Genomic DNA, 274,007 nt, shown 5'->3' on the forward strand with positions numbered 1-274,007 from the left:
CTCCTATCCCTTCACAGGCTGGGGAAGGAGGTTCCCTCCGGGGGGGTTGGTGTGTGCGTTAAGCCACTCAGTAATTGACCACTCTCTTCAAAGTGCTTAGGCAGGGGTCCAGGATGACTGTGGGCAGGTCCCCTGGGTGCACCTGTTCTGGGCATGCATTAGTTGCCTGGTGTAGATACCTGTGTGCACAAGTGTGTGTGTTCTTGGGCAGTATATGCTTCCTGTGGGTGTGTTACCATGGTGGGGCATTTCTGCAGGTGTTCTTGTGTGTCTCTGGGAATGCCCAGTGTTCATAGATAGGTGTGCATGGCTGTGAGTGCCCCGATGTGCGTGCATTGGTGGTTGAATGTAAGTGTTCTTGCATGTTGCCTCTGGCTGAGGAAGTGTCAACTACCACCAGCTTTGCAGATCACAGACCCTGCAACAGAAATCAGGGTCCTGGAGTGAGCTGGCAGAATGGTCTGGTGCGCGCGCGCGCGCACACACACACACACACACACACACACACACACACACACACACACACACACACACACACACACACACACACACACACACACACACACACACACACACACACACACACACACAGTCTCTCACTGTCTCATTCAGCAGCCCAGTGACCAACCTCGGGGTATACACACTAGGTGCCAGTGTGTGTACACTTTTATTGGCGGAGTGAGTGAAGGGTGTCCCCCAGTCCCCCACACTCATACACATGCACAGTTATGCATGTACCCTTACAGGAGAGACCTGCGCCCCCCAGCACCACTCTAACTGAAACTCATGGATGGGAGGAGGAGAACAGAGAAGGGGGCTGCTGCCAGGTGCCCTCAGTCACCAGGCATGTGCAGCCGCAACCCCGCCCCCACACTTACTCGTACCCTAGTCCAGGGTTCCAGGCAGAACTGAGAGTGTGGCCTCAAACTCTGGGATTCCCATGAGGCAGGACTGGGAAACCCCCAAGTTCCTAGGTCTACCCCGCCCCCGTCTCTGCCTTTCCTTCCCCCACTGCCTCCGTCTTTATCCCAGCAAAGCCCCTTCCTCTTCAGTTCTGGGGGCTCCAAGCCAGGGGCCCTCCGGACGGTGGGAGGCGGGGGCCAGGCTACCGGCTGGAAAAAGCCCCCAGCAGCCGTGGACCCATCGAGTCCCCCTTCTCTAGGCTCCTCGAAGCCCGGGCCCGCCCCTGGGCGTAGCCAGCAGAGGGCGCTGCGGCCCAGGCCCCGCACCAGCCCTGCTCCCGCGGCGTCCCAAGTCGGGGTCCACAGCCTCTCCTTCGGCTTGTCCCAGCCCCTGCGCTGCGCGAACACCCGCTGGCCGTGGGGGCAGGGTGCGGGACCCAAGGCCCCGAACTAAGGGGCGAGGGGCGAGGGGCGAGGGTGCTTGGGTTCCCGGAAAAGACACTGAGGCCGGGTTTGGGGCCCGCCTGGTTGGGGGCCCGAGCGCCCGAGAACCTCGAGAGGCTGGGAGGAGCGCGGGTGCTGGGGTCCGGGACGCCTGGGTCCCGCGCGGGGGAGGGAGTGGGCCTGTGGAGCCGCCGGACTGGCAGCTTCTGCGCCCTTTCATTGGCTGCGCTGCTCGCCCGTCAGCGCAGCGTGGTCCAATGCGCGCGTCTCGGGGGCGGGCACTGGTGCTGATGCTGCCGTCAGTCGGTGTTGCAGGGATGCGGCGGCGGGAGCAGCCGCCCTGACTCGCGGAGCATCCTCCTCGGAGAGGCACCGCGGCGGGGCGGGCGGGCGGGGACGCGGCGGGGAGCGAGAAAGGCGCGAGGCGGCAGACACCGCTAGCCCTGGCTCTGCCACCCGTCGGAGACGGGGCGGCCCTGTAGCTCTGCTACCCACCCTCCGGCTTCTGGCACCCCGAGAACCAGGTAAAATGGGGGGGGGGCTGCGGCGGAGACGGGCGGGGGGCGGGAGCCGATCGGGGGAGGGGAGCGGATCGGAGGGGGCGAGGGAGGCAGGACGGATGAATTGGGGGGCGGGGGCGCCGCGCTGAGAGGGCTGGCCCGGTGACAGCGAGAAGGCAAAGCCGCTGGGGGCTTGGGGGTCGGAGGCTCCTGTGGAAAGGGCACTGGCCCTGAGAGCTGGGGAGAATGGGGAGGGGTGGGAGGAAGGGTCTTTGGGGGAAGGGATGGAGAGAGAAGGAGGAGCATCCAGAGGACTGAGAGGGGGTTCTAAAAGGGGGGGGTCCCCAGTCTGTGCTAGCCCCAGAGGCTTGAAGCAGCGCCGGGCCAGAGGAGCTGTTGTGTTCTGGAGGGTCTAACAAGCGAGAAACTGGGCTTCGTGGGAGGAGAGGAGAGGGAGCTGGAGAAGAGAGAGAAGTGGAGAGGGAAGGAAAGGGGCCAGGCCAAGGGCTTCGTCCTGAGGGGACCCACTGAGGACCAGGCTTTCCTGGGGGATGGGAGCCAAGGGGAGAAGAGGTTATTGGGAGAGAGCAGAGGGGAATGTGCCAAGGTGCTCCAGGCAGAGATGGGTCTGTGCTGGTGGAGAGCTGGGAAAGATGGGGTCTGAGGGAGAGGAGCGGAAGCTTGCGGGGGAAGGCTGGGGGTGATGAGACAGGGAGACTGGGAAATCAGTAGGAGGGGGCTTTGCTGGGGTGGGAATGCGCTGGGGGCGGTGACAGGGTTCTGGTCAGAGTGCTGCAGGGGGAGAGGAAGCTGCAGGGCCCTTGGCTTGCTCCCCCACCCCTAAAGAGGAAGGGACCATTTCTCATGACCCAGCCTCCTCCCCCAGCTGAAGCAGCTGTCTTCCCTGGGGTCTTTGGGTTGGGGTATGAGCCCTTGAACCCTTGATGGGCTCTTGGGGAACAATTAGCTTTGGGGTGCTGTTGTCTCCTTTACTCTCACCCCCCTCCTGAGTCTTGGGAGAGGGCATTCGATGCCTCATTGAGCTAGCAAGGGCTGGGAGGGGCTTTTTCTTGGTATCTGGAGGTGAAGGAGGAGGCTGTCCACCTGGAATAATGAAATAGATTTTTAGGGGGTGGGTTTTGGGTCCCCAGTCCCTTGGCTGCCCTGGGGGCTTCCAGATAGCCCTGTTTTTGTATGTGTTGGCGGGTGGGCGTCTCTCCTCTTCCCTTCATTCTTATCCTTCCCTGTTGTCTACCTTCCCAGTGTCTGGGTGTTCCTTTTTGGGGAGGGTGGACATTAGGGTCTTACTTTCTCTGTCTTCTGCCAGAGAAGGAGAAAGAAAGAAGGGAGAGGGAAGGAGAAGGGGAAGGAGGTCTGCAGTCCGCTCACTGTGAGGCCTTCTGTTTTGTGGGTGCTTCAGCCCCTCAGTCCCTACCTCCTCTTGCTTCCAGAGATGGCTCCAGGGATTCTGGCATCTGAGGTGTGGCTGGATCTTTTGGGAGACAGGGGAGAAGGGTCTGGCTGGGGGCTCTTCATTCATGCTAGTGGAAGTGTTCTCAGACCCATCCTATCCTCAGATCCACAGGGGTGGGCGGGATAGACCAACCAGCCACGGCTGCTGGGCAGTTCTTTCCAGGAGCCCGGGCCTGGGCTGAATCCATATGACAGTGGAGTACTGAGAGGAGGGGCTGGGTGCGTGAGTGGCTGGTGGGGACCCCTCTTTCCTTCCAGGCTCAGTCACTACCCAGGTCCAGCTGCTCCCTCCCGCTTGCCCTTGCCAGTGACACAGACACTCTGACAATGATACACGCGCTCGGTGGCACCCACCCAGACACACACCTACACAGGCACACACACCTGCGTACACAATACACCTCCTGGCAGCATACCGCCCACACTCCCCACCCAGAGAGGCTGCCACCTCGTGCCTGCCTCCTTGAGACCTCCCCCAGGCACCTTGCTGTCATGTACACAACACACACACTGCCACTACGTGCCCCCAGAGCCCCCAGAGCCCCCAGTGCAGCACTGCCAGCCCTCACCCTTGGATGCACACAGCCCCCATCCAACCACTCACCTCCCCAGGCTCACAGCCATCGCAGGCACACCTGTGCTTCTTCCTCATACACCTTCAGTCCTTGCAACACACCCTCTCCTTCCAGACACCCCATCCCTCCCAGGTCTACACAGCACGTGTGCACACCCTCCCAGACACACCAGTCCCTGCCCCCCAGCAAGCTCATCCTGAAGTACCATGTGCATGTCTGTCTGGGTGCTGAACACTTTGCCCCAGGCCTTTGTGTGTGTGCACGTGTGTGTGCACACCAGCACATGTTTGCTAACACACTTTATGCTGTGGCTCACCCCCTAAACCTCTCTTCTACTTTCTCTCTCTCTCACTCACTTATCTTTGTACCTTTGGCCCAGGGCCTCCTACCCCTCCTGGCCACAACCACGACCCTTCCCAGTGGAGTCTAGCCCCCAGCTACACCTGGCTTCCCTGGGAGCCTTCCCATTTCTAAGTGGCCCCACCCCCTGCATCAATCCTCAGGCACAGGGGCCCCTGCACCTGCCTGTGCACTGGAGACACTGTCCTTTCATTCTCAGCTCCCAAGCCCAGCCCCCACGGGGATGCCCCGATTGTGTGTCCTCACACGCCACCCACCTTGCTGCTCCATCTGTTGGTGCAGCTCCCTCGCCCCTGCCCTTTCCACACTGATGGGCCTGTGGGCTCTCAGAGACTCATTCAACAAATAGTCTGTGCACACTTTCAGGGATGTGTGTGGCACCTTGTTATTTACGAAGCTGCTTCCTCACTGCCACCACCACTGTTTGGCATGGTAGGGTGAGGGTGAAGGTGGGACTCCGCTGTGCTCCTCAGTGAGCCTCAGTTTCCTCACCTGTGAAATGGGATCCTCATCCCTACCTAGTGGGATGTTACAAGGACTCACTGAGAGGACAATGATGGCAATGATAGTAGTAACAAGTATGTTTATTGTGTACCTACTGTGTGCCTGGCCTTGTGCAAAGTACTCTGTAAACCTTACTTTGATGTATTTGTCAGGCACATAGAAGGTCCCCGTAAATGGTAGCTATTTTTATTGTCATTATCATAACCTTCCCTGCAGGCGCACACACACACACACACACACATGCACACACACACCTGTCATAGATACCTTTAGGAACATTCCCAGGCACCTCATGCTTACTCACAAGGCTGCCCCTGGAAGCCATCTGTCCCCCTCTGCATCACTGGGGTGCACCCGCCCAGGCTGCTGTGCCCCAGCTGTGCACAGCATAGGTAAGCTTGGTGCTTATCCCTCCCACCACCTACCTCCCTGCTCCCATGCACCTGTCCTCCGGCCCCCACTCCACCGAGTCATTCCATTGCGCCTCTGTCCCCAGCCCACCCGCTTCCCCAGCTCCATGAGGCGGCAGCAGCCTCGTCCTGTGCACCCCGAGCTACCAGCTCCTGGGCCCAGCCCGCTCCATGCTTCTCTCCATGACACAGAGAGCTGCTTGGGGACCTGCGGACATGGCTACTCATGCCCAGCCCACCCTGGCATGGGACTCCGACTTATCTTTAGACCTGTTTGTTCCTTCTACTGCCCTCTGAGTCAGGACAATTGACCAGCAGAGTTGACGAGGACACGAGGGATAGGGATTAGACAGAACCAAATCTGAATCCCAGCTCTGCCATTTATGATCTGTGGGACCTTGGGTGGGTCCCTTCTCCCCTTTCAGTATCTATTTCCTCATCTGTAAAAGGGGCAGTGATAATACTTGTCTTGCTTACTTTTCTCACCAAGCCCTGGTGAGGATCAAAGGAAACACTAGGCACTCAGTACTGCAAACTGTAAAAGGCCAAGATGAGAAGTTTCAAAAAAATCATTAATACGACACACTGTTCTTTTCACACATTAGTCTATGCCAGGCAGTGTACTAGGAGCTTTATGTATGTTAATTCTAATTTTGACAACACTATTATTATCTCTATTTTATACATAAAGAAAGTGAAGCACAGAGAGGCTGAGTAACTTACCAAAGGTCACACAGCTGGATAGGGGTAGAGCTGGCATTTGAACCCAGGCTTCGGAGCCAGTGCCTCTAACCACTGTGCTGTCTTGTTTCTGCTGCTGCTGAGGTTGTGGCTGGGTGTGGAAAGGCATGGGGTCTTCCCTTTTTTCTGCCAGATCATCACGGCTGGAAGGAAGGGGAGGTAGCAACTGTTCGCCATCGGCCAATCTTGCCTGGAATTTCAGGGGGGAGAGGGGACCCTCCAAAAAACATTCTGCACCTGAAAAGGACCTCAGGGGTCAAGCAGTCTGCTGTCCTCTTCCATATGATTCAAGAGCCTCCCCCACACTGAGCCTCTCTGAGCAGCAGTCATCCGGTCTCACCTCGAACACCTCCACAGACGGGGAACTCACCACCCCCCGAGGCAGCCTACTCCACTGTTGGATGCTTTAGATTGCCAGCCAGCAAGTTTCTCTTTAGCCTGAGCCAGAATCTCCCCCCATAGCACGCAGTTCTCCCACCTGTCCACGGGCTGCCTTCTGGGGCCACCAGAATGTGTGTAAACCCAGCTCTTCCTCCCTGGCGCCTGGAGGAGGCCCCTGCTGTCTCACTCCCAGCTGGCATGAGAGGATGCTGGCGTGAGGAGAGGAGAGCCAGAGGGAGGCCGGCATCCCCATGGCTGGAGGTGTGTGTATGGGCGTGTGTTTGTGTGTGTGGGCATTGACAGAGAGGGGGCTGTGTGGATGCGGGGAGAGGGCCCCTGGCCAGGGGCTCTGCTTGTGTGGGCATGGATCACCATTTGCATACTTGCCCCTGATGGTGTAGGGCTGAGGCCTTTGGTCAGGTTGGAGGGCCCAAGTCTAGGTCAGCAAGTGCAATGGGAAGTGTCTGGAAGGGAAGGCCAGCGACTTTGGTTCTAGTCTTGCTTTTCTGTGTGATCCCCCGCCAGCTCACTGCCCCTCCCTGGGACTCAGTTTCCACATCAGGAAAAAAGAGAGAAGATGAACCCCATGAGCTCTGAGGTCTCTGTCTCCCAGTCCCAGGAGTGGGCTTTAGAGTGGGGCACCTGAGAGAGCCGTGTCCCCTGTGAAGGCCAGATCAGAGGAGGGTGGGCTCTGAGCCCCAGACACAGGGGTGAAAGAAATGCCTTGGAGCCCTCACACCCTTTACCTGGACTGTAGCCTTGGGCAAGTGAATTCATCATTCTAAGGTCGGCTTCCTGGTCTGTAAGCCTGAGTGACAAAACGACCTCCTGGAAGCCGAAGGATTGACTAAGACAGTGCACATGGGGTCCAGCCTGGTGTCTGATGCAGACGGAGCCCAAAGCTTGCAGCCCAGAGGCTTCAGTGGCACTGGCCTCGCCATGGGAAGATGAGGAGGAGGCTCTGGCCTAGGAGGACCCAGGAAGAGTTATCCGGAGAGGGTAATGTTGAGTTATCGGGAGAGGGTAATGTTGGGGAGAGGCAGCAGAAGTCCTGAGGGCAGCCTAGCCACCCCCTGCCCCACCCACTCCAGCTCTGGGCACCACTGGCCCAAGGCTGCTGAGTCTATCTGTGGGTGGGGGCAGGGTGGGAGGCACTAGGGAGCTGACTGGGTATTAGAACCCCAGGATTACTCAGGAGGTCAGCTCCCCAGAGGTGTGGCGGCTCTGGGCCAGCAATGGGTGGCAGTGTGCACTGCACTGACGTCAGTGAGCAGACAGGTACCCCAGGGCCAGCCTGGCAGTGTCCCTGCACTGGCAGTGGGCAATGGAAGAAGAAAAGTGGGCCTTGGGGGGGGCAGTACCTGGACGCTGTGGGTGCAGGGCGGCTTCCTCTGCACTGCATAAACCTGGGGAGGAGCTGTTGCCTTGTACAACTCCAGGAGACACCGTTTACTTGATGTGGTCGTGTGAGGCAATGACCCTGGCCTGTGGGGAGACCTCTGGAGAAAGGGTTGCTGCTGAGTTCCAGGAGTTCAGGAAGGATGGAGCATCCCAGGGTAGCAGGAGCCCCCTGTGTTCTGGGAGAAGGGTGGGTTGGAGGCTGGGTCGGCAGCAGCCTGAGCCTGGGGTGGGAGAGGCGCAGGGAGGGGAAAGGCGAGGGGAAGAGCAGCAAGTTTCCTGGACACTGGGTGGGGGAATGGAAAGGACCCAGGTGTCTGCTGGCTCACTCCTCCTGGGGCCATCTCTACCTGGCAAGCGTGAAGCTGCCCCAAGGGTCTGTGGATCCCGGGGGAGAGAGGACTCAGGGAGTGCTGGGGCTTCCTCCTGGTTAGCCCCGCAGTCCCTGTGCCCCCAGTGGCCTGGCTGGCCTCTGCTGCAGAGCTGTGGGCTGCGGGGAGAATGAGTAATGAGCCTTGAGGGGCTGCAGGCCCAGACCCTGCTTCCGACCCTCCCTGGAGGCACCACATAAGCCCAGCCTCTGCCCCTGAACCGGCTCACAGAAGCCTGCCTGCACGGCACCCCTCCCACTCTCCCTCCACACGGACCAGTAGAACCTCCACCTCCTGGACTCTCACCCACTTTGTCCCCCTGCCCCTCCACCCAGATAACATTCCCTTTGGCTCTCAGGACCCAGGCGTCTGCCTTCCAGCCTCTGGCAGCCTCCCCACCATCTTTCACTCTATCTGTCCTCCCCCAACTTCCTGCCCCTAGCCTTTCCCACAGAACCCGTCTGCCATCTCCCTAAAGGGTGGTGGATGTGACCATGGCAGGGGGACTGGGATGGGGGTGGGGCGGGGGAAACAATCCCTCCTGTTCTGAGCTTGGGGATGACTGGACAGCAGCACGAAATCCTTTTCCCTCCGCCAGCGGAAATCGATAGCTAATTAATTCTCTCCCCAAAATAGTGTCCGGAGGTGGGGGTGGGTGCTGGGAGAGCAGCAGACAGAGGCTAGGCCAGGCCAGACTGAGATGGAGACCCTAGCAGGGAAGGAGGGAGGGAGGCTGGTCACTCTTCTGGCCACAGGGTTGTCCCTTTGCTGAGGGTCTTTGGCTACCGCTTCTGGAAAAGAGGGAAAGCTTAGACCTTTCCCTCCCCCAACGCCTGAGGAGCCCCCTTCCCTGCCCTGGGCTGGGGATGCTTGTGTGTGGGGGGTTGAGGGCGTCAATCAGGCTGGGAGCAGGTGCTGCATTTAATTTGATTGGCTAATTAGCCCGCACATGTTAATTATCTCCATTACCCAATGAGGAGAGGCAGTGGCAAAGCTATATATAACCCGACAGTGTTTGTAAGGAGTGGGGGTTGCTTGCCTGGATCTCCTACCCACTGCCCGGGCAGAGGCAGTCCTTGGAGGGGTATTGGGGCAGGACATTCAGGTCCCCATTGGAGCCTTGTAGGATTGGGAGGGCAGCAGTCAGGAGCTGGATGGCAGGACCTGAGGGCTGAGCTTTACTGGCCTCTTGGAGATGGCTCCCCCAATGCTCCCGACTACCTTCTGAGGCCTTTTCTGCCCCATCTTCCTCTGCACACGTGTCACTCTCCAGATGCCCCCTCACTATGGTTTTTTAGGGGGTCCCTCGTTTCCTCCCACATAGCTCTTCGGCTCCTCACTGCACCTCTGCAGGCTTCCCCTCCCGAAGTCAGCCCTCTCCTTATCTTCTGGGTCTCACCTCACTGAGCTACACCTGTGGCTGTCCTGTGCTTGTCTATTTCCTGGGGATGCTGGAGTCGAGCAGACTTGGATCTGAATCTCAGTTCCCTGCTGACTGGCCGTGTGACCTTGGGCGAGTCCCCAGATCTCTTTACCTGGGTTTCCCTGGTGGTTAATGAGAATAATGGGACTTCTCAGAGTGATTAAGTAAAATGACATTTGTAAAAATGCCCAGCACCCAGGGCTCTGACAAATGCTGTTTGGATTTGGAATTTAATTTTCTCTGTCTTTTCTTTCATTTCTCCCCGCTAGGCCACCTTTCTCCTCCATTACTCTTCCATCTCTGTTACTTTCCAGGCGCTTCCTCTCCTTCCTCTTTGTCTCCCCTCTTGCTTCAGTCTTTCCCTGTCTCTTCCTAAACTCTAGCCCCTCCCTGCTTCTCTCCCAGGCTTCTCCCCACCTCCTTCTCTCCCTCCCTCCCCAAAATAAAATCAATGCAATATTCAGGAGGGTTGTTGGATATAAATAATTACGACTTGGAGTTTAATGAGATGCAAATTCCCCTCCCCGGCGTGGGGTATAAATTGCTCTCTGACAGCCCGTTACAAGGGTAATCATTTCAGAAAGGCAATTTTATGCAAATGAGCCTGCCTGCCTCCTGGTGGCTCCCCCAATCTTGGGTGGGGGGTGGGCAGAGGGAACTGAGGGGTGAAGAGAGCCCAGGTAGTGGGGCCAGTCCTGAGGCTGAGCACCGAGAGCTGGAAGTTGAGGATGACAGACATTTAGCTTCAGAAAGGACCTGGGTTGGTAAGCAGTGAGGCTGGGGCCTGGGAAGGGGTGAGCGTGGTTTCGGGGGAACTGGAGGCACAGAATTGGATGCCTGAGTCCCTGCTTGGATGGAGAGGGCTTGGGGCCTGGATATCTGGGTCCTGGCTGGCTTCTCTCCCTTGCCCCCTTCCCAGTCTGGTTACCCTGTGATACCATCGACGAATTGGCATTTAATTAATCCCAATGAATTATTTAGCAACTTCATTATCCAGTATCAAGAGCTGATGAGAGGAACAGTGGCTGGAGGTGGGAGCCAGGCAGAGGTTGGGCGGTTCAGAGAAGGGGCTGGGGTCACCAGGCACAGGAGAGTTCCCAGGCCTCGCTCAAGGAGCTGGCCTTGGTCCTGACACTCGGGTCCTTTGAGAGGGTGAGGGCGCGGGCTGATGGGTTGGGCTCCTACCGGGCTCGAACGTGTCACCTCTCCCTGTCCACATCTCAAACCAATGCTGCCCCTAGTGCGTGCCATCTCTCCTAAGTGCTGGCCCCCGGAATCCGTGTCTCTTGCCTCGGGACCCTCTGCAGGTCAGGGCCTCTCTAAGTTCTGCAGGGAAACAGTCTGGTGCCTGGTGATAGGAGTGGGGAGCCCGGCACCGACGGCCCCTCTCGTTGGAGCCCCTCATTAACCCTTTCCTCTCTGTTCTTCCGCAGGCATCCCTCCCCGCTCTTCCGTCGGAGCCCGCGGCGGGGGAGGGGCGCCGCCGCCACCGCTCCAGGGAAGCCGGCGCCTGGGCCTCTGCGCGCCTCGCCCCGCGGCCAGGCCCATGGCACTGTGAGCCGGCAAGGGAGCCCCGCTCGGCGCGGGGAGCGCCCGGCCCCCTCCCGCCCCATGCGCCCGCGGCTCTGAAGCCTGAGCGGGGGCCGGGGGCCGGGCGGGGCCGGGGCCGCCGGAGGCATGGCGCCCGGGAGTCGGTGGCGGCCGACATCGCCGCCCCTGCTGCTGCTGCTGCTGCTGGCGCTGGCGGCGCGCGCGGACGGCCTGGAGTTCGGCGGCGGCCCCGGGCAGTGGGCTCGCTACGCGCGCTGGGCGGGCGCGGCGAGCAGCGGCGAGCTCAGCTTCAGCCTGCGCACCAACGCCACGCGCGCGCTGCTGCTCTACCTGGACGACGGCGGCGACTGCGACTTCCTGGAGCTACTGCTGGTGGACGGCCGCCTGCGGCTGCGCTTCACGCTTTCGTGCGCTGAGCCCGCCACGCTGCAGCTGGACACGCCGGTGGCTGACGACCGCTGGCACATGGTGCTGCTGACCCGCGACGCGCGCCGCACGGCGCTGGCGGTGGACGGCGAGGCCCGCGCCGCGGAGGTGCGCTCCAAGCGGCGCGAGATGCAGGTGGCCAGCGACCTGTTCGTGGGCGGCATCCCGCCCGACGTGCGCCTCTCGGCGCTTACGCTGAGCACCGTCAAGTACGAGCCGCCCTTCCGCGGCCTCTTGGCCAACCTGAAGCTGGGCGAGCGGCCCCCCGCGCTGCTGGGCAGCCAGGGCCTGCGCGGCGCCACCGCCGACCCGCTGTGCGCGCCCGCGCGCAACCCCTGCGCCAACGGCGGCCTCTGCACCGTGCTGGCCCCCGGCGAGGTGGGCTGCGACTGCAGCCACACGGGCTTTGGCGGCAAGTTCTGCAGCGAAGGTGAGCCCCGGGGAGCGGCCGCCCGGTGCCTGGGCGCGGGAGTGAGGGCCTGGGGCGCTTCGTGGGGGTCGGAGTCTGTGTGGGCTCCTGAGGCACGGGGGCCGGGCGCGAGGGCTTGTGAGTGGGTGCGAGCGCTCCAGGGCTGCGGGGACGCGTGTCCGGGCCAGGGCGGGTGGGGTTGGCGGTGGGCGGGGCGAGCGGGCGTGGCCGGCGTGGGCGTGGTCAGCGTGAGTCCTGCGGCGACCTGTGGGCAGCCTGTGTGGTCAGGTTCTGAAGGGGCTGCTGAGGGTGGGGTGCATGAAGCCCCGTGGGCTCGGTGGGTGAGGGTCTGTGAGGCGTTCTTGAAGGCTTGTAGGTGGGGGTCTGCGTGGACAGGGCCCATTAAAGGCTGTGGGCGGGGACCATGGAGCCCCTGAAGGACAGTGGTTGGGGCTTGTGCATAGGGCGGGGCCTCGTATGAGGCCGTGAGGGGCGGTGAGTGGGGCTGGTGTGGAAAGGCCAGTGTGGGTGGGGCTTATGAGACAGGGGGCGGGACCTCGTGTGAGGCCGTGTGGGGCTGTGAGTGGGGCCTGTGTGGAAGGCCAGTGTGGGCGGGGCCTATGAAACAGGGGGCGGGACCTCGTGTGAGACAGTGAGGGCCTGTGAGTAGGGCCTGTGTGGAAGGCCAGTGTGGTCTGGGCCTACGAGACAGGGCAGACCTTGTGTGAGGCTGTGAGGGGCTGAGTGAGGTCTGTGTGGAAGGCCAGTGTGGGTGGGGCCTATGAGACAGGGGACTAGGCCTCATGTGAGATCGTGAGGGGCTGAGCAGGGCCTGTGTGGAAGGCCAGTGTGGGCGGGGCCTATGAGACAGGGGGCGGGGCCCCATGTGAAACGGTGAGGGGCTGAGTGGGGCCTGTGTGGAAAGGCCAGTGTGGGCAGGGCCTACGAGACAGGGGGCGAGGCCATGTGGCGGGGCTTTGGGGCAGGGGGCGTAGTCGACAGTGGGTCGCAGTCTTTGAAGGTCCGCGAGCGAAGGGCGGGAAGTGCGGCCTGTGCGTCCTGGACAAGCACTAAAGGATGAGGGCCTAGGCGTGAGGACGCTGAGTGTGAGAAGGGCACGATGGCCATGCCAGCGCAGGCGAGGGAGAATGGGGATTGCGAGGCTGTGGCCAGGAAGCGAGTGCTTCTTTTTCACCACAGAATCCTCAGAGCGCCTCCGAAGAGTAAAGGGAAAACGAGGGAGAGGGTGGCTGAGGCTTCTCAGGCTCCTGACGAGGAGTGGACAGTTTGGGTGAGGGGCAGAGATGGCCAATAGTCTCTCTCGATGACAGACGGGGCGTGGAGGCTCTGAGAGCGTGGGGTTTGGTGGGAGATTGCTGGGCTGGACAGGGCGAGGTGGGACCCTGGGCCGTGGGGCTGACTATGGAATGGCGCTTGGGAGAGAGGCTCATCGGAGGGAGGGGTCCAGCCAGCACCCGCGCTGCCCGAGGCCGAGAGTCTGGCCAAGACCGTGAAGTGGTGAAGTGCGGGCGGGTCCTGGGCTGAGCGGCCTGGGGCAGGGCGTTGGTGTCGGGGGGCAGGGGTCGCTGAGGCGAGGAGGCACTTGGAGGAGCCTCTTCCATTAGGGTCTGGCTGGGCGTGGGGAGGGGCTCTCCCATCAGTCTGGGGGCGGCGCATGCGCATCTCTCCCTGCCCCTCGTCTCCGTTCTTCCAGCTCGTGTGTGCCTCAGGCCTGCCCTTCTCTCCTCTGGTCCCTCTAGAAGCTGTGGGCCACTCAGCGGTTGTGTGTGTGTGTCCGTCCCCCCAGAAGCAGAGGCTTTTGAGGGAGCGTGTGCATGTGCACGTGTGCGCCAGCAACATGTATGTGGCCCGGCACTGCTTTGGGGATAGGTGTCCTGTGGCTGTGTGCCTGTGGACAGCCATGTGGCCCAGCCTGCAGGTGTGGCCCTGGGTGTGGGAAGCCTGCACTTGGGAGAGTCGTTTGCCTATGTATCTGTAGTTGTTGTCGATGAATACATCCAAAAGTTCTGGGGATTGTTTTCTTGGGGTTATTGGTACAAGGTTGTGGGATACGTCATCAGGAACTGTGTATTAAGTTAAGCTGACACCTTCTCACCCTTTCTCCAAGCAGTTCAGGTGTTTCCTAAACTGTGAAATTCTGTGTTGGTGTGTGTTTGCCTGCGTGTAGAGGCCCACGAGTCTGGCAGTGTGTATTTGACGTGTGAATGGGTCTGTTTGAATACCAGTGTTTGCAGATAGGAGCCTAGTGCCTAGTAGAGTGAGTAGTTCCCAAGTGTGAGGGTGTCTGCTCATGTGCTTGTGTTTTAACGTGAGGCCTCAGTAAGACAGCCGGATTGTATGAGGACTCTTTCCTTCCAGAACCTTAATTTGATCCTCTGGTTCCTTTACTCTTCCCCCAAAGCCTGCCTAAGAAAACAGGATGAACCATCCTCTAATTTGATGGAGGGAAAGCTCGAGCTACGGGAGGTTAGGGTAACTGGTCCCTGGCCTCATTGTGGCTGAATTGGGCTTGGGTGTTTGAAAAATTCAGCCAGAGGCACCTTGGTCAACCAGAGCCTTTGTATCCATTCTCTGAGAGGATTCATTGGCCAGAGGCTTCCAGTGAGGCAAACAGGTGCATGCTTCTGAATACGGGTTGTGTGGTTGTGTGTCTAAGATATGTTTGAATAACTGTGTGAGAGGGATGGCTGTGTGTATAATATGGCTTGGTATCAGATGAATGTTTGTGTCAGCTGTGGTGAAGCTGTGAGAGATGGTTGAATATGTGTATCTGACCCATTGTGTGTGTGTGTCTGTGTGTGTGAGAGAGAGATTCATATAAGAAAAAGAAACATGAGCTGGGTGCGGTGGCTCACACCTGTAATCCCAGCACTTTGGGAGGCTGAAGCGGGCAGATTACTTGAGGTCAGGAGTTCGAGACCAGCCTGGCCAACATGGTGAAACCCCGTCTCTACTAAAAATACAAAAATCAGCCAGGCATGGTGGCGGGCGCTTGTAATCCCCACTGCTTGGGAAGCTGAGGCAGGAGAATTGCTTGAACCTGGGAAGTGGAGGTTGCAGTGAGCCAAGATGGCACCACTGCACTCCAGCCTGGGTGACAGAGTGAGACTCTGTCTCAAAAAAAAAAAAAAAAGAAAGAAAAAACAAAAGAGAAAGTGAGATATAAGGTGGGTGCCAGCTGGTAGGGGCAGGGTTGCCTGTGTATATGTGGAGTGTGTGTGATGTGTGTGTGGTATCTGTTGAGAGAGCAGTGCTTTGTGGTAAAGGGGGAGGGTTGTGTCTTTATTCATTTCTGCATTCCCAGCACCTAATCTGGTACCAGGCACTTAGTGGGTGTTTGACAAAGATTTGTGGAATGAATGGAGAGATATTAATAAGTAATTGAGAGAATAAAGGCTTGAGGCAAAGCTGTATGTACATATGAAAACATGTATGTATATATTTTCAGATATATGTTGTGGGTGGGCTTGGGGGTTGTAGGCACTGATTGCATCTGGAGATGACAGACACAGCAACAACCCTGCTGATCCCCTTCTTTTCTCTCCTCACTCTGCAACCTCATTTCTTCTTCTATTTGTTCCTTATTTCCTAGGTAGCTTTTATAATATCCTGTGCTCATTATACTTCGAGTACTTTCTCATCCAGTCAAGGAGGAAAGGCATGGGCTCCCATGGTTGGGTATTGGGGTGAGGAAGGAAGACTTTAAGGGGAGCAGGCCTGGCTCCTGCTCTCTGACACAGCTCTAGGGGTCAGAATCCCCAGGCTTCCTTGGAGTTATAATCACTTTATCATCTGTTGTGAACAGTTCCCAACTCTTTCTGAGACTGAGGACTATTTTTTTTTTTTTTTTTTTTTGAGATGGAGTCTCGCTGTGTGCCTAGGCTGGAGTGCGATGGCACGATCTCAGCTCACTGCAATCTCCGCCTCCCGGGCTCAAGCGATTCTCCTGCCTCAGCCTCCTGAGTAGCTGGGATTACAGGCGCCCGCCACTATGTCCAGCTAATTTTTGTATTTTTAGTAGAGACGGGTTTTCACCATGTTGGTCAGGCTGGTCTTAAACTCCTGACCTCAAGTGATCCGCCCGCGTTGGCCTCTCAAAGGGCTGGGATTACAGGTGTGAGCCACTGCACCTGGCCAACTGAGGACATTTTTAAAAGTCAGTAATTCACAGTACCCCTTCTAAAGTAGTTATTATTTTTATATCTGTTTAGTGTGAGTATAAATGACTCAAAGCCACTGTGAATTTGGAAAAGCTTTTAGATGACTTTGATGTTATATTTGCCATTGTGGTTAATAAAATATACATTAGAAAAATGGTTTTAGCTTTATATGCAAGATGTTTCAATCTGCCTTCAGATGTTTGGTGTGCATACGGATTTGTGTATCCTTTGGAATCCCTCCTGCTCTCCCAGGGTCTGGGCTTACTCATTGACAGAGAACCTCCATGCTAGGAAATTTGCATTTTCCCTCTCTCTCTCAGGGATCTGGCCACACGTAATTGAAGACAGAGCTCAGTGGGAGTGGCTGAGAGTCTGTCTACCGTTGCTGATCATCTGCCAAAGCTGGGATAGAGTAGACTGGGATCTTGCAATGGTTTGCATGTCAGTGCTTCCTCATGTCACCTGTGTGTGTGGAGAAGGGGCTAAAAAGGGATTAAAGAAGAAGGGATGTGCAGGCATGTGTGTGAGACCTCAGGTGGAGTGATGATGCAGGTGTTTAGGACAGAGTGTCAGGTGTATACTATTTGCTCAGGAGAAAAATAGGAAACTAGTCGTAATGTGTGTGCTTGCAGAGAGGTAGACACACATGTCTCATGTGTTTTGTGTTAGTGATTTAATTCAACAGGTAGTTATCAAGGCCTTCTTTGTGATAGGCCGTGTGTTGGGGGCTACAGTGGGGTCAGAGATGAATAAGATGACTCTGTGCTCTGGGAGTTGACTGTTTTTTTTTTTTTTTTTTGAGACGGAGTTTTGCCCTTGTTGCCCAGGCTGGAGTGCAATGGCACAATCTTGGCTCACCACAACCTCTGCCTTCCGGGTTCAAGCAAAGTGATTCTCCTGCCTCAGCCTCCCAAGTAGCTGGGATTATAGGCATGCACCACCACGCCTGGCTAATTTTGTATTTTTAGTAGAGATGGGGTTTCTCCATGTTGGTCAGGCTGGTCTTGAACTCCTGACCTCAGGTGATCCGCCTGCCTCGGCCTCCCAAAGTGTTGGGATTACAGGCGTAACTCACCACACCCAGCCTGGGAGTTGACTATTAAATTGAGGAAGCAGATAAAAAAGCTGTCCAGTGTGTTGTTAAGAGATTCTGCCTCCAGACTGCCCAGGCAGTGACTTTATACTTAAACTCTCTTTGCCCCCATTTCCTCACCTATAAATGAAGATAATAATGGTACCTACTTTATAGAGTTGTTGTGAAAATTATATTAGCTAGTTCATGTAAAGTGCTTAGAACAGTGCCTGGTACATAGAAAATGCTCAATACATAATAGCAAAAAAAACAGCACAATAGTGTGTGGCCCAGAGATGCAGTAAAGCAGTGTGGCTGTGATTAAACCACAGACTTCTGTGGCTCTGGTCTGGGTTTAAATCTGTCTTCTCTACTCCCTAGGCCCGTGACATTAGGTGAGTACCTAACCTTTAGACTCATTTTTTCTTTCTTTTTTTTTTTTTTTTTGAGACGGAGTCTCGCTGTCTCTAAGGCTGGAGTGCAGTGGCGCGATCTTGCCTCACTGCAAGCTCTGCCTCCCGGATTCACGCCATTCTCCTGCCTCGTCCTCCCGAGTAGCTGGGACTACAGGCGCCCGCTACCACACCTGGCTAATGTATTTTTAGTAGGGACGGGGTTTCACCATGTTAGCCAGGATGGTCTCGATCTCCTGACCTCGTGATCCACCTACCTCATGATCCGCCCACCTCGGCCTCCCAAAGTGCTGGGATTACAGGTGTGAGCCACCGCGCCCGGCCCGTTTTTCTTTATTTATAAAATGGTGATACATGGCTGGGCACTTGAACCCAGGAGGTGGAGGTTGCAGTGAGCCGAGATTGCGCCACTGCACTCCAACCTGGCTGACACAGCAAGACTCTGTCTCAAAAAAAAAAAAAATGGGGATACACATGCTTATCTCATAGGTTTGTTGTAAGAATTAAATTAGCATCTGCTGTATAAAATTAGTGATGAGTAAATGGTAGTTATTCTTACAAGCAAAGTGCAGGGGAGAGTTTACAAGTTGAGGGGATCAGTAATAGGTTTATGAAAGGCATGCTGTTTACAATTGGCCTTGAACATTGATTAAAAAACTTGGTTGGGGGAAGTCGTTTGAAGCAAAGGAGCTGGTATGAGCAAAGGCGTGGACACGGGGAAATGTACATCATATCTGTAGAGGGCACCAAGAAGTATAGGGAGAATAGTAGAACCTAAAGCAGGAGAAGCAGGTTGAGACCAGGTCTTGATGATCTGGCTTAAATTATTTAACTCACATTGAATGCTGACTGGGTACAGTGTATTGGCAAATGGAGCCACAAAAGAATTTTGAGGAGGGAAATGGATAAGATGAGTTCATGTCCTTTGTAGGGACATGGATGAAGCTGGAAACCATCATTCTCAGCAAACTATCGCAAGGACAAAAAACCAAACACCGCATGTTCTCACTCACAGGTGGGAATTGAACAATGAGAACACTTGGACACAGGAAGGGGAACATCACACACCGGGGCATGTTGTGGGGTGGGGGGAGGGGGGAGGGATAGCATTAGGAGATATACCTAATGTAAGTGACGAGTTATTTGGGTGCAGCACACCAACATGGCACATGTATACATATGTAACAAACCTGCACATTGTGCACATGTACCCTAGAACTTAAAGTATAATTATATATATATATATATATAAAAGTGCTGTACTTAGGGAGCTGGGAGTGAAGTGCAGAGGGATTATAGAAGACAGAGTTATGTAGTGAAGAAATCAATTGGGAGATAGGTCACGCAAAAGATATTGAGGCCCTGAGCCTTGGTTGTCTTGGGGAGTGGCAAGGAAGGGTAGTGGCAGTTGTGGTGGCAGTGATTGAAGGCCATTGCTGAGCCTGAAACTGTAGGATTCTTCCTCTTGGATGTGGAGTGGGAGGAGAAGGGTCAGAGATGATGAAGTTTCAGGTCTGCACGGTTGGAAGTTTGGTGGAGGGGTGAGAGGAGAGGGGAATGCCAAGAAGGGGAGCAGGCTTGGCACAATAGATCATGCTTGTGTTAAGTGGTGGTGCCTCTTGACATTCCAGGTGATTGGGAATGTGAGACCAGAGCTTTGAGTTGAAGCTGGGGCTGCAGATGGAGCTGTGTGTAGAGATAGTATTTGAAGCTCTGAGATCAGATGAAGTGGCCAAGGAGTAGGTGAGGAAAATTGAGCACAAGACTTCAGAGGGGCAGACAGCTGGGAGGAGGAAGAAGAGCAGTAGTGGCCGTAGACCCAGCAAAGGAGCAATTGGAACACAGAGAATTGGATCGCAAGGTCAAGGGAGGAGAGAGGGGGGACTCGCAGCTATTGAGCATTTGCTGGGTGTCTTTGATGTTTTATCCTATTTAGTCCCCATGATCACCACATGAGAATAACTTTCTCCATTTTACAGACAGTCAAAGAGAGGCTCGGAGATGTAAGAGCTGGGATCTGAGCCCTGAGCTGACTCAAGAGCCTGTTGCTCCCTACCTGTCTCCATGCTGCCTCCTGAAAGGAGAGCTGGTCAGTTGGTCTATTGATTACCTGCATTTGGTTTACTGGGGCTATTTAGGGACAAGGTTTTATCAGAAACCAGTAACTACCCTAAATTCCTTGGGCCACAGCTTCTCCCTTAAGCTAGTGTGTGCTGAGGGTGTTCCTGTGTTTGCCGGTCAGCTGTCCCAGCACAGAGAAAGGACGATGGAGATAGATCAGGAAAATCTCAGTTTTCCAAGTCCTTGGAGAGGAACCCATCCCAGAGAGCAGGGCATTATCCTATTAAAACACACAACTAACCCACATTTAACACATTTCAGATGGAAATCTCTTCACAATGTGTTACACACCTCTCTGCCTCCCTAAGCATAATAGATGGAACATGATTTAACTTTTTTCAGATGACTCAGGGTGGTCGTGATTCCCCTCAGGTATTATGCCAAACTGTCATGCAGTGGTTCTTTCACTGAGGTTTGTCCCTGCCTGAGATGAGGCCTGACTGCTGTACTTCTGAATTCTTATATTAGCTTTTTCTAGTTTTTCCGTCTCCACCCGTAGGAGGAGCTGTCAGGTAGCAACTGACACCTCTCTCTCTCTCTCTCTCTCTCTCTCTCTCTCTGTGTGTGTGTGTGTGTGTGTGTGTGTGTGTGTGTGTGTGTGAACCTGGAAATCAGCATTCCTAAGTTAGGAATTGCTGTTAGAATTGTGTGTCACTAACAGTAGGTGGACTCTGGCTAGGGCCTGAGAGGTCCTATGAGAAAATAACAGTTATTTTTTTTCGTTTTTGTAGAAGTAGCTTTATTAAGGATGCAGTTTTACAGCTCCATGATTCCTTCTATAGAGCAAGGCTACCTTCTAGGCAGTGTGTGTAGAGTAGCCAGAAAATAACAATTCTTAATTGCCCAGGTGTTAGATGCATGTTTTGGCTGTTTAGAGTCTTTTCTTTTCCCTTTTGTTCTGGTTTTCATCACTGTCCTTGATCATCAATCTGCTGGAATCCTGACATGTTAGGCAAGACATACCATCTATGACACCACCTCTGTCTTTTCTGCTGGGGGAGTGAAGTCTTGTGTCTGAAAGTTAAGCAAATGAAATCACCTATGTTGGGTTATTCTGTCAGCTCTAACATCCAGTACCTGTGGTCCTGACAGTTTCTGTAAGTAGAAGTGGCTCCAGGTAGAATGGGACAGGCTTCTCTAGAGGGTAGTATAGACAGCAGTTGCTCTCAGACCCAGAGACAAGCTAGATGCCCCTACGTAAAGATGGCAAAATGGGTAAGAGCATAGGCTGCCATGGTTTGAACCTAGCTTTGCTACTTGTTAGCCATGTGAACTTGGGCAGTTAACTTATCCACATTGTTCTTCAATGTCCTACTCTGTAAGATGGAAGTAATATCGTTGTAAGAACTAAGTGAATTAATATACGAAAATCCTTTACAATCTAGGCACTATTCTGAGTGATCAATAAATGGTACTATGGTTATTAGCTCTAGCGGTCAGGGAAGGCTTCAAGGAGGAGGTGGGACTTGGCCAGACCTTGAAGAAGGATGACGGAGTGTGAGTTATAGTGGTGGAAAGAAAAGAGCAGGGCTTTCCCACCAGGAGAGTAGCCTACATGAGGAATATAGGGGATGTGAATTGAGTGGGTCAGGGCATGATGAAGAGACAAAATTGGTTGTGTTTTATGGTAGATAAAATCAGAACCTTAGATTAGAATCAGTTTCTAGAAGTCTTGACTTCCAGGCTAAGCACGTAGCCCACTGGAAGTTTTCAGCCAGACAGATTTGGGTTCAATGTTTTTTTTTTAGACGGAGTCTCGCTGTCACCCAGGCTGGAGTGCAGTGGCGTGATCTCGGCTCACTGCAGGCTCCGCCCCCTGGGGTTCACACCATTCTCTTGCCTCAGCCTCCCGAGTAGCTGGGACTACAGGCGACCACCACCTCGCCTGGCTAATTTTTTGTATTTTTAGTAGAGACGGGGTTTCACTGTGTTAGTCAGGATGGTCTCGATCTCCTGACCTCGTGATCCGCCCGCCTTGGCCTCCCAAAGTGCTGGGATTACAGGCGTGAGCCATCGTGCCCGGCCTGGGTTCAAATTTTGACTGTCGCTAACTAGCAATGTGACCTTGGCCAAGTTACTCCTACTTTCTGAGTCTTGGTTTCTTCAGCTCTAAAAGGGAGTGATAGTAATATCCATTCACAATGTAGCAGTGGCGGGTAAAGGAACAATGGGTATAAAGAGCCAGGCACACCCTAAGTGCTCAGTATATGCAAAATGTTATTTTTATTATTCACTCAACAAACAGGATAATGTCTTTTTTTCTGAGCCAGGAGCCATGTAAGCAGCTGGATATAGAGAGATGAAGAGGCATTGTCCTCACTTTTGGATATTTCACAGTCAAGTCAGGAAACAGACATGTTAACACAGTTGCAATAGAGATTCAATAAGATAATTAATAATAGAATGTACATTTCTAGAGTTGGCACAAAAGAGGAAGGCTAGCTCTCCTTTGTTTAGAACAGAGACAAGTGTGTATTGACCTGGATCTTTTTTTTTAATTCTTTCTTTCTTTCTTTTTTTTTTTTTTTTTTTAGAGACCTGGGCTGAAGTGCAGTGGTGTGATCATAGCTCACTGTAACCTCAAACTCCTGGGCTCAAATGATCCTCTATTTCAACCTCCTGAGTAGCTGGGACTACAGGCGCACACCACCATGTCTGGCTAATTTATTTATTTCTTTTTTTGAGGCAAAGTCTTCTCCGTTGTCCAGGCTGGAGTGCAGTGGTGTCATCATGGCTCACTGCAGCCTTGACCACCGAGGCTCAAGTGACTCTCCCACCTCAGTCTCCCAAGTAGCTGGGAGTACTGACAGGAGCCATTACATCTGGCTGATTTTTGCATTTGTTTGTAGAGACGGGTCTCCCTATGTTGCCCAGGCTGGTCTCAAACTCCTGGGCTCAAGTAATCCTCCCACCGTGGCTTCCCAAAGTGCTGGGATTGTAGGTGCGAACCACTGTAGCTAGCCCTTGACTTGGGTCTTAAAGAAAGAGTAGATTTTCTTAGCCAGCTGTAGGTGAAAAGTATTTCAAGCACAAGGAATATTATGTCCAGAAACATAGCATATTATAGAAACAGGAAGAAGTTGGGGTGGCTGCAGCCTGGATTGTCGCAGGAAAAGAGGTTAGAGGAAGAAACAGTCAAATTTCGGATGGGATTTTCATTCGACTTTAACCTACAGGCACTGAGCTTTGAAGAGTTTTTAGCACAACAAAGGACCACTTTGTTGTGCTGCGGTGTATGAATTTCAGGGTGAAAAGAGTGGCTGTAGAGGGCGTCATCTCCTAGGCTTATTAATGTTCCAAGGAGAGGGACTGATCAGGGCCTGGCCTCACCAGGGCCTGGCCTGGGCGGTGCCGGTGGAAATGGAAGGATGATAAGGATTTCTAGGAGTTTAGTTTTGTTTTTAGAGTTTTAGGTTTTAGAAGATGGAACCAATAGGACCCGGTGATTGGCCTGACAAAAGGAGCAGGTGCTTTCTGGGTGCCTAACTTAATCAGGGAATTTGGTGGGGTGAGGAGAGGGTTATGAGGCCCACCTTAGACATATTGAATATGAGAAGCCCATGAGAAACTCAAAGACAGCGGCTCTAAAGACAGATGGGTACATAGGTCAAGAGCACAGGAGAGAGGTTTGTATCAGAAACACTGAAAAGTTCTCATCACAGCAGTATTTAGTAAGGCGTATCTGTTACCTGTGCCAAGAGGGTCAGGCTGGTGATGGGTAGGGAGACTGACCAAGAGGAAGCTATTGCAGGAAACCAGGCACAAGGAGTGAGGCCAGAGGCTATGATGACCTAGGATTGCAGTGGAGAAGGGAAAAAGTGATTCTGTGCTCCTGGGTGTGTGTGTTTTCTTCTCTGTACAGAGGAGATAGATAACACCGAGCTGAGTGTTGCAGTGAGGCTGACGTGTGATATTGCATGTGAGGGTCAGTACGGTGCCCAGCACATGGCTAACTAATGAAATCTCTGGAACCTATGAGGGCAGTGTGGGGCATGTAGTAGGAGCTCAGGCAGCACTGGTTGAAAGCAGGGGCTTTGCTAAGCACAGGGGAATAAGCACTTGGTTGTGGGAGTGGAGTTGTCGAGAATGGCTTCAGTGGTGGAGTTTAGATGTCAGAGAGTTGGATGAGCAATTGCATTGCTGGGCAGACACATGGTGATACAGGACTGGCACTCAGGGAGGAGGCCGGGACTACCCATGGTTTGGGAGCCTCTGAGCACGAAAGTGAGCCATCACTGAGGAGAGCGAGGAGAAGTAAGAGGAATGTGGAGGGCAGGGGCCAACCCTGAAGGGGACTGAGGTGGCAGGTGAGGGGCATAGGTGAATCAGCAGAAAGCAAAGAGCAGCAGAGGAACAGAGATATGTGAGTTTCTAGGTGCTGTCTCTCCAAAGCCAGAAACAAACCAAGCCTGGTTGTTTCACCTTCCTGAGCATAGCATGATGTACATTTCTGGCAGGTGGAAATACTTTTTGAAATATCTGCCATGTTGGATTATCTAGAAATCACCATGCCTCCTTATTTGCACCGGTGCTGGTGAGACAATTGTGCTGACTGACCAGGGTCTTAGCATACTGGGACCAAAGAAATCCTGGCACAGCAGTCTTCACGAGAGCCAAAGGGTTTCCTGAGGGCCCCTTTATTAGCCAGCTCCCCCCATAAATGAAATGTGATTCAGTTTACTTAAGAAAACTATTGCTGGGCACTGTGGCTCACGCCTGTAATCCCAGCACTTTGGGAGGCCGAGGCGGGCGGATCACCTGAGGTCGGGAGTTCGAGACTAGCCTGACCAACATGCAGAAACCCCGTCTCTACTGAAAATACAAAAAGTAGCCGGGTGTGGTAGCGCATGCTGGAGGCTGAGGCAGGAGAATCACTTGAACCCGGGAGGTGGAGGTTGCGGTGAGCCGAGATCGCACCATTGCACTCCAGCCTGGGCAACAAGAGCAAGACTCCATCTCAAAAAAAAAAAAAAAAAAAAAGAGAGAGAAAACTATTAGACACGTATCTTTTAGGTGATGCAGCTGTCAGGTAGAAGCAGCTCTGTGTTGTAGAGGAGTGTGTTTGTAACACATGTTGACATGGAAAGACTGTGTATGTAGGTTTAGGAAATGGGAGATAAAGAGCTGTGTTCATCGCTGGCTGTATGTCTTTAGCCACTGGAGTCACTGTGGGGTGGTGGTGTGTGTGTCTAGTGTTATGTAGTAGATTACTGTGCAGGTATTAGTGCTTGCATTCAGCCTGTGTATGTGCGTGGATTATGGGGGTGGTATAAGGTATGACAAATGACTATGTTTGTTTTCAGAGTATAGCTACCTCTCCATGAGCGAATGAACAGATATCACCAAATGGGGTTGGAGGTAGGAGGAGATAGTGTGTGCATGCGTGAGTGTGAACTGGATAGCTGTGTGTACATAAGTGTGTATCCTAGGGCCTGCACATGCAAGTATGTGTTTCCCCACTGGGTTTGTGTGTTTGTAGATTGTGCTGTTTCCCCCTTCCTGCCTATTGCTTCATCTAAAGGCTCCTAGAAGGTGGGCACATGGCAAATGTTTGGAGCTGGGGGCACCTCCATCCTCTTACAAAGAAGATCAGAGCCCAACCTGCTTGAAGAGTTGTAGCTTAGTTGAAGGAATTGTCTCTATCTTCTCTTTGTTCCATCTTCTCCCTTGACCCATTTGGTGAGCTCCAAGGCCAGGCCCAGGCAGGGCCCTAATAGGTGAGGTCTGCCTATCCAAAGGATGTGGCATGGTCTAGGTCTGGGCCCAGTGTGGCCCACTGAATTTGGACTCTCTTCCCCCACTGGCATGGCCATCCAGCCTGGGGGCCCTTGGCCTCATCCAGATGTTAAGAAGACATTTGTCCTAGAATCAGAATCAGAGTCAGAAGAGGCCTCAGAAACTATCCAGTCCACCCCTCTCATTTTGCAGAAGAGGCAGTAGGAACTCAGAGAGGTTAAGTGAATAGGATGAAAGTCACACAGTGCTGTGTGGCAGAATCATGTTTGCTTACTCTGTGTCCTGATGTCTTTTCACCCCTGGGAGGGTCAGGGGCCGTAGGTGGTTGGGTCCTGTGTGCAGAGGCTTTATATTTGAAGTGTGTGAGACACTGTGTGTCACTGAATTGCTAAGTGCCTATGTGTGTCAGTGTGTCACTGAGCATGAGTGTGTCTCTAGTGAACCCTGTGAGACAATTAGTGGTGTGAGTATGTCCCCATCTGTCTCTGAGATGCAATGGAATGCAGGGTAGGAGCCTGTCTGGGGAAGTTGAGAAGCCTGACTGCCACTCCTGGCCCTGCCTCAGATTCTCTGTGTGACCTTGAGTGGTTACTTCCCTGTCCTGGGCCTCAGTTTCCTGAAATGTTACTTGAGGGTTGGGTGTGATGGGTACTGGCTGACTGTGTGTGAGGTTCTGACTCAGGGAGCAGCTCTGTGTCTGCCTCATCCCCAACATAGCTGTTTCTTGAGATTTGGGCCTTCCACGTTGGGTGACTCGTGTCAGGGCCTGGGTGGGCTTGGACTCCTCTCTCCCCTTGGAGCCCCTGTCCGTGGTACCTTTGCTAACAGCCCTCCTTTTTCTTCTCTCTCTGCCTCCCTCTTCTCCGAACCTCGCTGGCTGCAGAGGAGCACCCCATGGAAGGTGAGTGAAGCCTCTCTGTCACTGGGGTAGTGGATCTGTTGCCATGGGGATCCTACATGAGGAACTGTCGTTGGCTACCCAAGGATTCCCTTTCCTGCCATGTTTAGGGCCTCTCCGGAGAAGGATGTCTGGGGTCCTCCCTTGGCTGCCTTGCCCCACTCTCTTGCGTCCCCTCTTCATGGGTTTCGGGGGAGCTGCTGACTTGCCTTTCTTCTTCCTTTCCCTCTCCAGGCTGGAGAGGGAAAGGGAAACTTAGGGAAGAGATGAGCGGTGGGGGTGGAGGGATGGGGTTGACAGGATTCCGAAGCGCCCAGAAGTGAGTGGGTAGACAACGTTTAGCCCAGCCTAAGTTAGGAAGCTTAGAAAGGCAATTTTCCAGATGCTGGGGCAGGCTGGGGTGGGCTGTTGCCCAAGAAACCTGTGCTTGGGGAAAATCTGCCCTGGAGTCTGGTGCCACTGTGCAGGGCTCAGGGGACTGGCGGGTGGTGGAATGCACTGGCAGAGTAGGGGGTCGGGGGTGTATAGTGGGGGCAGCCTCTCTGCCCCACTGTGACCAGCACTTGCCACTTGCGGCAGGCCCCTAGCTGCTGCCCCACAGGTTGCTAGGTAGGGATGGTCTGCTTCTTCCTTCATCCAGGTCAGAGGGCAAGGGTGGGGTGTGTGCCTCTCTCTCAGGTCTCTCTGTCTGTTCTTTCTCTATCTCCTGTTTTGTTGGCCTCTTCTCCCTCTCCAGTTTCTGTCTTTACCTCCTTTTCTCCAAGACTCTGTCCCTGGACCATGTGTCTCTCCTTCCCCAGGCTCTCTCTGGGTTTCTGTCATTCTCTGAATCTTTCTCTCGCAGTTTGGCTTTCCCTGTTTCTTCTCCTCCTCTGGGGTGGACTGAGAGCAGGAAGAAGGTAGTCCTGGCTTGAAGGCTGTGTTGAAGATGAGCTCACATAGCTACCATGAAGAAGGCAGCAGAGCAGGCATGAGGTGGCATCCCAGTCCCTTCTCCTGGGAAGGTGGAGTGGGAGGGCAAGGGCGTCCCTGGGGAGGAGGAGAGGAAAGTGCCAGGGATGCAGTAGTCCTGGGAAAGAAAGGTGGCAAGAGGCTCTTAGCCTGAGTGTGGGGCTGGAACCCATTTTTCCTTGTGATGTCCATGGTCTGACTTGTCTCTCTTGGATGTCTCTTCTCCCTGGGGGTCCTCAGGTCCCCAGGGCCCAGCAGGCAGGTGTGTGTGTGTGTGTGTGTGTGTGTATGTATGTCTGCATACACATACATTTATACAACTCTGCTGGTCTGTGTGTCTCTGTGCACGCCTGAGGATATATGCTGTGTACATGTAACATGTTTTTGTGTCTGAGTGCATGGGTGTGCTGTGCGCCTCCATCGATGCATATATGTGGTGTGGCCCACATTTCTGTATGCCTATGTAGAGCATCAGCATCTTTGTGTGTCTGCATCTGTGTTTGCATCTCCGTGTGTCAGTGTTTACCTCTGTGTGTGTGTCAGAGAAAGAGTCTGCGTGTCTGGGTGGACGCGGCCTTCTGAGGGCTGGAGATAAGATTTAGTGCTGATGTGACTTTTACTTGCTCTTGATGTCATGTCTCCTCCGGAACAAAGGGAGAGATGGAGGGAGGAAGAGAGAAAGGGAAAAAAGGGTGGAGAAGAGAAAAAAGGAGGGAGCAGAGAGATGACAGAAGGAGTGGGGGTAAGTGAAGGGTGAGAAGAGAAACACTCAAGCCTCAAGCTGTAGGTGGGGGCAGGAACGGGGAACAGCTTGGCCAAAAGAAGAAAGGCAGGGGGGCACTTGGGAAGAAGGAGTCTGGCGGGAGTAGGGGAGAGGAAAGGGGCTGATAGACAGGAACAAGAAGGGAAGCTGGGCTTTGGGGACCCATGGGGAAGAAGGCCTGTGGACGCCACCTCGCCATTTCTTTGGGTGGCATGGTGGTCTGCTGGTTTAGATGTGGCACTGTGGATGCCTGCATGTCGGTGGCTGTGCAGGGCTGTGTATTGGAGGCTGTGTGTGTGTGTGTGTGTGTGTATACACACCTAGGAGTCTGATGCATCTCTGTGTCACTCTGAGACATGTCTGTGTGCCTGCTTGTGTGTCTCTTAATCTGGTCACCTATCACCATCTTTGTTTCGATGGTGGTTCTCTCTGGGGTTTCAGTAGGAGAGTTAGGGGATGAGACTGAAGGTGGGGAGGTGGGCTTAGCAGGTGGTGGTTCCACATGGGTGGGCTGGGGGCCTCCTCTGTGGCACTGTGCTCTGGACCCTGCAGCCCTCCTTATATCTCTAAGGAGTCCTCTGTACCTTCACCTTCTTCCCGCTTGACTGTGCCTGAGGCCTAGCTTTCTCCAGGAACCCCAAGATCCTGCTCTGCAGCCCCTGCCGAGCACCTCCTTTTTCCTCCCAGCCTCTTGTGGCAGGGCAAAGAGACCCAGAAGTAGCCAGATAAAGTGCCCTAGGAAGGGACCCATGGCAATGCCATCCATCACTGCCAGTCTCTTTTCCAGCAGTGGGAGGAGGGGCTGATGCCACAGGTGGATGTGGGGAAGTGAATACCCCAGTGGGGCTGGGGGCCAGGAGGAGGGAGCAGAGATTTCACATTAACGGGGAGACAGACTTTAGGGAGAAAACCCTGGGGCCAGCTGGGGCTGAGCCAGGGGTAGACAGGAAGGGAACCAGCCTCCCCTTCACCAAGATGGCTGGTGCTGTCACGCCTGAGGGAGCTGAGCAGCTGGTTGCCGTGGTGACAGAGGGAGACTGCCGAATGCTAATGAGGCTGGCGAGGAGCTGGGCAGTGGAAGGGTCTGGGAGAGGGAGATGGGGCTTCCCCCAGCAGCAGTCATGCCTGTGGGAGACAGAGGGTTGGTTCACAGGGCACCTGGCTCCTGGGCTGGGGGTGGGCAGATACCTGGATTCTCAAGGGTGGGATCCTGAGAGCAAGGCTGCTTCTGACAGGGAGAGTCAGATGTGGGTTGAGGGCTCTGGGTCTGGGTCCTGGGTTTAGGGGGTTTGGAAGGAGATGCTGATAGTTCTTGGGGAAAGGGTTGGTGGCAGAGTAGGAGGGTATTCAGAGTAAGGAATGAGGAGACTCGGTTCAAATGCTTGGGTCCTTACCTGTGTGATGGATAAAAACTTACGTCCTCCCAAGAGCTGTTCAGTCCTGAGGCTGCCCTCAGCGGCTGTGGCCTCCTCCTCCAAGTGGCCTCAGACTCAGAGGTGGGGAGAAACCAATGCCACCCTAGAGACATGGGGCAAAGAGGGCAACGTGAACCATCTGCCACGGGGTCCAGGCCTTTGGCCCCTGGCCATGTCCTTCCTGTCCTCCTCACTGCCTTTCCTCTTGGAACCCAGGCATCCTGGCCCCCAGCTTCGTCTCAGAAATACTTGTAACTCTTTAACCTTGCTACTTCCGTCCTGGCCCCAGCTTTCTATCCCTAGGGTTCACATCTCATGGCCACAGCAGTGGGGCTGGTTTCCAAGGGTGACAGTGGCACTGCAGGGCTGTTCCCCTCTTGGCCAGACACCACAGGGAAGTGAGTGGGGCTGGGGGGGCTCTGAGGTTTGGTGGAGCTGGCTGGCCATCTCAGGGAGCCCTGGGGTCTCAGCCCAGCTGTTGGGCCTGGTGCTGCCAGCCTTTCTAGGAGAGAGCTTTCCTTGCTGGTGCCCGTTGGGGACAAGGGTACTGATCCAGTGAGCCAGATTCCTTCCCACTAAGGCTGGGGAGGGGTACTTTGGGTTAGGGCTGACAAGGCTGTCTCAAGGGGCCAGTGTAATCCTGGATGGAAATCCTAGCTGGTCTTCCTATCAGTCCATTTTCTATTTTCAAAATCCAGCTTTTGGGTCATTTGAGAGAGGTCCTGGTCAGAGAAAGGGGGTCTGTAATTTATAAATGATGTACTTGGACCTTTCAGAGAGCTGGGCCTCCTCCCACAAGGGCTCGGCTGTCCTCTTTGGACCTTGCTGTCTGAGAGCTCTGACCCCAGTCTCTCAGTGTCTCTGTAGATTTCCTACCTTCTCCTACCTGCTTCCTCTCTAATTTTGTCCTCTTGAACCCCAGTTTCCTCTTAGAACCCAGGTGTGCAGGGTCCCTACTATCCCTACAGAGGTTATTGGGAAGGGTAGCTGGGAGGATTAGAACCCAACAGATGTCCTTCCAAACCCCGCTTTAGTGGGGGATCCTTTTAGGCCCAGGTTCTTTATATCCCCCCATCTTTCCCCCTTTTCTGCCAGCATCCTAGGGGTAACTGGGATTAGGGGTGTTGGGGGGTTGGAGGCCCCCTTGCCCACTTAATCCCATGCTAACAGGACACTCTCTCTCTCTCCAGGTGGCTTTGATTTTTGTGTCGTGTTTTATTTTCTCCTCCATCTGAATCGTTTTTCTCGTTGACCGTTTTTTTTTCTCTCCGCCTCCCGGAAGAAAAAAAAAAAAGAAAAAAAGAAAAAGGAAAAAGCAACCCTCTCAGCCTAATGCTTCTCCTCCTTTTCCTTTTTTTTTTTTCGGCAAGAAGAATAAAAGAAACCAAAATCTCCTCTCCCCCCTGCAGCGACTCCCCGCCCCCTCCTTCCTCCAGTTCTGCGTGTACCCCTCTCACCCTCTCTGACGCCCCTAATCTCTCTTTCTCTCTTCCCCTGTTGTGCCCTCCACCCGCTGTTTCGGCATCGGGCCCCTCTTCTCAGCTTCTGGGCTGGGGCTCCCCCCGATGTCTGTCACAAGTTAAAAAGGGCTTTTAAATTGTGGCAGCAAAAGCTTTTTTCTCCCTTCTCTCTGGCTGATTTTGATGACTCGTGTTTTCTTTGTTTCTTTCCCCTTTTCTTTCTTTTTTCTTCTTTTTTTTTCTTTCTTTCTTTCTCTCCTTCCCCTTTCCAAGGTCCGGCTCACCTGACGTTAAACAGCGAAGGTATGGTTTGAAGTTTTGGTTTGGTTTGGATTGGATTGGATTGGATTGCCCCCAACCTGCGCCTGGATTTTCTGTTCTTCTTCCTGTCCTTCCACTGTCCCCTTCCCCTCCTCCACCTGTCCTGACACCTTCCTTCCTTTCCTACCTGCTTCCTTTGCCATTTCTTAATTTTATTTGGGGGGTGCTGGGGTGGGGGTGGGGGCTTGCCCTTGTCTGTGTGCTTCCCTCTCCCTCACCCACCCTGAAGCACTCCATCCACCTACATCTCACCTTGGTTTCTGACATCAAGAGATGTTTGAACTCCTGCCGTTGTCTTTAGTCACCCTTTTTTTGCGTTTTCCTGGTAGTATATCTTGCTTTTTTTTCTTTCTTATGGTGGTGTTTGATTTCCTTCCACTCATTCTGATCATTCTTTCTTTTCTATGGACCTAAGTAACAAGAGAAAAGCATGGGCTGGAGAAAGAGGGCCTTAGGCAGTCTCATCACCCTCACCCTGCTACTGTGGGAGGCCCCCATCCATGACGAGAAGGGAAATGGGAGTAGAGGTGTAGGGTCTCTCCCTTTCCACAGTGTGCACTCCCAACCCCCTGCCCACCCGCACGCCTTCACCCTTGTATCTTTTGAATGTCTCTTAACCCTATTTGAGAGATGACGACGTTGAGGACCAGAGAGATGAAATGACTTGTTAGTGATTCCACAACCCTTATTGGTGGTATGGTTGGGACTAGCCATTTAATTTTAGCACTCCTTTGACTAAGTGCCTACCATCTTTGAGAGCCCTGGTGTTAAGCAAACCTGGAGACAGAACTCAGGAGTCCTGTCTGAGCTCCTCAAGCTCTGGCCTCCTCCAGCCCTCTGCTGTCACTGATTCTCTCTGAGCTCAGGGTTTTGGCCTTTCAGACCCTTTGGCACTGTTGGACCTGCGCAGTTCAGCCCTCTGTCGGGGGGTCATCTTACAGAGGAACAGAGTGGGGTCCTTAGCCGGTAGGCAGGACCAAGATTGGGCTGCAGGGAGAAACTCATATAGATATGAAATTTGGGATGGATTTAGGTCTGGGGAGGTAGAGGCCTTGGAGTCTTGCAGGGATGTGAAATTATGGCAAGAAGTGTGGGGAAAGAGGAAGTCCCAAATGGAGAGTTGGGAGTAGGAACCCTGGTTGGTTCACTCACATCCTTCTTGCCTTTCAGTGCCTGGTTCTATGGGTGCTGGCTGTGGCTCCTCTTCGTCATAAGTGAAGGCCCTCCCAAAGGATCTCAGAAAGCCCCCCTGGAAAGTTCCACAGCTCAAGTATTATTCTAGTTCAAGTTTGGGGATTTGCAACTGGGGTTGAAGTAAGAGCCCATTTAGGGACTTTTCCCCTTCATCACTGAGTTTTCTCATCCTGAAGCCATCCTGTGGATCTGGCAGTAGGGCTGGGTACCTGGAAGCCAGGTGCTGAGTATATAGGTTCACTGGAGTGGGGAGAGGTGGGGTGAAGATTCAAGCTGGCCAGGAACCCAGACATGATAACATGTGCCCACCGGGGCCTTTGGACTGAGGCCTAGGTGCTGCTGATGAATGGGATGGTAGGGAGTGAGAAATAACTCCTGAGAAAGGGCTTGCCCACATCCAGGCTGAGCTCCAGGGAGGATCTCCTTTGACTTGCACAGGCCTTTTGTAGGCACAATGGTGGGATGAAGAACAGACAGGAATTACAGGAAGCCCCTGGAAATCTCTGGGAAGCTCCAGGGTCTAACTGGCAAAGAAGTGGGCGAGGGTGAGCTTCCAAGCACTCACTGTGGTGAATGAAGCAGGTATGGATGGCCTCAAGGTGTACTGAGAGCCTCAAGGACAGGAAAGAACAGAAGAGGAGCTTGGGGTGTAAATCTGGAGAAGTTTCTGGAGGAGGGGTTGTCTGTGTCAGGCTTTTGAACGAGTTGGGAAGTGTGAGCTTAACCCAGCATAAAGGGTGTGAGCAAAGGTGCAGAGTGGTGGGGAGAATGTGCCTCATGGAGGAGGCCAGGAGAATAAGGGAGCAGTTGAAAGGGGGAACTGGGGGCCTCCAGTGCTGAGGGCTGGCCTGTTTGCCTGCTGTGGGGAAGGAGGGATCCTGCACTCATGGTGAGGCCTCTGTTCCTCTGCCCAGTCTCCCCACCCCAGGCAAGAGTGGAAGTCGGTGATCATGAATTTGACGGGGTCTGTGGGGCTGATCGTCCTCGGTTTGTCAAGCGGCTCCTTCCTTAGAGGTCTTGAAGGCAAGGGAGTCCCCAGAAAAGCCTCTCCTCCCCTGTCCCTGCAAGCAGCACCTCCACCCTGGAGAGGGCCCTTCATCCCCTCAAGGCTGGGGAGGGACTGGCTCGGTACCCCCTGTGCCTGACTCCCCAATTCTGCTTCTCCAGTAGGGTCCTTACTGTTCTCCGAGGGGGGGGCCGGGAGAGGAGGAGCCGGCGATGTGCACCAGCCAACAAAAGGTCAGTGACCCCCATGGTCCCCAGAGAGCCCAGCCCTCATCCTGCTGCAGGCTAACTGTGCTTCCTGGGGGGAAGCCAAGTCAACGCAGGCACATCCCCTTGTCCTCTCTGAGGCCTGTGGGAAGTGATGGGTCTGCTGCCTGAGTGCCATTCCAAAGGACCCATTAGCTGCCCTGATGTGAAGGGCCACAAACCTCCATTTCTTTCGCAAAGCCCAGTTGTTCTGATGACTTCTTTCTAGAACATAGGTAGGTATCTTTTTATGTGGCAGTTGTTCAGGCTGATCCCTAGGAAGTATCTGTTTCTTTGTTAAGGCAACCAGGCAGCAGGGCAACCCCAATTTAACCATCAAATTCTGGAAGCCTGCTAGGTGCCCAGTCCAGGGAGATTCTGGTTGGGAGCTGTGGCCAGCACAGGGCCTTTAAGCCTGCTTGGGGGCTCTAGCTCCTTTTTCTGTACTGAGGCTGCCTCTCTTAAGACAATTTCTTTCCTAAGAAGTTTACAAGCCACTATAACAAGTCCTCAAGGAACTCCAGTGGGTGCCAAGCACTGGGGCTATGTAGTCCCATTTCCATTCTTTAGTCTGCTTGTCTGTTTGCCTGGATTTCCGCCATCCTTGTCCTCTCTCCAGTGACTTGGTGTGTCTCTTTTGTCTGACTCTTGAAAAAGCAGCCAGGCCATGCACACTGGAAGTCTCCTTGAACACCCCAGGTGAACCTGGTCACTTCCACACTTTGTCCACACTTCCACTAGAAGGCTCATCACACTGTATCATAACTGTCACTTTACCTGTTTGCTTCCCCAACAAGACCAAGCTCCTTGAGGCCAGGGATTGGATATTTTTGTTCCTATGCCCCTGGTGCTTTACACAGCTCTTGGCACATAAGTAGCCGTGTGCTTAGCAAATTTATTTTATATGAGCCAATGGGCTCTGTTCCTAAGGGGCTGATTGATGTTCTAACAACTACAATAAAGTGTGGTCCATGCAAAGTACATGAAAAGTGCAGACTCTTTTCAGAGGAGTTAATTTATTCATTGAGGCCAGGCACGGTGGCTCATGCCTGTAATCCCAGCACTATGAGAGGCCGAGGTGGGAGGATCACTTGAGGCCAGGAGTTCAAAACCAGCCTGGCAACGTGGTGAGACTCCATTTCAAAAAAAAAAAAAAAAAAAAAAAAATCATTGAGAAAGAGAGGGAGACACAGAGGAGAGAGGCAGCACACTAGCAGAAAGTTACCAGCTGGCACGAGTCGTTTATTTGTGGGATGCTTTACGGTTGAGGAAGCTGGACCCCGCCCTTTCTCTTTCTGAGATGCCCATGGCAGCCTGTGCAGTTCCTGATGATCAGCTCCATTTTCCAGACGGGGAAGCTGAGAGTTAGAGCCCAGCTTTGTGACCAGCCAAGGTCACAAAGCTGGTGGTGGAGCCAGCACTAGCGCCCAGGTCTTCTTTCTCACATCACATTTCCTCTCCAGGGAGCAGTACAAGATGTTATTAGGCAGTAAGTGCCAAGTGAGCAGAACAGACAGCTGTAGAGCTCGAGAGTAGGGAGGGCGGAGGGGGGCGCTGGAGACCTTCCCAGAGGAGGTCTGGGAGCTGGGCCTGGAAAGAAGGCAGCTGCTCTGTCCCTTATGCATGGTTCTCAGAAATGCAGGACCACAACAACTAGTCTCTAGCCACATTCACTGGGGACACTTGTAGGGCTACAGACTCCCCAACTGTGAGAGATAAACGAGCATCAGCTATTATCCTCCTTTCTGGGTCCGGAGCAATTAGGGGCGGTAATTGTGCAAGCGCTGCTGGGAGTTGTAGTTCCCAGTCGCGCCAGACCGGCGAGATGGGGGAGAGCGCCTCCTGGTGCTTCAGGGCTTGTTCAGCCCAGATCTGGTTTGTGCTCTGCTGAGCCCCTCGGGCGCCCCTACAAGCTCACCCCAGTAGAATCTCTCCACCAGTCCCTTGAAGTCATGCCCCGACCTCCCCTACTCAGGTTCTCTCTCTCTCTCCTCACCATCTTCGGGTTTTCTTTCCACACTTGCTCATCTCTTTTTCTGTCCCTCTTCTGGAAGGCTTTCAGGTTCTCTTTGGCTGCTCCTCAGGCCTCTTGGTGTCTCTGGGCTGACCCAGGTCTCTGGTGGCAAAGGGACTGGAGCCCGTGGAGGCGCAGGCTCCGGAGTAGCTAGCTTTGCCACCCACCCCAGGAGACTGGAGGCAGGGCTGAGGAGTCGAGGAATGGCCTCGTTTCTCCACTTGGCCTTGGCAGCCACTGTCCAGCCCCAGACCCGCCTCTTTCCTTTTTGCTGGCCTCTTTTGTTCTGTCCCAATCACTTACTCACATGGTTGCCTTATTCTTTTCTTTCTTTCTGTTTGACTCTCTTTAATGATATTTTCTTTGACTGCAGTGAAGGTGAGGGAGTGGGAGGAGTGGCTTCTGGGTGGGACTAGTACAAGTGGCAAAACCAAGGTCAAACACATTCCTTTTTCTGGTCCTTGAGCCCCCTGGTTCTCCTAGTGCCTGGGCAGTAGGCTTCGTTGCTATGGAAACAGCAAGGCTCCAGAAAGCCCTGGCTTCTGTTCCCTAGAGGTCGCTGTCCACTTTCGTTGCTGGCTCTCTTCCCATCTCCTGTACCTGTCCCCGCAGGGCTTGCTCCTTTTCTTTATCCAGAGAGCCACGCTCATCCCTTCTTGCTCCCTCACAGCCCTGAGCCGTCTTCATTTCTTGTCTGTCTCTGTGATGGTTCTCTTTTTCCTGGCTCTGCCCCACCTCCCTCCTTCCCTACTCCTTGCCACTCTTCCCTGCCTTCCCCTCTTGTCTCTGCTGGGGTCCTCACTTTTGCTTTCTGGCCCTCCCCACTGGTACCATAAGTAGACAGAGGAAGGGATTCAGACTGTCCCGATGTTGCCCAGGCCCCCACCAGCCTTGCTGCCCTGTGGCCTCAGGAAACCGGGCCTTGCCAGCTGCAGTGAGTGCTGTGCCAGCCTCTGGGGCAGCAGCTGGTGCCTTGGCATCCGGAGGCAGTGAGGACAGAGGCTGTGGGCAGCCTGCCCAGAGAGAGAGAAGCAGGCTGTGTGTGGAGGGGAGGGGATCTGCAGAATCTGCACTCCGAAACTCCCCCCCGCCACCACCCCACTGCCTCAACACATAGCACTGCTGCTGAGCCCTGCCTCCACCAGGGGAAGGCAAGTGCTTCCTGGTGGCCCTGGATGCACCCTGGCATTGTGCCTGTTCTTGCTTGGGCATTGGGAGCATCTATTGAGAATTCCTGCATTTGGTTAGCTCGGCCTCTTCATAAAGACCCTCACGGCCAGTGTTGTTTGCCCTGCACCCGTCCAGTGAGGTAGGCAGGGCCAGCTGTGTGCCACTGCTTAATGGCCAGAAGTGAGCCACTGGTAGAGCCCAGGTCCTCTGGTTTGTCCTGACTTCATATCCGGTTCTCTTCTCTCTGCTTGCACTCTGGCTTGTGCTGGTGTTGGACAGAAACCTCAACTTCTTGGTACTACTGAGTCATTGTCTTCTCACTTGTTATCAACTTACAGAATGCTGACAATCCCTCAGCCTCTCCCAGTAGTTTTTGCTTCTGCTTAAAAAGTGGCAGTGGAAGGGCCCTGTGCCGGGTGCCTATGGACATACGTGCACACACACAGACATGTGCACACACAAGGCCCAGGCCTGCCCTTGCCCTGTCACTCTCTGGGCACACACAGGTCACATCCAGGCACTCGTTGCTCTCCATCTTGGGCCTGTCTGCGCTGTCCTTGGCTTGGAGTAGGGAGCTGGGGGTGAAGATGATAGCTGGGGCTGTGGCCACCCATGTGAGCTCTGCCTGGTGGCCTGTTGCTATCCAGTGCATATCCCTGTCACCTGCATCGCCTTCCTGTGTGTCTTCCTGGCCCTTCCCCCATTCCCCCACCTCCCATTCTCCTCATCTGCTCCCTGCTGCACAACAGGCCTATTGGTCCCATCCCATATGGTGAGGCTGAAACTGTCTCCAGGCACTGAGGTTGGCCATCGCTGGAGGAGGGGCAGGAAGGGAGGTGGGCTGTGCGTAGGAGACCCTTGAGGACCCTGCCATACGGGGGGAGCGCCCAGGGAGAAGTAAGGCAGAGCTTCTTATTTCCCTTCTGTGTCCCTTTGTTAAGGGGAGTGGCAGATGGGAAGGTTGGTGGGGAGGAGACAGTGAGCACCCTCCACTCTGCTGGGTCCTGTGGCAGAGTAATTGTCAGCTGTCAGTGTGTGAGCCACTTAGCAGCCTCCTGGTTTGGAAATGGACACAGGGGACATTGACTTTTGACAGCAGAGACGGCAGGGTCCTGAGAGGATGGTTGACAGGCCGAGGGAGGGAAAGGGGCCTAAAGCTACAGGTTGGGACCTCTGGGCTCCTGGTGCCCAGGACCAGTGCCTGCGTTGCTGGAGGGGAGAGGGAAGCACTGGTGTACCCTACCCCATTCAGCCTTCTCCCGTTTCCCCACACCACGGCATCCAGGCAAGGAGGAGTTTGTGGCGACCTTCAAAGGCAATGAGTTCTTCTGCTACGACCTGTCACACAACCCCATCCAGAGCAGCACTGACGAGATCACACTGGCCTTCCGCACCCTGCAACGCAATGGCCTGATGCTGCATACAGGCAAGTCGGCCGACTACGTCAACCTGTCCCTCAAGTCTGGGGCTGTCTGGCTGGTCATCAACCTAGGCTCAGGTGCCTTCGAGGCCCTTGTGGAACCCGTCAATGGCAAGTTCAACGACAACGCCTGGCATGACGTCCGGGTCACCCGAAACCTGCGCCAGGTAGGGGGAGTGAGAAGAAGGCCAGGGATTAGCTATACCTGAGGCAGAATGGGGGTTGGGAGAGGGGGCTGCCGGGAGCTTGTGGTGGAGGGATCAGGGCTGGGCAGTGAGGTGTGATTCTGGAGAAGAACAGGGGTTGGGGCTGTGAGGGTCCCGACATAAGGCTGCAGTGGCCAGCAGGCTTCAGAGATCAGGGAGCTGAGCTGAGGAGGCTCCAGAACTGCCCCTGGGCAGGAGCCTGAGGGCAGGGGAAGGACTGGGCTCAGATTGTTGGGAGCAGCTTGGCTCTCGAGGGTTGGGGCTAAGAAATCAGGTGATTTAGCAGGAGGGCAATTCAGGAGATGGGAGGAGTGAGCCAGTGCCTGAATGGGTGCTCCTGGGTGCCAGAGGGTGGGGAGGGGTTCCTGTGGAGTGGGCAGGCTTTGGCCTGGTGGAGCAGATGAGGGTGTCCCAACACTAGGGCAGCAAGGCAAAAAGGCAAGCCTGAGTTAATGTGTGGGGGCAGGATGTGTTCTGCCCCTAGCCGAGGCTTTTTTAGGGCAGAGGCAGAGATGGAGCCAGTGAGGTGGTGGCATAGTAGGTAGGTGACAGAGAACAGGAGCAGAGAGGGGGCTTGGCCCTTCATCTCCTCTGGGCAGGACATGCCCTTCTTTTCCTTCTCTTTCTTTCAAAGGAGCCAGGCCCTCCCAGCATCCATGGCTTGCTTTCTGCCTCCCCTTGGCTCCTGGGCAAACCCACGCAGGTACTCAGAGTCCTTCCTGCATTGGCTTCTGCAGACAGGAGCTCCTGTTCCCAGATGCTCCCACTGGACAGGTCCTCTTAGGAGTGGTCCTCTTCACCTTTCCCAAGGCCCAGGATGGCTAGTGCAGGTGAAGCTGTCTCTGGCCAGTCTCTTCCCACTTATCTTCTCTGAACTTCCTGGTTCTAGCGGTGTGGTGGCTAACTTTCCTTGTCTCTCCTCCTGTCATCCTCCTTCTCCTCCCCTTCCTCCCACTGAAAGCTCGTCAGCAGGCTCAGGATCTTGGCTGGCCTCCCACTCTTCTTACCTGTTCTCATTTCATACCATCTATGATGATCTAGTGGGGATACCTCCTCATTAATGCCACTCCTCCTTGCCGGGAGAACGCAGTGACTAATCCTGCTGCTCTTCCTCAGGCCTGCCACTACCTGTTGCAGCCGGGCTCGTACTAAGGTGCCTATTCTTAGTGACCCCTGCGTTATACAGAGTGACATGCTTGGTGGAGTCACTCCTTAATGCAGGCCTCCTCTTCTTGTCAAATCATCCCTTTACCCAATCAGAGGGCTGTCCTCCGTTGTCATTACCAAGCGCATCTGAGTGTGTCATGTGCATTTGTGACAGTTTCAGATGCCACACACATTTTATTGGGGGGTATAGAGGAGTTGCCTCTAGTGCTTCCTGCTCACTTTGCTCTCTCTAGGACCAGCGCTGTCACCTGGTACTGACTTCGGCAAGATGCTCCAAGTTCAGAGTTCCTATCCATGCATCATATGACCAAAAAATACATGGCACATCCATACTGGGAACAGAGGGGGAAAAAAAGACATGGTCCCTGCCCTTCCAGGACTTCAGCTCTTGAGGAGACAGGATGAGTCTGTTAAAAGTGAACAGAGCAAAGCCATGCCAGTGCCAAGTGAGCAGCAGAAACCTTAAACACCCTAGGACTCAAGTGATACCCAAGACGAGGGAGAGGTCTGTGGCTAGGGGAGGTGGGAAAGCCACACAGAGGAGGAGATACTCGGCCTCAGCAGTGCTGAGTGTAGACAGTGACCCTCGGCTGCTTCTTCCTGGGGTTCCCGGAGTCGAGAGTCCAAGCTGGTAACTGATGGAAACCTCTTCCCCTGGATTGTTCTACCAGAAGTCTCAGAGCAGAGAGGCAGGTCATATTGACCCTAAAGCAGGTCCTGAGGTCCACAGAGGGTGTCTGCTTAAAGACTTTGGTTGAGCGCTCTCTTTAAAAAGGGATTCTGGGGGAATTTCTTTTCTTTTCTTTTCTTTTTTTTTTTTGAGACGGAGTCTCGCTCTGTTGCCCAGGCTGGAGTGCAGTGGCGTGATCTCGGCTCACTGCAAGCTCCGCCTCCCGGGTTCACGCCATTCTCCTGCCTCAGCCTCCAGAGTAGCTGGGACTACAGGCACCCGCCACCACGCCCGGCTAATTTTTTTGTATTTTTAGTAGAGACGGGGTTTCACCATGTTAGCCAGGATGGTCTTGATCTCCTGACCTCGTGATCCGCCCGCCTCGGCCTCCCCAAAGTGCTGGGATTACAGGCGTGAGCCACCGCGCCCGGCCGGATTCTGGGGAATTTCTTGATTCCAGTCCACACCCATAAATGTGAAGCGTTGGAGCTGCAGACAAGCAGCCATCTTTTGATCATCATGGCTACTAGGGGAAGGTCAGCCTCAGAGCCATGTCTGGCTCCACTGCCCTCACTCAAGGCCTAGACTGTGGCCAAGTTCATCCTCTCCAGGCCCTGTTTTTCCTGGCCTAAAAGAGTAATTTATTGGATCCTGTGTCCCTCGAGCAGTGTTTCTCAGTCACTCAATCATGTTGTGCTCCCCAGGAGACATTTGGCAACATCTGGAGACATTTTGGGTTGTCAAAACTTGGGGGTGCCACTGTCATCTCGTGGGTAGAGGCCAGGATGATGCTAAACACTCTACAGTTCGCAGGACAGCCCTCATAACAAAGAATTATCTGACCCCAAATGTCAGTAGTGCCGATATGGAGAAGCCCTGCTCAACCAAGTTTTCTTTCTTTCTTTTTTTTTTTTTTTTTTTTAAAGACGGAGTCTCGGTCTGTCGTCCAGGCTGGAGTGCAGTGGCGTGATCTCGGCTCACTCCAACCTCTGTCTCCCAGGTTGTAGTGATTCTCCTGCCTCAGCCTCCCGAGTAGCTGGGATTACAGGTGCCCGCTACCACACCCAGCTAATTTCTGTATTTTTAGTAGAGATGGGGTTTCACCATATTGGCCAGGCTGGTCTCAAACTCCTGACCTCAAATGATCCTCCTGCCTTGGCCTCCCAAAATGCTGGGATTACAGGTGTTAGCCACCACGCCTGGCCTCAATCGAGTTTCTATAGTGTCTGGGTGACATTTTGGGATTGGAACAACACTTACATGATAAGAAGGGTGATGATGGGTGCAGTGGTTTGAATCAATATTCTGTCTTCCCCAGGTTTTGTGGGCCAGGAGCAAGGACAGGGAGAAATGACATCTGTCTTCAGCCTTATAGGATAGAGTGCCAGGATCTGAGAACACTGTGGCTTCCAGGTTATTTTTCTCATTTGATTAGAATGGCCAGGGAGATGGCCTTCTGGGGAGGACCTACCTGAGAACCAGCACTGAGGGGTCTCCATTCCCTTTGCTTCTGCAGCCATGGGAGTGGGTCAAAGGCCAGCTCCAAAGACTGGAAGGAGGCAGAATTTCCCCTTTTCCCTTGGACTTGGTAATTATCCCTGGAATCATCTAGAGGCTCTCAGAACATAGCAGTTAGGACCAGGGGCACCTGATGAGACAGTGTCTCATTCTCTCCTCTCTCTCCTTTCAAATCCAGCCCTCGAGGTCACTGTGACCGGAGGTGTCTCTTGGAGGATCTTGGCAGGAATTATTACCTCTGAGGATTCCCCGAGGTCTATTTTAAATCCTGGGCCCACTCTCCTCCCATACCCAATATGCTTCCCAACTGCCTCCCACCACCATGCAAGCAGTGTGCAAACCCATTTCCTCATTAGCCAGCACCAAATTTGGAAGACAAGCTGGCTATCAAAATATCACATGGTGCTTCCTCCTGCCCAACTTGGATAACTCCTATCCTTGGTGCAGAGGCTTTCAGGAGCTCCTCCAGGTCCCAAAAATGGAGTCCCCAAGGATGCAGTCCTCAAGGATGGAGTCCTTCAAAGATGTGGTCCTCAAGGATGGAGTCCCTCAAAGATGTGGTCCCCAAGGATGGAGTCCCCAAGGATGCAGTCCCCAAGGATGGAGTCTCCTAAGGATGCATTCTCCTAGGGATGGAGTCCCCAAAGATGGAGTCCCCTAAAGATGCAGTCCCCAAGAATAGAGTCTTCCAAGGATGGAGTCCCCAAGAATGGAGTCCCCCAATGATGGAGTCCCCAAGGTTGGAGTCCCCAATAATAGGGGACTGCCCCAGGGGCAGTGTCCTCTAAAGACGCAGTCCTCAAGGATGGAATCTGCCAAGGATGGAGTCCCCAAGGATGAAATACCCAAAGATGGAATCCCCAAGAATGGAGTCCCCAAGGTTGGAGTCCCCCAAGGATGCAGTCCTCAAGGATGGAGTCCACAAGCATGCAGTCTTCAAGGATGGAGTCCACCAAGAGTGTAGCCCCCCAAAGATGGAGTCCCCAAGCATGCAGTCTCCAAGGATGGAGTCATTAAGGGTGGGGAGACCCCTGGGAGTCTTGGAATGCATTCCTTAGGAACGCATTCCCCTAAGGATGGAGTCCCCAGGGGTGGAGTCCATCAGGCAGTTAGATTCCTTTCCTCTCCTTCCTGCCCAGGCCTCTCTCCCTCTCTGGCATGGCGTACAACCTGTCTCAGGGTCTGCTGTGCTGTTCTCCATACTCATCCGTGCCAACTTTCTTAGTTTTTCCCTTTGTTTTCACAGTTCTCCTACAGACACCACTTATTTGCCCTCCTTTCTGCCTGATGAAATCCTAGATCTGAGGTTTGAGTCAGAAAGACCAGGTTCAAATCCCAGCTCTGCCAATAGTTTGAGTGCCTTTAGGCAAGTTATACAACTTCTGTGAGCTTCAGCTCCTCATCAGCAAAGTGAGAATGAGTCTTTTGATGACTAACTGGGGTATTGCCTTAAAACACTCAACACAGTGCCTGGCACGAATTAGTTGTATTTTTTTCAATCCTTCAGGCCCAGCTTAAATGCCACCATTTTCAAAAAGCCTTCCTTGATCCCTTCCTCCAGCCAGCCTTCCTTCTTTGCTATGTTCTTTGAGCCCTTGGAAACATGTATTTGAGCCCTCTCATCACATTCTGCCTGTGTTGTCAATATTTGTATTCATTCCTTATCTGTACTTCTAGGTGGTAAGCAAATTGGTTGCTTAATACCTGCAACTATTGAGTGTTTGTAGTTGTTTTCCTAGTAGTTTTTTTCTGATCCATTTGGTCTCTTTCTTGAAGGCAACTGGTAGGGTTTTGGACACGAGGACCCATGTCCAAAAGTAGCAGATCTAACTACTTCATGTGAGCACTGAACTACTTCTTGTGCTCTTGGAAAAAAACCCTCCAATTCACAATTCACTTTTTTTTTCCTTTTTTTTTTTTTTTTTTGGAGATAGAGTCTCACTTTGTCTCTCAGGTTGGAGTGCAGTGGCGCGGTCTCGGCTCACTGCAATCTCTGCCTCCCAGGTTCAAGTGGTTCTCCTGCCTCAGCCTCCTGAGTAGCTGGGATTACAGGTTCCTGCCACCATGCCTGGCTAATTTTTGTATTTTTAGTAGAGATGGGGTTTCACCATGTTGGCCAGGCTGGTCTTGAACTGTTGACCTCAAGTGATCCGCCTACCTCAGCCTTCCAAAGTGCTGGGATTACAGGCGTGAGCCACTGTGCCTGAGCCTAATTCACTTTACAAGACCAGAAGAACACCTCTCCTGGTCCTTCCTCTAAATTTCCTTAGGACTTTATCTTTCTGTCACAGCGTTTCTCAGATTGCACTGTAACGTCTCTCCCCACTAGCCCCTGGCCTCAAGGATCTCATTTCTCTTTACTATCTCACCTAATTTTTATGACAACTCTGTGAGGTGGAGATATTATTCCCATTTTACTGATGAGAAAAACAAGACGCAGAAGGTTAAAGAACTTGCTCAAGGTTATCCAGTTAGGAAGTGGTAGAGTTGGAAGTCTGCCTTTGAAACCACTCTGTTCCTCTGCCTCCAAGTGAGGGCCTGGGTTGTTGTCATTGGTGCAAAATGCAAAGGAGGCTGGGGTTTGTCCTGTGCTTCTGTCATTCTTGGATGTTCTCAAATTTTGAAGCCATTTCAATGTTCTGCTTGTATCTCTGAAAAATGGGTCCCTCTTATGGGCAAGTGGAGTGGGTTCCTCTTCTCTTTGTCCTGAGCTTCTCTTACTCAAGCTCCACGGGTTGTCTTCACCCCAGATTTTTATGATTTGTGTAAATATTCCCTCTCTTGGCTTTCTTGAGCAGGGCTGGAACTACACTCATATTTCATGGTGGAGATGGGGTATAGTTTTGTCCCGAGGCTCTCCTTTCTGCCTGGTGAATTCCTAGAGCTGGTGTTTGAGTCAGAAGGACTTGGTAAAAATGACCACGTGATATGATGCGTTTCTTCTTCCCTCTGTGACTCTGATGCCCTTCTCATTCATTATGTGTTGTCATGCTTGTGTTCCCAGGCTCCAGGAGCTCTCTAGCTCTTTCTATGAGTGGGATAAAGCCTTTGTTGCTCATCTGTTAGTCTGAAGCCTCAGCTCTCCGGATCCTGGCCATAGGGAAGGCGTGGGCTGCTGTGTACCCCTTCCCTGTGCTGTGTCCCAGGCCACCAGGAATGGGTTCCAGTGGAAGCTGCATTCTAGTATTTCACAACAATTGCCCCCATAAGCATGATCTCCACTGGACTGGGTCTGGATCCTTAATCCCTAGGTCTAGAGGGGCCCCATCTCATCTACTCCAACCCTGATATTTTTAAGAGGAAGCCTGGATCTCTCGTCAAATTAGTGGAAGGCCCAAGGGTTAGAACTCCCATCTGTTTCTTCTCAATCCTGATTCTTTTTTTTTTTTTTTTTTGAGACAGAGTCTCGCTCTGTCACCCAGGCTGGAGTGCAGTGGCACAATCTTGGCTCACTGCAAGCTCTGCCTCCCGGGTTCACGCCATTCTCCTGCCTCAGTCTCCCAAGTAGCTGGGACTACAGGCGCCCGCCACCACGCCTGGCTAATGTTTTGTATTTTTAGTAGAGATGGGGTTTCACCGTGTTAGCCAGGATGGTCTCAGTCTCCTGACCTCATGATCTGCCTGCCTCGGCCTCCCAAAGTGCTGGGATTACAGGCGTGACCCACCGCGCCTGGCTCTCAATCCTGATTCTTAATTTGCTGTTCTACTTGTTAAAAATGGAATCTTCTTCATAAAGTTGAAAACTTTTGAATCTTATTTTATTCTCCATAACCAGTTCTAACTCAAAGAGTAGTAATTGGATTTTTACCTCCAATGCCTTTTTCTTCCTGCCTTGTTCGACTAGTGCAGTGATACCAGACAACACTTACCTTTCTGGGCCTGGTTGTTTAGCTGCCCTGAAGCTAATTGTTCCTTGTTCTGACTAGTTGGCCTCTTCATTTCATGACAGTCCTACCAGCCGCCAGTACTAATCCTCTTACCACACGCTATCCCCTGGCTCCCATCACTGCACCTGCAATTAGACTCTTCTCTTGCTATGTAAACTGCTTCTGCATCACTAATAATTAATATTGGTTATTCAGCACTTCTTCTGGCTGCTAAATATTGAATTCTGTTATTTTTAATTATATGAGGCCCTTATTCATCATCTTACTGAATTAGTCCTGTGCCCACTGGTTATAACAACTCTCTAACTAATGGATCTGTCCCTAGAATACCTCTCCTTCTCACAATCACACTCTCAGGGGTGCAGTTTAGTATTTAACAGGCATCAAGCAATAATGTCCCTCCATCTCTAATACTCTTAATTAAAGCTGCCTCAGTGCCTCTGACATGTCCTCCCCAAAGACAGGGGTAATTTGGAAGGTGGTTGTTGCTGCTGTCTGTGGCAATGAGAAGAGAAAATGAACTTAGAACCACATGAGAGTGGGGACACTAGAGATTGGAGTAGACACATTGGGCTTATAGCTTAGGGAAAAGTCAGGGATTTTAGAGGTTCCTTTTTATGGGTGTAGGGGAGTGAATTTCTGGTGCTGGCTGTGGGGAGTGGAGACTCAGGGGTTTATGGGTGTACATGAAAGGAGGCTGTGCTGCTGGGATGGCCTTACCAATTCTAGAGACTGGTAGGGGTGGTGGTGGTGGGCACTTGATTCTGGGAGGGACAGCAGCCCAGAGTGTAAGAGAATGGGGTTGGGGTGATTGAAGAGCCTGGAGAAAGGCTCTTTCAGAACTTTGGAGAAAGTTCTGAAAAGTCAAGGTGGACACGTGGGAGGAGTCAGCTATGGGTGGGAGATGGGGAGGAGAGGGAGGAGGGTCTGGAATAATTTGATATAATGTGTGAGCCATCTGCCAGTCCGTGGAGGGCAACATTTCCTTTTCCCTGTTCTGGTGGCGACTCACTCTCTCTTCCTTTCTTAAGGATGAGAAGAAAAAAAACCAAAAACAAAAACAGAGGAGCTGCCCCTCTCCTCAGTGACTCCCTGGATCGATTTGCATATTCTCCATCCCCAGGAAAAGCAGGCATCCATGGCCCCTCCTATGCTCCTTGGGAACCCCTTCCTTTTGCCTCCAAATGAAATTGCCTCTCATTCTTGCCAGTCCTTTGATTCTCTAGGGGTTATGCCCACTCTTCTCCCAGCCTGATAGCCAGCTGGCCCATCACCAACTGGTTAATCCATTAACCTGGCATGGCCACTGGTCAGTCAGTTGGCCAGCACCAACTTGCTCTTTAGCCAGTTCTCTGGAAAGCCATCTGGTTGATCAGTTAGCCAACAAACCCATAAGTCCATGGCTCCAACCAATAGCCCATCCCTCCTCACAGCCCTTGTTCCCTCCCTTCCTTCCCCTCAACTCTCTAACATTTCAGCTGATAGGACTTACTAATACTGCATAATTGGGTCTGCTTCTTAATCCCCTGCCTTCCCTCTCTCACCCTCTGTTGGAAAACCCCGTTGCCGACTCTGTGTGTGTTACTAACACGCTTATAACCCAGGGGACCAAGGGATGGGCAGGGACAGGTGGGGCAAGGTATGAGTGAAAAACCGAACTAACCTTTCTGTCTCATCTGCGGAATGTCGGCCATCTTTAAGTCTTTGGTTTCTTGGTCCAGTTCTTTTGTTGTTTTCTTCTCTACTAACCAAGGTCTCTAACTGTTCCCCTTCTCTGCAGACAGCTCTTCTTCGGGGAGGGGATGGGGGGAAGAGGAATCCAGAGGAGGGGCGGGGTAGGGATGGGGAGAAGAAGGGACTTAATTTTTGTGTGTGTTTTATTTCTCCTCCCCCCATTATAATTTAATTTTCTTTAAACAAATACTTTCGCTGAACCTAAGGTGGGAGGGTTGGAACAAACAACCAAATATATATGGATATATATTTTTTCCTCCTTCCTTGAGTTTCACAGTTGGTCATTTTATTTTTCTTTTCTTTTCGTTCTGTTCTTTTGTTGTTGTGTTTGTTGTTGTTTTTTGACACCCCCCCCCCCCATCCCCCCATATCTCCGGTGAAGCACGCAGGGATTGGACACGCTATGGTAAACAAACTGCATTATCTGGTAGATATCACTCTAATTGTCTTACCGTTTGGTTTGCCGTGGGTTTTTTTAACTGTTCGATTCTCCCTCTTTTGTTTCTTCTCCCTGTTTGGTTTTTTGGTTGTTTTGCTCTTCCAATTGTTTTTTGCGTCCTGGACAATCTTTAGATTTTGCTTCTCTTTTAGTTTCCCTCTTTCCCTTTTCTTTCTTTTTTGGTCCAAACTGAAATACAAAAGACAAATGGAAATTGAGGAATTTGGCTTGTCCCTGCTGTAATCCCTAACTCCTGAATTCAGATTCCTGGCCAGAGAGACCTGGGGGCAGGCCCCATGTTCATCGGCTCTGGTTAGACCAGCCCCGATGCCAGGCTGCTTATTTCTATTGCTTTATTTTGTTCTTTTCCCTCCCCTCCCTTGTTTTTTCTCTTTGATTTAGTTTCTTGGTCTCCTGAAAATCCATGGAAAACACCATCCCATGACATGCTATGCTCTGCTCACTGTCAGCTCCCTGGACAGGGCCCCTCAAGTTTGAGGAGGGGTCTGGGGGTGAGACCTCCAGTGGCAGCCAGCGGGGTGGGTTCCCAGGGGTGGGGGGCATGGCCTTGGGAGATGCGGAGCTGCCTGAGATCAGTCCAGACCTCATGCAAATCATCAGTTCATAGCAGTTTGGGGGCTGCCCCATGCTGGCTGCTCTGGGAAAGGTGCCATCCCCTCCCTCACTTCTCAGCCTTGAGGGTTCCTGGTTCCATGTCCCCCACATTTTGCATGGCATGAATGGTCTTTTCCCCTGACCAGGGATAGCGTCCAGTTCCCCCAACTGCTCCGCTGCTCTGACTAACACTGTGTTTCACACTGTCTTCCTTCCCCTCACCCCCTGCCCTCTCTGCCCGCTGCCTGCCCCGCATGGCCTCTGACAGGGGCTGGTTTCCTTCCCTGTTGAGGGGAGTGAGAGGAGGAGGCCTGCAGGGGTGGGAAGGGGCAGCATTGGTTGTCCTTGTCACCGAGCTCCTCTGTTTGGGTTGGGCTCAGTCCCGGTGAGTGTTGGTGTGGGTGTCTGTGTAAATGCAGCTGGTGTGTGTTGGTGTGTGGGTGTGACTGTGTGTAAATGTTGGCGTGACATTTCAGGGTGTTAGTGGGAAGCCGTACCATGTGTGTGCGAGGCTCTGCTGGTGACTGTCCACGTGTGAGCTGGTGTGAGCTGGGGGCTGCGTGACTATGTGGGTTTTTGAGCCTGGTGAGGACTCTGTGTGGAGGTGGACTGTGGAGACTGGCCCTTCAGTTGCAGTGCCATGGCAGGCAGGAACAGGGAAGGAGCTGGGGCTAGCTCTTTGCTCCTTGCCTTGCCTCAGAGTGTGTACGCGCAGGCCCTGCTGCGTGTGATCCCCTGGGATTCCCTCGTGCCTGCCCAGTCCTGGCTCTGCAGCAGCAGCCGGTTAGTCATCGCCTATTAATAATGCAGAGTGATTGAACACCAGGCTGGGGACCCTGCAGATGGACGTGTCTGCTCCCGTGGGGCCGGCGCTGCTTGGGGCAGCTGCCTGGCCTGCCCAGCCTCCCAGGTTTGTATGGCTGGCTGATGAGGAGGGAAGCGTGACAGTTGGGGCTCCCAATCTGAGTGTCTCTCCCACTTCCCTAGGAGGCTCTACCTCTGAGGCTACATTTGGCTTTTCCTGACACTTTTGCAGGTCCATGTTTTCCTGCACCCATATAGACTAGTGCCCATGGCCAAAGCCATTCCAGCCCTACCCAATTTAAGACTTCAGGTGGCCACTCCCAGTAGTCTTGGTGTTCCAGTGGGGCATACAGTGCCAGATTTCTTGTTCCTCCAGCTGCTGCTTCTAGGAGTTAGCTGCTACCTGCCCAGCTCAGGCCAAGCCATTGAGTACCTGTCAGGAGCTGGCCAATTGGAACTTTCTTTACGGTGCTTCATTAGATAACCAACCTGTGACTTTAGGGACAGAAGGGAGGCAAGATCAAGCCATGTGGTACACCCCAAGCCTCTGGGGAATACCATCCTAGAATTAGGACCCAGCAGACTTTCCATCTAGCCTCAATTTGGTTAAAAATTGACCACATGGGCTGAGTCTACTAAAGCTCAGTTCCCTTATCTACCAAATGGGCTAATAGTGGTAATATACCTGCATTGCCTACTACATGGGGTCAGTGTGAAGATCAAGTAGAGTAATAGAAGTGAAAACATTTGTACCCTGTAAAGGAAATTGTAATGTTGCTAAGCTTTATAAAATGTTAACTGGTTATCTCAGTGTTTCCAGGGCAGGGATGTTTTGTAAAGAAATGGTTCTCTTCCATAGCAAACCCTGGAGAATACAGCATCTCTGGCTCACTGGAGATCCTATTACCATCTCTTCTTAAGAATCAGTCCCAAAATAACTGTATGAAACCCTAGAATGCTTCAGGAATTGGGCTGGAGAAGAGGAAGAAAGATGAATGACTTGATTAAATTGGTTAAGAAGCAACAACCAGCTAGGCACCTGTAATCCCAGCTACTTGAGGCTGAGGTGGTTAAGCTGGTTAAGAAGCAAACAACCTGCTGGGCTCATGCCTGTAATCCCAGCACTTTGGGAGGCTGAGGCGGGTGAATCACCTGAGTCCAGGAGTTCAAGGCCAGTCTGGCCAACATGGTGAAACCCTGTCTCTACTAAAAATACAAAAAAATAGCTGGGTGTGATGGTGGCCATCTGTAATCCCAGCTACTCGGGAGGCTAAGGCAGGAGAATTGCTTGAACCTGGGAAGCGGAGGTTGCAGTGAGCCGAGATTACGCCTCTGCACTCCAGCCTGGGCAACAAGAGTGAAACTCCATCTCCAAACAAAACAAAACAAACAAAAAAAAAAAAAAAGGAAGAAGCCAACAACCAGCTATGCACCAGTAATTTCAGCTACTCAAGGCTGAGATGGGAAGATTGCATGAGCCCAGCAGTTCAAGACTAGCCTGGGTGACATAGCAAGACCTCCCCACCACCTGCTCTTTTTTTTTTTTTGGAGACAGAGCCTCACTCTGTTGCCTAGGCTGGAGTGAAGTGGCGCGATCTCGGCTCACTGCAACCTCTGCCTCCAAGGTTAAAGCAATTCTCATGCCTCAGCCTCCTGAGTAGCTTAGACTACAGGTGCATGTCACCACTCCTGGCTAATTTTTTGTATTTTAGTAGAGACAGGGTTTCACCATGTTGCCCAGGCTGGTCTCGAACTGCTGAGCTCAGGCATTCCACCCACCTTGGCTTCCCAAAGTGTTAGGATTACAGGCATGAGCCACTGTGCCCCGGCAAGGCACCATCTCTAAAACAAACAAACAAACAAAGACCCTATCTCTAAAACACACACACACACACACACACACACACACACACACACACAAAACAAAAAGAAGTAAACAATACTGTCTTGTTTCAGTCCTGGAAAGGAAAGTATCTGCTAAATTCTGAGTCTCTAAAGTCTGCACTTTCCTGCATGAGCAATACTGACTGATAAACAGATCTGGTTGCCTTTTGGTGTCCTCATAGACCTTCATAAACCTGTACTAGGAATCAGCTCTTTCAGGCCAAGACCAGAGTCAGAGGCCTTGTAACAGGGTTCAATGTGTTCTGATTCCCAAGGCATCCCCCAGACAGGTTTTGGTTAGTTTCCAATTTATTTTTACTAACTCATTTATATGGACTATTTTCATGTTGTATGAGCACTTCTTCTTGGGGGAGAGGGTGGATATAAAGCAAAAAGGCCAACCTTGAGAAGGTTGACAAGTTCAGATTAGGTGTGATCAGACCGATGGAGTTTGCTTGTACAAATAATGATAGTTCTTTGTACACACACTGGGACTCTTTGAATAGCTTTCCCCTTTTGAATATCATTTAAACTTGATGAATGCCTGGATTGCAAGTAGCAGGCAGAGATTGTTTCCAGTTAACAGATGGGGAAAGCTGAAGCCCAGAGAAAGCACCTTGCCTAGGGTCACATAGCCAGATACGGAGGAGATTCACTTCAGTTTTCTCATTTGGTGCTCAGAGTAAGCCTGGAAGAAATGGGAGCGACAGTTGTTAAACTCCTGTCACAGATGAGAGTCAGAGGTAAAATGGAATTGTTCTGGAAAAGGATAAAGGCTGAATGAGAGCCCAGGATTTCTGACCTGACATCTTTCCTCTCTATTCCCAAACTATCAAATCCAGACCTCAGGATTCATGACAGGGCTGTGCCTGCTGGTTCAGTCCATCTTCATTGTGTGTCTTTCCAACCCGAGTCTCTGGTTAGCTTCTGCCCTCTCATTGAACAGGTAGCTAACCCAAACCCTTAGCAGAACTTGCAGTACCTTACTCAGCCTGGAGACCCTTGCTTCCTCTTTGTCTTTGTCCCTTATTTCCACCCACTCAATCCTAAGGGGATGCCGGGAACTTTCCCCTAGACTAGTTGCTCTTAACCACCTTTGGCTCATGGATACCTTTGAGAATTTGATGACAGCAATGGACTCTCACAGGAAAAAAACCCACGGAGGCAGTTTTGCACACAATATCAAGGGGCTTGGAATCTCCCAAGCTCAGCCAGCTTGCCCACAAGTTAAAAATACCCGCCCTCCGTCTTGTTCTCCCCAGATTAAGTCCCCCTCCCAAGGAGGTCAGTGACCCTGTGATCATCACAGGCAACTGAGAAAGGCTCCAGAAGGTGGCAGAAGGATACTTCCCCTCTTCCTCAGCCTTTCTTCCTAAGGCATGTGGGCATGGAGTGCCCACCAATGTGGAGTTATTTATGGCCAGGACCTAGTTTCATATCCTGCACAGCCTGCCACAGGGGAGGTGCATGGAGCAGAAAGAGAGGTGGGGTCAGCAGGGAGGGCTGAGAGCCCACCCAAGTCACAGGCTGCCCCTTGTGGCCACCTCCAGCCAGCCTCTCTGCTCCTGGGGAGCACAGTGGGGGCTGGGCAGTGGGCTCCTGCTGCCTCTGCACCCTCTCTCTTCTCCTCTGGCTGGACACAACTCTTCCAGGGCAGAAGCTCTGGCTCATTCCCCTTGGCCAGCTCAGTACCCACTCGGCCTGCTTGTCTGTGTTGAGTGGGTTGGCATGGTTGGGTGCAGACACTCTGCTGTGTCTCAGTGATGCTCTTTGGAAGGAGACAGCTGGAAGGTCCCACTGCCCTGGGTAGGATGTGGTATGTACACAGGTGTGTCTCGGGGTTGGTGATCGGTGGCGAATGGGTGGTGAAATGAGTGTTGGGTCGCCTGCTGATGAGGAAGGTAGAGTCAAATGTCTTTTCTCTTTATTTTTCAACCCATAAGTGTCTCTGTCCTAGTGGTCACTCCTCTCTCTTCCCCCCATCATCGGAAGGAACCTCTCCCTACCTGCACCCCACAGCTCTGTCGCCTTCATCTCTGCTCCTCCCAATGCCCATGCCCGGCACGCCTTCTTACCTGGCTGCCTTTCTCTGGCCTGTCCTGCTGGGTCTAGCCCTCACTCTGCTCCTCTAACCTGCATGTGTCCAGCTGCAGTGGCTGTTCTGTGTCGCATGGCCCCCTCCCTTCCCTCCTCCCCCACCGGCCCCACCCCTTCCAGAAGATGCGTGGCGGGGGGGTTGGGGGGCAGGGGCATCATGAACCCCTGGGGTGGAGGGGGACCGGGGGAATTATTCCCCTGTTTCCTGCTTTTACTAACGAACCTGCCATTTTTGTGTCTGGAGTTTGATTTGTCTGAGGGAACAGTCGGGTTTTACTAATCTAAGTCATCTCCCTCCTTGCCTTCCCCAGAGACTTTCCTCCATTCCCTCTACCCTTGGCTTCCTTTCTGCCCAGAACCCGTCCCCACTTTCTCCCTCTACTCCCCATCTCTGGCTGATCCCTTTCCTCAGGGCACTTCCTTATGTTGTCCTTCCTCCTGCTACTCCATCCCTGGGTCATAAGAGGGTGATTAAGGCAGCCCTTTCCTGGTAGGGAGCACATGATCTGCAAAAAGCCCAAGGGGGTAAGGTGAGATTGTGCCCAGTCAGGAGGGAAACTGAGGAAGGTGTTTCCTCTTCTCTACCCCACACTGTCACCTCTTCTAAGTCTGAGAGGGCAAAGGGAGGGTGACTTTGGCAAATGGAGTGGGATAGAGAGAGCCCATAGGGTGAGGGAGATGGCCAGTGGCTGGTGCCCTGGCTTCTGAGGCCAGTGAGGGAAGACACAGCTGAGGGGCTCAGGTGGGCTGAAGGCCAAAAGAGGAGATTCTCTTCCTGGGGAGCTTTGGGACCAGAAGAGCCCTTTCCCTGCACTGAAGCAGAAGTGCACTTGAGTTTCTGTCACCAAAGTCACAGGCTCCGTAGGTATTAGGTTCATAGATGGGGATGCAGGCAGTGTGGCCCTGGGTCATAAGGCGATCTTTAATGACTGTGTGCTGTATCCCCTGGATTATGTTCAGATTAGTGGGGTTACAGGGACATGTCAGGCTGGTGCCTGCCCCTCAGGAGCTGACCAGTTGGGGTGACCAGACTTAGGCACAGGAAGTAATCAGTAGCCCAGTTCCTGGTCTCTCAGTGCAGCATCAGGCAGAGTGGAGGTGAAGGGCTGGATGGAGCTGAATTTGCCCCAGGGAGGCCCGTTCAGCCTATTACCCACTCCCTGTCTTATCCCTGACCTTTCATCCCGGTTCCTTCTTCCCTTTCTCCAGCCCTTCTCTGCCAGGTCTAATCTCGTTTGCATGTTTTTGTGACTAATACTTTGACCCTTCCCTTTTCTACCCAGACCCCTACTTCCCAGCCTTAGGGTGGGGTGGAGGGAAGAAGAAATAAACGATAATGACCAGCCCTCCCCTCAAATAAGACTCAAAAGCTTTCAGACTGCCCCTTTCCACAAAGACACCCCCTTACCTTCTGCTCTTGAACCTAGTTACCCCAGCACAAGGTTTGATGGTTCCCAGGAGGTGGAGAGTGGGGCTCAGCTCTACCCTATTCACTGTGAGGCTCCAGCCGAGCACAAGGGGGACTTGGGGTCCTGGGAGGGCAGGAAGCTCCCTTACCCCAGTTCTGCTCATGTCCCTTTGGAGTTCCTCCCCCTCACCCACTGAGACAATGGACCTCTGGAGACCAGTCGCTGGAAGATGGCTAGTGGCATGTGCATATAGACTGGTGTGGGTGAGGAGGGCATAGGATGTGACTAGAAGGCCCCAATCTCTAGACTGTTCCTGAAAGAGAAATGGGGTGAGCTGTGGCCTGTGGAAGCACAGTGTTGGGCTAACCCTGCGCCAGCTTCCCATTGACCCTGCAGAGCTCTGCCTTCTTTCCCAGCTGACCCTTCCAAACCACTGCCTTCCTAGAGTAGGGGCTCATGGTCTCATAGCCCTTGGCCCTTCTCCCACAACCTTTCTGGGTGTCTTGAACCTTGTGGGCTGCTTGTAGAGTTAGATTTTTTGGAGACTAGGTGGCCATTTGCCTAGGGAGACTGGGAGAGTTGGAGAGTTCCCTGTCCTTGTCATGCCCCACCCCACCTAAGATTACTTCTGCATTCTCCAGGCCACCACTGAGCCCCCCTGCCTCCTGGAACACCAAGTACGCTCCCATTCCTGCTCATCCTGCTTTCTTACTGAACTTTCAGCCCAGGGGCAAGGTATTCATGAAGTTAGCCCTGTCCTCCTCTGTTCCCTAAGCTGGCCCTGACTCCCTGGAGTAACTCTGGTGGTGTCAGTAGACAAGGCAATTAGATAGGAAGAAGGAAGAATGGGTTGATGTAGCTAAAGGGCTCCCCTCTCCTTTGGAGGCAAGAGAGTGACCTGAATATAAGGAGACCTGAGGATCGAAGAGACAGACTCAGGAAAGGGCTAGAAGTGCAAACCTGGAGATTGGGCAGCAGGAATGGAAATCAGCCCCGATAGGCAACCCCAGAAAGTTTCAAGACTTCCCAGGAATATTTGAGTTCCTGGTCCTCACACTGCTATCTTCCATCTCCCTACTGGGTCCAGACTGAAAGATTTTCCAGCACCCAGCAGAGAGGGCTGCAGGTGAGTCTAAGCCACCAAGGTCTGGGGAACACCATTCTCTGGCACACTTTTGAAAGAAGTTCTGGAGTCACGTGTGTGTCCAGAGAGTACCTTCAGGAGAAGAAAAGTGAGGATGCCATTTGCACCCATACTGTGCCCCAGAATGGGGGATCCGTCCTGGAGCCCCCATTCCTGTTCAGAGTGCCTTCAAGGAACTACTTCTTGGGAGACCTCATGGGGAGCTCTCCAAGTACCCTTCAGGCTCCTGCCTGCTGAGTTGGGGGCCAGAGCGCAGGTCTTAGCCCACCCTGAAACCATCAAATCTTGTGCTGCCTCCTTTTCCTCATTTCCTCTCTTCCCCCACTGTTCCTCCTCCAAGACAAGCAGACATAAAAATGGGGGTCCCCCTCCCCTGCTGCCCTCTGGCCCCTCCTTTGCCTAGCCGTAGCTCTTCCTAGGGATTTGATGTTGGTTGTCTCCTGTCTTTCTCCCTCCCTCCTGGGCTGGGCAGGTGACTATCTCGGTGGACGGGATCCTGACCACCACAGGCTACACGCAGGAGGATTACACCATGCTGGGCTCTGATGACTTCTTCTACATTGGGGGCAGCCCCAACACAGCTGACCTGCCGGGCTCGCCCGTCAGCAACAACTTCATGGGCTGCCTCAAGGACGTGAGTAGGGCTAGGGAGGGGCTGCAGGCCGTTCAGGAGCTCTTTGTCTCCTGTCTTCAGTGTGACTTAGTCTGACCTGGCTAGGTGTCTGGGTCATCTGTTCCTTCCAAGTCCATGGTGGGAGACACCCCCTCTTTAAAACCTAAGGCCCACTGACTCCATCAAGAGGCTTCTCCCCTTTGATTTCCTTGAGCCTTGGAAACCCCTATGCTCATAGAGGACCCTCAAAGGCAGCTGTGGTGCAGAGGAAAGAATGCTGGGTGTGAAGACTAAAGACCTTTGCTTGAGTCCCAGCTCTTCCACTCATTGGTTCTGTGACTGTGGTCAAGTCACTTGACTGTTGCTGAGTTTCCTCCTCTATGGATGGGTAGTCAGTGCCTACTTCATAAGGTCGTGAGGGGCACATGAGAGTGTAAGTGAACATACTTCATCAAGTAGAAAACAGCTACCACACGTCAGTGGCCTTGTCATTATTATGAACTGCAATTTAGTGGGCACTGAGAGCCCACAGGGCAAGCCACCATGCTCCTGCTGGGCCAGAAGATAGGACAGAGGACGGGCAAGGGAGGTGCTTGTTCACAGCCTCTGTGCCTGAAGCTCTAGAACAGAGGCCTAAGCAGAGTGGTCTGGTGGAACTGAGCAGGGGCTACAGGGGTGGGTGGCTGGGTCCCCTGGTGCTCACTGCTGGGTGGGAGTGGCCAGGCCCTAAGCTGCTTTCGGATTCTTTATCCCTGACCCCACCCCTCCCTGCAGGTGGTCTATAAGAACAATGACTTCAAATTGGAACTATCCCGCCTGGCAAAGGAAGGGGACCCCAAGATGAAGCTGCAGGGGGACTTGTCATTCCGCTGTGAGGATGTGGCTGCCCTGGACCCCGTGACCTTTGAGAGTCCCGAGGCCTTTGTGGCGCTGCCCCGCTGGAGCGCTAAGCGCACTGGCTCCATCTCCCTAGACTTCCGCACCACCGAGCCCAATGGGCTGCTGCTCTTCAGCCAGGGCCGGCGGGCTGGGGGTGGAGCTGGCAGCCACAGCTCTGCTCAGCGGGCCGACTACTTTGCCATGGAGCTGTTGGACGGCCACCTCTATCTTCTGCTGGACATGGGATCTGGGGGCATCAAGCTGCGGGCATCCAGCCGCAAGGTCAATGACGGCGAGTGGTGTCACGTGGACTTCCAGAGGGACGGGCGAAAAGGTCAGGAGACCTCTGGACCCTTCCCCTTCCATGGGCCACCCCTTTCCGTCTGCCCTGACATCCTCTCTGTCTCTCTTCAGCGGGTCTCTTCTACACCATTTCCTATATTCTTCCCTGCCACTTCTCCTCCACCCCTCCTCACATCTTCCCAATTGTCCTTTCTGTCATCGGACATTGGCAGAAAGAGCACAGCATTTGGCATCAGTCAGACCTGGATTACACCTCAGCTCCCCTACTTGCTGCATGTGAGACTCTGTTTCCTTATCTGTAGAAGGAATAATCCCACAAGGGCCATCAAGAGGAGAAAATAAGAGCACATCTGTGGAAGCATTAGCACAGTGGCCAACATAGAGTAGATACCCCATTCTCCTTTAAGAATATATCTTCCGGCTGGGTGCGATGCCTCACGCCTGTAATCCCAGCACTTTGGGAGGCCGAGGTGGGCAGATCACGATGTCAGGAGATCAAGACCATCCTGGCTAACACGGCGAAACCCCATCTCTACTAAAAATACAAAAAATTAGCCGGGTGTGGTGGCGGGCACCTGTAGTCCCAGCTACTTAGAAGGCTGAGGCAGGAGAATGGCGTGAACCTGGGAGGTGGAGCTTGCAGTGAGCCTAGATCGTGCCACTTCACTCCAGCTTGAGTGACAGAGCGAGACTCTGTCTCAAAGAAAAAAGAATATATCTTCCCAGCCATGTCTCCCTTCTGTCTAGAGCCATTCAACTTAAAAAAAAAATTAACTCACTAGGCCAGGCGCTGTGGCTCACGCCTGTAATTCCAGCACTTTGGGAGGCTGAGGTGGGTGGATCATTTGAGGTCAGGAGTTTGAGACCAGCCTGGCCAACATGGTGAAACCCTGTCTCTACTAAAAATACAAAAATTAGCCGGGCATGGTGGTGCACTCCTGTAGTCCCAGCTAATTGGGAGGCTGAGGTAGGAGAATCGCTTGAACCCGGGAGGCGAAGGTTGCAGTGAGCTGAGATCCTGCCATTGCACTCCAGCCTGGGCGACAGAGGAAGACTGTCAAAAAAAAAAAAAAAAAAAAAAAAAATTAACTCACTCAACAGTTACTGAGTACCCACTGTGTGCCAGATGGTGTCCAAGGTTCTGTAGATATGGACAGCAGGGAAACTAAAGAGACGATCTTGGCTGTCACAGAACCCCTGTTCTGGTGTGGGGTGGGAGAGCATGGAGTGAAAAAGACAGTAAACAGCCCCACACCCCCACCTAGCAGTGAGGGCTCTAGAACAATAAAGTGTCAGGGCAGAGAGTCCTGGGGTCAGGCAGATGCCTGTTCTTGAATCTTCTGTTGCTTTTAGCCACTCTCTTCTTTACCCTTCATTTCAGTCTTTTGCATCCTCTTCTTGTTTTCTGTCTGCTAATTCTCTCTCCTTTACTCTTCTCCATCTTGTTGAACATGAGAGAATTATCCAAGAAAGGGAAATTGATATAAATGAGAACTGACACATTATCCAATTTAAGCACTTATCAACGTCAGCTAAATTTTTGTGCTCCTCCGCCTGTCACTGAGCTGGGCCTGTGAGTTTGGGTGGAGTGACCATTCCTCCCCATGCAGGAAGGAGGGGCCCCTGTGGCTCCGAGAGAGCGACAGCTTCTAATGGGCTTGCTATTTCTTTAGCTTCCGTCCTCGAAGTGTTGCCTCCCCTGGGCTTTACATTAAATGGTTTCATCCCTGGGGTGTGTCTCAGGACAGCACCAGGAATTCTTCCCAGAGCCCTCTGCCCCACAGGGTTTCCACCAGGTGGTCAGTAACACTCTAGGTTGGACGTCTGCCCAAGCCTTGCAGGGCACTGCAGGGCTTCCACTTCTTTGTGCTTTCAGGAAGTGCTCCTGTTAGCTCACACCAATCTCTGGAGCCAGAGTCTGGACCAGGTCTGACCAGTCCTTGGATTCCTGTCTTGACCAATTCTGGACATTTCTGACGACCCATTTCTTTCTTTTTTTTTTTTTTTTTTGAGATGGACTCTCGCTCTGTTGCCAGGCTGGAGTGCAGTGGCACGATCTCGGCTCACTGCAACCTTTGCCTCCCGGGTTCAAGCAATTCTGCCTCAGCCTCCTGAGTAGCTGGGACTACAGGCGAGTGCCACCACGCCCAGCTAAGTTTTGTACTTTTAGTAGAGATGGGGTTTTACCATGTTGGCCAGAATGGCCTCGAACTCTTGACCTCGTGATCCGCCCGCCTTGGCCTCCCAAAGTGTTGGGATTACAGGCGTGACCACCGCACCTGGCCTTTTTTTTTTGAGACGAATTCTTGCTCTGTCGCCCAGGCTGGAGTGCAGTGGCGTGATCTCAGCTCACCGCAACCTCCGCCTCCCGCGTTCAAGCGATTCTCCTGCCTCAGCCTCCCGAGTAGCGGGATTATAGGGGCACGCCACCACGCCTGGCTAATTTTTGTATTTTTAATGGAGACGGGGTTTCACTGTGTTGGCCAGGCTGGTCTCGAACTCCTGACCTTGTGATTCACCCGCCTCGGCCTCCCAAAGTGCTGGGATTACAGGCGTGAGCCACCGCGCCCGGCCTCTGATGACCCATTTCATATGTGCACACAAACACAGACTTGGGGCAGCTATTCCGAGAAAACTCTCTTAGATCTTTTCCATTTTTTTTTCTATTTCTGTTTTTGCAATTGTGGTAAATGATACATAATAAAATTTACTACCCTTTCCTGCAGATCACATGGGACAGAGAAAGAAATGGAAAACAAAATAGCAAAAAAAATTTACCATAGTAACCTTTTTTTTTTTTTTTTGAGATGGAGTTTCACTCTTATTGCCTAGGCTGGAGTGCAGTGGCGTGATCTTGGCTCACTGCAACCTCTGCCTCCTGGGTTCAAATGATTTTCCTGCCTCAGCCTTCCAAGTTCTGGGATTATAGGCGTGTGCCACCATGCCCAGCTAATTTTTTTTTTTTTTTTTTTAACTGGAGATGGGGTTTCACCATGTTGATCAGGCTGGTCTTGAACTCCTGACCTCAAGTGATCCATTTGCCTTGGCCTCCCAAAGTGCTGGGATTACAGGCGTGAGCCACCGTGTCCAGCCCATCATAACCATTTTTAAGTATGCAGTTCAGTGATGTTAAGTACACTCATATTGTTGTGTAAATATCACTGGTAACTATTGTTTATCTCCAGAACTTTTCTCATCTTCCCAAACTGAAACTCTGGCCCATTATACACTAACTCCCTATTCCCTCTCCTCTTAGCCCTTGGCACTCACCATTCTACTTTCTGTGTAAGAATCTGGCTACTCTCGGTACCTCTGTTAAGTGGGATCATATATTTGTCCCTTTGTATCTGGCTTTATTTCATTTTGCATAATGTCTTCTAGGTTCGTTCATGTTGTAGCATGTGTCAGGATGTCCTTCCTTTTTAGGGCTGAATAATATTCCATTGCCTGGATATACACGTTGCGTTTATCCATCCATATGTTGGTGGATGCCTGGGTTGTTCTTTTCCATGCGTTGAGTGATCTTGGTGCAGAGGCCTGTACTCACTACGGTTTCCTCTTGTTGACCCTCCATTATACACCCCTTCCCCATCTCTTTCCTTCTCTCTCTCTTCCTTCTCCAACATTTGGTTCATTTGTAGAGAGTCTGGTTGGGTCGTGTAGAGCCCAGGAGGTCCTGCAGTGGGTGGGCAGAGCAGGCATGGGGGAATCTGGCTATAAATAGAGGTGTGGGTGATCAGGCAGGCCATGTTTGGTGGCCTGTTAGGGGAGTGGGCCCCCAGCCCTGGGAAGTGGGTTTAGAGTCAGGACCCTGGGTCATCTGACACCTTGTATGGAGAGAAAAGCTAGGGACCATGTTACTAAAAGGGGGCACAGCTCTGGTTCAGGTGAGGTTTTTTTTTTTTTTTGAGTCAGTTTTGCTCTTGTCACCCAGGCTGCCAGGCTGGAGTGTAGTGGCATGATCTCAGCTCACTGCAACCTCCGCCTCCCAGGTTTAAGCGATTCTTTTGCCTCAGCCTCTTGAGTAGCTGGGATTACAGGTGCCCACCATGCCTGGCTAATTTTTGTATTTTTAGTAGAGATGGGGTTTCACCATGTTGGCCAGGCTGGTCTCAAACTCCTGACCTCAGGCGATCCTCCTGCCTCAGCCTCCCAAAGTGCTGGGATTACAGGTGTGAGCCACTGCACCCGGCCTCAGGTGAGGTTTTGAGCAGAGAAGAACACGCCCTGAATGAGGGGATGTGTCTGTAGAGGAGGTCCCAGTTCTTCCCTCTTGGGTTCCCACCCTGTGCTCACATTGATTCTCCTCCCAAAGTTCCCTGCCAAATTCAGGCCTCATGCAGACCCAAATCCTCCTTAACCTCTCTTTAACCCCATGAAGTTAGGCAGAGTCTTTTTTTTTCTAACTGGGATGACTGCAATGGGGTCTTGCAGTGAGGAGAGAGATTGAACTCAACTCCCACCCCGACCCCTTTTATTTATTTATTTATTTATTTTTTGAGACAGAGTCTCGCTCTGTCACCCAGACTGGAGTGCAGTGGCACAATCTTGGCTCACTGCAAGCTCTGCCTCCCAGGTTCACACCATTCTCCTGCCTTAGCCTCCTGAGTATCTGAGACTACAGGCGCCCGCCACCACGCCCGGCTAATTTTTTGTCTTTTTTAGTAGAGACAGGGTTTCACCGTGTTAGCCAGGATGGTCTCGATCTCCTGACCTCGTGATCCACCCGCCTCGGCCTCCCAAAGTGCTGGGATTACAGGCGTGGGCCACTGCACCTGGCCCCGACCCCTTTTAAACAGTTCTTCCAAACTTGAAAAAGGACAGAGGAAGGAATTAAAAAATACAAGTAGAATAAAATTTCTAAGGTATAGGTTTCTGCAGCTTAAGGTCTCAGTAAAGGCTATGGAACTCCCACCAGATCCCAAGTCTTTTTTCTAAGATAATCACTTCCTCCTCCTTCCTCCTCCTTCTCCTCCTCCTCCTCTTCCTCTTCTTCTTCTTCTTCTTCTCCTTCTCCTTCTTCTCCTTCTTTTCCCTTCTTCTCCCTTCTTCTCTTCTTCTTTTTTGAGATGGAGTCTCACTCTGTCTCCCAGGCTGGAGTGCAGTGGCATGATCTTGGCTTACTGCAGCCTCTGCCTCCTGGGTTCAAGTGATTCTCCTGCCTTAGTCTCTCAAGTAGCTGGGACTACAGGTTTGCGCCAACACACCTGGCTAATTTTTTTTTTTTTTTGTATTTTTTTTTTTTTAGTAGAGATGGAGTTTCACCATGTTGGCCGGGCTGGTCTTGAACTCCTGACCTCAAGTGATCCATCCGCCTCGGCCTCCCAAAGTGCTGGGATTACAGGCGTGAACCACCATGCCCGGCCAAGCACCCTCTACTTCTGAAGAACTCTTCTACCTAAAAATTCTGTGCCTACCTCCTATCTCCTCACTGCTGTCCTGCCCCGCAGGCCCTGGAGCCAATCTGCTTGTGCACCTTGCTGGCCGCAGAGTGGGCTCTTGGCTGAGGGGTAGAGAGTGCAGGCTCTGAGTTCTTGCTGCTGGGACCATACTTTGGCTGTGTTCCTTCCCCACTGTGGCGCTTTGGCACTGTTCCCCAGTCTCTGCAAGCCTCGTCTACCATTTCAAAATGGGATCGTAAAGGACCAATTTCGTAGAGTTATTATGAGACTTAAGTGATATAATATATTTAAAGTGCTAGGTGCCTGGCATCTAGTCATAAAAGCTCAATAAATGTTTGTGGGGGGAAAAAACTCCTTTGGATTAAAGATCTTTCAGCCCCTTCTGTTCCTTGAGGTTCTCTGCTTCCGGTTCCCAGTCTAAGGAACTGGCTGGCAGGAATGACCCAGTGAATGATCCAGCCCTTTCTGAGTTCAAGATTTGGGCATGCCCACTTCCTGCATATCCTCTGAGGACTTGCTGAGGTGGGGAGGAGGGGTATGGACAGAGGCCCACAGCATTCTGCAGCTGGGCTGGGGCTGCGTCACAGAAGCCTCTGAGCCTGGGGGCCTTTGTCAAGCAGTTTTTGCAGTGAGTGAGGCCGAGCTTCCAGCCCAGGACTGCTGCTCGTCCTCCTGAGCCTGCTGCAGGGCAAAAGGTGGAGGGGCCCACACAAGGTGGGGGCCTCCTTGGCAGGGTCAGGATGTCCCTTTCTGGCCTGTGGCTTTTCTCCATCCTGCCTTCCCTTGATTCCCAGGCTCCATCTCAGTGAATAGTCGCAGCACGCCGTTCTTGGCCACTGGGGACAGCGAGATTCTGGACCTGGAGAGTGAGCTGTACCTGGGCGGTCTCCCGGAGGGGAGCCGGGTGGACCTGCCACTGCCCCCAGAGGTGTGGACAGCAGCACTCCGGGCAGGCTACGTGGGCTGTGTGCGGGACCTCTTCATAGACGGGCGTAGCCGAGACCTCCGGGGCCTGGCCGAGGCTCAGGGGGCTGTGGGCGTTGCCCCCTTTTGCTCCCGGGAGACGCTGAAGCAGTGTGCATCTGCCCCCTGTCGCAATGGGGGCGTCTGTCGAGAAGGCTGGAACCGCTTCGTCTGTGACTGCATCGGGACCGGCTTTCTTGGGCGGGTCTGTGAGAGAGGTGAGGCTGGTCTTCATCCTAGGTGTCCCTGCTCCCTATCCCTGTGCTCCTCCTTCTCAGGGTGACTCCTACTTTCCATCCCTGTGCCACCTCCTCCTAGGGGAACCCCTCGTAGACCTGCCCTAGGCTTCTCACCCTTGTAATGATTCTCTGATCTTCTCCCTCCCCTGGCCTCGGCCTGTCTTCCCCTTCCCTCTTCCCCGCCTGTCTTCCCCTTCCCTCTTCCCTGCCTGTCTTCCCCTTCCCTCTTCCCCGACTTCTGTGGGGCAGAGGCCACGGTCCTGAGCTACGATGGCTCCATGTACATGAAGATCATGCTGCCTAACGCCATGCACACGGAGGCAGAGGATGTGTCCCTGCGTTTCATGTCCCAGCGGGCTTACGGACTCATGATGGCCACCACTTCCAGGGAGTCTGCCGACACCCTACGCCTGGAGCTGGATGGGGGGCAGATGAAGCTCACTGTCAACCTCGGTAACCACCCTGCCCTGTGCTTCCTGACCCCTCACCTGGCCTTGTCTCTGACCCACACCTGCCTCTGTCTGGAGAAGCTGGTGGTGGCACCAGCAAGAGGTGCCCTCAGCAGAGTTTGGAGGTGGGGAGGTGCCAGCCTGGGTCAGAGACTCTGAGAGCTCTGTCCCTGGTGAGGACGCACAGTGTAGGGCGACATTCCATACTCAACGACACTGTGAGGGGCAAGACCCAGAGTATCTGGGGTATGCTAACTGTCCTCCCAGGTCACTCATGTGGATCTTGGTAGCATCTGTCCTGCACACACACGGATGACACAGCTCATTTTTGGTCAATGGCTCATCCACTTCCTCATTCATTGGTTCATTCATTTGAGAAGCACTTGCTGACGCCTAGTGGGTGCTAAGCCTGAGCTCGGTGTGGTGGCAGATACAGAGATGAGGAAGGCCTGGTCCCTGCACGCAGCTGCCCCCCACTGCTCTGCTCAGTCTAAACAGCAGTCTGTGTGTTGGTGTGTGGAGGTGCATGTGTGTACACTGGACACACAGACGTGCCATCTTCCCATTTCTAGTGCCATGGGCTTTCATATTTGAGCCTCATGGCTGTCCTGTGAAGACACTAGATCACCAAACAAGCATTACTGTCCCTGTTTTATAGATTATGAAATTCATGTATTGACTTGTTCAATATTACAAAACTAGTGAAGGCAGAGGGAGGAGCCAGGACTCAACCTGGGCCATTTGCCTTAAAGTTCAGTGCTTTTCCCATTGCCTCGGACAGGGCTGCTGACCCTCCCCCTCAGGCCACTCATGCTGACTCATGTCTCCACCCATGCCCAGGGTTGAGAGCAGGCTTTGACTCCACTTCACCTGGCAGTCCCCGGGGTGTCCATGAGGGCCAGACCATGAGCTTGTTAGGTTCTTCTCATGGGCTTCAGCTCTCCTAGTCAGGGCAAAAAGAAAACAGCAGGTTCACTCATTCAGCTATTTATGGGACACCATATAAATGCTAGGTATGTTTCAAGCCAGGGGCTACAGCAGTCAATAAGCAGTCCCCACCCCTTTGGAGCTTTCAGAGCAGGAGAACCCTGCAAATGAGAGGTCCTAAGCTGTTCAGGCTGAGGTCAAATCTGTCCATTTCAGACTGGCCTCTAGAAGCTTACAAAGGTGTAGCACCAGCTGTATAGGAAGCTTGCAGGCCATCAAGGTCACTTGTTGTATCCTAGACCTAGAGAGGAAGCAGGGCTCTTCTGAGCAGGTTAGAATCCTCGACTGGAGAGAATACAGAGCTTTGACCATTTTTTTTTTTTTTTTTTTTTGAGATGGAGTCTCGCTCTTTCACCCAGGTTGGAGTGCAGTGGTATGATCTGGGCTCATTGCAACCTCTGCCTCCCAGGTTCAAGTGATTCTCTGCCTCAGCCTCCCGAGTAGCTGGGATTACAGGCACCCGCCACCACGCCCGGCTAATTTTTGTATTTTTAGTAGAGATGGGGTTTCACCATCTTGGCCAGGCTTGTCTTGATCTCCTGGCCTCGTGATCCACCCGCCTCGGCCTCCCAAAGTGCTGGGATTACAGGTGTGAGCCACTGCGCCTGGCTGAACTTTGAACTTTTAAATACTCATCTGGAGTCTCATCCTAACATTGGTCTCCAGGGCATTTGTGGGACAGACTGTGGCCTTTGGGGGACCCCATTGCCTTGTAAATGTATTTATACTATGTTCTTTCCTTTTCCTCTTTTGGCCATCTGGCCTTTGTATTCCTAGGACAAAGATTTGCTGAGAGAGGTGGGGACTGGAGGTGGGGAGATATGCAGGTGGCCAGGGCCTCAGAGTTGTTTGAAGGGTTCCCCTCAGCTCTGTTTCTAACCACGATCACAGCCTGTAGAGCAGGTGGTGTGCAGCAGCTCTGCAGGGGAGAGCAGGCTGGGAGGCACTCTAGTCAGTGCTCCACAAGTCTGCACAATGCCCCCTTGCATCCCTGAAACAGTCACAAGAGGATAGCCCCAGCCAAGGACCCCATAAGTGGCTCTGTACTTCCAAGTCTGCCCAGATTTGTGTATCCAGTGTGAGTTCCCCCCCACTTTGCCTGGGCATATGTGTGTTGTCTGCATCTAAGCACATGTCTCTGTGCTTGCTGGGGACACAGCAGGAAAAATCTGGGGCCTTGGATTTGCAGGGAAGGCAGATGCATTTTGCTTATTTGGACTGTCCTAGGCCCCTTGGAAGAAGATTGTGTCTCTTAAGATTAGACAGGAAACAACGTCCTTGGTCAGGAAAACTTATCCTGTGGGCCCTTGGGACCCACCCTCTCCTCTCCATGGGCACACTTTTCTGTCTGTGCCACATAAGTGCTCAGAAGTCAGAGAACAAGGTGGCCTCTTGGAAGACACATCGTGTTAAGAATAGGCTTCCCAGACTGACAGATAACAGGACTCTCCTTCCACCCATTTCTTACCCCTGGCTGTGCCCCTGCCCCCATCTGTAGACATGTATGTGCTGAGATGCCATCTCTAGCATGGCTCCTGACAATCTGTGACCAAAGGCTTGGTGCAAACGCATCTGTCTACAGATTCCTCCTGTGTAGGCACTGTGGACACGCAGGTGGTCCCTACCCAGCCACCCTTGGGTTGGGATGGGAAGAGTTCTGGGCTTCGGGCCAGAAGTCCTGGGGCCTAACCTTGGTATCTTTTACTGTTGGGTAAGTCATTTCCCATCTCTGAGTCTCTGTCTCTTTTTTTTAATCTTTAAAATGGAGATAAGAATCTTCACTCTGCCTACGTCTGTGGTGGTTTTGAGGCTCAGATGGAAAAATGGGAATGAAACCATTGAAACAATTGTGTAGATGCAAGGCCCATAGTAGAGAGCCACCCAGCCTTCTTGAAGGAAAACCGTATTGGAATAGAGACATGAGTTTGGAGCCAGGCCTGGGGGCTACTTCCACATAGCATGGACAGACTGGAGTTGTCCTCTACTAGGTGTGCCCATGGGGTCCCAGCTGTCAGTGCAGCGGATGGGAAGAGTGCAGTGTAAAGAATCTCTGAACCACAAGGCGTCACCTCCTTCAGCCTTCTGGCCCACGTGAATCACTTCAAGAGCCCCATTCCTGTCCCCCATTGCTTGCTCCCCAGGACTTGCAGGGCCTCACAGACCGGCAGCAACACCAAGGCCCCAGGCCTGGGCTGGACTCACTACTGGGGAAGAGAGAGAAGCCTTGTGAGGCTTGGTCTCTGGCCTCATGATCTTATCCTGTAGAGCGAAGCTATTGCTCCAGGAGGCAGCTCTGCAGCTCCACAGGCACTCAGTGGATTGAAACAGACCCCGGGGTGGGCCTGAAGAGGGAGCGGAGGCTGCAGGTGACCACTAGGTGGGATCGCTTAGTGCTAGCCTCAAGAGATGGGATATTTGCTAGATAAGAGAGGGCCAAAAAGGCACTGCTGCCTCTTTCCAGGCAGAGGATCCTAAGTAACTTATCATGCCTCCTGCTGCAGCTTCCCAGCCCCTAGTATGTTTGCAAACACTGAGCAAGTTCCCTGAGCTCTGCTGTCTGCAGCCCCTGAGTTGGGGAGTTGATCTCTGTCCCTAGAGGATGGTAGAGTCCCCTGGATTCTTTGCCCTATCCCAGCATGGCCTGGGCCCCTCCCTGGAGGGGAAGAGAGGACAGGCCAGGCTGGGCACTGTCCTCTACTAGCTGTGCCCCTGGGGTCCCAGCTGTCAGTGCAGCTGACATGAAGGGTGTGGTGTAATTAAAGGATCTCTGAGCTGCAAGGGGGTTACCTCCTTCAGCATCCCTCCCCACCCCATGAATCACTCATACACTCCCCACCAGTGGGAGGCCTTCTGCCTCCCACCTCCAAGATCCATTCTGATCATTGAGTGGTTCTTTCTTGGTGTCACCCTGCCCTTCTGAAATTCCCACTTATTGTGAAATTCCCATTAGTTCTGCCCCCTGGAATCAAACGGAGAAATCTAACTCTCGTTCATGTTTTAAATCAGGCTAAATACACATTGTATCCCAAAGCCCTTTAATCCCTGGGGCCATGGGAGGGTACATTGCCTTTCCACCTGAGGCTGGTCAGTAATTATCAGGGGGGCTGCTGGGAGCCAGCTCTGAAGGAGGGCTATGACAGAGTGCATGCTGCCACTCTGTGATGTCACTTCTGAGACAGATGCCTGGGAGCCTTGGGCCCACTGTCTCCAACCCATAGGGCCTGGGCAGGGAAGGAACCCAGGTGAGGCAGGGCTGGGAAGCCAGTGTTCTTTCCCCTGAGTTCCTTTCCATGCAGACTGCTTTGTCTCACCTCCCCAACATGTGTTCATACTATGACCCTGCTCTCTGTGTCCAGCCAGGGCCTTCGTGGGTCTGTGCCACCAAGACCACTCACTTCTGCCTATTCCCTGCACTTGAGGCACAGGTCACTAGTTAACAGGTTACTAGTTAGTGCCCCCTGAACTTTGGTGAATGTGTATGTTGAAGAGGCTGGGTTTCTCCTGCTCACTCTCAATCTCTGGCTTTCTTCTGGATGGGGCTGGCTTCCCTCTGGGTGCCCATCTTCAAGTCATTTGCTCTTGCAAACCCTACTGGAGCCTGTGTTTCTGAGGGTGGAGTCTCTGCAGGGGCAGGCCTGGAGCTGACACCTCTTCTCTGGACAGATGGACCCCCCATTCCTGGTGCTCCCTTGCTGGGGAAGGGGAAGAATCGAGCTCCTTCTTTGGGCCTTTTCCCCAGTAGGGGACCTGCTTGCCCATCCAGCCTCCCCTTTTTTCTTTTTTTGGACCCTTCATTGGTGAAGACTCTGCTGGCTCCAAGAGAGCCCCTGTGACCTGACTCCAGGGCCTGGCACCCTTCTACCCTCACCCTAACAGTCCTCCTCTTCCTCTTCTGTCCAGCCTCCCCTGTCTCCTCTGTGCAGCCGCTCCTTCCTCTGCTCCGTTTTCTTCCTCTTTTCTCTCTGCACTCTCTCTACCTCATTCCTCTCACCGAGACTTCTCACTTCCCTCTGTGTCTGCCCTTTGACCTTTTTCTGCTCCTCTGTTCCTCCCTTGGTGCCAGGCTGTGGCCCAGGGTCCTGGCTGCTCGCCTCCACTCTTCTGCTGCGGTTGACAACGCGTGTGGAGCTCAGCTGTACTGCCGAAGGGCCGTGGCCCTCAAAGCCACAGGGGCATCAGTTTACCTCCACTGCAGGAACCTTCAGGGGCCCAGGGGATGCAGCTGCCCACCCCCTTTGCTTCCTGGGCTGTGGGGTAGGCAGAGCCTATTTGGGGTGGAGCGACAGGAGGCCAGGGTATTGGGCCTGTCAATCGAGGGCTGGGAGACTGCCCCTCTCTGAAAGGCAAAGCCAACCCAGTGTCTACCTGCTGCCTACTTCCTGCTCAGGATCCTACTGTTATCCATTCCCTCAGCTCACATGGAGGGAAGCTGAGGCATGGAGAGAAGTGCTTTGCCCAGGGTCACACAGTGAGTTAGTGAGTGTTAGGGTGGAGATAAGGACCCAGCTCCCCTGCTTCCCAGTAAAGGATTTCTGCAGCTCCAGCCAGCCCCCTCCCTCGGGCTGAGTCAGGCTTGGCGTTTGATGGAGTGGTGCAGGCATCCTAAAGGCCTTAAATCTGGACTTCATAGGACCCTGGTCCACTGTTCCCTCTGCAAGACCTGACTGGCTCCCACCTTTGGGTGATGTGTCTAACCAGAGGGATGGCCAGAGGCTTCAGGGCCCTGGGCTGCTGGCTCTGTGTAGCCACACGGGGCCTTCCCAGTCCTGAAATCAGAGGATAGCAATGCCAGGACTGGACTGGGGCAGGGGCAGGAAACTTTGCTTATGGTGGCTGCTTGTCCCCAACTGCTTTGTGTTCTCAGAGAAATCGTATTTTGGGGGCTGCACTGTCTCTATCTGTGAGGCCTTGGCTCCTCTGACTAGGAAAGCAGGTTAATACTAGATCCTCTTCAGGGTGAAGGACTCCCCTGATCTATCCCCAGTGGCAGCCTGGCATTTCCCAGGATAGGAAAGGGTGGAAGGAAGGTTCCTGTAGGGGTGGTACTAGCCCCTGGGGCTTTGGGAGGTGTATGGCCTCGGGAAGGGGGCCCTGGGGCAGACCCCCCTATTTAGCTCAGAGCCCAGAGGGGAACAGGGAGTGACAAGTCACACCTGGGCTCTGAGGAGGGAGTCGTCCCAGAGCAGGGGATGCAGGGATTCTGGCTCTCCCCACCCATCTCCCTCCCAGAGACAGGGGAGATGTGGGGTTGGTCAAGCCCTCGGCCCCCATTGATCCCCTGTACGACTGGGATTCCCAAGGTGCCCGTCTCCCTCAGACACTAGAGGCCTGGTCCTCTCTAAGAAGGGGGCCACAAGCCCTCTTCCCATCATCTGACTGCCCTGCCTTCCAGCTCTGGGGAGGGTTGGAGCCCTCTTGGGGGCAGGAGGGACGGGTCCAACTGAGGAAGGGAAGAAGGCACCTGGGCACGCGTGGTCCCCGGAAAGTGGCCCTTGGGGGAACCCCGCCCGCAGACACCCCTCCCTGTGAAGGATGTAAAAAAAAAAAAACCTGTTTTACCTTTTTGTCTCCCCTTCCCCTCTGCCCGCCCCATGGCCCCCCCAGACTGCCTGCGCGTCGGCTGCGCACCCAGTAAGTGGCTTCCCTCTTCTTCTGCAGAGACCCAAGGGAACTGGGATGCTGGATGCTGGGATTTAGGGAGGGAAGCTGGGAGGAAGAGAACCCGTGATTGCTGGCTCGAATGGGGGTTGGGCCTTGAGTGTGGGGAGGGGTGCAGGCAGGAGGGTGAGGTTGGGTGGTTGTGGAAGGCAGGAGGGACCAAATGAAGCAGAGCCAAGGAGAGCTGGGGGAGGGCCTGCAGTCAGGATGTTCACTGGGTCTAGGAAGGGAGAGACAAGGACACCCTTTACCCAAGTCAGCAGGAGGGTGGGGAGGAGGTAGAAATCAAGGGCTGGGGCAGAGTCTTGGGTAGCACCTGTGCTCCTATGGACTGGCAGGGAGGAGTCTGAGAGGGGCTGGAATAAGCTGCTGCATCTCCAGAACTGGCCACAAGGGGGAAGGCGAGGGATGCGGGAAAGAGGATGAGGGTGGGAAGGGAGCCCTCCTCAGCTCCTGTGTCAGCTGGGGTGAGTTTCTGCCAAATGGGGGCTCCTTCTGTGGTGACAGTGAGGGCTCTCAGCAGGGGTGAGATGGAGAGTGAGCAGGTGGACATCTCCAGGCATCCCAGTGCGCCTGGGCTCAATGCTCTGTCTCAGGGTGTTTCTGCATGGTGTGGCTTGGGGTCACATGGGGGAGCACATGCACGTGGTAGGCCCAGGCAGAGAGACTGTGTGTGCTGGGCGCCCTGCTCTTCGTGTGTGTGTGGCATGCTGTGTGCGTGCTGGAGTGAGCACCGGGGGGAGCCAGGGATGACCAGGGAGTGCTGCAAAGTCCAGCAGCATTTGAAAGATAAGTATGTTTTGTTTTAGACTCTGGAAGCTGATAATCCTGGTCTTGAGTAAATGGCCATAATTCCTAAGAAACAGAACCTTCCCCTCTCTGGCCATCCTGTATATTTATGGGCAGTACGTGTGGTGGCGTGACCTAGTGTGTGATGTTAATCAGGCATGTGTATGTAGAAAGGTCCCATAGGGTCCCATTGTAGATGGAGGAGCTGGTGTCTGTGTGGAGGCCGAAGCTGTGGGCTCACATTTACATTTGGGTACTGTGTGAAGTTTTGAAAGTTTTAGGTCTGTGTTTATACTCTGGGAATATAGCTTCTGGCCACATTCACTGAAGGCCCTTAGGAATCTGGGGGAAGAGTATGTTGGTCATAGGTGTGGGTGTCTGTGTGCAGGGCCTCAGGGTACAACTCCAGAGGCACCGTTCACTTAATATTCTATGTGCAAGGCACCTCCTGAAGTCACACAAAGGGCAGTCCTGAGAGTGGATGTATGACTGGGGTATAAAAGCTCTGCGTGTGCATGGACTCCAGGTGTGATGGGAGGCCATAAGTGTGTGTACTTGTATTCATGGGTGTGTTGTGTGGCCAAATATGAGCCACTGGTCATGTATGTGTTCATGTGTAGCATGTGCGGGGGTGGGGAGGCTGTCTGTGTGTCCAAGGTGATATAGGAAGTCACCTGTGAGCATGTATAGGTGCCCTACTCACTCCCCCCTTGGTGCCGCAGGTAAAGGCCCCGAAACGCTGTTTGCGGGGCACAAGCTCAATGACAATGAGTGGCACACGGTGAGGGTGGTCCGGCGTGGCAAGAGCCTGCAGCTGTCTGTGGACAACGTGACTGTGGAGGGTAGGTGGTCTGGGCCCAGGGAGGTGGACACATCTCCATTGACCTATGCTTGGCCCTGTTCTACTTGGTGACCACTGCCTGGGCTGCCGTTCCTAGGACAGTGTTCTGGCAAGCTGCCTCTGCCATTTCTCCTTCAGGGGTGGAATGTTATGGGCATCTGGACCCCAGGAATGATTTCAACTCCCTGTAGGCAGCATTCCCCTGGCAGCCTGTTGACTCTTGACTGGCGAGTCCTGCCACTCCTCTTGGAGCTGTGCTGGCTGCTAGTGCCTAGCTGAGGACATCTCTGCTGATGTCACTCATGGGTGGCCCTCCTGTGGAGGGGAGGCTCCTGGGAACCCAAGCCCCAGCCCTACCCCAAAGCCATCCCCCTCATCTTGGTCTCCTGTCCTGAGCAGGACAGATGGCAGGGGCCCATACGCGGCTGGAGTTCCACAACATTGAGACGGGCATCATGACGGAGCGGCGGTTTATCTCCGTGGTGCCCTCCAACTTCATCGGGCATCTGAGTGGGCTTGTGTTCAACGGCCAGCCCTACATGGACCAGTGCAAGGATGGTGACATCACCTACTGCGAGCTCAATGCTCGCTTTGGCCTGCGTGCCATCGTGGCCGATCCTGTCACCTTCAAGAGTCGCAGCAGCTACCTGGCACTCGCCACGCTCCAAGCCTATGCTTCCATGCACCTCTTCTTCCAGTTCAAGACCACGGCCCCTGATGGGCTTCTTCTGTTCAACTCGGGCAACGGCAATGACTTCATTGTCATCGAGCTGGTCAAGGGGTGAGGGGCTGGCCATTGCACTGCTGTCAAGGAGGTGGCCCCCTCCCCCTGCTGAACCACATACAGCTCCCCCGGCTACTGGCTGAGGTGTCCAATCCCCCCCAGATCACAAGTCAAGATTCAGGTCCCCGACCATAAGTCGAGAGGCTCCCTCTTCAGCCAAGATGGAGAAGCACACCCTCTTCCACTGCTGACTCCCCAGCTGCTTCCTTGCCAGAGTTCCCTGTTATATCTGTTCTCTGTCCACTGTCACCTTCTCTACAGGCAGAAGTCAGTCTTGCCCCTCCGTTGCCTTAGGGGACCCCACTCCAGAGCAGCCCAGTCCCTGCCTCCAGAGGACCCTGCTGACCCACAAACCTCTCCCCTCTAGCTCCTCTTCTGAGCTTGTGTCACAAGAGCCAGCTCGTTGGTGGCCCTCCTTCCTTACATTCTCCCCATGACAGGATCTCACACCATAGCCCTCTTGCCATTGGTTTTGGTCCCTCTCCTCTGGGGTCTCCCTTTCAGTCCCTCTTCCCATGGCACCTAGGACCCCTGCCAGCCATAGCTCCTCCTCACCCCACCTTCCCAGCATCACCCCCACCCTGACCCAGTGTCTCCTCCCTACTGTGGGGCAGGTACATCCACTACGTGTTTGACCTGGGGAATGGCCCGTCCTTGATGAAGGGGAACTCAGACAAACCAGTCAATGACAACCAGTGGCACAACGTGGTGGTGTCCAGGGACCCAGGCAACGTGCACACGCTCAAGATTGACTCCCGCACTGTCACGCAGCACTCCAATGGCGCCCGAAACCTCGATCTCAAAGGTGGGGCTGGGGCCTCTGGAGAAGGCCTGGCCCTAGCCCAGATACCCCTCACCCCAGCGAGATCACCCCATTCCTGCGACGCTGCTTCCCTCGGTTCCCTGCCCCCAGTTTCCAGCTCTCTTTCCCTGTCTCCACTATGTCCAGCCTGACATTTTCCTGTCCAAGTTCTGCTTGGCTGTCTTGCGAGTCTGCATCTCCCCACTGAAAGCCTGATTGCAGGATGCGTCTCACAGGGTGCTTGGTGGCCTCATTCCAGAGCTAGGAGTAGGTAGCCCAGGCCCTCCAAGGATCTCCTGGGCCTCCAAGGTTGAGAAGCCTATGTTGGTTGAGGGCTGGAGTGAAAACAGGGAGCTTAGCATCCTCCTGGGTGAGGTAGACACTATGGGGCAGAGGACGTAGCAGGAGCTAGAGTCCCCGAGTCACCTGTCTTGGGCATTGGCTGGGCTAGCTTGGGGACATTTTGGACCTAGGCTTCCCTGGTGTGCTCAGGGTCACATCAGGGTGCCACATTCCCCAGGGCCTCTTCAGTGCTCATTGAAGCAGTCATTGCCTGCCCCCAGAATGGGTGACTGAGAGATCAGGGAAGAGGAGGGTGAGCTAAGGCGTGAGCATTGGGACAGGAAAGGTGCGGCTTCTCCAGAGCCTACCGAGGGCAATGTGATCTGCTTTCTTGCACATGCCCAAAGCAGCCCTCAGCCCCATAGGAACCCCTGGGCATCAGCCTGCCTCAAACTGTCAGAGCTTGGGGAGGGTCCTCAGAGACCATGGAATTAACTGCCCCACTCCCTCAGATCTGAGATCTGTCAGATCTCTTGACATAGTGCTGTGAATTCCCCTTGCTCTCAGAAGGGGGCGATGTGTCACAGAGAATCCAAAGTGGCAGCAAACCCAGGGGTTATCTTGGCGGGTCTTGTGTTGTACTGAGCCCGTGGCCAGGGCAGCAGACTGACCAGTGTCTTGACTGAAGCTCAGCTGTGGCCTGGCTAGGGCTTCCAGGGATTCCAGGGAGTTAGGCTCTGTGGCAGGGGATCAGGTGTTGCGGAGGAGAACTTCCCAGAGTCCCAAGGCCAAGCCCTAGTTGTTGGGGGAAGGGAACTGGGCTTTGAACTCCCTAGGAGAGAGCCCAAGAGTTGGGAAAGGCTTGAAGGAGTTCTGGGAATGGGAAACTTTGGGAGGGAGGGAATGGGGGTGGAGGGGATCAGGCTGCGCATCTATGAAAGGCCCTGATTACGGGCCGGAACTGGAATCAAATGTGTGGGAGAGAGCACAGAGCAGGTTCCTCCAGCTGTCCCCCAGCCCCCACTCTCCCAGGCATCTGGGCTTCTCTGGGAGGGGAGCAGGCAGATGGCAAAGTGGAGAAGGAAAAAGTGTGTTGGGGGGGTGCGGGTTGTGCAGGTCTCTGGATCCCTGTTAGGGACCTGGAATCTGGGATGGAACACAGAGAACCTGAGAGGGCTGGGAGGACCTGAAAGCCAGATGCCATTGTCTTGGGATGGGAATGGGGACCTGGATGCCTTGGTTGACCCGCTCCCTTTGCAGGGGAGTTGTACATTGGCGGTCTGAGCAAGAATATGTTCAGCAACCTGCCCAAGCTGGTGGCCTCCCGGGATGGCTTTCAGGGCTGCCTGGCCTCAGTGGACCTCAACGGACGTCTCCCAGACCTCATCGCTGACGCCCTACACCGCATTGGGCAGGTGGAGAGGGGCTGTGATGGTGAGTGGAGGGTGGAGGAGTGAGGCGTGGCCCTACTGGCTACAGGATGGCCAGCTGCAGAGGCAGACCAGGGCAGGTAGCCTCTGCTCTACAAAGGGGCCTTCCTTCTCAGGCCTTATGGGAGCTTGCCCCCACAGTTCTGGGGCAGGGATACAGGTGTGTGAAGGGTCACTTGCCCTCCCTGTTGTCTCACCCTGGCCCCTTGTCACAGTCCAAGGCCAAGCCTAGCGGACCTGACCCCCCTGCCCCAATCCCTCTCATCTGTACTTGGCCCTTTCAGCCAGGCAGAGCTCAGAGTAGGGACCTCTCTGCCTGGCTCTGAAGCTTCCACACCTCCTGGGGAGAGAGGGGGCTTGGCTGAGCCAGAGGTGTTCCTTTCTCCTGCCCCTTCCAGGCCCCAGCACCACCTGCACTGAAGAGTCCTGTGCCAACCAGGGCGTCTGCTTGCAGCAGTGGGATGGCTTCACCTGCGACTGCACCATGACTTCCTATGGAGGCCCTGTCTGCAATGATCGTGAGTGCCTGGGAGGGCTGGGGGCGGTTTGGGGAGACCAGGGTCCATTCCCAGCCATAGGGGCTGCCAGGGAGGAAACAGGGCCTCTGAGCATTCAGGAGCTGTGCTGCTTCTTCCTTCTCATCCCTTGTCTGCAGAGTCCCAGGGGAGCTGTGGCCTGCTGTCCCCTCATAGGGTCTTTCTCCTGGGGCTGTGCAGGATTGCTGCTGCCTGAAGCTCTGGGGGGACCCACTGATAGATGGCCTCTCCTCCTTGTTCTCAGCTGGTGGGACCCTGCTCCCTTCACCCAAAACCAAAGGTGTTGGCCTCAGTGGGGTGAACTTGCTGCTGTCCTGTGTAGTTTTGGTGATGGCCTTACATGTACTTGTACCTCACACAGACACACTATTGCACTGGGAGGGGGGCTGTTAACAATCTGCACCCCCTTTGGTGCCCTCAGGGCATGAAGTGGGAATCTGTTATTTCTTGCTGAGAGCAGGACCACACCCCAGAGGACAGGCTCTGGAGGCTTCCAGGAGGCCAGGCTGCTGGACAGCTGGTTTCCCTGGAATGGGCTCCTCTTTCTTCCCCAATAATCCCAGCTGCAGTTTGTCCCCTTGAGCCACAAGGTCACTCCCTACTGTCTTCGCTTGGTTCTTTTCCTCCTAGGCTGGACATCTGATTGCCAACTTGCATTCTGTTTGAGGCCCCTCCCCAGAGAGGGCAGGGTCAGCAGCAGTTCCCAGTCCCTAGCAGTTGGTGGCCTGCAGCTGGTTAGAGCCCTGCAGAGGGAGGGCAGCTGAGGCAGGAATGACGGGGAGGCAACCTTCTACTCTGTGGGGTAGCTTTGGCATTTCCCTTGGATGATTGGGCTGGAGTGGGTGGGCAGAGTGCAGCCTCCTCAGCATTGCTTGAATCATCTTCCCTGGGGTCCTGCTGAGAGACCAAGCAGAAAAGTCAGCCGCCTGGGAAGAAACACACACATGCACACACACACACATGCGCACACACACACACACACACAACGGAGCATCTCCATTTTACAGACATGGAATACGGCTGGAGAGGGACAGTCGATTTCTGGAGGTAGTTCATAGTAGATTTGGGGTGAGACTCCAGTCAGTGCCTTTGCCTCCATACCACACTGTGGGACCTTCATCACCTGGGCATGAGTCCTGAGTTTCTTACAGGAGAAACCTACTGGGTCCAGGAGCTCTTGGGTGGTGTTAGTTTTTCTTTCCCCTTTGAAAAAAATGTCTACCCCATCTCCCTCAGTGCTTTCCTCGTGTTCTTAGGCATGTCCAGCCCTTGGGTACCACCACATCCCCACTCTGTCTCCCAAGATTTTCCTTACTTGACCTGCTGCTCTCTGTGCCTTCCAAAGCCTCCAGACAATGGCCAGCTGAGGGTGTTCCAGCCCTGACTGCCAAGGCATGGAGACCTGGCTGTGGCTGGACCTCTTCCCCTCCAGCTAACTCAGTTTTGCACAGATCTGGAGATGATGGTAACTTCGTTGCTTAATAGTAACACTCCCCACTAATAGTTTCATGTTTTGCTGCTTATAAGGCCCTTTTAATTTGATCCTCAGAGAAGGCAGTGGCCTTTGTGTTTAACTGATAAGGAAACCCAGGCCTCAGTAAGAGGCAGTTACTCACCCCAAGTCATAGAGGGTCGATGGTAGAGCTTGGCTGGAACTTAGGTGCACCTGACTGTTTGTCACTCCCTGCTGCTCATTTAGTCCTCAGGGAGGGGGGGGTGGGGTAGTGGTGGTACCCATGGTGGGCACTTCTTGCCTGGGGTGGAAGAAATCAGGATCACGAAGTGCTGCTGCCCGTCGCCACTGCTTCACTCCCACACAGTGGAGCCTTCTGGAAAGGGGGCATGAGATGGATGGGAAGTGGGGGTTGTGCCACCTTTCAGCAGGGATAGGAAGAGCAACTTCTTTGGGTTCCAGGCTGGTGGGAGGGAGGGAGAGTTGGGGCTGGGGAGCAGGGCGCATCTTGGGAGGCGTCATCCAAGCACTGGTCTCTGCAAAGCTGTGGAGCTAAGACAAGGTGGGTGCAACCTGGGGGCCACACAGGGCTCAGTGTGCTGCTGCTCTGAGCTCTGGCTCTGGGGTAATGCTGAGATCTCCACCCCTGGAGGGCAGGGCAGGAATCTTGGGAGTGGGACCCAATCCTCTCTTCTCCCAGGGCTACTCCTCCTTCCTAGCTTGTCTCTGGTTTTTCATGCTCTCTTTCTATGGCCCTGTGATGTACAAGGTCAGGCAGGAACCGAGCAGAGAGACCTGTTCAGTTAGCTCTGCCTTCACCCGTGGGAGGCCCTGGGGGCGCAGGCAGGCCCTGGTTTCAAGAGAGGAAGGAGGGTGGAAATGGCAAAGATGGAAGGAGCAGGGCCTGTCCTCTGAAGGGTGGGGCTGGGGGGTGGAGCTGTCTGGTGGGGGAGAGACTAGGGTGAGGAGAGGTCACACCTTCAGAACAACTTTTCCCCACTTACCACCTCAATTTCTCCATCTGTGACATGGGAACTACTCCTGGGGGTGCAGGGGACTTTGTGTTCCTTTAAGGCTTATGAGTGTCTGCTCTGGGAAGACAGGAGAGAAAAGATGAGATGGAGGAAAGTGGACAGCAAATGAAAAAGAGAACATGAAATGAGAAAGGGTAGCTAAAAAGAGACAGTTCCCAGGGCTGAGATTTGGGACCGAGGTGTTCCCATAAGGCCTGCTTGCTCCTCTGTCTTTCGGAGCCTGTCTCCTGCCTCTCCCAGGCGGTCAATTCCTTACCATCTCTGCCTCCCTGTCTCTGTTCATCTCTGCAGCCTCTATTGATCTCTTGCATACCTCTGTCTTTCCCTTCTTTTTTACCCTCTATGTCTCCCCCCTCCCTTCTCAGCCTTGGCCCCCCCATCTCTCTCCAGTTCCCACTCACTGGTATTGATTGGCCTCTAGGCGGTTTCCCTTCCTTTCCTCTCGCCACCGGCTCCTCCCTCCCTCCCTGTGGGACCATAAATTTTCTGCCTGCTCAGAGCTGTGTCAGTCTATATTCCAGATCCAGGGGCCCAAGTACGGGATAGAGAGGGCAGGAGGACGTGGCCTCTGGGGGCCCCAGCCCTGCTCCTGGCGTGCAGTCTCTCCTCCAGCACTGCATGGGTCGGGGCCCTGCACCACCGGAAGCCTCCTCTGGGTGCCTCTGAGGACCGCTTTCTTCACTTCTAAAGGCCTGGGGGCCAAATCTAGCCCTGGCATGTAGTAGGGGTGGAGGACTGGCAGCAGCACTGGGGAGATGTCCCAGGTCCTGACTGCATCCTGGAGCTGGGGGTGGCACATGGGGCTCGTGGTGACAGTTTTTGCTCCCAAATGGAGTTCAGAATCAATAAACAGGAGCCAGCTCTCTCCAGCCCCTCCCAGCCTCCTCTCTCCCAGCCCTCCCCTTTCTCACTTCACCCGCCCCTGCCTCCTGTCCTTTCCTTACCCAGCCCTCCTCCTCACTCTGCTGCACTGTTTCTTCAGCTCCCCCAGGTGCCCTCTCCACCTCTCTCCTCCTTTCCCTCCTCCTCTACCCTCTGCCTTCCCACCCTCTCCCCTGTCCGAGCAGGTTGGTGCGTACGACCGGGTGACGGGAAAGGAGTCTCTCTGTGCTTACCTCTGGGGCCACAGGTGCTTTCCAGAGTGTCCAAAAGTTTGGGGTCAGATCCCAATTGGAGGGCATCCTGAAGGAGAAGTGGTTTCCTCGGCTTGACATACGTGGCCCAGGAAGGGTTTTGTCCTAAATGGGACACTCAGTGGACCGGTGTCCTCTAGACCCCCTCATCGAGGGAGAGGTTGGGGCTGGGGCAGGGGCAGTGGTAGTGGAGAGGAAGGATTGGAGGAGTCCAGGAGAGGCTTGTGCAGGGGGCTGGGGGAGCAGCTTTTTGGGGAGGTGGTGGGGAGTTGTACGTGTGTGGCATGTCTTATTCCTGAGTACCTCGAAGGCTCTGGGTGCACTGTATGCTGTGGACCCTATTTTGGAGGGTGAGCTTGGGGGGCAGGGGTGTCTGTGTGTATGTTGGCCATTCATGTCCTATGATCAAACGTGTGTGTGCACGCATGTATGCCCCGTGAGCATGTGTATATGCTCCCCTGAGAGTGAGTTGGTGTGCCAGTGTCTGTGAGCACATGCATACATGTATGTGTCTGAGCCTGTGTGCCTACCCGCACAGTGTGCCCGTATGGGCACGTGGATGTCTCCATACCCAAGCCAATACACATCTCAGTGTGCACGTGCGTTGCGAGGGGTGGTGCAGAGGTGGCCGCCGCGGCATCTCAGCAGGCTGTGCCAGAGAGCATTATTGGGGTTCATCCGGGTGGGGTGGGCGGGGAGGAAGAAAGTGGCCTCTCTTGCTAGCCTCAATCCCGTTCCATTATTCAGCAGGGTCCCTTCTCCAGGAGGGGGGTGCAGGAGGAGCTAGCGTGTCCAGGCGCGGGGGAGGGGCGGGCGCGCGCAGAGGAGAGGCGAGCGCCGAGCGGGCTAGCCAGGTGCCGCGCGGCGGAGCTGCCCAGCGCCGCCCGCAGATCCGGAGCCGCTCTGGTCCCTCCGCCCTGCCCCCTCCTCCTCCCGCGCTTCCCCTCCCCTCTCCGCTCTCCTCCTTCCCTCCCTCCCTCCCTTTCTCCCTCCCTCCCTCTCCTTCTAGCCCTCTCAGCCACTGCAGCAACACTTCGCTGCCTCCATCTCTCCGCCGGAATCTCGCAGGCTCGCGCCTTTCCTCGGCTCAGCCCCGCTCCCCTCCTCTCCTATCCCCTCCTCTCCTATCCCTTCATTCCCCCCCTCACCCGGATTTGCTTCCCTTCCCCCTTCTCCCGCCCCCCCCTCCCCCGGCCGCTCCCTCCTTTTCCCCGGCCTCCGTCGGGCGGCAGCGGCAGCAGCGGCGCGGCCGGCCCCAGTCGCCGTCGGTCTCCCGCTTTCGGGGGAACCAGGCCTCCGTCCCTCTTCTCTCCTCCAGCCCGCACCGCCCCCCTCCCCAGCTCGGTTTTTCCGCAGGATTTCCCTCGCCCTCCCCTCCCTGCTTGGCCCCCGCGCTCCCCTCCCTCTCCACTCGGCACCATGCCCCCTCCCCCGGGCGCTCCCCCGGGTTTCTGACGGCCCTCTGCGCCGCTCCGACCCCGCCGGGATGCAGAGAGACCCCTAGCTCCTCGCGATGGACCCAGGCATCCTGGACCTTGGCGTTGCCGCTCCGCGGACCCCCGATTTCCCGGCGGGATCCAGTTGATTTTGTTGGCTCCGGACCGAGGCTTGGGCCCTGGTTTACCTCCGCTTCATCCCTATCCCGCTCCCGGAGCTCGGAGCCGGAGGGGGGCTTCGCGGGGCTGCGCAGCCCCGCGTCCCCGCCCCCGGCCATGGGGCTGTGAGGCGGTCGCCCCCGGGCCGAAATGCCCCCCGGGGGGAGCGGGCCGGGGGGGTGCCCGCGCCGCCCCCCGGCCCTGGCTGGGCCCCTGCCGCCGCCGCCACTGCCGCCGCCGCCACCTCTGCTGCCGCTGTTGCCGCTGTTGCTGCTGCTGCTGCTGGGGGCGGCCGAGGGGGCCCGGGTCTCCTCCAGCCTCAGCACCACCCACCACGTCCACCACTTCCACAGCAAGCACGGCACCGTGCCCATCGCCATCAACCGCATGCCCTTCCTCACCCGCGGCGGCCACGGTAAGTGGCACTGTAGATGCCGGCCACCCGGTTGGCCCGGGGGCGGGGGGCGCTTCCCGTGTGCGCAGCTGGGCCCCCGCGGGCCCCACCCCAGCTGTGCACGCCGAGCCCGGCCCCTCTGCTTTGCGTCCCGGAGCCCCTTCACCTCCAATCTCCAGCTCCCATCATCTCAGCCCCACCCTTGCCTCCATCTCTCCTCTCCCCCATCACCCTCATCTCTGTCTTCAGCACTTTGCTTCCTGGCCTCAACTAAATCTGCTTACCCCTAGGTCTGGTTCATTATCTCCTTCTACTTCCTTACCCTCCCCGCCCTGTCCGTCCTTTCATCCTCTCCGTGCAGCTCTGCCTTCCATTTCTCTTCCGCATCACCTCCTCCATCTCGGCCCCTTATCTCTCCATCTGTCTTGCCTCCACCTCTGCCTCACCCTCACCCTCACCCTTCCATCGCTGGTCTGTCATCTCTCCCCCTTCACCTCCCTCCCACCTCTGTCACATCTGTCATCTCTGCCTCTGACATGTCTCTTCCTCCTTGACCTCTTCATGTATGTCTCTGTTTTACCTCCATCCCTCCAGCACTCTTCCTTTCTTTTCCCATGACTAGCCTTCCATCACCTCCCAACTCACTCCACTGTCCCACCATTCTCCCATCCTTGTTCCCCCAGTCTCTAGTGTCTCCCTTCCATGTCCCCTCATCTCTGCTCAGTCTCTACCTCTGACCCCCAGCATCTCACCTCTGTAGGCCCAGCACTTCCCGTTTCCAGGCTTCCCCTCCTGTGTCAGTCCTCTGTCGCTGTCCACTTACAATCACCTCCTATCTCTGCCCCTCATAACCATCTATCGAAAAACTTAACCTTCCTTCTCAGACCCCATCACCTTCTCATTTCCATCCTTCCTCAGTCCCATCTCAGGCCCCCCATCACTTCATATCTTAGACCCCTAAGATTCTCTGCATGCCATCTCTTCTCTCCCCTGTACCTGTCGCCTTCCATCTCTGTCCTCCATACTCTGTGCCCCCATCACTCCCAAGCTCTGTCCTCCCCATTACCTTCTACATCTGACCTTCTTCACATTTTATTTCATGTCATGTCAGCCCCATCCCTTTCCACCTCAGTCCCTCCACATTCCATCTCAGGACTTCTGTCACTTGCATCCCAGGGACCTCCTCACCTCCCATTTTAGTCTACTCATCACTTCCCATCTCTGCACCTTGTCATTACCTTTCAGAGGGTAGCCCCATTACTTCTATCTCTGTACCTCTCTCACCTCCCATTTCTGTGCCTCCATCCCATCCCATCCTATCCCATCTCATCCCATCCCTGTGCTCTCAACACCTCACATACCTGTCCTCCTATTCATGTCCTCTCCCCTCTGTGCCCCTCTCTCCTCACCTTCCATGTCCGTCGCCTCCCATTGGGGTTCTCTGACACCTCCATGCTCCCATTCCCTCTCATCGCTGTGCCTTCATCAGTTCTCGCTTTGTACCCAGGTGGCCTCCCATTTCTGCACTTCTCTCCCTTACTATCCTTGTACCCTCATCACTTCCTGTTTCTGTCTCTCCATCCCCTCTTATTCTTTACTCCATTTTTGCTCCTCCATCATCTCCCATTCCTGTATTTTCACCCTTCCCATCTGTGCCCCTGGTTGCCTCCCCATTCTTGCTCCATGCCAGTCCCTCTTTGCTTCCCAATCCTGCCCTGTATCACCTCCAATCTTTCTGCTCATTTGCTGGTCTTCTTCCTTTTCTCCTACTTTATCTTTATCTCCCTTTTCATGCTTCTGTTTTCTCTTCATCCAATTTCCCTGGAGTACTTCCTTCAAACTCTTTCCTCCATTCTTTTATTCTCTCATCCCCAATACAGTTTGCCTCATCTTATCTCTGTCCCACCTGGCTCCTCTCAGGCAACACTCTTCAGTTTCCTTCTCTTCTTCCATGACCCCACCCAACCCCTTGCTCCTGGACCTTAACTCCCTCCCCCTCCCCAGGAACTCTCTGGCTCTTTGTTACCTTCCTTCCCCTTTCATTGTCTCCTTCTGGCTCCCTTGAGGCCCAGTGTTGCCCCCAAAGGTGCCCAGATAGGCCATGGTCTTTCTGGGCAGTGAGGCAAAGCATGAAGGAGTCAGATAGGTAAAGGAAGTCAGGGATACTGGGGAGCTTTGCAGGATGAAGAGAGTGTGGAAGAGGAAGGTGTAGGAGAGAGGAACTGGCTGAGGAACCCTGAACTGGTAGGAAGGAGGGCCTGGGAGCCAGAGTGCCCAAGGAAGATTCCGTGAAGGAGCAAAAGCTGGACAGAGGGAATGAAAGTGGCCAGAAGACTATGGAGGACAGGGTATGGAATGTTGGCCTTAGGATCACCTCAGAGACGGCCACCCCTTTGCTGTGCAGAGGAGAAAGAGGACCAGTGCCTAGTGGAAACAGGAAGAGCCATCTGGAGGGTGCTCCAGGATGGTGATAGAAGGGGGTGGGAGGTGTGGGGGAGGAGCCTGTGAAGGGTGGGGCAGCTGAGAGGAAGGACGAGGGCCCAAGGAAAGGAGGAGAAGGGGTGAGGCCACCTGTCCTGGCTGAACCCCACCTTTGCTCCCGTTAACCATTAACCATGGTGGGAGAGGTGAAAAGACAGGCTCTTCTTGGGACCCTACACTTGGCTAGAGGACCAGGTCAGCTCAGGAGGCCTTTCCAGGCCAGGCTTCCTCTCTGCCCAGTGTCTCCCTAGCATCCCCAGTGGGAGGCAGCCTCTCTCCTTTCTGCACCAGCTTCTCCACTTGCCTTCTTTTGGGGTCTCACTGTGTTTCTACTTGCCTTCTCTCCTCTCTTCTCTTCACACCATCCCCCATTTACCCTGCCATCCCCCACAACCCTTCCTGTTACATAATGTCCTTACCTGCCAGTCACCCATTGCCACTCCTGTACCTGATGTCTGTCTGGGGCATGGGAGGACTGGCACACCTGGGTCCTAAAAATGAGTTGAGCCCAGGGGTGACACTCTCCTGGTCCTGGATCCCCAATTCTGGTTTCAGAGTCCTTGAGGTTCCTCCCACCCCACCGTGTTCATTTCTGGTACTCTCGGGCCAGGAATGGAGTGGTCAATCCCTGCTAAGTTCTGAGTCAGTAGCTTCCATGGGTTCCAGGTTTATCACTCCAGCTTATAAAGGGGGCTAGCATTTATTTTGATTCTGAACAGGGTGTGTTAATTTGGATTTCTGACTGGATGGTTTATGGCCAAGCAGGGGGTTAGGAATTGAAAGGCTGTGTTCTGGGATCCTAGATCAAGAGATAGCTGAGCACAGGGATCTAGACCAGTAGAGATCTCCCCATCTGGGATGTAAAGGTTCATGTACAAAGCGCTGGTGTGGGCTGTGAGCACTAGGGCCATGGCTTTTCTGGGTTGTGCAGGATGTTTTATCCTCTCACAAGGCTAGATCTTCCAGAAGGTTTTCTTTCATGGCTTCAGATGCTGCAGGCACACAGGCAGGCAGAGGTTCTGCACATGTAGTTGTAACCACAGGGGCATCACTGCATGGGTGGTTTTCCACATGGATGATTATGTTGTTTGGGTCTGGGTTAGCTAACCATTATTAATGGTTGGTTGGTTTTTTTCTAGAATGCAGGTGTGTGTGGGACTGCATGGAATATTCTTGAACATTTAGAGTATTTCACGGGATCAGTGAATTTCTGGGTCTAGGAGGTATTGAGAAGACTATATTGGACGTGGGCAGAAGGTGCCAGAAGGTGCCGAACCTGGGCCTATGGCATCTTGTGTTTGGCCAGAGGCTCTCTTGCCTTAGGCTTCAGGTGTGTAGTTCTCGCTGAAATGTTATGCACAATTCAGCTCACTGATGGTTTCCTAGGGAGGTCAAAAACAACTGGTCTACACCACCCTTGGGCAACATTTTTGGGCCTTGGCTTAGGCCCCTCTTGCCTTTCAAACCCTTTCTGGAGCCTGTCAGGTTCTAGATGTGGTGTCCTATTTTGGGCTCCGTGTCTCCTAGAAGACAGCTGTGCCTTCCCTGGGGGAGTCCGTGGGCAGGGCCAAGGACAGCTTGCCGGGGTGAGAGGCTGAAGGCGCCTCCGGAGCGCGGCTGGGGAGGGGCCTGGCGGAAGCCACGCCTCCCAGCCCCGCGGTCTCCCGAACCCCAGCCTTCTGCGCTCCGGAGGCAGCCGCGGTGCTGGGGAGAGAAATGTCTCCCCAGGGTAATTACTGCCGCCCCAGTCTAATAAACCATTCATCCTTCACCTCTTCTGCCCAAGAATTGTCTCTCAGCCCCGTCCCCCCACAGTGTAATAAACGCCCTTAGGCTTTAACAGACCCGCCCAGCGTAATAAACTGGCAGCAGTGTGAGAACAGCTGGGTGATAAATCCCAGGGGAGGTCTGGGCTTGGGCAGCCTGTGCGCCGCGGGCCTCAGGGGCGGGGACGCGTGCGCCCTGTCCCACGCTTGGCCAGCCCCTGTCCTGGGGCCGCCTTCCCTGGTCTGTCTTTGTGCCTTCACCGCCATGTTTCCCGGCTGCTTCGCCTCCTGTCGGGGGTCTGCCTCTCCACGCTGGTTCTTTGTGTGCAGCTGGGTGCGTCGCCGCCTGTGTGTGGGTGTGGGGCCTGGGGCTTGGGCGCTGGGCACCGCCTCTGATCCCTCCTGCCTCACTGCCTGCCCAGTGGGGCATTTGGCCGGCTTTTTCCTCCCGCCCTCTCTGGGCACAGACAGGGCCCTGTCCATGCTGATGTGCTTGCTGTCTGGGATCTGGGGTGGGAGGTGAAGAGAAAGGGCCTCTTTTCTCCTAGACCTGGGGGATTTTGAGGCAGCCTGCAGGTAGACTTGGTTTCCTTCGCTGGTCTGAGGGACCAAGAAACCCAATAAAGCCTTCTCTGAATGGGAGGCCCTGGAGCCCAGGGGTGAAGAGGCTGCAGCCTCTGATCAGGAAGGTGAGGGTAGGAATGTGTGTGGAGGAAGGTCAGCATCTCTGCTGCCCTGGCCCGCCCCACCCCCCAAATTCAGATGTGCAGCTTGTGTGGAGGGGGGAGGAGGACCCTGGGTATTACAGTTGTCATGGAAACAGCCGATTTTCCGGAGTGCTGCAGTGCTGGGAGTGGAGAGACTGTTACCGGCTGAGGCCTACTGGGCTCCCCACCTCCAGGCCCTGCCCTTCCAGGCAGGTGACCACATGGGGTGGGGGTGGGGCTCACTGCATACCCCACTGTCAGCCAACTCTCCACCCTCAACTTGGGGCCCCATCCTGAGGGTTCAGTGCTCACCACTGTGCTCCAGGGCCCTCAGGTAGAAAGGACACCTGGGTCTGGAGAGGGCAGAGCCAAGCCCCCTCTGTCTGCTGGGGGTGGTTTCTTGGCCACAGGCAGAGTTGAGATGTCAGTTATTAGACATCCAGGTGGTTCTTTCCCTCCTGCCCTTCCTCCCAGGGTCACCTCTCACTCTGGGGAGATGGAAGGTGTTGATGGTGGGTGCTCTGGGGAACCGCAGGGGGACCCATGGCTCCTGCTTCCCCCAACCCCCTGCTGGCCTCACTACCTCTTTGGGAACCAGGCAACAATCTTCCTTTCTCTCCTCAGCACCTCCCTGGGCCTGCAGATGGTGGCTCCCCCCGAAGCACTTAGGCAGCCCCTCCCCTTTGGGGTCCTAGGAGCTCCCTGGGATGGAGCCTCCTCACCCCTGATTGCCCCAACTACAAGGGGGTTCAAGTCCCTGAGGTGAGAGACCCCGAGGTACCTGAGGGAACCCGGCCTAATGTTACCAACTGGGCCACCTCCTTGGCTGCTGGCAAGGCCTGCTCCTTAGAAGTGCTGCAGGCCCTCCTGCCCGCCCCCTGCAGGCTCCTAGTTCCTGACTCCAGAGTTCTCCGACCCCCAGACTGACATTTTCTCCCTGTCTAGGCTTTTGCCCTTAGGCCTCATCTGTTTCTCTCCTTCTTTAAGTCCTCCCTTGAACCCCTCTCCTCACAAGAAGTGCTTTGTGAGGAGTCGTTAGTGGCTAATTATTTAATTAAGCATTTTATGAATCTCATCTGCTCCATTTATGTTCTAAAGAATGCAAGATTGTTCTCTTCCCTTCCCTTCTCTGCAGGCCATGGAATACTAGTCCTCCAGGCCTCCCAGACAAGGCTCCTTTCCGGGAAACTGGGTGACCAGCCCCCCACCCCCACCCCCAGAGAGCTCAGTCAGCCGCAGGAGGGAACATGGCGACTAATGGGGTTTATTTTGGGGCTGAGATCGTTAGGGACCTCACACCCGCCCCCAGCAGCCGGCTGGCGAAGAAGAGAAGGAGAAGGGGAGAGAGGGTGGGGTAGGGGAGGGCTGGGAGAGGGAGCCTTCATCTCCGGCTCCCACTCTCCCGTTTCTCTCACTTACACCCCTCTCTGTCCTTCTCTGTCCATCTGTCTCTCTGCCTCCTTCCTCCTCTGGCTGTCAATCTCCCCTCTCCCCCCTCCCCCACCCCCACCCCATGGCTGTCTCTTCCTTTCATGGCAGGGCTCCAGGACCTTCCTGCTTTGGGACCCAGGCAGCCCCCTGGGTGAGGGAGGAAGCAGAGAGTCCTGGGCAAGCCAGGAGAGGGGTGGGGATGGGAGATGTTGGAGGGCGCCAGCTCTGGCCATGAGTCAGAGCTGCACACAGCTCTGCTCATCTTCCTGCCATCACCTGGGGTTCCTTGGTGCCTGCTCAGCTCTGGCCCCAAAGAAGCGCACACCTTGGATCTGTCACCTCTGCCAGGCCTGGGAGAAGTGGAGCTAGTCAGGACTGGGCCCCCTGGGTCTTTCCTGCCCACAGCACTCTTGTCTTCTCGGTCTCCTTGCAGCTTCTCTCTGGGCTCTCTCTCTGTGTCACTCTATTACCTCTCTATTTTGCTGTAATTAAAGCTAGCATTCTTGATGAGGCAGCTACATCTGTCTGTGCGTGTGCACAGGCTCTCACCCAGGCACCCGCCTGCTAACTTCTCCCTGGGGTGGCAGGGCTGGTGGCTGCTGTGGGTATCACAGCTGAAGTCCCACATCTAGACCTGGGGTTCCATCCCTCTGGTCACAACCCTGAGGACCTGCTGACCTCGTTCTCCTGATGTCATTTCTTCTTGTCTCCCTTTCCTTCTCTCTGCAGCCGGGACCACATACATCTTTGGGAAGGGGGGAGCGCTCATCACCTACACGTGGCCCCCCAATGACAGGCCCAGCACGAGGATGGATCGCCTGGCCGTGGGCTTCAGCACCCACCAGCGGAGCGCTGTGCTGGTGCGGGTGGACAGCGCCTCCGGCCTTGGAGACTACCTGCAGCTTCACATCGTAAGGACCCTGGGCCCCAACCCTTCAACCTCAAGATTCCTGCTCCCAAATCAGTTCAGCCCCTCATTGCCATGGGATCAGCACCTCAAGTCTTCCCTCATGGGGAACCCTCAGAACCTCTGTTCCCTCATCGCTGGAGCTTCCTGCTAAGAAGTTCTGCTTCTGAGACCCTTCCCTCTCTCAGTTATTCACCAAGACTCCCAGATCCACCCGCCCATCTGATTCGAATTTCTCCAGCTCCCCACTCCCTGAGACCACCTGTGTTTTCTGACCTTCCTAAAAGTAGTCAAGGGCCTCTTTGGGACTTCCAGGCCATTCTCCTGTAGCCTTCGGAGGTGTCCCACATTTGTGACTTCCCCTGGGCTGCTGCCTGCTCACTCCTAGACCAGCTAGGCCAGCCCACTGTGTCCTGCACCTATTCCTGCCCCTCCTTCATACCTACCTGCCCCAGGGCAGTCCACCCTTGCAGCTTCATCTTGCCTCTGGATTCTGCTCCTGCCTCTATGCTGCCCTTGACTTCTGCTTCCGTGAGCTTTGCCCTCCCAGCAGCCCCTTTACCCTGTCTCCTTTACTGCCTCTCTAGCCAGGTTCACTCCTCACTGACCTCTTGGCCCAGCCCCACGTCCTCACTCTGACCTCAGCTCCCACCTGGCTCTGCCTTTCTCTGCTCAGCTCCACAGGGAGAGGCCCTAGCCCCTCCCTGTGCCTACTACCCGCCTTGACCTTGGTTCCTTCCCAGGGTCTCCCTCTGGGCCTCCTACCATATCTGCAGCTCCTTGACTCACCGTTTTGAGTCCTGTCGAACTCTAGTCTGCAAGTGGCCCCTTTTCTTTCCCTGCCCTTTCCCCCATCTCTGGCTCTGCCCTACACCCTTCCCTACGACCTCTGGTATTGCTCCATTTCATTTCTGGTCTCAACCTCTCCCCTGACCCCTCCTCACAGTCCTCAATGCCGAGCCTTTGCCCTCAGTCTTCATCTGTACATTTCTGGTCCCTAACAGCCACCTTGTTTCCCTGCCTGTATTTCACATGCTCACCCTGGCCAGGACCCCTGTGCTGTGGGGATCAGGCAGGCTGGCCAGGCTCTGTGGGCTGGAAAGCTCTGGTTGAGGGACCCCTGGCTTTCAGGAGGGCATAGTTAGTGGGAAGGGGAGAGAGGAAGCCAGGGGAGAGGCTTGTTTGGGCTCTGATCTCTCCCCATCTGCTTGGGAACGCAGCCACTGGCCTTCATTACACAATAGCTTTTAAGCATCCCAGGTCTGCACCCCACCCCACCCCAACACCAGGGTGTGAAGGAAGGAGCATGAGGGGAGACTTCCTGTGGGCAGAGCAGAGCTGGGGTGGAAGTGGCAGCGGATGAAGAAGGGGTGCAGAAGGAGGACTAGCAAGCAGGACAGTAGTCAGGCCCAAGAAGAGGCCTGGAAGTTCTGTACCTGTGTCAGCGGGACAGGCAGTTATCTAGAACGGCGAGAGGCAGCTGGCAAGCGAGAGACAGAGTGGCTGTAGACGACAGTGTGGGACTGGATGCACGGTGATGTGTGTCAGGAGTGACGGCTGTGACAGTGGGGGATGAAGACAGAGACTGGGTCTCATGATTTCTGATGGAGTGTATCTATAGATGTGTATTTCCCCATGGAGTGGTGTTTGCAGTTGTTTCAGTTGCCTTTCTGGGTGGCGGGGTGTGACTGGGTTTCCCTGTGTCCTCTGTGAGTGAGGGCTGCTCCTTCTCTCTCTTCTCCCTCATGCGAAGCTCTGCATGGCTTGCGGTAGATGGTCTGGGTTTGAATCCCAACTTTGCCCTTCCTTGCTGTCTTTGTGCAAGTCACCGCAACTGTCTGAGCCTCAGTTCGCCCGTCTATGGAGTGGCATAGGAAGAGGACAGAGGGATGTCGGGAGGTTGAAGGAGAGCACTTACGTGAAGCACGTAGGGAGCATGCTGTGTTAGTTAGTATCCTGACCATCTCTGATCAGCTACCTAGGCAGGACTGTGTGCCTCTGTGCCTGTTAGGTTAGGGCGTAGGGCTCCCCCAGTACTGAGGAGAAAGGGTAGGGGGATCAGGATGCGAGGAGAAGGCATTTCCTCCTTTTCCCTCCCAACAGTTGTGAACAGGCCTTAAAGGTGCAAGGCTATGGAGGAACAAGTACTGGTGCCAGGTATGGCAGAGGGCAGGGAAGACGGGGGTCTGCCCGAGGGTGGAGAGGCCTGGCAAGGGTGGGGATCCATGAGAGGAGCCAGCCATGAGGTGGGAGTTGGGCACCAGATGGGCTGAGGCCACCTGGGGGCAGCCCCCAAACCCCTTCCTCCCCTGGTGACACATCAGCTCCCACCACAGCGTCAGTAGCAGCTCTCAGAGAGTGGGGAGGCGGCAGCAAAATAAGAGAAGAGCAATTTGACGTTTCTAATAAAGCGTCGCTCCACTTTGCCAAATTAATTTTGACTCCCATAATTATTTGCTGTAGGAGCGGCTGCGTTCTCCCCACCGCCGCCTAATGAGGTAATTGGGGAATTAGGAATTAATGACTTTAACAGAAGTGACAACTGACTTCACACTGGGAGAGGCTCTGGGGAGCTGCCTCTCCCCCGGAGTGCAGAGCCCTGAGCTTGACTGCCTCCTAGGAAACCCAGGTGTCCTGCCTCCCAGCTCCCTGGCCGGCACTCTGCCAGCCTGGCTCTCAGACTGCGTGTGCTCCTTGACCACCATCACTGCCTGGGCTGAGCCTGTGGGGAGAAGTCCTCAGAGGAATCCAGGGAGCTGATACTATTCTGGGTGATATTATTACTAACAATAGTACCGAGGAGGATCGACTGTTCCCTTTCCGTGTGTGGGGAGCAGATGATCAGCCCGTCTCCCTGGGGATGTTGTCAGTCTGTGGGTGGTGAATGGGTAGGGCTTGCTAATACTCTTTGTTAGGCAAGCCCAGCCTCAGTTTCCCTGCTTTACTGCATCTGAGGAGAGAGGCTGCATGCATGTATGACTGTGTGCATGCATGTGTGTGTTAGCGTGCATGCATGCATATATGTATGTGGTTTTCCCAGGTTCTGAGAAGCAGACAACTGGACCCCACAAGTGGGAAGGGATAGAACATGGGTCTTTTGAGCCACAGCTGCAAATCTTGTCCCCCAACTCTCTCTGCCAAACCCCAACCCTTGCCCCATCTGTGAGCCACCCCTGCCAACACCCCCAGTGCCACCAAGCCTCTCGGCTCTGCTAGATGCAGGAAGGAGGTGGCAGCTGAATGTTCCACATGTCCAGGCCAGACTGGGGCAGTCTTTCAAGAAGACCCCAGGAGTGTAGTGTGTTTCTATGATGGGTTGGGTGCCTGAGAGTATGAGCCAGGGGGTCTGAGTGAACCTGTGTGAGTGTCTGTTCCATGTGGGAGGAGGGCTGAGACCACGTTCAGGAGTGTTGCTAGGAGGTACAGGGAAGTGAAACAGGGGCTCAGGCTTAGTGCCTAGTGAGCCTTCATTGGCTTGGTTAGATGCCTTTGGTCTTGAAGGTAGGCCTCAGCAGCCTCTTGGATCTTCCCACACCCCCACCTCCTTGAGTCAGGGTCTCCCTAGACTGGTGGGCAAAGGGAGAGAACACTGGCTTTGGAGTCAGACTAGCTAGGATTCAAATCTGGGGCTTCCTTCTCATGAGCTGCAAGATTTTGAGATGTTATTTAACTATGCTGAGCCTCAGTCTCTTTCTTGATGAAATGGGGAGCTATGAGCTTCTTCAGCGGGTTGGTGTAGGGAAGAGAGCATGCGTGTACAGTACCCACACAGGGCCTGGCATGATTTAGGGTTTGGTGAAGCCCTCCCTCTAGCACCACCTCCACTCTAGCACCACAGGCAGAACTCTTCCTGGGCTGATCCTGGGTTGCCTCTGCAGAGTGTCCCATGGGCCTGGGTCCCAGAGATTGCTTAGGCTCTTTGCTCCCCTTCCCCAGGCCTCCATCCCTGTCTGTCCTCTGCCTGTCCTTCCCCAGCCCCTAGCTCCACCCCCTACCCCAAAACCCCCAGATCCCCTTTCTTGGTCAGTCTAGCATAGTTTGACCCTCAACTCTTCTGGTGTCCATCCCACCATACACACAGTCCACACCCCCCACCTCCACCCCCATGGCTGCAGAGGGCCACCCCCACACTCAGAGCCTGACCTACTTTGGGCCTGAGAGGCTGCCAGGAGAGGCATGCTAATGCCCTGGTGTGGGTGGAAGCCCCCTGGGGGCCTGCTTGGTGCAGAGCATACTAGGGAGGAGAGGCTGGAGGCTGGGGACTGGGGAGGGGCTGGGGGTCAGACCTTCCTCTGGCAGAGGCCGGCTTCTGTGGACTTCTCTGCTGATCTTGCCTTACAGAGGCCTCTGCCCTCCATGCCCTGAGCTGGTCCCCAGCTTGGCCCGATCACCCGTCTGGGCCCAGTGGCCCTTGCACAGAGTAGGTGCTCTGTGAATACTTGTGAATATCCAGGACAAACCAAAAGGCAAGAGACAGGTGTGGTTAGTGGAAGGTGCTCCGGTCCCAGGCTCTGCACTCCACGGTGCCTGCCCCCACCTCCGGCCTCAGGTTACTCCCTCGCATGCGGGGAAGGGGAGCGAGCCTGCCCACCTCCTCCAGCGGTTGAGACCTGGGAAATGTGCCTTAAGTGCTGCGGAGCTGGGCTAGTGGTGGTCACAGGAGTAGCCACTAGAAGGGATGAATGGTTGCTCCCTCTGGTCGCTGACCTCCACCTCCCTGTCCCCAGGACCAGGGCACCGTGGGGGTGATCTTTAACGTGGGCACGGACGACATTACCATCGACGAGCCCAACGCCATAGTAAGCGACGGCAAATACCACGTGGTGCGCTTCACTCGAAGCGGCGGCAACGCCACCCTGCAGGTGGACAGCTGGCCGGTCAACGAGCGGTACCCGGCAGGTAGGCGGCGCGGGCCCGCGGAGGAGGCGCGGTGGCGGGGCGGGTGGCGTCCTCTGATAGGAGTGCGGCCGCACCGGGGCGGGGCTAAGCGGCTGTGGGGCGGGGCTACTGGAGAGACGAAGCTTGCGAGGCAGGACTAGGGCAGGGGCGTGGCTAGGAAAAGTCGGGATTTGTGGGGGCGGGGGCGAGACCGTGGTGGTGCGAATGCGCACACTATGGGGGAGGGTGCAGGGCTGAGCTGGGAAGGCTGCAAGGCCAGGGTCCAGTTTGGGGGTGGGGGGAGAAGTGGAGGGAGGGTAGAGGTGAGGAGAATCCGATGCGATTGAGGAAATGTTGAGTTCAGAAATGAGGCAGACAGATGCAGAAACAGGAGAGAAAATCCAGAAGTAATATAAAACGTGTCTTGGCAAGGAGACAGGGCTGTTACCACGGGCAGAGCCCAGGAAAGAACCGAGGTCCTTATAAAGAGCAAGTCAGAGATCCATATTAGGAGATCTAACGAAGGAAGAGGAGTAGCCACGGAGACTCAGAGAAAAGGACCCCCAGTGTCCAAGGTGGTGAGGGACATGGTGAAAGGGAGGAAGAGACAAGTGACAACAAAAATGAAACACAGGGTCACGTGCGTTCAATAACCTTTGTTGACAACCTACTTAGACATCAGGGCTTGTGCTAGGTCCTGGGCACTCAGTCCCTGCTTGCAGGGAGCCTTGAGAATGCAAACAGACCAAGTTCAACAGGGTGACAGCTGTGGCGGCCAAGGACAAACCAAGGTCTGAGGAGCACAGGAGAGGGACGGAGATGAGGACACGGAAGAAATGAGGAGGCAGAGACTCTGAAAGATATTGAGGGAGGCAGAGACAGAGCCTTAGAATGAGAGGAAACCGGAGGGGAAGCAATGGAAAGATACGGAAATAGTACTGAACTAAATGCAAAGATGAGGAGAGATGTGGAGAGGTAGATGGAGATGCTGACATGCAGGCCCAGGGAGAGAAGAGGTGGACAGAGCCTTGGGAGGGAATGGAGGAGAGCCCCAGCATGGGAGATAAAGAGGGAGGGGAAACAGAAACGCTGCAGGGAGAACTGCAGAAACACAGAGATGGTGAGATACAGTCTGAGCAACATTGCAGTCACACACAGGGCCTGACTGAGAAGCAGAGTGAGCATCTGTGATCTCCATCACTCTTCCAGGTGGAGAGATAGCCAGGCTGAGGCAGAGAAGCTGCCCCATGCTGACTGCGAGGGGCAGGGGCAAAAGGCCAATGTGTAAACCTTGATGGGGCTCACCTATGCTGGAGTAAAGATGCCAGTACAGGCTTATGACACCAATTATGCAGGCTTGTACCCAGACATTTCTGGAAAGTCCCTGGAGATAAAGAGGCCTGTGTGGCCCCCTAATAATACAGAGGTTGATGTACACACAGGTCAACCTTAGACATATGGACAACTGCAGACATTCGTATGGTCAGACAGACACATGAAAAAACAGCTCTGCAGAGGGATGCCAGCCTACATCAAGTCCCTGGGTACATGTAGGGACACTCAACACACACCAACCCTCCTACACTAAATTCCACCTATCCCCCACGCCCCCCAACAAGCCAACACTGACAGCTCTGGCTGTGTAGGCATGATTCCTGTGGGCAGCAGACTTCTCTCATTCTCCGATGCACACATACTAGGGCAACCTTTGTAGCAGTGATGACACTGGCCTGTGCTGGACAGGGCTGGGCTTGGAAGCATGAAGGCCTCACCATGTCAAGCCAGGACTTGGATCTAGAGCTTCTCCCCTTGGGGCCCAGTAGGCCAGCAGTCAGGGTGGAAGAATTATTCCTGCTCTCCTCTCCTCAGGGACCCCTAACTGGGGGTGAGGAAAGGCTGCTGGGTGCCTCCTGCCTGCAAAGGGGAGTAATATGAGGGTCTGGTGGTTGCCTGTATATACTGAGGGCAGATCCTGAGCAATACCAGCAGGTCAGATCAGCAGTATGCATGGGCCCAGAGAGGGGGGAACCCTCTGACTCTTTGGGAGCACAGAGACACAGCCCATGGATTCTGAGTCAGAAGAACCTGGGTTTTAATCCTGGATCTCCCACTGACAAACATGTAACCTTGGACAAGTCATCTAGCCTCTCTGAATCTCAGTTTCCACTTCTGAAAGGTGATGATACCTACCTCATAGCAATACTGTGAGAATGTCATTAAACACTAGAATGGCATGGCATAGCAAAGGTGCTCAATAAATAGGACTTTTATTAGAATTTTTATATACTCAGCCTCCCTCCAGGCAGATGTACATTTTTCTCTTCCTCTTGGAGACACACACACAGGATTGAATGATCTGTTTTTAATTTAAACACAAATATCCTGAATCTATAGGGAAAGCAGAATCTCCTTGCCTCATAAGCACCCAAGGAGGCACCATCCATACCCACATGAACACATCGTGTGTACCTTCATGGGAGGTGTTCATAGGCAGGCCCAGGCCCAGGTCTCTGGGCAGGTGAGCACAGCTGTGCAGTGAGAGATGAGAGGAAAAGCCTCCTGGCCCCACCAGCGTGCACTGAATAGTATGTCAGTGGCTTAAATGGGAGGAGTGGCCAGATTCTCAAGGAAATCAGTTCTCTTTCCACTGCTGCAGACCAGGATCACCCACAGCTCACAGAGGTGCACAGATCCTTTCAGGTGCACTGACAAACCTCTTTCCACATAGGCGTGTGTGTGCACACACACATTCACACACATTCCCTTTCCCAGTCTCCAGGGGCTGGAGATTGGTGAGCGGAGAGAGGAACAGGTGGGTATCCAGATGGGCAGCCAAGCTTGGAGAAGAGATGGGGGCTGGAACTGGGGGGAGGAGCCTGGAGAAGAAAGGCTGAGGGCCTGGCAGGGTGAGCAAGATGAGGTCCTGAGATAGCAAGGAGAGGAAACTGGGCTCTGAGTAGAAAATGGTCAAGGTGCAGTTGGGGCAGAGGAGGGTGCAGAGGAGGGCGGGGGGTGTCTGCAGGGGAGGAGAAAGGGGCCGAAGAGGAGGTGAGAAGGGGAAGGGGGCTGCTGGATGATGATCCAGCTCCCACACCAGGCGCCACACCTGTAGTGGCTGCCCGGTAGAAAGAGAGCCCTGACCAGGGTGAGGAGGCCTTGCAAAGGGAGTGCAGTGGTGGGGTTGGGAGCGGGAGGGGCTTAAGGGGGAAGGTGGTGGTGGGGTCATGGGTGTGGTATGAGGTGGAAATTGAGGGGAAGCTGGGAGTGGAGCACGAAGGCAAAGGGAGTTGAGGTGGCCTGGAGAAGTGGTTTAAATCTCACTGTTCAATGTGCGTGCTGGGTGGCCCCCTAAATGCTGCATAAACCCCGCTTAACCCATCCCTCCCACTTCTAAACCGCCCTCTAAACGCAGAAACCAGCTGGGCCACTGATGCCTCCCACCCCCAACTTAAACCTGCTAAATGCCCCTCCCCTGCCTGCCCCCCCACTTTGGGATGGGGAAGGAAGGGGGCCACAGCAGCTTAACCACAGATAAACCTGTTTAACCTCTGACCTTTGACCTTCCAGCTCCCTTTCTTTTGTGTCCCTTTCCTTTTCTTCTTTTCTCATCTCTTTTGCTTTGGGTTGCTCCTGCCCCCAGGGTGGGGCTGGCTCTGAACCGGAGCCTAGGGAGGGGGTCAAGGGAAAAGAGGGGCCCAGCGTTTCTTTTCCTCCCTTCCCGTCTTTCCGTGGATGTTGCTGCTTACTCTGAGTCTCCTGAGGATTGCATAATTACTTTTCTAACTCCTTTGGACTTCGCCGCCTGAGAAACCTACTGTCTTTCTAAACTTTTCCAAGGAAACTTTGATAACGAGCGCCTGGCGATTGCTAGACAGAGAATCCCCTACCGGCTTGGTCGAGTAGTAGATGAGTGGCTGCTCGACAAAGGTAATTAACCAGAATTAATTAATTAATTAATTAACTTTAAAAACACTATCTTAAAGGTGCAGAGCTCTCTCTTTCCCCCTCCGTGCCTTCACCAATGCCCACCCCCAAGTGAAGGGACAATTGGCCAGCCAGAATGCTCCCTTCCCCTTTGGAGTCAAGGGTCTGTCTGTGCATATCAGAGTGATGGTTTTTGGGGTAGGAGTGGGGTTTTTTCTTAGAAGTAGGGGGAGTCTTGTTCTCTTTCTAAACCTGGGATCAACTAGGGTAATCCACAAGATCCCTACCATGGGAGCTCCCCGCTGTGAGCCCGGCAGTAAATCACAAGCAGGCTGGGAATGCAGGTTGGAGGTAGGTTCTCTCTGCCCGGAATCATCTCGGAGGCTTGGTAAAGGGCCAGCTGAGGGCCACAGAGCGTGCAGAGGCAGGAAGCCTTCGGGAAGCAGGAAGGCTGACCTGAGGAGGTTTAGGAAGGCTTCACCAGAGCCATGTGAGGAGAAGAGAGAAGAGTGGGGGCCTCAGATCCTACTGGAAAGACCCCCAGAGAGAGTGCTGTGGGGCTGCTGTCTCTGGAACAAGCCCAGCTTAGTCCAGAAGGCCTCTGAGAAGTTGAGGAGAGACTAAGGGAAGTGGGGCGGGAGGTGGTGGGCCCATAGGGATTTCAACTCCTGCTTGGCTGATGAGGAGACCGAGCAAGCCCCTTGTGAGGCCCCAGTGTGGTGAGGTGTCGCTGGGTGTGAGAGAGAAGGCTTCTTGTCACCAAGGGAAGCTGGGGACCAAGGGCAAATCCATCCCATTCCCTTTGTGGGGGGGGGGCGAGCTCTGTACCTCTAAGGCTAAACTCTAGGGGGGAAGTAGAACTGTTAAACCTCCACTTAACCAGCTGATAACTGTGCTTTTAAATGTCCACTGGGGCCTTCCCCAACTAAAACCCCCAAATGTAACTTCTAGCCCCCCATGCCTGTGGGGCCTAAACCTGCTGATAACCAGATGTGATAAACCCATAACAGGACAAAAAGTTAAAGGGACTGTAACAGACATCGCTAAAACCTACAGCCCCCAGCCACACTGGGCTGCTCTCTCCAGCGGGGTGAACTTTAACCCTTTGAGGAGTTCATGGCGGATGGGGCCAGGGGCCACAGGGACCAAGTTTGCTAACACTGTGGCTTCCTCTCCATTACCTACCTACCTCCCTCTTCCAGAATCAGACAGGCCAAGGAAGCAGCCTGGGCTGAGGCTGGGACAACTTGTGACCCCAAGAGCAGGGAGAGCTGGACAGGCCCTGTTAGGGGGTGGGGGAGGAATTGTGGTTTAGATGAAGGAGAGCCAGGGCCCTCCTTCCCTTTCGCCTTAGATCTGACTTTCCTCTTCTAGAAAATAACCGATTGGACTAGAGAGGTAGTACCCGAAGTGTGAAAGAAGGAACTCACTTTTTGCTCTCTCCTGATGGGGCAGTGATGGTTACTCAGCCCACCTCACAGGCATGTTGTGAGGGTGAGAGGAAAGAAACAGCAGGAAAGTATCCCAGAACAAGTTCTGAGGATGCTTGGAGGGAATATTTTATTGTTAGCGCCTGACTATGGTAGGTGCTCAATAAATATTTATTGGATGAATCCATTTTCCAGTTCCAAAGCATGTCCTGTGAAACAGTCCCATGAGATGCTTCACAATAGAGAGATTTGTGGTAGAACGAGTTAGGGAAGTGCTGAATCCTGTTTCTTCATCTTGGAGATGCATATGTGCATTAGTTTAATAAAGGCTCTGAGAAGCCTTTGGAGAAAGAAACCTGTTTGTGAAATGTTTGCTTCCCCAACTCATTTGACCACTGTGATCCTTCTCTCCTTTGTTTTCCTCATGATTCTTATGTCTGGGAAAAAACTTTGATGCAGAGGTCTTCCTGGGCCTCTCTGGGTCTGGTATTCCAGGACGTGTACCAGAGCTGCTACCACTGGTCCTCTGCCTCTTGGGCTCTTGGCCATTAGTAATGGGCGTTGCTGGTCCAGGGGCTATCCTTGCCTGAGTGGGCAGTTGGGGGGTGCTGGAGGAGGAAGGAAGGCTGAGTGGGGGGCTGGGGAGACACACCAGTGGGGCTGGGGAGACACCCCAGTGGCCATCATTGGCTAGAGGCTGGACGGATGTTTGGATGTCCCAGAGGCCTGGGCGTCCCAGAGAACCTGTGTTTCCAAAGAGGTTGTGGGCTTCACAAGTTGGACTGTCCTCAGCCCAGGTTTTGGGGGCAAGGCTTACAGGCACCTAACTCTAAACCAGATCTTTAACGAGGCACTAACCAGAGGCTAACAAGGGCTAAGCCAGGTCTAAAACCCCCAGTGCCAGCAGCTGAAGGTTCTGGGGGAGATGGGGCAATGTGGCAGGCCCTCTGCCCACCCCCTCCCCCCAAAAAAAATAAGCAGCACCAAAACCAAAGTTAAATCTAAACTTAAACATAATAAACATCTTTTCTAAAAACCAAACCAAAACAACAAACTCAGAGGGTTAAACCGACCCCCAGATCCACTAAAAACAAACAGAACAGCCCAACCCCACCCAGCTGGGAATTCTGAGGTGTCATACTGCTGAGTGTGGGGTGAGATTGGAGCTGGAGCAGGTTTTATGGGCTGTCAGTGAGTGAAGCAAGGTCCCTTTAACATTTTCCACTTCTGTGCTTGCATGTCCAGGTGGGGAGGAAGGGCTCGGCTTAACAGGGCCTGGTCCTAGGCAGTGCTGGGCCTTGGCAGTCAGGGAGAAGAGAGGGGATCCTGGCCAGGGGTCAGAAGGCCTGGTCGTAGGTGGGAGGTCAGCCTGGGCAGGTTGCTGCTTCCACACACCATCACACTGTCTCACCTTCTCTGCTCTCACACGCACCGACTCCACCTTGGCCTGGCAGCTACCTCCTCTGTCTCTGCCTCTTTGTCTCCTCTATCTGCCTCTTCCAGGCGCTCCATGGCTTCAGGGCTCGGGGCTGGACACTGGGGCAGGATGTTTGGGGAAGCAGAGGGAGCAGATGGGGATGGACTGAGGGAAGAGGATGAAGAGGGGAGATGGCCTTGGAGCTGGAGAGGAGAGGGAATGGGGAAGGTGGGAAGGCTTGCACATGGTGGGGAGGAGGGGCTGGGCTCCCCTTCCCCAGCCCGTGTGTGCCCTGGGTGCCCTCCCCTTCTGGGGTCCCCACCTGGCTGGGCTAGGGGCTGTGGCTGACAAGGACTTTCCCTTTGGTTTTCTGCCCCTTCCTCATTTCTCCCCGTCCCCTCCTCCCTTACTGGCTTCCTCCTCCATTCCTCTTTCCTCTCCTTGGCTTCCTTCTCTTCTTCCTTCCCTCCCTGGTCTCCCCTCACTGCCTGCCCCTTCTCTGTCACCCCCTTCCACTCCCGCAAGGCCGCCAGCTGACCATCTTCAACAGCCAGGCTGCCATCAAGATCGGGGGCCGGGATCAGGGCCGCCCCTTCCAGGGCCAGGTGTCCGGCCTCTACTACAATGGGCTCAAGGTGCTGGCGCTGGCCGCCGAGAGCGACCCCAATGTGCGGACCGAGGGTCACCTGCGCCTGGTGGGGGAGGGGCCGTCCGTGCTGCTCAGTGCGGAGACCACGGCCACCACCCTGCTGGCTGACATGGCCACCACCATCATGGAGACTACCACCACCATGGCCACTACCACCACGCGCCGGGGCCGCTCCCCCACACTGAGGGACAGCACCACCCAGGTGAGGCCCCACTCTGGCTAGTGGATTAGGGCAGGGCTAGGTGGGGATGGGGTTGATATCTGCATAGCCACAGTAGTGGTGCCTAGAGTGAGGGTCCAAGGGGTCTGTTGGGATCCTGAAGGCTGCTGTCTCTGACCTTGTTGCCATGGCGATGGGCAAGGTCACCTTTCAGGAAGTGGCCTTCACCCTGATGACCAGGGATCTTGTGATGTGGGGTGATCACTATTTCTAGAGGGACCATTCCCAGAATTGGAGAGGAATTTGATGGCCCAGTTATACGAGAGAAGACCACCCTACCTAAGAGAGATGAAGTCTGGACTTGGGGTGAGAGTGGGATGGCTCCTTCTGCTTCCCCAGTGAAGGCCACGCCTAGCGTTCTGTGTGGGCAGAGAGTGGGAGATGGATGGTACCAGGCTGGCCCTGCTGTGGGCAGGGGTGACAGCATGGGAGGGCTGGATGCAGTCACCTGGCATGGGCAGCCCCTCTCCAGAGGCTGGTGGAAGCTAGGAGGAGCCTCTCCTTGTTTTCTGGGGTCCCTGCAGTGGGAAAGCCCTGCCTGCAAGTCCATTGGCTTCACAAGCCCTCTCCATGTGATTATGAGCAGGCCCCACAACTCAGGCAGCTTCGGTGTCCTCTCCATCTGTGCGTCTGAGGGGGTCTCAGTGCAGACAGTTCCCTGGTGCTCACCCCACCTGCTGATCTGGATGGCCCCAGCTAGCCTAGTCCCAGGCTTCCTGCAGCACAGACTGGTAGGGAGGAGGGGCCTTGAAGCACATGGAGCCCACCCCACCTGCTCAGGTGTTTCCTGGGTCAGGTCAAGCCCTAGCGATAGGGCAGGACTGGAGGGGCTTGCACCTGGGGAATGGGGCTCTGCTGGAGCAGGACAGGCCTGTGTGACTTCCTGAGGCAGCCCAGGCTGGGCTGTTTTCTAGTTGTTGCCTCCAGTGCTTGCTCTGACCATTAGCACAGGGAGGGCTCACACCTGGCATGAAGGCCTTTTTTGGCCACCCCTTCTCTTCCCATTGCCCTGTCTGGCAGCCTATGGCTGTTAGGCACCCTCCGTCCTTCTAGGGTGAGGGCAGGATCTGGGGGTGGCCATGAGGATGTGCCCCTCCCTCTGTCACCAGTCTGTCTTCAGCTTCTCCCTCTGAGGGGTGGGCTCCATGTGCTTTAAGACCCCTCCTGCCTGCCAGTCTGTGCTGCAGGAAGCCTGGGACTAGGCTAGCTGCGGCCATCCAGATCAGAGAGACAAGCCTGTACCCACTTCCTCTCTGCAAAGAAAGCTGAGGGGACCTGAAGACTTTGCCCCGAGGGAGCAGGGAGCCTTTGGGGAAAAGGTCTGGGCTCTACCCAAGGCTGGGTACCCACCATGCCCAATACCCTCCAAATCCTAGGGGACGAGGGGCCGTCTGGTCTCAGTGGGAGGGTGATGGGCAGAACATCCTGGTGGAAGAGAGAGGTGGGAGTCCCAGGAGTCACTGCTGTGATGGGGAAGCCCAGGATGGAGGCTGGTGCCGAGGGGGCAAGAATGCAGAAGGGAGCTGGGTCCTCCAGGCACTGCCTTGCCCTTGGGTGAGTGAGGGCCGTTGAGTCTGAAGATCAGGGGCTGGGAAGAGGCAGGTTATGACCCTTTCAACCCTGCTCGTCCTTGTCCTTCAGCCTAGCTCTCTCCTCACCTTCCCGCAGTTTCTCGTGCTCCCTTCTTGCCTGGACTTTCGATTTCCCTCCTTGGGTCTCCTCCCTCATGCCCCTGAGCGCCCGCCTCCTCCTTACACTCACTCATCTGGGGGATTCTCTTTCTTTGCAATAAGTAAGAGAGAAAATGCTGACAAAGTCTACTCTTGTTGTCATGGCAACCACAGCCCTAATTACTGTGTGCAGCCTGGCTCTCTCAGGCTCCAGGAAAGGGGGTTGGGAGAGAGATGAGGGGTGATGGGTGGTGAAGCTGGAGCCAGGAACCCCTCCAGGGCCTGGCCCTATTCTGCCTGCGCTGGCCTCTGCAGGCTCCGTCCTGTAGGGCCTTGCCTCCCTGGCACCTTCCCTGAGGCGTCCTAGACCCTCTTGCCCTGGCCCTGCAGGTCAAAGTCTGGCGTCCACTCTCCTCACTTCCGAGAAATAAAAAGCACCACGTGTGCTGTTTCATTGACCTTCGGAAGCCATGAAAACCCGCAGGGCTGTTGCTGGGGAGTTCCCTGTGCATAGCAGGAAATGGAGGCCTGAGGTCAGCCAGCAAGAGATGGGAGGGCTGGGACTCAGACCAGTCTGGTCCGTCTCAGCCCAGGGGCATCCCCTGTGCCACCGTGCACCTCAAGTGGCAGCTGTGGGATCTGCTGACCTGCCTGGAACCTCTCTTTCCCCACCCCTTCTCTCGCCCCTCAGAACACAGATGACCTGCTGGTGGCCTCTGCTGAGTGTCCAAGTGATGATGAGGACCTGGAGGAGTGTGAGCCCAGTACTGGTGAGTGCCTTTCCCCCCTCCCCTGCCCCGGGGCCCTCTGCGACGCTGCTGGGAGGGGGGCGACTGTCCCTGCCACCTGGCCCAAGCCCCAGGGCCTGCTGCCAGGCCTTAGCTTTCCCTGATAGTTCCCCCTTGCCTAACATCCTCCCAGTCCCTCAAATGCTCTCTGGCAAGATGCCTTTTGGTTCCCAGTCCCTCAGAGGTAGTGAGGTCCTTAGCCTGGGGTCCTGGGGTTGAGAGCCAAGGGGTGCTGGGAGAGAAGGAGGGAGGCTTTTCCCTAGGAAGATGAGTAACTGCAGCTCCCATGAGTCCCTGGGGTGGGGGAGGGTGAACATGGCTTAGGAACTACAACTCCCATCAGTTCCTGGGTCCAGAACCACAACTCCCACCTGCCCCTGAGGCCTGGTGCTCTCTAGGCCACTAGTAGAGGAGATCTCTGCTGGATCCTGGGCCCTCCTCCTGGGTGTTGGGAGGTCCTGTGCTCTGTCTGAAGTGTTCCCAGAGTGGACACTGCCAGGACTGCCAGGCCAAGGTGAGGCAGTTACTACACAGTGACTGCTCTGAATCCGATAGTGTGCTGGGTGGGAGGTCCCCCCTAGACCAGACTTGTGGTCTTCTGGGGAAGATTAGGGCCTGAGGTCTGGCCCAGATTCTAGTGGGGGAGCTACTGTAGGAGGAGAGCAGGGCTGGTAGGGAAGGCTCTCCAGGGCCTGGAGCACTGGGGCCAGGGAGTGCTTTCTAGGCCTCTGCTTGATACTTCTTGCTGGAGCCAAGGGTGCAGCCACAGAGAGAGACCAGGCTGGCAAAGCGGGGGTGGCCTTGAGTGCTGCTTGAGAAGTGTGGGATGTGGAGTGGTGCAGTGAGTGCCAAGGCTGCTCATTTGAGCAGGTTGGGGGTGGCCAAGAGCAGCTGGGGGAGGGTGGGATACTTGAGGCTGGCAGAGGGAACAGAGAAAAGACTGGATGTGGCCAGATTTCCCAGTGGAGGAGTGTGGGCCTTGGTGGCTGCCAGATGAGTCTGTGGGAGTGAAGGGCCACCCACGTTTCTCACTTGGGCTGCTGGAGACTTCTCCCCATTACCTTGCAATGGGTGGCACCTGGGTTGTTGGTACCAGAAGGCTGGAGGTTGGGGCAGGTGCTTGCGGGGTTGGGGGAGATTATGTGGTCAGGAGGTGGCAGTGAGCCCTGGATACATCCTGTGAATCTGGCCTGGGGGCCTCCCAGCTCCAGAAGAGACATTCAGGCTGAGGGTGGGCCACGACCTTGGAAGGAGTGTGGATAGAGCAGGACCATAGCATGGCCTGTGGAGCCTTGGGGCAGAGGCTCAGCTTCAAAAACCAAGGGCAGAGGAGTTTCTGAGGCACAGGCGCCCAGACCCAGAGGCTGAAGCCCAGTTGCCCTCCATGTCCCCCAAGTAGGCTACAGCTGAGAGGGGTCATTCTCATGGGCCTGGGCCCAGGGACCTTCAGGGGAGCTGCCAGCTGCTGGGCCAGAAAGGCCTTCCTTTCCATAGCCCAGAGCCTGTGCTTTCTGGGACAGATGCCTTCCTCTCTAGGAGGACCCTTTGCCGAGTGCTGTCACTTCTTCCCCCGGGGCGATCTTGGCTCAAGGATGTACACTCCAATGCCTCCATTGCTTTGGGGGGCTCTGGGCATCTGGTGACTTCAACACACAGCACCCCCTGCCCTGCTTTACTGCTCTGAGCTCTAGGCACTTATTGGTGGCTCCTGTGGCCAACACAGCACTGCTAGCCCAGGCCTGCTGGAAGTGGCTGTGATGAGCGGACCCATGAAAGCTCTGGGATGGGGCTCTGGGGACAACGGTCTTTGAGGGTCCTGAGGAAAGGGCACTGAGTGGCACCACCACATGTGTTTACACACAGGTGCCCATGTTCACACACTCTGGGACAGGAATTCCTGGGTAACAGGAGGAGTCTCTGCTTTCCCTGCACCCTGCAGAGGGGTATCTGGGGCCAGATGGTCACCACGTAGGGAGCAGTGCACTCTGGATCCCACCTGGGCCATACTCTGCCCACCGAAGTTCTAGCCTCCCAGCCCTGTCTTGGAGTCTAGTCAGGGGACTGGGTCTGATGCTGAGTAGGTGCATTGGTGGTCTGAGCTCTTTTAGGCTGCATTAGGGCAGAGGGTGAGGAGGAGCTGAAGCAGGCGGGTCAGCTGGTTCCCAGTCAGGGATCTGTGAGGTCACTGACCACTGAGCCACCCTCTTGGGAAAAGGGCCAAGTAGAGGATGAAGGGTGGAGGAGGTCTAGAAGCCTGGGATAGAGAGGGGCTGGTAGCTGTTCCAGCACCCAGCTTTAAAAATAAGGCCGGGAGGGAGGGCAGAGTGCACTCTGGAAACCCCAGAGGAAACTGCCAGAAGCCACAGCCTCTCCCCCAAGCCTGCATCGCACATGCTTACACATCCACATTTGCACCACTATGAAAGGTTTAACGATGGATCCTCATCATCCCAATGGGAGGCCAGGCAAGGACCAAAATGACTCCAGGGTCTCCCAGTCTTGTGTAGATCATGCCATGCCGCCCAGAGCCTCTCCAGCCAGAGTCTCTCCCAGGCCTGAATGCAAGAGGACTTTTCTCCAGCAGAGAGCCAGGACTCCCTTGGCTCCAGTGTCAGAGGTGGGGGCAGCCTGGCCGGAGACCCCATGGTGTTTTACCTCTCCCACCTTGCAGATCCTCATCCCTGGGTCTGGGATCATTTCTGCTCACCTTTTCACCCTTTTCCCTAACCTGGGCTCCTCCACAGACCCTGGCCCATACTTTCTCCCTTGTTTGGTGAGACCATCATCTACACAGTTATTTTAGCTGAGGTTGGCTTTTGAATGGGAGTGCCTTTAGCGGGGCATGCACCATCGGTAATGAGACAACTCGTAGTTGTCTCAGCTGGCCCAACCCACATATTGTGCCCTGGGCCTGGCCCCTGAGGGGATCTGACTTTGCACAACCTGAGACATGCAGGAAGAGAAGAGCACACACAGGCTCAGACCCACAGAGTCAGGGTCTGTATGCACATGTATGACCAGAGGCATGCACACATACAGCCCTGCACATACATACATTTACAGACCCACCAGCAAGCTCACATGGGCCCACTTCCACACACATGCACACATACACATACACACACACACACGTTCAAACCTAGAAGAGCACACACTATTTGTACCTAGACCAACAGAGGCACACACATGCTTAGACTCCAAGAGACATGTGTGTGCTTATACCCCCCTGAAGTCCATAAACACAGATACACACCTGTTGAGACTCACAGAAGCATAAACTCATGCACACATGCACAGCCTAATGAAAGCACATGCATGCACTCAGAGCTACCAACTCTTGCATGTGTGTGCTTAGAGCTCCAGAAATAGCTGCAGATGCACTCAGATGCACATGTGTGCACCTACTCAGCTCCTAGAGGTTCACACTTGTGTGTGTGTTCGGTTGCACCAAGGCACACATATTGTGTGTCTCACACTTACCAAGGCACTTGGCTGTGTTCTGAGGTATGTGTACATGCATGTTCAAACCCGCTGAGGCACACTCACACACTCATATCTACTGACACCCATGCTGAATGTTCAGAATCACACACACATGCTCAGACCCAGAGACAGACTTGCATATTGCAGACACTCAGGACAGGACACACACATCTGTGTTCAGACCTGAGTGTGTATGCATATGTGCTTAGGCCCAGTAAGACATATACCTTGTGACACGCCCTCAGACTCACAGATTATACATCTGTGCTCAGCTCAGAGGCACACATATGTGTACAGATCCACCTGTGTAAAACACACAGGTGCTCAGACCACAGAATCCTACACCCATGTTCAGACATGCAGATGCTCACATGTGTTTCAGAACTGCAGAGACCTGTATGCATGTTCAGATCAGGCAAGTAAGCAGTGTGCTTAGATCCACCACAGTGCACATGTGTGCCCACATATACTCACAGAAATGCAAATCTATGACCAGGCTCACAGAGGTACATGTGTGTATAAGTATACTCACCACAGTGCACACATACATATCTGCAGAGGGGTGTACTCATGCACCAACATGTGTGTCCAGCCCCCAGAGGCATGCCGACATGTACACAAAGGTGCACCTGGGTAAGACTCACAGGGGTTCAGATGTGCACATTCTCAGAGGCAGGCTGTGTGCTCAACCCCAGGGGTCTACATACACACACAATTTGTTCAACTTCACAGACCTGCACCTCTCCCACCAAGCCCGCCCCTATAGAAGCTCATACTTCCATGCACACTCAGTGTGCTGAATGCCACAGCAGTGTACACACACACACACGCTCACCTGCTGAAACATACATACTGGTTCACACTCACAGAATACATATGTACACACATATGCATAGACGTGCAAGTTCATGTGCTTAGACCTGTACAGAGGTGTACACATACACACACACACACACACACAATCTTGGGCCTACATTAGCCCACACAGGTGCAGGTGCACTTCTGTGCTCCAAGGTACCCATGCAGTGGCACACAGAAGGGCACACACATATCCTCAGACTTGTAGGGCATACACACATGTTCAGACACAGTACAAGGCATGCCTGTATGCCTGTGTGCTCCCACTCAGGTAAGTACACACAGTTGTTTAGACCCACAGGAGCACACACATACACACATGTGTATTCAGATTCACCCAGGCCCACGTATGCTCAGACCCACAGAAGCAGCCTCCTGCACTTACTCCATGCAAGCATCCCTCCTGAAGCATTGCCCTCATGCACACATGAATGAGACCCTCAGAGGCACATGCAGGCTTAACTCCACAGAGTCACAGACACATTTGTCCAGACCCATAGAACCACAGTGTGTTCAGATTCCAAGAGGGTCTCAAGGTAGCACTAGTTGCTATAATAGACAACATCTATTGGTTTAACACATAGAAATGTATTTCTCATTCATGTAAGTTATAAACAAGTGTTCCTGATTGGTGGACCACTCTTCTCCAAGTGATGACTCAAGGCTTGGTCCCTCTCCATCTTGTGGCTGCACCATCTTCAACAGGTGACTTCCTGAGTTGTGGTGGAAGGGGACCCGGCATGGAGTTGTGAAGTGGAAGATTTTATGGGCCAGCCGTGGGAGAAGCGCACAGGCTCCTGCCCACATTCTGTTGCCTGGAGCTCAGTCATGGGGCCCAGCCTAGCTTTGAGGAAGGCTGTGAGGTGTGGCCTTGCTGTGCCCTCAGAAGGAAGCAGGAACAGGTCTGGGGCCCAACTAGTGAATTATTTGTCACCGGCTTGCCTGTGGTCATCAAGGATCCGTTTCACTCTTTCTCACCTCCGGGACACACTCACCCCTCCCCAAAGGAGACCACCCAAAGTCCCAACCAGTTAGGGCATTCATCTCAAAGCTCACGATGTCTGGGAGATGGTGGCCCACCGCATCCAGTCAAGACCTGGCTCCTCTGGAATGGGGACCCATATGTGATCTGGATACCCAGGAACTAAATGGATAATTTATCTCACTGCTCCCACAGCCCGATACACACCCAGCTTACTGTGGTGTGGGGCAGAGACGACAACCGTAATACAACCTCCCATGCAAAAAAGGGAAAAATGGAAGACACACAGCAGCCTAGATTCACACAGGCCAATGTGTGCTGCTAGCACTGAGGAAATCCAGCGGGCAGGCAGGCCAGGCTCTCTGCCCCTGCAGTGGGGGAAATTTCTTCATTAAACCCTGGGAGAGACTCTGCTGTCTGGGGGAGACTCCCCTCTCCTTTGTCTGGGGTCCCTGGCTGTCCCCTCTGGGAAGTTCCTCCCAGTCCTCCTTCTCCATGGCCATGTCTGAAGTGGGTGTTGGGAACAATGTCCTCCTTGGGGGTGCTGTAGCATGATAGCCCACCCCTGCTCATGCAGATTTGGGGCCCAAGGGTGGTTTAAGGTTCAAAGTAACCCCACCTAGACACAGTTCTCAAGCCTTATTTATTTCCTTGTTGCTCTGCCCCCATGCATCTTTCTCTTAATACAGTGGTGATTGTCTTGAGGACATTCGAAACAATAGGTGGGAGGTTGCCGGAGGGTGGGGGGCAACCCCTAAATCTGATCCTTGAGCAAGGCTGAGTGCTCTTATTCCGGTGAGAAGTTTTACTGCGCCATTGTCCTCAAAGCCTTTTTCACTTTTCTCTCTTACTGTTTGGAAGCAGTGGCCTCTTCTGACTCTTGTGGGATGCAGATTTCTGGGCTCTCTGTATTCTTTTCACTTCTGCTTGCAAACCGGCCAGTTCTTGCCTCCTCGTACTCCTCGCCTCCTTGGTCTCCTCCTTGTACTATGTTACTAAAAGCAGAAAGTAGAAGCCTCATGGTCACTGGCCTTTCCCAGCCCTTTCCCTCAGTGCCCAGACTCCACAGGCAGTGCCTACCCTCCAGGTCCTCATGAGCAACGGTGTGCACCACATGCTTTGCCACTGCATTACGTGGGTTTTATCTTCCCAGCCTCCACGCCTTGGATTGTCACGAGTGCCTTCTCAGGTTTGTGTTATCGTGACATCCATTTCTGGTGCCAGTGTCTATATTAGTTAAAGTAACATTTGTTTCTGTAACAGATAAGCCCCGGATCTCCGTAGTTAATTCAAGAGAAGTTTCTCACTCAGGTGCACCCTACCTGGGTGTGCCTGATCAGCAGGTGCCTCTGCTGCAAAGGGTGCTTTAGGAATCCACACTCCTTCCATCTGTGGTGCCTCCATTTTCAACTTGTGGTTTCCAAGGTCACTGCAGGAGAAGGAGTATGGAAAGTGGCACCAGGAGGCTGCTGGGGCACTGGTATGGTCAGTGCCCACTACTGAGTCATACACCAGGCCTACTCACAAGGGATGTCAGGAAATGTAGTCTTGCTTCCCAGGAGAAGGGGAAAATGAGTTTGGTGAAGGACGCGTTCCCTGGGGTGCATCGCTGGTGCTCAGATGCCTGTGGTGCACTCACATGTTCTGGGGCATGTTCACATATGGACATGTGCACACGGAACTCAGACCCAGGCTCAGTGGCCGGCAGGCACATGCCAGAGCCAGAGGTCCACTCACTGACATGCACATGCTCATGCTCAGATCCATCTAGGTTCACATACATGCATGCACACATGTGCTCGGGGCACAGAAACACACATCCTCAGTGTGTGTGTGCACGTGCATATGCCACAATGTACCATTTTTTTCTTACCTTGAAATACCCTGGCCTCTGCCCTTGCAGTACTGTTGCTTGTGGGTGGTGAGGGGCACCGTCCTTCAGGGCACCATACACAGTGGCACAGGTTGCTCTCTGCTCACACAGGTGAGTAGGGGCTGACATCTGCCCAGGGCTCTGCTTGCCCAGCCGTGTGTCCTGGGCACCAGAACAGGACCATGTCCACTGAGAGGAGAGAATGGTTTTTCCAATATTGCATGAAGGTACTGTTCGTGAAGTCATGCACCACAGGGTCATGTCCGCATAGAACTGTCTTTTCTAACCCCCATGAAATGCCCTGTAGGCTGGTGGCTTTCTTGCCCCTCACAGCCTGGGCAGGGCCTCCAGCTCACTGCTTAGTCTCGGATATGCTCAACCTCAATTCTAGACTCCCCTTTGAGGGTGGGCACACCTTGCTTGGGTGAGAATGGGGTTCTTGGGTAGATTTCCAGTCAGGGGCCTTCTGTGCTCTAAGGGCAGAAGGGGCTAAGTTTGTTGGGCCAGCAGTCCCCAGAGGAAGGAGAGTTGGGGAGGAAGGGGAGATCAGGAATGGCTGGTGGTCCCCCTGGTCAGGGATGGCATTCTCTAGTAAGTGGGGCCCACATGCACTGAAATTCAGTTTTTCTTAGGATGCAGAGGAGTGTTGGGTGGGCGGGTGGCGTCTGTGATAAGTGTGCACCTGTGAGTATTTTCCAAATGCTGCAGCTGCCTGAAGTTGGGGAGAGGCGGGAGGCTGCCTGGGGTCCTACCAGACTCCACTGGCTCCTAGGAGCGCCCCATTCCAGGATGCATCCTTAGTGTAGAGCTGGACTGTGAGTCATTGTGAGTCTGCACCCACAAAGCCCAGCAGCACGGGCAGCGGTTGGGCTTTTGGCAGGGAGGAGTGTCTGAGGAGCCCGGTCCTCCCTTGCTTCAGGTCCTGCCAACTCCTCACCAGGACAGCCTCTTCTGATGCTTCCTGAACTGGTGTGTGATCCGGGAAAGCCCAGTACCCTAGGTTAGGTGACTTGACTGCCCCAGAGCCTAGGCCGGGTTGAGCAAGCCCAGGGAAGGAAGTCCTCATGCGTTCTCATGGGTTCTCCAGAGCCTTTTATCTTGTGGAGAGGAAGTGGGGTGTGGGACACAGGGAGGAAACGGAGAGGAAGCCATGTGGGAGACAGAGGCTACCATAAGAAGGGGGCACCGAGGGGGAGTCATGGCAGTGTGGGGGGGTATGGATGAGGGGAGGACACCTCAGGAGATGGTACAGTCAAAGCCTTGAGCAGAGAAGGGCCCAGGGAAGCCCCAGAGGAGCTGCAGATGCAGGGGACAGGGCTGGGACCCAGATATGGAGACCAGGAAGCAGCTGGGGTTGGAGGGGCAAGAGGTCAATGTGAGCAGGCCTGGGAGGAGTCTGGGGGCAGAGGAAAGCTGCAGAAGGGTGACCCGAGGAGCCTGTGTGTCCCAAGGGCTTGGCTAGGGCAAATGGTTGTAGGGGGCTTAGGCTGGGTAAGACTTGTTTGTGGTCCAAGGCCTGAAGGCCCCATGCCCTAGCCTGGCTGGGGGACAGCAGATTGGTAGAGAGCCAAGCTCTGTGCCCTGATCAGCCTGTCAGCCCCTCTAGGGCAGGATGTGGCCTCAGCAAGGGCCTCCTGGTCTGGTCCTGTGCCCTGGGCCTGGCACTTTGCTGGGGCCCCAGCTATGACCAGCCACCTTAGGCCAAGCCTTGACACTGGGGTTTCCAGCAGCAGCTGGTGGCCCAGTCTAAGATGGAAGGTGGTGAGCTGGGGTGGGAGCTGGTTTGTAGAGAAAGGCTGCTGCCAAGGTAAGCTCTACATAGTGCCTGCTGCCTAAGAGGGTGGAGGGGGTGGGGTGTTTAGAACTCAGCTGCTCTGGCCTGTGAGAGAGACGCCCACTCCCTTCCCTAGATACCTAGCCTGGCTTGGCTCAGAGGAAATGCCTGAGGAATATTGCTCCCCTTCCCCTGGAAAAGCATAACGAGCCCCAATTCTGTGCCAGGCCCACTGCTGAGGGCTAGGGAGACAGATAGGACCCAGGCCGTTGGCCCTTCCCTGGCAGTGAGTACAAAGCCATGCCTCCAGGACAGAATTGGGATATGGTGTCAGAGGCACTCAAGGCAGGGAGCATCTTCTGCCTGGAAGAGAAGGTGTTTGGCCAGATTCTGAGATGTCAGCAGGGAAGGGTGTTCTGAATAGAAGGCAAAGGTCAGGTAGAGGGCTGGTGGTATGGACCAGCAGGAAGGACCCCAGAGGCACTCAGGGTTCATGCAGGGAGGGGAACCCTGCCATGATTGGGCCCAGGTTACGACCGCTCGAGAGGCTGCCAACCCTCCTGAGAGCTGACAGCTGAGTTCGCCCCTTACCTGGAGACCAGGGTGCTGGCTTTCCTTGTGTGGATCCCAGGTGGGTACAGGAAGACATATTTGTTCATCCAAAGTCTAGAGGTCCCACAAGAGCCAAGCCTTGGCCTCATCTTGGGCCTGGAGCCTAATACCCCAGTTTTATAGATGAGGAAACTGAGGCCCAGAGACTGGAAGAAACTTGCCCACAGTCACACAGGAACTCAGTGACAGAACAGGTGTTCTGTCATCCAAGTTAGCATCCAAGCCAAGAGTCAAACAGCCCCAACAGATTTCTGGAGGCATTGGGAGGATGACTTAGGCTTTCTTGGGCTCCTCATGAGATCTAGCCCTTCCCCGGCCTCACTCATCTTGCTGGGCACCTACACCTGGTGACCTTGGGAAGTCCTGCCCACCCAGGCCTCAGCATTCTTTTCCATAACGAGCTGGGATCAGATAGTCCCAGCTCCACAAAACATGCTACTTTGCTCTTAGCTCAAAGTTTTTCACTGTAACTGAGCCTTTGGAAGGCCAGGAGCCCTGGGGTTTCAAAATCTAGGGTGTAGGTGAGCCCCTGGCCAGGGGAGATTGGAATCGGGTGGGAAGAGCAGCCTGGGGAGCTCAGCAAGCCTTCAAGTTCAATGGAAAGGTCTTGGCCACAGGCTGGCTGGTGTGGCCAAGGACAGCTCTGCGACATTGCTGGAGCTTGTGATCTGAAGGTTGGCAACAGTGTTTGAACTCAGGGCAGAGGCGGAGGGCTGTGGGTGGGTGGGGAACAGGAGAAGAGCGCCAAGATGTGAAGGTGGAATGTGGCTGGCCTGGCTGCAGTGGGGCTGCAGTGGGGCAGGCGGGACCTGGCAGTGGAGGCCCTGGGGTGCTTTACCACCAAGAGGCTGAGGGGCTTCTGGGCATGATCTCTGAAGACCACACCCTGCAGAGACCAGCGAGAGGCACTCAGATGTGGGCAGGGCTTAGGCTGTGCTGAAGAGAGAGCCAGAGAGGAAACCTCCAACCCTCGTCAGGCCCAGAGGTGCCCCTGCAAGAGGAGCAAGTCCTCCCACCAGCCACCTAGAGCTGAGCCCCAGCTCCCTTCTACCCCAAACCAGGAGGTTGCACTATTTTGGTTTGAGAGGAGGCCCAGGAGGCTGATGGGAGTCACAGTTATTGACCCAGTGGCTGATGGGAATTGTGGTCTACACTCCTCCAAGGACTGATGGGAGTTATAGTTCTCACCTTTTGGGGGCTGATGGGAATTGCAGTTTCTGCCCAAGGGACTCCAGTTATCAGACCTAGAGACAGGGAGACCCATTCTCCCCTCACAAAGCCCTCCCCACTCATTCCCATGGGCCCTATTTAGCAGGTGCTTCCCTCCCAGATGGCTGTGTATGTATTTTCTTTTCTTTTTTTGCTTTCTTCTTCTTTCCATTGTTTTGTTATTGTTTTAACTATAATAAGAGGGCCAGAGGCAGTCAAGCCCTGGCCAGGTCCTGGCGGCCCATGGGGGTTCTGGGGAGGGGGAGGGGGGAAGTCAGTGGGGGTCAGAGGTGGAGGGTGAAGAATGAGAAAGTTGGGGAGTTAGGCTTAGCTCAGGAACCATGTGTCCCTGCCCACTCCCCTCACTCCTTCCTTGCCTCTCCCTACCTCCCTGCCTCTACATGGCTTCTCCCCACTCCTCCCAGAGTCCTACGGGACAGGACCCTGCTCCAATGCATCCAACTCCTCCCTGCCCACTCTTCCTCATGGGCCACCTCACCTCCCACTTTCAATGTCTCGCCTCCCGTGGCCACCCTGCAATTAGCTTTGCAAGCCCCCTCCCATGGCGGTCCCCTCCCAAGACCTCTCACCCATGTAGCAATCCCTACATGGCTGTCTGTCATGTCCCTACTCTCTAAGCCCTCCTGCCCATTGTTCCTCCCTCCCCGACATGCTGACACCAAGTGGTGGAAACCACCCCTCAGCCCCAGCCTGCCCTGTGCAGAGTTCAGCTTTGTGTTGAATGAGGGGGAGAGGGACAAGTGAGGGCGGAGAGAGAGTTCAGGAGGAGGCAGGATGCGCAGGGAGCGGAGAGTGAGGGAGGGAGATACCGAACAGATAGACAGAAAACGTTGTACGGAAAAGTTGTTTTTTCTTATTTTTTTCCGGGAGAACCCGCTTACACAGCTCTGTTTGTAATTTTTTTCTTCATGCTAAAATCACACGGCCTATTTGTTGATGTAAGTTGCCTGAATTCCGTGGTATGCTATCTTCTTTTTTAAAAACAAAAGCAAAAAAAAAAAAAAAAAAAAAAAAAGCAAAAAAACCAGAAAAATCTAGAAAAAAAAACCCTAAAAGATATTGTTGTTAGGTTTGTTTAAATGCTGCTGTTGTATCTGTTTCTAAAGCCTTAAACCAGTAGAGTTTTTTTTTCTGTTTCTTTTCAATTTCCTTTCCTTTCTGTTCCTTTTGATTTCTTAAGACAAACAAAAGACCAAAACCCAGAGAGTCACAGAGCCCGTGCGTGGGGTGCCCAGGGCATCTGAGCCGCTGCCCGCTTAAAGCGCAGTGCTCGGCCGGCTGGCGGGCGGGCCCGGCCCGCTCTAGTCTCCGCCAAAGCCAATTGGAACCGATTTGGGTGTGTGAGGCTGTTGTTTCTCTCTCTGTGCCGGCCGCCTGCGCCCTGGCCCTCGCTGACGCCCTCTCTTTTCTCTTCTCTCTCTTGTTCTAGGAGGAGAGTTAATATTGCCCATTATCACGGAGGACTCCTTAGACCCCCCTCCCGTGGCCACCCGATCCCCCTTCGTGCCCCCGCCCCCTACCTTCTACCCCTTCCTCACGGGAGTGGGCGCCACCCAAGACACGCTGCCCCCGCCCGCCGCGCGCCGCCCGCCCTCCGGGGGCCCGTGCCAGGCCGAGCGGGACGACAGCGACTGCGAGGAGCCCATCGAGGCCTCGGGCTTCGCCTCCGGGGAGGTCTTTGACTCCAGCCTCCCCCCCACGGACGACGAGGACTTTTACACCACCTTTCCCCTGGTCACGGACCGCACCACCCTCCTGTCACCCCGCAAACCCGCTCCCCGGCCCAACCTCAGGACAGATGGGGCCACGGGCGCCCCTGGGGTGCTGTTTGCCCCCTCCGCCCCGGCCCCCAACCTGCCGGCGGGCAAAATGAACCACCGAGACCCGCTTCAGCCCCTGCTGGAGAACCCGCCCTTGGGGCCCGGGGCCCCCACGTCCTTTGAGCCGCGGAGGCCCCCTCCCCTGCGCCCCGGCGTGACCTCAGCCCCCGGCTTCCCCCATCTGCCCACAGCCAACCCCACAGGGCCTGGGGAGCGGGGCCCGCCGGGCGCAGTGGAGGTGATCCGGGAGTCCAGCAGCACCACGGGCATGGTGGTGGGCATTGTGGCGGCGGCGGCACTCTGCATCCTCATCCTCCTCTACGCAATGTACAAGTACCGCAATCGTGACGAGGGCTCCTACCAGGTGGACCAGAGCCGGAACTACATCAGTAACTCGGCCCAGAGCAATGGGGCGGTGGTGAAAGAGAAGGCCCCGGCTGCCCCCAAGACGCCCAGCAAGGCCAAGAAGAACAAAGACAAGGAGTATTACGTCTGAGCCCCCGGCACTGCGCCCCACTGCCAGCTGCCCCTCCTGGGAGGGCCCGGGAGGAGGGTGCCACCCTCTCCCTGCCAGGGGCCTGGGGACCCTCTCCCTGGCTGCCTCAGGCTTCTCTTACAAAGAGGAAACGCAAAAAAAGAAAAGGAAAAACCCCGTGCTCGCCCCCTTCCTCCTGCCGTCCACCGCGCGGCCTCCTCAGTCCCGGGGCTGACTGTCCCTCTCAGCTCTGCGCCTGCCAGGCAGGGCACGTGCTCACAGCCCTGGGTTGATTTATTTTTTTAAGGGGGGTAGTTTTATTTTGGTGGGGTTGGGTGGGAAGGAAGGCTGGGGGTTTTGTAAAGTGTCTACTGCTCGTCCTGTTAATTTTCCTCAATTTTTCTTCTTCTTCCTTCTGTCCCTCCTGCCTTCCTTCTCTTCCCAAGCCCTCCAGTCCCCATCCCAGGCTTGCTGTGTCTCACTGTCCCCACCCTCCTTCCCTACTTCTTTTTTTGTGTGTCTGGTTTCTCCCTATCTTTCCTCCCTTTGGGTTTCCAGAGTCGGTGGGAGAAGGGCGGGAGGGTGGGCCCGAGTGGCCTAGTGGGTGGGTGGGGTGGGGTGGGGCAAGTGCCCCAACTCCCCTCACCAGGAGAGGCACCTGCTTGGTGCCGCCCAGGGAAGGGGCTCAGGCCTGGCTGAAGGCCTGTTCTGTGTGTGCCGCCGGGCGACGTGCATTGATGGGGAAGCTGCTGGAGGAGCAGGGGTGGGGGGTGGGAGGGAGGGGAAAGGCAAATGCAGATATATATTACAGACAAATACTCTAGATTCCACGAGCAGCAGCCTGTGGCACCCGCTGGGCGCGGGCAGCAGGGAAGAGGGAGCAAGGCATTGTCCACAGACTGCTGGGGTCACTTCTTTGCCCACGGGCTCCGTGCTCCCCCAGTTTTTTTTCTCTTTGTTAACAAATGTGTCTGAGTCTTGGAAAACACCCCAACCCCGGAAATGTGTGGGAAAAAGAAAACAAAAACTTTCCAAATTCCAACGGTCCTGTGCAGTTTTTTTTGGGGTGGGTGCTGTTAGATCCTGGCTTTGGGCTGGGGTCTGGGCCCACATGGGGGCCCACAAGAGCTGGTAAGTTGCTACTGAACTTTTGGGTTGAGTGTGGCTTTGGGTTCCTGGGATAACTTGTCTTTGTCTCACAGTGTTCTGTATCCCTGCTGGGCTGAGGAACGGGCAGGAAACATGGCTGGTCTCTGGCGGGTTCACAGACCTTAGCTTCTCAGGAAGGCAGACAGATCCCTGGAGACCTTGTGTTGCCCCCTGATGGCTACTGGATCCACACCTCGGGGCATGTGTGCCCGGCCACAGACCTGGGTGCGGGACAGATGCTGCCTCATCCTTCAGCAGCCCTTGGAGGGAGGAGGTCATTCCTGGGCTTGGAGACCTTCAGTGGCTGCTCCCAGGTCTTGAGGTGAATGAGTGACTGAGTCCCAGTGGTCTCCTGTTCTGCTTGACTCCAGAGTCTGTGCTCCTTCCCCTTCCTCTCTAGGGATTTGGACCCTGGTACCCTACCTTCCCCCAAGTCCACTCTGGTTGACTGGGCAGCTGCTGGGACTGAAGGTGGAACCAGGGCCGGCCACCTTGTCCACCGTTGTTTACTCCTCCGTGGAGACCCTAACAGGTCCATGGTCTGGACATGTTAAGAGATGGATCTGTATTTGTTAAGCCTCTCAGTCGCAAGGGACACATACCCACGTGTACAGCATTGTCAGGAGAGGAGAGCGAGGAGGGTTGCGGACCTCAAGGGTAGCAGTGGTGGGGCGTTGCACCACCTGGCTCATGAGACATGACTCAGCCATGCTGTGTCACTCAGGGTCCCCCCCCTCGATTGACTTCTCAGCCCTCCCCTTCTCCAGGCTTCCTCACACCCTTGGCTTGCCATCCCCTCCACTGCCCGATTCTGCATCTTGATTTTCTGTCTGCAGGGGGCTCTGGCTGTTGGCCAGCTCATCCTCGAGGCATTTTGCAGTTCAAAAGCCTGGTCCATCTTTAGGCCTCGCTGCCTCCATGCCTGCAGGAGCCCCACCCTTCAGCTGGAGAACATCCCTTAGTGGGAGTGGCAGGTTCTGACCTGAGCAGCCTCCAGCTATCTCCAGAGGCCAAGGTCAGCCTCATCTCCTTCTCTTCCTTCTTTCCATCCCTGAAGGAGGCTTTTGTCTTGGGACCCTCCCCACCATGGTGCCTCCCAGGACCTCTTGAGATTCCTCCTGCAAAATCCTAACAAGGGTGAGAGAGCAGAGCCCCAGGTGTGAATTTCTATGGACTCAGCCCCTCCTTGCCCTTCTGATCCAGCTCCTGAGGGGTGAGGCTCGGGCCCTGCTTGTTCCCCAACTGCTCACAGTCTTGGAGCCACGGTCAGCATCATTGAGGTCAGCTCTAAGCACCTGTGGAAGTCTGGGAGAGGCCCTGGTTTGGGGCATTCTTGCTAGGATGTCCTGTTCCTGGGCTGGTGATTGGAACCTTTGGGGCCCCCTGTCGCTACTCTCTCTGACCAAGGGACAGAGACAGCTTGGTTCCCCTCCTCCCATCACAACTAGCCAAAGAAACAAAGACAGGCAGGCAGGGGCTCCTTGGTGTTAGGAAGGGAAGGAATATCCTTACTCCAGAAATTTCTAGAATGACCCTAAACAGGATAGGGGACAGTATATCAGGGTAGCGGGGCAGGAAGCGGGGCAGTCCAGGAGTTGGAAGGATGGACCCCGGTCCTGCTGGTTGCCATATGACTGTGGGACTTGGTCTTTCTCTCTGCATAAGGCAGCTCAGGGTTCCCGTCATTCAAGGGCTTGGTTATAAGAGGACAGATCCTAGACTCAGCCATTGACTCAGTTTACCCATCTGTAAGAGATGGTCACCTGATTCTCAGTTTATCATCTTGTGCCTCTGATGTTGGACTTAGCATCTGGGACTGAGCTGAGCTCCTCAGGGTCTGGCTGGCCTGGCAGTGACCCCAGCAGTGTCCCAGACAGGCCCAGTGTCCAGGGCCTGATGGTGGCTGAGGTTCGAGGCATCCTGGCTCCTTGGTGGGTGGTCCTCACAGGGATTTGTCAGGAGATTCCACCTCAGGGCTCTCAAGGACGGGGATTTGGGAAAGAAGTTCACAGACTTGCCCTCATCAAGCAAGCCCCCTGGAGAGGGAACACCAGCCCAGCCAGTGCCCAGCTCTTCCGGATAGAACCCCCCTCTTGAAGGCAGATTTGGAGCCCATGGGGCTTGGTGCTACCTCTTCCCACACATCCTCCTGGGTGAGCTATGGGCTTGACTGGAGGCAGGAGAATGGATAAAGTGAGTCCTGAGCCACTTTCCTCATCCCTGCTGCCTGAGGCCTCCATCGCCATGGGGATGAGACTGATGGGGTAGTGATGGGTTCTTCTTTCCCTTGGCTCCTCCATAGCGGGGTGCCCCCACAGGCTCTGAGGTTGAAGCCTCCGTGGTGGGCATCAGAACAGAGTGTGTCCCAAGCATAGCCTTGCCATTCGGGTGGGCTCGAGGCTGCTGCTGAGGGGGGCCCTTCTCCCTTTGCCGACACCCACTTGGCCACGGCGAGGCTGCTCACTTGCCAGAGGGACAGGGTCCTGGGCCCTCCCAGCTTCCAGGGCCTCTTGAGTTAATCCAGGGGTGACTTATGTTGGAAGCAGACAGGGCTTGGGTCCTGGAAGGTCGTGACTATCTGGAAGGACCAGGAGCAAGGCCACTCAGGATGTGGGCAGAGGGGTAGTCCAGACCCCCTTGGTGAGCTGGAGGGATATCCCAGAAGACAGGAGGGCCCATCTCCCACCAGCCCTGGGTTCTGCCTTCTGGAAACTTCTGGATACCCTAAGGTCCCAAGAATGCTGTTCAAGGGTTAGAAAGGCCGCTGGGCCTCAGCTGGGCAGCAGATAGACAACAGACAAAAAGTCCAGGGCAGGCTGAGATGACCTTGTATTCAGGCATTTTCACAAACAGGATCCCTGCCCAGGGTTCTTTACTGAGGGGTGACCCTAGGTAGATGGCCAGAGGACACGGCCCCCTAGAGGCCCAGGGGCTGCAGCTGACAAGACCAGGCCAAGCAGTGACCCCCTTCCTGTGGGGGCAAAGAGCTGCTTTCTGGTTTCCCATGCCATATGTGTGCATGTGCACGTGGGCACACGTGTGCACACATGGCTAATGTGTGTGTAGGGGGGGTGGGGCACTGCCCTCGGCCAAGATGCCTGGAAGCAGCAAGGCAGGCACAGGTGGACCCAGAGACCATCTGAACATGGCCCCAGGGTGGCTCAGGTGACTGGGCAGGCTGGCTGGGACCCGGCTGGGCAGCAAATGGCTTCTACCTGCACCCAGACGTCTGTGTGCGCTGCACTGCGTTTCCCCTCGAGCCATGCCTGTGGACACTGTGGGCCCCCGGCCTTGCCACTGCCAGGAGAGTTACTGGACACCCAGATGGTGAGGCTGGGTTGGGAGAGGCTGGGGGTGTTGTGGCCAGAGTGGGGCTCTGGAGGCCTACTGATGGGTTTGAATCCTGATACTTCCCCCACCTAGCTGAGTGTCATGGGCAATCAGTTTCTTCAAGCCTCAGTTTTTTCATCTGTAAAATGGGGCAACATTTGCCCTACAGGGTTCAGGAAAAAGTGAAGTGAGATGATGCTTGGAGGTGTCCAGCACAGCACCGGGCCCACAACAGGGGCTGGAAACAGCAGCCACTCTGGCCTGGCACCTGGGGCAGGAAAGCTGGCCTGGGAAAGGCCCACCCCAGCAAGGAGCCCCCAGCACTTTCCTCCTTCCGCCGACCTGGGAGGACCCTGGGGGCTCATCACTTGAGTCAGTGAGGGGCAGCCATTCATTTGTTTCTTTATTCAATCCCTCGCACCAATGCCCCTCTGGCCCAGTGCTGTGTGGGGAGCTGGGACATGGGGTCATGGGACGGCCCCAACCCTCTGGGAACTCATAGGCTGGCAGGGTGAGAGGAGGCAGGCTTGTGGCTGTAACTGTGAGTAGGAGTTTCACGGGCATCTCAGGCTGGCCCTGGACCCCTGGAAGGGGGGCTGGGTTTGGGGGTTAAGTGGAGTCTGTCAGGGATGAGGGTGGGAAGGGGACAGCAGGCAGAGGATGTGGAGGGCAGGTGGTTGAGGCCTGGAGGGACATGGGGAGGGGCCAGGGGCCAGGCTTACAGGGCTTCTGGGTAAAGCTGTGGAGCTGAGACTCTACTGCTTGTACGGAGCTAGGAGAGGTCTTGACCATGGATGGTGGTTAGCTCTGAGCTCTGGGAAGGTGGACGGGTGTGGGGGGACAAGTGGCAGTGCGGAGGCAAGCAGAGGGTTGGCAAGGCCAGCTCGTTCCCCTGGGCCTGACCCCTCTGCTCTCCGAAGCCAAGAGGGCAGGGCAGGGTGATGGTGCACTGGGTTGCCTCCTGCCAATCAAACTGTCCTTTTCCCCTTCAATATTGAAGGGGACCCCTTGGACTATGAGAGGGGCAGGGCTCAGCTGGAGGGGCAGCCCTGGGGGAGAGTGGGGACCTCAGAGGGCAGCCTCTGGGCCTCTGGAAATGGAGGTCTTTGCTTTCCTCCTGCCTTCTCCAGAGAACAGAAGTCTCTTCCTCCGACCGTCCCATCGCAGGCTCCCCAGGAGGCTAAAACTGTGTGGATTTTAGGACAGAGTTCCCCAGCGTGCCATGTGTCGCCTTCTTTACTGCCCTGTTCAGGAAGCACAGGGGGTGTGTCTTGGGGTGTAGAGTGGCCCCTGACCCTTGACCTGTGTCCATCCCAAGGACTCCAGGGAATGCCACCACCCTGCTCTCGGGGGCCCAGAACTGAGCTCCCGAGCATGTGATGGGTTGGGGGTGTGTACAGTGACTGCCCTGCCAGCCGTCAGGGCTTCAGAGGTAGAATCTGGGGCCTGTGAGGGCCCCCAACAATGGCTGGATCTCCCTCTCACAAAGGACAATCCACCCTTCTCCCTTTGGCCTCTCTTGGGGTGGACCTGGGGGAGCTTGGCCATTTGTGCCTTGAATGGTGGAGTGAAGGGAGAGGACAAAGCCCTAGGTCAAAGCACTGCCAACTGGAGACCGAGCCCTGGGTTGCCACTCTCCCAGAGATGTACTGTGTGACCCTGGGCCAATCCTATCTGTCTGGGCCTCTGCTTCTGCCTCTGTCCAGTGATAGGGATGGGTGAGCAGGCTGCCCTGTGCTAGGGTTCTCTGGTGGGAGGGAGGGGTGGTCCCGAGGCTGGGTCCACTCACTGGTTCTGCACATCTTGGATGGTGTCGGGCAGCGGCAAGCTCTGGGTCTCGGGCAGAAGCAGTGCGGCCAGGCCACTCAGCACCGGCACCGTCCCATACATGAGCAAGGGCAGCCAGGGGCCATGGACACCCAGCAGCTGGACCAGAGGCCCCAGGATGGCTCCTCCACGGGCTGCCATCTGGCCCAAGCCCACTGCCGTCATCCTGCCAATGCAGATGCACCTATGAGCGCCTGCTCTGCCTGCCCACAGCCTTGATCCTGCACACCGGGCCAGGCCCGCTTGGCCCTGGGAGGCCCAGGGAGGCCCAGGGGGTCAGGCTGGACTTGGGATGCACCTGAGCAGCCCCAGGACCACACAAGAGGGAGATGCATGACATGAACATCTAGGTCTGGGAGAAGCCACTCCTGCCTGGGGGTGCCCCGCAGCTCAGCCCAGGGCTCCCCTCTCCTGGAGCCCAGGCCCAGCCTCACCTGAGCACGGTGGGGAAGAGCTCGCTGCTGTAGATGGTGATGCAGGTGAAGGCGGCCCCCACCCCGCCCAGCCCCAGCACGGCCAGGGCTGAGCGCAGAGCCCCCATTTCTGTGGGTAGAGACCAGATTAGTGAGCTTGGTGGGGGGCCCAAGATCAGATGAGGGCTCCCTTCAGCCCAGGGGCCTTGTCCCTGACTTGCAGGCCTCTTTGCAAATGTTTGGGAGTCATCTCCATCTGGGTATCCTGTCCTGAGTGGCCTCATGGCCACACCCACAATCTGCTCCACACTCAGACACCCAGAGCCAGCCCTGAGGAGTCCTCCTTGACCCCCGTTTCCCTCGCCCTGCAATCCATCAGTCAGTTCTCATTTTAACTCCACACTTTTCCCTGGTGCCACCCCCGCCACTCCTTCACCGCTCTTGCTGGCTCAGCGCAGACACTGCCGTCTGTTCCTAGACGGCTCCGGCAGCCTCCTTCCTAACAGGGTACCTGCTCTAGTCCGGCACCTCCAAGGAGGGGCCGAGGCCTCTGTTCCCAGCCCGAGACCCCCCAAGGTAGGGAAGTCTCTGGTGTACAGCTTTGCCCCCTCACCGTGGGGCACCAGCGTGTTGGCCAGAATGCAGAGCCCCGCCAGCAACAGGGATGCGGCCAGCGTGGGGCGGCGGCCCAGGCGGCTCAGCAGCAGCAGGGCGCCCATCTTGGCCGGGATGTCCACGACACCAATGAACATCTGGAGCAGGAAGATGTTGCCGCCCAGGGCCTGCAGGTCCAGGGCCAGGCCGAAGAAGGTGAAGCCAAAGGCGAACCTGGGGCAGGGATCAGGGGAGTCAGGGTGGGGGTGGGGTGTGGGTGGGCGCAGTGGGCAGGGCAGGAACAATGTGGGGGGAGCTCAGGGTGGGGGCGTGCTGCTCTTAGCTCAATGTTCTGGCCCTTCAGCTGCCAGCTCTGTGGGGCGGGGCCAGTCTCTAGACTATGTTTACCAGGTCCCCTAGCCAGCGTGGCTTCCCTTTGGGTTTGGTTGATGGGAGGCGCTGGCGAGAGGCTGGAGGAGGGGAGAAGCAGGAGATTTCTGCCTCCCTCTCTGCTTGCGGGCTTTGTCTGGGAGTGACTATGTCCTTTCCATGGCTCCAGCTGCCACTGAACCGTCCTTCCTTCCTTGGCCTTGGCAGTTTTGGTCTTTGCTGGATGGCCATGGGTCCTGGGCTCTGACAAGCCCTCTCCGCCCTCCCTGGCCCCACACCAGGCAGGGGTGCTTGCTGCCCATGCTGTTGCCTGGATCACCCCATCGTCCTGCCTGGCTCCCAGCCCTCCCAGGAGCTTTGTTAGGGATCCTACCTCCTGCATCTCTTCTATCTGCCTTGCCCCTTATTAAAGCCCCCTCAGTGAGCCCACCCGGCCTGGGTTGTCTCATGTCTGGAGTGACTGACAGAGGGGAAGGTGTCGGTGTTGCAGACCAGTGGGACCAAGCGGAGCCAGCAGAGGCCGGGGCCGTGTGCCAGCGAGAGCCCCGATTCCAGGTTCCCCTGTGGAGGTGGGGTTGGGGGAAGGGCATCTACCAGCACAACGTGGAGATACAGGTCCGGAAGCGCAGTCCGGGCATGCGGAGCAGGGTGCCCAGGCTGGCGGGAGCCTGGCCCACGCTCAGCTCCTCCTGCATGGCTGAAAACAAGACCTGTGGAGGCGGGGGTGGGTGCTGTTGGCACTGGGGGCGCCAGGCACCTCCTCCTCTCTGAGACCTTCTTCCCAGGTAGCTGAGGTCCTTGGTGGGTCTCCCAGGGTGCCCTATGCAGGGCCAGGGAGAGGGTCTGAGGGTCCAGCTTTGAGGCGGACCCAGCCTTACCTCAGGGGTCAGGGTGTCCCGCACCGCCCGCTTTCCGTTGATGGAAGCCACCCTCCACAGCTCCTGCAGGCCCCGGTCCAGCCTGCCTGTGGTGAGGAGCCATCGTGCCGACTCTGCCAACCACCTTAAGTGCAGGGGGCGTGGGAGGGATCATTGCCTGTGGCCCCCAGTGCCTGGCCTGTGCCAGCCTCAGACTGCTACCCTGTACCCACTGCTCTAGGCCCAAGTCTTAGGGCGGCTGAGGATCCCGAAGGGCGTTGTGGCAGCCAAGCCCTCTTGGGCACCCTTCTTCCCCAGCAGGAGACCCCTTCTGCTTCCTTTCTCCCTCCTAGGGATTGCGGTTGGGATGCAGTTCTCATCCTGGGGCTGGCTGCTGGGATGGAGGGAGGGATGACTCTGTGGAACCCTTCCTGCCTCCCTCCAGACCCCACAGCCCTTCCCCTGCCTCACTAGGAACCTGGCCTGGTTGCAGTCAGGGCCCCGAGGGCTACAGGACCACTGGGTCCTGGCCGCTGCCAGGACCTTGGCCATCTCCAAGGCCACTGGGGTCCACCCCTGTCCTGGCACCTCCCATACCACATGGCCTTCCTGTCCACCCCATATGGCTGCATCTTCCTCCTGTAAACAGCTTCACAGCCACCCCGGGGCTCAGGCTGGGAGCAGGGTCCCCAACAGCAGCAGCGCCCTCTGGCTGCACCCTGTCAGCCGATTCCCACACCTCCAGCACCCCTCGCACCTGAGTCTCTGCTACCTCGGCCTCACGAGCCCAGCACTTCCCCTCCTTGTGGCAGGACCCAGCCCCTCACACTGACCTGTGTCCCACTACCCTCAGTGTCAAACCGAGCTTATGCCACACCGTCCTGCCCTGCCTGCTGAGCGTCTGCCATGCCCACCAGTCTACACGGGGCCTGCCTCTAGGCCTTGGCTCCTGCAGGTCCTTCAGCCAGACATGTTTTCCCCTGTGAGCAGCCAGGGTGGGGCCACCTGCCCTACACCCACCGGGGCCCTGAGCTCCTTAGGGATTTGCAGAACAGAGGGGAGAAGTGGAGATTCCAGGTGCATATTAGAGGTAGAGCTGATGAAGCCTGGTGACCCAGTGGACTTCGTGGGGGGATGGTGAGGGAGAGAGAGGCGTCATGGCCACTGTGACTCTGATGAGTTCGGGGGCTGCTCCCCACGCTGGGGAAGACTTGGGGAGGAGAGGTCTAAGGAGATGTGTGTGGGGATGAGACACCTATAATGGAACCGTCACGCGGGCAGTTGGAGGCGCAAGGCTGGAGGTCAGTTGGGGAGGCAGGACCAAGTGGAGATTTGGGGTCTGCAGTATTTGGAGGGAGCTGGGGCTTCAGGCAGGGGTGAGGCTGCCTGAGGGAGAGAGTGTGGACCGCGCCCGCCACATAGCAGGGACCACAAGTGATGGTGGCCGGATCATTGTGGGTGACCCTGGGAAGGGCAGTTTGGGCGAAGAAGAGGGAGAAAGCTGACTGGAATGTGTTGTAAGTGACTCAGAGGGAGAAAGCGGGGTCCCATTCTCAGACGTCCACACCCCAGCTTGTTCGTCAAGCCCTAGGCACAGTTTGTGAGGCCACGATGTATGGGATTCCCTATGAGCTCCATGTGGGCAGAGACCACATATCTGCTCACAGCTGGTGTCAGCCAGCACCTGGCACATGGCAGGTGCTCAGTAGTTATTTGTTGAATGAATGAGGTAATGAATGAATGAATGGGCACTTCTTCAGCCCTGTGGGAGCATGTCTACCAAGGAAAGGGGGATGCAGTTCTGTGGCCCTGCATCAGCATGAGAACCAGGAGGGGTGCCTTGGAATTTTTATCACTGACCTTTACCTTCCACTCTCTACCCTCTTGGTGTTGGGAGTCAAGCTGCCATCCCAGAAGGCTCTTGTCGGACATGATCACCTCCTTGTGGAGCCACTGTATGAGATGTAATTGTCTCCTGATCTGAGGAGTGGCTGCAAATTGTTACTCTACTCCAAGCTGTTGGGTGGGAGAGATTTGTGGAGTCAGCCTTCTTCCTAGTGTGGGTGCGGGCACCTGCTCACCGCCGGGCCTCTGCTGTGCTCCTTTCTACAGTGGTCCTAATGGCCAAACAACTACTAAGTGCAGGGCCTGTTTATGAATGATCCAGGCTCAGCCCTCCCCTCAAATGGCCTCTGTCCATCTATCTATCCATTCATCCATCCAGTTCATCCAATTCATCCACCTATCCATCCATTCAACCATCCATCCAACCATCCATCCATCCATTTCATCCATCCATCCATCCATTCCATCCATCCATCCATCCATTGCATCCATCCATCCATCCATCCATCCATCCAACCATCCATCCATCCATCAATTCAACCATCCATTCAACCATCCATTCAGTCATCCATCCATCCATCCATCCATCCATCCATTCCATCTATCCATCCATCCATCCATCCATCCATCCATCCAACCACCCATTCCATCCATCCATCCATCTATGCATCCATCCATTCAACTATCCATTCAACCAACCATCCATCCATCCATTCCATCTGTTCCAACCATCCATCAATCCATCCATCCATCCCATCCATCCATCAATTCTGTTCATCCATCCATTCCATCCATCCATCCATTCAACCATCAAACCATCCATCCATCCATCCATCCATTCCATCTATTCCAACCATCCATCCATTCCATCCATCCATCTATCCATTCAACCATCCATCCATCCATCTATTCCAACCATCCATCCATCCATCCATCTATTCCAACCATCCATGCATCCGTCCTTCCATTCCATCCATTCAACCATCCATCCATCCATCCATCCATTCCATCTATCCATCCATCCATCCATTCATCCATCTATTCCAACCATCCATCCATCCATTCCATCCATCCATCCATCCATCCATCCATCCATTCCAACCATCCACCCATCCATTCCATCATCCATCCATTCCATCCATCCATCCATTCCATCCATCCATCCATCCATCTATTCCAACCATCCATCCATCCGTCTATCCATCCATCCGTCCATCCATCCATCCATCCATCCATTCAACCATCCATTCAACCATCCATCCATCCATCCATTCCATCTATCCATCCATCCATCCATCCATCCATCCATCTGTCCATCCATCCACCCATCCATCCATCCATCCATCTATCCGTCCTTCCATCCATCTATTCCAACCATCCATCCATCCTTCTATCCATCCATTCAACCATCCATTCAATTCATCTATACAATCCAATCCATCTATCCACCAACTCACCCATCCACTCATCCAATCCATACATCTGTCAACCCATTTATTTATCTGTCTCTACCTACCTACCTACCTACCTACCTACCTATCTATCTACCTACCTATCTATTTCTACTTACCTAACAATTCATCCATTCAACAAATATTTATTTAGCACCTACTATGTGTCAGGTGCTTGGCAAGGGCCAAGCCTGATTTGTTTCAGGGCAATGCTGACATTTCCTAACCTCCCACACGTGCCGGCCCTCTGTGGGGACTGTGGATTCCCCTCTGATGAGTGGGTCCTGGTCCCTGTCTTCTAGCAGACAGACACATGCGTTGATTCTGTCAGCCCATGAAGCAGACTACGGCTGTGCGCTGTGTGTGCGGGCATGTGTTGTATCTTTCCATTCGCTCCCCTAGCCTAGCTCAGTGCTGCCATGCCTGGCACAGAGGAGGGGCTCAGAAGATAGGCCTGGCAGCATAGATGCCAAGGCAGGCAGGGAGAGGAGAGGGGAACAGGCCAAGAGATAAGGAGAAGGAGGGAGGAAAAGAGAAGAATAAGTAGGAGAAGGAGCACTTGGGAGGAGCAGGGGAGGCACCCTGGGGACCCAAGCCCTGGTTGGAGTGGGTGTCTTGGGCTTGTGGGTGGTACACTCTGCCAAGCTCCTGGCTTTCCTCCAGCCTGTGCACCCCTGGCCTCTAGCACTCCCCAGTCCCCAGGGAAAGGAGAGTCTCCCTTTCCCCCGGGTGGAGAGTGGGCAGGATCTCCTCTGAGGAGGGGAGTGGGGCACAGCACTCACCAGGAGTACAAAAAGCAGAGGAAGAAGGGGACCGAGACCACCAGCTGCAGCAGTGTCCAGTCTCGCACACCGTAGGCCACTGCGGCCGTCAGGCCATGGCCGAAGCTGAAGCCCAGAGAGTTCAAGGTCATCACCAAGGGTCGGGCCCGCGCCGCCGTCCACTCCATCACTGCAAGGAGACCGAGCGGTTCAGCCCTGGAGCCTGCATGGAGCCCCCCTGCATGGCGCCAGGTCAGAGACCTACGGAGAGTGCCCGTGTTCATCATGACGCCCGCCACGGCAAAGGCCAACAAGAAGCGGAACAGGCAGTACACGGGGAAGGCGGGGGCGAAGGCAGCTGCAGTACCCATCACAGCCATCTGAAGGTAACTCCAGGTTAGCACCAGCCTGCGCCCGAACCTGCGGCACAAACCAGGAAGAGGCAGGGTCTGTGGCTTGCCACGGCACTGGCCACGGGGCTCTGGGCCACCCAGAGCCCACCCTGTGCTTGCCCACTGAGCTGAGGCGGACACTGAAGCGGCACCTGGGTGAAACCTGCATTCTCCACCCACGGAAGACTCCGGAGCACAAGGAGAGTCCCGAGGCCAGAGCCAAAGGGAATGGACTCCAGTCACTGGGAGCACTCAGGTTGCTGCTGAAGGCAGGCGCATGGCCAAGCCAGTTTTAGCAGTGAATGTTTGCTGGGGAGCAATCCTCTACAACCCCCAGAGTAAAGTCAGTGAACTCGAGGCTCAGAGAAGGTTCCAGACCTCCCTACATGGCGCAGCTGCAGGGTGGCTGGTCCGAGACCCACACCCAATAAGTAGGGCGCTTTCTAGACTTGGTTTTGTGAGGCTGGTTTGGGGCCAGTCGGCCAGGGGCCTAGGAGAGCAGGGGTCGTGAGGGGAACTGGGACCTGCCTGGACTGGGGGTACTCACCTGTCTGAGGCAGGGCCGCACGCAGCAGCTCCCACCAGAATCCCAGCCAGGTAGATGGACTGGGCAATGGGTTTCAGGGCATGAGAGTCACACACCAGGTTCCACTGATGGGAGAGGAGGGGGCTGAGCTCAGGAGGTTGGGACAGCCCCGGCAGAGGGGCAGAGGAACCGTATGGGAGGGCCCCCAGGGAGTTGGGTGGGGTGGGTTGTCTGGTGACCTCTAGGGTTTTAGAGCAAGACCCTGTGGAACAGTGAGGGCACCCACAGGCATAGTTTGGCCTTTTGAGGAGTATATCCTGCCACCCTCTGCCTAAACTCTTCCATGGCTCCCTATTGCCCAATGGGTCTCTAGCCACATCTGCCCCTCTCTCCTGTCTCTCCACTTGGAAGCAGCCATCCAAGCCGACACCCTGGCCCCTCTCCCAGAGGTTGCTTCCTTCCTGTTCTTTATAAAGAGGTTCTTCCCGCTTGTTGGGATGAGCCACCCCTCTCTGCTTGCCTGGCTTTGCCTGGCGCCCCATCTGGGAGGCAGCCTGGGGTAATCCCTTACCCTGTGTGGTTTGGTCTCGGGGAATCCAGTGAATCATCACTGAGTCCCCCTGCGGCTGAGTTGCCTGGAGTCACGGCTGACGGGTCAGCAGGGCCGGGACAGGGTGAGGCCAGTGAGTGTCCAGGTGCCAGCATTTAGAGGTGCCCGCCCAGGTGCCCCCCTCACCTCCAAGAGCCTGGGCTGACCCCATCTGTAGACTGATCCCTGCCGCCCACCTCCCTGTGTGTGGCTGACGAGGGGCTGAGGGGCTCGAGAGTGAGCGGGGCCTGGGGAGGCGGTCCCTCCCAGGACTGGACCTTTGAGTCCGACCCACCGTGATCCATGACTGACCTCCAAGGTGGCGGGACTCGAGTGGCTCTGGGGGAGGCCCTACCTTGGCCACGATTGTGGAGGTGAAGATGCTGCGGTCATAGACCCAACCATCCACACACGGCTCCGTGTCGGCCTCGCTCCAGCTGGTGGCTGTGGCATTGGGGTCCAAGAGCTGCCACTGCGGCTGGCGGAAGCGGCGGCACTGGTGGGGCCTCTGGTTGGGGCCTGGTGGGATGGAGATAGCCAGGAGGGCCTCAGGACTCAGGACCCCTAGGATGCCAGCCTGGGCTGTGCTGTTGTCCAAGAGGGGTGCCCAGCAGCGGTGGCTGGGCACGGCGGCTGAGAAGTTCTCCAGCATGTTCTGGCTACACAGCCACATGATGGAGACCATCAGAGCCACTGTCTGGAGAACCTGGAACCTGCCCAGGCCACCCACGAGGTCCAGGAGTTCAGAAAATGCCATGGAACCTACTCAAGGGGCCCAGAAGAGGGACCCACTTCACAAGGGCTGGCCCAGGGCAAAGGGGCCAGGGCAACGGGCCTGTTTCCCCCACGGTGGTGCCCACAGTGGCTTCTCCAGCCCAGCGGCTGGGAGCATGTCAGTGGCTGCTGGCTTCACAGACTCGGGGCTGGAGGCTCAGGTTCTCTGGTCATCTGCCTGCTGGTGTCACTTGGGGTGGCTCCAACCGGGCCCTGAGGCCGCGTGAGGTGATTCTGAGACCTCCAGCATCTCCCCAGAGAGGCAGCTGCTCCAGACCTCCCGGGAAAGCTGAATTTGGAAAGTAGGGAATGTGGAGACTGAAGACTTTAATTCTAGACTGGAATTAAAGTGTGACCGGTGACACTTATGGAATCGAGTTTAGCAATCATTTCCTTAGTCAAAGTTTAACCCGCGTTGAGGGAGGCGCAGACACGACGGAGCTGCAGCCTCCTCCGCTTGGGGGCCGGGGCCGGCCTGCTCTGTTCCAGGTCTTGGGGAGGCCTTAGTTCTTCTCCTGGCGGCTGTGGGATGCCAGGGCTGCCTGCCCCCTTCGGTGCCCCTGCGTGCCCACCTCCCAGGGTGGCTGAGCCAAAAGAAGGCAGGCCAGGGGATCCCCTTAACTTGGGGCTGGGGCAGCTGTGAAAGTCTCTGTGTGGGCTTTGGCCACTGGCAGCTGCCCAGCCCCTGCGCTTCCCAGGCTGTGTGGCCTGGCCCCGCCCGGGGCTCCTGCCTCCACTCACCTGCTGTGGTTGGTGTCCTGTGCCCCTTTTGCTGTTACCCTGTCCTGAGTCCTCGGTGGAGCTTCCCAGCATCAACAGACACCCCACAGACTCCCCAGGTTCGGTGTGCTCAATGCCGCCCTGAGATCTCTGTCCCCTCCCCAAATCTATGCCTCCTGCAGAGCCCCACCTCAGCTTTGGCCTCTCATGTCACGGTCCCTGGCCTGGAACCCAGCGTCTTGGTTTACGCCTCCTGCTCCCTGCCTCCCAAACCCACCAGGGGCCAAGCCTGGCTAGTTTTGCCTCCTAAGGATTTCTCTCTCCCACCTCCCCTACTCCACAGCTGTCCCTGCCCTTGTCTTTCTGCCTCAACTCCTGCCCCTGGACCCACCCCGCACTGCAAACCCCTGGGTCAAATCCTGCTTAAAAGCCAGGGGGCTCCCAGTCAACAACAGCTAGTGGTGCCTTACCAGGGCAGGGCAGTGGGCAGCAGTGTGTGCTGGTGCAGGGTGTGGGGTTCAGGAAAGGCTGGACCCAGGCCAAGAGAACCCCCTTGGTCTCGATAGCTAATTCTGTAGGCTAAAGGGCCACAGAACACAAAGCAGTTAAAAAGTGTATGTGTATGGCCGGGCGTGGTGGCTCACGCCTGTAATCCCAGCACTTTGGGAGGCTGAGGTGGGCAGATCACTTGAGGTCAGGAGTTCAAGACCAGCTTGGCCAACATGGCAAAAACCCATCTCTACTAAAAATACAAAAGTTAGCTGAGCATGGTGGTGGTGCACAGCTGTAATTCCAGCTACTTGGGAGGCTGAGGCAGGAGAATCTTTTGAACCCAGGAGACAGAGGTTGCAGTGAGCTGAGATTGCACCACCGCACTCCAGCCTGGGTGACAGAGCAAGACTCTTATCTCAAAAAAAAAAAAAAAAAAAAGAAAGAAAGAAAAAGAGGAAGTGTATGTGTATGTGGGTGTGTGCACATGCCTGTTTATGTGTGCACATGTGTTTGCACAAGTGCATGTGTGTACATGTGTGCATGCGTATATGTGCAGTGCAGCAGTGATGGCAACCCAGGTGTTTGCTCTTATGTGCTTTGGGAATAAAACTCTCCATTTGAGGCATAAATGCCCCTCCCATCTGCTTCTTTTTGCTTCACCCACTCTTCCCGCTGCCCCTCCACATGGCTTACCAAGCCAACTTCTTTGCCTCCCTGGACTCTGCACCTTGACTCATCCACTGCTTCCACCACGTGCCCTGTACATGCTTTCTCAGTTCCCACCCTTGCTTATGTTGGACCTCCAGCCTGGAATGCTGTCTCCAGGCTCACCCTTAGGCCACATGCTGTGTGGAATGGGCACAGTCCAAATACTCCTCCCCCAGCGGGCTCTCTTTGCTTATTCCTGCCTACACCCAGGGCTCAGAGTTGTCAGTGGAATCTCATCCTTACACTGTCCTGCATTCTTCTCGAACTCCTGACCTCAAGTGATCCGCCTGCCTTGGCCTCCCAAAGTGGTGTGAGCCGCGGCACCCAGCCATGTCCTGCATTCTTGTATTATGGTCCAGTTGGTCTTATTTCCAGTGAGCTCCTGGTAGTCTGGAACCCTTCTTTAGAGCCTCTTTGGAACTGATTTGGACAACAAATAAAGGGTCCATGAAGATTTGCTGAAGTGCATGGATGATTTTTTAAAAAAATTTCCTTTATTTTCTAATTATGAAATAATTTACACACTTCCTCAAAAATTCAGAACATATTGAAATGAAAATAAAGATCACTCATACACTCATCAACCAGTGAGTTACACTACTGTTTACAGTTTGGTGTAAATATGTCCAGACTTTGTTTTGGTAACTGATATGTTTAGCTTCATCAGCTTGAGCTGCCAAATAAACTTTACATTTCCTTTTGTAAAATCCAAAAGAAATACGTCTGCCTTTTAATTAGCGATTTTAACCTGTTCACATTTATTGTAATTATTGACATGTTTGGACTTACTGTATGTTTTCTTGTTTACCACATTTTCCCTTTAAATCTTGGTTTCCTTGTTCCTAATTTCTACTGAATCCATGAAGTTTTCTTGTTATATTCTTCTTCTGTCTTGGTCTGTCAGTTGTACGTTTTATTTCTGTTATCCTTATATTTGAACACACAAACCGGGGTTATTTGATACCATCTTCTGTCTTCAAACCTACCACCTTCTCTTCTATCCTCTCTCTCAATAGATGACCTTTTTTCTTATTTCACTAAAACAATAGAAGCCATCAGAAGCCAACAATCTAATTCTCTCACCAGCTCACCTGCCTTGGTGCCCCCACATTCTGCCTTCCTTCCACCCAGTTTGGTCTCTCTCTCATCCATGCCAACCCCTCACTGTGTGCCTAGAGCCCACACCCCTTTGCCTGCTCACATCTCTCTTTGGCATTTGTCTTTCCCTCGCTACTGGATAATTTCCACCAATGTACAAATATGCGATTTTTTTTCTGTAGTCTTCCAAAAAGTCCCCCACCATTTGAGCCCCTCTTTCTTCTTAAGCCACTGCCCCACCTTTGCTTCTATTTACAACAAAATTCTATGAAAGTATTATTGACACTCATTTCCAGTTTCTGTCTTCCCATTTTTTTGTTTTCTTGGATTCATTCCCATCAAGGTTTTGCCCCTATCACTCTGCTGTCACCAATGACCTCCATGCTGCTAGATTCGATGACATTTTCAGTCCTCATCTTATTTGAGCCATCTGTCTCTGATCTCCACCTGAGAATACTTTCTTCTCTGGGCCTCCAGGACTCACTGGTTCTCAGTCTTCTTGATTGGGTTTTCCTCTTCTCCACACACTGTTAACATTGGAGGCCACTGAGCTCACTCCTTGGTCTTCTCTATCTTCTCTATCATCTGGTCCATTCACATCTTTAGCCTGTACCTCTTCTTGGAAAGCTAGATTTTGATCCAACTGCCTAATCTTAGGTGCTTAATAAACATCTCACACTTAGTGTGGCCAAAGCTGAGCTCTCCCAAAAAAATGCTTCTCATGCAGCTTTCTCCACCTTTTTTTTTTTTGTTGTTAAGTTGAGTCAGAGTCTTGCTCTGTTGCCCAGGCTGGAGTGCAGTGGCGCCATCTTGGCCCACTGCAATCTCCACCACCCAGGTTCAAGCAATTCTCATGCCTCGGCCTCCTAAGTAGCTGGGTCTATAGGCATGCACCACCATGCCCAGCTAATTTTTGTATTTTTAATATCAATGGGGTTTCACCATGTTGGCCAGGTTGGTCTCGAACTCCTGGCCTCAAGTGATCTGCCCGCCTTGGCCTCCCAAAGTACTGAGATTATAGGCATGAGCCACCGCACCCAGCCCCAAATCACCAGCATTTTAATTTCAGAATGTGTAATTTCCATTTCAGAATCCCTGTTTGATTCTTCCTATAACTGCCTCTTCTTTTTTCCTAGTTTCCACTTCTTGTTTCATGGGTGGAATAATTTCCTTGATCTCTTAGTGGATATTAAGAGTGTTTCTCTTGGGCCAGGCGTGGTGGCTCACACCTGTAATCCCAGCACTTTGGGAGGCCGAGGCAGGTGGATCACTTGAGGTCAGGAGTTTGAGACCAGCCTGGCTAACATGGTGAAACCCTGCCTCTAGTAAAAATACAAAAATTAGCCAGGCATGGTGGCACACATCTGTAATCCCAGCTACCAGGGTTGCTGAGGCAGGAGAATTGCTTGAATCCATGAGGCAGAGGTTGCAGTGGAGCCAAGATCATGCCACTGCACTCCAGCCTGGGTGACAGAGCAAGACTCTGTCTCAAAAAAAAAAAAAAAAAAAAAAGAAGAGTGTCTTTCTTCTTAATATCAATATTCATTTGTTGAGCTGAGTGTTGATAATGCACCAGCCACTGCTCTAGGCACAGGGATGCAGCGGTGAACAAACAAGATAATTCCGTGTTCTCATTGATATGTAGAAAGACATGCCAATGAGAGAGGAGAAACACATCAAGAAATAAATGAATATAATATAGTGACAAGTAGTAATCATGCTGTGGAGAGAACAAGACAGCATAAGGGGCAGAGAGTAAGGATCATGTTGCCACTTTGGGTAGGGCAGTCGGGGAAGACTTCTCTGTGGAGGTGGCATTGAAAGAGACCCAAGTAGATGAGGGGACAAGGCACACACTTGACTGGGGAAAGAATATTGCAGGCAGAGGGAAGAGTATATGCAAAGACCCTGGGGTGGGCATGTGATTTTACGCTCAAGAAGTAGGAAGGAGGCCAGTATGTTTGGGGAGAAGTGAGTGGGAAAAGTAGAGCAGTTACGGGGCTGAAACACACAGATCCTTATAGGGTTTTGAGGAGAGAAGTGGCATGATGTGACTAATGTTTTTACAAATCTCCCTGGCTGCTGTGTGGAGAACAGACTGAAAATGGGACAAATATAGAAGAAGGGGTTCCCCCAGGAGGCTGTTGGGGTGGATCATGTGAGCAATGAGGGTCAGGGCTAGGGGATTAGGGCAGGTGGAGAGAAATGCTTGGGTTTGGGGCATATTGCTTTTCTTTGATTAAATACAGGGCCGAGGTTGAAGAAAAAGGATACACTGATGATCAGGTGGGTGGTGGGTGGATGGTGGGCCATTTACAGAGAAGCAGAACACTCGGGGAGAAGCAAGTTTGACGGGAAAATGCATCTTTTTTTGTGTGATGAGATTGACATGTCTATTAGCCATCCAGGTGGTGGCATCATGGAGCGACTTGGGAATAATTAGGGGATAAAAGGCATTTTAAGTCACAGGACAGGATAAGCTCACGTAGGGTGCAACCTTTCATAGCAAAGAGATGACGTTTGTGATGGAGCCTTTGGTCTCTGATTTTGAGAGGTCAGGAAGAGGATGACCCAGCAAAAGAGCTGTGAAGGCAAAACCAGTGAGGCCTGGAAACTAGGACAGCAGGATGCCCCGGAAGCCAGAGTGAAAAGTATCTGACAGAGTCAATCAGTAATGTCACATCCTTGGCCGGGTGCGGTGGCTCACACCTGTAATCCCAGCAGTTTGGGAGGCTAAGGCAGGTGAATCGCCTGAGGTCAGAAGTTCGAGACCAGCTTGGCCAACATGGTGAAACCCTGTCTCTACTAAAAATACAAAAAATTAGCCAGGCATGATGGCACATGCCTGTAATCCCAGCTACTTGGGAGGCTGAGGCAGGAGAAATTCTTGGACCTGGGAGGCAGAGGTTGCGGTGAGCCGAGATCACGTCATTGCACTCCAGCCTGGGCAACAAGAGTGAAACTCCATCTCAAAAACAAACAAAAAAGTCTCATCCTGCTGAGAGGTGGAGTGGGATAAAGTCTAGAATTAGCCCCTGGATTTGGCAGCATGGACTTCTCTGAGGGCCCTGGCTCGAGGGTTTACCGTGGAGGGGTGAGGTGAAGTGCACAGAGGCACGGGACTGTGAGAGTGCTGCAGGCAGCGAAGTGAAGTCTGTGAAGACAGGCAGCTCACCTACGGAGTTTCACTCTAAGGAGAAGCAGGAAAATGGGGATGTGGTTCGCATTAATTAGAGTAACGCTGGCTGCTGTGGCAAGCCAACCTCGAAATGTATAACAGCTCAAACACAATAGAAGTTTATTTATTGATTGTGTAAAGTCCCAAATGGCTGTTGCTGACTGTGGGCAGCTCTCCTCCAAGAGGTGTCTGGGAATGCAGGCTCTCCTCATCTCGCAGCTCTGTACTTGGCGTCCACTCTGGCTGTGCTCATGTGCATCCATCCACAGAGGGGAAAGAGAGGATGAAGCATCCACCTGCATTTCCAAATTTTTTTATTTTTATTTTTGAGATGGAGTCTCACTCTGTCACCAGTGAGCAATCTTGGCTCACTGCAACCTCTCCCTTCCAGGTTCAAGCGATTTTCCTGCCTCAGCTTCTGGAGTAGCTGGGATTACAGGTGCGTGCCACCACGCCCGGCTAATTTTTGTATTTTTAGTAGAGACGGGGTTTTGCCATGTTGGCCAGGCTGATCCCGGACTCCTGACCTCAAGTGATCCACCCGCTTCAGCCTCCCAAAGTGCTGGGATTACAGGCGTGAGCCACTGTGCCCAGCCCGCATTCACCTGCATTTTGACCATCTTAGCCCAGAAGTGATCCACATTTATTCCATTCACACCCCACTGCTGAGAACTGGTGACAAGGCAGAAGGTGGGGAGGGACGCAGTTCCTGGCTAGCCTGCTGCTATCGGGCCACATCTCAACACTGGATGGGGAAGTGTGGGTGCTGGGGGCAGTTGGCCATCTCTACTGTGGGGGCTCACACAATTGTGTTATTGAAGCCTTGTTTTCAAGCAAAGGAGTTATTAAAACTCGCTTGTGTGCCGATGGATCACATGTTAGAAAGGGAAACCTTGTTGTTGCTGGCAGGAGGGATATTTGAGCAGAGGCCTTGAGACTGTGAGAGGGGATGGAACCCAGAGCACAGTGGCCCCAGGAGTTCATTGCCAGCTGCAGGAGGTGAGGGTGGTCGTGCAGACACAAACGAAGCTCTGTGTTGGGAGGACAAGAGGGGCCAGTGAAATACGAAGCAAGGTAGGCAGTTGAGCTTAGGGAGGTGTGGCAAGTTTGAAGACAGAGAGGCAGGAGAGCCGATGGACCAGGGTGGGATGGTTGCTGCTGGTGCTCCTTGGGGGTCTGTGATGAGATTTTGCCTCCTCCTCGGGGGGCAGGCGTGGTGTGGACAGAGTTAGGTTTGGGCATGGAGGAGCCTGGCCAGGCAGCAAAGGGGGAGAGAGATGGGGCCTCTGCATGGTGCGCATGTGCAAGGGCATGGCTGCAAGTTGTTCCCCGGAGTCCTGAACTAGCGGCTAAAGGGACGTGAGGTCACCAGGACAGTGCAGGAGGAGGGGCGCCGAGTCTCAGAGCCCACAGGGTGGAAGGACTGTTACAGTCCAGGTCTGGAGGGGAGCCCAGGTGGAGAGCTGGGACGTGGGCAGCTACTGGTCTAGCGATGAGCACTAGACCACAGGGGTGAGTGGCAGGTGGAGGATAAGATTTTGGGAGGCGGAAGGGTCAAGGAGAGTGGAGGCAATGAGAGTGAATTCAATGAAGGGAGATCCCGTGGCCGTGAGGCCTCAACCCTGCCCTGGGCCTGCCTTGTTACTGGCGAGATGGCACAGGCAAGTGGTTTGTTAACGTATTCTTTTTTTTTTTTTGGACCTGGGGTTGCGCGGTGGGCATCTTTCTGGCTGGTTCGTGCAGCAGGTTTTTTGTGATTCCTCCCAGCCCCCAATGTCCTGTGGTGACAGCAGCTGCCTCTGGTCCCAGGCCAGGCAGGAGAAAGGGCAGGCAGGAGAGCTTACTGTCCGTGACTCAGCAGGGCTGGCCAAATCCAGGCGGGCGGCTGAAGGAGGCAGCAGCCAAAGCCAGCTGGGCTTGGTCAGGGCCTGACAGAGCTCTGTGCCCCTTGAGGTTGCCTGGGGCTTGGAAACTATTACTGCAGGATCAGAGCCTCTGCTCTCCTCCCAGCCCTTGTCTCTGTGGGCTGGGTTCTCGGAGGTAGAAGTGCGCTCCTGGGAGAAGCTCTGTGTGGACCCCTTGTAGGGTCTGTGAGCCTGTAGCTTGTCACCCCTTGCTCAGAGTCTGAGATCACTCCCTAGTGCCTTGGAGAGGAGGCCGAGGCCATGGGAACCCTCTTTTCTCCCTTCGGCTGCTTCCATCACGTGGCCTCGGCCCTGCCCACACAGGCACTGACTCTCTTCTGAAGAGGTCCTGCGCTCCTGTCTTCGCTCCTTTGCTGTTTCTTCCACCGGAATGCTGTGGCCGCCCGTCTCCACCCGTCCAGGCCCATCCCTCGCTCCTCGTTTCCCAATCCCTGAGGCCCTCCAGAACGGTGCCCACCACCTGGAGGTGCTTTGCGTGAGGTGATGGGCTGCAGGTTTTCTAAGGGCCAGGTCCGAGTCATCGTGCCCCTAACAGCGCTCAGCACAGGACTGGCACACAGGGTAGGGCCCAGCCAGGGCTGCAGAGAGGCGTGGCCATCTTCACAGTTTCAGTTTAAATCCAGGTCTTCTGGGCCTTGATTTCCTTATCTGTGGAAAGGGCATCGTGCTCTCCACTCTACGAGGTGGTCTTTAGGGCAAGATGTCCTGGTTCTCTGAGGGTCCTTCTCCAGCTCTCGGAGTGTCTACGTGAGGATAATGGGGGCCCCCAACCCATGTGAGGCTCGGGACTGCCAGCTCCTCCAAAGCCTCTGAAGGTCTGCTCTCCTGGGCATTGCTTGCTCCAAACTGCTGTTTGGAATAGCCTGGGCCACTGCCTTTCTGAAAAATGGCAGTGGCTTTGCTCCTCGTCACTACCAAATGTGCCCCAAACGTGGCCACAGGCTTAACTTGAAATTCCCCACAGAACAACTGGGAAATGTCCCAGTGCTTATGACGGTGATGATGATGGTGATGATAGGAATGGCAATGATGGTGGCGCTGCTGCTGATGGTGGTGGTGGTGACTGAGATGGTGGTGATGGTGGTGATTGACATGGTGGTGATGGTGGTGATTAAGATGATGGTGGTGGTGGTGGTGATTGAGATGGTGGTGGTGGTGGTGATTGAGATGATGGTGGTGGTGGTGGTGATTGAGATGGTGGTCGTGGTTGTGATTGAGATGATGGTGGTGGTGGTGGTGATTGAGATGGTGGTGGTGGTGATTGAGATGATGGTGGTGGTGGTGATTGAGATGATGGTGGTGGTGGTGATTGAGATGGTGGTGGTGATTGAGATGGTGGTGGTGGTGATTGAGATGGTGGTGGTGGTGGTGATTGAGATGATGGTGGTGGTGGTGGTGGTGATTGAGATGGTGGTGGTGGTGGTGATTGAGATGATGGTGGTAGTGGTGGTGATTGAGATGGTGGTGGTGGTGATTGAGATGGTGGTGGTGGTGATTGAGATGATGGTGGTGGTGGTGATTGAGATGGTGGTGGTGGTGGTGGTGATTGAGATGGTGGTGGTGGTGATTGAGATGATGGTGGTGGTGGTGATTGAGATGGTGGTGGTGATTGAGATGGTGGTGGTGGTGATTGAGATGGTGGTGGTGGTGGTGATTGAGATGATGGTGGTGGTGGTGGTGATTGAGATGATGGTGGTGGTTGTGATTGAGATGATGGTGGTGGTGGTGGTGATTGAGATGGTGGTGGTGGTGATTGAGATGGTGCTGATGGTGGTGACTGAGATGGTGGTGATGGTGGTGATTGAGATGGTGGTGGTGGTGGTGGTGATTGAGATATTATTGGTGGTGGTGATTGGGATGATGGTACTCGTGGTGACTGAGGTGGTGGTGGTGATTGAGATGGTGATGGTGATGATTGAGATGGTGATGGTGATGATTGAGATGGTGGTGGTGGTGATTGAGATGATGGTGGTGGTGGTGATTGAGATGGTGGTGGTGGTGATGATTGAGATGGTGGTGGTGGTGGTGATTGAGATGGTGGTGGTGGTGATTGAGATGATGGTGGTGGTGGTGGTGATTGAGATGGTGGTGGTGGTGATGGTGGTGATTGAGATGGTGGTGATGGTGGTGATTGAGATGGTGGTGGTGGTGATTGAGATATTAGTGGTGGTGGTGATTGGGATGATGGTACTGGTGGTGACTGAGGTGGTGGTGGTGATTGAGATGGTGATGGTGATGATTGAGATGGTGGTGGTGGTGATTGGGATGATGGTGGTGGTGGTGATTGAGATGGTGGTGGTGGTGATTGCGATGATGGTGGTGGTGGTGGTGATTGAGATGATGGTGGTGGTGGTGATTGAGATGATGGTGGTGGTGGTGATTGAGATGGTGGTGGTGGTGGTGGTGATTGAGATGGTGGTGGTGGTGGTGGTGATTGAGATGGTGGTGGTGATGGTGGTGATTGAGATGGTGGTGGTGGTGATTGAGATGGTGGTGGTGGTGGTGATTGAGATGATGGTGGTGGTGGTGGTGATTGAGATGATGGTGGTGGTGATGATTGAGATGGTGGTGGTGGTGATTGAGATGGTGGTGATGGTGGTGACTGAGATGGTGGTGGTGGTGATGATTGAGATGGTGGTGATGGTGGTGGTGGTGGTGATTGGGATGATGGTACTGGTGGTGATTGAGATTGTGGTGGTGGTTGAGATGGTGATGGTGATGATTGAGATGGTGGTGGTGGTGATTGAGGTGGTGGTGGTGGTAGTGATGATTGAGATGATGGTGGTGGTGATTGAGATGGTGATGCTGCTGGTGACGGAGAGGTAAGGGAGAGTGGTGGTGAGGGGGTCCTAGAGGGAGACTCAAATCAATCCTGTCCTAGTGCCCTCGGAGCCCAGGAAGAGCTCCCACACTTTCTACCCTCCAGCTTGGCTTCCTCTCCCGCTGGACCAGGTTCTAGCTTTGTGCTTGTGTACCCCAAGGCCCAGCAAAAGGTTTTCCCAGAAAGTCAGCCTCCCCCATGGGCTGTCACCCTGGGAACAGCCATTTCCACCTCTGCTTTACACGTGTGGCCCCAGCCCCGTCCCCAACAGCACTCGCTCAACAGCCCCTCCTTCCCTCCCCGCACCCTTCTAGAGCATTCACAGACATCGCTTGAATAAAAATACATTTTCCTCTGGCCTGAAGGCTGCTGACCCCCGGGAGCAGGCGATGGCTGGCCACCTGTGTGTCCCGCCGCCCACACGGAGGCTGCATTGTGGGGAGGCAGCCACGGGCTGCTGGCTCGGCACCAGCTCGGGAAGGTGGCCAGGGCCAGGGGGAGCACACTCGTGGCTTTAATTTGCCCCTGATGTGAGCTGCCACGGCCTTAACTGCAGGCCGCAGACTGTGCAGACCCCTTCTCTCCAGCCCCTACTGGAGCCTCTGCCTGGGGGCTTCCTCTGGCCCATTGAGCAAATCTGCCTAAGTAGGCCAAAGAGGGCGCAGGGCAGCATGGCTCAGCTACCCTGCCCTTTCATGTGCCTGGCGGCACCTGTGAGCTTGGCCTTCCTGCTCCAAAGGGACTTCGCTCTTCTTGTTGTGTCAAAAAGATGTTTTATGTTAAAATTCAACAAAGAGATGTTAACCAGACATCGGAACCAGGCTCGTCGAACAGGTTGAACTTTGCACTGTTCTGTGTTTTTGGAGGGTCTTGCCCATAGCCAGCATTTTCTGGCTGGCACATTTTAACAAGGCTGGGTACAAATGCTGCCCTCTGAGCCATTCCTCTGGAGCCTGTGCCCAGGGTCCCCCTTCCTGTGGGCTCTCACGATTCTCAGCTTCTACCTTATGATTGCAGCATCTTTATTGGAGAAGTTTCATGCTGGTTGAGCTGCATTCTCAAGAATGCCCGTCTTCTAGTAGAGAGCTGTCTCTTTCTGACTTAGTGAGTTGCAGCCTATTGTTCAGAGGAGCGATTTTCAGTGGATACAAGGACAAGTCTAGCTGTGGGGAGGACAGGGGAAGGCATGATGTGGATTTTGGCAAAATTCCTCTCATCTCATCGGAAAACAGTGTGGGATTTGGCCGGCCGTGTGCAAACACACTGTGCTAGCAGGAGCCTTCTTTCCTGCTTCTGTGGACGCAGGAGCCACACAGAGTGAGCTCAGAGCAGCCAGTGCTGGCCAGGGCTTCAACAGACCCCACAGACTCCCCCTAAACGAGAGGCAGTGTGGCCCAAGGGTTACGTGCACAGACTCTGGGCTTAGGCTGCGTGGATTTGAATCTCTGCTCCACCCAAGCTGTGTGGCCTTGGGAAAGTTCTTAACCCCTTTGTGCCTCCGTCTCCTCTTCTGTAAAATGGTCGTGCTGATAGTTCTGATTTCATCAGGCTCTTGAGAAGACTAAATGAGTTTCTACAAATCACCTAGAATAGTCTCCGGAGTGCAGTGAATGTTTTATTCGTATTGCTGTTGTTATTATGAATGACTTTTGACAAACAGGACTGTGGGAAACACGTGCAAGCTGCCAGAGACTGAACTTGAGAAGGACCCAAGGAGAGCCAGGTCACCCCAGGGTTAGATCGGGCAGGTAGAGATATCATTTGAAAGACAAGGCACCAGGGCCAGGTGCCTGTAATCCCAGCACTTAGGGAGGCTGAGACAGGTGGATCACCTGAGGTCGGGAGTTCGAGACCAGCCTGACCAACATGGAAAAACGCCGTCTCTACTAAAAATACAAAATTTGCCGGGCGTGGTGGCGCATGCCTGTAACCCCAGCTACTCGAGACGCTGAGGCAGGAGAATCGCTTGAATCCAGGAGGCACAGGTTGCGGTGAGCCGAGATCGCACCATTGCACTCCAGCCTGGGCAACAAGAGCGAAACTCTGTCTCAAAAAAAGGAAAAAAAAGAAAAAGAAAAAAAAAAAGACAAGGCACCAAACTGTACACAGTATCATGAGGCTGCAGAAAACCTGGGGTGAGATGTTCATCTTTTCACCTATGGCTAATGTGTGCTTGGAGTTTTAACAAAGACCTCTCATTTTTTTCTAAAAAGAACACCCGTATCACAGATGTCAGGAGCACTGGACCTTTGGGAACTAAATACAATCAGCTCACTCTCCATTCATGCTTTTGAGCAAAGTTCAGGAGGGTTTGGGGCTGAGGAACCTCTGTGTTCCTGGTTACTTTGTGTCCCTGCTAGAGTCGTCCTCTGCCATGGGGGCTTGTGGCCCTTCCTATGTCTCTATCCTGGAGGGATTCGTATCCTTGAAACATGAATGGCAGTCCCCAGCTTTTACACACAGACACACACGTACACATAGAGACACACAAGCAGGTGGGCACACGTGTGGGCTCATGCACACACACAGCAGGCAGGCACACACACGAGCACGCACACGCATGCACCGTCCACCTGAGTTCTCGGGGTTTGAGGAGACAGAGGGTGAGCTCGCCTTGTAGCCATGAAAACAGCTTGTAGCTAGACAGATAATGAACTGGACCCTCCTGCCTGATGGATGCCCTGGGCCTCTGTTTACCACGCAGCTCCTCTCTACCCCTTTCTTCTCTGTTTTTTTTTTTTTGAGACGGAGTCTTGCTCTGTCACCCAGGCTGGAGTGCAGTGGCGCGATCTCAGTCCACTGCAAGCTCCACCTCCCGGGTTCACACCATTCTCCTGCCTCAGCGTCCTGAGTAGCTGGGACTGTAGGCGCCCACCACCATGCCTGGCTAATTTTTTTGTATTTTTAGTAGAGATGGGGTTTCACCGTGTTAGCCAGGATGGTCTCGATCTCCTGACCTTGGGATTCGCCCGCCTCGGCCTCCCAAAGTGCTGGGATTACAGGCGTGAGCCACTGCGCCCGGCCTCTTCTCTGCTTTCTCCCCGCCCTGGTGGTCTGGTAGTTCCAACTCAGGATCATCCTGTTCTCCCTCTTGGGGCTATTTCTCCTGAAAAAAAAAAACTCGCCTTCCCTCCAGTAGCCTAGCCAAGGGATTTTCCTAAGCCAACAGTTTCATCCCTGAGAAAATTCAGTTCTTAGCTGTTAAGATCACATATACTATCTATAACTGACTGGAAAAGCAGCGATTCTCCTTTAGGCACCTTCCTGGGGACCCAGACGGGGAGGTGGCCCCACCAGGCCCCACCAGGGCCACCATTACCCAAGCAGCACAGCCTGCCACAGGCTGACTCCTGGGAGGACGTACATAGGTGGCTCCAGTGGGTGCCCCTGCCCTGTGCCAGGCCCAGGCCCCCCACGCTGCAGTGGTAGGATGTTTGTGTTGTGACTGACAGGGCCCCAGGTCATACAAACTTAGGGGGAGGGGGTCCCTGGAAGCTCAGGGCCTCTGTTCTGTGGGGTCTCCTGGGGACCTGTAGCTCTTCCGCCCTGTCCTTCCTCTAGCTCTTGCTTGTTTCTCCCTGTTGCTTTCATTTTTGCTACAGGTCTGTTTCTCCACAAAGCAGAGAGCATGGCCGACAGCCCAAATGCCAATTCCTGCTGCTCTACCCTGAGAGAGGGACTCATGTTCTTTCTTCATTTTGGTTACAAGTGGCCCAGGAGAGGGCTCTGGTGGCCCATTGAGGGCACATGCAGCCTCCTGGACCCAAAGAACACAGCGACACCCGTGACGACATGGGAAGGGAAGGACCTGGGCAGGGAAGGTCACCTGAGGTCACTGGGACCCCTGTCCAGCATCCCCTTTTCTATCTCCTGCTTTATGATCTCTTTGCCTGGGGGAGGATTATTTGTAGATGAATGTGGATTCCTGGAAGCTCTCAGCCATACTCTAACCTGGGAGGTGGGGCTCAAGCCTGTCCCTCATGGCCCTGAGGAAGGGGTAGAGCTTTTAGCAGACACAGGCAAGGCAATGAAAACATAACTGAATGAATAGTCACACACTCATTTACAACTTTCTTGAAGATTTTGTATAAAATTTCTATTATTTCTTGCTTAAATATTTGTCAGAATTTATCAGCAAAGCCATCAAGGCCTGGAATTTTCTCTGTGGGAATATTTTAAAATGCTGTCTTTGACCTCTTCACTCTCTTCTTTCCCATTTATTCATTTACCCACCCACCCATTCATCCAGCTACCCATTCATTCATCAACCCACCCACCTACCCATCCATCCCATCCATCCACCCGTCCATTAGTCCATCCGTCCATCCGTCTGTCCATCCATCCACCCACCTATCCATCCATTCATTCATCCACCCACCCATCCATTCATCCATCTACCCATCCATTCATCAACCCAGCCATCTACCCACCCATCCATCCATTCATTCATCCATCCAACCACCAACCCATCCACCCATCTATCCATCCATCCCTCCGTCTGTCCACCTACCCATCCATCTATCTATCCATCTATCCAGTAAACAGTTATTAAAAAGATACCAGAGTCAGGCCCTGGAGCGGAGCTTTGGGGACACTGTGGAGAAGATGGTGAAACTTTCCTGCCTGGGTCGTATGGTGCTGGCAGGAGGACAGGCTGACTGGCCACTGCCATTGGGAAGACAGACTCTATAAAGGTCATGAACAAAATCAAGAGGTCATAGAATAACAGGAAGGGGTGTGGAGGGCCACCCAGCCAGTGATCAGGAGGGAACAGTCGCTCCCACCTGAGGCTGGGAAGGGAGGTGCATACAGTTGGGGAGCAGCATGTGCAAGATCCCTGTGATGGGCAAGGACCTGTCAGGTTCATGGAACCATGAGGGAAATGAGGATGGGGCTGGGTTGGGGGAGGCAAGCCGGTGTGAGATAAGCCTGGTCACACAGGGCCCCAGGGCATCTCAGAAGGACTGAGGATTGAACCCATGATTAGACTGGAGTTACAGGTTTTCGAGATCAGTGAGATGGCAGGGCCCACTCATCACATCATTTTGGGGAGTGCATGCACAGGTGCACGAACATCTAACCAGTATCACCAGTGATATTGGAAAGGGTGGTGTTGCCAGGTTTCTTGGGGACTATCACAAATGTCATCACTTTTGTTGCGGGCTTCTGGTTCTCTGACAACCCATACCTGCCCCTGAGCAGCCAAATGTGGATGGAAAAAATACACACGCAGCCCAGCTGACAGGCCACTCTAAGTTCATGGCCAGACTTCGGCGGGCCCTCCATGTGCCTGGCAGCCTGACTCTGTTTCCCCATGTGCTCCACTGCATGGCCTGTTCCATGTCCTGCACAGCTCAACCACTAACGGGGATGTGTCTCAAACACATAATATTGGTTTGGAAGAAGCAAGTCACAGAAGACCATGGAATCCCACGCTGGTGTCACCAAACAGAATGTTGCTGGAGGATATATAAGTAGGTGGCATGTTTATGAGGAAAACAAGATAATTTGGGATAGCAGTTACCTCCGGTGGGAGGATTTGACTGGGGAGGGCCACGCAGGGGCCATCAAACACCCATGAGGCTCTGCTTCTCCAGCTAGGTCATGGGAACGTGGGATTTGTTTGATGATAATTTGTAAATTTGATTATACATTTGAATTTATAAGTTTGTTTTTTTTTTTTGGCGGAGTCTCGCTCTGTCGCCCAGGTTGGAATGCTTGGCATGATCTCAGCCCACCGCAATCTCCTTCTCCCATGTTCAAGCAATTCTCCTGCCTTGGCCTCCCAACTCGGAGTGGTTGGGATTACAGGCGTCCACCACCACGCCTGGCTAATTTTATGTAGTTTTAGTAGAGACAGGGTTTCACCATGTTGGCCAGGCTGGTCTCGAACTCCTGACCTCAGGTGATGCACCAGCCTGGGCCTCCCAAAGTGCTGGGATTACTTACAGGTGTGAGCCAGCACGCCCAGCCTTGTTGTGGTTTTAATTTGCATTTTCCTAGTGATGTTGATCATCTTTTCTTGGGCTTACTGGCTACCTATATATCCTCTTTGGCGATGCATCTGTTCAAACCTTTTGCCTTTTACAACTGGACTGTCATTTGATTTGTGCGTTGTAAATGTTCTTTACATTTTCTAGGTAGAAATCCTTTGTTAGATACAGGTTTTTCCAATATTTTCTCCAAGTTCATGGCTTGCCTTTTCATTTTGTAACAGTGTCTTTTGGAAAGCAAAAGTTTTTAGTGTTTATGAAGTCCAATTTTTTTTTATAGTTCGTATTTTTGAGTACTAGTTAAGAAATCTTTGCCAAACCCAAAGTTGCCAAGATTTTCTCCTGTTTTCTTCAAAAAATTTTATAATTTTAGCTCTTATATTTAGGTCTATGATACAGTTAAAGTTAATTTTTGGAAATGGTGTGAGTTAGGGTTGAGTTTCTCCCTTCCCCGCTGCCGTCTTTCCTTTCTTCCTTTCTTCTTTCCCTCCCTCCTTGCCTCATTTTCCCTCTTTCTTTCTTTGTTTATATATGGCTATCCAACTGTTCCAGAATCATCTGCAGAAAAGATTACCCTTTCCCCATTTTAATTGATTTGGCACCTTGATTGAAAATCTATTAAATTTAAACCATAAATGCATGGCTCTATTCTGAACTTTTGATTATATTATATTAAAAAAAATGTTCTCCAACTTAGTCCTTTTCCAAAATTGTGTTGGATAATCTAGGCACTTTGCATTTTCATATAAACGTTAGGGTGAGCTTGTCAATTTATCTAAAGCAAATCTGCTGGCATTTTGACTGGGATTGCATTGAATCTAAACACTACGTTATGGAGAATTGACATCTTGATAATATCCAGTCTTTCAATCCATGAACAAGATGTGTCTATGTATTTAGCCCTTTAATTCCTCTCGGTTCTGTAGTTTCCAGTTCATGGGTCTTGTCTTTCTTTTATTGAATTTTTCCCTGGGTGTCACATTTTTTCCATGCTGTTATTAAATGGTATTGTGTTAAAATGTTCAATTTCTGGTAGTTACTTGTATACAGAAATACAACAGGTGTTTGTACATTGACCTTGCTAAACTCCTTTATTAGTTCCAGTAGTATTTTTGTTGATTCCTTAGGATTTTCTACATAGATAATTATGTCATCTGCGAATAAAGAGAGTTTCATGTCTTCCTTTCCAATGTGTATGCCTTTTACTTATTTTGCTCACCTTATCTCACTGACTAGGAGCAATGTTGAATACAAACTGTGAGAGTGGATGTCCTAGCCTCATTCCTGATCGGAAATGGATGTCCTAGCCTCATTCCTGATCGGAAATGGATGTCCTAGCCTCATTCCTGATCGGAAGGGGAAAGCAGTCTTTACCATAAGTATGATGGCACCTCTAGGATAACAGGGTGCCCATCTAGGGCATGGATGGCCTTGATCGGGCTGGAAAAGCTGCCTTGAATTCCTGGTTTGCTGAATGTTAACGATCAGGAATGGCTGTTGAATTTTGTCAAACGGTCTTTGTTTATTTGGATGACATATGGCTTTTCTGTTTTGGCTTGTTCATAATTTGGTTTGTTAACCTTGATTTTAAATGTAAAACTAACTTTGTATTCCTGGGATAAAGTCCACTTGGTCATGATGTATTGCGCTCTCTCTCTCTCTCTCTCTCTCTCTCTCTATATATATATATATGCACACACACACCTATATATAAAATATAAAACCACACACACACATATGTAAATATATATACATGCATAGTTGGATTCAACTTGCTAAATGTTCCTTAAGAATTTTTATGTTTATATCCATAAGGGATATTGGTTTATAGCTTTATTTTCTTGTAATGTCTTTTTCTAGTTTCAGGGAAACAGAACGAATTGGGAAGTGTTACCTCATTTTCAATTTTCTGGAAGGTTTTGCATAGAATTGCTATTATTTCCTGCTTAAATATTTGTCAGAATTCACCAGTGAAGCCATTTGGGCCTGGAATTTTCTCCATGGGAAAGTTTTAAAACATAAGTTCAATTTTAAAAATAGATTTAGGGCTAATAAAGTTACCTACATCTTCTTGAGTGAGCTTTGGTAGTTTCTGTTCCTCAAGAAATTTGTTAAAGTGTTCAAAGTTTTTGGTAAAATATTGCTCAGAATATTCCCTTATTATCGTTTTAATGTTTGGATTCTTAGTGATGTGTCCTCTCTCATGCCCTAGATTTGTAGTGGGTGTCTTTTCTCTTTCTTTCTTTTTTCCTTTTTTTTTTGATTCAGAGTCTTGCTCTGTCGCCCAGGCTGGAGTGCAGTGGTGCGATCTCGGCTCATTGAAACCTCCGCCTCCCAGGTTCAAGTGATTCTCCTGCCTCAGCCTCCTGAGTAGTTGGAATTACAGGCACGCACCACCACACCGGGCTAATTTTTGTATTTTTAGTGGAGATAGGGCTTCACCACGTTGGCCAGACTGGTCTTGAACTCCTGACCTCAAGGGATCTGCCCACCTCAGCTTCCCACAGTTCTGGGATTACAGGCGTGAGCCACCGCACCCGGCCTCTTTTTTTCTTGATCAGTAAGTCTAGAGGTTTGTAAATTGTATTGATCTTAAAGAACCACCTCTAGGTTTCGCTAACTTTCTTTATTGTTTTTTCAATTCTCTGATTTCTCTTGTGTATTATTTCTTCTGCTTACTATAAGTTTAATAAACTCTTCTTTTTCTACTTTCCAGGTGAGAGCTGAGGTATTTGATTTGGAACTTTCTTCTTTTCTAATGTTAGTGTTTAATGATATCAATTTCCCCATAATCATTACTTTAACTTCATCTCACCAATTTTGATATGTCATTTTTTCATTTTCACTCAGTTCAAAATCTTTTCTCATCTCCTTTGAGATTCCCTCTTTGACCTGTGGGTTACTTAGAAGTGTGTTGTATAGTTTGAAAAGGTTTTCTATATCTCTTTCCATAATTGATTTCTAATTTAATTCCATGCTGGTTCAAGAACATTCTTTGTATGATCTGAATCCTTTAAAATTTACTGAAGTGTGAGGAAAGGCTGGGGTCCCATGGCGGCCTGACTAGGCAGGGGGAGAAGTGTGATCCTTATCGTGAGCCACTGGAGGGCTTTCAGCAGGGAGGGATTTGGTGTGGATTGTGTTTCTTAATAAGCATTGTGGCTGTTGTGCAGAGTGCAGTGTAGACATCAGGGACCAGTTTGGAGCTACAACCGTGGTGTGAACCAGGGTGTAGCCAGAGTGAAGGGATGTAGGTGGATTTGGGAGCTGTGAGGAGGCAGGAGTGATTGACCCAGTGTACACGGGGTGAAAGAGGTGAGTTGAGGGGCCTGAGATTGAGGTTTCCCAGAGTGAGGTCTCCAGGGAAGGGCATGGGGGTAACTTTGTGGCAGGGCCACAGATATGAGGGGCATGGAGGGGTGGAGACGAGGGCTAGGAGCCTTGTGTGCTGGAAAGAGCCCTGGGCTAGATCAAGGCCGGGTTCGGCCGTGTTTCTGCAAGCTGGCCCCTCCACCACTCTGCACTTTTGCTTCCTTGCCCATCTGAGATGGGCAGTCGGCCTCGACCATCCCAGAGTTTTCACAGCCTGGACAAGGGAGGTCTGGGCATGAATCAAGAAAAGGTGTCCCCTCCAGAAAACAAACAGCAAAAGGGTGCCATTTGGTTGAAAGCTGAAAGTTAAGGTTCAGTATTATGTGCTGCCTTGACATCTGGCAAAGCCAGAGGGCCTCGGCAGGCCTGCCTGTGAGCTCCCCTTCCCCCCTTTCACTCCGCCCTGTGGATGAGGCTCCCTGGCCCAACAACCCTCATCGAGGGGACCAAGAGGGGTTGCTCTTATCCCTACGCTTGTAAGCTTCCGTTTCTCGCCAGCCTACAGCATGATGAAACAAGCCAATTACACCCTCCCGCAGAAGCCAGGAGTTGCCCCACCCCCTTCGTGCTCCAAAGCTGCCTTCCCGCAGCCCTGGCTGCTCGCTCAGATCCTCAGTGCACCCCGCCCCGTGTGGCCCCGCATGGCATGCAGTGTCATCTTCGCGGGCTCTGAGCACATGTGTGGTAACCTGCTGCCAGCCTCCTCTGTCTGGTGTTTGGTGATGTGTTTGGCCGTCTTCGTAACCATAGGGCTGGAAGCCCTCCCTCACTGATGAGTAAATGAAAAGTGATTAAAACAGCTCCTTTTTTTGGAGTGGACACAGCCTTTGCTAGGGTAGGTGGTGGGGCCAGTGTAGCCGGGGCTGAGTTTCAGACCCCACACGCCTCCTTGACCACGTGCCTCGGGCCAGTGCACAACCTGGACACCTGTATCTGGCAGCTCTCTCAGCAGGTTCCATTTATTTGGCCGGTGCTAAGATCAGTTCACCCTGATACCTGCCCTGGGGGGTGGGTCACGTGATCATTCTCATTTCACAGATGAGGGCTCTGTATGTGGTGGGGTGAGATTGGAACCCAGTCTCTGGTTGGCGTGGCTGAGTGAAGGTGTAAAGACATGAGCCTGGCAGGGAAAGGGAGGGGAACTGTCTTGTTATTGGTTGGGCATGGCCATCTGCACAGGCTCCTGTAGGGCTCGGGTAAGGTGGGGAATCTGATCAGGGCAGGGAGAAGAGGAGTGAGCTGTGGAAGCTGCCTTCAGCCACAGCAGACGGCCACACTGTCCACTCGGCCACGGCTGCCTGGCCTCTGCCATGCCAGGCCCTTGAGGTCGCCCAACTCGCCTCCACGCTCTGATTGGAGAAGAGGCACCTCCTTTCCAGGAGTCTTTGACTAAAGGGGCTCCATGCAGGCACAATTTCTAGAGCGAGGTACTTTCCACAGTGACGGCCTCTTGCCGGTTGCCCTGGGCTGCTGTTGATTTCCTAAAATAATCCAAAGAAAAGCAGTGCCATGTGGTGAAGTGGGTATGTACTCGGAGCTTGGGGCAGAACAGTGGTCAAGTCTTATTGGGGAGTAAACTCTATGGCATTAGGCTTTTACTCCCTTCTGTGTACCCAAGTGTGGGACAGTGCCTGAAACATAGTAGGTACACAACAAAAATCAATTAAATTAAAGAAAAAATGAAGTCCTAGCTTCTCCAGGTCTCCGCAGGTGTCCTTAGGCAAGTTATATAACCCTGCTGCATCTCAGTTTCCTTGGCAAAGGAATTGGACTGTAATAGCACCTCGTGTGGTTGTTGTATTGATTAAATAAGGTGACATAAAACAATAAGAACTCAGTATTATTACTATCGTGACCTCGGTCACCATCAGAATTGAGGAGGCCCCGTGAACACTCACCCAGGACACAATAACCACACGTCCAGGGTGCTTGCTGCAGGCCTGGCATTTTCCCAGGTGCTTTAAAATAATACTTCCCTTAAACCTGAAAACAACTCTGTGAGCCAGGCTGGGTTTTGTTTGTTTGTTTGTTTTAAACACCATCTTACAAAGGAGGAGGCTAAAGCCCACAGAAGTGGTTCTGGCTATAAAATGCAGCTAGGGAGTGCTCCCTCATTTCTCCCTCTCAAAGAATGGATGTGAGATGGCACAATCTGTTCTCTGAGGGTTTGAAAGAACTCACCTGTTGATCTGTCTGGGCCTGAAATTCTTTGTAGGAAAATTTCACTAGGACAGTTGAGACTATCTGTATCTTCCTTTGTCAGTTTTGGTGAGAGAGGTTAAAGTCACTTGCCTAGGCAGGTAGGGAACGTGGGCCCAGGCAACCTGGCTGCCAAGCCTGGGCTTTCAACCATTACATTTTCCTGCATGAGGTATGATCACTTTCTACCCAAGAGACTTTGGATAAGTCACTTTCTCTCTCTGACCCTAGTAATAGTATGGGGATGGTAATAATACATTTCTGGCAGGATTGTTGGAAAGATTAAATGGTTTCAGAAACACAGGGCTTGGTACTCTTGAGCCTTTGCCCTGGGTGGCCCAGGCTTGTCTCCATCTTGGCCCAGGAGGAAGCCCAGCCCGATGCCCAGGGATCACAGGTCACTCACTGGCTCTCCAGGTCCTGGATAGTGTCAGGGAGCGGATGTCCTTGGGTCTCCGGGAGGAAGAACAGCACAACCAGGCTGGAAGCAATGGAGATAACGCCATAGAGGAGAGGAGGCAGCAGGGGCAGGGCTTGGCGGCTCATCAGGATCAGGGGACCCATCATAGCCCCCAGCCGTCCCACCGTATGCAGAATGCCATCTGCTGTCATCCTGTGGGTGAAGGGGAGGGCCCAGATCCCTGTCACAGCTGGCCCTGTGGCAGGAAGACAAGTTGGCTGGTCCCATGGATGCCAGGGGAAGGAAAGCTGGGCTGAGGGAATTGCCCTCCTCAAGGCCTCCTCTAATGCCACCTCCTCCATGGAGCCCACCCAGATTTTCACATCTAGTGTTTCAGGGGAAATCTCTAGGGCCCACCTCATTTTCCCCACTCTTGGGCAACTTAAGGGCTTCTCCATGCTCCTGCTAGGCCACTGAGCTCCCAACTCAGGCTTTCCATACGATATCAACAAAATCAATAAATGCTTGTCCAAACAACAAATTAAAATATGGAGAAATGAGTGAGTGGTGGAAAGAACATTGGGCTAAAAGTCTGGAGAGCTGGAGTCCAGTCCTACCCTTCTGCTGAGCCAGTCCTTCACCCCGAGCCTCAGTTTACCCAAATATCAAATGTGGGGGTGGCCTAGACTCTAGACCACTGGTTTCCCATTTGTGTTTTATGATGCCCTTGGGCTCCAAGGAGGTGACTTGGGGCTCTCTTGGGGCAGGGAAGGAGTGGTGGGAAGTGAGTTGAGGGTCCCTACTGCCACCAGGGCAGCTCTTGGTCTCCTAATCAGGGTTCTTATAAGATTCCACCTGGACAGATGACTCTGTGGCTCAAAACGGTGTGAAAACACAGGCCCAGATGTCCCTAGGGCTCTACCGTACTGCTTCTGTCTGGGCCGAGACTCTCAAGGGGAAGAGCTGTCCGGCGGGTGGGGGGGCCTGAGCGGCCCTGGCTGCATTTCCCTGGCTGCCAGGCCCTTCTTTACCCTTCCCACTGCCCTCTCAGGACAGCCCTGCTGGCCCTGGGGCATGGCCTGCAGCCCAGCTTACCGCACTGGCGTTGGGAAGAGTTCAGCCTTGTAGATGGTGAGGCAGGTTAGGCTTATCCCAAAACATCCCTTTCCCAGCACAGCAAAGACCACACGCAGGGTCTGCAAATCTGGGTACAGGAAGGGGGTGAGAGTGGGGTTTGCCCAGGAGGGTACCCAGGGGCTAGTCAGTGTGCGGCCAGCCAGCCTGGAGCAGAGGGGACCCTGGGCTCCCTACAAGTCCCCGGCCCTGCTGGCTTGGTGCGGGGCTGTCCAGGGCTGGGGTTGGGGGACAGAGCATAGGATGTGATATCGCGGCAGGTGGGCCCGAGGGGCACAGGCAGAAACCCAGCCAGGTCTAGGGTAGCTGAGCCTGGCTGGCGTGGAGGCTGCACTGAAAGCCTGCCCCCCACCCCGCGGCTCCTAGGGTCCCGAGATGCCTCTTGCTACGAAGGAGAGAGCGCCGGGCCCGGCCCACAGCAGCCTTCCTGCTGCCCCCCAGCCTGCCTGTGTGGGGATGGCAGAAGCCCTGGCCTGGAGGCGGAGGTCCGGGCCCCCTTTTCGCCACAGGCCTGGCCTCCCCAAGGCATTGCTCCGAGGAGGCGCCTGAACTGCTGGGAGGGGCTCGCCGTTGTCAGTTTCCTCGCAGCTGCTCGCGCTCAGAGCTTGGGCTCTCGCTGCAGCCTGCAGGGTCCCGGCCGCCTCCGTCCTCGCTCAGGCCTTCCCCTGCCAGCCGCAAGGCACCCTCCTGCCCTCCTCCCGGCTCTGCCGCCACCGCAGGACGTGCGGCCCTGTCCCTTTTCCCCAGTCTCCCACCCTCAGCAATAAAAGGAGACACGGAGAGGGATTCCAGGTCCTCACAGCCGCCCTCATTCAGAAAGAAAACAGGGACGCAGCTCCTGGGGCCAGGGAGGTGATGTGGCCCCACGCTCAGAGCAGTGGGGAGGGCGGGGAAGCAGGGCCAGGTCCCACCGCCCAGCCCGCCCGCCTCACCTTGCGGCACCAGCATGTTGGCCAGAATGGCGAGGCCGGCCATGGCCTGAGAACCCGCCTGGATGGTGCGGCGGCCAAGGAAACTGAGCAAGAGGGCAGTGGTGGCCCGGCCCAGGAAGTCCACGGCCCCGAAGAGGGCCTGGAGGAGGAAGATGTCACGGCCCAGGCTCTGCAGGTCGAAGACCAGCCCGTAGTAGGAGATCAATAGAGAGAAACTGCGGGCAAGGCTGGAAGTCAGGTCCCTGCCCTGCGGGGGAGAGGGAGCCCCAACAGCAACAGCACCTCCCACCAGGAGCTGCCTGGGAGGACATGGCCAACCCCGGAGGACAATCCTGGGCTTGTCTCGGCCAGCGGTCCCAGAAGCCTGCCAAACTCAGGACACAACCCCAGGGTCAGGCTCTTCCGGGAAAGGGCAGGCAGGGTGGCTCCCCCATCCCTTCACACACGGGCTTTGTGTCAGGGGCAGCCATGGGCTGGGGCGTCGGCTCTCCGCTCTCTGGCTGGGACCAAGTCTGCTCTCGGGGGCCCCTGAGCTGCCCCTCACTTCCGGCCTAGCCCTCTCTGGCTTTGATTCTGATAACCAGTCACACTGTGGCTTTGTCTTGTAAGATGGGAATCATGGCAGGACGGGGCCTCTTGGGAGACCCTGGGCTGCACTGCCCAGACCACATTCAGGATGGAGAGCCTGTCCCCCAGCCCCTGGGAGTGCTGCCCCTCCTCTGGGGAGAGCAGCCTGTGACTGGTTCATGGGGCAGAGGGACCACCCATTAGGGCCCCAGCTCCCATGCTCCCAGGGGCTGGGCTGGGCCCAGGCTGTGGCTGCATCTCCCCATGCCTTCCCTTCTCCATTTCAGGGTCTGCTTTCTGCCCACTCCCTCCACCCCACCGGCTTACGAGTAGCTGAATTTACGGTATTTAAATTCTCATGGTTTAGAGATGGGATTTGGAGCCACAAGTGGCTGCAAGGTAAAATTCTTCTCGGCCACATTTAAAATCTGTGCTCTCCCTGCTCAACCCAGACGCTCCTCCCAGCCCTCCCCTTAGGTGTCACCTGATTGCATCACCCAATAATCATCGGACAACACCAGCCCAACAACGTCAGAGTAAAATCGCACAAGCCGCGGTGTTTCATGAAGTTTATGTGAGTGACGTGAGAGTCATTGGGCTGGTGCTCAAAGCGGCCGACACTGGAGCCTTGGACAGATAACAACTGGGTTAACAAGTCAAGACAAGAAAACCCACAAGGTCACCAGCTTCAAAGCCTCTGATTTGAATAACAAAGGTTGCAGAGCCGGCCCCTGGGAGAACAGAGGAATCCTGGAAGGTTTTTTTAAAAAAAAAAAACTGGTCCCGGGTGTTTGCAGCCAGAGCACTCCTTCTGATTTATCGGAAAAAAATTGAAGTTTTTAAAAAAAGGCATTTGATCTATCTTTGTTCTAAGATGTAGCAAGTATTTGCCATCATAACCCATATGTGGTTAAATACAGCATAAAAGAAACGTTTTCCTAAGCTTTAGTTTTATTTCAAGATGAAAGTCCTAATCAAACCAGGTCCTTAGGTTTTTTTTTTTCCTTTGACAGAATCTTGCCCTGTCGCCCAGGCTGGAGTGCAGTAGCACAATCTCAGCTCAGTGCAGCCTCTATCTCGTGGGCTCCAGTGATCCTCCTGCTTCTTTTTTTGATTTTTAGTAGAGATGAGAGGGTCTTATTATGTTACCCAGGCTGGTCTTGAACTCCTGGGCTCAAGCAATCCTCCTGCCTCAGCCTCCCAAAGTGAGGGATTACAGCCTTGAGCCACTGCACCTGACTGGTCCTTGCTTTTTAATATGCTCTTTTGGATGTCACTGGAACTGAATTTGTTTTAAGGGCCTTTTCCTGGCCCCAGATGACCTTGGGTCCCGGGGAGGGCCAGGGTCTGGTCGTGCGGGCCCTGGGCAGTGACAGTGCCGGTAAGCCAAGTGCTAGCTCAGCCCTGTTCCAATGCAGGTTCTATCATCTTGGGCTTGTTCCTTACCTCTCTGGGATACTCTTTCCCCATCAGTGAAGTGGGGTTGCATGGAGGGGTCAGCGAATGCAGGTTCACCCTCTAGGAGCGTGGCCATGGTCTCTAGGAAAGTGGTAAGTCTCTAACGCTGACAAACAGTGGTACTCCTCGGCCGTGGCTGGTCCCCTGGCTCTAGGGACACTGGCTCTGCCTCTGTCTTGGGACCTCCCTGGGACCCTGGAACCCCCAGCCTAGAGCTGCCTTTTCCTCTGGCTTCCTGCAGATGGCAGCCTCCAGACCCCACCTGTGCACAGTCCCTCTCTGCTGCCTGCCAGGGCTCCTGCCTCCTGGGGCTGCCTGCGTCCTGTCCCAGACAGAAATGCACCCCCTTGAGGCCTGCGGGTGCTGTTTCACCTGGATGCCCTGCCTCCTGCCTGTCCCAGCCCTGCCTTGGGGAGGGACACCAGGACAGCATACTTCACCACCAGCATGGCGCAGCTCCTCCAGCGGAGCACGGGCACGCAGAACAGGTCTAGCACCGATCGTGGCTCCTTTGCAGAGGGCACCTCTTCCTTCACGCTGGACATCAGCACCTTCCGGGGAGAATGGGGGCACCGTGAATGGTAGGGCAATGGCCCTGCCCCACCCCCTGTGCCAGAGAACAGTGTCCAAGTGGCCAGAGTGACAGGGAGCCTGTCCTGGGCCTCGGCCTCTGGAAGCTGGATCCCTAGGGGAAGGGGTGGGGATGGGGCAGAAAAGGTTCTCTCCAGGCCCTGGCTCTTCTGCAGGTTTGACTCAGCCCTGGTCCTCTCAGCTCTAGCTTGCCTCCTTCTGGAAGCCTTCCCTGATCCTCCCACCCTATCTTTACTCTAATCTCTGGCAGCACCTGTTTCCTGAAAGCAGCTAAATAAACACATTCTGTTTCCCCAGACACATCGAGAACCTCCATGAGGTGGGTGCATGCTACGTGCGGGTGGAGGTGGTGGGTGACGCAGGTGACGGTGTGGGTGCTGTTGATAATGATGGTGCTGTTACTGATGGTGACGATGGTGGTGAAGGTGGTGGAGATGTTTTGCAGAGATGGTGGCTGTGGGGTTAGTGATGGTATTGGTGGTGCTGGTGGTGATGGAGTGATGGTGGTGAAGGTGATGGTGGGTGTGGACGGTGGTGGTGCTGTTGGTGATGGTATCGGGATTGGTGGTGGTAGCTGTGTCTGTGTGGAGATGGTGATGGAGGTGTTGGTGGTGTCTGTGGAGATGCTGGTGGTGGTGCTGGTGGAGGTGGTGCTGGAGTGGGTGATGCTGATGTGGGAGGCCACACAGATGATCCATCAGTGCACGTTCTGTCCCAGGTCAAGTCTCGCAGACAGCAGCATCTCACCTCTATGGTCAGGTTCTTGGCCTCCTTCTGGCCGTTTATCCTGGCCACCTTTCTGAGCTCCTGAAGCGCTTGGTCTGGTTTGCCCTTAATAATCAGCCACCGGGCGGATTCTGGCAGCCACCTGTAAGGAGGCAGGTGTGTAGCTGGGAGTGCACGCTGGGCTCTCCCCCGGGGCGGGGTGGAAAGGGGCAGTGGGCACGGACCCTCCAGCTGAGATGAGTGACAAAGAGGCAGATGCTTCTGTGCCGCTGCTGCCCAGCCAGGAGCCTGGCAGTCCCCGGCAGTTTCAGAATAAAGCTGAGTCCCAATGCCTGGCCGCCCACCTTCCCAAGCGAGCCACCTCCATCTGGCTCGCCTGGCTGCCCGGGGCCTGCCCACCTGAGCCCTGCACATAGCCAGGGCACAGGTGGCCTCGGCATGGGTGTCCCTAGAGTCGGCCGCTTCACCAGTGATTCTGGGGCCATTTCTAGGATAGAAAGTTCACTTGGTGCTGTTTTTTTTTTTTTTTTTTGAGATGGAGTCTCACTCTGTCACCCAGGCTGGAGTGTAGTGGTGCGATCTTGGCTCACTGCAACCTCCGCCTCCCGGGTTCAAGTGATTCTCCTGCCTCAGCCTCCCGAGTAGCAGGGACTACAGGTGCATACCACCATGGCTAATTTTTTTGTATTTTTAGTAGAGACGGGGTTTCACCATGTTAGCCAGGATGGTCTTGATCTGACCTTGTGATCTGCCCGCCTCAGCCTCCAAAGTGCTCGGATTACAGGCGTGAGCCACTGCGCCCGGCCTTTTTTTTCTTTTAGCATGTTTAAAACATCCCCAGGCAGAAGCAGGTGATTTTATAAAACCAGTCTGTTTCTCCCCAACCTCAGGGGTAGATGATGGGCCAGGAGAAACATTTTCCTCGTGGAAGGCACAGGATCTGCCCAGCCCACCGGCTCTCAGCCCTGTTTGCAGGGAAGCTAAGAAGGACTTCTGGAGGCAGTTTGACGTAGTGGTGAAGAGTTAGCCTGCCTAGGTTCAAATCCTGCCTCTGGCGTTCACCGGCTGTGTGTGACCTTGGGTGAGTGACCTAACCTTTCTAGGTCTCGGTCCTTCATTTGAAAATGGCGGTAATCTCATCATCTTACTTATTAGATGTGTTAATATGCACCTGGTGTTATAAACTGCACCTGGTACACACCTGATCAGTGTGGCGGGGATGGCCTAATTATTGTAATTATGGGATGGCCTTCCTCTTCACTTATTGATCTGTGTATGAAACGTAAGCTCCATGGGGCCACTGGTTTTTGCCTGTTTTGTTCACTTGTGTGTCCCCAGCACCTAAGACCCTCTTCACCTGTCTGTGTCTCCTTCCTCAGTGCCAACCCAAGGAGGGATTTCCACACCTTAGGGATTTTTGCGGCCCCTAAAATTGTAGCGACAACAATCTATTTTCATATCCAATGTTGGTCTGCACTGTATGTGAAGGAGTGAAGCTGGTGGGTGGGGGCCGGTGCAAGCGCTGGGGAAGGACGATGCTCACAGCCTCAGCCCACGGGGCAGCGGCGGTGGGGCCTAGGGGACCAGGAGAGCGGCTGCTTCCACTGTGGCCGAAGTTCGGCCCAGCGTCCCCGGATCTTCCACTTTTTCCAAAGAAGGTAAAAATACTGTTTTTGTTTGTTTTTGAAAATCTTCTGATTTTCAAATGTTAGCAACTAGTGACCAATATATTTTGCTGTGCCGGCCCATCTTGGCCTGTCTGGGCTGGATGGGAGCCACGGACCTCGGGCTGCAACACTCAGCCTAGGACTGCCAATCTCCAATGTCCCTCCCCAGCGAGGGTGCCGCTCATGCCACGGCCCTTCTGTGGCACTCCAGGTCTCTGGACCTACTGCCAGCCAGAGGTGAAAGTGAAGAGTCCCCCTCCCACCCTGGGTCTCCTAAGGAAAAGGTCCCACATCATACTGACCAGGATATCAGGGAGATGGCAAAGAAGGGCACTGATGCTGCCAGCTGGAGGGTCCTCCAGTCCCGCAGGGCAAAGGCCAGGCCGCCCAGCGCCGCCTGGCCTGCGCTGAAGGCACATCCCACCACCGTCATGGTGACCGCCCTCCTGCTGGTCGTGGTCCACTCCACCACTGAAGGATGCAGACACGTGCAGGTGAGGCCTCATGCGGCGTCCTGAGCCCCATTATCTCCTGCCACCCCCGCCCCCATGGCAGGAGCGCGCTGAGCCGGGGACTCACTCAGTGTTAGTGAACTCAGAAAGATGCCAGCCATCCCAAAAGCGGCCACGAACCGCAGGCCGCAGTAGATGATGAATGTTGGGGCGAAGATGGTGCTGGTGCCCGCCACGGCCAACTGCAGGCAGCACCAGCTCAACATCGGCTTCCGCCCAAACCTGTCACAGGAGAGAAGCACACGGGGTCTGGAGAGTGGCCCCTGAGGACGTGGATATGTGGGCAGGTACTTGCCTTCTGGAAGTTCAACAACGTCAAGGGTTCTCCTGCAGGCAGCTCCTGCTTCTTGGAACTTTTAGGGGTACACTCAGAGTGCTTTTGTTATAAAAGTGGCAGGTACCTTGCCACGGGAGGGTGCAGTTCAGTTTCAGTGTTTAAGAACATGGGGTTTGGGGCCAGGCATGGTGGTTCATGCCTGTAATCCCAGCACTTTGGGAGACTGAGGCTGGAGGATCACTTTAGGCCAGGAGTTCAAGACCAGCCTGGGCAACATAGTGAGACCTCAGTCTCTACCAAATAAATAAATAAATAAATAAATTAGCCAGGTGTCTGTGGTCCCAGCTACTTGGGAGGCTGAGGTGGGAGGATGGCTTGAGCCCAGGAATTCAAGGCTGCAGTGAGGTATGATCACGCCTCTGCACTGCAGGCTGTTCAACAGAGTGAGCCTATGTCTCTAATAAATAAATAAATAAGAACACAGGTTTGGGCATCAGATGCCTGGGTTTGAGCCCCAGCTCTGTCCTTCCTGGGTGACCCTGGGCATGTGACTCGACATCTCTGAGCCTCAGTTTCCCCATCTGTAACACAAGGGCATCCATAAGGACATGCCTCACAGGGTGGCTATGAGCATCAAGATACTGGGCAAGGGGCCGGGGAGTGAGGAGGCCGAGACTTTGCAAGCCACTGCTCTCACCTGTGCGCTGTGAAGGGGGTGCTCATGGGGTGGATCCAGAGCCCTCGGCCCCTGCCCAAGTGCCCTGGGCTGCGGTGGACTCCAGGCCGGCTGAGCCTGAACTGGAGACTGCATTTAGTGCCACTCAAGCCCGTGCTGCTCAGAATGGAGATGCGAGGCGGACCTTGGCCGCGCCTGTCTGAGCAGCACCCGGGAGCAAGGACACTCGCTTCATCCTCATGACAACTGCATGGGCAGGTGCGAGGCCCCACTCTGAGGCCTAGAGAAGGGAAGAGATCTCCACAGAAGGGAAGAGATCTACCTTGTAGGACAAGGCTGGGCGTGGTAAGGCTGGGATTCAGACCCAGGTAGTCAGACCCCAGAGCCGGTAGGGTGGTGGCAGAAGGGAGCAGGAAGGCAGTCCTCCATTTGTGAAATAATGACTGCATGTCTGCCACGGTGCTGAGCTGGGCTCTGGAGCACAGTCCCTGGGTCCCTGTGTGCTTGTGGGGACGTGGACAATAAACAAGCCTTGAGCCAGCCAGGCATTGTCAGAGCCAGGCACTGTGATGAGGGAAGCAAGGAGGGGCTGGGACAGTCATGCCTGGGGCTAGGCAGGAGTCTCTGGCTCCGTGGCCTGGGAGGGCCTCCTCAAGAAGAGCATTGAGTTGCGGCCTGCGTGTGGGCACCAAGCAGCATAGGCAGGAGCGTCTGGGTGAAGCACAGTCACTGAGGCGCTCTGCAGGGGTGCAGGGGGCTCCAGGAGGAGGCTGGTGGAGCTGGAGGTGGATGGAAGCCCAGCGCAGGGCAGGGCGTAGGCAGGAAGGGACTGTCCTCAGTGCAGTGGGGCCCTCGGAGGACTTCCGGCCAGCTTTTATTGACCAGATCAACCTCCAAGATTTTGCAAAGTCACTCAGTGCTGTGGCAGCGTAGACGGCCACTGCAGAGGACACTTGCGAGGGGTTGCAGCCTGCCTGGTGACAGGAGATGGTGCTTCGGGCAAGGGGATGCTGTGGCAGAGAGGGGCTTGGGCTGAGTGTGTCCTGGAGGAACAGCCAGCTGGTTGTGGGGGTGAGGAAGGGAGGCCAAGGGACAGCGCAGGCACAGAAGGGTCCAACAGGTTGGGGGTCTGTGTCCTCCGATGGAGGCTGCTGGGGGAGTGAGGGGGCATGGCGAGGAATCAGCAGCTCAGCTCCCAGAACAGGAAGAGAGGGAGGAGGGGGAGCGGGAGGAGGGGGAGCGAGAACAGTTTCCTGGGAGGTGGAAGGAAAACCAGGAGTGAGGATGTTCTGGAAGCCAAGAGAAGAAAGTGTGTCACAGAGAACGCTTCTTCCCGCCAGCAGGCCTAGGCTTCAGTGTCACCTGGTACGAGATGTTTCCAGTCCTGCCGGCTGGCCCTGGTGTGTCCATCACCTGTGCCCTGTTCCCCTAGCCGGCCTCACGTTCCAAGGTGGCCTGACTTACTTACCTGCGTCCTGAGCCCTGCTTGGCTCCAAGCTGGGGAAGAGCAGGCACTTGTCTCCCACCCTCCCCACCGCCCATTCCCCATTTCTGCTGGGGGCGTCCTTTGTACCTGGCCCGCGTTTGGCCCATGTGAGGCTTCTGGAAAGGCCTTGAGACTGGGGGACAAAGGACAGAGGAGAGGAGGATGGGGAGCCAGGACAGCTTTGAGGCACAGGGTCCAAGCACGGCCACATGGAGGAGGCCTGTGACCATCTGGCCGGAGTATGGAAGAGGGAATGGGGGTGGTGGGAGATGGCCTGGGGTGGCCTCCCTGTGAGGGGAACCAGGCCAGGGTCTGGGGGGCCTTGCTGAGGTGGGGACCCGGAACAGCCTGTGGATTGGTGGGAATGGCCGTGGAAGGGAAGAAACATAGGAGGCAGGAGGGAGACGGAGGCAGGGATGGGGTGTTCGCCTGACATTTCTGAACCTTCTTCCCCATAGTCTTCAGCAATGTTTTGAGGGAGCTGGGGGCTGGGAGGAGCGGCGGCACTCACCGGTAGGAGAGGAGGCCCCAGATAAAGGAGCCCACCAGGATCCCGGACATGAAGATGGACTGGCTCAGGGGCTTCAAGCCCTGGGAGCTGCACACCAGGTCCCACTGCAAGAGGAGGGTGCAGTGGCTCAGCCCGGGGGGGATGAAATCACGGGGCTGGGCACGGCCGAGGAACGCCTGACCCACACTGGGGTCCCTGGACTCCCAGTGCCAGGTCACAGAGGTAGAGGGGACCTGCTGGCCATGGGACTGCAACGCCCCACAGGAAGCCCAGCTGTGTGGAGGCCACTCCACGGGGTCCAGTGTGTGGAGGCCACTCCACGGGGTCCAGTGTGTGGAGGCCACTCCACGGGGTCCAGTGTGTGGAGGCCACTCCACGGGGTCCAGTGTGTGGAGGCCACTCCACGGGGTCCAGTGTGTGGAGGCCACTCCACGGGGTCCAGTGTGTGGAGGCCACTCCACGGGGTCCAGTGTGTGGAGGCCACTCCACGGGGTCCAGTGGCCCCTCATGCAGAGAACAGACTCTGACGGGCAGCAGGGCCTTGAAGGGGCAGAAGTGGTAGGAAAATGAACAATTTCTTGGTAAAAAGAAGTTTGGCAGGCAATGTGTGGCTGTGTCCGGCGGTACCTGGCAGTGGTGGGCAGTGAGGTGGCAGGCAATGTGTGGCTGTGTCCGGCGGTACCTGGCAGTGGTGGGCAGTGAGGTGGCAGGCAATGTGTGGCTGTGTCCGGCGGTACCTGGCAGTGGTGGGCAGTGAGGTGGCAGGCAATGTGTGGCTGTGTCCGGCGGTACCTGGCAGTGGTGGGCAGTGAGGTGGCAGGCAATGTGTGGCTGTGTCCGGCGGTACCTGGCAGTGGTGGGCAGTGAGGTGGCAGGCAATGTGTGGCTGTGTCCGGCGGTACCTGGCAGTGGTGGGCAGTGAGGTGGCAGGCAAGGTGGGCAGTGGGAGGCAGGGGCAGGGAGTGGCTGGCAGGGGTGAAACCACAGGCTTGGTTCCCACCTCTACTGAGTGCTGGCCGGGTGGATGTGGCGGAGCCACTGCCTCGGCTGGGCTATCCTTTCCTCTAGAGACGGAGCCGTGATTTGGTGCTCTCATCAGCGGTGAGGGTGACTAGAGAGAGCTTGGCATGGTTCACTGGGATTTTTACAGTCGCTTCAGCCCAGGACCGGTCATCCATTGCCTGAACACCCCACACCCATCCCCAAGTCCATCCTCCACTGAGGCCCGACAGCTCCCCCCACCTCTCTCTTTCCCCCTCCCACACGGGCAGCTACAGTAGCCTCCAGCAGGCTCTCCATCCCCCCACAGAGCTTCTCCACCCTGCAAAGTGACCTCTTGAAAATGCAAGTCAGACCAAATCACTTCCATGCTGCAAACCCTCCAGTGAGGATGACGAGGATGAGGTTCTTTTGCATTTAAAAGAAAATCCTGGGCACAGTGGCTCATGCCTGTAATCCCAACACTTTGGAATGCTGGGGCTGGAGGATCCTTTCGGCTCAAGAATTCAAGACCAGCCTGGGCCATGTAGTCAGACCTCGTATCTACTAAAAATTTAAAAAATTAGGCCAAGTGTGGTGGTTCATGCCTGTAATCCCAGCACTTTGGGAGGCCGAGGTGGGTAGATCACCAGAGGTCAGGAGTTTGAGACCAGCCTGACCAACATGGTGAATCCCCTTCTCTACTAAAAATACAAAAATTAGCCGGGAGTGGTTGTGCATGCCTGTAATTCCAGCTACTCGGGAGGCTGAGGCTGGAGAATCGCTTGGACCCGGGAGGCGGAGTTTGCAGTGAGCTGAGATTGTGCTGTTGCACTCCAGCCTGGGCAACAGAGCGAGACTCAGTCTCAAAAAAAAAAAAAAAATTAGCTGGGCATGGTGGTATGCGCCTATAGTCCTAGCTACTGGGGAGACCAAGCCACGAGGATCACTGGAGGCCGGGAGTTGGAGTCAGTCATGTTTGCACCACTGCGCTCCAGCCTGGGTGACAGAGTGAGACTCTGTCTCAAAAAAAAAAAAAAAAAAAAAACAGAGAGAGAAAGAAAATCCCAGCTCCAGAGCATATCCCCGCACCTGCTTCTGGCCCCTCAGCACCTGTGCCCAGACGCACTGGGCCGTGTTCTGCTCCTTCAAATCCCAGGCATGCTTCTATGCATGACCTTTGCTCTGTGGGGCTCCTGACCTTCACAGATTCCTCCTCTCGCCATCCAAGTCTCAATGTCAATGTAGCCTCTTTGGAGAGGCCATCCCCAACCATCCGCCTGAAGGAGGCTACCCCTCCTCGCACCTCGCAACTTTGCTTTTGTCCCTCATGCAGACTGCTAGGATTGAATCAGGCTCCAGACCCTGACTGCCGGGATTGAATCAGGCTCCAGGACACTCTAGCTGTGTACCCTGGGACAGCCCCTTAACCTCTCTGTGTTTTCCTTTTCTCCGTTATTAAACGGGGACTGTCATAGGACCCATCCCCCAAGATTGTGGCGAGGTTGTGGCAGCAGGGACACATTTGGAAATGTGTCTGCCACCTTGCCGGTGCAGGGCGAGGGGTGGCTTTGCTTCTAGAAGGGGTTTAAATGTCAACTGAGTGAATTCACCGGTGGAACGGACGCTTCTTGAAGGCCCCCTGCTCATGTTGGAACCGGAGCCCCGATCCGAATCTGGACCATCATCACCGATCAGGAAATGGGTGTGGGGTGACCAGAATTCTTTGCTTGGCCAAACTTTAGTCAGGTTCCTGAGCCTTCTCCTGGGCCCATCTGGGCGCTTCCCCGTAAAATCCAGTTTTAGTAAAGAACCCTGCTGAATCAGTTTAGCAAGAACCCCCCTCTGCCCCCAGCCTCGACATCCCATCAGGTTCCTCATCCTCCACCACCTCTAGGGTGACCTGTGGTCACTCTGTCCTGTCTCAGCAAGAAGCCTGTTGGGTCAGTTCAGCCAGACCCCCCTTACCCCTGATCTCCCACTGCAGCTGAGTTGCCTGGAGTTATGGCTAATGGGTCAGTAGGGCCGGGACCAGGCGAGGCTGGCGAATGTCCAGGTGCCAGCATTCAGAGGTGCCCACCCAGGTGCCCCCCGCACTTCCAGGAGCCTGGGCTGGCCCCATCTGTAGACTGATCCTTGCTGCCCACTCCCCTGTGTGTGGCTGATGAGGGGCTGAGAGGCTCGAGAGGAGGCGGGTCCCTCCCAGGACTGGACCTTGGAGTCCAACCAACCTGATCCATGACTCTGACCTCCAAGGTGACGGGACTCGAGTGGCTCTGGGGGAGGCCCTACCTTGGCCACGATGGTGGAGGTGAAGACGCTGCGGTCATAGACCCAGCCGTCCACACACGGCTCTGTGTCGGCCTCACTCCAGCTGGTGGCCGTGGCATTGCGGTCCAAGAGCTGCCACTGCGGCTGGCGGAAGCGGCGGCACTGGTGGGGCCCCTGGTTGGGGCCTGGCGGGATGGAGATGGTCAGAAGGGCCTTGGGGGTCATGTTTGTGAGAACCGCAGAGCCATTGTCCAGCATGTGTGTCCAGCATCGGTGGCCCGGGACAGCGGCTGAGAAGTTCTCCAGGAGCATCTGGGAAGGTATTATGAGGCAGGGGAGGATGAAGGTGAGCACCTGCAGGGTCTGGAAGAGGCCCATGCCTCCGGCTTGCTCCAAGAGCTTCGAGAACGCCATGAATCGAGCTGCCTCGGCTGAGCGGACAGCTGACCTAACTGCTGTTTGGAACCGATTGCAGCCACAAGACCCAGGGCCGCCAAGACGTTCTGCCTTCCTGCCCCGCAGCCGGGTTGGGGGTGGGGCACTGTCCAATAACCAGTTGAGTCAGTCCCGGAAAGCCCTATGATGCCTCGGGGAAACTCCTCCTTATCTTGTGTCCAGGAGTGACTGTGCGGATGCCCAAGCGCTCTGCGGAGGGGGTAAAGGGGACTAAGCTCACTGTGCCCGGGCTGCCTGGGGCATCCGAGCTGCCCACCAAGTGTGGACCAGAGGGCTGAGCCACCTTCTGAGTTCTCCAGTACCAAAAGTGAAAGTCAGGCAGATTCTATTTAAAAAGACAGGGTGCTTTGATGTTACTGAATTACAGTTTGGAAGAAATATCAACTCTGCTGTTGCCTCACTGAGTTGGTTAAAGTTTAATCTCAGCGTGGGCTTCTGAGTGAGGAAGGCAGTTCATGTCTCAGGACCTGAGGCCTCAGCCACTCCCTGCTGGCCAGCTGATCTCATTCTTAAATCTTTCGAACCTTCTACGCGAGGCCCTTTAAACCAGAAAACGGTCAGCCTAAACTTCATCCCTCCTGACAACTGTTCAAGGCTCTGAGGCCAGATGTGGGGCCTAGGAAGGGCCTTCCCTAGCTGCGGAGATGGTGCTGGTGGGTGTGGGAGAGGACGTGGGGTGAGCACGAGCTGGCAGGAAGGCCCAAGTCTGTGCTCTTTTCTTTCCTGATGTGAACCTCCTACCAGGCAGTGCTGGGGAGACCAGCTTGCAGACTCACTATTTCGGGAAGCTTCTATTCCGAGGTTTTAGGTTGCCTTTATTAGACAGTGAGCTCCCCCAGTGGAAACCATGGCTACCATTTCCTAGCTTCTCTTTGAAGCCCCTCGTGGGCCCGCAGCTGAGCAGGGGGGCGGTTGGGGAAGTGAGCAGAATCACGACGCTGTGACCCAGCATCTGAGGCCAGCCCCGCTTCCAGGCTCCGGGCGAGGTAGAGTGAAGCCAGCCCTCCCACATGGCCAGCTGGGTGGTGCCTCTTAGTGTGCTCAGCTCTGGGCTGACCTCACTGCCTGCACCCCTTCCTTCACTCCTTATGGCAGCCCAGGAGAGAAACAGGGCAAATTCCCTTAAACAAGGAAACTGAGGCTCAGAGAGGGCAGGCAACTTGCCCAAGGACACTCGCCGCAGTCCAGATCGGAGCCAGACGCCACAGCCTGAGCTTTCTCCGATGCCCCTGGGCAGCTGCTGTGTGGTCTCCAGCCTGTCATGGACCAAATCCCGGCCAAAAGCTAGAATTCAGGATTTGGGTCAGAATGAGGGCCAGCCTGAAGTCACCTCCCAGAGTGCGAGAGGGAAGCGGCTGAGTCAGTTCCGGAGAGAAGTCCGAGAAGTGCTGGAAGTGTGGGTGAGGTGTGGGTGGGTGTCTGGACCCTGAACCTCCGAGAATCTCCCTGGAGGGCTTGGGGAACTCAGCCAGGATAGAGGCCGGCCAGGAAGCTGGGGAGTCAGATTCCAGGCCTGGGCTTCAAAGCTGGGGCTCCTTCCTTCCTCGGCCTCTCCAGGCAGGAAATCATTAAGAATTTTAAAATAGCAAAAAGAGAGGGACTGGGAGAGGTGGAGAACCAACCCAAATTAAAGCCCAGGAGGCCGCAGGAGAGGGGCTCCTTGGATAGAGCCCCAGTCCAAAACAGCCCAAAGGCCTAATCTAACGTGCAAAGAATTGCACCCTATTCCTGTTTTGAGCAAGCACTGTGCTGTCGGGGGTAGGCCTGGCCCCGAGACGTGGCCTTCCGTGGTGGCCTCCTCTCTCTGGCTCCTGGCTTCTGGCCTGCGGAGTGAAGTGTGTTGCTGTGTTGGTGTCTGCAAACCTCAGCATGTGCCAGAAGCCACGGGGGTGCTGGCTAGAATGCAGTTTCTTGAGCGTCTGCTGCGGAGTGCACTGTGCCCAGGAGTGCACGTTTTAAAGTAAGTCCCCAGCTGACTGCACCACACCGGGCCTGGGCCTTGCTTTGAAAGTCTCTGGGCTGGAGGTGGCTGCCGGAATCCAAGGTGTCCAGGAAGCACTTCAATTCTTTCTCCTTCCTCTGTCCATATGCTTTCACGTTTTTTCTTCTTCCCTGCCCTTTGCCTGTCATGGACACCCCTAGGCTTTGCTTACAGCAGAAGGTCAAACCTCCTGGACCTGCCAGAAGGCTCCCGGAATCTCCAACTGACTTTCCGCTTCCAGGCCAAGGAATTTTTCATTTGTATTTTCTGTTTTTCTGGGGCTGCTGGGGGCAGGGCTTAGTGCGGCTGCTCTGCCACCTGGCGGTCACACCTGGGACTGTAGCCTTTCCCAAACTAGGCACATCTTTCCCAGGTGCCTCAAGGGTCCTCAGGCAGGGGTGGGGACAGAAGGGCTTGGGGAGGAAGGCAGGTAGCCCCAGATTATAGTCGCCAAGCCCTCCGGGGTGTCTCTTTAAATTAATTTGTGTAAAGTATACCCCTGTTATTCATCGAATTAGAATTGCCGTGGAGTTGACCTTCCTAGCCAAGGGTTCCCATCAATTAAACCAAAGGCCAGCATGGCCGCCAAATGACCTTAGGCGGTTGCCTTCCCTGCTGTGAACTTCAGTATCTCCATCTCTAAGATAGGGCCTTCCACTTAAGGTAGCAAGATTAAATGAGATAATGAACGGGCCTGACAACAAATACTAGCCACCACCATCACCATCACCACCATCACTACCATCACCACCATCACCACCATCACCATCACCACCACCATCACCACCACCATCACCACCATCACCACCATCACCATCACCACCACCATCACCACCACCATCACCACCACCACCACCACCACCACCACCATCACCACCACCACCACCACCACCATCACCACCACCACCACCACCACCACCATCACCACCACCATCACCACCACCACCATCATCACCACCACCATCACCATCACCACCACCACCACCACCATCACCACCACCACCATCACCACCATCATCACCACCACCATCACCACCACCATCACCATCACCACCACCACCACCACCACCATCACCACCACCATCACCACCACCACCATCATCACCATCACCACCACCATCACCACCATCACCATCACCACCACCACCACCACCATCACCATCACCATCACCACCACCATCACCATCATCACCATCACCACCACCATCACCACCATCACCACCACCATCATCACTATCACCACCACCATCATCACCATCATCACCATCACCACCACCATCACCACCACCATCATCACCATCACCACCACCATCACCACCATCACCACCACCATCATCACTATCACCACCACCATCATCACCACCACCACCACCACCACCATCACCACCACCACCATCATCACCATCACCACCACCATCACCATCATCACCATCACCACCACCATCACCACCATCACCACCACCATCATCACTATCACCACCACCATCATCACCATCATCACCATCACCACCACCATCACCACCACCATCATCACTATCACCACCACCATCATCACCACTATCACCACCACCATCACTATCACCACCACCATCACCATCACCATCATCACTATCACCACCACCATCATCACCATCACCACCACCATCATCACTATCACCACCACCATCATCACCACCACCACCACCATCATCACTATCACCACCACCACCATCACTACCATCACCATCATCACCATCACCATCACCATCATCACTATCACCACCACCATCACCATCACCACCACCATCATCACCATCACCACCACCATCACTATCACCACCATCACCATCACCACCACCATCACCACCACCATCATCACCATCACCACCACCATCACCACCACCATCACCACCACCATCACCACCATCACCACCATCACCATCACCACCACCATCACCACCACCATCATCACTATCACCACCACCATCATCACCACCACCACCACCACCACCATCACCACCACCACCATCATCACCATCACCACCACCATCACTATCACCACCATCACCATCACCACCACCATCACCACCACCATCATCACCATCACCACCACCATCACTATCACCACCATCACCATCACCACCACCATCACCACCACCATCATCACCATCACCACCACCATCACTATCACCACCATCACCATCACCACCACCATCACCACCACCATCATCACCATCATCACCACCATCACTATCACCACCACCATCATCACCATCACCACCATCACCACCATCACTATCATCATCACCACCACCATCATCACCATCACCACCACCATCACTATCACCACCATCACCATCACCACCACCATCATCACCATCACCACCACCATCACTATCACCACCACCATCATCACCATCACCACCATCACCACCATCACTATCATCATCACCACCACCATCATCACCATCACCACCACCATCACTATCACCACCATCACCATCACCACCACCATCATCACCATCACCACCACCATCATCACCATCACCACCACCACCACCATCACTATCATCACCACCACCATCATCACCATCACCATCACCACCACCATCACCACCACCACCACCACCATCATCACTATCACCATCGCCATCACCACCATCATCACCACCATCACCACCACCATCATCACTATCACCACCACCATCATCACCAACATCACCATCACCATCATCACTGTCACCACCACCACCACCACCATCACCACCACCATCATCACCATCATCACCATCACCACCACCATCATCACCATCACCATCACCACCAGCACCATCACTACCACCATCATCACCATCACCACCACCACCATCACCACCACCATCATCACCATCATCACCATCACCACCACCATCATCACCATCACCATCACCACCAGCACCATCACTACCACCATCATCACCATCACCACCACCACCATCACCACCACCATCATCACCATCATCACCATCACCACCACCATCACCATCACCACCACCATCATCACTATCACCACCACCATCATCACCATCACCACCGCCATCATCACCATCATCAAAATCATCATCTCTATCACCACCACCATCATCACCATCATCACCATTACCACTACCATCATCACTACCACTGTCACAACCATCACCATGACCACCATCACCAACCATCACCACCATCACCACCACCATCACACCATCACCACTACCATCACACCAGACCCATCATTCTTCCTTTTTTTCTTTTCCAGTTGAAGCCACAGTATTTCAGATCCAGCTGGAATCACAGGGGTTTCTTGTTTGGCCCCTCCCTGAAATCCTGGAAGAATCTGGAGTCAGCAGAAGGTGATGCTCTTTCTTAGTTTCATACTGCTGTAGGGACAGGGCTCTCCAGGGTCTCAGATCCTGACTCCAGTTTGATTGTTTTTTCCACTGTACCCTTGTGAAGATGCCCAGTGATCCATCAGAAAGTCAAAGAAACATTAACCATAAAATATCAAATTATCCTCCTGCTCCAGAGAACAGGCCTCACCTCGTTGAGCAGGAGGTATTGATGAGCCACATAAGGCCAAAAGCAGATCTCACCTCTTCAGTTCTTTAATTCCTCCTTGAGGGACATAAATTTGGGGACCACCCCCTCCCCCACCAATAACACCACAAACTTAAATCACTTTTCTTCCCTTTTGAATTCCTCTCCAATTCACTGCCCAGCAGCAGCTTAGTGCTCCTAGATCTTATGACTTACAAGAACTCATTTTTGCAAATCTTCCTAAATTCACCCACGTGCATTTTTGCAGGGAAGAAGGATGATAGGAACCTCCTTAACTCAGTTTTCTTGTCTTTTCTTACAGTGTGCATGTTGCAAAAATCACAGAATCACGTAAGGAATGAAAGGAAAGCCCCCTTCTTCAACCCTGACTCCAACAATCCCGCTGCTCAAAGGAACCCAGATAATACGTAGGAAAGACATACCTACGTGTTTCCTACGTATTTAGAAATATGTCAACATAAGTCATTATAAACAATAAGTCATTATAATTAGTCATTTGTACTTGAGAAGTCCTAATGTACATGGTAACAATGCAAATGATCTCAAAGTGTGTGAAATGACAAGTAAAAGTCCTTTTCTCCTCTCACTCCCAACTGCCCGGGGCAACTGCCACCAACAAGGTATATTCTTCCAGAAAAATCATAATGTACCTTCAAACACATGCATAAAGTTTTAAAATTGTTCAATAGGTAGTAAATTCACATCGTTCAAAAATAGAAAACTTACGAACATGTGTAGAATGAAGAGGCTCTCTCCCATCCCACCTCTACCCACCCTCGGGGAACCATTTTTAGTTTCTTGCGCATCCTTCCAGATTTTCTTTCTGAAAATATAAGCGAGGGGAGACGCACATTCTTATTTTACTCCTTTTACACAAAGGTACTCTTCCCCTTTGCGTTGATTTCCCACAACAGTGTACCTCGGACGCCTCTCCTCGTTCCCATTTCACAGTAGCCTGGTAACCCACTGCATGGATTTACCATCACACATTTAACCGCCCTCCCATTCATGGCCACTTGGACTGTGTCTAACATTTTGATTTTTTTGTTTGTTTGTTTGTTTGAGACAGAGTCTCACTTTGTCCCCCAGACTGGAGTGCAATGGCATGATCTCGGCTCACAGCAACCTCCGGGTTCAAGCGATTCTTCTGCCTTAGCCTCCCAAAGTGCTGGGATTACAGGCGCCCGCCACCACGCCCGGCTAATTTTTGTATTTTTTGTAGAGATGGGGTTTCATCATGTTGGCCAGGCTGGTCTCAAACTCATGACCTCAGGTAATCCACCTGCCTTGGCCTCCCAAAGTGCTGGGATTACAGGCGTGAGCCACCTTGCCTGGCCCTAAAATTTTGATATTTCAAAAAATATTTTTTAAACTGTGAAAAAAACCTCCATATCACTGATCACTAGAGAAATGCAAATCAAAACCACAATGAGATACCATCTTATACCAGTCAGAATGGCTATTGATTAAAACATCAAAAAACAACAGACACTGGCAAGGTTGTGAAGAAAAGGGAATGCTTATAAACCGCTAGTGGGAGTGTAAATTAGTTCAAACCATTGTGCAAAGCAGTGTGGTGATTCCTCAAAGAGCTACAAACAGAACTACTATTCAACCCAGCGATTCCATTACTGGGCATATACCTACAGGAATATAAATCATTCTACCATAGAGACACATGCACATGTGTATTCATTGCAGCACTAGTCACAATAACAAAGACATGAAATCAACCTAAATGCCCATCTGTGGTAGATTGGATAAAGAAAATGGGCTACATATGGCCGGGCGCAGTGGCTCACGCCTGTAATCCCAGCACTTTGGGAGGCCGAGGCAGGTGGATCACGAGGTCAGGAGATCAAGACCATCCTGGCTAACATGGTGAAACTCTGTCTCTACTAAAAAATACAAAAAATTAGCCAGGTGTGGTGGCAGGCTCCTGTAGTTCCAGCTACTCAGGAGGCTGAGGCAGGAGAATGGCATGAACCCAGGAGGCGGAGCTTGCAGTGAGCCGAGATCATGCCACTGCACTCCAGCCTGGGCGACACAGCAAGACTCCGTCTCAAAAAAAAAAAAAAAAAGAAAATGTGCTACATATACACATGGCATAAAAAAGAACAAGATCATGTATCTTGTGGGAACATGGATGGAGCTAGAGGCCATTATCCTCAGCAAACTAACGCAGGAACAGAAAACCAAATACCACATGTTCTCACATGTAAGTGGGAGCTAAATGATGAGAACTCATGAACACAAAGAAGGGAACAACAGACAACACTGGGGCCCACCTGAGGGTGGAGGGTGAGCAGAGGGAGAGGAGCAGGAAAGATAACTATCGGGCACTGGGCTTAGTACCTGGTTGATGAAACAATCTGTACCAACAAACCCCATGACATGAGTTCACCAACATAACAAATCTTCACATGTACCCCCTGAACCTAAAATAAAAGTTAAAAAAATTAAATTTTTTTAAAATTTAAAATGCTCAGACGAATAACTTCACATAAGTACTGTTTCGAATGTTTGTTAGTATGTGGGTAGAATAAAATTCCAGAAGTGGGATTGCTTCCTTGAAGGGTGAGTGAGCCGTGGCTTTGAGAGGCAGCCCACTGCCCTCCCCAAGGACATATTCATATATCCTGTCCCCAGCTCCTTAACTCAGAAAGCCAGTGTCACACTTGTGGGGTCTGCCCAATATCATGGATAAAAAGTGCTATCAGTGTAGCTTTACTTTGCATTTCTTTTCTTATGAGTGAGGCTGAACACCTTTTAATATATTTGAGATGCATTTGTATTTCTCTTTTTCTGTTGTTTCTTCATATCCCTTACCTATTTCAATTGTAGGTTGTTATTTCCTTACCAATATCTACAAACCTTTATAAACTAGGGAGATTGGATTTTTTTTTTTTTTTTTTTTTTTTTTTTGACAGAGTCTCACTCTGTCACCCAGTCTGGAGTGCAGTGGTGCATTCAGGACTCACTGCAGACTCAACTTCCCAGGCTCAAGCGATCCTGCCACTAATGTGGGAGAGGGAGCGGGTGGTATGTACCTGTAGTCCCAGCTACTTGGGAAGCAATCCTCAGCCCCCCAAGTAGCTGGGACTACAGGTACACACCACCACACCCAGCTAATTTTTATATTTTTAGTAGAGACGGGGTTTTGCCTTTTTGCCTAGGTTGGTCTCGAACTTCTGAGCTCAAGCAGTCCTCCCACCTTGGCCTCCCAGTGTACTGGGATTACAGGCGTGAGCCACTGCACCCAGCCCACTTTGTCTTTTAACAACTCATGTTGTTATTGATTCTTTTCTGCATGCAGAATTCTTTTTGTAATTGAATTTATCATTTTCTTTTTTGATTTTTGGGTTTGAGTCATAATTAGAACAGCCCTCTCTACTCCACGGTGATAAAGGAATTGTTTCATAGTTGGATTTTTAAATCCAGAATGCTTGTTGGATTTGTCACTTTCCTCTCCAACACCTGTAGAGCTGACACTATGACTTTTCTTCTTAAATCTACGAATATGACGAATTATATTAATGGATTTCCTCATGCTGAACCACCCTTTCATTGGATGAAAGGGAGGCCGAGGCAGGGTGGCCGAGGCCAGGTGATCTGCCCGCCTCAGCCTCCCAAAGTGCTGGGATTATAGGCATGAACCACCGTGCCTGGCCTATTTATTAGTCTTTTATGTAGAGGTTTTCATTAATCTTTACATGTGAGATTGGGCTGTAGTTTCCTTTCTTTTCTGGCAAAATCTCTACTCACTCCTGGAATGAAAGGATGGTTCAGTATTAGGAAATCCATTAATATAATTCTTCATATTCATAGATTTAAGTAGAGTTACACAGCCATACACAGAGCTGGAAAGATTGTATTATTTCTTTATTGTAATGCTAGGTACATTATTAATTTTTGTTTATTAATTTTCTTTTCTTTTCTTTTTTTTTGCAGTTTCTGGGAGGTCAGGTTTTAACCAGAGTCTCACCTCTGAGCTTCATTTCCTCAGATGGGTCCAACTGTCATGTGATCATGGGCAGGGGTTTGTTCTCATTCTCTCGTGTGTCTCCATCACCATATGCCCGTTTGGACTTTGACCGGCTGCAAGAATCAGAGTGTCTGAAAATTGGTAGAGTTACACAGCCACCCGCAGAGCTGTCCTGCAGGTCCTGCTCAAAGCAGGTGAGCTGAGGTTGGACTTGCCCCGAGCTCCAGTGATGGGGGTTCATTCCTTGCTATTTGGCTTCTGCTTATTTCCTTTCACTTTACCAGGAAGAGATCCCCAAGCTTTCTTTTCTGGTGCCTTCTGACACCTCATACTGCAAGTACTCCAGGACTTCTCTGGCTTCAGGAACTCAAAAGGTCTACTGGGAGCAAGACAGAATTAGTGTTGGGGACTTAGCACCCACAGAGTAGGCTCCACTCAGTGACTGTCGGGACCTGGTGGATCAATACCCCAGCTCCCTGGCCCAAGTTGCTCACAATAGTAACTTGCTTGATGCCACACCCTTTGTTGACTTTCTTCCATTCCCCGTCTCACTTCCCCTACCAGTGCCTCCTGGGATCGCCTCCCAAATAAATGACTTACATTCAAATCTTTATTTCATGTTGGCTTTGGAGGGGACCCAACTTAACGCAGGGTTCCCAACCCTCTTTTGTGAGGTGCGACAGCTGGTTAGTGGCAGCCCTGCAATGACAAGCCTGCCCCCTGCTGATCACTGGCACCACCCCCCAGTCATGCTCAGGACAATTGCACAGGTGGGTAACTGGTGGGGTAGTAAGGTTCAGAGAAGTTAAATGGCTTCTCCAAGCACAACAGCAAATGCACTTAGTTCTGAAAATTGTTTCCCAGCAATTTCCTTCCACCTAACAGATACACATCTGAAAGTTGTGAAAGAATTCATCATCACGTCAGCTCCACAAACATGTATTAAAGGTGTACAAGGTTCCAGGCCCCATGCTGGGCCCTGGAGACCCAAGGTGAACCAGCAAGGAGGTTTGTCCAGTGGGAAGACGGATGTAAAAACCACTGCATCAGGGCTGATCATGCAATATCAGCCAACCCAACACACCACAGGACAAAGGCCAAAAACATAACTAGGAAGTACAGAGAAGAAAGAGCTGAGAGAAAGCACAGGTTTGAAAGGGTATGGGGAGGTGAGGATGGGTGTTCCGGGAGCAAGAACAGCACATGCAAAGGTCCCAAGGGCAGACCAGGAAAGATGGGGGATGAGGGTCTGATTACTAGGAGAATGTCTCGGGTGGATGAAAATGTAAGGTGGGCTCAGATGAGACAGGGCTACAGAGAGGAGAACCAGGAAGAGGCTTTTCCTGGCCTGAACTGGGCACAGACTGTGGAGACGGTGAAGAGAACGTGAATTCAACACATTTTAAAGAGGTGGGAAACAGGCACAGTGGCTCACGCCTGTAATCCCAGCACTTTGGGAGGCCAAGGCGGCCAGATCTCTTGAGGCCAGGAGTTCAAGACCAGCCTGGCCAACATGGTGAAACCCCATCTCTACTAAAAATACAAAAATTAGCTGGGCATGGTAGCACTCTCCTGTCCCAGCTACTTGGGAGGCTGTGGCAGGAGAATTGCTTGAACCTGGGAAGTGGAGGCTGCAGTGAGCCCTGATCGTGCCACTGCACTCCAGCCCAGAGGTGGATGGGCAGGGACTGCCTAGAGTGCCTCATGGTCCTAGCAAAGTCTCACTGGCTCTTGTGGCGATCTCAATGGCATGCACAGAGTTCCAGAACTTCAGAGCATCTCTTTTTGGTAAGGGGGCATCTTCCTGACCTCCACCCGCCGAAGCACGCGCCTGTCCTGGTCACATGCTGGATTAACCTGTAAGCCTATTAACTATGGCTCAGCATCCTTCGCTACCTTGAAAGGAGCCCCAGAGCTCCCTGGTTAGGGAGAGAGTTCCCAGCCTGGTCCCGAGGATGGCCACATCTGACCTGGCCCTGAGCCACTGTCACGGGCAGCAGGGCATGACTCTCCAGTTGCCTGGAGTCTTTACCTTGACCCTGAGTGACCTGAGAGAGCCAAGCCCAATGGCAGCAGTGACCGCTGCCGAGTCATCTGGCCCCCAAGACACCCAAGGGTCCCTGGGCACCCACCCTGTGTTAGCTTCATGCAGAGGTCTCGCTCAGTGCTCACAAGGACCCTACTACAAGCTCTGAAACCCCAGGGCCGTGTGGACGGCTACAGAACCTCATCTGACCCAGGCCTCCCCCAAGAACAGAGCCAATCCCCAAAATTCTGAAGAAAGGTCTTCTCTGACCAAGTCCACAGCTGCTGGGTTATGTCCTGTCCAGGCAAAGCCACCTCCCAGCACTTTTCCTCTGGAGCAGCATGAAGGGCAGTGGGGGACCTGCAGGCCAGGCTGACCTGCAAACTGGCCTCCAGCCTGCCCCTGGGCCTGGGTTTGGGACAGGGCCTCTTTCAGAAGCCTCTGGAGCAGCCGTTCCTGGTGGGTTCCCACAGGTGCCCCCAGCACCCACAGGACAGCATCAGGACATGGCAGGAAGCTGGGGCTTCCCTCTACCCTTGCTACTCAAAGTGTGTTTCATGGACCAGCAGCATCAGTGTCACTTGGGAGTTCTTTAGAAATGCAGAATCTCAGATCCCAACCCAGACCTCCAGAATCAGAATCTGCATTTACTAAGAGCCCCAAGTGATCTGTGTGCCCACTGAAGTTTAAGACACCCTGGCCTTGACCATTCTCCACAGCCACGACTGTTCCACACCTTCTATCTCCTCGGAAGGGGTTTCCAAGAGGGACTTTATGCTTATTTCCATGGCAGCTTCTCCGTCGAAATATAAGCTCCTTGCTGATGGGAACGCGTATCCCTAAACCCCTTGGTGCCTGAGCTCTGCCTGCACACTGGAGGTGCCTACTCAGTGCTTGCTGAATAAGCGAGGGGATGTGTGTCACCATGCAGGCTGGCAGCGCGCCACGGCCAAGTCCATTTCTATCCTCTGCATCATCAGGCAATGGAGCAAGGAACAGAGTGGCACGTGAGAGCAAGCAGATGTGCCGCCCCTGCCACAGCACACTAGGATTTGTTCTTTGCACAGACAACTGGAGAGGCAGAAGCCTGGGGGCTACATTCCCCCCAGCCCCCCTTCTCACTCCCCGACATATGTGCCCTTGCCCTGGTGGCAGGTAGACTTCAGACCCTTCTCTTCATTGGTCTCAACCCAGCTACAGACTGAGCTCACTCAGCCACTTCTTTGCCAACTAAGGATCCTGCCCTTAAGGAATCTACTGGGTGACATCGCCCAAGAGGTGCAGGAACCCAAAGCTCTGGGTCACACAGGTCTCCTGACCACTTGCTCTCTGTTTTCCCAGGGACATGGAGGGGCTCACGGTTCAGGATGGCTGGTGGGGCACTCATTTACCTCCCCCAACCAAATCAAAGTGGATCCAGGAAGGAAATAGTTTGGCAGTCCCAGAGCAGCATGGGAAAGCAGAGAAATGGAAAACTAGGGAAAGAATCTGCATAAAACGTAAAGATCATGGGACCAACAGACAATGAAACCTCAGACCAAGGGACGCACACCCCATGCAGGAGGGAAAGGAGGCCCAAACCCCTGAGCCTTCCTTCTCCCTGCAGCACTAGGTGAGAGGCTGCAGGGTGGGCCAAGAACATCTGGGTAATTAACAGCATCAGGGTGAGCAGATTGACTGTGCCCCACCCTCCCTCCACCAAGCACCACTTGGCATTGAATTCCATGTTTGCCTGGAGGTCAAGGTGCAAGAACAGCTAAATGGAGTTCTGAAACTGAATGCTAGGCCAGAGAAAAAGGGCAGCACCCCAGGCAACTTAAGGGTCCCATGGGGAAGCAGAACCATTTACTCAGAAAATCAGATCCACCAGCTCCTCCTGGCCACAGGCCTCTTTCACTTGTCCACACGTCACAATCACTGTAGACAGTTCTCCAGCACAAAGCTTTCATGCATGGCTAAGCCAACAGGAATTCCCACTTAGCCTGAGGAAGGACATTCTAGGAAACAATTTTGTCCATATCCCTCCCGCCACCATCTTCAAATATGAAGAGGCAACAAAGAAACACTAAAAATGCAAGAAGCCAATGCACTGAAAGAGAGACACCAAACTCAACAAACAAAAGAACCAACACAGGAGGACGATGAAGTAATGCCATAAACAGAAGAAAAAGGTAAAACTGCTGTAGTTTCTATTTCCAGGGAAATTTGAGAGGACATCTATTTTTTAAAAGAAACAGATTCCTGAGAAAAGGAAACCTTTTCAGTTTTGGAAATTGCCAACTTGATGGACAAATTCTGAAACCACTAATTAATAGATTGAATAACAAGGGGAATACAGTGACCTGGAAGTTCACGACAAAGGAGTTTCCTGGAACCCAGTGCAAAAGCACAAAGAGATGAAAAGGAAGAAAAGAAAGGACCTCTGAGCTGAAGAAGATGGAAACGTTTAGACTGCAACATCCCAGTAGCTTTGGGTAGCAAGGATGAAAAATTGGCACATGCCTGGTGAAATGTCTAAACTCCAAGAATGGAGGTAGGTTTGTACATTAAATGTCCACCATAACTCTTGCAATTTATAGGTTACCTTGGCCTTCATTCATCTTTTTCCTTCCCTTCCCTTCCCTTCCCTTCCCTTTCCTATCTCTCTCTCTCTTTCTTTTTCTCTTTTTTCTTTCTTTCTTTCCCCTCCCTTCCTTTCTCTTTCTTTCTTTCTCTCTCTTTCTTTTTCTTTTTTCTCTTTCTTTCTTTTCTTTTTTCTTTCTTTCCCCTCCCTTCCTTTCTCTCTCTCTCTTTCTTTCTTTCTTTCCCCTTCCTTCCTTTCCCTCTCTTTCTTTCTTTCCCCTCCCTTCCTTTCTCTCTCTTTCTTTCTTTCTTTCCTTCTTTCTCTTTCTTTCTCTCTCTCTCTTTCTTTCTTTCCCTTTCTTTCTTTCCTTCCTTCCTTCCTTCTTTCTTTCTTTCTTTTCTTTCTTTCTTTCTTTCTTTCTTTCTCTCTTTCTTTCTTTCTTTCTTTTCTCTTTCTCTCTCTCTCTCTCTTTCTCTCTCTCTCTCTCTCTTTCTTTCTCTTTCTTTCTTTTCTCTTTCTTTCTCTCTCCTTCCTTCCTTCCTTCCTTCCTTCCTTTCTTTCTTTCTTTCTTTCTTTCTTTCTTTCTTTCTTTCTTTCTTTCTTTCTTTCTTTCCTTTCTTTCCTTCCTTTTCTCTCTTTCTGACAGGGTCTTACTCTGTTGCCCAGGCTGGAGTGCAGTGGTGCCATCATGGCTCACTGCAGCCTCGAACTCCTGGGTTCAAGCAATCCTCCTGCCTCAGCCTCCCTAGTAGCTCGGACTACAGATGCAGCCACCATGTCCAGCTAATTAAAAAACACATTTTAATAGAGATTGGGTCTTACTATGTTTCCCACGCTGGTCTGCAACTCCTGGGCTCAAGTGATCCTCTCTCCTTGGCCTCCCAAAGTGCTAGGATTGCAGGTGTGAGCCACTGTGCCCAGTCTCATTCATTATTTCAATCAGCAGATCTTTATTGACAGCCTGAGAGCTCTGCCAATTCCTATGCAGGTAAAGGAGAATAAAACAGACATAGACCCTGACTTCAAAAGCCCCATCTAACAGGGGAACAGATGAGAAAACAGGCAACTGCACAGTGGCCGAAACACCAGCACTGAGTCCAGCTCTGCCTGTTACCAACTCAGTAACTTCGGGCAAGTGACTGACCCTCTCTGTGCCTCAGTTTCCTTCCATGTAAAATGTATAATAGTAGTTCCTGTCTCGTAGGTCGTTTTGAAGGTGTAAGTAGAGCACTTAGGACAGTGACTACACACAGTAAAAGGAAGCACTAAATAAGAATTGGATAAATACGGAAAGACTGTGGTAAATGTTAACCACCAGGGATGTGGGAGTGTAACACCAGTGCCTGACCCTCCTCGAGGGGTCCAGGGAGCTGCCTGGCTGGGCTTGGGCATCATCGTGCTGTAAGAAGCTTCCAGACCCGGGTTCACTTGAGCGGCTGCTGCCGCCTTCCCGGGCCCAGGGCCTCTGTTGTCCACACGGTGCATGTGAAGGACATCAGGCTGCTGCCCCGGGCCCTCGGCTTGTCGCTTCCTGTCCGGGTAATGCTGACAAGGACTGCGGTGTCACCAGGGCCTGGAGGAAGCTGCCCTAGCATGCTAGGGATTTCACAAGCGATTAGCTATTTCTGCTCATCCACACCCTGATTTCTTCTTAGCACATCACCCTTTCTCAGCCCCCAACGCCTCAGGTCAGGGCCAATTGGTGGGCAGGGAGGGCCCTGACAGATGAAAATGACAGGGTGTGGGAGGCTGCTGTGTCCTTCTGGAAGGGCAGCAGGGGAGGTGGCCGTGAGGTGTGCTGGGACAATGGGGTTCGGGCCATGCTCCCTTCTTGGGGTCTGCCCTCAGGGACACGGGGGGTGGGGAGCAGAAGTGCCACCTCTGGGTGGGGGTCCTGGAGGCAGGAGATTTGAATCTAGGTTTCTATGAGGCCCCAGGAGGACAGACACAATGTTCACTCAATGATTCTCCTCTTCCCTTGAAGGATTCTGTTACGGAAGCAGGAGCAGGGAGAGCCATAGTGATGCCATTTTAAATTCGGCTCCATTTCGACACAAACAGGGACATTCTTTGCCGGTCGTGATCAGAGTCATAAGATAATTACATCTAGGGACACAGCCTGAAGATGCTTGCAAGGACATGCTCCTACAACAGCAGAAAGTCCAGATGTCCCAATGCCCATAACAATATATGCTTTCAAAAAATTATAGTTATGCTTTGATGTACTCACACACGAAGATGTCAAGGATAACTTTCTTAAATAAATAGAATAATTATTGTTGTCATGCTGTCAGCCCAGCCACACGTAGGCACAGCTTAGTTTAGTCTTTACACAGAGAAGACCCCTATATAAGAGAAACTTAAGGATGGGGCGGTCCTCTGCTCGCTTTCTGAGGGCACTCTACTCTGGAATGGAGGAGGGGTTTTTTTGTTTGTTTTTGTTTTCGTTTTTTTGTTTTTTGTTTTTTGTGTTTTTTTGAGACAGAGTCTCACTCTGTCGCCCAGGTTGGAGTGCAGTGGCGCAATCTCGGCCCACTGCAACCTCTGCCTCCAAGGTTCAAGTGATTCTCCTGCCTCAGCTTCCTGAGTAGTTGGGATTATAAGCACGAGCCACTAGCCCAGCTAATTTTTGTATTTTTAGTAGAAACGGGGTCTCACCATGTTGGCCAGGCTGGTCTTGAACTCCTGAACTCAAGTGATCCACCCGCCTCGGCCTCCCAAAGTTCTGTGATTACAGGTGTGAGCCACCACGCCAGGCTGGGAATGGAGGAGTTTTAATAAACTTGCTTCTTTCACTGCACTCTGTGACTTGCCTTGAATTCCTTCCTGTGTGAGATCCAAGAACCCTTGCTTAGGGTCTCGATCAAGACCCCTTTTCTATTATAGTCACAGTTCCACTTCCTGACTTCCTCCTGCTTCTAGAACGATGAATATAGAAGGCAGATGCTCCTCTTGAGGGGTTGGACATGTCGTCAGGAGACCTGCAGCCAGGGCGGCACAGGGACTGGCAGCCCGTGAACCCAAGTGCCAGGCGGGTCCCATCATGCATAGGATGACCTGACACCTCGGGCCACTGAGGCCTTGGGTCAGTGACTTTGGCCCCTAGGCAGGGCACCCTGCAGACTAGGGGCCTCCAGCTGCTCACAACGCAGGCAGACCAGAACCTGGAGCCAAGGGGACAGCTTGACCCCAGAGCCTCTTGGGAGAGTGAGGACAGGACATCCCAGCCCAGCAGGACCCGGGCACCTCTGGGCTCTCTCTGTAGCCACCAGGGAGCCCTCTCCCTCGGAACTTTGTCCCTAGGACCTTGTCTTCACGTTTCTCCATCATCGACCCTTTCCCTAGGACCTTGCTCACCGTCCTCTGAGTCCTGGGTAGTGTCAGTTCCAGGCAGAAGGAAAAATCCCCCAGGCTGGCCGTGCCCAGGAGGATGGGGTCGGTGATGGGAGGGAGCGGGCTGAAATGTTCTTTAGGGGTCCTCAGATTTTCAGAACTGGGGGTGAGCTTATATCTGACCCCTTCTCTGCCACCGTCCTGAAAGGAGGGTGGGCGCCTTCTCCAAATGCCCCATCCTGGAGGGAAGCCTGGCGGCACCTGTTATCACATTTAGTGACCAGTACTCTCCTAACTGCCCTGGAAGGACAGTAACAGTCACACTTCGTGCTTCAGCTTCCCTGGCCTGGGACATCAGCCACAACAGTGGCCACCCTAGTCTCAGGAGACGATTTCTACCCCCAAGGATGTTGAGTCTCCCTCGGTGCCTACACAGCAGGGCCCCCAAGGCAGCAATGGCAAAACAGCTCTAAGAGGCTCCAAGGCACCAGCACCAGGCAGGGCCAGGCCTGCGTTTCCTCCAGGGCACACGTTGAAAAGGTGACCCAGGGACACAACCGCAGCATCGACAATTGCCCTGCAGGGCATAAGGGCTGAGACGCTGGGACCCCGGCGGGAGCTCACAGCACAGACCCTGGGCCAGGCAGCCGCGTTCAAACCCTGGCTCTGCCACTCACCAGCTGGGCGGACTCAGAGCAGCTTGCTAAGCTCACTGTGCCTCAGTTTCCTCATCTGTAAGATGGGAACATTGGACTGATGGCATAGTTGTGGGGTTGAAGTGAGGCCACATCAGAAAAGCATTTAGGGGAGTACCCGGCCACAAAGGCAGTGCCATGTGTATGCTTAATCAACTCACATCTGTTCTGGGGTTCCCAAATCCTCCAGGCCACGATAGCCCGAGAACAAGACACAGTCACAAAATAATGCATCCCTGACCCAGCAGGTGATCCTTGTCTTGCCTCAGAGCAGCATTTCCAAACCTGTGTCATTTACATACCTTTCTGACTTCTGCCACATCTTCAGATCACATGTACTATTATCTAATTCATGGTTTTCTCTTGGCGAACTGACTTCTAAATCATTTATGTGCCCCAGAAAGTCTACAGCAACGACCGCAACTGGAAAACCAGGATCACTCGCCACAAATAGAAGAAAACTGTAAAAATATCCTGTGCAAATGAAACAAATGTGACAGTTCTGACTGGGTGCCTTCGCCTGCCAAGGGCGCTGAGCTGAGGCCAGCATTCTCTTTGTTTTTAAGAATAAGGCATTGCTAGCCCCAGGAGGCAGATTCTCCTGCTCGAGTGACTTAAGGGGGCTGAAAGAAAATTGCAAAGGGGGCCAGGCATGATGGCTCACGCCTGTAATCCCACCACTTTGGGAGGCTGAGGTGGCAGGACTGCTTGAGCCCAGGAGTTCAAGACCAGCCTGGGCAACATAGCAAGACTTCATCTCAAAAAAAAAAAAAAAAAAAGAAAGAAAATTGAAAAGGGACTAAGCATCCTACTGTGTGAAGGCACATTGAACTCCCCTTCTGCCGCTGCTCAGAGGATCCCTGCCCCACAGGGCTATGTGCCCCCACCTTGGGGAACCCAGTCTGGCAGTAAAGAACGTTTGCTGAGCCCACTGCAGCCAGGCCCTGGGTCAGGCCACACCTCACCTGATGAAGGCAGAGCTTTTACCCAGAGGAGAGGCTGGGGCAGGTGGGGGCTTCCTGGGGGCCTCTGGCTATAGGCCCAGCCTACTGCTGCCTCTGGTTGGGGGAGTGGGCACCTGGGCTCTGGACTTGGTAAAACAGAGCTGGGTCCCTGCCTTGGAGTCCTGGGCACTGAGGGGTATGATGTCTCCCAGGGCGAATGGCGGTGCCAGGCTCTGCCCCACCCTCCTCCTCCTGTAGCCTCAGGTCCTCTGTCAGGATAGCGCAGACTCCCAGACGCCCAGACCCCCACGACATCCTGAGGCTTCTCTCCACCTCTGCACAGCCCCCTGCCCACCTCTGGCTCCGCCAGCGTGGCTTCAAGATCCACCCCACCCACCAAGCAGAAGGGGCTGTGTGGATGGTTTTGTGGAATCTAAGAAAACCAACAGGTACAGAATAAATAATGGAGCCAGGACTTGAACCCAGATAGTAGGAATCCAGGGTCCAGCGATCTGGAAAGCAGCTCGAAAAGGTGGGTGAGACTGAGGACCCCTGGGGCACTGGCCACCCCACCCACCCTGCACACCTTACGTGGGTGCCAGGTGGTGACAAGCACACCAACTCCACCAGGTGCAGGTAGAGGCTGCCGCAGTGACATAGGGCAGGCATGCCAGGTCCCACTTCACCTGCAGCAGGTGGCCATTTCGCCACACAGCCTGCAGGGCCCAGCGAGGGTGACCCTGTGCTGGGGGCATGCTGAGGACGGCCGGGTGCCCCAGCACTGCGTCCCAAGGCAAGCCCAGGGCAGTGAGGATAGCGACAGTGAAGGGACAAAGGGCAGATCACACGAGAAAACGGAACCCCTCACTGCCTGCCGCAACCAGCACAGGAAGCCACAGCCTCCACAGCAACGTCCCAGGTGGCCAGGACTTGGCCAGCAACTGCCAGTTTCCTTAATTTTTGTCACAGTTTTCAATTTAGGATCAACTAAAGAAAGCCGGCTGGGCGCGGTGGCTCACACCTGTAATCCCAGCACTTTGGGAGGCTGAGGCCGGCGGATCACGAGGTCAGGAGATAGAGACCAACCTGGCTAACATAGTGAAACCCCGTCTCTACTAAAAATACAAAAATTAGCCGGGAGTTGTGGTGTGTGCCTGTAGTCCCAGCTACTCAGGAGGCTGAGGTAGAAGAATCGTTTGAACCTGTGAGGTGGACATTGCAGTGAGCCGAGACTGTGCCACTGCACTCCAGCCTGGATGACAGAACAGGACTCTGTCTCAAAAAAAAAAAAAAAAAAAAAAAAAAAAAAGCAAGCAAGCAAGCCAACCTGCTCCCTAACCAGACTCCCAAGAGGCCCTACAGCTTCCCCATGTGCCCGCCCCAATCAGGGCACAGCCAAGCCCACCACCTTTCCCACTATCTGGCGTCCTCACTCCCCCGCCACCTTTGAGTCACTGCCAAACAAGTGACAGTGATTAACTCCCCGGATCTAGCAAATTCTGAACAAACAGCCTTGCTTGTTCTCATTTGGTTGGTCTTCTCTTATTTTCACGTTAGTAAAAATAACAACAAACTTCTTGTGTATAGTGAGAGCCTCATAAATAAAGTTAACTTCTACTGGGGCTTTTACATGATGCAAACTTTATGATTGATATCAAACTTAATCCTTATTTACACATGAGAAAACTAAGGCTCACAGAGGTTAAGAAATTCACCGACGTGTCCAGGCAGAGTGACTCATGCCTGTAATCCTAGCACTCTGGGAGGCCAAAGAGGGAGGATTGCTTGAAGCCCAGGAGAGCAGCCTGGGCAACATAGCATGACTTCACCTCTACTAAAAATAATTAAAAAACAAAAACAAAACATAGCTAGGCGTGATGACACATGCCTGTAGTCCTAGCTTGAGGTGGGAGGATGGCTTGGACCCCAGGAGTTTGAGGCTGCAGTGAGCTATGATCACACTACTGCACTCCAGCCTGGGCGACGCAGTGAGACCCTGTCTCAAAAAGAAAAGAAAAGAAATTTGCCAAGGTCACATAGCCAATGAATGATGGAGCCAGGACTTGAACACAGACGGTTGGATTCCAGGGTCCTTGTCTTAAGACCTTGTTATGCGACCTCCTTGCTGACAGTCCTGTGGTGAGTATAAGCTGAGAGAAGTTTTCAGAAAGAACTTGAATTTTGGCTTTATACACTTACCTGTGATTTGAATTGTTTTTTTTCCCAAAAAGCACGTCCAATTGTCATTACAAGACCTCTGTCCCTGAGCTTCTGTTCCATGGCCACTGATGCAGCCAGGAAGGTGCATGGCCTCCAGGGAGGTGCTAGCTTGGCCACAATCAAAGGAAAGGGACCAGGGCTTGGGAGAACTGACATTTAAATCACTCATTTCATGCACACAGTACTTCTGCCCATTTCTTGAGATCTTCTTGGATTTCTTTCATCTGTATTTTATAGTTTCACCATACAGAACCTGCACATATTTTGTTAGATTTATGCCCAAGTATTTCAGTTTTTGGAGTTAATAACACTTTAAGTTTTTAGTTTTCAATTGTTTACTGCTAGTATAGAAATGCAATTGACTTTTGTATGCTGACCTTGCATCTATGATCTTGCTAAACCTTAAGTTCCAGGAAGGTTTTTATTTGTTTGTTTTGTAAGTTCTCGGGATTTTCTACAGAGACAATCATTTTGGATAAAAATAGCGACAGTTGATGAGTCACACTCATCATGGTCCTTCAGGTCTCCCCATACAATCCTCATCCCTGGGAGCAGGCAGAATGCCGGGGTCTAACCCTACACTCTCATTCATTCATTCATTCATTCATGCAGCAGACATTTCCCGAGTGCATGCTGTGTGTCAGGCCCCGGGATACGACACAAAGCCCTGCCTCACGGAGCCATCATTCCTGCAGCAGAAAAGAGGCAACAAGGAATGAATACTCAAAGATGGAATCGAGGGTGGGGATGACAGAGCAGAAGGGATCAAGAAGGTCCGGGGGCGCCTGACCAACATGGTGAAACCCCATCTCTACTAAAATACAAAAATTAGCCGGGTATGGTGGTGCAGACTTGTAGTCTCAGCTACTCAGGAGGCTGAGAATCACTTGAACCCAGGAGGCAGAGGTTGCAGTGAGCCGAGATTGTGCCACAGCACTCCAGCCTGGTGACAGAGCGAGACTTCCTCTCAAAAAAATAAAATTAAATTAAAAAATAAAAAATAAGAGGGGCTAGGGGATTCCTGTAATGCAGGTGGTGAAGGGAAGTCTCTGAAAAGGTGGCATTTGAGCAGAGACTGGAATGAAATAGTGGGGTGAGCCATTTGGCTCACTTTACCATTTGTAGTCTGTGCTGCTGTTCCCTCCCCACCGCCTCCTTCAGGACCAAAGCCAGCCCAGCTCAGAGCTGGCATGAAGGGACCTCTGAAGGGTCATCCCAGCTCAGAGCTCCCTTAGGATGGGCTGGGGCCTCTCTTGGAACCGTCTCAGTTCAGCGGCTCCCCTGCCCATCCAAGTGCCTTGTTTCCTCCACGGTGTCCCGGCTCCTGCCCCCAAATCTGCTTCCTTTCCTGGGAATTCCAGCCTAAGGTGGCACATGGAGCTTTCTTGGCTCTGCTCAGCAGAGCTCCTGAAACAGCTGGAAAAAAAGTGAAAGTTGCAAAAGGTCACGTTTGCAGAAAATCGTAAAATCTGTTTGCCTTGAGTGGCTATGATCTCTGTTCATTATAGTGTCTTCTTTTTCTTTAGCTTTCTAAGTTTCAAAGTTAACTTGATACTTTTTTTTTTTAGCTTTAGACAAAATAATATTTTCGAAGCAATAAAAGCACAGATTTATTGAAATGAAAGTACACACCACAAAGTGGGCGCAGGCTTGAATAAACGGCTCAAGAGCCTGCCTAAATAATTTTATCTGGTCATCCATGGACCTTTATGGGGTGTGCAAATACATGGGGTGGTGGGGGGTATGAGTCTTTGAAGACATATTGTTTGTAAGGACTCAATACATGTTTGTTGAATGAATGAATGAATGAATGAAATCATGGAACAGGTGAGTTAGTGAATACACCAGGACATCCCTCCGAGTCATTGCAGCCCAGCTCTTCTGCCTCAGTCTGTGGTCAACATCTCTGCAGTTCCTTTGCTCTCCTGTGCTCCGGCCACCTCTCTAGGTTCCTGCCACCACCTTCTGCTTTGCCTGTGATATGCAGCTAGCAGGCCTTGCCACCGCTCCCCAGATGGCTAAGAGGCCTACAGAGAGCAGGGGAGTTACAAACCTCGCCCCCTTCTCCAGGATCTTTGGCGGCCCTCCCTCTCCGTGGAGAATGTTCCCTGGGGATGGCAGTTCCCAGACTGGCTGCTGAGTTTCCAAAGTCTTCCCTCCGAGGGTGGTGGAGAGGGTGACTCCAGAACGTGACTGGGGCTCAGTCTCCTGAGTGATCCATTTGTAAATCTTCCTCCTTCTGCCTGCTGTCCCCAAAGGGCAATTTAAAGCCTCTCAGCATCCCTGCCTCCCTTAGAGAGAGGAATACTTGAATTCCGGTCTTGCTGCCTGCCTGCAGCACTAAGGAGAGAAGAAATTAAGGGGAAGGTAGGAGGTGTTAGCTAGAGTGGGCTCCTGGATTACTGGCGGACGTGCCTCCACGTGTTGGAGTCCCTGTGCTGTGGAGTCAGGGCGTCAGGCTAAGTGGAAGCAGGCGGTGTTAGAGCCTGATGGCCCGCCCGGGGTGGCTGCAAATTTCTTCTTCTTTCGTGAGGGTGATTCGGGAGCACCAGGGGGCTTTTCTCCTCTGTGGCTGTGTCAGCCTTCACCTCTCCTCTTGGTTCCAGGAACCCCCTCCCTGTTGCTGTCTAGCACGTTGCCTCTTGGCCCCCATCAGTGGGGCACTTTGTTCCCTAGGACGGGAAGGATGGAGGGAGGGGCAGCCAACACCGACCCATGGGGACAAGGACAGCACGTGAGGTGGCAGCTCTCAGGAACCAGCGCTCCCGGGTGAGCACAGGGGCTGTGTGATCAGGGCCCTTACGACATGCACCATGCACGGCACCAGCTGGGTTTGTTGTTTCACAGTGACAAGAAAGGAACATTAAGCTTGGTTTTGGAAGGACACAGCCTGGGGGGGGGGCATCTTGCATTGTCACTGTATGACCTGGGTCAATTATTTCACCTCTAGAAGCCTCACTTTCAGCACCTGGAAATTGAGATGCAAGAAGTAGCTGTTGTGAGGCTTCCTGGAGATAACATAGGTGAGGTTTGGAGCAGAGAGCCTGGCTCCGGGAGGACCCCCATGAGTGACGAAAGAGCTATTGGGTTTGTCAACATGACATCAGCCACCCTAGGGGCTTAAGGGGTGGGTGGTGTTCATGTCCAACAAGAAAACTGAGGCTGGCATGGCTCCATGAAGACCTGAGGCTGGGGTCTCCCGGTCTCAGCCAGGCCTGTCCCAGCTTGATCCCCAACCTGGCCAAGGTTCTGGTCCCCGCTCTCCTTCTGCACCTGCCTTCCAAGGATATGTCTCTGTGTGTGTGTGTGTGTGTGTGTGTGTGTGTGTGTGTGTGTGTATTCTTTTTTCTTCCTTTTGTTTAAAAATCATAGCCCCTGGCCATTTCCACTAATAATATTTCTTGGAACTCATTTCATATCAGCACATACAGGGCGTCCTGACTCTTCTTTAAGCCTGAGTAATACTCCACCCTATGGATGCATGTAATTCATTTTTTACAGGTGAGGATATTTATCGGTAAATTCCCAGAAGATGAATGGCCAGCTTGTGTTGCGGGGGGGTGGGGTGTGATTCTGCAAACTGGCCTCTCAGCATCCTTGCCTTATGCAGCTCTCCTCTGATGAGTGGGCAGCTTTTTGGCTGTGTAACAGCTCGCTTTGCTGAAGAGTCTGCCCATTCTACACCCCCCCACATTAGGCTGTTGGCCATTGTCTTGTCGATTTGTGGATGTTCCTTATGGTCCTGTCTGTATGAGTTACAAATATTCTCCCAGTTTGTCATTCAGACTCAGCACTTCTCTGCTCTCTGCTAAAGACTACACCCTGTGCTTTCTCTCTTTGTAAAATATTCCCACAGCAATTGGCACGGTTCTTTGCACACAGTAGATGATCAATAAACGCTCATCAATTAGATTAATGGTGAGAAAACTGTCTTTATTCGATGTCTTCATATGTAAAGATTTTGAAGCATTATGCTACCATTTTATGTTTATTTCTTTATAATTATATACTTATAACCCTGTTCTAATATATTAAGTATAATATTTGAAGAATGGCAATATAAAAGAATGAGCTAAAAATAAATGTAAATGGAAGTTCTGGTATTTCTTCCCATATCCCAGCAAATTGTCTGGCACCACCTGCTTAGAGACTCCTGAATTGGAAGAAGTCACATGGACACGTCTGGTTTCCTGTGAACTGTGGCATAGCCTTGTTGTGAATTGGCTTGGCCTGTGGGGTTTGTTGGGAAATGTTGGGCTGTCTCCCCAAAGTCTAACACCAGGCACTTCTGAGCCACCGTGAGCTCAGACCACACTTGCCAAGAGTACAGGAAGAGGGCAGCCGTGGAGAGTAGGGATGGTGAGGTACAAGAGGTGCCAGTCTGGGGTACAGTAACTCAGGACTCCAGCAGTATCAGGCCCATGGGAAGTGACAGGTGGTGATGGTCACTGTGATGGCCTGGCCCAGTTTGCAACCCACTCCACCGCAGCAGGGAAGCTGCAGAAGAGGGTCACACCGGGAGAGGTGGGTGCTAGGGTCTGAATGTTCCCTCCAAAACTCATGTTGAAATTCAATTGCTACTGTGATGGTATTGGGAGGTGGAGCGTTTAAGAGGTAATTGGGTCATGGGGCCCCACCCTTATGAATGGATTAATCCTGTTATCATGAAAGTGGGATTGTTATCTCAAGAGTGGGTTATTATAAAGCAGGACTAGCCCTTGGTGCTCCTCTCTTTCCCCCAAGCTCTCTTGCCCTTCCACCTTCTGCCATGAGATGATGTAGCATGAAGGCCCTCGCCAGATGCCCACACCTTGATACTGGACTTCCCAACCTCCAGAACTGGGAGAAATGAATTTCTGTTTTTTATAAATCACCCACTCTCAGGTACTCTGTCATAGCAGCAGAAAATAGATTAAGACAGTGGGCAAAGAAAAAGGCTGGCAGCCCTGATGTCGGGTCCTGGGGGATTCCCTCCTGCAGCCTCACAGAAGGGCCCGAAGTTCATTCTCATGCTAGTCTCAGCCACTTCCACCGGGAAGCACAGCCAGCAGTGACTGCAGAAGGTGCTACCCATGACAGCAGCCAGCAGGGAGCTCCCCCTTCCGCACCAACAGCTGACCTGGCCACAGAAATGGCATTTGCTGCAAGACCAGGAGCAGAGAACAGAGACCACAGCTTGACATGGGGCCAAGGGAAGCTCAACTGCCAGACAGCTGGCTGCTTGCAAGTCCTCCCACCAGCTGCCCACCTGTGAGCAGGGCCTGTGGCAACTGCTTCGAGTCCTGGGAATCACATACCAGGCCCCACTGAAATGGCAGGGGACATGGATCTTCTGTGCAGGGAGCAGGAGAGGAGATCTGGGCCACTTCCCTCTGTGATCTATCGCAGAGAGGCAGTGCCACGGCCAGCCCTTCTCTTTCCTTTGTCCTCACTGCCTTTTTTGTAAGTTAAATTCTTGCCGGTCCTACCCCTCACTGATGCTTTTGGTCCTTCCAGAATTACTTGCTGTCCTTCAAGTCTGGGGCGCCCACCCCTCCTTAAATCCTACTGATTCCCACGTTTCCTCTCCTGCTCTGGCTCTTCTTGCCCTTTGCTGAGTGGGCCTGAGCCTGCTGCATGCCAGGCGCTGTGCTCAGTGTCATTCTCACCTCATCGCATGTCTTCCTCCTACCTTGGTGGAGGGCAGCAAGTTGGCACTACAATTACTTGAGGCACAGAGAGGCCAAGTAAGTTGCCCAAGATCGCACATCCAGAAGGTGGTTGGGCCAAGATTTGAGTCCAGGTGACCGGCCTCCAGGGCTCATGCTTTGACGGACCATGTCACTTCCTAAGAGAACAGAGCTAGGCTTGCATGGATGCCAATTAATGTTTGTTGAGTGAATGAGTAAATGATTTTGGTGCCAGATGTCTTCCATTTTCACCTCCAGAAACACTTTGCATCCTTCCACACCTGCACTGTGCCCCAGGGGACAGACCTGTACGGAAGGCAGCAGCGGACACCCTCCCCTGCGTAGAGAGCCTGGGAGATATCCAAGCAGCTACAGCCTGTGGGGCATGGTGGAGACTCACGCCTCAGTGGCAATGGTGGAGAAAAAGGTTCCTGTCATGCACTGCCTGACCACAGGCTCCATGTCCTGCACCCGCACCCGCCCCATGCTTGTGTAAAAACTGTCACTGTGGATTCGGGAATAACCAGCATTTCTCTGGCTGATGTGAGAGTCCGGGGGATTGAAGACTCCCAGAAGGGCACCGAGATGGAAGCTTTGCTTGGTGTTCGGGGAGGGGGGAGGGCAGTGTCATTGTCAAGTTCAGAGACAGATGCCCAGAAGTTCTCCACCAGATGGTGAGATGTCAGCAGTGTGCTAGGGAAGATGATGGCTGGGTCCAGGAGGTCAGCAGAGGCCATGGGCCCCAGAGGAGAAGCTCGGGCATCCAGGTGAGCCGAGAGCAAGGAGGGGCTCTGGGCAGGTGTGTCTGCTTCCTGCAGCCGCTGTAACAATGACCACCGATGCCGTGGCTTAAAATCACACAACTTTATTCTCCAACAGTCTTGAATCCAGGAGTCCAAAATCAGCCTCCCTGGGCTGACACCAAGGTGGTGGCAGGGACTTGCACCCTCCAGAGGTTCTGAGGAGAGCCCGTCCTCGCCTCCTCCTGCTTCCAAGCCGTGCTCCTGGCTTCAGTGCTCAGTGACCGTCTTCTTTCACCAAATCTCCCTCCACCTCCCTCTTAGAAGGACACTTGTGATTACATTTAGGGACCTCTCCGATAATGCGGGATAATCTCCCTTAATCTCAAGAACCTGAACTTAATCACATCTGCAAAGTCTCTGTTGCCGTATAAGGGAACATTCACAGGTTCTAGGGATTAGGACCTGAATATCTTCGGGGGGCGTTCTTCTGCCAATCACAGAGTGCAACACCGAGCAGACAAGAGGCTCTGAAGACCCAGGTGGTTGGGCTGTCGTGGCTCGTTTTCACAGAGGCTGTGAGGCACAGTGGCTGGGATGCTTTGGTGACCCCAGGGCACTGCAGACTGGCCTGAGGGCTGCTTTGGGGAGCACCTCCGGGTCCAGAGCTGCTGGCCGAAGGTGAGTGCTCCGTGGCAGACTCAGGTGATAAGCACAAGAATAAAGTCCCATTTCTTTTAAAGCTTCACTTTCAGAGTAAGATCAAAAGGGAAATGAGAAAAGTGGTCCTTTCCAATGCTGTGGGCTGGGCTGGCTGAGGACGTCGTGGGGACCGTCACACAGCCTATAGCAACAGTCGGATCTCAGAGTGCCTGGGTGGGTCCTAAGCCTCCCGGGTTCGGCATCTGAACGGCATCTTCCAGAAGGCCCCGTGTCTGAGACAGCCCCACACCCCTCTCTCCCATCCCAAGCTCTGGCTCTGGGTGCCGAGGACAGAGTCGTCAATGGGACTGTTTTGTTTTCCCAGATGGGGCCCTGATGAGACCCACCCATCTCCAGAGAGGGGCTTAGCCAAGGTCACCGTGATTTCTCCATTGGTTCCGTACCTGCTGCTGACCAGGAAGTGCCTGAGCACTGTGGGGAGGGCCACCCTGGGGATCAGACCCCCGCCCTAGGCCTCCATGGCAGCTGGGGCTTGGGGGAGTTGTGATGGGCAAATACCTGCGTATTCGGGGGACGACGGACATGCTGGCCTCAGACTCCGCAGCAAGGCAACCAGCGAGATGCAGGGAGGAGGAGCTAGCAAGAAAACAGCAAAAAGCCTAAAAAGCAAAGAAGAAGAAAAGGAAAAGAAAGGAAATAAAGGGAAAGGAGGGGAAGAGACACAGGGCTCGCTGCTTACCCAGCACTGAGCGCCTCTCTGGCCGGCAAGATGTGCCTCATAGCCGCCCTTCAGTTCCCCTCCAGTCCCTGGGAGGAAACAAGAAGGTAAATCACTCTCAGGCCACAACCTCAGGTGAGAAATAAATAAAGCCTATTTTGCTTGTGTTTGTAATTCATCTCCATCCACAATTTCAGCCTCTGTTCCCTCTGAGCTCACTCAGCCTGTCCCTGGGTTTGGGGACTTGTTCAATGCTGGGACCCTGGGTCCCGGGCTCCTACTGAGCCCTCGAGGCCACCACCTGCCGTGCCTACCATCCTATTTGTCCTGGGCCTCATCTAGGCAGGTGACAGCTGGATCCACCTTATTCCAGCGTCCTTCTGGTCCAACTCCAACGATTTTTTTGAGTGTTCTTGAAGGCAGCCTTTGAGGAGGGAAAAGACTTCAGAAATAGTTTGTTTTTTAAACTTGTTTTTTAGGCCAGGCTCAGTGGCTCATGCCTGTAATCCCAGTACTTTGGGAGGCCGAGGTGAGAGGATCACTTGAGCCCAGGAGTTCAAGACCATCCCGGACAACATGGTGAAACCCTGTCTCACAAAAAAATATAAAAATTAGCCGGGCGTGGCGGCATGCACCTGTAGTCCCAGCTGGTTAGGAGGCTGAGGTGGGAGGATTGCTTGAGCCTGGGAGGTGGAGGCTGATGGAGCCGTGATCGCACCACTGTACTCCAGCCTGGGCAACAGAGCAAGATCCTGTCTCAAAAATAAATAAATAAATAAAAGTAAAGTTGATGTTTAAGTCCTAATTCTTCCTTGAACTTTTAGCTCTACTGCTTTTTAAAAAATTGTGGTAAGAACACTTAACACAAGATCTACCCTCTTGACAAGCTTCTAAGTGTACGGTGTGGTACTGTTAACTGTGGGTCCTGTGCTGTGTGCATCTCTGGAACTTTACACCTTGTATAACTGAAACTCCATACCTATTGAACAGCAACTGCCTGTTCCTCTACCCACCTTCCTTGAGCTTTTAAATGCAACTTACAAATCTTATTCTATGAATAGATCCAGCAAATTTCGATCATCATTTATAAGGAGAAATTTAATTAATGTTTGTATTATTTACGTGCTTAGTTAATTTAAATTCCTTTAAACATTTTAAGCTGCAATCAAAATTTATTATATTCCATTTTCTAAGTTTTTCAATTATCTGACTAACAAATCTTCCCAAGTCCTTACGTGATTCTCATAAATCAAATACATTAAATGTATAATTATGGTGATTTTTAAATATTCAAAAACTGTTTACCAACTTAGTAAGATTTCAACTTGCAATCACAGATGCTGATTACTAGCGTCAGACTGGTTGGTTGAAGGGATCATGGATTGAGCTCATGGGTTGTTTGAAGGGCTCAGAAATCAATGACTCAAGAGCACATTTAAAATTAGAATCACACGTCTGATGTGAAGACTCAGATATGCCAAATTCTCTTAAACTTTGTAAGTCCTTAAAATGCCAAAGATGCATATTTCTGAACTTAGCACAAAAACGTAAATGCTGTCATTTTGATCTACTTCATCATTGCTATACTCAATTCTGGATGTCTCCGTGTTAAAACCATTTTCTAAACAGATGTGGGATTCCCTTCTCAAGCACATTTCTGCTCAGCTACATGGGGTTTCTGAATATTCTGTTTCAACCCCGACTGGCAGATGGTAATTCAGTTCTGACAGCCGCCTAGAGTTAGCGTCAGACTCCACGGGCTTAAGGACGTGGTTCCCAACAAGACGGCCCCCACTTCAGATACCAGCTGCAAGTTCAGGGGTCCCCAGGCCACCTGCACTTTTGACTGGCTATCAATTCAGGAGTTCCCACAAACCCCTCATGTTCAATAAATTGCTACAACAACTCACAGAACTCAGGGAAGCACTGTACTTACGATAACAGTTTTATTGTGAAATATACAGATCAGCGCCAGCCAGATGCAGAGATGTGCAGGGCAAGGTCAGAGGGGGTCCTGAACACTGAGCCTCATGCCCTCTCTCCAGGGAACCAGGCAGCTCAGCTACCTGGGACATCCATGTGCTCACCAGCCAGGAAGCTCCCCCGAGCTTCAGTGTCCAGAGCTCTTACGGGGTTTCACTGGGGTGATTCCAGTTCGAGGCTCTCTTAAGTAAACCTTCTCTCGACGCTCATGAAATAATGGCTTGGGGGACATCCACACTCATTCCTGCTGGGTGTGTTAAAAAGACAAACTTGAGCACATTAAAATTTGCAATAAGTTTATTTGAATATTCAGCAATTCATGAATCAAGGAGCACTGGATCTAGAGCTACTCAGGCTCCACTGAGGGGCCATCGGGGGAAACTTTTATAAGAGGTTTGCAAAAGCAAGACAAAGAGAACATTTGGTTAATTAAAGTCGAAAGTCCCTAGTTAGAGGTTACTTGGCAGTTTCTTATTGGTTATGCTTAAGTCTCTTGGTTTCCTAGACTGGGACCATTCACTCTGCGTTGGGTTTCCGTTTGCTTCTGTCAGAACCGAAGGTGTTGGCGTCATCTCAGCCTAATGCACTCCCAATTCATTACTGCAGCAGGTGTGACCCATGGTGGATTCACTGGGCCAGGGGGTGAGCATCTGTTTAGCTTTGCTGATACTGCTAGACACTTTTCCAAATGTGTGCCACCGGCCCCTTTCTTGAGAGAGGAAGCCCCAGGCAGAAAGGACTCAGCTTCCCAGCCTCAGTTTCCCCTCCATCTGCCTTGTGGGGAACCCTGCTGCAGCACACAGACCACCGAGTTCTTCACATTCTGGAGTTTGGAGCTGCCCCTCAAGTCCCTGCTGCGTGCCATGGTCTTTGAGCAGTCATGGCTGGGCGCTGTGCTGACCCAGAGGGGTCAACTGAATAGGGTGGGGTCCTGGTCACAAGGAGCAGGTGGGGCAGGGAGGCGACGGGCAAGTCAGCCATTGAGGACCGTGGTTGCAGTCGGGGCCAGGACTGATGTATGTGCTGAGGGCTTCGGATGCCCACGGGGGCAACCAGCCGGTGTAGCAGAGACAGCGGCAATGACTCGGGTAGACCCAAGCCTGAGAGCAGAATCTGTTTCTGTTGCATCCACAGGAACCTGGCCAGTCCTGAAGTCTTCCCTGGGGAGGTAACAGCCAAGCTGGCCCTGAGATGCACAGAAGTTGGTGGATGAAGGGTGGGAGGAGGGTGTCAGGCAGGAGGAGCCACCCTGTAAAGCCCAAGAGGTGAGAGTGACCTGGGATGATGAGGAAGGCAATCCTCTCTGCACTCTGGGGGATGAAGTGAGAATCAGCGCCCCAGCTCCTGAAAGGCCCCTTGGCAAAGCCAGGATGTTGGGGGTGCTTTAGCTCAAAACCCAGAGTCATCACAGGGTTTTAGGTAAAGGAGGTACCGCCTACTCAGATTTCCACCTTAGAAAGCTCACCCGGCCTCGATGAGGAGGGCCAGGTAGAGGTGGGAGAGCTGCCAAGAGGCTGCTGGGGTGGGCTGAGGCCCTGGGAGACCCAGCCTGGGGCCATCGAGGTTTTCCAAGTGGGGCTAATCGGATGTGGTTGGAGGGCAGAGACTCCAACCACAAGCTCTGACTGAGACCTGGGCAGACTTTAAACAGGAACCAGGCTGAGGGCCCTGCAGGGAGGCCCAGTTCACAGCAGAGCTGAGGGGACAGTCATGCCCTGAGCCCAAGGAGCTGTGGACTTTCTGGAAGGTTCCCAGCTCTGCCCTGCCCCCGAGCCCTTCCTCCCTCACCTGCAGGGAGAATCTGCTGTTGCCTCTCACCTGGGACAACACGGAGAACAGCTTGGTCCTAACCCACAGAACCTGTAAGTGTTACCTTACATGAAAAAGGGACTTTGCAGCTGAGACCGAGTTCAGGATCTGGAGGTGGGGGACGATCCTGAGGGGCCGGAAGGAATCACAGGGGTCCTCCGAAGAGAGAAGCTGATGTGCAGACAGAAGCTGAGAGACTGGGAGATGTGAGGCTGTTGGCTTTGAAGATGGAGGGGAGGCCTCCAGCATCTGGGACCCCCAGAGCTTCCAGAAAGAACCGGCCCCACTGCCACCTTCATCTTAGCCCAGTGAGACCCACTTTAGACTTCTGACCCTCAGAAGTGTAAGATAATAAGTCAGTGCTGCTTGTAAGCCATCACATTTGTGGGGAATTTTTACAGCCTCAGCAGGGCATGAGTACGTCTGGGTGACAGAAGCTGCTGTGTAAGATACAGGAAACAGCAGAGTGTTTCCCCACTCCTGAACATCCCGCACCACTCAACGCAGAATACGCCTGTGCCCAGATGTGCGGGGGTGGAGGCTCTCAGGGGGCACCAGCAGAGTGTCCTATAATTTAACCCAGTTCTGACACGACCTACCTGCAGTTAGCGTCGGATTTTCACAGGGTGAGGGTTCAGTCCCACAAGACTGCCCCCGCTTCTGATGCCAATCACAAGCCCCGGGTGGTGACCTGTGTTTCTGACCAATCAGCTCTAAGAGGTCCGCACGACCTCTTCCTCGGGTTCAATTCATTGGCTAGGACTGCTCACGGAATTCGGGGAGACACTTACTTAGAGTTAAAATTTATTGCGAAGATTACAAAGGACACAGATGAACTGCGAGATGGAGGGGGGCACATGGGGCAGGGCTGTGAGGGGGCTGGGGAGATTCCACACCCTCCCCGGGCGCCATTCTTGGGACACCACCACGTGTTCAGCAACCCGGAAGCTCTCCAAACCCAGTCCTTTTGGGTTTTATGGAAGCTTCACTATGTAGGCGGAATTGATTGCGTCATTGGCCATTGGTGATCAACTCAACCTTCAGCCCCTCTCCCCTCCCTGGAGGTTGGGAGGTGGGGCTGGCTAGTCCTGCCTTGGTCTTTCTGGCGACCAGTCCCATCCTAAGGCTACCTAGGGGCCCCTCGCCACCAGTCATCTGATGAGCATGCTAAAGGCACTCTTACCACGCCAGAGATTCCAAGGGTTTTAGAGGCTGTGTGCCAAGAATCAGGAGCAGAGACCAAATATAGATTTCTTATGGTATGGTAATATCACAAGTGTCATTCTGTATACCACCCTCTGCCGCCCACCCCACTCAGTTGGGCTCCCTGAAGCACATCGTGCTCTCCACCTTCTCCTGTGGGGTCAAGTGGGGTGTGGTTTAAATGGATCATCCTGTCGTGCTGGGGGAGGTTGGGTGTGTCACACCCCCCACAGGAGGAATGCAAGCCCTGTGTGAAAACAGCCACATCCAGGAATTCTAGCTTTGGTTTGGTTTTTCCTGCACAAGTACCCCTGAGGCACAATATTCTCTCAGGGCACTGCAACGCTGCAGCGGTTCAGACTGGAGCTCCTGCCTTCACACCCAGCCCAAGGTAATCACGATTGCTCTAAGTCACTCAGGACAGTCTAGTTACCCACTTTTCTAGCTTTCTCTACAATTGGAGGAAGCAGAATGCACCTTGGCGCTGGCCAACAAGGCATGAACAGAAGTTGGCTGGGGCTCTAGGAAAGCTCGCCCTCCCGATGAAAGGGCAGATGCTGCTGGCACACTTTGCTCCGTTGTCCCGAGAGCAGAGGAGAGGCCTGGTGCTACAGTGGCCATCTGTACCCAGGAGGTGACAGACATGGTTATGGCATGGATGGAAAGAGAGAAAGGGAGGGTGTGGTCCCTGGTGGCACCATTAGGTAACTGAACCAATGCCAGAAACTGTCCGTTCTGGATTCACAGTTACACATGAAAAAGTGACCCACCACCTGTCTAAGGCGCAGCTGGTTGGGGGTTCTTTTTCTCCTACTTGCAGCCAAACACACTCCTACTGATTCCATGCGTGGATGAACAGCCGGTCAGTGGAACAGAACTGCCTGCCCAGAAATAATGGATGTGTCATACTCAGTGGGCAAGAGCAGGAGTGTCTTCAGAAGTAGAACCAGGACTATTCACTGGCCATATGGGGGAGGAAAGTTGGATTCATATCTCACTCCACACACAAAAATAGATTGCACATGTGTCAAAGGAGGGGAAAAATGAACTGCAAAGACCTAGAAGAAAACAAAACTAAATATTTATAAATAGATATAATAAATAAAGTACCAATCAAAAGCAGACTATGTGGGTGTTAGGAGGGCACAGTAGGATGTGCCCTGCCCCACATCACAGTGATTTTATCCTACATTAATATGACCCTCCCACTACAAATTTCAACCTGCTCCCAACTCCCAGATTAATTCCCCCAAAGTTCCGGGGGTGGAAAGAGGCAAGAAGTGCTTTAATTGTTTGGAACATGCTAGCACGGAAACCACAGTTCAATTTGTTCTGCAACAGCAAATGACTTTTTTTGTGACAGAAGCTAAAAGCAAAGAGAAACCACAAGGAGTTCGGCTTCCTACAATATCAAGGACTTAATATTATGAAAATAATAGCAACAACAACGAAAACGAAGCCTGTAAACATGCTAGATTAAACGCCACAGACATTCTTTGAAATGCATAGCTGGGCTTGCAAGAACGTAAAAGTACTCCATGGAACAAACAGGGAAATGGAAGAGAAAGCCTGAGCAATTAGGAGCAAAGGGTTTTTGTGGAATTGAACGGAGCTCTTGGTTTTAAGATCCCCATGGGGATGGGAAATAAGGCCTGGAGCCCATGGGAAGGGAGGAGATGAAACGACAGCCCCCTCCTCCCTGTAAGCCTGGAACCCTTGAGAGGCTGCTTCCTTCATGAAAGGTGGGCTAGAACAATCCCACCTGCAGCACAGAGATTGTATGGATGGTCAAGTCTCTGCTGGGAAGGCTTGGCGGGCCGTGGCCGAATACAAGAGAAGAGAATACGAGAGAAGAGGAGAGGGAAGAGAGGGAGGGGAACTGCAGGTTCCTGCTAACCTGCACCTACAAACCTGGGAGCACATGCCTGGGGGTGGATGGAGTGTGCTGGGCAAGATTAGGGGTGGAATAGTAGGCCAGGTGGGGGAGAATTTACCAATGAAGGGGCACCATCCCGTGACTCAGGAGTCTTCATCATGACAAGGGCAGCTTGAGCTGCATCTAATGCTCTACTGGGCTGCCATCTTGAGATTTAGCAACAATGGTCTGCAGTAGATGAGGAAGAAATGCTGGAGTTACCTTGGCAGATTTTGATCAAGAAAGGGATCAAGTGGCTCAGAAGGTGCACGTGTTACAATGAAGTTATGATGGAAGACTGGAGAACTTACTCCCTGTGTATGTTCCCAGGGAGCCCCAGAGGGCTCTACTTGCGAAGACTGTAAGACATGCACCAGCGAAGGAAGCCCCAGTGGCGTTGCCAAGTCCGGTTGTGGTCATCATCTGCAGTACAGGATTGATGACAGGAGGCTGCTATAGAACTGGCCTCCCTAGTGTCCACGGAGAAGAGAGGATCCCAAAACGGCAGAGACCACGTAGCACTCTTAACCCTCAGAGGCAAGATGATGCCATTACCAAAATGGGCAGTGAGGGTGGAAAAGTCACCAGGAGCCTGACATGCAGGGCTCTGTGGTAACGAATAATAGTCTGTGTTCTGGCCGGGCGCAGTGGCTCATGCCTGTAATTCCAGCACTTTGGGAGGCAGAGGCGGGCGGATCACGAGGTCAAGAGATCGAGACCATCCTGGCCAACATGGTGAAACTCCATCTCTACTAAAAATACAAAAATTACCTGAGCATGGTGGTGCATGCCTGTAATCCCAGCTACTCGGGAGGCTGAGGCAGGAGAATCGCTTGAACCCGGGAGGTGGAGGTTGCAGTGAGCCGAGATTGTGCCACTGCACTCCAGCCTGGTGACAGAACGAGACTCCGTCTAAAAAATAAAACAAAACAAAAAAAGTCTGTGTTCTTTCTAGGGGCAGGGTAGATGGATGGGCAGACACTGTGCTTATTTGACTTATGTAACCAAAAAAGGATAAGAATGTGTGAGCAGAAGGCTGAGGCCATCCACTCCAATGGAAACATTATTATCTCTCCCCCAACTTCTAGATTTGTGCCAGTTCTCAGACTCAGAGCCCGTGGATTGAAGGGAAGAAAGGTCCTCTTGAGGAAGGATCCTGAAAGCCCACACAGTAGGATTCTCCCAATCCCTCTGCCCTGCTCATTTATCAGAATAGCTTTTATAGTGGGGAAGGAGGATGCCCAGATTTCTCAAGGACTGGTGGATACATGTCAGAATTGACACTGGTACCAGGAAACCCAAAATACCATCGTGACCACCCCCATTAGAGTGGGGTCTACAGAAGCCACGTGGTAAATGAAGTTCTGGTCCAAGTCTACCTTTCAGGAAGCCAGTGAGTCTGGAGACCCATCTGTGGCCATTTCTTCAGTCTCTGAGCAAATGTTTAGGCTGGAGACACTTACAAGATGGAAAATCAGAAGCAATACTATGTCTGAGCATCATGACAGAGATGAGTGTCACCCTTATTCACTTAGAGGACTCAGAGAATGTGGTCCCCACTATATCCCTCTTTAATTCGCCAGTACAGCGCTTGAAAAAGTCATCTGAATTGTAGCATATGATGATGGACTCTTGTAAACCCAACTGCATGGGAGCCCGAAGTGCTGCTGTTGTGCCATGTAACAATGTCTTCAGTAGAACAGATCAGCACAGCCTTGGAATTCGGGGTAAAGCTGTTGATCTGATGCGTACCCTCTCAAACCCTATCAGGAAGATGTATCTAAACTGATTTGCACTTACCTGGAATACCAGCAGTACACATTTACAGGGACCTTAATCATCTGGACATCCCACAGAACATCACATAGGGATGCTACACTGAAGATGCCATGCTAATCAGACCTGGTAAGCAGGAAGTGGAACATACCCTGCATGCCCTTGTAAGGCATCCATGCATTGCAGAGAGTGGGAGATAAGCCCTAGAGTGGTTCAGGGGTCTGCTATCTCAATAAAGATCCAGGGGTCCATCCTGGGTAATATAGCAAGACCTCATGTCTAAAAAAATTTTTTTAAGTAGGTGGGCGTGGTGGTGCACACCTGTGGTTCCAGCTACTCGGGAGGCTGAGGCAGGAGGATCACTCGAGCCCAGGAGGTCAAGACCAGCTTGGACAACATAGAGAGACCCCATTTCTACAAAAAATTGTAAAAATTAGCTGGGCATGGTAGCATGCACCTGTGATCCCAGCTACTCCAGAGGCTGAGGTGGGAGAATCGCTTGAGCCTGGGAAGTCGAGGCTGTAGTGAGCTATGATCACGCCACTGCACTCCAGCCCGGGGAGCAGAGCGAGACTCAAAAAAAAAAAAAAAAAAAAAAAAATTCAGTGGTGTGGGTCATTCTGAGACATTCCCTCCAAAGTAAAGATGAGTTACGTCATCTTGTGTCTTCCACCACTAAGGAAAAGGCACAGACCTTGGTAAGCCTCTTGGGACTTTGGAGATGATCCCTTGTCATGGCACACTTGGGAATACTGCTCCAACCTCTTTATCAGATGACTTGGAGACTGCCGGTTTTGTTGGATCTGAGAGCAAGAAATGTCTCTCTCTCTAGAAGGTTCAGGTGCCAGATAAGTAACTCTGCCACTTGGGCCGCATCTCTTCACATCCTGCGGTGCCAGAGCTGCCCGTGGTAGAGAGGGATGCTGTGGAAACCGTGGAAAGCATCTGGAAAGAATGGATAGGGGATTCACGGTGTGGACGCAAGAACCAGGCAATATTGTCAGCAGCAGAGAATTGGTCACCACTGAAAAGTAGTTCATAGACAGACACTCATGCCTGGCACAGGACAACAGTGACTCCGTGGTAGAGCTGCCCATCTTGAGCTGGGCATCTCCAGGCTTGCCAAGCCAGAATGTTTGGCCGTAATGAAAACAATCCACTGAATGATGAAAATGGAACAGTCAGGAACATGCCTGAGCAGGTCCTAATGGTATAAACAGGTTACACAAACAGGTGGCCCAGATCCCACGTCACCCATCTCTGGCATCCCTCCCTCTCTCAGCTCACACTTCACCTGGCTAACAGAGGCTGGGATCCTCTGGGTCTCATTCATTGGCTTGATATATTGGAGCAAATAAAAAACTTGAAATATTGGCTTGATATATTGGAGCAAATAAAAAACGGATGCTGCCTCACTCCAAGCCGATCCAGCCAGCAGAGCTTCAGGCAAGCACCTGGTTATCCACTTAGGTAAGGATGTACACAGACTCTGGGCAATGGTAAGTGATTGGGCTGGTTCGTCAGAGACTTGGAAGGAACGAGATTGGAAGATCAGAAAAAAATGGCCTGGGAAAGAGTGAGTGGGAATGAGCAAATGGGAGTGAGCACGTTGTCTCACGTCAACACCACCCCTGGCCCCCTGAAATTGTCAACTGCAGATGAAGCACTGAAGAACCAGATAGAAAAGGTGACTCAGCCAGCAGAGCTCAGCCAGCCACTGCCCACAGCCACCTCTGCACTTGCACAATGAGTGTGTGCGAGGAGTCGCCATGGTAGCGGGTTGGGAGGCCATTCATAGGTTCACTCCATCTGTGCCTGGAGTCTGGCTCACAAAGGCTGATCCAGCTTCGGCTAAACACCTGCGTGTTCAGGAAAAGAGACTAACGCTAGGCCCTCATTATGGTGTTGTCCCTGGAGGAGACCAACTCGCTATGTGGCAGCAGCTTGATTACATTTAATTCCCCTACACTAGAGGGAGCAGCGAGCCATCTGGACCAGAATTGACCCCTACTCTAGGTAGGATTTTACCTTGCCTGACTGCAGGGCTCCAGCTAGTACCCTGGACTCACATGAGTCTGCGGACTCACGGAGTATCTAATTTGCCATTATGGGATTGCAAATAACATGGCCTTGAACTGAGAGAATCAAATTACAGCAAAAGAGTTGTGACGACGGGCAGGACCATAGGACCCACTAGGGCCTATGGAATGTTTGGGGAAGAAACCAGTTTGGGGAAGACACCCTAGGGCACTGGGACACTGAGTTGGAAGGTGCGATCTATACTTTGAACTAATGGCCACTCCATGGTGTGTGTCCCTGATAGTGAGAGGACCCAGGGGTTGGAAGTAGGGGTGGAAGCTCTCACCATCATCCCCAGGACTCCCTGGTGAATTTGTTTCCCATCTCCATGACTTCACGCTCTGCTTGGACTAGAGGTGTTATTTCCCGTTGGGGAAGGGGAATGCTTCACTGGGGACATGTTAAGGACTCCAGTTAGTAGGTGGCATTTGGTGAGGGTGGTTGCGTGCTGCCATGTGATAGGAGCAGGAAGGAGTTTGTCTGAAGACTGAGGAATTCGCCGCAGCCCCTCCTGGTACTTGGTATGGTAATAAGTCTGAACGGGCAACTGCAGCAACCATGGCCTCACAGGGTGTGGTGACTAGGGGCTCAGACACCTCAGAGATGAAATTTGCATCACCCCACTGGCAAGCCACCAAGACCAGCAGAAGTGCAGGCCCAGGGTACAGGGAATCCAGAATAGTTGGTAGAGGAAAGAGATAATGAATGTCAGGTATGGCCCTGGGACCCACTGAGGTGGCAGGGACTGCACTTTGTCCTGCTAATCTTCCTGTTGTATTTCTTTTTCTTTTTTTGAGACAGGGTCTCACTCTGTCGCCCAGGCTGCGGGAATGCAGTGGCGCCATCACAGCTCACTGCAGCCTCCACCTACTGTGCTCAAGTGATCCTCTCACCTCAGCCTCCCAAGTAGCTGGGACTACAGGTGTGCACCACCATGCCCAGCTAATTGTTTTATTTATTTAGTGGAGACTGGGGTTTCACTATGTTGCCCAGGCTCGTCTTGAGTTCTTGGGCTCAAGTGATCCTCCTGCCTCAGGCTTCCAAAGTGCTGGCACTACAGGCATGAACCACCACACCTGACCTGCCTGTTATTTTTTAGAAATTCTGATAGGCCACAACCTTGAAGAAGCAGGGATGGAGCAGAGTCAACTTTACTTGCAGCATGAGTGCATCTGAACTGTTCAAGGGATGAATGATGGCAGATGTTCCCTTAGGTGCCCCACCCAAGTCTCCTCAGCCCTCACTATTCCAGCATATGCTGGTGGCATCCTTTTCAAGTGTCTGTCTAAAGGCTCTGTCCCAATGCACAGGGAGAAGACTGGAAGTGCCTGGGAATTAATTCCCCTGCAACATCCTTGCAACATCAGCCAATGATGAAAAGAACTTGAAAGATAAATACCTCCAGATTTCTTGCCCCTTGACTGGAATAGCCCCCATGCATGTTCTGCACTGTCTCCAGAGTTCCTCTGCTTTGCATTCCTGTGGCTGACATTGACACTTGCTTGGTAATGCATCCATGGGCTTTCTTTATTTTCCTCTTTGGACTTTTACTGTATAGTGTCTACATTCCATTTCACCAATTCTCTCTTCAACTGTGTTCAATATGTTCTGCAGTCTATACATTGAGTCTTTAATATCAACAATAATACTTTCAGTTCTAGGAATTCTATTAGCTTTTTAAAAAATGTGCCTAGTTATGTTTGAAGTCTCATTTCTTACTCATGTTTTCAATCCATCTTTTATTTCTTTTAACAGTATAAATATAGTTGTTTAAAATGCTACATTCATTAATTCTGATACAGGAGCCTTTGGGCTTTGTTTTAATTTTAGCTATCCTAGAAGCTGACCCTGACACAAGTATTGTGTACAACTTGATTGTTTTCGTAGTCTTAGGAAGCACTAATAGAAGAATGGAGAAGTTTATAGAGGAAAAAAGAAGAAGAAATTATGGGCAAATGAACAGGTACACATGTGATGTGGATAAATCTTAACAAGATGTATAGACTGTATAAAATAGTAATATATTACTTATTTTGAAAGATTAAAAAAACAAACTAAAGCTAAGGCAACTTTTTGTAGTCACTGTAATTTGGTGATGAAATATAAGGTGGAATAAGGTGAACTGAAGGGTTCAAACGTCATTGAATTGTTTTTCATAAGCAAGTGGGTCCGTTATTAAACTATTGTCTCATTTCCAAACCAGCCTTCTGTATTCAGTTTTGTGATACTGGTGATGGAACTCTGCAAACATTTCTGCTTTGACAGCCACGTCCCTGTTAGGGTCTGCCAATAGGGGACACTAGAGAGAGACTAACAAGCTGGGCTGGAAGAAGGGACCTGCTCCTTCCAGTCGGCTTCCTGTTCTGATGAGCATCCTCCCAGCAGAGCTGCTTCACCCTGGCTGCAGCAGTTCCTGCAGCTGTGAAATCCAGCTTGCAGTTTTTTAGACATTTGCAAACCAATTTCATCTTGTCCCCTCTCTATCCCACAGATACACCAGCACCCGCCAGAGTTTCTCCTCAGAAGTCTGGGTCGCAAGCCCAGGGGGCCTCTCCTTTAATTACTAAGCTTTAATAATTCCAGCCTCTTCCCTTTGCTCCCTCAGCCCTGGGGGTGGCAGCTGCTGCCTGTGGTTGCTAATCCCTTGATAGGCTAAATTTCTCTTTTTTAACATTTTATTTACCTAGTTAACAACTGTCTACCTAGTTAACAATTATTTATATTAAATCCTCTTTGTTCAAATAGCTGGGGTGGTTCCTGTCTCTTGACTGTGTGCTGATGCAGCTTCAGAAATTAATAAATTTCTAAAAACTGGTAGAATACAGTACTGGAAAAGTAAAAACAGTACTTCTTAAAATAAAAGCACTGAGTGAACATAGGATAATTGTTTTGTAAGATTGAAATGGGAGAAGCCCTTACCAGCTATAACACAAAGAGGCCTAAAAGAAATAAAAAATGAAGAAATTTGACTACACAAATTAAAACATTTCTGGGCCAGGTGCAGTGGCTTATGCCCGGTACTTTGGGAGGCTGAGGTGAGAGGATTGCTTGAGCTCAGGAGTTTGAGACCAGCCTGGGCAACATAATGTCACCTGTCTCTACAAATAATGTTTTCAAAATTAGCTGGGCATGGTGATGTGCACCTGTGGTCCCAGTTATTCAGGAGACTGAGGTAGGAGGATCACCTGAGCCCAAAAAGTCAAGACTGCAGTGAGCCATGATTTCACCACTGCACTCCAGCCTGGGTGATAGAGATCCTGTATCAAAAAAAAAAAAAAAAAAAAGCTGAATGGGAAAACATGACTTTAAGTAAAATCAAAAACCGTCAAATTGGAGAAAATAAGTATAATTCATATTATAATCAAAGACTAATATGTAAAGAGCTTCTATAAATAAACAAGAAAGAGGCTAACCACCAAAAGAAAAAATGGGCAAAGGGGATCAGTAAACTATTCATTTAAAAAATACAAATAACTTTTTAAAAATAACCTTTTATATTTTGGAATAATTTTAGATTCACAGAAAAATTACAAAGATAGTACAAAGATTTCCTGTACACCTTTCTTTCAGTTCCCCTAATGTTAACATCTTACATAATAACTGTGGTATATTTGTCAAAATTAAGGTATTAGCATTAGCACATTTGTTACTATTAACCAAATTATAAGCTTTGTTCATATTTTACTAATTTTTCTCAATAATTCCCATCTCTGTCCCAGGCTCAAATCTAGAGTGCCACTCACATGTACGTGTCTCTTTGGTGTCCCCTGGTTGGTGACAGTATCTCCATCTGTCTTTGTTTATTATAACCTCGACAGTTTTGAAGAGTAGTGGGCGGGTATTTCGTAGAATGTCCCTCAATTTGGGATTGTCTGACTTTTTTCATGACTAGAGAGGGGATATGAGTTTAAGGGCTCCCTTCATCACATCATAGCAGGGTGTGTGTGTGGTGCTCATGTGGCATCATTGGTGATGTTGACCATCATCACGTGGTTTGGATGGTGTCTGCGGTTTCCTCCACGGTAAAGTTACTGTTGTTCCTTCCCATCTTCTATTCTTAGGAAGCCAACCACTAAATCCAGCCCACACTCAAGGGGAGGGGAATTAAACTTCACCATCTATGGGGCGGATATCTACATATATTTTTGGAATTCTTCTATAAGGAAGATTTGTCCCTTCTCCCCCCATTTATTTATTTATTCAATCATTCATTTATTTATATGTGGACTGACGTATATGTATTTATACGTGGACTTATGTATATTTATTTATATGTGACCTGATGGATATTTATTTATATGTGGACTGATGTATATTTATTTATATGTGGACTGATGTATATTTATTTATATGTGGACTGATGTATATTTATATGTGGGCTGATGTATATTTATTTATATGTAGACTGATGTGTATTATATGTGGGCCAATGTATATTTATTTATATGTGAACTGAGGTATATTTATTTATATGCAGGCTGATGCATATTTATTTATATGTGGACCGATGTATATTTATTTATATGTGGACTGATGTATATTTATTTAATATGTTGGGCTATAGTCCAGCACTACATTATTTATTTTGCTGCTCAAGTGGTTATTAGGCTGCTGGGAGCCTTTGCAGTTGGCTCCCATGAGCCTTTGACATACCCCCGTCACTGTGGGTTGTTCTGGTTTTATTGTGTTTTGAGTGTTTCCTTGCTTCCGACACTGAAAGATGCTCCAGGCTGATCTTGTATATTCCCTGCCCCAGACCTAGAATCAGCCATTTCTCCAAGCATCCCCAGTTCCTTTCACTGGAGAATGGCATTTCAAAACCAAGATCTGTATAAATTACTTTAAACATGAAAATATGCTCAACCTCACTTACAATAACAGAAATATCAATAAAGCTAGAATGATACTGTTATTCCCTAATAGATCAACAAAGAACCAAGATTTGATAGGATGTTCTGTTGGAAAAGCCAGGAGGTAAATAGGACTTCTCACTCTACGCTGCTCTAGGTAGATACGGCACAGCCTCAATGGAAAGCATTTGGCAACAGCTGTCAAAATTGAAATACACATATGCTTTGATATAGCAACCCCACTTCTACTGATCTGCTTGCTGCCTATGAAATAACGGGTAAAAGAAAGGGTTTTTATTGCAAAGTTGTTTATAAATTTCAAAGAACTATAAACAACATAAATATATATCAATAGAGAACCTGACATTTAGATTATGGTTCATCAAATTCAATGGAATACAATGCATTTGTAAAAATAAATGAGGAAGCTCTTATGCCAAATGATCTCTAAGACATTTTACTAAGGACAAGCTAAAACACACTTCAGACCTGAAGGAGTAAGGTTTGTCTAGGAAAAGCAATATATGAATATTTACACACATACATAATATATATTTCCGTATTCATATATACATATTTTACTTTATGTGCATAAACTTTACCTGGATGGACTCTCAGCTAATGAATAATATTAATTGCCTATGGGTGGCTGGCTGGGGGACAGGAGTAGAAGAAACAGTTTTCCTTGTAGACTTTTTATGCGTTTTGAACATTGAAACTTTTGAATGTATTACCTACCCTTTCATCAAAAAACAAATTAACGCTATGCCTCTAAATCATTCATGAGTCCATTGAGAAATCATAGTGGAAATTTTAAAATACTCGGAACTGAATGGTGGTGAAAATACTACCCACCAAAACTTGTGGGATGCAACCAAAGCAATACTTGTAGGGAAATTCGTAACCATAATGTTCTTATTTGTGAATAAAATAGGCTGAAAATGGATGGACATTCCAAACAAGGTCACTGAAAGAGAGGTGGCTCAGGTGGGTTTTTGCTTGTTTGTTTGTTTGTTTTAAGACAGGGTCTCACTCTGTCGCCCAGGCTGGAGTGCAGTGCCATGATCGTAGCTCACTGCAGCCTCAAACTCTTTTGCTCAAATAATCCTCCTGCCTCAGCCTCCTGAATAGCTGGGACTACAGGTTTGTGTCACCACACCCAGCCAATTTCTTAATTTTTTGTAGACATGGGGTCTCGTTATGTTACCCAGGTTGGTCTCAAACTCTTGGCCTCAAGTGATCCTCCCTTGACCTCCCAAACCACTGGGATTCCAGGCGTGAGCCACCACACCCAGCCAGTAAGGTTTAATCCTTTCTCCTAATAGTTTGAAGAGCTTGAAGTGTCCTTGGAGGTCAACGGGTACAACCCGCTTAATTCCTGGTTGGAGAACTGAAGCCAGAAGAAGTCTGGAGACTTCAATTCTGTCCCTACCTTCTCCTGATCTTTGAAGGTGTCCCTCATTCCTCCTGTGCTCAGTGGCACCCAATAGCAAGTGGTACCACATGCTCCATGGAAGGGTCTGAGATGCTGCACATTTAGGAATATGGCTAATGGGTTGATGTGCATTTCTGGCTGTGAGGAAACTGAGTATTCTGAGTACAGTGTGAGCTCAAGCTGGGATGTGAGTTTCTAGCAAATGATGGGGCAGATCTAGAACCCTGTTTCCTGGAGGAACAGGGGGCAGGAGCGGGCAGCAGAGGCTGATGCATTAACAAGCGCAGATTGCACTGCAGGGAGCAGGACCCCGAGACCATAACTGACCTCAGCCTCTGTGTTCAGCCCAGGCCCCTGCCTAGCCTGGCCACATCTGGGTCCTAGAAAGACCGTGAGTATCAACCTGAAAGAGCTATTCTTGAAAACCTTCCAGGCACATAGGGCTTAAGGCATAGCCTGAGCCCTTCAGCAAACGATAGAGATGAGCCTTCTCCCCATCTGCCACCCAGGGCACTCGGAGACAGACGCCAGGGGCTGGGCCAAGGGGACGGCTTTGTCCAGCAAAGACCAGCGCTGGTGTGCCAAACATCAGCAGTGTTGGTGCCCATCAGATGCCAGCTGGCAGCTGCCTGGGCCTGAGCACAGGTCGGACACCCACAGATATATGGGGGGGATTGAGAGAACCTTGCAGGGAGCCGAGACCCCAACTGAGGATGGGGGCAATACCATAGCAGGCATTACCAGATTATTATTGGTGCCCATAGGCTGGAGATGCCTGGGGCTGCACCGGCTGTACAAGCAAACACTGGAAGCATATGAAGCACATAGAGCAGCCTCCGAGCCCAGCTCAATTCCCCCACCCAGCAACTCCAGTCTCATGAAAACACAGGGCAATTGAGACACGCTCAAAGAATAAAGAATACAACGCTTGTGATTTACAGTAGAGACAAGTTCACACATAAAAGGTTACTTTAGTCCTGAATTTAAAATTTACGCTTGTTCCAAAAAGTACACATTTGCAAGTATTTTCACTTTAGAATATTATAAAAACTATTTCCTGAGGACTTAAAGATTTCTATTTTGAATTACAGAAGGCAAAGTGGAAGAAGTTGCTATCTGAAAATTGAAATAAATGTCAGCTGAGTGGTGCGAACAGCAGAGACATGATTTTATGGGCAAAACGGATTTCTTAAGGCAATATCAAAAGGCCTGAGTTGAGTAGTTACTTTGAATATTCTAATTTCAAAGAAATTTGCCTCCTCTTTACTGAAACGCTTCGCATTGTCACAGCACACTGGCACAAAAACGCTTCACTACATGCACGTTATTAAGCAATTTTTTTGTTGTTGTTTGTTGCCTGTAAATCTGCCAAACCGATTTCCAGAAGTTGATGGAGCCACCGTCCACTGTTGCCTGGGATCGGCAGGACACCAAAACTCCAGGTCAGAGAGAGGGCTGGGTGCATCTCAGGGAGATCTCCCTCCCAGGGACAGGGAGAGGGTCAGCACGCACATCCACAAACAGCCAGGCAGTGCCTCTCCGGGGTCCTGAGAACTCTCTCAAAAGCAGAAATAGTGTGATGGTTGACCAGGCTGTCTCTGCTGCCTAATGCACCCCTTGGGGTCCCTGCAACAGAAACAAGGGATTCCCTTCCAGAAATATGTTGGCCAAACCATTTCATTCATGGTTACAAGAAGCTCCAGAAAACCACTCTCCCAAATGCCAAACCACCCGCAGTGGAGGACAGCATGAACAAAAGGATGTCTCCAGTGTGGGTCAGCTCCTCTGTCTCACCAGGAATCCTCAGACCCAGCTGGTCAGGGTGCAAACTGGCTTCTCAGTTTGGAGAACAGTTTGGTCCTATCTGGTAAAATAAAAATGTACATATCCTCCTCCCTCAATTCTCTTCCAGACTCCGTCCCTTAGAGATGCCCCCACTCCCAACACACACAGACACACAATGTTCATGATTTAATTTTAAAAAATGGAAACATCTGAGTGCCCATCAATAGGAGAGTGGATACATAAAATGTGATGCCTTCAAAGCGTGGAATATTACACAGCCAGGAAGATGAATGAACTAAAGCTGCTGGCCTCTGCATGGATGCATCTCAAAAACATACAGCTGCATGAAACAGGCCCATGTCTGGATCAAATAATGCTATTCCTATAAAATTCAAGAACGTACAAGACTATACCTATACCATATGTTGTTTTTGAGGACCTTCATGTGTAGTGAAAGTTGCAATCCTGCCTGGGGCGGGTACAGCAGGGACCCCTCATAGGAGCCTGCCGAGCCCCCCAAGCATGGAAATAAAGGAAAATCTTGAATTCCTTCAAGGGAAATTCCCCGCATCTAGCTAGCCTTGAGAAGTAAACGAGCAACTTCATTGATAAACAAGACCGTAACGGTAGCTTAAAGCGATGCCTGCCCAAATAAGTTAGTGCCACGAGAGGTTTGGTTTCCTATAGAAATGAAATATAACATCCTGACCTATGTCCCTGAGTTGTTTTTCAGAAGCCCAGATCCCCACTAAATGGCAAATGCCATCCGCTGCCATGTAGACTTAGACCAGGGGGACTGAGGCCTGAATTCTGACTGCTGTTTTTTGTTCTAAATTTCTTCCTGAGGGCACAGCCACAGGCCAGACCTTAACATTTCTTTCTACTGACCTCAAGTGTTTTTTGTTTTGTTTTGTTTTGTTTGTTTTTCTTTTTTTGAGACAGAGTTTCGCTCTTGTTGCCCAGGCTGGAGTGCAATGGTGCAATCTCGGCTCACCAAAACGTCCGCCTCCTGGGTTCAAGTGATTCTCCTGCCTCAGCCGCCGGAGTAGCTAGGATTACAGGCATGCACCACCATGCCCAGCTAATTTTGTATTTTTAGTAGAGATGGGGTTTCTCCATGTTGGTCGGGCTGGTCTCGAACACCCGACCTCAGGTGATCCGCCTGCCTCAGCCTCCCAAAGTGCTGGGATTACAGGCATGAGCCATTGTGCCCGGCCCTGACCCCAAGTTTTTAGACAAAGCTTTGCTTCCTTAACCAATCACAAATCAAAAATCTTTGAATCCGCCTATGACCTATAAGCCTCTGCTTCAAGATATTCCTCCTCTTTAGGCCAAACCAAGGTAGAACCTCCATGTACTGATACGATTTTGCTTGTAACTTCTGCTTTCCTGAAATTTACCTCTGCCTTTACAACCCTTGTGTGTAGGTCGTCAGGGAGGTTGGAAGCTCCCGACTGGCACCCAGTAAACAAACACCCTCCTTCCTCTCACCTCAAAACCTCCGTGTAGATATTTGGCTTACTGTGCTGGGCTAACAGACTCGCGTTCAGTTTGGTAACAATGACGCTAATAGGGTAGAGCAAATCCCTTGGGAAGGAAGGGGATGGGAGCCAGAGGACACATGGGGATTTCAGGATAAGTCAGGGGAAGTCAGAACCTCTGCTTTCTTCGGTAGGGTGACAGCACATGGATATTCCTTGTATTCGTTATCTCCTCCTCCTCCTCCTCCTCTTCTCCTTCTCCTTCTCCTTCTTCTTCTTCAGATGGAGTCTCGCTCTGTCACCCAGGCTGGCATGCAGTGGTGTGATCTCGGCTCACTGCAACCTCTGCCTCCCAGGTTCAAGCAATTCTCCGGCCTCAGCCTCCTGAGTAGCTGGGATTACAGGCATGCGCCACCACGCCTGGCTAATTTTTGTTTTTTTGTTTTCTGTTTTTTGAGGGGTAGTTTTTTGAGACAGAGTCTCGCTCTGTCACCCAGGCTGGAGTGCAGTGGCACAATCTCGGCTCACTGCAAGCTCAGCCTCCTGGGTTCACGCCGTTCTCCTGCCTCAGCCTCCTAAGTAGCTGGGACTACAGGCGCCCATCACCACAGCTGGCTAATTTTTTGTATTTTTAGTAGAGACGGGGTTTTACTGTGTTAGCCAGGATGGAGTCGATCTCCTGACCTCGTGATCTGCCCACCTCAGCCTCCCAAAGTGGTGGGATTACAGGCGTAAGCCACCACGCCCAGCCCATCCTTGCTTCTTCTTATGCATAAATTTTTTTTTGCTTGAAATATTCCACTGAGAAACAACAACCAAAGGGTGGAAACCACCCAAAAGTCCATTGATGGATGAACGGATAAACATGATGTGTGAAAATGTTGCCTCAATTTGTTTTCAGCAGGAAAGGGGAGACACCCAGTCAAGGAAATGATCACCGTGAAGAGGGAAGCTTGTCCTCACCCTAGAAACAGGATCACGGCCGGCCACCCAGGGCCACGTGGGGAATCACCAGGGCTGTCAGGTGAGAGAGTGGCCCATGGCCCTTACTGGGGTTTTCATGGGATAGAATGGGCGTGGCGGGGCAGGTGTGCTAAGTTTCAATTGGATGGTTTGAATAATTTTGGTGAACTCTGGAGTATAGGGCCAGTCCCTACTTGTCCAGGACCTGACCCTGGGGTGACTTAGGCCAGGGGGATTATTGGCTCGGTGTGTGAATTTGTGATAAAGGAGGCGGCTGGGAATGTGGGCTCCGGGTTGGTTGGTCTGCATGTCAAAGGTGTGTTGCAGGCAGGGGAGTCATTTGCTAGCTCTAGGACTTAGCTAGCTCTGGAGGGGGCAGACTCTCCAGGATCAAGGATCCCAATGCCAGAGCAACGAGAACACAGAAAATGAGAAAACATAGTCAATACAGGGGCATCTACAGATGATAGAATATTATTCAACCTTAAAAAGGAAAGAAATTCAGGCTGCAGCACAGACGAATCTTGAAGACATTATGCAAAGTGAAATAAGCCAGTCACAAAAGGACAAATCTGTATAATTCCACACATAGGAAGTGCCTGGAGTGCCCAAATTCATACAGACAGAAAGAATAGCATTTCCCAGGGGCTGGAGAAGGAGGAGCAGAGAGTATTTAATGGACAGAGCTTCAGTTTGGAAAGATGAAGCATTCTGGAACTGGGTGGTGGCGATGGCTGCACAGCCATGTCAATGGACTAAATGCCGCTGAATCATATGTTTAAAAATGGTAAAATGGTACATTTGATGCTATGTATATTTTACCACCATAAAAACAATACTAAATGTTAAAAGACTTCTTTCCCTTGCAAAAATGTATGTGATTCCTTTTGGCTATTCTCAGCTGACTCTTTTACATGTAAGTGGGATATTTTTGGGAAGTCCTAAATTTTTCAGAATATATTAGATAAAACACACTGATAAAAACAGAACAAAGCCATAAAATAACAGAGGTTTGCAGGAGTTATTTATAAGGTCGAGGTGACCAGTGTGAGTCAGGAACTGGAAGCAGAGGCTGAGGTTTTCATGCCTTTTTCCTGACAATAGGGACTTCTGGGACCCCAGGTGATGAAGGGGTGGCCCTTCTGCAGCTCTGTACTGAACACACAGAGATGCACACAGCAGCAGTGCACGACTCCATGCGCTCTGACCACTCCATGCCAGGGCTGGGCTCTGCTCCAGGGAGTCTCGAGGCGGACTCAGGCTTGGTTGCAGCCCTCAGGCAAGAAAGCACACACCGTAGCTTTGCCGAGGGATATTCAAAAAACACAGACCGTGTTAAGGGGTCCAAGGGGAGACACAGAGCAGGAGAAAAGGGCTCCTGTAGGAGAGAGGGCTGGAAAGAGCATCGAGGAGAAGGCACTTTTGAAAGGTCCTCCACATCTACAGCCGTACCACCCTGAACGCGCCTAATTTCATCTGTCTGGTCTCAGAAAGGACCACTGAGAGGTGGAGGCTGGCTCCAGCAATTGGGACAGGAGACGACTGCAAACTGGGTCACACGGCATCTGCACGGTCGTGGGACAGGATCGCACACAGCCGACTCAGAGAGGGTGAACAGTTAGGTCTCAAGGCGGAGAACAGCTCAGCAAGAGATGAAGCTGGACAAATAAATTGGTGGGAATGAAAGGGACCCCATGAACAAGCTCCTGAAGCTAGAAAGACCTCGTCAGAGCAGAGTCATCAGTGGCGTGACACTCCAATTCTCCGTCAAGCATGGGAAGAGGAAGCTGAGGGCCCCATGGTGGATAAAACCCACAAAATCACACAAATAGATGCAAACCTCCAACTGCGGCCATGCGGCCATTGCTACAGAGTGGAAGTTCAGGTTCTCAGGAGAACAAGGTTGACAGGGGGCTTTGGTGCGGCCAGGGAGGTCAGAGACACTCCCTAAGGCAGCGATCCATGAGCCAAAGGCCTCAGCATGAGTAGAAATTAACAAGTGAGGAGGAGGCCAGCGAGTTCCCAGCAGAAGGGACGGCGTATGCCAAGGCCCTGTGGATGGTCTCATGGCTTCAGACGCTGGCCACACCTGGTGACTCCCAGAAGCGCACCTCCAGCCCAACCCCACCCCACACACCCCCAGACCCCAGATTCATTACCAATGGTCTACCTGACGTCGCCACTGGAATGTCTAACGGGCACTTCACACTCAAGGAGTCCAGTCCTTGATCCCCCGAACCCCTGCTGCCCCTTATCTTTCCATCTCAATCATGGTGGCACCATCCACCCGGCGGCAGATAACCTGATATGATCCTTAAAGTCTCCCTTTTCTTCTCCCTGCCACCTTAGCAAGATACCCCTGAAAGCCAGGAGTGTCTGGGAGCCTGCAGCTGACTGCTGCAGCCCTGAGAGAGCCCAGCTGCCTTGCTTCGAGGTGGGATGAGCTCTGGGACATTGTTAAGGCTGCAGAGTGTCCTGCGGGATCTGGCTGGGGCTCAGCTCTCACCTGAGACTGCACTTTTGCGTGGCTTCCTCCTGATCCTGCTTCCCCCTGTGAGGAAGGTTACTCTACCACTTGCATGAGCCGGGTGAGACGGAACGCTCACACTGTCAATTAAGAAAAGCAACTTTATTATTCGCGGATCGGCATCAGGAGACAGCAGGAGCCTAGGGTCCCTGCCCCCTGACAAGGCTCAGGCAAGCTGGCCAGGGTGGGTGGAGTCCATCTGCACATGCCCTAGGCAGCACCACAGCCGAGGGACACCAAAAGATGCTCCACTCTAGGTTTTATACCTAGGGGAAGTTGACTCACTGAGCTCAACTGTTGCAGGACATCTTGTTCTAGTAGGGACAGGGAGAGACCCTGGACTGTTCCGGCCAGTTCCTTCTTATCTCAAGATATTGCACTCCAGCACAATCAACAGTTATTCTGAAAATGACAAGCAAGAAAGTGGGGAAGAGCTGGGTGGCCAAGGCTATCTGGGATTTGTCCTGCATGGCCACTCTCCTTCCCATTTGTCCTGCAAACACTTTAATAAATCCTTTGCACGTGAGTCCCATCTCCTGGTTTGCCTCTGTGACAATCTAAAAACCCCTCATCTGATCTATTACCAAATCTTATGCTCCATCTCTGAGATATTTCTTGAATCTGTCCACTTCTTCCTGCCTCCATGGCCAGCACCCTGATGCAGAGAAACTATCAGTAAACAACTGCCGTGGCCTCCTCAAGGGTCTCGATGACTTCCCTCTTCCTCCTCCACATTCCCCACCGAATCATGCCACTCCCTGAAAGAAACCACTGCTCTCACTGCAGGTCGGCCAGGATGGCCTGCCTAGGTTCCTCTGATGCCCCCTCTGCCATGGCAGCATCTGGCCTGTCACAGTCATTGCAGCATCCCCCGGCTCAGTGTCTGGAAAGAATGAATTCAGCCCAAATGACCCTTAAAGAAGTACCCTTTAATTCCCTCTAAAGCTGAGGGGGCCAGAGGCTGCATAGAGGGCCAGTGCAGAGTGGGCCGGCCACCAAGCCAGCTTCCTTAGAGTGCATGACCCCCTGGTCAATATTTGGTTGAAAGAGGAGGGTGATGTGACGGTGAAGTTTATGTGTCAACTTGACTGGGCCACAGGATGCCCAGGTAGCTGGCTAAGCGTCATTTCTGGGTGTGTACATAAAAGTGTTTCCAGAAGAGATGAGCATTTGAATCGGTGAGCTGAGGATAGCAGACGGTCTCCCCAGTGTGGGTGGGCATCATACAACCTGTTAAGGGCCTGATGAGAACAAAAAGGCAAAGGAAGGTTGAATTCCCTCTCTGCCTGACTGCTTGAGCTGGAACATCAATCTTCTGTCCTTGGTGGTCCTGATTCTCACCCCTTCAGACTCAGACTGGAATCTGCACCATTGACCATCGAGCTCTCAGGCCTTCGAACTACACCACCAGCTCTCCTGGGTCTCCAGCTTCTGGACTTCCAGCTCTACCAGGTCTCCAGCTTCTGGGACTTCAGCTCTCCTGGGTCTCTAGCTCTCCTGGGTCTCCGGCACTCCTGGGTCTCCAGCTTCTGGGTTTCCAGCTCTACCAGGTCTCCAGCTTCTGGGACTTCAGCTCTCCTGGATCTCCAGCTCTCCTGGGTCTCTAGCTCTCCTGGGTTTCCGGCACTCCTGGGTCTCCAGCTTCTGGGTTTCAAGCTCTACTGGGTCTCCAGCTTCTGGGTCTTCAGCTCTTCTGGGTCTCCAGCTCTTCAGGGTCTCCAGCTTTCCTGGGTCTCCAGTTTGCAAACAACAGACTGTGAGACCTCTTGGCCTCCATAATCACATGAGCCAGTACCTTCTAATACATCTCTCAGCTAGATGATAGACAGTTAGATAGAGATACAGATCTAGATCATACACGTAGATATTGTGATAGTTAATTTTTGGTGTCAACCTGACAAAATTATGGAATATGAAACAGCTGGTAAAGCATGATTTCTGGGTGTGTCTGGGGATGTTTCTGGAAGAGACTGGCATTTGAATCAGTAAGCTGAGTAAGGAACATCCACTCTTACTCAGTGTGCGGGGAGCACCATCCACTTGGCTGAGGGCCAGGACAGATGAAAAGGCTTGGGAAGGTCCAATTTGCTCGCTCTCTTTCTCCTGGAACTGGGACACCCTTCTTCTCCTGCTCTTGGACATCACAACTATAGGTTCTCTGACCTTTGGACTCTGAGACTTGTACCAACAGATCCCCGTTTCTCAGGCCTCTGGCTCCTACTGAAAGTTACCCCATTGGCCCCCTGGTTCTCAGACTTTTGTGCCTGGACTGAGCCACACTACCAGCTTCCCTGCTTCTCCTGTTTGCAGATGGCATATTGCAGGGCTTCTCAACTTTTGATTACCTGAGCCAGTTCCCCTAATAACGCTCCTCTCCTATCTATCTATCTATCTATCTATCTATCTATCTATCTATCTATCTTTATCCATCTATCCATCTATGTATATTATGTGCACATCTATCATCTATCTATATCCCATTGGTTCTGTTTCTCTGGAAAATCCTGATTAATATAGATATAGACATAGACGCAGACATAGACACTGACATAGACACAGACAGACACAGACACAGACATAGACACAGACACAGACACAGATACAGACACAGATACAGACATAGACGCAGACATAGACACAGACATAGACGCAGACATAGACACAGACACAGACATAGACACAGACACAGACACAGATACAGACATAGACGCAGACATAGACACAGACACAGACATAGACACAGACACAGACACAGACACAGATACAGACATAGATGCAGACATAGACACAGACACAGACATAGACACAGACACAGATACAGATACAGACACAGGCACAGACACAGATACAGACATAGACGCAGACATAGACACAGACATAGACACAGACACAGACACAGGCACAGACATAGACACAGACACAGACACAGATATAGACACAGACATAGATGCAGACGCAGACACAGAAACAGACAGACGCAGACGCAGACACACATAGATGCAGATGCAGACGCAGACGTAGGCACAGACGCAGACACAGACACAGATGCAGACACAGACAGACGCAGATGCAGACGCAGACACAGACGTAGACAGACATAGACACAGACACAGACACAGACCTAGATCCAGATGCAGACGCAGACGCAGACAGACACAGACACAGACACAGACACAGATACAGACATAGACGCAGACATAGACACAGACACAGACATAGACACAGACACAGATACAGATGCAGACACAGGCACAGACACAGACAGACATAGACACAGACACAGACACAGACCCAGATCCAGATGCAGACGCAGACGCAGACAGACACAGACACAGACACAGACACAGATACAGACATAGACGCAGACATAGACACAGACACAGACATAGACACAGACACAGATACAGATGCAGACACAGGCACAGACACAGACAGACATAGACACAGACACAGACACAGATACAGACATAGACACAGACACAGACACAGATAGACACAGACATAGACAGACACAGACATAGATGCAGACATAGACACAGACACAGACACAGGCACAGACATAGACACAGACACAGACACAGATATAGACACAGACATAGACGCAGACACAGACACAGACGTAGGCACAGACGCAGACACAGACACAGATGCAGACACAGACAGACGCAGATGCAGACGCAGACACAGACGCAGACAGACATAGACACAGACACAGACACAGACCCAGATCCAGATGCAGACGCAGACGCAGACGCAGACAGACACAGACGCACATACATAGAGCGAGATGGAGATGCAGACACAGACGTAGACATAGACACAGATCTCCCATGCTGGTTCTGTTTCTCTGCAGAACTGTAATGTGATGGGGAAGGTCCATGAAGCCCCTGAAAACTGCACGCAACATTTCACCTGCATGTACACTCTGTGTCTTCTACTGTCCGATAGCTTCCATCAGGTCTTCAAAGGGCTCACAATCCTCCATATAAAAGGAAGTAATCCACATGGGAGAGGGTCAAGAAAAATGTCCCATCATGTGTTGGCCGGTATTGCTCTCTAGGCAGAGAAATTAGAATGTTATTTGATATATTTGGTTTTTAGTTATTTATTCATTTATTCAACTAAAATGTAGTGATCACTAAAACATGCCTGGCTCTGTGGTGTTCACTGCAATTGAGACTATGAGCTCTGGTGTCAGACTGCCTGGGTTCAAATCCTGGCACTGACATTTACTGGCTGTGTGATCTTAGACGAGTTGCTTAGCCTCTCTGTGCCTAGGGTTCCTTATTTGTAAAATGGGTTTATTAAAACTTTCTCCAAGGGTTGTTGGGAAAATGTAAAGTACTTGAAACAATGCCTGGCACAGAGTAAGTACTCAATAAATATCAGCCAGGCTTCATTAATTTAATTCATCAAGTAAAAATGTACTGAGCACCTAGTATGTGACAGGCATTGTTCCAGGTGCTTGGGATATACCTGTGAAGAAAATGGTACAAATCTCTATGCCTGTGGAGCTGACGTAAACATAGACACAGTCTAACGGGGGAGACGGGAATAGAAAATAACCATAATCCGGAAGTAAATTACCTAGCTTGCAGGAAGCTGGTAAATGCTATAGGAACAAGACTAAGCGGAGTAGCTGGGAGGGGATCAGGAGTGGTCGGAAGTGCAATCACAAGTGGGGCAGTCAAGATCAGTGTCGTCAAGAAGGTCGTGTATGAGTAAAGACTCAGTGGTGAGGGAGTCAGCCACACAGATTCTGGGAAAATGCATCCCAGCAGAGGAGAGAGGCAGTGCAAAGGTCGCAAGGTGGGAGGTGTGGTCGATGAACAGCAGGAAGACAGGTGGGAGGTGGCAGAGTCATGGGTAGTAGGAGGAGACGAGGTTAGCATTCCACACCCCAGTGCACTGGACAGATGGCAAAACGGAAACAAAGATGGAATCAACTTTTTCCCTTTTTATGTGTTTTCCAAATTTTCTTTAATAGGCATTTTTAAGCTGGGCAAGGTGGCTCACTCCTATAATCCCAGTACTTTCAGAGGCTGAAGCGAGAGGATCGCTTGAGGTCAGGAGTTCAAGACCAGCCTGGGCAACATAGGGAGACCCTTGTCTCCACAAAAAATTTTAAAAATTAGCCAGTCATAGTGGAGCATGTCTGTGGTCCCAGCTACTTGGGAGGCTGAGGTGGGAGGATGGCTTGAGCCTGGGAGTTCAAGGCTGCAGTGAACAAAGATTGAGCCACCGTACTCCAGCCTGGGTGACAGAGTAAGACCCTGTTTCAAAAAAATATATATATATATATATTTGACATATACATATATGTCAAAGCTTGGTAAAGGAAATCTTTTTGCAATAAAAGAAGTTTTGGAGTTGTGGAACAAAACTTTCAATATCCTCTAATATCGTCCTTTACTTTAGCCTTTTCAGGAATTTAGGATCTGGGACACAGGGCATTATGTGGTGTGGGCTCCTGAGCAGCACAGGCTTCTGTCCTCTCTCCCTTACCCACAAGCAGGCCCAGCTGGCCCCGGGAGCCTTTAGGGCAAAGGTCCCCAGTCCCTGGGCCACAGACTGGTACCAGTCCATGGCCTGTTAGGAACCAAGCCACACAGCAGGAGATGAGCGGCTGGTGAGCTAGTGAAGCTTCATCTGTACTTATGGCCGCTTCCCCGTTGCTCACATGACCACCAGAGCGCCACTCAAGTCAGATCAGCGCCGGCATTAGATTCTCGTAGGAGCACGAACTGTCTTGCGAACTGCGCACAGAAGGGATCTAGGCTGTGCTCTCCTTATGAGAACCCAATGCCTAATGATCTGTCGCCGTCGCATTGCAGGAAAACAAGCTCAGGGCTCCTACTGACTCTACATTATGGTGAGTGGTATAATTACTTCCTTATATATTACAATGTAATAATAATAGAAATAAAGTGCACAATAAATGAAATGCCCTTGAATCATCCTGAAACCACCCCCACCCCCATCCCCCACCATCTGGAAAATGTGCCTTCCTCCAAACCAGTTCCTGGTGCCAAACCAGTCCCTGGTGCTAAAAAGGTTGGGGAGCACCGCTTTAGGGGCCTCACAAGAGATTAGTCCTGAAGACGCAGTTGGGGTCACGTGGCCTGAGTCCGCCCATCACAGGGCTGGCCCCGGGTGCCATTTTGAGAGAGTGCTCCTTCCTTAACTCCTCCTGGTGGGGCTAGAATTTGGTGGATTGGGTGTTTATTTGATGAGGTTGCAGCATTTGGGTCTAATTTAAAACTTAGGATGTTCTTTAAATGTTTCCTTTCTTCTCCGGTTCATTTCCATGATGCTATGCCACCAAAGGGGAGCCTCTAAGGGATTTTCCTTCCAAAATGTTGTATTTTGCTGGAATTTTGCAATTTCTTTGTTAAAGAATCCACCCACTCTTCCATTGCTCTGCATTCTTTATGAAAGGACGTATACCTTGTGCGTCCAGTGAGACCTGAATCATCGTTAAAGTTGGCCGGAGACCAACAGCCTCAGGGGTGAGTATAGCCTGGGCACCCGCCCCCCACCCAAAGCTCTGAAGACAGAGTGGGAACTTCTTGTAGCCTCCCCCACCCCAGCCGTCCCTTCTTTGTGGCGTCCTTCTGGTTTATTCTTCCACACACAGTACTTGTTCTTTCCTGTGACTGTTGGGACACTCGTAACCATTTATTTCCTTGTTTATTATCTCTCTCCCCCACACACCCAGGCTGTACACTCTAGGAGGGCAGGACCCCATCCTCTGCTCCCCACACTGTGCGCCATGCCAGGCCTTGGCTATGGGTGTGTTTTATGGACAAATAATCAAAGCTTATCTTCTCTCACCGGGAAAGGTGAGGAAGCGATTCTTCCACCTTTAATGGGGCCCTTCTCAGCCTTTCTCCCTTCACATTCTTCTTCAGTGAGCTGGGGAGACACCTGACCATAGACGGGGCTAAGATTCCCCATTCCAGGAGCTACTAAAGCCATCCCCAGGGTCGTGTTTGAAGAAAAAGCCAATGAGGACTGTTCTTTCCAAGGCTGTGGCCCACAGGGGTGGTGAGGCCAGCAGGCAGTCAGAGGAACAAGTGTCCACCCACAGCGCCAGCCCCAGCCCACACCCTAAACCAGGAGCCCTCAACACAGGCAGAACCCGGAATAGGTTTGGAGACTTCTGGAGGCATTTCGTATCACAGTGACTGGGTGAGGAAACTGTTGGCATCTGCAAAAACTGGGGTGGGGACTTAAAATGTTCCACAGTGGGCAAGATGGTCCCACACCACCAAGATTCATCCATATCCCGCACAACTTCTGAATGTCCACTGGACTGCATTTAAAATCATTTAAAATCATTTTAAAGTTATTCCGAAATGCTAGAGAAGTCTCATAATTTCAAAATTAAATTTTATTACAATACCTTGTTTATAATCATTCAGGACCTAAAACCTAATATTATTTTACTATATATAAAAATATAATATGTTATGTTTTATATTATACATATTTTTAACTGAACCCTGAAGTTTTCAACTATCATGTGAAATGAGATTGTACTTTGTTTTGTTCCAATTTTTATCAAGACTTAGTCACCCATTTGGAAGACCATGTCTCCTAGTGGAGTTGTGCTTGGACATTTATCTATTATAATACAGATTACTTTATTTAAGTTATCTTTATTTCTTCTTTATTACTGTCAGGGAATTATAGTGAGGTCTAAAAATGTATCTCTGAATTTCATTTCAGGACAGTAAAGATTCTACCACAGTAATCTTTGTGGTAGAATGGGATTGTGGGGCTGATAGGTTGAGGACGGTTGCGGGAGGCTGGGTGTAGGGACTGCACAGATCCCAGAGGAATTTTCCACCTGGTCCTGATGGGTCATCCTCGTGCCTTCCCTCTGGTTCTGCTCACCTTTCCAGGCTGAATCATTACCCCAGCTCCCCTCCCATTGGTGCACACCTTTGTCACCAGTATGGTGGCCAAGTTGACTGCCTTTCCTCTTGTCCTATCTCCTTGCTTCTAAAGTTTAGTTTCTTATACATAGGCTCCAGAGTACATGGAGTGAAAATTATGCAATTTCACTTTCAAAACGAGGATTCGAAGGTAGCTCTTGGGCAGTGACCAGTGTATGGCTCCCTGACACCATGACTCAGTTTCCTCCATCCATGTGGTCTGGGCGAGGGTCACAGTGGGGCGGGGGCTGATGTGGTGCCTCTTGGAATTTCATCATCATGACAGGGACAGTGGTGGCTTCTCTGTGAGGCAGCCAAAGCTGCAATTACTTTCTCCTCTTTATTTATCCTACTTGGTATTCGTGGGCCTCTTGAATCTATAAGTATTAACTCATCTATGAGTATTAACGTTAGTTCTCCCTCAAATCCAGAGAAATCTCAGCCGTAATCTTTCCAAATGCCTCTGCACCATTTCCTCCAGCCACTCTTCTGAGGCTCTAATGAAACAGATTAGATCTTTTCATCTCTCTTCTGAGAGACAAGAGACAGAGTGGTTTTGTTTCTTCATGCTTTATTTTCCAGTTTATTCTGACCTATATTCCAGTTCACTAGTTCTCTCTATAGCTATGTATAATAAACTAATAATTGAATTCCTATCTTAGAAATTAGGAATTCAGTGGAATTCCTAATTTTAGTTATTTTTAGTTCTAGAATTTCTATTTGGTTCTTTGTCAAAGCTGCTATGTCAGGTTTTGCTGCTGCTGCTTTTTCATTTTTGGCCAAAAAATTCAAGCATAGCATGTATTTCCTTGAACATAGTAAACATAATTATTCCATAGTCTACAGTTTTTATAGTATATTGAATATTGTGTCCCTCTGTTACTGTTTGTGCTCGTTCTTGCTCTAAGTGTCTCTTCATGCATCTGATTATTTGGAAATGTGTAGCTGATACCTTATTTTATTTTATTTTATTTTATTTTGAGACAGAGTTTTGCTGTCTCCCAGGCTAGAGTTCAGTGACTCTATGTCTGCTCACTGCAACCCCCACCTTCCAGGTTCAAGCGATTCTCCTGCCTCAGCCTCCCGAGTAGCTGGGATTACAGGTGGCCACCACCACATCTGGCTAATTTTTGTATTTTTAGTAGAGATGGGGTTTCGCCATGTTGGCCAGGCTGGTCTCGAACTCCTGGCCTCAAGTGATCCACCCACTTCGGCTTCCCAAAGTGCTGAGACTACAAGTGTGAACCATCATGTCTGGCCTGATAACTGTTTTAAAAATTAACTGTAGAGGCCGTGCGCAGTGGCTCACGCCTGTAATCCCATAACTTTGGGAGGCTGAGGTGGGCAGATCATGAGGTCAGGAGAACGAGACCATCCTGGCCAATATGGTGAAACCCTGTCTCCACTAAAATACAAAAAATTAGGCCAGGTGCGGTGGTTCATGCCTATAATCCCAACACTTTGGGAGGCTGAGGCAGGTGGATCACGAGGTCAGGAGATTGAGACCATGCTGGCTAACACAGTGAAACCCCCTCTCTACTAAAAATTCAAAAAAATTAGCTGGGCTTGGTGGCGGGCGCCTGTAGTACCAGCTACTCGGGAGGCTGAGGCAGGAGAATGGCGTGAACCCGGGAGGCGGAGCTTGCAGTGAGCTAAGATCGCGCCGCTGCACTCCAGCCTGGACAACAGGGCAAGACTTGGTCTCAAAAAAAAAAAAAAAAAGTAGCCGGGCGTGGTGGTGCGCACCTGTAGTCCCAGCTACTCGGGAGGCTGAGGCAGGGGTATCGTTTGAATCCAGGAGGTGGAGATTGCAGTAAGCCAAGATCACGCCACTGCACTCCAGACTGGACAACAGAGCAAGACTTGGTCTCAAAAAAAAAAAAAAAAAGTAGCCGGGCGTGGTGGTGCGCACCTGTAGTCCCAGCTACTCGGGAGGCTGAGGCAGGGGTATCGTTTGAACCCAGGAGGCGGAGATTGCAGTAAGCCAAGATCACACCACTGCACTCCAGACTGGAAACAGAAGGGGACTCCGTCTAAAAAGAAAAAAAATTAATTGTAGAAAACACTTGAGACCTGAGGGAAGTAATTCTCCTTTAAAGATAATATTTCTTTTCCTTTTCTTTTTTCCAGGCACTGAGGATAATAACGATCTAGAATCATCTCTTCTTCTTTTTCTTGTTTTTTTTTTTTTTTTTTTGGAGACAGGGTCTCACTCTGTTGCCCAGGCTGGAGTGCAGGGTCATGATCAGGGCTCAGGGCTCACTGCAGCCTCTACCTCCTCAGCTCAAGCAATCCTACTTCAGCCTCCCTAGTATCTGGGACCACAGGTGCACACCACTATGCCTGGCTAATTTTTTAAAAATATTTTTTGTAGAGAGCAGGTCTCACCATGTTGTCCAGGCTGGTCTCAAACTCCTGGGCTCAAGTGATCCTCCCTCCTGGGCCTCCCAAAGTGCTGGGATCACAGGCATGATTCCACCATGCCCGGTCTAAAATCACCTTAATATAAATTCAGGGCTTCAGATTTTCTGAGCTGTCCAGATGATGAAAAGCTAAGATTATTCTATTTCCTTTGGTGTAGCCCTTTGGGTCCTAGCCTAAAGTGGGATAGGGTTTACAGGTTCCCATCTGTGATCTTGTGAAATATATATTTGGTCTTTTCCTGGCACACAACTCTTAAAATTCTTGGAATTTTCAAAGTGATGAGTGTCTTTTGTAGCTAATGAATTCACTGATGTCTGACAGCCCCTATGTAGCTTCAGGATGGTGGCTGGTCACAAGAAAGACCAAAGCAGGATTAGATGATTAGGACTTTCATCTTGTCCCCCACCAACCTCTGGGGAAGAGAGAGGGGCTGAAGGTTAAATGGCCAATGACCAATAATTTAATCAATCATGCCTATGTAATGAAGCTTCCATAAAAACCCAAAAGGGAACTACTACTCAGCCATAAAAAGGAATGAATTAATGGCATTTGCAGCGACTTGGATGAGTTTGGAGAAAATTATTCTAAGTGAAGTAACTCAGGAATGGAAAACCAAACATCGTATGTTCTCACTGATATGTGGCAGCTAAGCTATGAGGACACAAAGGCATAAGAATGATACAATGGACTTTGGGGACCTGGGGGGATGGGTGGGGGGGCGTGGGATAAAAGACTGCAAATAGGGTGCAGTGTATACTGCTTGGGTGATGGGTACACCAAAATCTCACAAATCACCACTAAAGAACCTACTCATGTAACCAAACACCGCCTGTTCCCCAATAACCTATGGAAAAATATAAAATAAATTAAAAAATTAAACAACCCAAAAGGACTTGGTTCTGGGAGCTTCTGGATAGCTGAGCATGTGGAGGTTCCTGGAGGGTGTGCACCTGGAGAGGGAAACACGCCCCTTCCCCATACCTCGCCCTATGCATTTCTTCATCTGTAACCTTCGTAATATCCTTTATAATAAACTGGTAAACATAAATAAGTGTTTCCTTAAGTTCTGTGAGTCACTCCAGCAAATTAATCCAACCCAAAAAGGGGACCATGGGAACCTCCATTGTAGCTGGTGGGTCAGAAGCACAGGTGGAACAACCTGGGGCTTTCAATGAGCACTGGACGTGGGGGCAGCCTTGTGGGACTGAGTGCTCAGCCTGTGGGATCTGACGCTATCTCCAGGTAGACAGCGTCAGAATTGAGTTGGAGGATGCCTAGCTGGTGTCCTCGGCAAAGTCAATTGATTGCTTGGTGTATGGGGGAAAAGATCAAGCAGAGCAATCAAGAAGTATTGCTTGTTGATTATCGAGTGAGAGAATAGGAAAAGCACTTTTGTTGGTTTCTGGTTGTTCTTTTTCCAATGTCCTCAGACCACCCTGTCCAGGCACTCTGACTTTTGTCCCCTTAGCCTGAAGGGACTATGAAAAACAAGGCCCATCTTTTCAGGTATCTCACTGGGATGGGAAAATATCCTCAGAGCAAAGCAGCTCTGAGTACTGAGAAGCACATGGCATCATGGAGGTAGGCTGGTTACCTAGAAAAGATTGATCAAATAAGCAAAATATTGAGGAAAATGAAAGCCAGGTTTCTCACTGCCAGAGAAGTTACAGACATGGAAAAGGAGGAAACTGGAATGAACGCCGTGTGTTAGATTATAATTGGAGAGATGAACTAATGGTTTTCAATACTTAGGGACAGATACAGAAATTAATATAGATATAAAAGTGTGTGTACATACATGTGTTGCTAGCTTTATCCACCAAGAAGGCCTGGGTGCAATAACACCCCGACAGCAATGAGCATGCCCAGCACTCAAATCTTGGTTTCTAAATACCATTCTCCCCTAAAAGCAACCAGGATTTCTTGGGAAAATGGCTGATTCCAGGGTTGAGGTAGGAAAAGCGCAAGATGAACCTGTAACATCGTTTGTGCCAGAAAGTGAGCATGTGCTCAAAAATTGATGGAGATGAATTAAAAGGACAGAGGAGCCAGCTCTAAAGGGGTCCCGCTGGTTCTGACATAATTTGAACACCAAACTAGATAATAATAACATAACCTATTGGATAAAACAGAAAGCCATATAGATACAAATGAATGAATACATAAATGAGGAGAAGAAAAAATTTTCTTACAACAAAATGCCAACTAACAAACGTGGAAGAAATTATGGAATTAGAAAAGTTACCATTTGACAATCATCATAGCTGTTAGTAATCAGTAATTTAGCCAAGAAGTATCAGTAGATGTTAATGCTGATGAGTGAAAGTTTGAACAGGCGGGAATATTTACGTGGTTTCGAGGTACTTCTTTACAAAACATTTGTTAAATACAAAGGGAAAAATAATAACTTTACAGTGGAGACACCTGGCAGATACCATTTGAGCCAAGTGACCAAAGTCACAGTCAAAGCATGATGTCCCATCACCAGTCATAGTATAAATCTATGTTGTGTTCTCCCTGATAGGATACAATGGAAAGAACACAGCCCAACTGCTGTGATAGTCCTGCCAAAAATGCGTAACCTGAATCTAATCAAAAGGAAACATCAGACAATCCTGTATTTGAGGAACATTCTACAAAATAACTGATCTGTGCTTTTCAAAAGCGTCAGGTCATACAAATCAAGAAAAGACAGAGAAACTGTTGGATTGAAGGAGACTGAAGAGACATGTCAATTAAATACAACTTGTGACCCAAGATGAGATCCTATTGGTACAGAGGATGTTCCTGAGAAATTGCCTAAACATGAATGCAGGATTCTGTTGTTTAGATGGTAGTAGTGTGTGAGTGTTAATTTCCTGATATTGATGTTGCCTTGCTATGCAGGAGACTGTCCTTGTTGTAGGATGTACACCTTAAAGAATTTGAGATAATGGGCATCAGGCTGGTAATTAATTCTCAAGTGGTTCAGAAGGAGAAAACATGCTATTTTTACTCTTCTTGCAATTTTCTTTTTAAATTCTTTTTATTTTATAGAGACGAGGTCTCACTATGTTGCCTAGGCTGGACTCAAACTCCCAAGCTCAAGTCATCCTCCCACCTCAGCCTCCCAAAATGCTAGGATTACAGAGGTGAGCTGCCTCACCCAGCCCAAATTTCTACAAGTATAAAATCACTTCAAAATTAAAATTACCTTTAGCTCTAAAAATATGAAATAATAGCAAAGAAACTGGTTAAAACATAGACATCTAAATATTGACTATGAAGAAATAATAATAATGTCTAATTTTAGGGATTAAAAAAGATAAAAGTGAAGACAATAGTATGTATAAGTTAGATGGGTTATATAAGAATTAAAGCATTGTAAAGTCCTTAATTAAGAGAATGAATATATTGATTAAATTTAGATTTCATTAATTTAAGTATACATATAAAAAAAATCTATGGTTAACACAGAAAGAATAAACAAACAATAGGAAAAGGAAAAAACAAAAGTTAGTTCAAATGAAGGCAAGAAAGGGGAAGGAAGGAAAAAGCAGAACCAAAATAAGATGGTCACAAGAAGTCCAGGCAGATGGAAACAAAAAGCAAACATGAGTGGTAATATTAATATGAGAGAAAGTGGAATTGAAGGTTAAAGCACTAACTAGAAAAAAATGGACATTACATAATGATAAAAGCCACCATTTATGAAAAAAACAGACCTGTGTCCACAAAACAGTGCCGCAGGTAGACATAAACAAAAGCTATTCTAAATGGTAGGAGACTCCAGCCTGACCAACATGGTAAAACCCTACCCTACTAAAAATACAAAAATTAGCCAGGCGTGGTGACACATAAATCCCAGCTACTCAGGAGGCTGAGGCAGGAGAATTGCTTGAACCCAGGAGGCAGAGGTTGCAGTGAGCCGAGTTCGAGCCACCGCACTCCAGCCTGGTTGACAGAGCGAGACTCCATCTCAGAAAAAAAAAAAAGAAAAGAAAAGAAAAAAGAAATGGTAGGAGACTTTGATTAAAATATAGATCCATGGCCAGGCACAGTGGCTCACGCCTGTAATCCCAGCATTTTGGGAGGCCAAGGCAAGTGGATCACCTGAGGTCGGGAGTTCAAGACCAGACTAACCAACATGGTGGAACACTGTCTCTACTAAAAATACAAAAATTAACCACATGTGGTGGTGGGTGCCTGTAGTCCCAGCTACTTGGGAGGCTGAGGCATGAGAATAACTTGAACCCAGGAGGCCAAGTTGCAGTGAGCCGAGATCATGCCACTGCATTCCAGCCTGGGCAACAGACTGAGACCCTATCTCAGGGGAAAAAAAAAAAAGATGCACACATGTATATGTATGTGTATATATTTAGGTATGTGTACATGTATACACATATTAATCAATATGTGTAAATACACATATACAAGTATAGTGGGAAATGTCAATATATACAATAAGATACACTAAAATCTTCATACTTAATAGAAATATATCTTTATATCACCTGAATATTCATTTTTTCAAGTCCGTGGAACACATTCCTGTTCTTAGCCATAAAGAAATCCTTGAGAATGTCTTTATTTATTTTTTATTTTTATTTTATTTTTTGAGACAGAGTCTCACTCTGTCGCCCAGGCTGGAGTGCAGTGGCATAAGCTTGGTTCACTGCAACCTCCACCTCCCAGGTTCAAGCGATTCTCCTGCCTCAGCTCCCAGGTAGCTGGGATTACAGGCATGCACCACTACACTCATCTAATTTTTGTATTTTTAGTAAAGATGGGGTCTCGTCATGTTGGCCAGACTGGTCTCGAACTCCTGACCTCGAGTGATCCGCGCCCCCACCCCCCTCGGCCTCCCAAGGTGCTGGGATTGCAGGGATAAGCCACCGTGCCCGGCCGAGAATATTTTTAAAACAGGCTTCACCAGCACATCCTCTAAACATAATCCGGAATAATTACTACAGAGATGACCCAAAAATGTTTACAACTTCAAAATTAAGAGACACATTCCTAGCTTACACCTAGCTCAAATAGGAAGTTTTACAATGGCATGCTATCCTGAAAGTAATAATAATAATAAAAAGGACGTTTCATCCCGAAATCTATGTGAATCCTCAAAAACCAATACTCACAGGAAATGTTAGCACTTTAAAATACTTTCGTTATTAAAGTAGGAAGATGAGCCAAGCACATCAAAAGAACGAATATCTTGTACTCATCCTAAGAAGTTAGGAAAGGAAAACAAAATTATTCAAAAGAAACCAAGAAGAGTAACTGAACCAACACAAAAGCCACACTGATGGAAGGGAGGAGTGGGTCTGCGCCAAGGATGGGCGCTGTGATCAGACGGCGTTTCCTGAAGACGCTGCTCAAGCTGGAGAGTGTTCTAGAGAGAGGGTGCCGTGGGTGCAGGAAACTACAGCCTGCTGTCATGGCCAGGCAAGCCACACGCCAGTGATGGGGGCCGAGAAGAGCCCCAGTGGTCAGCGTGGGGACTGGATGGCCATTGGGAAAGGGAGGCTGCTGGAGAATCAGATTCTGTGGGACTCGGGTGGGATCCCTCAGAGGACGCCCTCAGAGCCACAGGTGTTGTTCAGCAGTCCCTGATTGGCACATAGACGGCTGCAGGTGTGGAACAGGCCACTTGCGGAAGCACAGGAATGGAGGCCGGTTGGTTCATCTGAGCAACAGGAGGGTATGTGCCCGCCGGCACGTGGTCTCCAAAAACGCAGCATCCTGGCCAGAGTGAATCTGAGAAGCAACCACCATTTATGAAAAGGCATGGCTCTCTGGATGCACTTATCAGACATCCACATGCGTAGGTCCAGAAACTGTCAGTGTGAGCACAAAGGAAGATGAAGGACCACGACGCCAGCATCAACACGCCCCGGCGAGCTGACAGAAAAGACGAGGGACAGAGGAACAAGGAACTCCCCCGTGACCCCGAGACCTGGGGGCCTCAGGCCTGCTGTGAGTGGGTTTGGCCCCTCCTGCGTGGGAGGCAGGGGAAGTCCCTGTCGCACGGGATGAACACAGGGTGAGCGTGTTGGGTTGGTCTCCATTGAGGCTGCTCAGAAGGGAGTTCCATTCATTCTTCCCCGGTAACATACACAGGGTCCTTCCGCACCAGCACGCAGCTCCCCACTGCGCGGTCCTATTCTTGAACTGGTGGCCTAGCACCAGCAAAGCCTCTCAGCCCTGAGACCCTCCTCTGGCTGGGAACCACGGTATCCATGGCAACCATGGCTGACACAGAGGAGGATGCGGAGATCCTGGGAAACAAAGCCACATCTGAGTGAAACGCGCAGAGGTGCGGGTACCGGGGTACAGCGCGTGTGGGGCGCCCCCACGTGGTCAATCAGGATAGAGGCGCATGCGTGTCCCGCAGGGAGTGTAGAAAACTGGCCCAAGCTGGAGTGTCCAGAGGACCATGCCTAAGAAAACGATTTTGTCACATTGTCTCTCGCACCGCCCTGGCTTCTAGCAGTGACCCTCTTCATCCCCTTTTCATCCTGTACCTGTGCTGGGACCTCTTCATCCCGTGTCTGCGCTGGGACCATCTTCATCCCGTGTCTGTGTGGGACTCTCTGTTCTGTTGGGCCCAGGGAACACAGGGATGAGTTAGGCTCAGCAGCCCCTTCTTTCTAGGAGTGTGTATAACATCTGAGTGAGTGTGTATAGCTGTTGGAGTTATACCATTCAACTAGTGATTTAATATAATATTTCATGGTAAAACAAAAGCATACTATCTGTAGAGTGGAATGAATAATTTACAGGAATTTTTAAGGACAAACAGAGACTTTCAAGGACTTTTACACCCAGATGGGTCATTTTCCACCTCTTTGTACCCCCAGGGACCCGTATTTCCCTCTTCTGTGTTGGGGATGCTTCGGTGCAAATGCTTGAAAAGTATGTCCTGGCTCTAGAATCAGAAAGATTCTTCCTTTGACATATGAATTTGGAGGAGCACAAATGTTCGTCCATAGCATCATTTAATCTCTCTAAGCCTATTTCTCATCAAAAAAGTGGTGATTTAAGTCTATATACCCACAAGGCAAAGAAACCCGAAATGCATTCCTAAACCTCTTAGGCCTCTCGGATTACAGTTGATGCTCATCATTGGCAATAATTATATTCTGTAAGGTCTCCTCAAAGACTGAACTAGAACTAGTGGATACTGAATTATTGCTCTTAGGGAAACTTGGGGTCAGGGTCCTGTGAGCCTCTGGTCACATTTTTTTTTTTTTTTTTTAAGACAGAGTCTGGCTCTTTCGCCCAGGCCGGAGTGAAGTGGCATGATCTCGGCTCACTGCAACCTCTGCCCTCCAGGTGCAAGTGATTCTCCTGCCTCACCCTCCCAAGTAGCTGGGATTACAGGTACACACCACCATGTCTGGCTAATTTTTGTATTTTTAGTAGAGACAGGGTTTTGCCATGTTGCTCAGGCTGGTCTCCAACTCCTGACTTCAGGTGATTCACCCGCCTTGGCCTCCCAAAGTGCTAGGATTGCAGGCGTAAGCCACCGCGCCCAGCCTCTGGTCACATTTATTAGTCAATGAATAAACAATTCTCCTTTATGTGTGTTTCTGTTTAAATATACATCATTTCGTGTCTATTGCTGATTAATTCTTTCATGCCTACATGAAATGTATCTAACACATGTGTTTTCTCCATGGGGCAGGTTCTTGTGCTTAGAAAACCAGATAGCACTTTAGTGCTATTCTGGAGCTAGGGCCATTTTAAACAAAATCACCGAGAAGAAACATGAAAATGCAAAACCATAGCACCAAATAGACTTTGAAAAAGACATTTGTTTATGATATAAGAGCTGAAGCAAGATGGCAGTTCCTTGTTCAGCCTCAACTGGGAACACGCATTCAAAGCAATTTTTTTTTTTTTTTTTTTTTTTTGGCCACTGGGCCTGTCCGTAAATGACCTCAAAAGGCCCTGACTGGCCGGGCGCGGTGGCTCATGCCTGTAATCCCAGCACTTTGGGAGGCTGAGGCAGGTGGATCACAAGGTCAGGAGATCGAGACCATCCTGACTAACACAGTGAAACCCCGTCTCTACTAAAAATACAAAAACAAAATTAGGTGGGTGGGGTGGCACATGCCTGTAGTCCCAGCTACTCGGGAGGCTGAGGTGGGAGAATGGCGTGAACCCAGAAGGCTGAGCTTGCAGTGAGCCGAGATCACGCCACTGCACTCCAGCTTGGGCGACAGAGCAAGATTCTGTCTCCAAAAAAAAAAAAAAAAAAAAGGCCCTGAGTGCCAATTTTTGGTTTACAAATACATTTAAGCAAGTAGGCAGATTTGCAAATACAGAATCCGCATATAACGAGGGTGAGGATGAGCTGTCTGTGCAGCTCGGGTCCTTGTGACCCTGTGACCAGCTGTCATCTGTTTGGGTCACTGAACATTTTGCAGTTGTTGGATGTGGGGACGTGAGGGGGGTCTCGTGGGGCTCACTCTGCACAGGCTTGCCCCAGCCTCCTCTCAGTCTTGGCAAAGCCATGCTGGAACACTCGATTTTTCTTTTCTCTGAAAAAAATATTTCTACATTGGGGTGATCTTCAATCGCAGGTCTTCACTCTGCTATTTTCTCTCCAATGAGAAAAAAACGAAGTTCACCACTGGGGCCTGTGCCCATTCGTGGACCAGGGATATTGGTCCCCAATGCCTTGGAGAATCGTGGCTCTCCGATCAGGGCAGAGAGAGCGTGCCAGCCATGTCCCTGCCCCCCACTCACCCACCCCCTGCCCAAGCTCCAGCCATCACTGCTCTCTGAGGGTGGCTGAGGCCCAGAGCTTCTTCTAAACAGCTCATTGTTCCTTCTTGCTTCTGGGACCCTCCTCTGCTAATTCCTCACAGCAGCACCAGCTACAAAATGTGTGGGTTCCAGTGCAAAATGAAAACACAGGCCTTTTATTCAGAAGTAGTATCAAGCTGGTGGTTGGAAAGCATTGGAACAAGCTTGGGCCCTTCTAAATGGCCGCACAGACCCATGAAGCCTGCCCTGCCTCAGAGCCCCAGGTCCTTTTCCTCCCCTCCTCCCACACCATCCTGGAGGTCCTTGCTGCCTTAGGCAGAGCCCTGTGTCCATTTTGCAGGGCAGTGGCTTGGCTCTACCTGCTAATGGCATTCCTGGCAGGAGGAGAACCATGAGTACTGGCCCAGTGGGCATAGCCCCAAAAAGGACCTTGACCCATGATCTGGCCAAGTACATCCACAGAGAGACTTGGGATGGTCCCATGGGGCTCATGACTAAAGCTGTGCTCAAGGAGTCAGCCAGGTGGGGAAGGAGCATCCACGCAGTGCTGAAAATCCTGTGCAGGGTGCCGCAGGGTGCCGCAGGGTGAAGGGAGGTGGATTTGGCCAACAGACCTGTTGAGCTCTATGCATCTGCTGGTGCTGTCCATGGAGCTGGTAACTCAAAGATCAATAAGACGTGGTCCCCTTAGAGGAACAGGGAGTCACTGGGAGACACAAACCCATAAATGAATGATTACAACAAAATGTAATACGATCAACATGGAAGTGTGTACAGGAGGGAGTTCTGACTCCCTCCCTTCCCTCCCCATCCTGCCCTGGCCCCCAGAGGCCACTCCGCAGGTGGCAGATGGTGGACTTCTCAGCCTCCATAATTGCGTGAACCAATTCTCATAATAAATCTCCTCTTATGTCTCTATGTAGCCTGTGGGTTCTGTTTCTCTAGAAAACTCTAATATGCCTCTGATATTCATTTATTTCAATCCTGAGCAGGAGCTGTTGGCTACAATGAAGTTCCCTCAGACGTATGCATGTGCGACTGTCACTGTAACCCATCCCTCGCAGGGCTCCATGTGGCCCAGTCACTGCTTGATGTAGGACTGAAGGAAATGGCAGCTGGACTCCAGAAGCCACAATGATTCACAGAGAGCTTTGCCTAGAAGGCTACCCATAAATCCAGTGTAGGCTTCTCTTCCCCATCTCAAAGTTTCCCAGGCACAGAAGTTGCTGAAATCTCTCCACCTCTCCCCTCATTGATATCCCCCACCCACCGGGGGAACCCCAAACCTTTCTGCAGCCAAAAATGACTCTTGGCCGGGCACAGTGGCTCACGCCTGTAATCCCAGCACTTTGGGAGGCCGAGGCGGGCAGATCACCTGAGGTTGACATTTGAGACCAACCTGGCCAACATGGCGAAACCCCATCTCTACTAAAAATACAAAAAAAAATTAGCTTGGCCTGGTAGTGGGCACCTGTAATCCCAGCTACTCAGGAGGCTGAGGCATGAGAATTGTTTGAACCCAGGAGGTGGGAGTTGCAGTGAGCCAAGATCGTGCCACCGCACTCCAGCCTGGGCAACAGAGTGAGACTCTGTCTCAAAAAAACTCTCAAGACATCTTTTCACAGGAACTGGACTGAGGACCTCATTCCCACCCATGGGACCCCAGGGAGCATGTAGTTCTCTCTCTGCTTTTCTTATGAGGATCGATGGTGGAATTTCTGGTGAATGAAACTCTCTACCTGTTGCATCCATGTCAAAATAGGTAAGACAAGGAGGTGTTGCCCTGAGCCATGCGATTGGGCTGTTTTTGGATGGTGGGACTACGAGTGAGTTTTCCCCTTCCCATTTTTACCTCTCTGTACTTTCCATGTTCCCACCGGGGAGTGCCTTATTACAAAAATGATCAGAACTAGAAGAGAAAAAAATAATCAAAAGGAAAATAATTAGACTTGAATTGACATGTAAAGTCCTGTTACTGGCAATCAGGGATCAGGCTGGGAGTTCAGCTGGTGGGTGGCCATTCTTCGGTGCAACAACTATTTATTGGATGCCTTAACGAGGTGCGGGAGAGCTTGGAGTGAGAGTGGATGAGATCCCTGTCTCATGGAGCTTCCCTACCCGAGGTGCAGGTGGCCACCAGCCAAACTCCCAGACAGATGGCGGCGCTGCCCCACTGGGATGCCTCAACCAGGCGGTGAATGTGGAATACGGGACCCAGCCTGGGGTAGGGCTCAGAGGCAGGAGGTATGGGAGGAAAGGGTGGGGAGGATGAAACACACAAATCCCAATCAAATACAGCAAAATGTTTGCAGTTGTCAAATCTGGGCTGTGAATTCTCTGCACTCTTCTATATGTTCAGATTCTTTCACTTAGATTAAAAAGTGGGTGTGAGGTGATAGAATGGAGACAGCAGGAGCGGACGGCTCTGCTGAGGAGTTTGGCGCTGAAAGGGAACCGAGAAATGGGTTGTGGCTGGAAACGGTGGTCAAGGGAAAGATTGGAGTATTTTTTGTTTTGTTTTGTTTTTAATATTTTGTTTTTGAGGTAGCAGAGGGGGAGAGACTGATACTGAGGGGGAGAGGAGGTCTGAGAGAAATGCTTCCTGCATTGTAACTTCAGAGGCATTCAAACCAGAGCGACTCCATCTTGAATAGGGGCTGGGTAAAATGAGACTGAGACCTACTGGGCGGCATTCCCAGGAAGTTTGGCATTCTGAGTCCCAGGATGAGATGGGAGGTTGGCACAAGATACAGATCACGAAGACCTTGCTGATAAAACAGTTTGAGGTAAAGCACTCAGCCAAATCCCACCATAACCAAGATGGCGACAGAGTGACCTCTGGTTGTCCTCACTGCTCATTATATGCTAATTATAATACATTAGCATGCTAAGAGACACTCCATCAGCGCCATGACAGTTTACAAATGCCATGGCAACATCCAGGAGTTACTTTTTATGGTCTGAAGAGGGGAGGAACCCTCAGTTCCAGGAATTGCCCATCCCTTTCCTGGAAAACTCATGAACAATCCACCCCTTGTTTAGCATATAATCAAGGAATAACTATAAGTGTAATCGGTGAGCAGCCCATACCGCTGTTCTGCCGCTGGAGTAGCCGTTCTTTTATTCCTTTACTTTCCTAATAAACTTGCTTTCACTTTGTCAGACCTCTGAGCCTAAGCTAAGCCATCATATCCCCAGTGACCTGCACTTATACATCCAGATGGCCTGAAGCAACTGAAGACCCACAGAAGTGAAAATAGCCTTAACTGATGACATTCCACCATTGTGATTTGTTTCTGCCCCACCCTAACTGATCAACGTACTTTGTAATCTCCCCCACCCTTAAGAAGGTTCTTTATAATCTCCCCCACCCTTAAGAAGTTTTTTTGTAGTTCTCCCCACCCTTGAGAATGTACTTTGTGAGATCCACCCCCTACCACCAAAACATTGCTCTTAACTCCACCACCTATCCCAAAACCTATAAGAACTAATGATAATCCCACCACCCTTTGCTGACTCCTTTTTCGGACTCAGCCCGCCTGCACCCAGGTGAAATAAACAGCCATGTTGCTCATACAAAGCCTGTTTGGTGGTCTCTTCACACGGACACGTGAAACACACTTTACAGACTTGCCTCAATTTTTTTCTCATGTGAGGTCCAAGAACCTTCTCTTAGGATCTGGATTGGGACCCCTTTCTGGTAACAGTAACAGTGGGGAAGGTGAATATTTGAATTGGGTGCACACTTTGATGACACTCTTGCCACACTGCAGCCCAGTGCCCCTTTAAAAACGGTATTTCTCTACAGTGGCCTTCAGACATTTATAGGAGCCCTTTGGTGGTTGCCATGATTGTGTCTGGCATTTGGTGGCACAGAGCAACAGGTGCCCCCATCGTCCAGGACAGCCCCTCACTGCAACACTCAGCTTCCTGCCACCTTGCAAATGTTCTGTGGGACACTCATGTGGTGCAAAGCCTGGACAATTGTTTGTGCCTAGAAATAAGAAAGATTTATGTCTATTTTCCATAGAAAACCGAAGTTCTTTTTTTTTCCTTTCCTTTTCTTGTTTTTTTTTGCTTTTGTTTTTGTTTTTGTTTTTGTTTTTGTTTTTTAAGACAGGATCTTGTTCTGTTATCCAGGCTGAAGTGCAGTGGCATGATCATAGCTCCTTGCAGCCTCAACCTCCTGCCTCAGCCTCCCAAGTAGCTAGAACTACAGGCACACACCACCATGCCAGGCTAATTTTTAAATTTTTTTTGGTAGAGACAGGGTCTCACTATGTTGCCCAGGCTGGTCTTGAACTCCTGGACACAAGCAATCCTCCTACCTTGGTCTCCCAAAGTGCTGGGATTACAGGCATGAGCCACAACGCCCAGTAATTGTTTTGGTTTTTGTAGAGATGAAGTCTCACTAAGTTGCCAGGTCTGGTCTTGAACTCCTGGCCTAAGGCTATCCTCCTGCCTTGACCTCCCAGAGTACTGGAATTACAGACGCAAGCCACCATCCCCCACCCAAAACCAAAGTTTCTTTTGTGTATATTTAACATACACTAGATAATACTTGCTTCTCGTCTCTTAAAAGAATTCTCCAGGCCTGTCTGGCACATGTTTTCAAGGGACAGCTGCAGAGGCCAATGGATGGAAGCCAGCATCAGTGGTGTTGTTCTCAGCACCATGAGGCTCTGCCATGGTGAACGATTCTTGGAGAAGTCCCCAAGAAACAAAGAGTCATCTCTCTTGCTTTGTGTGGTAGCTGCATTTCTGGAAAATCCAGTGTCACATCCCTGTGCCTGTGGGATATGCAGTTGCCACGTGCATGCCCTTTATTTTGTGCCCTGGATGTCTGTGGGCACACAAGAGATTTAAAAATAAAGAATTACTTTTAAACAGAAATAGTTCTGTTTGTTTTCTTTCTGTAGATGCATTTAGATTTTCGAGTGAACATTAAATATGCATATGAAAAAGGGAGTTTTTAGCAAGTGGAATTCCATTCGGATTTTATAATGATGACATGGGAGCAAGATGCAAAATTTAAGGAGGTTTTTTAAGGATGCTTTGTCCTTGCTAAAAGCAAGAGTCTCCCAAATGTTATGCCTTAGGAGCCTCTCTCTGGCCCTGCAAAAAGGTTTACCTTTGTTAGTCTCTGAGGGCAATGAAATGGAATGACTCTATGGACAAATCTGGGAAAAACCTTACATCTGCAGCACTGCCTGGGATGCTGTGTGTGTGTCCCTCCGTGCCCAGGGGTAAACACAGCATCCAGTCTGTTTTGCTAAGAAGTTAATTTGGCAAGGTTGCTGGATACAAGGTCAATATACAGAAATCAATTGTATACCTAATCTAGCAATGATGAATTAGAAAATGAAAAATTTTTCATCAAGCATATGAAGTACTTTGGGGATAAAATTAATAAAATATATGCAATACTTGTAAATTGAAAACTTCAAAGCACTCCTGAGAGAAATTAAAGAAGACCTAAATAGATGGAGGGATATACCCTGTTTATGGATTGGAAAACTCAATATCATTAAGATATTGGTTTTACTCAAGTTGAGCTGAGGTTTAATGCAATCCCAATTAAAAGCCCAGTAGATTTTTTAATAAAAATGTATAAGGTGATTCTGAAATTTATATGGAGATAGAAAAGTCCTAGAAGAGCAAAAATGACTTTGAAAAAGATGAGAAAATGTGGAAAACCTAAAATAACGTAAAAACAAATTTTTATTTTGTTATATATATAACATTTCAATGAGAAGACTTACTGTAAAGCTACAGTAGGCCAGGCACGGTGGCTCACGCCTGTAATCCCAGCACTTTGGGAGGCCGAGGTGGGGGGATTACCTGATGTCAGGAGTTCGAGACCAGCCTGGCCACTATGGTGAAACCCCGTCTCTACTAAAAATACAAGAATTAGCCAGGCGTGGTGGCAGGCACCTACAATCCCAGCTACTTGGGAGGCTGAGGCAAAATAATTGCTGGAACCTGGGTGGCGGAGGTTGCAGTGAGGCGAGATCACTCCACTGCACTCCAGCCTGGGTGACAGAGTGAGATTCCGTCAAAAAAAAAAAAAAAAAAAAAACTACAGTAATCAAGGCAGGTAATATTGCTATAAGAGTTAACATATATTTGTGGAACAGAATAGAGAATCCAGAAACAGACCCACACATACATGGTCTGTTGATGTTTTACAAAACTGCCAAAATAATCCAATGAGGAAAGGATAGTCTAGTCAGTAAAGTACAGAAACAATTATATATGGAAATGACCATTTCCTCATATGGTACACAAAAATGAATTTGAAAAACATCATAGGCCTAAACATAAAAACTAAAACTAAAACTTCTAGAGGGAAACAGGAGAAAATCTTCACAACCTTGTGGTAAGCAAAGATTTCTCAGGAAGCCCAAATCATGAGCCAATAAAGTTTCAATAAATTAAACCTTAAGGAAATTTAAAATTTCTCCTTTTCAAAAGACCCTGTTAAAAAAGAAATTAAACAGCAAGCCACAGGCCAGAAAAAAAAAATTATTTACAATGCATATATCTGCTAAAAGGCTGGTAGTATACAGAATGCAAAGAACCCTTACAATTCAATTTGAAGACAACCCGATTTTTAGAAATGTGTACAAAGTTCAAAGATATTTCACAGAAGAAGATATACAAATGGCCAGTAAGTGCATACATAGAAGTTTAATATCATTGGTTATCATACACATTTAAATTAAAACCCTAGGCTGGGCGTGGTGGCTCATACATGTAATCTCAGCACTTTGGGAGGCCAAGGTGGGAGGATCACTTGAGCCTAGGAGTTCAAGACAAGCCTGGGCAACACAGCAAGACCCCATCTCCACTAAAAATTAAAAAATTAATTGGGCATGCTAGTGCACGCCTGAAATGTCAGCAACTTGGAGGCTAAGGTGAGAGAAATGCTTGAGCCCAGGAGATCAAGGCTGCCATGGTCGTGCCACTGCACTCCAGCCAGGGCAACAGGGTGAGAACTTGTCTCAAAAAAAAAAAAAATCACTGACACTACTAGAATCGTTGAAATTTAAAAGACTGATAATTTCAAGTGTTGATAAGAAGGAATAGGAGCTCTCACACATTCCTGGAGCAAATGCAGAATTGCACAGCCACTTTGGAAATAATTTGGCATTGTCTTATAAATTTAAACATATCCTTACCCATGCAAACCAGAATCCCACTCCTAAGTATTTACTCAAGAGAAATAAAAACATATATCTCCACAAAAATATGTACTTAAATGTGCATAGTAGCTTTATTCTCAATAACCAAAATATGGATAAATCTCACAGATGTTACACTGAGTAAAATAAACTAGACACAAATGGCTACACAAAGTATGATTTACATTTACATGAAATTCCAAAAAGGCTAAAAACTAATGTATGGTGACAGAAAGCATTGATGATCAGCCAGGACCAGGGAGGTGGTGATGAAGGTGGTGGTTACACAGGTATACATGTTGGTCAAAGCCAAAGCCCATTGAACCGCACACTTAAAATAGGTGCATTCTATTGTATGCAACTTATAGCTCAATAAAGTCGATTTTACAGAATTTTATATACTTACTATTCTTCTATAACAAGCCCAGACACAGTTCCTATCTCATGCTCACAGTCATTAACTCTAAAGTGAGAATTTAGAAAAACACTTGATTGGGTTGTGAAACAAGATCAAGATAAAAGATGTGGATGGGCCTGAAAAATTGTAACAGAAGACATAAATGTTAGTTACAGTTGGTTTCTATAAATACAAGATAATAAAAAAGAATATGGCCAAGCGTGGTGGCTCACACCTGTAATCCCATTATTTTCGGAGGCAGAGGCAGGTGATTCACTTGAGGTCGGGAGATTGAGATCAGCCTGACCAACATGGAGAAACCTCATCTTTACTAAAAATGCAAAATTAGCCAGGCATGGTGGTGCATGTCTGTAATCCCAGCTACTCAGGAGGCTGAGGCAGGAGAATCGCTTGAACTCAGGAGGTGGAGGTTGTAGTGAGCCGAGATCACACCATTGCACTCCAGCCTGGGCAACAAGAGTGAGACTCCGTCTCAAACAAAACAAAACAAAACAAAACAAAAACAAAAACAAACAAACAAAAAACCACACACAAAAGCAAATAGAAAACAATATAAGTCACTGCTATGGCCTGAATATTTGTGTTCCCTCCAAAATTCATGTTGAAACTTAGTCCCCAATGCAACAGTATTAAGAAGTGCAGTCTCTATTAGGTGACTGAGTTAGGAGGACACCACCCTCATGAATGGAATTGGAGCCGGTCTGAAAGACTTGTTGGAAGGGGTTCATCTCTCTCTTGCCCCTCTGTCCCTTCTGCCATGTGAGGACACAGCCTTTGTCCTTTCTGCAGAATGCAGCAACAAAGTGCCATCTTGGAAGCAGAGAACAGCCCTCACCAGGTACTGACTATGCTGGCGCCTTGATCTTGGACTTCCCAGCCTCCAGAACTGTGAGAAATAAATTCCGGGTATTTTTTAAATAAATTACCAGGTCTCAGGTATTTTGTTATAGCAGCATAAATGGACTAAGACACACACCATCAGGAATAATGTTACTTAGAAGTCACTGTTAATAAATTTGCTATGATTTGCTAAGAGAGGAGTTGGTGTTGGTGAACAAGCCTTGTGGAAGACGTTGGATTGCAGAGTGGGTGAGGTGAGTGGAGACGAGAGAGGTGAGGAGGCAGCCCTGTGCCCCTTGCTGGGAGGACAAGAAGAGCCATGGGGAAGCAGGTGCAGAACAGGAGAAGCTGCTGATACCTTGCCCAGACACTCTGAGCTGGAGAAAACTGCCGTCAGCTAGGAGATTCCTCCCTGGAAGTGCCTGGGCCGTCACAGCATCCCTCAGAGGGCAGCCTAAAGCCAATGCCATCCCATGCAGGGCACAAAATCTCCACCTCCTTGCCTGTCTGTGGGAAGGGCTCCCCAGTGGGATGAGGCTGAGGCCAACAGACTGTGGCGGAAACACCATGTCAGCTGAGCCTCCTCCCGTCTTCCTCCTGCCTCCTCCACTTCCCTTCCCCTGAGAGCCCCTCTCAATAAACCTTGCTCCAGAATCATCTTGGCCAGGTGTGGTGGCTCATGCCTGTAATCCCAACACTTTGGGAGGCCAAGGCAGGTGGATCACTTGAGCTCAGGAGTTCGAGACCAGCCTGGCCAACATGGAGGAACCCTGTCTCTACTAAAAATACAAAAATTAACCAGCTTTGGTGGTGCGTACCTGTAATCCCAGCTACTCTGGAGCCCGAGGTCGGTGGATCGTTTGAACCCAGGAGGCGGAGCTTGCAGTGAGCCAAGATTGTGCCACTGCACTCCAGCCTAGGAGACAGAGTGAGATTCTGTCTCAAAAAAAAAAAAAAAAAAAAAAAATTCCCCATCCCAGGCTCCACCTCTAGGGAATCTGACCTAGGACACCAGGGAACCCACTCTGGAGAGCCGTGGAAAAAAACCAGGACAAAGCCGAGGTCTACGGAGAAGAGTGTGTCCCAGAGAAAGGGTTCGTGGCCTCTGAGGCCATGGCAGGGAAGAACGGCAGCGTGGCTCCTCCCCCGCGGAGCCCTCAACTCACTGTGCGTCCTCGGCTCTCACACCTGCCAGGTCCCTCATCCCCTGCAAGATGAAGCCTGGTGTCTGTGGCTTGCCCTTGGCACCTCCCACAACATTGTAAGCCTTGTAGCTCCTTCCCATGGGCTGCTGGATCCACACAGCCCTGAACGTCACAGCCACCCTCCCTGACTCAAACCCCACAGAAGCTCAGGGTTGGTTCAATTCCTCAATCCTGCATGGAGCCCTGCCTGCTGCCTCCCTGTCACCTCGGCCTCACATCCTCTCCTCTCACTCCAATCAAGGGAGCCCTTTGAGGTCGCCTCTCCATCTCTGAGTCACACCCTCGAAGCCTCACGAGGGCAGGGCATGTGTCTGAATAAAAACAGCTTCCATTTATCAAGGGCTTGCAATATTCCAAGCCCTATGCTAGTGCTTGACGTGGGTAGCAGGGTCTCCCACTCGAGACTGACCGAGGCACTAAGACGCCAGATCTCAGACAGCAGAGCGAGGAGTGAGACAGGACTCCCTACTGGCTGTCAGGGCAGGGTGGCCCAAAGGAGGTGTCACAACTCTTCAAGGGCTAGAATCTAAAAGGATCAGGGCACGGCAGGTATTTGAAAAAGGATTTATTTAGAGAGAACTGGAAGTCCCACCTCCCCCAAGTTGGGTGAGGATAAGGGGGTATCTGCCTCATACCTCCAGCTTGGAGAGCCTGGACATCCCAAAGACCCACTGGGGGACCCCACAGTTAGAGGCACAGTGATGAGTGGAGAGACCGGGGCTGGCTCACCCATTTTAAAGCATGGTCCTGCCCGCAGGCCATTGTTTGACCAGGCGGAGGCAGATGAGGGCTGCAGTGCCAGCTGGTGCAGGCCAGCGGTCCACCTAGAAGGGCAAACAGCCTCAGCAGACGGGGGTAGGAGGCGGGATGCTTGGAGGAAGTGAGCTCAGGAAAAAAGCCTCTTCCCAGAGCGCAGGGGCTGCCATCAAGGAACCCCTGCCCTGAGGGTCTCCAAACTGGCCAAGTCCCAAGAGAGGAGGCGACAGCTGTGAACTCTGGCAGACACCAAACACAGAACCACGTGAGGACAGTGTCAGCCATGCAGACCTTTCCTGCCCCGATGGCTCCTCCTGGAGCCTGCCCCTCGCCTTCAGAGGGGAGAAATGAGGAGTTCAGAGAGAAGGAAGATGCCACCTAGATCCTCCCCAGCCCCTTCTGCCTGTCCGAGATGCCTTGGCTTGGAATGGAGAAGAATGTGTGGACTAACAAACTGAACTGGAAGCCTTGAATTTCTGAATCGAGACTTTATTTTGATGTTTTTGGTTTTGTTTTTGTTTTGAGACTGGGTGTCACTCTGTCACTCAGGCTGGAGTGCAGTGGCTTGACCTCCTGGGCTCAAGCAATCCTCCTGCCTCAGCCTCCCGAGTAGCTGGGATTACAGACATGCAACATCATGCCCGGCTAATTTTTGTATTTTTTTGTAGAGACAGGGTTTCACCATGTTGCCCATGCTGGTTTCAAACTCCCGGACTCAAGCGATCCACCCGCCTCGGCCTCCCAAAGTGCTGGGATTACAGGCGTGAGGCACCGCGCCCGGCCAAGACACTATTTTGGACTTAAAGTGACTACAGGACATTTCTCCCCTGAGGGTAATTGAAAAAGTCATAGGAGCACCCACATTTCCTTTTCTTTTTTCTTTTTTTTTTTTTTTGAGACAGAGTCTCACTCTGTCGCCAGGCTGGAGTACAGTGGTGCCATCTCGGCTCACGGCCACCTCCAACTCCCTGGTTCAAGTGATTGTCCTGCCTCAGCCTCTCGAGTAGCTGGGATTACAGGTACGCGCCACCAGGCCTGGCTAATTTTTCTGTGTATTTTTAGTAGAGGCTGGGTTTCACCATGTTGGCCAGTAGGGTCTCGATCTCCTGACTTCGTGATCCGCCCACCTCGGCCTCCCAAAGTGCTAGGATTACAGGCATGAGCCACTGCGCCTGGCCTAGGAGCACCCACATCTTCATCTCTCACTGTACTGGGCTGAACAGCAGCCCCCACAAATTCGTGTCCACCCAGAACTTCAATATGTGACTTTACTTGAAAATAAGGTCTTCGAAGATGTAACCCAGTTAAGATTAGGTCATACTGGATTCATGTGGACCCTAAATCCAAGAGACTTACTAATGTCCTCATAGAGGAGGGAAACTTGGGCACAGACACACTCATAGAGGGAAGATGACAAGAGGATGCAAAAGCAAGGGTGGAAGTCCCTGGGATGATGGAGGGAACGGGAGTGACGCATCTACAAGACAAAGAACGCAGGCACTGATCAGAAGATGGACAGGCGAGGAAGGGTCCCCCAGCGCCTTTGGAGAGAGTATGGCCCTGCTGACACCCTGATTGCAGGTTCTGGCCCCCGGGACTGCGTGTGAGTTTCTGTTGTTTCACACTGTCTGGTTTGTGGCACTTTGTTCCAGCAACCACAGGACACTTATTCACCCTCTGCAGGAATTCAAGTGGGGCACTGGGGGGCAAAAAGAAAGACGCTTTCTGATGCCATCCCAGCTGGCTTGTTCTGCAACCCAGCCAACGTCTAGGCCCTCATCTCCACGTCCGAATCCCTGAGATGTCACTGTGCCCGCTCAGCAGGGAGAAATCAGAGTCTCGGACTGACTTGCCGGTGGTTATTCATCTAGTGCCTGGTGCAAGATGCCAAGTGCAAAACCCATATCTGCTGAATTCTTCTCCTAAACAGTCTGGTCCCTCCTGGTTCTCTTTCCCACACATGTGTCAGGGACACATGTGACAACACTGCCAGCCCCTATTCCTCTGCTGAGGGCCGGTCTCCAATGTCCCAGGATACTCCCTACATTCAAATTCAGTGTATTGATCTGTTTAAATCTACTATCCTGAGGCTTAAACAAAAGCCTTCAAATCTAATTAAAACCTCACCAACCACAAAGCTGGTGCTACTCCTGGGAAATGTCCCTCTCGGCGTTCCTAAGACTACGTTCTCTTCACCCATTTCGCGGGTCGCTGTGTCTCCGGTTCCTTTTTTCCATTCATTCGTGCTGTTTTTCTGTGTGTTTTGAACTCCAAGTCTAGTGTGCCCAAGATAATCAGCCACCTGGGAGACTCTTCCAACTACCTCTTTGGGCCTGGCCTTGCCAAGAAACATTGAACGCAGCTCACCAATACCAGCAATTGCTGCATGGGAAACGTCACCCACAGTCTGGCTCATTGAGATTCTGGATACAGCCTCTTGATGGGGTTGTTAGAAATTCCAAGTCAGAAGCCAGTCTGTCAGTCACATTGTTAATCTCTAGAGCAAATGAAAATGAAGCTGAACTTCACAGCAAAGTTACAAGTCGCACTTTTTCTATTTCAATCTGTACTGACTTTATTTCCTTCACAGATATCAATGATTTGGATTCTATGTCTATTTCTTTCTTGTTTTATGTTATTTTATTATTAATGTTTATAAAGTGTTTTGTTTACAGCTTACAAAGAGCTTTTCTAGACAATAGGGCCATCCTCATTTTGTAGAAAAGGCTCATGCAACTACTGATTGGGAAGCCAAACTTCCCAAAACCTCTGGGCTCTCATCTTCAGCTCAGCGCTTTCTCCCCCACATTGCTTTCTGCTGGAGCTAATGAAAGAAACTTGGAAGAAAAAGAACTTCTAGAGTCCATTTGTTGGAATCACTTTGGAAAACTGGGCTGAATCTGTGAACCGCAAGATTCCCCACATCAGAGACTGGTAATATGATCCAAGGATAATTCCTCCAGTTTCCCAAAAGAGTGGGACTGTGAAGAGAATCCCTGCTGACGTTGTAGCTTCTCCCCAGCCAAATGAACAGGAGCACAGGAGCAGTCTTGAGCACTGTGTTTGCATTCCATCCCAGACCCCCACCAGAGTCTCTGCTCTCAGGAGAGTACACCAGAAATCTGGATTTCCCCAGAAATCTGGATCTCCCCAGTTCTTTTTTTTTTTGAGATAGAGTCTCACTCTGTCACCCAGGCTGGAGTGCAATGGTGCAATCTCAGCTCACTGCAACCTCCTCCCCCCAGGTTCAAGCAATTCTCCTGCCTCAGTTTCCTAAGTAGCTGGGATTACAGGTGCATGCCACCACACCCGGCTAATTTTTTTATTTTTAGTAGAGACGGACTTCCACCATGTTGGCCAGGCTGGTCTCGAACTCCTGACCTCTGGTGATCCGCCTGCCTCAGCCTCCCAAAGTGCTGGGATTACAGGTATGAGCCACTGCGCCTGGCCAGGACCTCCCCAATTCTGCTGTTAACTCACTGTGAGGAGCAGAACTGTGCCCACTCTCAAAATTCATACATTGAAGTCCCAAGCCTAGTCCCTCAGAATGTGACTGTATTTGGAGATAGGAGCTTTAATCAGGCAATCAAGTTAAATGAGGCCATTAGGATGAGTCCTAGTCCAATGTGACTGGGGTTCTTATAAGCAGAGGAAATGTGGAGCCACAGAGGCAGCAGTGTGCCCAGAGTAAGCAGTGTATGGGCTCTTGGCAACTGTACTTATGTTCACATAAGCCCACTTTCAATTGCATGCAAATTAAGGGGTGGGTCAATGCAAATTGAAGGCTGGGTAGGAAAGGCGCCGTAACTTCCCGGTCATTGTAGAATGACCTGGGCATTTGTAAATTGTCATGGTGCTTGGGGGAGTGTCTTATGCTAATGAGCCCTGAGGGCAGCCAGAGATTGCTTTTGCAACCATCTGTTGGTTTGGGCCAGTTGGTTTCGGTTTTTCACTTTATCTTTCTGGACCAGATCCTATTTTGGTCAGCAGGGTTGTGACCAGAAAACAAGTCCTGCTGGTCTCCTACTTCATTAGGACACAGCAAGAAGGCAGCATCTGGAAACCAAGAAGAAAATTCTCAGAAGAAACCAAACCTGCCAACACCTTGATCTTGGGCTTCCAGCCTCCAGAAAGGTAAGAAAATTAATTTCTGTTGTTTAAGTCCTGCAGTCTGTAATATTTTGTTATGGCAGCCTCAGCTGACCCAAACACTTGCTGACTCAGGTCATTTGACCTTCTGTGGCATCAGGTTTCCCATCTGCCATAGGGATGGGCTCTGGCCCTCTCGACCTTGCAGGATCAATGTTGAAGGTCCATTGGGGTCGTGAACACAAAAGCCTGTAAGACACAGAACGCCAAAACCTGGGAGACGTGAAGAGTGTGTTGCCCATGGCGCCATGTCACAGGCTGGGGCTGAAGAAGATCTGGGATCAAGCACTGTTAGAGTGTCTGCTTCTGGTTTGAAATGAGCCTCTAACACCACTGTTGGCTCAAAGTAGAGGGGGGCAGCCACTGATACAATCTTTCAGAGACTGATTAGTATGAAAACCCTGAAAATGGGCTGGGCGCAGTGGCTCATGCCTGTAATTCCAGCACTTTGGGAGGCTGAGGCAGGCAGATCTCCTGAGGTCAGGAGTTTAAGACCAGCCTCAACATGGGGAAACACCGTCTCTACTAAAAATACAAAATTAGCCAGGTGTGATGGTGCATGCCTGTAATCCCAGCTACTCGGGAGGCTGAGGCAGGAGAATTGCTTGAACCTGGGATGCGGAAGTTGTGGTGAGCCGAGATCGTGCCATTGCACTCCAGCCTGAGCAACAAGAGCAAAACTCCATCTCAAAAAAAAAAAAAGAAAGAAAGAAAGAAAACCCTGAAAAAGTGCATCACCTTGGACTCAACAACTCTACCTCTAGGAGACCAGCAGACAAGTGAACTAACATAATGGAAAAAGATGTTCATCCCAGTATTGTTTATGGTAGCAAGAAAAAAAGAAAAAAGAAAAATGTCCAGCAGGGAATTGGTTAAGGAAAAATCATGTGCTAGAATAATTTTCATCTATTAAAAATTATGCCATAGAAAAACATGTATCAGCATGGAAAAAATGTTCATAATGTATTGGTAAGAGAAAAAAACAGCTGACAACAGAATCATGTATAAAAAACACATATTTTTGTAAATCTGTATCTGTCTGAAAATATACATAAAGAAAAAACTAGCAGAAAACATATAAAAATGCTAACAGCGGACAGGTGATTATGCATTTGGATTAGACTTTTCTTGAGTTTTTCTGTGTTCTTCAATTTATCTTCATTGAACAAGCATTACTTGTTTTTTTTTTTTTTAAATAATAGCCACTATTTTAAAAGAAATAAAAAGATAAATGGCACCTCAGGGTCCAGAAAATAAAAGTCTTATGGTTAAATGAATGACTTTTGTGTGTAACACCATAGAGATCGTTTAAGCACAAATAAAAAAGACAGATTGCTTATAGAATTGGGGAAGATATGGGGCAAAGAATCCTCTCACAAACTTCTGGTGGGGACGTGAATTGACAATAATCTTTTTGCAAATCAATTCATCTGTATATATTAAAACTTTAATGTGCATATCCCTTTGGGCAATAGCATCCTTGGGAATCTGTTCCATGGACACAAAAGCAGCAGTACATAGGGGTATGGGGACGTGAGTGTGACAGTGAGTATGCTTGGGCCACAGTGAAAGACCCTCACTCAGGATGAGCAAAGGACAGTATGCTTACACTATGAACTTCTATGCAACCACGAAAGAGCAAGTGAGTTATACAAGATGGCCTGGGGAATTCCTGTAACGTGTGAAGTGAGGAAATCAAGATACAGAGAAGTGTTATGATTTGATTCCATTGTCAAAAAGACAAGCATTGATTTGCTGCAAACTCTACAGTATATGTATGGGACTCTGTGCATGATTAAATGAGCCTGGAGAAAAGATGTTACCACTGTGTACCTGGGGTAGCAGGAGGTGGATGTAGCAAAAAAAAAAAAAAAAAAAAGAAAGGAAAATGAAATAATGATTCACAATTTTGAAAAGTATTTACCAAGATCCAATGTATGCAAAATAATGTACTGGGGGTAAAGAGTGGCATAGAAAAAGGCATGAATGGAGGTGCTCCAAAACATCAATGGTGGTAATACCAAGGTGGGAGGATTTCACATGATTTTTACTTTCTTCTTAATACTTTTCCATAATGCTTGATATTTTTACAATAAGCATGTATTTTAACAAAATCATAAAAATATAAATAACAATAACTTATTTGTGGGTGGCAGGAAGCAACACCTCTACTCCCACCTCTCTCTCCCAGCAAATATATTGAACTAAGTTTAAGAGTGATGCTATAGGGCATTTCAGGATTGAAGACTTCTCTTCATTTCTCACTAGTACTACTAGTTCAGGGAAAACAGGATTTATTCTTCAACTCAGCTGTGTTTTAACTAACTTATTAACAAAGCCTCTGTATTTTCTGAAAAATAAATATCATTTTCCTATTGCCTACATGAATTTGTGATCTAGGGGAATTTTTAAAATGTGAATAAGAAGAAAATTTATAATATTTTCCTTAATCTGAATGAGAACCTGTACCTTCAGTCACACATGCCAGAAGCTGGAGCAACATGGTTCTGAAATCTAACATTTAAAATAAGACAAAAGAAAGATGATGCAGTATCCAGGACCCAGCCTCTTCACTCTTGACCATCAGTCTTTAGCTCACCCTTCTCCATAGTTGCACCAACCTACGGATTACAAAAGGGTCAAAGTGAAGTCTGGACCTGGCCAGCAGGAATGTGCACCAGCCTGGGCGTCATATGCAGGACCTCAGCAGCTTTGAGCCCACACTCAGCCACCACCTTGATGTCAACTTGACTTGTTGTCATCGCTGAATAGAAAAATTCAGACATGGGATGGAGAGGATCAGGAGGAGACTTCAGGGTGAGAGATAGGCCTGAGGGAAAGACTTCCTGAGTGTTAGAGGAGTGATGGATGCTGCATTTGTTTCCTGGGGTTGCCATAACAACTGCCACAGATTGAATGATTAAAATAACAGACATTTATCATCTCACAGTTCTGGAGGCCAGGGTTGGTTCCTTCTGAAGGATGCAAGGGAGAATCTGTCCCATTCCTTTCTCCTAGCTTCCGGGGGTTTGCTGGCAGTCTTTGACATTTCTTATGCATTACCCCAATCTCTGCCTTCATCTTCACATGACATTTTCCCTTTATATCTGTCTCTGGGTCCAAAAGTCCCTTTGTAAAGACACAGTAAGATTGTATGAAGTCCTACCCTAATGATCTCATCTTCAATTGACTACTGCAAAGACCCTAACCCCAAATAAGGTCACATTCTGAGGTACTGGGGATTAGGAATTCAATGTATCTTTCAGGGGGAACACAATTCACCGGTAACAGGTGCTATTTCTACAGAGCAGTTGCAGACAGGAAGCACAAGATATATGGAGACATCAAGGAAGGCACAAGAGCAGCACAGGTGCCTCGGAGGGCAGCAGCAGGTCGCAGGCACCAGCTTCTGCCCGTTCCTAGGTCAGAGGACCCTGTTAGCCCTGCAGAGGCTGCCATGCCAGCAAGTTGCCCGACATCCACCGACCTGTGGGAAGACTCACTTTCACCTCCTGCCATGCCAGGGCCAGCTTGAAACTGATATTAAACTCCCTGCTCAGATGTAAACGTCATGATAAAGCCAAGTTGCAAGGATCCAGTAAACTGATGGCATCAATCAAGTCTTTAGGATGGAGGATTTGTCCCACTCTGTGCAAAGGGAGCTTTGTACTGATACTGATATCAATTAATTATGTGAACACCTACTATACGCTCAGGATCATGTTGACAAAATGGACTGTGTGATTCTGCCAAGGAAAACCCCTATTAGTGGTTTTTACTCAGGGGTGATACACTGGCCTGGAGGTGTTTCAAAACAAGTAGCAGAGGCCAGGCACAATGGCTTATGTCTGTAACCCCAGCACTTTGGGAAGCCGAGGCAGGTGGGTCACTTGAGCTCAGGAGTTCAAGACCAGCCTGGGCAACATGGCGAAACCCTACCTCTACAAAAATTACCCAGGCATGGTGGCATGCACCTGTTATCCCAGATGCTCGAGAGGCTGAGGTAGGAAGATTGCTTGAGTTCAGAAGGTCAAGATTGCAGTGAGATGTGATCGCACCACTACACTCTAGCCTGGGCAACAAAGCAAGACCCTGCCTCGAAAAAGAAAAAATATGGCAGCCCCTCACCCACCAGATGACTGAAAAAGAAAATCCCTGAGCCTGGTATATGGATGATCACTGCCTTACTTGGAGAGGACCTGAGGGACCGTGGAGCAGGAAAATCCTCCCACTGGGCAGAACTTACAGAGAACACCTGGTTGTCCACTTTGCTCAGAAGGAGAGATGGCCAGAAGTATGGGTCTATACGGATTCATGGGCAGAAGCTGATGAGTTGACCAGATGGTCGGTCAGTCTGAGAGATGGTTGTTGTTGTTGTTGTTGTTGTTGTTGTTTGAGAGTCTCGCTCTGTTGCCAGGTTGGAGTGCAGTGGCACGATCTCGGCTCACTGCAACCTCTGCCTTCTGGGTTCAAGCGATTCTCCTGCTTCAGCCTCCTGAGTACCTGGGATTACAGGAGTGCGCCACCACGCCTGGCTAATTTTTGTATTTTTAGTAGAGACAGGGTTTCATCATGTTGGCCAGGATGGTCTCGATCTCTTGACCTCGTGATCCACCTGCCTCACCCTCCCAAAGTGCTGGGATTACAGGCGTGAGCCACCAAGCCCAGCCAGTCTGAGAGGCTTTTTTGTCCTCCCGTTACCAATCATGAAGGGTTGTGTTTTGTTTTGTTTTTTCCTCACACCAGCAAATTCTCCGACACCACCTAGAGTCCGATCAGTCCATCCAACTCTGACACTATCTACCTGGGGTTAGCATCAGAGTCCACAAGCTAAGGGCTCAGTCCCACAAGACTGGCCCCACTTCAGATGCCAATCCCAGTCCTGGGCCCCCCATACTAGCAATAAACCAAAGGTTTCTGCAAACCCTCCTCAGGTTCAGTAATTTACTAGGAGGACACACAGAACTCAGGAAAATGTTTTACTTACTATTACCGGTTTATTATAAAGGACACAATTCAGGAAATTTAGGAACAGCCAGACAAAAGAGACACACAGAGCAAGGTGCGGGGGTCAGGGCGAGGAGCCCCCATGCCCTCTCTGGCCTTACCACCCTCCCAGCACCTCCATATGTTCAACCCAGAACCTCCTCAAACCCCATCGTTTAGGGGTTTTTTTGTTTGTTTCCTGAGACAGAGTCTCGCCCAGGCTGCAGTGCAGTGGTGCAATCTCGGCTTACTGCAACCTCAGCCTCTCCAGGGTTCAAGTGATTATTTTGCCTCCCGAGTAGCTGGGGTTACAGGCACGCACCCCCACACCTGGCTAACTTTTTATATTTTTAGTATAGATGGTGTTTCACCATGTTGGCCAGGTTGGTCTCGAACTCCTGACCTCAAGTGATTCACCTCCCTCAGCCTCCCAAAGTGCTGAGATTATAGGTGTGAGCCACTGTGCCCAGCCTTTTAGGGGTCTTTATGGAATTTTATCCTGTAGGCATGATCAATTATTAAATCAATCTTCAGCCCCTATCCTTGCCCCAGAAGTTGGGGGGTGGGGCAAGTTCTAGGCTTTGAATCAAGGTTTGGTCTTTTTGGTAACCAGCCTGCATCCAAAGCTATCTAGGGACCTGCCAAGAGTCACCTCATTAGAAATAAAGATGCTTCTATCATTTCTGTCCCTCAGGAAATTCCAATTCAGGAGCTCTGTGCCAGGAACCAGGGACAAAGATCAAACATAATGTTCTCATTTATAATATAATATTTCTTATTATGCCACAGTCAAGGCTTAGGAAGGAACAAAAATACAGTATTAAGCCTGGACAACATGGCGAAACCCTGTATCTAACAAAAAAAAACAGAAAAACAGAATTAGCTGGGCATGGTGGTGTGCGCCTGTAGTACCAGCTACTCAGGAGGCTGACATAGGAGGATCAATTGAGCCTGGGAGGTCAAAGCTACACTGAGTCGAGATAGTGCCACTGCACTCCAGCGTGGGTAACAGAACACAGTACCTTGTCTCAAGAAGAAAAAAAAAAGGAAGGGAGCATTGTTGTCAAGGAGGTCTGGGGAAGGGGTATGTGGATGGATCTCTTGGAATGGACACCACACGTGAGGACCCTTGTGACCCGTGTGAATGTCACCAAAGAGCAGTCACCACCGAGCAGCTCTCAGTGATGAGGTGGAAAAGCACTCTGAGCTGAAAACCTACATGTGCGGCTGCGAAAGTTCTCACATGGGTACATTTTACTGTGCACCCCCGCAGGTACTGAGCAGGGAATTTATCTGTGTAAGGATGGCCACTGAGCCTCCCCGCTAACACCCATGAAGCCAGTTGGTCTATAATAAAATGTTATAATAAAATTTCAATTCACTGGTAAAAGGATGCACTAGTCAGTGAAAATTTTGGTGTCATTAGCTATCTATTTTGAAAGAAACAAAGTTAGATGTTTATCTCACATCATACACCCAAAAAATCCTAATTAAGCTGGGTATGGTGACTCACAGCTGTAATCTCAGCACTCTGGGAGGCCGAGGTGGTCCGATCACTTGAGGTCAGGAGTTCGAGACCAGCCTGGCCAACATGGCAAAACCCTGTCTCTACTGAAAAGACAACAACAACAAAAAGAATTAGCTGGGTGTGGTGGTGCACGCCTGTAATCCTAGCTACTCAGGAGGCTGAGGCAGGAGAATCACTTGAGCCCAGAAAGCAGAGGTTGCAGTGAGCCGAGATCACGCCACTGCACTCCAGCATGGGTGACAGAGCAAGATTGTCTCAAATAAAATAAAATAAAAGTCAAAAAGAGTCAAATAAAATAAGTCAAAAACACAGTAAAGCCACTCTCATATTAAAAAGTATGAATGAGGCCGGGCACAGTGGCTCACGCCTGTAATCCCAGCACTTTGGGAGGCCGAGCTAGGCGGATTACCTGAGGTCGGGAGTTCGAGAACAGCCTGACCAACATGGAGAAACTCCGTCTCTGCTAAAAATACAAAATTAGCCGGGTGTGGTGGCGCATGACTGTGATCCCAGCTACTCAGGAGGCTGAGGTGGGAGAATTGCTTGAACCCAGGAGGCGGAGGTTGCGGTGAGCTGAGATTGTGCCATTGCACTCCAGTGTGGGCAACAAGAGCAAAACTCTGTCTCAAAAAAAAAAAAAAAAAAAGTATGAATGAAGGCCATCCAGAAAAGGTAAAATAGTTCCGTTGTCAACAAGGATCCAGTGATTTCCTTCTTTCTGTTCCACACTTCCAGTACTTGGTACCATCCGCAAGGCAACCTCATATTCAAAGATGGCTGCTGGAATTCCAGCCATCCACTCAGCATTCCAGGCAGCAGAAAGGCAGAAATAAAAGGACACCCTCCCCACTGGGTTGACTCTTTCAAGCAGCCTTCTTGACTTGGGCTGGCATCTAGTCATAGGGCCTCATCCTGTAGAAAGGGAGGCTGTTTGATGAAGTCTTTCAGCCAGGTACTTTTTCACCACTAACACAACTTGGGTGGGCTACTAAGGAAAAAGGGGGACATTCATACTGGGTGGCAGCTAGAAGCCAGACCAAAACCAACCCATGAAAGCTGGCCTGGCAATATTAAAACAATAATTTATGACAGAAAGCATTATTAGGCATAAATAAATATACAACATAATGGTAAAGTGTACTACCCCCAAAGCATGAATTTGCATGTATCTAACAATATAATTTCAATATATACAAAGCAAAAACTGACTCTTTTACAAGGAGAAATTGAACAGCCACCGGCATGGAGAAAGGTTCTGATGCTCATCTATCAAAAACAAATAGGTTCAAGCAGATAAAAATGATGCAATGGTTTCTAATGTTTGAACAGCAAAATTCACAAGCTTAATCTACTTTATATAGAGCCCTGGATGCAACAAATAAACAGTATTCATTAGTTTCAAGCATAAATTGAACAGATGTGAAGACTGACCATTTACAAGTCACAGAGGGGATCACAAAAAACGTGGGCCAGGCACAGTGGCTCACGCTTGTAATCCCAGCACTTTGGGAGGCAGAGGCGGGTGGATCACTTGAGGTCAGGAGTTCTAGACCAGCCTGGCCAAGATGGTGAAACCCCCCCTCTACTAAAAATACAAAAACTAATCGAGTGTGCTGGCATGTGCCTGTAACCCCAGCTGAGGTGGGAGGCTGAGGTAGGAGGATAGCTTGAACCCATGAGGCAGAGGCTGCAGTGAGCCAAGATCATGCCACTGCACTCAAGCCTGGGTGACAGAGTGAGACCCTGTCTCAAAAAAAAAAAAAAAAAAAAGAAGGCGGGGTGCGGTGGCTCAAGACTGTAATCCCAGCACTTTGGGAGGCCGAGGCGGGCGGATCACGAGGTCAGGAGATCGGAGACCATCCTGGCTAACACGGTGAAACCCCGTCTCTACTAAAAATACAAAAAATTAGCCGGGCGTAGTGGCAGGCGCCTTTAGTCCCAGCTACTCCGGAGGCTAAGGCAGGAGAATGGTGGGAACCTGGAAGGCGGAGCTTGCAGTGAGCCAAGATCAAGCCACTGCACTCCAGCCTGGGCAACAGAGCCAGACTCCATCTCAAAAAGAAAAAAAAAGAAAAAAATGTGGAAAAATCTGTATCTTATAGGCCCTAATCTGTAAGCACAATTCAGGTAAACTGAAGATTCACGATTTTAAAAAATAATTTTTAACCCACCTCATTTAGAAATAAGAAATTAGCCTTAGGTAACTATAGATGATAAAGGAACCTACAAATAAATGACAAAATATTTAGAACTGAATGTCTGTGGAAGTACTACTTTTCAAAACTTGTGGGATGCAGTTAAAATGCATAGGTACTTGTTCTAAATTTGAACCCTTAACTGTATTATATTTTTGTTTAAAAAAATGAAGACTGAAAACAATGACTAAAGCATTCAACTCAAGAAGCTAGAAAAAAAAATTAGAGAAAGTCAAAGGAAGTAAAAGGAATGAAATTAAAATGGCAAAAGAGGCCGAGCACAGTGGCTCATGCCTGTAATCCCAGCACTTTGGGAGGCTGAAGCAGGCTGATCACCTAAGGTCAGGAGCTCGAGACCAGCCTGACCAACATGGAGAAACCCCGTCTCTACTAAAAATACAAAAAAAATTAGCCGGGCATTGTGGCTTGCGCCTGTAATCCTAGCTACCCAAGAGGCTGAGACAGGAGAATTGCTTGAACCTGGGAGGTGGAGGTTGCAGTGAGCCGAGACTGCGCCACTGTACTCCAGCCTGGGAGACAGAGCAAGACTCCATCCAAAAAAAAAAAAAAAAAAAAAAAGTGGCAGAAGAAAATCTTGTGAGATAGTAACTTTTCAATATTGGAGGTGGTGAGTGTCGGGGAGACTGTTGATCCCCTATTCCTGAGGATCCCTCCAAGTGGGGGAAGGAATACTGAGGGCTCCTTTCCTCTCACTCCTCCACCTCATACCTCCTGAGGGACACAATGGGTTCCCCTGATTGAACAGAGAAACTAAGCATGTATGGACCTGCCAGCCTGCCTTTCCCCTCTCCTCTTCTCTCTTCCTCTCCTACCGTCAGCCAAGAATATGTTTTCTTGTTGTTCTTGACCACAAAGTAAACTGGACACCAAAACCCTGTCCCCAAGAGACAGTGTGTGGGTTGCAGTTCTCCAGCCCTGTGTAACCAAGCACATGAGTCCATCGCACTGTGGCTTGCAGCTCTGGGGGTGCCTTTGTGACCAGATATGCTTCATTCTCCCACATCATCAGCCTCTTTGGTAACCAAGATGATCATCTGGTCTCCCGGATTCCCTTTTTGTCTTATTCCTCAAATGATATATAAATCCCATAAAAAAGAAAGACTGTATTTATCGAGGTCTCTAAAACCCCTAACAGTCTGCAGGGCCGAAAGCTAATGCCTCCAAAAGAACAACAAAATGAACAAACTTCTAGCAAGTCCAATCACCTCAAAGGGTGAAGGCGTGAACAAAAACAATGTTCCTCGGAAGAGATCCTAACTAGTCATACCACAGGAATGTTAAAAACCATTAGAGAAGATGATGAACAATTTTATGCTAACAAATATTAAACCTTAAATGAAACGGTAAGCAAAGTTTTCAAATAATATAAAAGACAGACCCTACTTATTTTAGGAAGATGGCATCACTAATATGTCAGTTGGACAAAGATGGCATGAAAAAGAAAATTATAAGCCAATCCCCCTTTTAAACAGAGATATAAAAATCCTAACTAAATACAAGCAACACAAATTAAGCAGTGCATTTTAAACATATATACATCATAACCAAATTGGCATTATCTTAGGCGTGCAATGGTCAATTTTAGAAAAATATGTTAGATAGAATTTGCCACATTAACAGATTAAGAAGAGAAAACATCACCATCTCAATACATGCAGAGAACCATGTAATAAAATTCAGGCTGGGCACAGTGGCTCATGCCTGTAATCCTAGCATTTTGGAAGGTCGAGGTGGGAGGATCACTTCAGGTCAGGAGTTCGAGACTAGCCTGGGCAACATGGCAAAACCCCATCTCTGCCAAAAATACAAAAAATTAGCTGGGCGTGGTGTGTGCGCCTGTAGTCCCAGCTACTCAGGAAGCTGAGGTGGGAGGATCCCTTGAGCCTAGAAGGTGGAGGCTTCACTGAGCCAAGATTGTGCCACTGCATTCCAGCCTAGGTGACAGACTGAGGCCCTGTCTCAAAATAAATAAATAAATAAAATAAAATTCAACTCCTATTCATGATACAAACTAAAAATAGAAAAGAATTCCCTTAGTTTGATCAAAGACATCTATCAGAAACTCATAGCAGATAAGATTCTTCATGTTAAAACATTAGAAGCATTACCATGAAAATTCAGGAATAAAATAAGGGTGCCAGCAACCACTCCTGTATTCAACATTGTACTGGAGGTCCTAGCCAATTCAGTAAGACAACAAAAAGGAACAGTATAATAACAGTGAGGTAGGAGGCAGAACTCCACTCCAGAGGCAGGGATGGGACATCAGGCCAAACTGAGGACTGGTTAAAACAGGGACCTGGCAGAAGCAGCTTTCCAGCAGACACTCCCACCAGTGTCCATGTCAGTTTACTGTTGCCATGGCAACACCTGGGAGTCACCACTCCTTTCCATGGCAATGACCTGACAACCCAAAAGTTACTATCCTTTCCCTAAAAATTTCTGCATAAACTGCCCCTTAAATCTGCATGCAATTAAAAGTAGGCAAGGGCCTGGCATGGTGGCTCATGCCTGTAATCCCAGCACTTTGGGAGGCCAAGGCAGTTGGATCACCTGAGGTCAGGAGTTCGAGACCAGCCTGGCCAACATGGTGAAACCCTGTCTCTACTGAAACTACAAAAATTAGCTAGGTGTGTAGTCCCAGCTATTTGGGAGGCTGAGGTAGGAGAATCACTTGAACCAAGGAGGTGGAGGTTGCAGTGAGCTGAGATGGCACCACTACACTTCAGCCTGGGCAACGGAGTGAGACTCGGTCTCAAAAAAAAAAAAAAAAAAAGCAGGCATGAATATGACTCCAGTCCTGCCCTGCCCTGCCCTGAGCTGCTACTCTCAGCACACTGCCTACGGGGTAGCCCTGCTCAGCAGGAGCAGTCACGGAGCTGAAACTCCACCAGAGCTCTAACACTGCTGTTTCAATAAAGCTGTTTTCTTCCACCCTACCACCAGCTCACCTTTGAATTCTTTCCTGGTCAAAGCCAAGAACCCTTATGGGCTAAGCCCCAGTTTGGGGCTCACCTGTCCTGCATCAATAGGAAAGAAAAAAGCAACATATTGTGATTCTTTGCTGATAATAATATGATTGTTGACATAGAAAATCCAAGAGCTTCCACAAACTTTGAAAAGTGATAAAAGTTTGGCAGGGTTGCTGGATATAAGATTAATGTATATTATAAAAGATCAAGAATACTTCTATGCCCAGCAATAATTGACTAGAAAACATGTTATAAGAAGGCATCACTTACAATAGCAGCAAAAACAATGGAGAACTGAGGTTTCAAGAGAGGGAGCGATGTGCAGGATCTTTATGGAGGAAAGCATAAAATATTGCTGCAGAACACAGAAGTCATGAATAAGTAAAGATCTATAGCGTGTTCATGGATAGAAAGACTCAAAACCATAAACAAAACGATGCTTCCTAGATTAATCTATAAAGTTAACACTAGGCCAATCAAATTCTCAATGGGGCTTTTCAGAGAACTCGATAATATAATCCTAAAATGCAAATGCAAAATAAAAGGCCAAGAATAGCCAAAACAATTTCAAACAAGAACAACAAGTCAAGGTATGAGGAGGGATTTCCCCTACCAGGTATCAAGACTTATAAAGCTGTGATCATTTAAACAATGTGATAGCAACATAGGATAGACAGATACACCCAGAATACTGAACCGCAGAAATTTGATTTAATAAAATCAGCAAGAAAGTGGATGGATAAAATGAATCCTGTTGGGTCCATTGGTTGTCCATTTGGAACAAAATTAATGTAGGTTCCAGGCTCACACTATAGCAGACACCGGGGTGCCTGGGCCACTCTCCCTTCAATCCCCCGACCCAGTGCATATAAAGGTGTCCCCCATGAACACCCATGGCCCTCTGAGACCCCAGGGCTTCCACTGACCTTGCAAGAACAGTAGCTGGAAGAACCAGGGAGTCATTGTCCCAGGAGAAGGGTCTGGTAGTGCTGGAGGTAATGGGCAGAGGCTGAAGGATAATACCACAGCTTCCTGGACCCTCCAGAGGGAGAGTTGTGGGGTGTGTCTTACACCACCTCCCCACCATTCCCAGTGGCGTCTCTTCATCAGTGCACCCTTCCTAGGACTTCTTTGCCTTCCCCTCTTCCACCCAAGTCCTTGTCTCAGGATCAACCCCTGGGGAAACCCACCATAGATAACACATGCCTAAATCAAGGTCCATAAAGATTCCAAAGATGAAAAGCAAAACTGTAAAACATTTATAAGTAGAAAGTACAGGAGAAACGTAATTTTGATCTCTGCACAGGGGAAGGATTTCTTAAATGCGATGTGAAAAGCACATCATAAAAGAAAAGATGGATAAATGTGACTATGTTAGAATGGAGTGTTTCTGTTCATCACAAGACACCATAAACAAAGTGAAAACAACAAACCACCAATTCAGAATAGATATCTGCAGCAAAAGATCGTGACCAGAAAATGTAGGAACATCCTAGGGAGAATGAAAATAAGACAAAAATGGGAAAATGGACAAAGGACAGAAATAGAAAATCCCCAAAATAAAAATACATAAATGACCAAGAAACAAAAAATACAGGTTCTGTCTCCATAATGTTTAAGGAAAAGCAAATTAAAACAATGAGATAATCATGTTTTATCTGCCAGCTGGGCAGAATTTTGAAAGATGGAGACAGCGTTGGGGGAAGAACATACTCAAACTCTTTTGCTGCAAACAGGAATTGGTGTAACCTTTTGGAAGAACCATTTGACGATATTCAAAAACCTTTGAAGTGCTTATTTACAACCTACGACTCAGCCATCTCACTTTTAGAAATGTCCCCTACAGAAATAATAGCATGAGTATATAAAAAAAATTAAAGGGTATGTTTTTCTAATTTGTTAGTAAATAGAAAAATAAAAAAGGAAACCTAAATGACTCTCTGTAAAGAATTTTGACTTAAATGAAGGTAGGCCGAGCACAGTGGCTCATGCCTGTAATCCCAGCACCTTGGGAGGCTGAGGTGAGCAGATCGCTTGAGCTCAGGAGTTTAAGATCAGCCTGGTCAACATGGTGAAACCCCGTCTCTACAAAAAAATACAAAAATTATCTAGGTGTGGTGGCGCGTACCTGTAGTCCCAGCTACTCAAAAGGCTGAGGTGAGAGGATCACCTGAGCCCGGGGAGGTCGAGGCTGCAGTGAGGTGTAATTGTGCCACTGCACTCCAGCCTGGGCAACAGAACAAAACCCTGTCTCAAAAAAACAAAATAAAATAAAATAAAATAACAAAAAATAAATAAGTGAAGGTATACTACTCGGCCATTAAAAGGCAAGTGGTGAATGAAATGTGGTGTACACAGACAGTGGAATATTATTTAGCCCTAAAAAGGAAGGGAATTCTGACATATGCTGCAACATGGTTGAACCTGAAAACATTAGGCTAAGTGAAAGAAGCCAGTCACAAAAGGGCAAGTAGTATATGATTCCACTTGTAGGAGGTACCTGGAGCAGTCAGATTCAGGAAGTCAGAGAATAGAAGAGAGGTTCCCAGGGCTGGGGTCAGGGATGGGCGGTCAGTACTTAATGGGCACAGAGCTTCAATCTGGGAAGATGAAAAAGGGCTGGAGATGGACGGATGGTGAGGATGGTTGCACAGCAATGTGAATGTACTTAATGCCACCGAACTATGCATTTATAAATGGTTAAAATGGTCAATTTTATGTTATACACATTTTACCACAATTTTTTTTTAAAGGCAAGGAAAGGATAAACATGTATTGACCTAGAAAGCGCTGTGCATTTGTGCAGTAAACACTTCCTGTGCCCCTCGGTGTGGCAGATGAGGTTCTGGGGTGAGGCAGATGCTCTGGCAAGCAAGAAAAATGAGGTCCCTGCGCTCATGGGGCCGACTTCCAGTGGAAGAAAAGTCAGCAAGTGACGTCATCCCAGAGCCCTCGTGTTGCAGAGAAAATACAGGAAATGGAACGGAAGTGGGGGCGCGGGGCGGGGCGGGACAGAGAGCCCAGGGGAGCCTCTTTGAGACGGTGACGTCGATCCCATGTCTGAGCACCAGTGGGATTTCCTGAGATTCCCTTCTTACTGCTCAGCTCCCAACACATTCGATCCCGTCTCCCCCTTCTCCATGGGGCCGAGAGAGATGCCTGGATTCTGAGGGGTAAATCCTTCTCAGTTAATAAAGAAAAGCTTTGTTAAAAAAAAAAAAAAAAAAAAAAACAGGGGTTTAAAAAGAAGTGAATAATTTAGCCAGGATTAGTATTCACAAGAAAGAAAGTAAGCGTTGTGTTTACTTTCTTTTAGGGGGTTGGGAGTGCTGTCTCCAATGCTGCAGAGGATTTTAGGAAGAAAAGTGACACCTCAGTGTGGCCAGTCCTGAGGAAGAACAGGACAGGCGAGGCACAGGACAGGGTGATATTGCTTTGTCCTCAGTCTGTGGGGCTCCTTTCCCCCACCCCCGCTTGAGATAAATCTCAGGCAGTCACATGGTCCCAGGCAATGTAAGTCATGTCCTCACTTCTAGATCCAAGAACAGCCTTGGCTCAGTAATTATGACACCCAAGACCAGGTGAAAATCCAACTCTCCATCTCACTGAAGGCTGAGGCTCAGCCCACGGCAGGAAAGAAGCTGGCAGTGGCTGCTGGGGATGAAGGGGGAGGTTCTTTTTTTTCTTATATCTATTTCTTTAAATTGGGATGAAATTCGTGTTACATAAAATTAACCATTTTAAAGTGTACTGTTTCGGTGCCATTTAGTACCTTCACGATGTTGTAAGGCCACCACCTGTATCAAGTTCCAAAACATTTTCCTTGCCTGAAAGAAAACCTCGTACCCATTCAGCATCACTCCCTATTCCCCACCGGCTCCTCCCGGGCTCCATCAGTGGGCTCTGTCTCTGGATTTTCCTGTTCTGGTCATTGACTAGGGACCGCTCTGCAAGAGAAGCTGTCAGAAAGTGAGGGAAGCAGATGAGGGAGGGGTGCAGGCCAGGCAGGCACGTGCCCTCAGGTTGAGTCTCAGGTTCTGATCCAAGGAGGCTCTAGAGAGTAAACTCCACTGCAGGGCTGTCCCAGCTTGAAGCAATGGAGCTGGTCTTTTGTCCCCTTGATTCCTCAGCCATTGGCCGTGGCCTGTCACTGCAGTGGGAAGGGGACTTTACACCACAGGAACAGCAGCTCCATTGGCTGAGGTCAGGTGCAGAGAAGATGGGAAACTCCACGCCCACTAGCAGCCCCTCTCGCAGCTGCTGATGGACGGGCATGTGCCCTGGCCAGGTGAAGGGGTCTGGGCCAGGCACCAGACTGTCCACTACAGCCCACCCTTTGCACCATTCAGACCTGTTTGCTTCTCGCATAGAGTCCACTCCATGCAGGCCCAGCTTCTCCAGGACGGTCAGAAACCCTCCCTGGGAAAACGGCCACAAGGCAGGCTCTTGCGAAGGACTAGGGACCCCATTGCTGCCACTGACCCCAAGGCCTTAACTGATCCATGCCATCGGCCTCCTTGACTCCTCCCTTACTCTCTGCTGGGCTGGGGCCTTGCCTGGTGGGGCGACCCAGACTCTCATCCCTAAGGGGTCTGAGGCCCTGGTTGCCATGCCCTGATCAGGCCATGGTTGCTGTATGTGCCCATTTACATATAGGCCCCACCCTATAGCTGCAGTCCTCCTTCTGCTGATCGGGATCCCTGGCCCATGCCGTGTAGAACCTTCATTCTGTACCTGCTGGGCCGCTAGCACAGGAGCCCAAAGGCACCAGGCAGCAACCAGAGCTTCAAGCTTAGTGGGACCCTCACCACGTCCCCTATGGAAGCCATGTTCCCTCAGGGACCAGGACTTCTTGATGGACAAAGCCTAATGGCATGGGGATAGGAGGCACAGATTCCCCAATGTGGGTCACAGGGGAAATGGCGAATGGGGCCACTCGTACCCCTTATGCTGCCTGGAGTGAACACAGTGCCTTATAATTGCTTAGTTTAAGGAGCAATCACACCCTGAGGGATAGTGACCCGGTATCACCTCAAAGCTGTGATCCCAGAGGCCATTCCGCGGCTGCACAGGCTGGCATTCCAGAGGATGTGATCTGCAGTAGGGCTGGCGGATCCCATGGTCACATGCCCACTGCCGCACCTGCTTCCCCACAGAGTGAATCCCCTGGCCTTAGGTGATGTCATTCAGGATCCTGTGTCGGAGAACCAGCCACTTAGAGAGAAAGCCCTCAGAGTGGTGTTGGCAGAGACCCCAAAAGTAGGAAATGCAAACCCATTCCTGGAATCGGGCTGATGGAACTTAGTGAATCTCTGCCCTTTCCAGGGTGGAAGGGGTCCCGTGAAATCAATTAAGTGGCTGGCCAGTCACTTCAAGGGAATGGGACAGTACTGGGAGCTCAGCGTTGGTCTCAATTGCTGACGGATCAGACACGCAGAGGTGGCAGTAACTGTGTCAGCCTCGATAAGTAGAGGCACATGCTCTTGGGCCCAGGAGTAGCTGCCGTCTGTGCCGCCATGACAGTTCCACTCATGAGCCCATTGCCCAAGCCCTGTGGCAGCCGAGGACGAAGGCCAACTGGCTCATCCTGTCCATTTGGTTGTTCAGTGTCTCTTCCACACGGGACACTCTCAGATGTTAATCTGAGATCAAGATTTTCACACTTCATGCCTGTCCTATCAGCCTACACACATGCCTTTCCCCCAGCCCTTCTTGTTCCTGAACTTCTAATCTTTTTGTTTTTGTTTTGAGATGGAGTCTCGCTCTGTGGCCCAGCCTGGAGTGCAGTAGCGTAATCTCGGCTCACTGCAACCTCCACCTCTCAGGTTCAAGCGATTCTCCTGCCTCAGCCTCCCGAGTAGCTGGGATTACAGGCATGCGTCACCACTCCCAGCTAATTTTTGTATTTTTAGTAAAGACAGG

General features: G+C 51.8%; 3 protein-coding genes and 3 long non-coding RNA genes across 39 annotated transcripts; 3 read left to right on the forward strand and 3 right to left on the reverse strand.

The window, feature by feature from the left end:
• Positions 1-1,646: 1,646 nt before the first annotated feature.
• Positions 1,647-121,831, forward strand: NRXN2 (neurexin 2). 30 transcript variants are annotated; one of them, XM_054525697.2, is made up of 23 exons: positions 1,647-1,870; positions 10,916-11,889; positions 26,275-26,292; positions 31,152-31,181; positions 33,561-33,632; positions 38,114-38,415; positions 47,813-47,857; positions 56,295-56,456; positions 57,210-57,648; positions 63,814-64,200; positions 64,471-64,674; positions 71,262-71,288; positions 72,827-72,946; positions 73,345-73,726; positions 74,344-74,534; positions 76,074-76,247; positions 76,642-76,761; positions 89,503-89,684; positions 94,408-94,579; positions 98,396-98,485; positions 101,855-102,180; positions 104,560-104,638; positions 117,480-121,821. In XM_054525697.2, the coding sequence occupies exons 2-23, from the start codon at positions 11,160-11,162 to the stop codon at positions 117,782-117,784; spliced, it is 4,557 nt and encodes a 1,518-aa protein (XP_054381672.1). In that variant the 5' UTR covers positions 1,647-1,870; positions 10,916-11,159; the 3' UTR covers positions 117,785-121,821. The 30 variants fall into 30 exon arrangements, with proteins under 30 accessions (XP_054381672.1, XP_054381674.1, XP_054381673.1 ...); XM_054525699.2 differs by having other exon boundaries at positions 33,564-33,632; positions 47,813-47,836; XM_054525698.2 differs by having other exon boundaries at positions 47,813-47,836; positions 117,480-121,820.
• On the reverse strand, positions 76,753-81,353 carry LOC129048898 (uncharacterized). Its single transcript, XR_008511575.2, has 4 exons — positions 80,382-81,353; positions 79,237-79,323; positions 78,396-78,608; positions 76,753-77,673 (listed from the first exon to the last, which is right to left on the reverse strand). It is a non-coding gene; the product is annotated as an uncharacterized LOC129048898 (long non-coding RNA).
• An 801-nt stretch (positions 121,832-122,632) lies between the features above and the next one.
• SLC22A12 (solute carrier family 22 member 12) lies at positions 122,633-133,001 on the reverse strand. 3 transcript variants are annotated; one of them, XM_009246184.3, is made up of 10 exons: positions 132,243-133,001; positions 131,320-131,423; positions 130,748-130,800; positions 130,402-130,570; positions 126,345-126,468; positions 126,061-126,176; positions 125,096-125,310; positions 124,504-124,612; positions 124,032-124,235; positions 122,633-123,486 (listed from the first exon to the last, which is right to left on the reverse strand). In XM_009246184.3, the coding sequence occupies exons 1-10, from the start codon at positions 132,642-132,644 to the stop codon at positions 123,423-123,425; spliced, it is 1,560 nt and encodes a 519-aa protein (XP_009244459.1). In that variant the 5' UTR covers positions 132,645-133,001; the 3' UTR covers positions 122,633-123,422. The 3 variants fall into 3 exon arrangements, with proteins under 3 accessions (XP_009244459.1, XP_002821610.1, XP_009244460.1); XM_002821564.4 differs by having other exon boundaries at positions 130,646-130,800; XM_009246185.3 differs by lacking the exons at positions 130,402-130,570; positions 130,748-130,800 and having other exon boundaries at positions 123,423-123,486.
• A 20,902-nt stretch (positions 133,002-153,903) lies between these two features.
• SLC22A11 (solute carrier family 22 member 11) lies at positions 153,904-169,826 on the reverse strand. 2 transcript variants are annotated; one of them, XM_024254637.3, is made up of 10 exons: positions 169,375-169,826; positions 166,105-166,208; positions 163,222-163,376; positions 162,945-163,113; positions 160,997-161,117; positions 160,094-160,209; positions 157,634-157,848; positions 156,663-156,771; positions 155,574-155,780; positions 153,904-154,449 (listed from the first exon to the last, which is right to left on the reverse strand). In XM_024254637.3, the coding sequence occupies exons 1-10, from the start codon at positions 169,765-169,767 to the stop codon at positions 154,386-154,388; spliced, it is 1,653 nt and encodes a 550-aa protein (XP_024110405.1). In that variant the 5' UTR covers positions 169,768-169,826; the 3' UTR covers positions 153,904-154,385.
• A 39,652-nt stretch (positions 169,827-209,478) lies between these two features.
• On the forward strand, positions 209,479-211,633 carry LOC129048900 (uncharacterized). The gene is made up of 3 exons (XR_008511579.1): positions 209,479-209,606; positions 210,980-211,174; positions 211,500-211,633. It is a non-coding gene; the product is annotated as an uncharacterized LOC129048900 (long non-coding RNA).
• A 5,434-nt stretch (positions 211,634-217,067) lies between these two features.
• Positions 217,068-224,562, forward strand: LOC129048899 (uncharacterized). Of its 2 annotated transcripts, none has more exons than XR_008511578.2 (3): positions 217,068-217,396; positions 220,122-220,244; positions 224,060-224,562. It is a non-coding gene; the product is annotated as an uncharacterized LOC129048899 (long non-coding RNA). The 2 variants fall into 2 exon arrangements; XR_008511577.2 differs by having other exon boundaries at positions 220,125-220,244.
• The last annotated feature ends 49,445 nt before the right edge of the window (positions 224,563-274,007 follow it).

This window comes from Pongo abelii, chromosome 9 (genome assembly GCF_028885655.2).
Source record: "Pongo abelii isolate AG06213 chromosome 9, NHGRI_mPonAbe1-v2.0_pri, whole genome shotgun sequence".
In the NCBI taxonomy this organism is placed as follows: domain Eukaryota; kingdom Metazoa; phylum Chordata; class Mammalia; order Primates; family Hominidae; genus Pongo; species Pongo abelii.

What these genes read in the sequence shown, in the direction of transcription:
- NRXN2 (XM_054525681.2), top strand. Translation starts at nt 11,160, where the DNA reads ATGGCGCCCGGGAGTCGGTGGCGGCCGACATCGCCGCCCCTGCTGCTG. An exon ending in TCACCCGAAACCTGCGCCAG is followed by an intron (nt 38,416 to 47,812) that starts GTAGGGGGAGTG and finishes TCTCCGGTGAAG; the next exon opens with CACGCAGGGATTGGACACGC. An exon ending in TGGGCGGGTCTGTGAGAGAG is followed by an intron (nt 64,201 to 64,470) that starts GTGAGGCTGGTC and finishes TCTGTGGGGCAG; the next exon opens with AGGCCACGGTCCTGAGCTAC.
- SLC22A12 (XM_002821564.4), bottom strand. Translation starts at nt 132,644, where the DNA reads ATGGCATTTTCTGAACTCCTGGACCTCGTGGGTGGCCTGGGCAGGTTC. An exon ending in CTCTGCTTTTTGTACTCCTG is followed by an intron (nt 126,469 to 130,401) that starts GTGAGTGCTGTG and finishes CCTGCACTTAAG; the next exon opens with GTGGTTGGCAGAGTCGGCAC. An exon ending in GGGACACCCTGACCCCTGAG is followed by an intron (nt 126,177 to 126,344) that starts GTAAGGCTGGGT and finishes CCGCCTCCACAG; the next exon opens with GTCTTGTTTTCAGCCATGCA.
- SLC22A11 (XM_024254637.3), bottom strand. Translation starts at nt 169,767, where the DNA reads ATGGCGTTCTCGAAGCTCTTGGAGCAAGCCGGAGGCATGGGCCTCTTC. An exon ending in CCTCCACCATCGTGGCCAAG is followed by an intron (nt 166,209 to 169,374) that starts GTAGGGCCTCCC and finishes CTCCTCTTGCAG; the next exon opens with TGGGACCTGGTGTGCAGCTC. An exon ending in TCTGAGTTCACTAACACTGA is followed by an intron (nt 163,114 to 163,221) that starts GTGAGTCCCCGG and finishes TGCATCCTTCAG; the next exon opens with TGGTGGAGTGGACCACGACC.